Source organism: Pristis pectinata, chromosome 28, assembly GCF_009764475.1.
Source record: "Pristis pectinata isolate sPriPec2 chromosome 28, sPriPec2.1.pri, whole genome shotgun sequence".
NCBI classification, from domain to species: Eukaryota; Metazoa; Chordata; class Chondrichthyes; order Rhinopristiformes; family Pristidae; genus Pristis; species Pristis pectinata.
Genome location: NC_067432.1, coordinates 14,219,518 through 14,456,191, shown reverse-complemented (window position 1 = coordinate 14,456,191; position 236,674 = coordinate 14,219,518). Strand labels below are relative to the sequence as shown.

The 236,674-nt window shown below is 40.4% G+C and overlaps 4 protein-coding genes across 5 annotated transcripts; 2 read left to right on the top strand and 2 right to left on the bottom strand.

Moving 5' to 3' along the window:
- The first annotated feature begins 44,988 nt into the window (after positions 1-44,988).
- lysmd2 (LysM, putative peptidoglycan-binding, domain containing 2) lies at positions 44,989-84,648 on the top strand. Its single transcript, XM_052040447.1, is given in 5 exon segments — positions 44,989-45,514; positions 65,551-65,625; positions 65,628-65,663; positions 65,666-65,892; positions 79,853-84,648. Coding segments are annotated over 5 exon segments (597 nt in total). The 5' UTR covers positions 44,989-45,319; the 3' UTR covers positions 79,917-84,648.
- Positions 84,649-88,663: 4,015 nt separating this feature from the next.
- scg3 (secretogranin III) lies at positions 88,664-116,005 on the bottom strand. The gene is made up of 12 exons (XM_052040446.1): positions 115,453-116,005; positions 114,328-114,380; positions 113,974-114,013; positions 113,660-113,875; positions 113,331-113,473; positions 111,866-112,030; positions 107,675-107,858; positions 106,378-106,494; positions 96,201-96,284; positions 95,975-96,088; positions 90,654-90,737; positions 88,664-89,929 (listed from the first exon to the last, which is right to left on the bottom strand). The coding sequence occupies exons 1-12, from the start codon at positions 115,547-115,549 to the stop codon at positions 89,811-89,813; spliced, it is 1,416 nt and encodes a 471-aa protein (XP_051896406.1). The 5' UTR covers positions 115,550-116,005; the 3' UTR covers positions 88,664-89,810.
- Positions 116,006-122,564: 6,559 nt separating this feature from the next.
- On the top strand, positions 122,565-173,138 carry ap4e1 (adaptor related protein complex 4 subunit epsilon 1). The gene is made up of 21 exons (XM_052040451.1): positions 122,565-122,759; positions 125,083-125,154; positions 125,743-125,866; positions 126,960-127,033; positions 134,973-135,094; positions 139,264-139,423; positions 139,959-140,125; positions 142,810-142,883; positions 145,385-145,507; positions 145,600-145,709; positions 145,991-146,134; positions 147,119-147,227; positions 147,633-147,751; positions 149,489-149,791; positions 150,497-150,611; positions 158,574-158,709; positions 160,165-160,405; positions 165,010-165,603; positions 166,460-166,650; positions 167,679-167,839; positions 171,807-173,138. The coding sequence occupies exons 1-21, from the start codon at positions 122,628-122,630 to the stop codon at positions 171,965-171,967; spliced, it is 3,432 nt and encodes a 1,143-aa protein (XP_051896411.1). The 5' UTR covers positions 122,565-122,627; the 3' UTR covers positions 171,968-173,138.
- An 8,580-nt stretch (positions 173,139-181,718) lies between these two features.
- tnfaip8l3 (tumor necrosis factor, alpha-induced protein 8-like 3) lies at positions 181,719-231,554 on the bottom strand. 2 transcript variants are annotated; one of them, XM_052040532.1, is made up of 2 exons: positions 231,150-231,554; positions 181,719-185,270 (listed from the first exon to the last, which is right to left on the bottom strand). In XM_052040532.1, the coding sequence occupies exons 1-2, from the start codon at positions 231,193-231,195 to the stop codon at positions 184,705-184,707; spliced, it is 612 nt and encodes a 203-aa protein (XP_051896492.1). In that variant the 5' UTR covers positions 231,196-231,554; the 3' UTR covers positions 181,719-184,704. The 2 variants fall into 2 exon arrangements, with proteins under 2 accessions (XP_051896492.1, XP_051896493.1); XM_052040533.1 differs by having other exon boundaries at positions 181,719-185,267.
- Positions 231,555-236,674: the final 5,120 nt, after the last annotated feature.

Here is a 236,674-nt window from a genome sequence, read left to right as displayed (position 1 = left end):
CATATTTAAGAATAAGATTACTAGTTTAAGGTGAGCTTCTGAATGTGAAATTCTGGGAATCTGTAAAGGGATGTGGAGTAGAGTTGCTGAGTATATCAAGAAAGGCAAACTTTTGAACTATGGGGAAGTCAAATATCAAGGGAACTGAGTTGTTGCCAAGATCAGATCAGTCAGGACTGACTGAGCAGGAAGGCCCTGACTACTCACTGCTGTTGCTCATGTTCAAATTCCTCTTTTAATTCTCAGTTTACATGTGTATCAATGCTTGTTTTAGAAGTCTGTGAAGGCAAAGTTTCAGATAAATTCTGATATCAAGGATCATAACTAAATGTCATTTCATTTGAGAATTCTTGGTTTGGAACAGTACATTTTACATTGATTAACTAAACTAAAAGCTATACCTTTTTATATAGCAACAGTGACTGCTATTCCCGATATACTAATGCTAGTTAAAACTATAGAAGTCACCTTACTGAACTGTAAAGCTGAGTGTTTACATCAGTTGCCAAGCCTTTTTCGTGGAACTTTGTTTCTAAGAACAAATTTTACTTTCAACATCTGATTATACTTAATTAAGCCTCCTTTCAAGGGTAATTGTTTTTTAGTGCAGTGTGGGTTTGTCTGCCATGGAACTGAACTCATTCTAATCTGTCATCAATGACATGCTGGGTAATTGTGACAGATGATTTAACCATCTTTTGTGCAGGTAAAATGAAGTAATTGATCATTTTATATCTTTCTGTTCAAATTCACATGCTATTTTTGACCTTGGGAAATGCACACCACAGATCTTGTATTTAAATTCCACTTTTTCCATTTGTTTTGATTTTGTCTGGATTTCCAAAGTCTTGAAATGCTTTTAACTAAATTATGAAAATTTAAAGTTTAAGCAGCGAATACATATTCCTGTTATTTGGTTCCAAATATTCCAGTCATAAATTATTTTCATTAGTGTGTATGTAACTGAATGTTGTCTGATGGCCGAGCATCAGACTCTTTAAGTTGCATAACCAAGTGGTAGTAGAATGCATCCTGTAATAAATGTAATAGTTTCCGGGTTCTAAGTTGGCAAGTCTTGGTAATTGGAGCTCTGCCATCTTGGTGAGTTATCTGAGGGAGAACAAAAGCTTGGTGTTAGGAACCCTCGTGATTAAGTGGCCACTTTCTCTCCAAATTCTGTCAACTGGTTGCTTGGATAAGGTGCAATGGGAAAGCTCTTAGAAACAAAACGTGCTCTGCATCTGTGTTCAGGAGAATGAGGTTACAAGTAAAAAGCAAAACTTGGAAGTGGTTTATGCTCAAAAGCTACATTTCCCTTCAGAGAATGTGGTTGTATTTATGGTGTGCAGTGTTGGCTTGGCTCAATGTTTTTGGATTTCTTCCAACCTGGAAGGTGACCTTGTACCTCAACATGTGAACAGGTGTGTGTGATAAAATAAACAACTTAAAATTGCTTTAATGGACTCTGGATTGCAATGTCCTCTCAAAAGGAAAAAAAAACAACCACAGCATAGTATGTTGAGATAATATGTGGTAGTGGTAAGTAATACATAATCATGACTGACATTGGCATGGTCTCCATTCTGCACCCTTGTAGCACCATGATATTTGCTCCTGATGTGGTTTGTGTAGATCTTTAAACTTTCATTCTGGTTTTCAAATCCCCTCCATGGGTTTGGCAGTCTCCAGCTCTAAATTTCAGCTTTACAGTCCTTGATCTTTATTCTTTCAAATCTGGCTACTTGCCTTTATAAAATTTTAATCACTCCACCACTGGAAACCTTGCCTTCAGCTACTCAGGCTCAAAATAAGTTTTAATTATTCATGTTTTGCTATTGTCTAACCTCATTCTGAATTATTTCAGCTGTCTTATTATAGGCAGAAATTGTTTTTGTTGCTGCATACTTGGTAAAATCCATTCCACTGTTTGATCAAGCGTGACCATTGCTGTGATTGAATAATTATTAAATGCAACATGTGGTTAATTTTCCCAAAATATGGCTTATTTTAACTTAAAGATTTTGTGGACAAACCTAATAAAAATGTAAATTTATTACAATTGACTGCAAAAAGTTGCATTTTATAAATAAGATTTCCCATGTCTCCTAACTTATAAGGAGAATAACCAGACCATACATCTGTAAACATCAAGGTAAGTGTTAATGTGTTGTAGTAATCCATCTTTTTTTGGTGATGTATGGTAGGTATTTCTGTTTGTCACGTAGATGAAAGAAGCACTCAAGGATATCAATGTCTGGATCAAGTAATAGAATAATGTCTTGGCTGGGGAGCTAAACCTGGATATGTCACAAGCTGGCATACTCTTTTAGAATTATTAACAATTTCAACCTTGTTTAGGAACTTAAATTAGGTTGAAATTCTATGTTTTAATGCAATTTAATCTTAAACTAACTTGCCATATAATATCTCATAGCTTCTAGTGTTAATGGGAGTAATTGGTTTGCCTATATAATCTCATTTTACCCCTAATACAGACATCAAACTGTACATTCCTTGTATGGTTTGTCAAATAATTTTAGATGACCTCACTGGTTTTTGTTTCAACTGAGAGTTAGATTCTCTGGGAATGAAGTAACTGCACGGACAATGTCTTAAAACTCAGCATGTCATTACTTGATATATTACACTCGTACAGTATGAACTGGAGTGTCTGCTTTGATTTGTGTACTCAAGTACAATTTCAAGTTTGTACTCCAAGTATGGTATTTTTGTACTCGACTTCATTGATCATCTTTTCCTAGCTCTGGTAACACTGTGTACTCCCAACTATGCAGGCTGAATTTACTCCAAGACCAAGTGCCTCAATGATCATTTTAAGTTTTGCCAGAAAAGGGTAAAGTATGCAAAAGAACAAGTGCCCTGAAGGATGTATTCTCAAATTGAATGTTGTAGGGTTAATTATGAACTATTCCAACTCTAATCGGATTAAAGACCCATAATATAGTCAGAAAGTTATCATTCTTTAGAGCAATTCCCCTTCTTGATAAGTTTAATAGATGTCATGAGCAAACATCGAAGGAATTAACCAAGATAATGCAGCCCACACTACTTTAATGCATCTTTTAGTGTTGCACTGTTGGATATGCCAGCTTCAGGCTGAGATGTCAACCCAAGGTTCTGTCAGCTGTGAATGTGTGTGTGGGGGTGGGTGGGGAATGACTCATGGCAGTGTACTAGAGGATCATTGAATTATCTCTCAATAATTGGTCATTGTTACACTGCTGCCTGATGTGAATAAACTGACCTGTGCAATTTCTATAAGATGGTGAGTACAGTTAAAAACTACCTTTTTGTTTGAAAGGGACGTCCTGAAATGGGTATGAAAAGTTCTTAAAGAAGTGGACATTTGCCAACATCTAATGCCCAACTTAATTGCCCTTAAATGTATAACTGAATAACTAGTTGAGCCATTTCAGAGGGCATTTAAGAATCTATTGTACTGTTGTGGGTATAAAATTGCATAGATTAGACTGGGTAAGAACTGCAGATTTTCTCCCCTGAAAGACATTGGTGAACTAGATGAGTTTTTGCAATAATTCAGTTGAATGGTCAACACCACCGAACCCTTCTTAAATGTCCAATTTATTCAATTAATTGAATTTAAATTCCACAGCTGGATTGACACTCTAGGACTCTGGATTATTAGTTTGGTAACGTAGCCACAACCATGCCATAAATGAGAGATTACACGGTTATCCTGGATATTGGACAACTGCAGGGCCAAAGACTAAATTAATGAGATCGATAGACTGAGAATTAAATAGCAAGATGACTTGATCTTCAGTCATGGTACAAAAAGAAATGGTGTCTACATAGGATGAATATTTTCATGTAAAGTAAGTGGATCTAGATGTATGCAAGATAAAACAACCTGTTTTTTTTAGTACACAATCAAGTTGTTAAGACTTTGATGCCTTTCCCCTGTGAAAATGCATTTCAATGGGACTAGTTTAAAACTGACCTAATTTTGGCTGCTAATTCTGACCAAATTTATTGGTTATTCATCTAGTTATTATCGTACATTTTCAAGGGTGATTAAGATTGGCATTAAATGTTGGGCTAACCAGCAATGTCTGCTCTAAAAACTTATACTCATTTCAGGATGGCCCTTTCAAACAAAAAGGTAGTGAGTACAGTTCATAACTATCTTGCTGTAGAAATTGCATAGGTCAGTTTATTAACATCAGTTTATTATCCTCAATAATTGTTATCTATATGATGGGTTTGTTTCTTAAATCAAAACACATTCTGTGAAAATATTGTGTGAATATTACATCCCCATCCATAAGCAGCCAGTAGTTAAGCTTTTCCTTGAATCGAGTTTCAGGTGTGACTTTCTAACTAGACAACCAGGAATCATTCCACCCAAAACCAGACAGGGTTAGTTAAGCAGATCTGGCCACATCTGTCATTGTTGACACATTTGTAAGGGGGAAAGGTCTCAGTAAGTACAATGCAAGATTGTCTGTTCCTCCAAGTATATAGAACCATAATTTCTATTCTTCAAAGGGATTTCCGGAGGCACTGGAAGAGCAGGCATGGCTTCACAAAAGTATTTCCACTTGACATCAGTTGTCTTCAACACTTCCCTTGACCCAACTATCAAAAAAAACACCACGAGAATCACTAGGTTACTGGGCCCATTTGGTACCTGCAATTTAATAACACTGTCAGTGAGGCTCAAAGTTCCATTAGACAGTGTCATGTTCATCACACTGTTACACAAGCATGCCGTTGACTCTGGCATCATTTGGTGTCTTTTGCTCTTGTGTGTCTTGGGTGATCTCTACTGATTGGATGTGTGGGTCACAACCCATTTAGTGATCTTCCAACTAAAATTCCCCTACTTTGCACTTGTTACATTACATTTTACTGGGGTCATAGAACTTAATCATTTCCTCTTTATTTAGAGGAATTTACGCAGTAACTTTCACCCGTAATTTGTTCTTGACATTTTTCCCCATACTATTTCAATGTACCTATGGAGAGAGAAAACTTAAGTCATCAATGGAAATTAATAAATCAAACATACCTGAGAATTGGTTACTTACTAACTTTACATGGGATGAGGATCTCGCTCATTTATCCACTTCATTGTTTTTAACTGTTCAGCTTGAGGTAAAAGGCAAGGTTATGAAAGTATTATTAGCAATCACCAAATACATAGTTTTCAAATTGGGTTCTGAGTTGCAGAGAATTTTGGTATTAAACATTCCAACTGTAACACTTTGCCACTGTGGATAAGCAAAAGCTCTTTTAAAGCTGCTGTTTATTTTTACTTTGGGCATTGTACTTGAATGCACGCCCCAAAGTAATTGTGATTGGCTTGAGATTTGATTATTTTAGTTAATAATGTAAATTTTCCTGACTCATCTCCAGTAGGATCTCTCAGTTAATGGGTTTATAGCATGCAAGCGGACTAATTAATCTTTGATCTTCATCCACATGCCAGTAAACAAGCAAGCTTGTTGTACTCACTGTTGTAGCTAGTGTCTGAAATCATCTTATTGCTGACTAATTACCTTGTTATTTGTTCAGAAAAATGTTAATAAAAAATTCTGAGCACAGTACTGCTTTAGGATTTGGAAATTCTAGAAATATGAGGGATTTCTAGAAATGTGGGATTCTGCTGATGTTTATGTGATTCCTGTGAGTGCATCAGTAGTTTGGGAGGTAGGCTAAAGGTTATAGCTTAGCCAATGTTATCCTGGGATGCTGCAGCCCAATCTAATTGGGTGGCGCCATAAAAGTCAATTGACTTCGACAAAGTCTTGATGTAGGATCTCGACCCAAAACGTCAACAATTCCTTCCTCCACCACCCCCTCCCCCCCCACCCCAACCCCACAGATGCTGCTCGACCTGCTGAGTTCCTCCAGCTGTTTGTTTTTGTCACAGTAATGTTTTTTGCTGTTATTTTAGCACTGTTTTGCTCCAATTATTTATAAAATACTTTTAATGGAGTAATAATTTGCAGATGATGTGAAAACCAGTGGTGGTGGTGATGGTGTGGAGAGTAGTTGTAGGTTACAGGATGGTATTGATCAGTTGGTAAATTGAGAGAACATTGGCCAATGGAATTTAATCCTGATAAGTGTGAGGTGATGCACTTTGTCCTTACCAATAAAGGTAGGACATACATAATGAATGGTAGGACCTTGGAGTACTGAAGATTATAGAGACTTAGTGTAAATCCAAGGATCTCCGAAGGAGGAAAACACTAAGATGAAGGAAGAATACAGGATATTTGCAGGGCATATAAGAGCAGGGAAATGATGGTACAACTTCACAAAACATTTGGTTAGGTCACAGCTGAACTACAGTGTGTAGTTCTGGTCGCCACAATATAGGAAGGATGTGATGGCCAGGATGTTGCCTGGGATGGAGCATTTCAGTTGTGAAGAGACTGGTTTGTTTTGAGTGGAGGAGGGTGAGGGGAGGATTTGACAGAGGTATACAAAATCGAGGGGCATAAAGTAGATAGCAGGAGACTTTTCCAGTTAGCAGAGGTATCTAAAACTAGAGGGCATAAGTTTAGGGTAAGGAGTGAAAGATTGGGGGAAAAATCAGTAGGGGGGTGGTAAGCAAATCAGATTGGATAGTTTGCTGTGGATTGGAGGCCCCCCCCCCCCCCATGTCTGACAATATAATCCAGTGGGTATGACTGTTTAGAAAGAGTTTCAACAAGGTGGGGCCTCGGGTGTTCAGGCATGATCTTTTAGCACTAATGAATCATTAAAAACACAAAAGTGAAGATGTATGCCTTCCAGCCCTTCAGACCAGATCAACCATTCATCAAGATCATGGCTGATCTCTCTGAGCCATTCTCCAACACTATCCCCTAATCCCTTGAACCTCTTAATGCCCAGAAATCAGTGGACATTGGCAAGTTCCTGGATCTCGTGCACTCGACATCTTCCGTCTGTTCTTTAGATCGAAGGTTTACTGTTGGACCTTGGGCTTCAGATGCTTGTAGAACTGTTTCTCTTCCTTTGAGGCATGGTGGAGCATCCATCCCGAAACATTGTGTTTGCAGTAAATTAGTTCCTAGATTTCCGGGGCATTCTCATCAATCTAGCCCAGGTGTTTTCTGCTAAAGAACTAAGGGTCTCTTCACAGGAACTAGTTATGGTGGAGTTTAGGACAGTCAAAACTCCGTGGTTTCTGTTGATTGGTGGTTGCCAGGTTGTGACGCATTGTTTGAGAGCTTTGTGGGATCCTTGAGGCATTCAGTCGTTTAGAGGCAGTCTCGTGCAAGGGCAATAATGTAATTTAAGAGGCTCTGGTGCCTGGATCAGGGGTGTTTCCATGAGACCTTGTGCTTGTTTCCCTGGTAATTAACACTAGGATTTGAGCACTTTGTCCAGATGAGGACCCTGTAGGGGTTAGCTTTCCCCGTACTCCCTCTGCCAATAATTCCTTGCCTGAGGATTTCAACTCTTCTGACACTGGCATTGATGTTGCTCAGGAGGATCAATTTGTCTCCCCCTCTGATATGGACCAGAATTTTTCAAGGTCAGAGTAGATGTCCTTGCTGGCCAGATCCACAGCTTTCAACATTGGAGGAGTATGCACTGACTGTGAGCTGGAGAGTAATGACACGTTCACTTATCCCACGGAGGGAGTCACTCTCCAGACACCAAACTTATTCTCAACAGTAATAAGGGATGGAAAATCTATGCTTAAATTTCAATTTTCTTGGTCCACCTGTATTTAAATTTATACTTTATTCCATGATCTAAATGCATCAAAAGTTTTATTTAATCACCAAAGGCAGAATGGATGCCTCCTTGGGTATCCATGCTTGCTGTACCACAGCACCACCTTCAGGTTCATGTTATATCCACTTGACATTGTGATAGCTGCAATATTTCATTTCTCAACACTACATTAACATAACTCAGTCATATCATGACTTTTACAAGCTCAGTACATCTTTAAGGACTCCAAAGCCAATGAACTACCTCTTTAATTGTGAAATACTTGAGGCATTTGAATCCTGACTAAGATCTCCCTTTCCTTTCTGATGGTAAAATGCACATTTGCCAGGTATGGCAACTGGTCTGTTCTATACTGACAGAACCTGCAGAGAGTGGTAAACAGTCTAGTCCATCACAGGCTTGTCACTTCCATCCATCTAGTCCATCTTCATGATGCGTCGCTTCAGGAAGGCTAGTAGAGTTATCAAGGATGCCTACCACCCTGGCCATTCCCTTTTTTCTCTCTCCTTCTGGGAGAAGCTACAGGAGCTTGAAAGCCTGGATGTCCAGACTTAAGAACAGCTTCTTCCCCACTGCTATCAGACTTGTGACTAATCACCTCTTTCACTTTCTGCCATTATCTTGTACTCTTAATTAAATCTGTTATTCTCACTTTAGCTTTTACATAGAACCCAGAACACTACAGCACAGTACAGGCCCTTCAGTCTACAATGTTATGCCAACATTTTATCCTGCTCTAAGATCTATCTAACCCTTCCCTCCCACATAGCCCCTTATTTTTCTATCATTCATGTGTCTATTCTTTTTGCCCTACAGTCTTTGTACCATTCTGTTGCTTTGTGCTCTGTTGTATTTATTGCATTTATTATTACAGTGTACACTGTTTACTCTGTGAGCTTCATACAAACAAGGAATTTCATTGCAACCCAGTGTATGTGACAATAACTGGTCTAATCCTTTCTACCAGTGGAGGGATATGTCTCTTCTATTGTGCATCCTTCAAAGATGTTTGCTGAATTATCTTTATTGGTATAAGTGCTGAAGAGGGAAGTGATAGAGCATCGCTGCTAATGTGCTGCAGCCTTCTGTTTATGCTTAGTTCTGTTAGCTTGGTGATTATGGAAAAAGACCTGTTTATTTATCATGTCTCAAAAGGAGGCACTATGGCACACTTGTTAGTATTCTTGATTTACAACTCCTGAGACCTGGGTTCAATCCTCACCTCAAGTTCTGTCTGTGTGGAGTTTGCGTGTCTCCTTGCCTCCGTGGGTTTCTGCTGACTTCTCTGGCTTCCTCCCACATCCCAAGGACGTGCTGGTAGGTTAATTGTCCATGTGAATAGGATTGGTAAGCGGCGAAATAATTAGAATGGAAGCTGAGCATGTGATTGAGGATGAGCTACAAGGAAATTTGTGTCATAAGTAAATAGACATCAGAAATGTTGTCACTGCTAACATATGAACTTTGCACAGCAGGATACCACAAACTGCAATGAGGTAATGGGCCAGATAATCTCCTCTATTAACAAAGGGTAAACATTCCCTGGGAATGCTGCTCTTCAGAAATAGTTACATGGGATTTTTTATGTATTACCTCATATCTAAATGCCAGCAGCACTCTCTCAGCACCACACCAAACTTCCAGCCTTGCAGAGTGAGAGAATCTTTCAATTTGGAGGCAAGAGTGTTGCTGTTGTCCTGGGATTAATGCTCTAAGTGATCTAGGGTATTTCTGGTTTATACATTTGAACTCAATGACAGCAATATTGACTATACTTTAAACTGGAGTTTGGACCTTTGTTAGTCAATGTTATAGTGCTTATAAATTGTGATTGGGGAGAGTTAACAATACAATCAAAGGTGGGAGTGTTCTTGTCTTGAGGTGTTAACTCTTCACTTTTTTTAGTGTGCTGTGTATACCTTTTCTCTTTGACTCTGCTTTTTGCTTGGATAAATATCTCCTTTTGCTCTGTCAATTTTTGTCTGAGTTTTCTCTCACAAAGCACATTCTGAAGTAATATGGGATAAGATAACATTGTGGTTATGTGATTTGGCTTCATATCCAGATAATCGGTCCAGGCTCCTAGATTGGATCATAATACTATCTTTGCAATTGAGGAATTGCAGTTGTTATACCTTCAATAAAATTCTGCTGCGTTCACTCTTTGCCTGTGGCCCCCACCCACCCTGGGCCAGCTGTGGAAGGACAGATTCTGTTGACCCTTCATACCAGAGAGCTAGGTAGGCCCTTCTCCCAGAACACTCTGACCACTTTTGACAGGAGCCAAAGTTGGGGGTGGAGGTCATGGTGGAGATTGCCCTTTGTAAAAAGTCGTAAGACGTAGTTAATCATTAAATGCTGGTGATATTCATTCAGCAAGCCATTCTATTATAGAGTCATAGCTGTACACAGAAACGGGCCCTTCAGCCCAACTCGTCCATGCCAACTGCGATGCCTATCTACACTAATCCCATTTGCTCGCATTAGGCCCATTTCCCCCTACTCCCCTCCTAACTACCAGACCAACTGCCTTTTAAATGTTGTAATCATATCTGCCTCTCCCACTTCCCCATTCAGCTCCTTCCATTTAATCACAACCCTCTGATTTTGTAATTGAAACAAAAATAGGATTTGTTTGTTTAAATGTTAATTGATCTTCAGACTGGAGATGGGGCCTTGGCGTCCTTTGTGGAAAGGACATCGAGGAGCTTGTAGACATTGTGGGTGGTGTGATCTGTTTTTCTACAGATTTCTGCAAATATTTAGATTTTTCTTTAAAGCGTGAAGATTTGTGTTAAGCAATGCATGAGTTATTGTGTGCTTCTGACTGCCAAAATGCAGTAAATGTGAAGCAGTGCATAATTTTTATATTATTGGTACAATGTTTATCGTGTGAGAAACACAAATTACTTGAATTTAGTGCTTCAAATGATGCCTCCAGGGGGCAACCTGGTGCAGAAGATGACAATATTAGATGGTCACGATTAATTCATTCTGTTATAAACAAATCTTAGTCTTAGTGGGGTTAAAACGTATATTAGCAAGTTAATTCTTCTCATAAATTATCCAAGAAAATCAGATTTTGGCAATTTCTGTAGTCCCATACAGATGGGAGACTTAATTAAGCCAATTGAGTCTACTAAAGGTTGACGCATCTCGACACTGTACCCCCGGATGATGGCTTGTTGATTTGATCTGACTTTTTTGTGGCCCCAATACTCAGACCCAGTCAACGTATGCAAAAAGATGCATTTCACTGCATTTTGATGTACGTGTGACTAATAAAGGTATCTTATACCTTTCCATGTTTTTTTCCTTTAGCGATGGTGCTTAATTCTGCTCTTACCCATACTTCCTTAGCATGATGTGAAAAGCCTCACACTCAGAAATTGAATCTGTCACTCCAATCACTGGCCTCCTGAGATGACACATGGAGAAATGCCTTCTACAACAGATCTTAATTGCCAGTAACTTTAAAAGCACAAGCAGAGTGGTGGATAATTACCATAATGTACACTATTGCAGTATTTTTAATAGTACAACAGTACAATTTTGAGATTGGTGGATACTATTGTGAAGCAAAATGCTTGTTTAAAAAAAACCTGTTTTTAAAAAAAATCCAGAGCCTTTAACATAGCAAAATGTTCCACAGGAGGTTTAACAAACAAATTTCACGCAGAGCCACGAGGAGATACTGAAGCTGATGAGCAAAATCTTGGGCAAAAAGCTTCTAAGAAGAAGAAAAGGTTTTGGTGCAGAGAGGTTTGAGAAGGGAATTGGAGTGAAATACTTCACAGGTGATTTTGAAGTCAGAATTGGAGGAGGAATATTTTTTTTTCATGATTCCAACAGTAGGGAGGTACAGGGATATGTGGGTGTTAGAATAGTTGAGACTGGAGGTAACAGTGATGAGTAATAATCCACCCATAGATGAGAGTTGGGAATGTTATGGATATGGAAATGGACAGTCATAATGATGTAGATGCATGTTCAGAAGCTCATCTTGGGGAATGGAGCATGAAAGAACTGAGTGAACAGAGAATTATCTGATCTGTTAGCCTGACATTAATAGCTGATGAACATGCTGGCATCTGTAATAAAGGCTATGTCATCCACACACACTGAATAATGTGACTGAGCAGATTCAAAATGGATGTCATCTATCTGAGTTCTTCGAGAATAGATCTAGAAAAGCTGATGAGGGACAATCAGAGTATACGGTGCATTTGTATATTTGGAAGGTTTTTGATAAGGTCGCATATGTAAGTTTGGGGATAATATACTAGAAAGGAGTGAAAGTTTGTTAACAGAAGTTAAAGAATAGGAATAAATGAATTATGATCACAGTCTCAAATCAAGCGCAAGCCATTCAGGACTGAAATGAGCAATTACTTCACTCAGTGAATTTTCTCTGGGGTAGAGAATCCTTGCAGAAGCTTGGTCATTGATTATGGGATGTGGAGATGGGGCAGGAAAATATTGTTGAGGTAGATCAGCCATGATCTTGATGAATGACAGCAGGGCTTGAAGGGCCAAATGGCCTACTTGTGCTCCTATTATGTTCTTGTTGACAGAGCAAGAGGTGGTGGTGAGATACAGCTGGGTGTTGACAGTGTACATATGCAAGGTGATGCTATGTTTGCGAATAATATGCTAAGGCACCATATGTTCTGCAGGTTATAAATGAGAGGGCCATGGATACATCCTTGGGTCATCTGAGGTAATGATGTGGATCCAGGAAGAGAAGTCTTTGCAGGTGATTATCTGACTACAACTGGGCAATTTTATGTGAAGCACAACACCTGAAGTTGTTGCCAATTTAGCACGCACTATGAAAGGAAATTGCAACTGTGGCCAAGCAGCTCCTCAGAACGGGAGTTGGGACTAATGGGAAGGTTGACCAAGCTGACTTTAGACAAGTGGAAGATCCAAATCCACAAAACTAGCTGGGCCAGATGTTGAGCTCTCAGGTTAGTAATACCAAGGCAAGAATAGGTGCTGCTGATTACATTCTAGTCTACATAAGTGATTGAATACTTAACATAAGTGTCGGTCCTGGGAAAGAGAATCAACAGAGGGGCAGACTGAATGGAGCCTTGGTTTCCTTCCCCTACCTCATTTGGAGGATTGCATTTCAAAGCGCTCTGCAATTTCATTATCCTTTCGAAGTTACCAATAGTGACCCTCCCAGCTTGCCACCCAATGGGTGAGGTCAAGAGAAGTTTCTGGAAGGTCACAGCAGGGGTATAATTAGCCCCCATCAGCAAGCCAAGGCAGTGATAACTCTGCCTGGTGGTCAGCAGTGAAGAACCTCAACAACAGCCAGCAAGAGCTTCCTCTGGGGGCTCCAATTAAGGGGTGAAGGCATCACCAACACCATCTGAGGCAGGAGAGGAACCTTTGTAGAGCAGAGAGGACCCTGGACTCTGGGAGCCCAGTGAAGACACCCGTGACTGGCTCTAAGTTTAACAGAGTGTTTGGGACTCAGACAGAGCCTAAGTATAGCATGATCATGTGTGGCTACATTTGCACTGGAATCCGACTTGTGTCCTTTTGTTTGCCTCAAAAGTATAAAACACATGGGTGCTTTAAGGGATATCAGTCGAAGTACTCAAATCATAGAGAAACAATCTCCTTCCTTCATTGCTTTTAAAATAAAATCCACTAAATTGGAAGAAACAAATCAGCTGATGAAGAATATTCCTTGGGGTGAGATGAGGGGAGAAGTAAAGCTGTGTCCCTGCCAAGATTATGGAAGAGTCCACAATTCCTGCAACATCAATACGCCAAGAATATTGTCCTCTGCTCTGCTCATGTGTTCCATTTCTGATACACAAAGCAACCAGATGCAAAGTCAACAGATTAATCATCGTGCATGGCTGCCAAGATGTCATTAGAAAACTGGATATCATCATTAGTGAGCGGGAATAGAAGATGACTCAGAAGAGTGGGTTGTATTGCCATGACAACAAAATCTCCAACTTTATAGTTTCACTTCATACTTCAGTAATCAGTAAACATTTGCTGCTTTACTCAATAGTTTATTTGTTTACTCTCACAAATATAATGAGTCTCTAGTTTTGGACTGCAGCTACTTCAGACCCAAGATAAATCCTCCATTTCACTGCAAGCAGTAACACCTCAGTATCATGTGGATTACTGGATGCTGAAGCCCAGTGTGTTGAGATCATCTAATCATAGCTGTGTGGCAAGAAATTGTTGAGACATTAAGGAATTTCTGTTTGTTAGTGAGGAGTTAGATTTCAAAAATGAAATGTTTGTTGGACGTGCAATTGTTTCCATTTTGATCTTTCATAAGTATATTGTGCATGGAGAAAGTCTAACCATAAATTTTCATCTTTGTTTGGAGTTGTAGGATGGTTCAGCATTTTGGGTCAATGTGCCTAATTAGGCCTTCAGTGGAAATGGATAAAGTCAAATGTAATTTCTGAAAATTATTTTGAAATAGGCATTTCAACAGAGCTGAGCTGTTCTTTGGAGTATAATGGAACCTCTTAAAACATGATTAGAGAGCAGGTCCACAGGAGGTCTCCCTCTGTCACAGATGTATATTGTTTCTCCAGAACTTCTAACAATCTTTAGCCAAAGTTATGTGGATGGGACTTGAAGTACCTGGTGAAATTTATATTTGTTCCATTTTTCCTGGGATCATGGTTAAACTCCAATCTTAAATTGACAGAGTAAACCAGGCTACCGTGCAAGTGATGTCACTTTAATGGTTTTTTTCCCTCATTTAAGTAATTCCTGGAACTTCAATGAAAATTCATTCACATCAATTGTTCAAAGTCTAAACTTATTCATGCCACTTCATCCAGCAATAGATTTGCTAGGGAGAAGCAGATGTAATTGGGGGGTATGAATTAATACAAATGAGAATCAGCCTTCAAACTGTTTTCAGATGTAATGTGCAAATTTTAATTAATCTTGAAGTTACAAAGATAACAGTGTGAACAAACAGCACTCTCTATGAAGGAAGCAGGTTAACAGCTCACAATAGGAAATTACTTGAGGAATGCGGTTTGGAAACACGACAATACATCTCGTATGCATTGGCCAAACATACAAAAATAGGGCTATGTTAATTGGTCTGTTTGTTTGTTTATTCTTTATTTGTCATTGTACTGTTGCAACAACAACACAGATTACGATGGCACTCCCTTGCCTAATAAAAACCAAAGCAGTAAATTGATAAGAGCAATATAACTTATAAAATAAAACAAGCATACTTACACAAATATAAAGTATAAAAAAAGGCAGTGTGCAAATGAACCATAATAATAATGATAATAACATATCAATATCAATATATTAAAAAAACACCATGATGAGTCCAGCTGGTAAAGGGGGGAAGACATAGTATGTGTATGTATGTATGTATAGGGAGGTGTCAGTCCATGTTCAACAATTTAACAGCTTTAGGAAAAAAGCTGTGTTTCAGTCTTGTAGCGTGTGCATGTATTGTCCTGTATCGCCTACCAGAGGGGAGTAGTTTAAAAAGGTAGTGAGCAGGTTGAGCTGGTTCTCGAATGATGTTTAAAGCCGTGCTCCGACATCGAGCCTGATAGATGTCCTCCATCGCTGGTAACTGAGTCCCAATAATGTTTTGGGCCGTCTTGATAACCCTCTGCAGAGCCTTCTACTTCTTCCTAGTGCAGCTGGCATACCAAGCAGTAATGCTGTATGTCAGGATGCTCTCCACCGCACACTGGTAGAAGTTCACCAGAATGCTCTGAGACAGTCTGGCTCTCCTCAATTGTCAAATCGAGCATCAGACATCTTGAGCTAAAATATTTTGCACCATTGTGATAGAGATTAAGAAAGGATCCAGACTGGTTATTTTTCCATTTAGCACATCAGATATGGTAATTGAATATTTAGTGTTGGTTGTGTCAGTTAAGATGTGCTCCCGTTGTAAATATGTAACTGTATGTAACCATTATTTAATTACCTGCTGCTATCTTAGTACTTAACGGATATAAAAATTCATTGTACTTTGAGGTTAGGGGGATTCTTGCAAGAGATTCTCCCACCGGGGCTCCCCTGCCTGTCTCCTTGTGCTGTTACATCTGCAGCTTCAGCCTGTGTGGCTCATTCAGTCACAACAGCTTAATCAAAATTTGCAATGAAATTAACTGAAGCAAGAGCATTAGACAAGGCAGAGCCCATTAAATCTTTTGATCTCCCTGATTGCTTACCTGATTGATCTGTTTCACAATTTAGATCAACACAGGATGGCACACAGGATATGGATTATATCTCCTTTGGAGTGATGAGAGTTACTTGATTATGATTTTTGTCATTCAAAAATCACCAAACGTGGATGCCGCAAATGGAAAGCAAGTCATATCAAAGTCTTCATAATTATTTTTTTTTTCCTCTGTTTGATCAGAAGGGTCCACGGTGACCTGTGTTTGGCTATAATGGCTTTAAGGTTATGGGTGGGAGGTTCAAGGGAGATGTCAGAGGGAGGTTTTTCACCCAGAGAGTGGTTGGTGCATGGAATGCGCTGCCTGGGGTGGTGGTGGAGGCAGATACATTGAACAGGTTCAAGAGCTTGTTGGATAGGCATATGGAGGAATGTGAGATAGAGGGATATGCGGGAGGAAGGGGTTAGGTACTGTGAGGGTGGTCTGATGGACGGCACAACATGGTGGGCCGAAGGGCCTGTTTTGTGCTGTATGGTTCTATGGTTCACAACCCAGTTGTCCAATAGGGTTGAGCTCACCACACAACAGTTCAATTTCAACAAGTTTTCTTCTGTTTCTCAATCATTAGGTGTCTGGTTGATATCAATTGACGTTAGTGTCATTAGTTGTTGTGGGGTTTTGTCCTTGAATTGCACATGATGGAAGAAGAAAAACTTTTTTCCTCATGTTTTCCTGTGATTTATTTCAACCCACGCAGAAGTGGACTAGTGCTCAGTTGTCACCATCCAAAGGCAATTATTTCCCTAACAATGACATTTTTAGAAATGAACACATTATATTTATAGCCATCAAATGCATAAGGGAATACGTGCCCTTCCAATGTAAACATGACTGGGTTTCCAGCCATAAATGTATTATCTTTCATCTTGTTCCACAGCACCGATAATGTAAGGATGTCATGCAATTCTACCATAATACTAATGTTGCTGTAAATTGTAGAGTTGAATGAAGAGTATTGATCTAATCCCAATATGAGAATTCGTCTCTGATAATGAAATCAATAGTCCCGCTATGAGCTTGTGCTATAATGGGTATGGTGCATTGGTACACTGAGGATGCTTCGAAGTGTAGTGGGCATTAAGTTACTGGGCCTAGACCGAGAGACCTGGATTATTGATCCAGGTACATTAACTTGAACCCTCTCATGGTAGCTGGGGAATTAAATACAACTAACTAAATAAAACTGTAATAAAAAGCTATCCTCAGTAATGGTAACCATGAAACTAGTCACCTACAGAGCTCTTTAGTGTTTGAGAAAAGCAGTTACGTTTGTTGCACTCTTCAATGTAAGTAAGCAAATCCATACGGAAGCAATAGAATTGCAGACCCACACATGTGGATCTATGCAAGTTCCATTAGATCAAGGTGATTTCTTCCCCCCACCCCCAGCATAATTAATATGAAGAGCCAGTTCAGCAGATTTAGCCATTAGCTGCAATTATATCTCTGACTTGCATTTGTGTGCAGCCAATATGCAGATAGAAATGTTAAAGGGTGACTTGGAGCATGAAGGTTGCACAGTCCTGAACCAGAAACAACTTTTATCAATGTAAGTGCAGTAAAGTGAGAGCAGGTTAAAAGGAAGAAAGAACAAAGATTTACAGATGCTAAATTTATTAAAGAACCATTTAGAAAGAAATATGAAATTTAAATGTTGCTCCATCTCCAGCAATGCAATCAATCCCCTTAAACACCAGGATGAAAACACAATGGGCAATCCAGGAATGAAATTGCATTGTTTCACATTTTCAGGTGCCAGGCTGAGGGGGAAATGAAATATGAGGGGGAAATGAAATATCAGTATACTGTTGTCAGCTTCTGCCCCACAGTCAGTGGTTAATTAGTGGCTGCACCAATTACAGTTGGAGCTTTTCTCCTTGGAGACAAGGGGCTAAATATGTTGAAAATGGCCATGAGATGAGGGAAAGCCCCAATTGTGACGAGTGGCTCCATGGACCAGGTGGGCCTACTTATCCTTTTTCTAATGTTGTTGTATAACACAGTCATGCCTATCCCCAGCCGGCTGGCAGCTGTTTCCTCTGGTTGTGCACCACCTCGACCTGCAAGTGTACTCATTAGCGTTGTGCAGAGTAGTTGGCTGACATGCCTGTCATGGCTGAATAGCTGGCAACTTGTACCTTGTATGGTGTGAGCCTTGTACGATGGTAAATGTGTGAGAATGAGGTGTAGGCTGTGAAGATTAGAAGCAAGTCCTGACTTGCGAATGTTGCTAGTTGGGTGCCGGACTGAGCTATGTGTGATACCAGTGATGCAGTTTGTGGGACAGGATCCACATAGTAAGGTGATAACCTAATGAATAGAGTGATTAGTGCTTCCAGCTATGAGTAATTGTCAAGTTTGTGCTGCCTTCTCAATGTGCCTACTTTGAAGACAACAAGGTAAGGTTAATTGTGCATCATGATCTCTGCCCCATTTTCAGGGTTGACCGGTTTACTCCCAGTCGGTCTCTTAATGGAAGGTAAATGCAGGATAGCACTCCACCCCATTCATTTCACCAAAACCAACCTGTTTATCAAAGAAGCAGGTAAGGCCATTTGTGGAAGGGAGTACAACCAGCAAATGCTGAGCAGAATAGTTCACTGAAGCTGTGGCAGAAAAGTGCTCAAATGTGGCCGTCGGCTCGCCTAATAAAGTGATGGAAGGAAGAGAGTTCTATTTATTCAGCAGAATGGAAACACTCAGTTGGGGTTTGGGCTTGGGTTAAGAATACTTTTGAAACAATTATCAGCTTCTGCCTTAATTAGCAGCTGCACCATTTACAGTAAGAACTCTTCTTGGGGACAAGGGGCTAAATGTGCTGAAAATGGCCATGAGGTGGGGGAAAAGCCCAAATTGTGATGAGTGGTGGAGCAGGCTCGAAGGACCAGATGGCCTACTACTCCTTTTTCTAATGTTGTATAACACAATCATGTCACTCCCCAGCCAATTGGCTGCTTTTTCCTCTGGTTGTGTACCACCTCGACCTTTTAAAGTGAACAAAAATATAATTGGGAACATTTAATTGACACCAGAAGAATACCCACTATTAATACTGTTGAATTGTTACTTTGATCTGTGCACTTTGACGTCACCTCGTTTCCTTTGACCCTAAAATTATGTTTTTGGTGATTTTACATTACATAATTTAAATCTAATGTTATCAATAATTTCTATCCACACATCTGTTCTTTACATTTTATTTATTTGTGAGATGTGGCTGTCATTGACAAGGGCAGCAGATATTAATCATAATCAAGATATTAATCACCTTTGAGAAGTTGGTGAGCCGCCTTCCTGAATGGTCAACAGAGCAGGTACTCCCACTGTACTGGTGGGCGTGCAAGTCCTGAATTTAGACCCAGAGACAATGAAGGAATGCCAGTATCTGACTTGGAGATGTTAGTGTTCCAATTGTTCCTGTTAACCTTGTTCTTCTGGGGGTAAAGGCCGCAGGTTTGGGAGGTCACCAAAATGACCAATCTTCATGTGCAATCTGTGCCTGTTAAACCATAAAGAAGAGGTCATGCTACTTAAAGCAGTTTTCACCCATTTTCCTGCAGAGGACACTTTTTTGGCAACCAGGATGGATAAAGTTTGGCTCATTATTTGTCCTATCAGTGGAACTGATGCATGCTCACTGTTATCCTGTCCAATTAAAGGCAAACAGGTGATTGAACCTGGAATCATTCTCATTTTATGGTTCAGTTCCACAGTCGACTGAATCAGCAGCAGAACCACCTGAAGGATTCTTTAACCTGCCTTTACGTAATCAGTGATCTACAGAGTAGAAGAATTAGGAGGAGTAGGCCATATACCACACCCACACCACCATTCAGTAAGATCATGGCTGGCCTTTTACCTCAGCACCAGATTCCTGCACTAACGCTACACCCCTTGCTTCTCTTAATGTCTGAAGATCTCTGGATTGAATGTACCTGAGTTTCCACAGCCCTCCGGGTTAAAGAATTCTAAAGATTCACTCACCTCTGGGTGAAGGTATTTCTATCCTGAATGTTGATCCCTTATTTTTAGATGGTGACCATTGGTCCTGGACACCCCAGCCAGAGTGAATATCATCCCTGTATCGTAAGTCAAGCCCCATAAGTAATTTGTATATTTCAATAGGATCACCTCTCATTCTTCTAAATTCTCGAGAATATCGCCCCCATCTATTTAATCTCTCTGCATAGGGCAAAACAACTATCCAAAGAATCTTACTGATAAATCTTTGCTGCAATCCCTCTATTACAGGTATTGCTTGCTTCTAGTAGAGAGACCAGACTTGTACAGAACACTCCAGATGGAATCTCACCAAAGTCCCGTAGAATTGAAGTAAAATGAGTTTCTACCACAAGAGTCCAAGTAATACAGCATGGAAACAGGCCCTTCACCCACTGAATCTGTGCCGACTATCAACCACTCATTTACACCAATCCTACCTTAATCTTATTTTATCCTCTCCACATGCTTGTACTCAAATCCTCCTGCAGTAAGGGCCAATGTACCACTTCTTTTGTAATTGCCTCAGATACCTGTACGTTAACTTCCTGTGATTCATGTACAAGGGCACCCACATCTCAATGAACACAAACATCTTTCAATTTCTTGCCATATTAAAAACGACCACTTTCTGCTTTTTCTACCAAAGTGGAATATCTCAGATTTTCCACTTTATGTTCCATCTACCCTCTCACATGACATGTTTATATCCACCTGAATCCTCCTCAAAACTCACACTGCCACTTTGTTTGTATTGGCACAAAACTGGATCTATTGCACCTGATCATCAAGAGGAGGGTTCAAACCATCAAAGGTCCTTCAGAACAGATGGAACTTGTCAGGTACTCGGTGGGAAATTGTTATTTGCTGGGTGGAAAGTGGGTGGGGAAGTCTGAGTGACGAAGGTAAATGTCCTGCTGACTGCATTTTAGTTGAATTTAGAATCAGAAAGAATGTATCCAGTATTTAAATAAATCCATTCTTCAGCATTAAGGCTCCTGGTCAGCTTGCAAAATGTAAGAGTTGTCTGTCTGCTGTTATGGCTGCTTTTTCTCCCCTGTAGTGATGAAAGTCAGTCAAACCTATTTTTTAATTTTCATTGGAAACACTTGACATCCAGCTGCTCCCCATCACTGAACATACAGGACATAGTCAGAAGACCTGATAGTTGGAAAGCGTGCCTTTAAAAAGGAAGCATGGTTTATTTTACACAGAAAAATATCACATGCGTGTTGTTACATCTTTTAGTTAACTCACAGCAGATGTGGCAACAACACTCATGACTGTGTGGCCAGATTCCGCTCTAACTCCATCAGCAAGTTTGCAGATGATATCACCGTAGCGGGTCATAGCTCAAATAACGATGAGTCGGAGTACAGGAAGGAGATAGGGAGCTTAGTGTCATGACAACAACCTTTCCCTCAGTGTCAGCAAAACAAAAGAGCTGGTCATTGACTTCAGCAAGGGGGGCGGTGCACATGCACCTGTCTACATCAATGATGCTGAGATCAAGAGGATTGAGAGCTTCATGTTCCTGGGACTGAACATCAATAGCCTGTCCTGGTCCAACCACCGAAACACCATGGCCAAGTAGATAGTAGAAATCTGATGCTGAAACTATTCAGCAGGTCAGGGATTGGCTACTGAATGGGAAACAGAATTAATATTTCAGGTTTATGATCTTGGATCAACTGAAACATTAATTCTGTTTCTTTCCTTTTTGCTACTGCTCGACCTGATGAGATTTCCAGTTTTTCTTTGTTTATATTTTAGCTTAGAATAAAACAGTTTCAACAGTTCCCAAATAAAGCTTCCTGATATTAGTGCAACTGCAAATGTAAAATGCAATCTGCAAATTCACTCAGGTCTTCAAATTGATTTTGCATTATTGCATTAAAGCAAGTGCTTGGGACAATTTCTCAAGAATGTGACACCAAGAAACTAACAAAGATTAGTGTTAAAACCTCAACACATTGAACAAAATTAATTTGTCTGTTTTATTAGCAGAGGTGTTAGATGCAGCAACAGTAATTAGTTGGTATTAGAAAGTCACTGCAGTGGGCAATGTAGGCTTTCTACTTCAAGTATTTTAATACTGTATTTCAATGCTCATCATTTTATTATGGGGAGTTTTGCAAATGAAACTCTGTTCTTTCCCATCTTAACATCTTTACTATAACCTAAGTTTCAGGTACGCAAACACAGAACTCCACTGTTCCTGGGCCAGAGAGTAGTGCAAACTGAGCAGTATAACCTGGTGCCTTGGTTTGCATTGCTTTGAAAATGGACACTGGGATCAAAATAGTACCTTTAATACATTACAGCAGGAGGTAGTTTCCAGTTATGTTGAGACCCCATAACTGATGTACACTGTGTAAACTCACATTACTTTCATTTCACATTCATCACAAACCAATGACCTCTCCCATCGTCATGCCACTGACTGTTCACATTCCTGAAGCTATATGCACTCTTGGTTACTTTTTCTCATATGAGAGAGAACATTATTCTAAGGAAGTCTAATCCTTGACTGTCTTTGTTTTTTGACTCACACATACATAAACAATGAATCTTCATAACATCATTTATTTCCTTTCATGTCTTGGTCAGGGCCCTTTACTTCTCGAAAGCTACAAAAACAACTTCCACTTATATTGTGCTTTTAACATAGCAAAGCATTACAAGCCACTTCACAGGAATGTCACAAAATAAACATTGAGGCTGAGTTGCACAAGAGATATTTGAGAAGATGACCAAAAGTTTGGCCAAAGACGCAAGGAGCATGTTACAGGAAAAAAAGGAAGAAGAGATACGGAAAGGATCAGGGAGAGAATTCTATAGTTTAAGATGTTGGGAGCTTAAACTGTGAAGGGGGAGCAATTGAATGTGGGGGTGAGCAAGAGGCTAAAATTGAGCACAGATGTCTGAGGGTTAAAGGTTGGAAGAGAGAGAACTCTTAGAGAAACTCAAAGCTTGTTCCTTATTATCAAACTGAACAAATGCCAACAATATGTTGTTATACATTGAAGTAGATTTGATATTTCTCCTTCTAAGATTAACCATACAGTACAGGACTGTGAAAATGTTGCATACAGCAAGTACTTTTGAGAGTGAAGTGTTAATCTGAGGCTCTATCAGCCTGTTCACATGTGGGCACTAAATATTCCATGACTATTGCAAGAGGACAGGGAGTTCTCCAGCTACCTTAGTTAACAGTTTTTCCTCAATCTACTCCATTAAGAGCATATTAACTGATTATCCATCTCATTTTCATTCATGGGATCTTGAGACACCAATTTGCCTTCTGTTTTAAAAGACACACTTCAAGTATAATTAAGTCAAAATGAGGTACTTGGGTAGATTTGGAGAATGTGATGTTCCCTTTTAAATTCACCTTCCTCTTTCTATTTCTAAATTTGATGGCAATATACATAAGCCATGCTTGAGCCCCCTGTGTCTCTAATGTAATTGTTATTGTAAGTTCCAATTGACTGGCCAAATACAGAGCAATGAAGTGACATGTATTTGATAGACATGACTTCCAGAAAATCACTTTGTGTAACAGTGCAAAGATGAATTGGAGATTTGCTTAATCCAGGATGGATTTTGTTTGAACTCAGCAAACTGATTAAATCTTACTGTTTTTTGGCTGACTATTTTGCTTAATTCCTAGCTAAACAATGGCTATGAAAGATTTTGAATGTCTCAGTTTTGCCTTGTAAAGGTTCTAAAAGTGAAAGATGTTCAGTTTATATTAAGTTGACAAGATAAAGTTACCTTTCCAATAATCACAAGAATTTATATACATACAGGTACAATAACTATTAATCATGTAATCCCTCTTTCTGTGATGATGACAAAAATGGCAAATATTCCTCATGTCAGGTATAAAACATAAAGTGGCAGTCAGTCTCAATAAAGATTGTAAAAGTAGGCTGTGTGACATCTACTTTGTGATGAATGCCTACGGACAGACCTGTGAATTACTGCTGCAAGTAGTTGGTGACATTTTTATTCTGGCATATTCATTAAGTCAAGTGTGATATCATTGTACTTTTAAAAGTTACACAGTCTGCAAAGTTTTAGTGATTGAGGAAAAAACAATTGGAAATTCCAAAGCTGGAATTGTTTTTTTAATTTTGTCATTAGCCATCAACTGAATGAAAGCAAAATTCTGCAAATTATGGAAATATGAAATGTAAACAGAAAATGCCATAAAAATAGCCCAAGTAGTTGGTTAATGTGGAAATCATGTTGTTCGAAACTCTCAAATCCACAAACATTTAAGATAAGATAATATTTCTTTATTAGTCACATGTACATCGAAACAAACAATGAATTGCATCTTTGCACAAGTGTCGCCACGCTTCCAGTGCCAACATAGCATGCCCACAACTTCCTAACCTGTACGTCTTTGGAATGTGGGAGGAAACTGGAGTACCCGGAGGAAACCCACGCAGTCACGGCGAGAACATACAAATGCCTTACAGACAGCAGCCGGAATTGAACCCAGGTCGCTGGCGCTGTAATAGCGTTAAGCTAACTGCTACACTACCGTACCTGCCCTATAACTACTGTGCCTGCCCTACAGACACTCAGAAGGTTGAACCTGTTAGCTCCTCTGTTGCTGGACTGCACATGGTATTCACTGGCAGGGCTCAGTCTTGTTGGTGCTTCTCCAATATTCCATTAGGGAATCACGTCTCGGATCCATTTGCCAATGCCTGAAGCTTGAGGTGAACTCTGTTCAATATTGCGGGACATATGCAAATCCAGTCCGTTAAATCTGGCAGGTGTCAAGTATCTGGGAAGGGGTGAGATAGTAGACACTTAACGAAAGCCTGGCATTTAAAGGGATAAAGACAAAGATGGAAACATGGAGTCAGATCACAGAACTGCCACTGAATGCTATACAGGTTTAAGAGGCTAAGTACCCTCCTCCTGTACATGCCCTCCCATTATCCAAGGTACTTCAAAAAAAAGTGATTCTAATTCCAGTTGGAATCCTAAACAATCTTTAGTGATTGTTTCAAAATCCATTAGCTGGAACTGTTTTGGTTTAAGGGGGTGAGTTTACAAAGGTAACTTGTTAGTGAACTATAAATTTTGACATGCTGGGACTTCTATGGATTCTCCCACGAAACTCCCAACATCAAAATAGCTAAATTGATGTTATATTTTAGTTGTTTAAAACAAGATAGTTTAACAAAAATACATTGTCAGTGTGAAGCTCATTCAGCCTGGTTTTCAAATTGTAGCACTGTGTAAATCACTATCTTATTTTTAGATTTGGCATTCAGGTAAGGGGAACTAAAAGTTACATTAAAAAAAAGTCACCTCTTTATATGATCGTCTGCGTTGTTGCTTAGTAAGATTTATGTATCCCTTGTTCCTTCACAGTACACTTGGCTGCACTGCTGTTGTCTTTCTGTAGAGCTCTTTGCATTTTTTTTATGGTAATGTTCATTTCTTTGAAACCTGACACTTCACATTACCTACTGCGACAAAATGATCATTCTGTTACACATTTTGAATTATATTTTGATTTACCTTAAGCCGCAAAGTCCTCGGAAAAATCAGCTGTCAGCGGTGATACATTGGACCTGTCACACCAATTGAGAAAGTTTCAGACCTGATTAAACAGCTGAAATCATATTCAGGATTTTCAATCAGGTTCAAGCTGCCTTTTTTATTCCTTCTGATCTGTCTGCTGCTGGGCATTGGTTGTCATGGAAACGAATTATTTTACTGTGCAAGAAGCAGGAAGAGTCTTTCTGTACTACTTTGCAGAGAACATATAAAAGGCTGGTGATTAGTGGCAAAAAAATTCTTCATTAATCAAACAGCACAAAAGACATCAAAGGACCTGATACATCACTTCCTATTTTAACTCTGTTGTGAAGGGCTAGGCTGGTGGTTAAACAAGCAATAGAAAATTTAACATTGTACTCTGGAGGGACTTTTGCTTGTCACCGTCTTGGGTATGCATATTTAGGGGCAGTAACAGCCTTACAACCATGGAATAAAATCAGCGTTTTCCTTGATACCAGTTTATCTATAATTGGATCTTGTATTGGATCGGGCAGTCTTCCTAAACAGAAGCGATAATAAAAATTAAATCATTTTTAGGTGTTTGGTTTCCTTGTCAGCTAGAGCAGACTTGGTGGGCTGATGGACCTTTCTTGCCCTGGCTTTAACTCCCATTCCCTGACAATGATATCTTACCAGTTGCCCTCTTCACCTGGCTACCAGGGAGCATTCATGTGGATCTTTGGCAGAAACCTCTTGCTGCTCACAGCCAATCTGGCACCACGATATCATGAAGGCCATCGGACTGCATCACATCTGGAGATGACTCCAGGATTCCTCGAGGAGAGGAAACACAAAACCCAAAGTTGTTCAAGCATTACGCTAGAAAACAACAGTAAAAATTCTCCTGTGTGAGGCTGCAAACACCATCAAACAGACCCTACAGTCACCTGGGGCCACATGCCCCACCACCAATGGACCAAGCTGGATAAGTTCTGGACAGGGTATAACCTGTGCATGGCTAACTATCACCACTGGGTCTTCAAGGCAACCCACACTGTAGGTGTAGCTGAACACAAATCATATGGCACATTGTCAATGATTGCTCATCAACTAGGTCCAGCACTGGACTACAAGAACTACATGTACCACTGAGAGGGCTATCATGTGACTTGGCATTGATACATGTGGTAAATGCATTTAGCCTGGCTCTCGATGCATAAGTGTGACAAAACATTCAAGATTGAGTGGTCTAAAGAAGAATGATAAACAATTTGCATATTCTTCCTGTGACTGTGTGGGTTTCCTCCAAGTGCTCTGGCTTCCTCCCACATCCTTAAAAGTGTGTGGGTTGGTAGGTTAATTGGATAATGGAGTGTAAGTGTGTGGTCCAATCTGGGGGAATTGATGAGAATGTGGGGAAAATCAAATGGGTTAGGGTAAGGTTATTGTGAAAATGGGAGCTTGATGATTGGAGCAGACTTGGTGGGCTGATGGACCTGTTTCCATGCTGTTTCTCTTCATGGCTCTATAGCTCTAACTTTAAGAGGAATCTTCTGGTTTGCAATTCAATGCACTCAAATAGAAACAAATGATTTGCAATCACATCTCCAATCACATTTTGTTTCAAACTTCTATATTTGATCATGTAATCTTACTTAGAGAAATGAATTCTCAACGTAGCCATTATTGGAACAAGGATTTCTAATAAAAGTTTATGGTCTGTGACAAAAGTAAAAGATCTGCCCAAGGAGAATTGATGAAACTTTTCACTTTGATGACAATTCCTAATACCTTTCTCTACTTGAACATGATTTCCCGCACTCTTCATCAATGTATGTGATACAAAGACAATTGCTTTTTTCTTGACTGCTATCCATTACATGACTCATGACAGCTCCTACCCCATAATTTGAAGTATCACAAGCAAGTTTCAACATACGTTTTGTATCACAGTGAACCAAATAAACCTCTTTCAAAACGCTTCTTACATAAATTACATGTATTTTGTTGTTGTTTGCTCCAATTCCACTTTTTGTCTTTTTTCAGTAACTGATGCAATATTGTTGCAGGACTCTAGCGTACCACTGTAGCATGCCTAAGAATTGGTTAAGTTCTGCATTCTCCAAGTTTCCTTGCCCTAACAATAGCCAACTTTTTTCTGACCGGTTGCGGTTGATTTGCATCTTTTTTTATAACAAGACAAGTTTCCACCTACAGTAAGCACATGCACTTGTTTCTTCGAGCTTTGCATTGTATATGTGCAGCCTACTGTACTTTTCTTCCAATACTCAAGAAATTTAATTCTTTGGTGCTTCTATCTTTTAGTATATCGTCATGATTGTAAAGACAGTGACCTATACCTTGTAGAACCCTTTCCATTGTAGCTCAAAAGGTCCTTGGTGTTGTTTCATGTCTTGAGGTAGTTTATTTGTACAAATACAGAGACTTATGAAAAATAATTGTCAAATATTGAGGACTTGCCCTATTCACATTCAAATGATGGTCTAGTCTTGTGAAAACATTGACTCTTGCCAAATGTACAAATATATATCCAGTGAAGTAGTTGACATATACTGTTGGTCATCAACTGCCTGTTCAATGTCACCTTCCAATCATCACATACGTAGTTTTGTTCGGTTTAGTTAGTACTACATTTAATATTGCCCAGTAACTGACAAACAAAGTAACAAAGAAACACACACAAACTCAGTCCCTCTCTCTCCGTCTTTCCCCTCCCTCTCTTCCCCCCTCTCTCTCTCTCTCTTTCTTTCTTTTCCCCCTCTCTCCCATTCTCTCCTTCCCCCTCCCCCCTCTGTCTAGCTTCAATTTTCTGAGCTAACCTATGCACATTAATGTTGGTTGATTAGCCATTAGTAACTCCATTGTCTGACTGCTATTTCATCTGGACTAAGGTGGTCAATATTTATTCAACATGTTTACTGTCACATGCAACTGAAGTAACACGAATTCATAACCTCGACAATGATTCAGCAACCTCCTGCCTTGTTGATGGGAGGATGCAATATCTAGGCACTTAGAAAATAATTAAAAGATTGAATTAAATTTTTTTAATTTTATAATTTCTAAAAATTTTATTTACAGCGTGGTAACAGGCCCTTCCGGCCCAACGAGTCTGCGCCGCCCAGTTTAAACCCAATTAACCTACCCGTACGTCTTTGCAACGTGGGAGGAAACCGGAGCACCCGGAGGAAACCCATGCAGACACAGGAGAACGTACAAACTCCTTACAGACATCGGCGAGAATCGAACCCCGATCGCTGGCGCTGTAATAGCTATGCTACCGTGCCGAGTCATTATGTATTGATGAAAGCAAATCATGTGTGATGATTCCACTGGAGTTCTCTGAGGATTTAGCTAGCAGGACAACTGGAGGAAGTAGTGGATGTGGTATATTTAGTTCTCAAGAAGGTTTTTGATAAGGTCACACACAAGAAGCTGCTGAATAAAGTTAGAGCATGTGGAATTGGGTGATAACATTACAGTTTGGATTGAGAGTTGGCTAACAGAGTGGGAGTAAATAGGTTCTTCTTGGGTTGACAGCTTGTGAATAGTAGAATATCACAAGAATTAATGCTTGGCCCCATATATTCACTAGCTATAAGAATAGCTCAGGGTCAAATGTAACTTTCCAAGTTTGCTGATGACACAAAACGAAGTGGGAGTGTGAGTAGTGATGAGGATGCAGAGGGGCTTCGAGAGGATAGAGACAAGATGAGTGAGTGAGTGAGTGAGTGAGCAACAACTTGGCAGATGGAGTAATCCCTGGCAGCACATTCCAGGCACCCACCTTACTCTGTATTTAAAAAAAAATGTAATAGATCTTCTTTAAACTTTCCCCCTCTCACCTTAAACCTATGCCCTCTAATATTTGACATTTCCACTGTGGGGAGAAAGAGTCTATCTATGCCTCTCATAATTTTATATACTTCTATTAAGCTGCTCCTCTGCCTCCACTGTTCCAGAGAAAACAATCCAAGTTTGTCCAACCTCTCCTTATATCTAATACATTCTAATCTGGGCAACATCCTGGTGAACCTCTTCTGCACCCTCTCCAAAGCCTCCACATCCTTCCTGTAATAGGCTGACCAGAACTGCACACACTACTCCAAATGCAGTCTAACCGAAGTTTTATACAGTTGCAACATGACTTTCCAACTTTTATACTCAACACTCCAACCAATGGGCAGTAACCATGCTGTACACCTTCTTTATCACCCTATCTACTTATGTCACCACTTACAGGGACCTACAAACTTGCACCCCAAGATCCATCTGTACATTAATGTTCCTAATGGTCCTGCCCTTTACTGTATACTTTTCTCTTGCAGTTGACCTTCCAAAGTGCACACTTGTCCATATTAAACACCATCTGTCATTTCTCTGCCTATATTTCCAACTGGTTCTATATCCTGCGGAACCTGTTGACAACCTTCCTCACTATCTACAACTCTGCCAACTTCAATATTACAGAAATGAAATATTTGTCAAAATCTAAATATTATGGCCAATAGCTCACTTCTACTCTGGATAGAATATATCATCGTTATAATTAGTATATTAACATTAAGAGAGAAATTCATACCTCAGATTTTTGTATAACATTAGTTGTACATGGCAAATTATATCACATCTTTCCATGGTTATACAATGAAGGATATTTTTAAACACAATAACTGTATTATGGGTAACACCTTTTTAAGGAAACAAAGGAAAAGGACATATATATCACTGGCAGACCCAATTTTCGAAGTATTTTTCATAGTATTAATGATGTCGGTAAAGACAGTTCACCAAAGGTCTTAAAACCTGATTTGGTATTTGATAACTTTCTACCTTTTCTCTCTCATGCCATTTTTGCTGCATTATTTAATGTCATCAGACTCTGCAACAGAAAGAATGGAAATTATATCCATGAGCTAAAATAATTAATTTTAAGAAATCTTCGCATATGAATTGTTATGAAATTACCACATGTTAATTCAGTACTTCTCCAGACTGAACGTATGAAATAATGGATTTAGTATTAAAATATGTATCCACGTTGCTCACTTGATGCCTTATTCATCAAAATTAAAGCAATTTATTTTCAATCTGTGGAAATAATTTCACTTTAAACCAACACTTAGGAGACAAATTCCCTCTGTACTGGAGCCAGCAAAGATGCACGAGAGCTGGCAAATCCTTTGTAAGTCAATGCTGGCTCTTCATGGAGTGCACACAATACATGCATTTTGATGCAATCAAGTCTCTATCGACTGATCAAGAATAACAACTGAAGGCAGGGATGGCTATTTTGAGAATGATGATCCATGGTAAAGTGGAGTCATTCTGACACTGGATGTAAAGTGAACAATGTCAAATTATCCGTCATTATACACTATCTCTGAGTTTCCGTTCTATTAAAGTCAATGGAAATCTACACTATTGCCAGAAGTTAAAATTAGCCTCAACTGTGGCTGATGCCATTAGAGCAATACCTGTTTCTCTGCAGTAAGGACTATGATGATAGGCTTCACCATGGCAAAAATATAGGAGAGCAGATCATTTGGTTTCTTAATGCAAAAGACTCAAAATATTATAATTGTACCAACTATGTTTCAGAACAGAAATAAAAGCAAAAAGTCTTGGAAAAACTCAGCAGGTCAGCCAGCATCAGAGAAAAGAGAAACAATTAACTCTGATCTGCTGAGTTTCTACAGCATTTCCTGTTTTTATTTCAAACTTCCAACATCTGCAGTTTTTTGGATATTCGTATTTCAGACCAGCCTATTCATGGAATTAAGTTACTCAGGAAAACTTAAAGGATCAGTTCGAGTTGACTGATAGCTTTCTGTTCCAAAGAAAACCAATACCTTGGAGACACAAGAGATGCTGAAATCTGGAGCAACACACACAAAGTGCTGGAGGAACTCAGCAGGTCAGGCAGCATCTGTGGTGGGAAATGAACAGTCGATGTTTTTTGGTCGAGACCCTCCATCAGGACTGGACCCTTCATCCAGTCAAACAAATGCCTCTCAGCCTTTTGCAATCAGTACGTCTCAGAGTGCTTTGTGAGCACAGTGATTGATGGAAGTCTTTTATGTGCTAGAGGTCAAATTCCTCTGCATCTGACAGATACACCATTGATAAGATAAAATATTTATTTATTAGTCACATGTACATCGAAACACACAGTGAAATACATCTTTCTGCGTTGCTAAGAATGTGCTGGGGGCAGTGACATGCTAAAGAGAAAGACTTTGCATATGGCTCCTCAGTTTTACACCAGGAGTAAGTAGTATACAAATTCTCACCCCATTGCAAAAGAATAGGTGTAAGTGCTTGAGTTTTTTATTCTGTTGTAACTTTGTTAATTATTTGTTACCATTTAAAATATATTTTTAATGAAATATATTTTTAATTTACTTTACATTATTGAAGTTTTTTTTATTTGTTTTACTTAAATAAAATAAACCTGGACAGGTGGGCCAGGTGCAGGATGATCTGGTCCATTGATGACCATTACATACCTCTGAGGATGGCCTGGAAGCTGCAGGCAGCAGTAAAGCAGGGGGACCCACTCTTCAATGAAAACATAAAATACTGGAAACACAGCCGTTCAGGCAGCATCTGTGGAAGGGGAAACAGAATTAATGTTTCAAGTTGAAGGCGCTTCATTAGAGCTGGGAAAGAGAGAAAATATTAGTTTTAGTTTTTCTCTCTCTGTTCTTTTTTCCAGTTCAGGGTCTTTAACTGGAAATACTAACTCGCTATCTCTTTCCACAGATGCTGCCTGATGGGCTGTGTGGTTCCAGCAATTTTCCGTTGCTGTTTTAGATTTTCAGCATCTGCAGTTTTGTTTTATTTTCATTGACTCACTCTTGAAGTTGAAAAAAATACCTGAAAAAGATCTAGTGATGTCTACGACAAGAACCTTCCCATGCCTGCTGATGTCAGGTGTCCAGCAACAGTCACAACATCAAACTAGCTAAGCAGTCAAACACACTGAAGCATTCTCACAGGCAAAGCTAGAAGGGAGAAAATACAATGTTTAAATAACTTTATGACAATTTTATAGAGTGTTAAATAAAAATTGGAGCATGCATATATGATTAAGGTGGAGTCTGAAGTATGATAAATACATTAATAATAGTTTATTTTAAGGTCCATTCTATTTTGGGGTACTTATTTAAGAAAGTTGTATAAAATTAGTTGCCTAGGACCAGAGACCTTGCTGAGGAAGTAAGTGTAATTCAGAGAATGCTGGAAACACTCAGCAGATCAGGCAGCATCTGCAGTTAACATTTCAGATCAAAGACCCTTCTTCAGAACCAATTCTGATGAAGGATCTTTGGCTGAAATGTTGAAGGTTTCTCTTTCAACAGATGCTGCCTGATCTGCCATGATGTTTCAGCATTTTTTTAAATTTCAGATTTTTAGCACTTGCTGGTTTTTTTTTTGATTGTTTCATTAATTCAACTGATTTCCCTTTGATTTGCTTGAAGAAGGTACAGCCAGTGCAGCAAGAGTAGGACACATACAGCCACTTCCACACTGTGAATGCCAATAATTCTTTTCTAAATTGATATGTTCACTGGTCATGGTTTTCACTGACTAGGCCCATCCCTAAATGCCCCAGAAATGAAAAGCTTGGTGGGTTGGGAGTCATAATTTGGCCAAGGCAGACTTCTTTTACTGAACAACAATATTTACATTTCTACCATTGCCAACGATGGAACATAAATTCTCCAGCTGCCATACTGGGCTTTAAACTCATGTCCAGTCCACTGGATTCTAGTCCAGAAACTTAATCATTATACTACACTCTTCCTTTGACACCATTGCTACTGCAAAATCAGGGTTATTGAGTCAAGGGAGGTAAATGATGATACTAGACTTGGTTCCATTATTTTGGTTTAAAGCCACCAGAATGATTCACGTTATCTGCCACATGTGTGTTTGTGTCTTTGATCTTTGTAACAGAAAAGCTCCACAACACAAAAAAAATTCCAATGAACTCAGAAATTAAATGTAGCAGAAATGCAAAATATTATTCATCCTATGCTATGTAATTTGATCCAAACTGTGTTTATTGTAACCCTTCTCTTGGAAACTTTATTTACTTGTACTATTAACTTTGCAATTATGTTTTAACTGAATACAGAATTGACAAAGTGAAATAGGAATGCTCCTCAGCTCTCCTTCAAGGTGACATGTGGTACAAAACAGGAACGAGAGGCTCAGCATTGCTGCGTCATTTAGATCTAGTTTCAGGTTCAGTGAGGCATGGTTCAGGTGGCAGCTATGCAGCAGCATAGAACAATTTCTTTTTTAAAATCTTTCCAGGAAGGAGAGGAGACTGTGCTTTCTTTTTACGCAGAACATTATTTCATGAGGATGTTGTTTTTTATAACCTGGCTAGTTGTTGTTTAATTCCACCTACCTACCTACTCACTTTATTTTCCTTCATTCTCTGGAAATGCATGTCCCTTGAACATTTTCGATTGAATGACCTTAATTCATCCTCTGACCGAAAAATGTTCACTTGACTCCCTCCCTCCTCATAGTTTCCCGGTCCTGCTTTTAACCCCCACAGTTCTCTGCTTGGGGAAAACATTGACATGGTGGGGTGTCTTCTCAGTGGGTCAGATTAATAACCTGAATATCTGAGAAGGCAAACACAACATCCCCACGAGACTGGAGACACAAGAGACTGAGTCGTGATGCAGGGTTTCGACCTGAAATGTCGACGATTCCTTTTCTCCCACAGATGCTGCTTGACTGGCTAAGTGTTTCCAGCAGATGGTTTGTATCCCCAAGAGACTGCTAGGGTTCTGAGGTCACCCCCACTGACTTTGATTTTAGTTTTAGGCCTCAGCAGTGCAGATTTCCAAATCTTTCGGGGGTTGGAGGACCAACAAGGGAAGTTAAAACGTTTTGTTTTTAGCTTGGATTAAAAGCAGGCTTAGGAATTGTTTTGTGTACCTGTCCCAACAACCCTTCAGGCCAGAGGATAAGTGCATATATGTAGCTGCATTACTAGGTGAGCACACATGGCTCTAAGGAAATTGATTGGGACAATAGTTGGGGTGTCAAATACCTGTGCATGTACAAGACTCATCCCAGCATGGGGTCCCTGATGTCTTCCCCCTCCCCATTCCACCTTCCACCCACCATCCCATTGACAGGAGGCGGGTACAATTACAATGCCTGAAAGACATTTGGACAGGCACATGGATAGAAAAGGCCCAGATGGACATGGGCCAAACTCAGGCAAATGGGACCAGGTCAGTTAGATATCTTGCCTGGGCATGGACAAGTTGAGCCAAAGGGCCTGTTTCCATGCTGTATGATACTATAACATGCATGTATAGTGGCATCCTGGTCCAACCACATTGACGTCATGGCCAAGAAAGCTTACTAGCGCCTCTACTTCCTCAGGAGGCTAAAGAAATTTGGCATGTCCCCTTTGACACTCACCAATTTTTATTGATGCACCACTATCTGGATGCATCACGAGTTGGTATGGCAACTGCCCTGCCCGGGACCACAAGAAACTGCAGAGAGTTGTGGGCACAGCCCAGCGCATCATGGAAACCAGTCTCCCCTCCATGGACTCTGTCTTTACCTCTCACTGCCATGGCGAAACAGCCGGCATAATCAAAGACCCCACCCACCCGGGTCATTCTCTCTTTTCTCCTCTCCCATCAGGCAGGAGATACAGGAGCCTGAGGGCACGTACCACCAGGCTCAAGGATAGCTTCTATCCCACTGTGATAAGACTATTGAACAGTTCCCTTATATGATGAGATGGACTTGTTTGACCTTGCACCTTATTGTCTACCTGCAATGCACCTTCCTGTAGCTGTGACTCTTTACTCTGTATTCTGTTATTGTTTTTACCCTGTACTACCTCAATGCACTGTGTAATGAATTGATCTGTATGAACGGTATGCAAGACAAGTTTTTCACTGTACCTCGGTACAAGTGACAATAATAAACCAATACCAATACCATGTTAAAACTGAAGGAGGTAAGCAAGGTCGAACACCAAATCCCACAACACTCTGTGGTCGGACGATCCATGATTAAAGCTGCTGCTCCCATATTGACTCAGAAATGTGTTCACAACGGTGTTGCCTTTGACCAAGTTGTAAATTACTGGCAACATCAAGGCAAATCTGAAGAGATCATGATTATGCCCAGGAGGGACAAGCGCATTGCCCCATCCCCACGAGGAAACTTTAGGCCTCCCTTGGCATTGTTTTACCTCCTTCCCTGAATGTAATCATCTCTCCTCCACTTCCTGACTGCTCGACTGCCATGCTGGGGGAGATCCCGTGGGTCCCTGGCTATTCCTCTCACTACCTTGATTCTCTTTCCCATTCATCAGCCAGAGATGGGATGGAAATCCTACACTGTTTATAGAAGTAAGGCTAGACCACAATGGCTCTGATGCTTATTGAGTACATTGTACACATATGAACCATTCCCAAAAAAGTAGGAAAGATGTATGATATCATACATTTTGTACAATGGCTCCAAGTCATGACCACCCTGAATGCTACTTAATGTCACTGAATCATCAATATAATCCTTTTCCAATGCTCCAGATATTAGTTGTAAACCTTTGACTTTTCAGGACTTTCCTCCAGGTGCTCCAGTTTCCTCCGACATCCCAAAGACATGGGGTTGATACGTTAATTGACCACTGTAATTTGCCTCTGGTGTGTCGGTGAGTGGCAGAATCTGTGGGGTGTTGATGAGGATCTGGGGAGAATAAAAATGGTACGAATGTAGGCTGAGTGTAAATGGGTGGTTGATGGTTGGCATGGACTTGGGGGACCAAAGGGCCTATTTCTGTGCTGTACCTCACTATGATTCTATGACTCTAGAAAGGCACTTCTCCTGACAAGCCTGGAAAATCATTGCCCACAAGGCAAACCATGATCATCTCCAATATGTGGCTCAATATCAAATATTGTTTAATAATTGTTCAGAATAAGTGATAGGCTGTTCAGAACTGAGATAAAAGGAAGTTTCTTCACCCTAAGGTTAGCCACTGTGAATTCTTTACCCCAGAGAGAGGTCAAGGCTTGATCATTGTGTGTATATAAAACACGGATCAAGATTTCTAGACGTTATTGGAATCAAGGATTCTGGAGTTAGTGCTGTATGCTAATCTTTCAAGATCAAGCCTGACCTTAATGAAAGGTGGAATGGAGAGGGTTTCTATTTCCTATTTTCTTACTGCTTTCCTCATCAATATTGGTCCCTCAATTATGATTACTAAATCAGATTATTAGATCCCTATTGAATTGCAATTTTTTATAGCTTGTGTGTTCCATGTTAAACAAAATAAACATACTCCAAGATCGTTGGCTATAAAGTGGTCTGGGACATGAGGCTATAAAGGTGCTGTAAAAATGCAAGTCTTTCTTTCTGTAATGGCCTCCTCATGAAATACAGATTTTCCACCAATCATAGAAGATTGTTCAAAAAGACTACTGTGTACAAAGTAGCCTTCACCGTGATTTTGTTTGTTATTATAGTAAATTAACAAAAAATATACTTCAATTTCCTCAGCCTGTTCTCAGTCTTTTCACAGTGTCATTACTTTGAACATGTTGCTCAGAGATTGAAAAGAATAGTATGGATTAATGATTTGTTTTCCTTCCTCCCTTGTGAAAATGTCATCACCAGCACTCAGCATGTATCACACAAAAGCCAGCATTCTGCGCATCACAGATGTGCATTAGTGCTTCAGTGCACGATATCACCTCCCCACTATGAAGTAACTATTTTTAATTACAGGCATTATCATTTGCATGTTCATTGTCTTTTTTTGGTTCATTGTATTCCCTTGCCTTTGAAGTGATGCCCTTGTATTTCTTCCATAAGACAAATGGAATTGTATTGATTAATGTTGTCTTAAAATTCAATAAATGACCTAATCAGCTGGGGCTTTTTAAACAATGCACAGAACACTGGAGGAACTCAGTGGGTCGGGCAACATCTATGGAGGGAAATGGACAGTCTACATTTTGGGTCAGTCCAGATGAAGGGTCTTGATCCGAACTGTCGACTGTCCATTTCCCTCCATAGATGCTGCCTGACCCGCTGAGTTCCTCCAGCATTCTGTGTGTTGCTCCAGATTCCAGCATCTGCAATCTCTTGTGTCTCCATCGGGCATTTTAACCAGCTCCCTTTATTTCAGGAAGCTGCTTGTCCGACACCCATGGGAACCTATGACTTTGTGTAGAAGCCTCTGAATTAAGGGATGGAGAAATCCAGAACCATTATAAGGTTTAGATTTGCCTGATTATAGAGTGCTTGCTTCAGTAGTGACATAACCCCCCTACCCAAGGTTACTGCTCTGCTGAAAACACGATCCATAAAGCTTACCAGAACAATTTCAGCTGCTTTTCCAGATGATCCCAGAACATTTCTTATTGGGTCCTTTGCCTGAGACATCACTGGGATGGAGCAACAAATAAGGTCTTGTTGAACTTCCAGGTCCTCCTTGGGTTACGAATCTCAACTTAATGGACATTCTCTACTAATGAACGAGTGTCTGGGAGACCAGCGGGATGGATGGGGCTGGAATTGCTGGCTGCTGAGGGGCTGTAGGCATCTTCTGCTGGGTGGGAACAGGGCATTTCTGTGTGCCTTCTCTCCCCTCTCTGGAGATGTTTTATGCAGTACAGTGCAAGAATTACTGTTACCCCAAGAAAATAGTGTTCGTTATTCCTCCTTTGCACTATTTATTTATTTATGTTACTTATGATAATTTTTATGTCTTGCACTGTACTGCTGCCACAAAACAACAATTCTCACAACATATGTAAGTGATAATAAACCTGATTCTGATTGTAAAAGGGTTTGATAGGATAGATATGGAGAAGATGCACCTGTGTGTAAGAGATGAAAACTAGAAGCCATAAATAAAAGATGGGTGCTAATAAATCCCACAAGGAATTCAGGAGAAACTTTGCCCAGAATGTCAAAACATGAGACACCCCACCACAGGGAACAGTTGATGTGATAGCATGGATTCATTCAAGAGGAAATTGGATAAAGAAAAAAGCCAAAGGAATGACGCAAAAGAATATTGGAAATCGAGAATAAATATTGAAAATGTTGGAAATAGTGAGTAAGTCATGCATCATCTGTGAAGCGAGAAACAGTGTTAAAATTTCAGGTCAATGACTTTTCACCAGAAAAATCTGAAGTTGGAGATAAATGAGAGCTCTGCGCAAGGACTTTTTGAGCAGAATGACCCTGTTTCTACATGGTCATGCCCAGTAGGTGTACAAGTTCAACAGCATAAATGTTCTGGTCGTGTCGTAACAACTGTTACAACTTCCTCTTGCCACATGCTGCTGATGTTTGAAAGATTAGCATACAGTTCTACCCTTGATCAGCTCCATATGCTTATAAAATGTGAAAGTTATGTTTGTTCCTGCTTTCCTCCAGCAGGTTTCATTGTTTATAAAATGTGAAAGTTATGTTTGTTCCTGCTTTCCTCCAGCAGGTTTCATTGTTTTCTCCACTAAGTCCAAATGTTCTGCTTTTTCCACACTTTTTCCTGATCACCCTTCCTTGCATCTTTCCAACCCTGTTTGTCTTCCTGACAACGATTTGCAATCTCTAGCACCAACCTGTCTGTTATGGGAAGACCATGTACCCAGCAGACACAGTGATACAGGCTGCTGTTTCTTGCCTTCTTTATGTTATCGTCATTCTCTCATTTATTGATCAATCTTTTTCTTAAGTTGTCTTTTATTTTTATTCTATGGCATTGATTACTTACAGGAGAGATGATTGCATTTTTATCTGCATTTAGTGACAATGCAGGAGTCAGTCACAAACAAGATGATTGAGTAACTCTCTGTCAATCAACAAACAATTCGCCGGAGGAAAGGAATTGTCGACGTTTCGGGTCGAAACCCTGCATCAACGTCCTGATACAGGGTTTCAATCCGAAATGTTGACAATTCCTTTCTTCCTACAGATGCCGCTCGACCCGCTGAGTTCCTCCAGCAGATTGTTGCTCCAGATTCCAGCATCTGCAATCTCTTGTGTCTCTCTGCTGATCAAGCCTTGAGGCTACCCTGCTACAAGAGACTGAGATCACTCAATTTTGTGCATGTAATTTATCTGTAATCATCATTACTGTTTGTTTTCTTTCTGGAGAAAATATCCTCCTTCAACAGGGACAAATTATTATAGTTTGCTTCTGCTACTCTTTAAATAGATTCAGATTTCTGAGTGAATTGACTTTGCTTGTTTTGTACTAGACTAGTGTATTTGGTCTGTAAAATGCCTTGCCCCACCTGCATTTCATTGACTGGCACAGACTTGTCAATAAAAACTCTTTTATTATATATACCCAGCATGAGTAATTTTCTTGTTGAAATTGAGGATGTTAAACAATTGTCATTTTATCATTTTCTCTGCTATCATTCAAATAGCAAGTTTTTCTGTACATTCTTCATAAATTATCTTAGTACTTGTGTTGCTGTGGAATAAGGTATATACATCTACTTATGCTCTTCTTAAAGTTTTGTTTGCTAGCTAAGATTCCAGCAATATTTTCAGATGGATTTATTACCATGATTGTTAACAGATTAAATGCAAGAAATATCGGTTGTTAAATATTCTCTGTTTTGACCTCTACATATTCAGATTCATTCACTTGGACTTTGGTATTTCAGAATTGTTGACTACTTAATTGCAATTCACATTGGTGCCCAGGACTACTGCAGACGGGTGAGATTATTTTAGGAGTAAACACTTTAGATAGTTGACATTCATACTAATGGTTAACCAATCTAATGAATGGAGTAGAGTGGTTAGCTAAATTATCAGAACTTCTATTATCTTCTTATCCGTAGCATGGTCAAGTGGATAAGTTTTCCCTGGGACAGTGCCCTTATTTTTTGGAAGACTGAGGCAATGAAACTTTTTTCTGTGGGTTTATCTGATCCAGTTAGATCCTCTGCTCCACTTTACAAACCTGAAGGTATATTAGCTGGCTTAATTAACAAATCCTTGAGTTTCAGACAATTTGTGCAGTAAAGCTTGAGATAAATCTTACGTTGGTATGGCCATACAATTTGACTTGCTGAATTCTAATTCTACTGATCTAGAAATATTTGCAAAGGTTACCTTCTGCATCTGTTGTAAAAATTACAGCAGAAGACAAAGAGAACCTCTGTATCTACCAAAGAGATACTCATTTACAAATTGTGTTGCGTTTAAAAAGTCAAAGCGTTCCAAGGGAGCCTGACATGCATTTATGCAAACCTCCCACCCATTACCAACCCCCTATTCTACTTCACCTTCATTCCCCAATTCTGTCCCATCACCATTCCCCACTCTCCCCACCCTACTAGCTTAAACACGCACAAATATATTTCACCTCTCAGCTCCCTCCACAACAGAGGACAGAGTGCACAGAAGAAGCTGAGCGATGGATGAAGGAGGGCAGAGGATCAGGAAGGGGGAAAGTCACAAGGGGACAGGAGACAGGATCAGTTGGGGAAATTATGAGGACGTGTTGTGAGGGTTAAAGATAAGGGTCTATAAGGGTTAGAAAGACGAAGCAAGGGGTCAGGGCAAAGATGGAGCTGGTCAAGGAGTTTGGCAGATTAAGGCAGTGCTACTGGGAGTCAATGACACTGGCAGCAGAGCTGGGAGGGGTGGGCTCGGAGGGAATGGGCATGGTCAGAAAGAATAACCTTAAAGAAAAACTTATCTATGACTTCTTAGATGCTGCAGAAGTGGCCCAGGTAGGGTTGGGCCCTTTAAATGATGATAAAGTGAGCCTCTGGTTAAGTTCTGCTCAAGTGAGCAGCAACTGAGCTCATATACGTTCAGAGCAGTTTGCCCCATGGTGACAAATGAGTACAGGTCCTCCCCAGTTTATGACAGGGTTTCGTTCTGAGAACTGTTCATAACCTGGACAGTTTGCATGTTGAAAATGCAGCTGTGAACTGAGTACCCAGGTGGCAGAAGATTCCTGCAGTCCCAACTGTGTTCAACAAATGGACTGTTGTTAAAATTCCATTGTCTGATACACTAAAAAATATTGGAATAGGAGATAAAATTTCTAGGGCACAACTCCTAACCAAGACTAGGAGAATTTAAAAGAAACTAACAAGGGCAAAGCGAAACTGACTAGAACCCTTTATTGATCGCAAAGAAAATCCCTGATCTCTGTAAGTGATTGATCTAGGTGACGTGTTTGAAGGCTTCGATTCTTTTGGTGCTGAAGGCTTCTAACAGTTGTGTACAAGTTCTGGGAGAAAAATCAAAGTTAATGAGGTGCAAATATCAAGGCATGTCAAATTCTACTTGTTATATCCCAGTATTTCTTTAGAATCGAATTTTACACTGGATCAGGTAGCACATGACATCTTTAGTGAGCTATTCTATCTTCAGTGTTAATTGTTTTATTAGTACAAATGGGATGCTAGCGACACTTGCGGGCTGCCCCCAAAAAAATCACTACGCAAAAGATGTACTTCACTGTGTGTTTTGATGTACATGTGACTAGTAAAGATTTTATCTTATCTTATCTTAAATAAATATCCTGGGTGGAGTTTAATCAGCTTTGGGTTTCTAGCTATTTCCTAGTACTTTGTGTAACTGACAATGGTGTACAGCTAATTTTAATGAGATTCCAATTAAGGAACAGAATTCAACCAATTTACATTGTTTTCCTATAACCTCATATCTAACCTCATATTGCAAGGTAGTGTAGCAGTTAGCATAACGCTATTACAGCGCCAGCGACCCAGGTTCAATTCTGGCCGCTGTCTGTAAGGAGTTTGTCCGTGTGGGTTTCCTCCAGGTGCTCAGGTTTCCTCCCACATTCCAAAGACATACGGGTTAGGAAGTTGTGGGCATGCTATGTTGGTGCAGAAGCGTGGTGACACTTGTGTGCTGCCTCCAGAACACTCTACATGAAAGATGCATTTCACTGTGTGTTTCGATGTACATGTGACTAATAAAGAAATCTTATCTTATAAATATGTTGTTACCATTCTCATTAACATCCAAGTGTACTTAAATGAAGAAAATAAAATAGCCTATACTATAATTACAAATATTACCTCCTTTCATTATACAAAATGTTTAAAAGTATTAGGCAAAGGCTAGTTCTCCCTTTATTTGGCACTATATTTGGTTGGTTGTTGTGTCAATATTTACAGCAGTACTGTAACATGAGCATTTAAATCTTTACATCATGGCAAACATTCACTAGGCAGTACAGACTATGGTCATTCTGTGGGAAGATTTCTGCAACTCCATTACATTATCATCTTAAACGTTTAAAACATACTTTCATCTTCCACAGACTCTGGACAAACATCAGACACAATTTACATGCATTTGAATGTTTTTATGGATCACCCATACTAATCAGACACAAGATCCACGGTTTTGGATTTCTGCCCTTTGATTTTTCCCGTGATGAAGAGGAGAAGAAGATTCCAAGCCACAATTCTTATGGATGTAAATGGATATAATTTTAACATAGTGGGTTCACGTAGAGCACTATTTTTATCTGCCAGATGATTTTACTTTCCACTGATTTCAACAGAGTCTGACTTCAATCAGAAATGGACGCAAAGAGGGCAGCTGAAACCCCCTTGTCCCTCCAGAGACTTTTTTGAAATAGCTGTACAAGGCATTGGCGAGACAGCACCTGGAATATTGTGCACAGTTCTGGTCACCATACTATAGGAAGGATGTGTTTAAGCTAGAGAGGGTGCAGAGAGGATTCATTCGCAAGGACGTTGCCAGGACTGGAGGCTTGAGTTATAAGGAGAGACTGGATAGGCTGGGACTGTTTTCTGGAGTGAGGGAGGCTTGAGGGGTGACCTTATAGAGGTTTTGTAAAATCGTGAGGGGCATAGATAAAGTGAATGGTCACAGTCTTTGTCCTGTGGTATGGGAGTCTAAAACTAAAGGGTAAGATGGGAAAGATTTAAAGGAAATGTGAGGGGCAAGTTGTTTTTCACACAGAGGGCGGTAGGTGTGCGGAACGAGCTGCCAGAGGAAGTGGTTGAGGCGGGTACAATTACAATGTTCAAACAACATTTGAAATTGGAATTGGTTTATTATTGTCACATGTACCGCGGTTACAGTGAACAACTTGTCTTGCATATGGTTCACACAGATCAATTCATTACACAGTACATTGGGGTAGCACAAGGAAAAACAATAACAGAATGCAGAGTAAAGTGTCACAGCTACAGAGAAAGTGCAGTGCAGGAAGACAATAAGGTGCAAGGTCATAACGAGGTAGATTGTGAGGTCAAGAGTCCATTTTGTCGCACTAGGGAACCATTCAATAGTCAGCGGGATAGAAGCTGTCCTCGAGTCTGGTGGTACATGCTTTCAGGCTTTTGTATCCTCTGCCTGATGGGAGAAGGAAGAAGAGAGAATGTCCGGGTTGGGTGGGGTCTTTGATTATGCTGGCTGCTTTACCGAGGCAGCGAGAAGTATAGACAGAGTCCATGGAGGGGAGGCTGGTTTCCGTGATGTGCTGAGCCATGTCCACAACTCTCTGCAGTTTCTTGTGGCCCTGGGCAGAGCAGTTGCCAGACCAAGCCATGATGCATCCAGATAGGATGCTTTCTATGAAACATTGATAAAAATTGGGGAGGGTCAACAGGGACGAGCCAAATTTCTTTTGCCTCCTGAGGAAGTAGAGGTGCTGGTGAACACTCTTGGCCATGTCGTCTACGTGGTCGGACCAGGACAGGCTACTGGCAATGTTCACTTCTAGGAACTTGAAGCTCTTAACCCTCTCGACCTCAGCACTGTTGATGTAGACAGGAGCATGTGCACCGTCTCCCTTCCTGAAGTCAATAACCAGCTTCTTTTCTTTTGTTTTGCTGACATTGAGGGAAAGGTTGTTGTCCTGATCCAGGGATTCATGGATAGGAAAGGTAGGATGGGGACCAAACAGGGGCAAATGGGACTAGCTTAGAAAGACGCCTTGGTTGGCTGAAGGGCCTGTTTCCATGCTCTATAACTCTGAGTAAAAGTCAAAAGTTGAGTTTATTGTCATATGCACAAGTACATGGGCAGGCACGGTAGTGTAGCAGTTAGCGTAACGCTTTACAGTGCCAGCGACCCGGGTTCAATTCCGGCCGCTCTCTGTAAGGAGTTTGTACGTTCTCCCCGTGTCTGTGTGGGTTTCCTCCGGGTGCTCCGGTTTCCTCCCACATTCCAAAGACGTACAGTTAGGAAGTTGTGGGCGTGCTATGTTGGCACCGGAAGCGTGGCGACACTTGCGGGCTGCCCCCAGAACACTCAATGCAAAGTGTACATTTCACTGTGTTTGGATGTACATGTGACTAATAAAGATATTTTCTGTATGCACAAGTGCAATGGAAAACTGCACCACAGGCACAGAGCATCAGATAAGCAGCATTCACACCAATGCAGTGCTCAGTATCTGAATGAAATTTCAGGGTCTGGGTGCAATATTGCACGCTGCGCACAGAGGACACAGCAGCGGCCCACTCGGCCCGTCAGGTCGATGTTGCCCCTAGGTTGATGCCATATTTTGCTGCCAGCCTCCACGCCTTCCCCTTCGCTCCTCGCACCGGGGGTGGGGGAAGTTTGTTGGCGAGCGGCGGCCGGCAGCCGGCGAGGGGAGTCCGGAGGCAGTCCCGGAGCCACAGGCTCCTCCCGTCCCCGGGAGCCGGAGCAGCGGCGGTGGGGGCTGCGCCACACACGGGCCGGGAGCAGCCGCTCCCTCTCCCCCCGCTTCTCCTGCCGCAGCCGCCGGGCGGAGGATGGCGGAGGCGCTGCTGGCGGCCGCGGGGCTGGACGAGTCGGAGGCCGAGCTGTCGCAGAGCCTGGCCCGGACCAAGACGCGCTCGTACGGCAGCACGGCCAGCGTGTCGGCGCCTCTGGCCGAGCGCTACATCCAGCACCCGGTAGGCGAGGGCGACACGCTGCAGGGCCTGGCCCTGCGCTACGGAGTCACGGTGAGTCCGAGAGCGGCACCAGGTAGGCCCGGGGGGGAACGGCCCAAGCGCCCTCCTGCCCGGCCCCGTCCCCTCCTTTCCCACCATCCCCTTCTCTCCCCCCGATCCCTGTCCCCGCCGTCCCCCCTGCCCCCGATCCCCCACCTTCCCCCCTCCCCCTTCCCCCCTCCCCCCCTCCCCTCCTCCCCCCCCTCCCCCCCTCCCCTTCCCCCCCTCCCCTTCCCCCCCCTCCCCCCCTCCCCTTCCCCCCCCCCTCCCCTTCCCCCCCCCCCTCCCTTCGCCCCCCCCCTCCCCTTCCCCCCCTCCCCTTCCCCCCCCCTCCCCCCCTCCCCTTTCCCCCCCCCCCCCCCTCCCCTTTCCCCCCCCCCCCCCTCCCCTTCCCCCCCCCTCCCCCCTCCCCTTCCCCCCCCCTCCCCCCCCTCCCTTCCCCCCCCCCTCCCCTTCCCCCCCCCCCTCCCCCTTCCCCCCCCCCTCCCCCCCTCCCTTCCCCCCCCCCTCCCCCCCTCCCCCTTCCCCCCCCCTCCCCCCCTCCCCTCCCCCCCCTCCCCTTCCCCCCCCCCCCCCCCCCCCCTCCCCCCCCTCCCCCCCTCCCCTCCCCCCCCCCCTCCCCCCCCCCCTCCCCCCCCCTCCCCTCCCCCCCTCCCCTCCCCCCCCCTCCCCTCCCCCCCCCTCCCCCCCCCCCCCCCCCCCCCCCTCCCCCCCCTCCCCTCCCCCCCCCTCCCCTCCCCCCCTCCCCCCCTCCCCATCCACCCCCCCCTCCCCCCCCCTCCCCCCCCCCCTCCCCCCTCCCCCTCCCCCCCCCTCCCTCCCCCCCTCCCCTCCCCCCCCTCCCCCCTCCCCTCCCCCCCCCTCCCCCCTCCCCTCCCCCCCCCTCCCCCCCCCCCCTCCCCCCCCCCCTCCCCTCCTCCCCTCCCCCCCCCTCCCCTTCCCCCCCCCCCTCCCCCTCCCCTTCCCCCCTCCCCTTCCCCCCTCCCCTCCCCCTCCCCTTCCCCCCTCCCCCCCTCCCCTTCCCCCTCCCCCCTCCCCTTCCCCCCTCCCCTTCCCCCTCCCCCCTCCCCCCTTCCCCCCTCCCCCCTTCCCCCCTCCCCCCCTCCCCCCTCCCCCCCTTCCCCCCTCCCCCCCTTCCCCCCTCCCCCCCTTCCCCCCTCCCCCCTTCCCCCCTCCCCCCTCCCCCCTCCCCCCCTCCCCCCTCCCCCCTCCCCCCATCCCCCCTTCCCCCTTCCCCCCATCCCCCCTTCCCCCTTCCCCCCCTCCCCTTCCCCCCTCCCTTCCCCCCTCCCCCTTCCCCCCCTCCCCTTCCCCCCCTTCCCCCCTCCCCTTCCCCCCCTTCCCCCCCTCCCCTTCCCCCCCTTCCCCCCTCCCCTTCCCCCCTTCCCCCCCTCCCCTTCCCCCTTCCCCCCTTCCCCCTTCCCCCCTTCCCCCCTCCCCTTCCCCCCTTCCCCTTCCCCCCTTCCCCCCTTCCCCTTCCCCCCTTCCCCCCTTCCCCTTCCCCCCTTCCCCTTCCCCCTTCCCCCCTTCCCTTCCCCCTTCCCCCCTTCCCCTTCCCCCTTCCCCTTCCCCCTTTCCCCCTTCCCCCTTCCCCCTTCTCCCCCTCCCCCTCCTCCCCCTCCCCCTCCCGCCTCCCCCTCCCCTCCCCTCCCCCTTTCCCCGTCCCCCCTTCCCCCGTCCCCCCGTCCCCCCGTCCCCTCGTCCCCTCGTCCCCTCATCCCCCCATCCCCCCACACACCCCATCCCCCACCTGCCCCCTTCCCCTTTCCCCCATCCCTATCCCCCGCCCCCTTCCCCATTCCCCATCCCCGTCTCCCCCATCCCCGTCTCCCCCCCTGCCCCCCAATCCCCGTCTCCCCCCCTGCCCCCCAATCCCCGTCTCCCCCCTGCCCCCCAATCCCCGTCTCCCCCCCTGCCCCCCAATCCCCGTCTGTGGTGAAGCTTGTACCCTCTATGTCCAGTGGAGATTAATTTTTGAATGAATTGGTAGTTTTGAACTTGGTGGGATCTGCAGGGATGGGGCATAATCTATTAACAACCTAGTTGTTATCATGTTGCCACCTGTTGGAATTTCCTGTGTGGATGTTGTTTGCCTTATTTCCTGTGCTTCAGAAAGTACTTTCTTGTACTTCAAATAATACACTTTGGGATACAGATTAAGAACACCAGACTTTTATGTACAGCTCGTACATACGAACAAGTGTTTGGGAGACTGGCGGGATGGATTTGCCGCTGCTGCAGTGCTGCAGGCATCTTCTGCCGTGTGGGAACTCAGTTTTTTGGCTGCATTTCCGACTTGTGAACTGTTCATGGGGAGGACCCTCGAGGGGATGTGAAAGAAACAATATAAATGTGGGGCTTCTTCAAAAACAAAATGATGCTCTGCAGGAATAGTTGTAAATTATTGGGGCAGCCATGTGGTCTTTGGTTTGTGTAGAGTGATAAGAAAATTTGACCATTCCAGTGTGTTTTTTTTCTAAAGAGGGAGAGGATACAAAAATTTAGATTGCTTTCGATGAATCATTTACTTGAATGAAGAGAAAGACAAATCCAGTTGTGAATACTTGTTCGATGGTTGTCCAACATTCACTGGATTCCTGTTGAGTTAAACTCAAGTTTATTTTTGTTGGCTTATATTTGTTCAAACCCCTATCATAATTAATACATCACTAGCAAATATAAGTTCAGAGTATTCAAAGACCAACTCGAATATGATGTCCATTACTGTGAAACTCAACGTTAGACTCAGAGAGGCTTGACAGCAATGTCTGGTAAACAGCTGGTAATGTAAAATAATGGATGTATATATGCTGGTAGTTCAATTTGCCGTGAGCATTTTGGATGATGGGAGCAATGCTAGAAAGATTTTAAAATGCTGGCATTGTGTTAAAATGTTAACATTTAAGTTCCTTCTAAATGCTGATGTTTAAAAACAATTGTGATGTGGAACAACTGTTACAAACTGTTTCAAATGACATTAGGTCCTTTTGTAACACTTCTAGCTCTTAATTCAAATCATTTGAAACAACCAAATTCATGAATGAGGAGCCATTTGCTTCTGATGTCAAAACAATTCCGTGGTTGGACACCTTTCATAGATGGAAAACTTGTTCGCTGTTACTTAATTGTTATTTCCACTAAGGCATGTTTTTTTTGTTTGTTGCATTTGGAGATGAGGACTATTGCAAAACCTATTTGCGTTGCTAACGTTTAACCATAGGCTTGTAAACTCTGGCTTGAATTCAAGTGGTTCATAACTACCATGAACTAAATTGCTACCCTAAGTCAGCTTTTAGCATAAATAACTTGAAAGGTTTCAACTTCTAAGTGCAATCTTAATTTATATTTTTGCATAGGCTTTCCGTACTTGATTCATAACATTTCATACAAGAGGATTAAACCTATTGCGGGAACATTCAGTGATTGTCTGATCCTCAGGGCAGAGTATAGAATGGATTAACACAAACTATCTGATCGGTTGCCAGGATGCTGAGGCCGCATTACAGTTTTGTATTATTAATAATTTTTAAAATATCTTATTTGAGGAAATGGAATTTGATATTGTTTAGGATTTGCTTTCTCTTGGTGGGTCTCATGATGGGCAATAATCCATGCAGACAGAAAGGCTTTTTGAGGTAATGTAACTGCAGCAGAATTTGATGACAATACATGGACAAACATAGGTCTACTTTGCTGAATTCAAAGACACTAAATATCAAATTCCTTCTTTCCAATGTTGTTGAATATTTCAATTTTGTTTTAACATGAAGAAATTAACAGAAACAGACTCAAACAGAAATATACTGAAATCTCCCAAGATGACAATTTGTTGTGGGACATGTGTAAAGAGGGGTTTGTTTTAAATATTTTTTTAAAAAGCATTAGATTAATTATATTGGAGGATACTTCTGTTGGTGGATTTTCTTATTATGCACTATGCCAATGATAAAACTTGTTGACTTGCAGTTTATTTAAATGTATGAGCTAATTTTTTTTTGTTGGGCTCTCCTCTTGTTGTTCCTGAGTTGAATTAGCAAAAGTTGTTCTTGGCTCCCCCAGGATTGAAGATGTTTTTCTTCCTTTCCAGTTCTGTGGGTTCTAAGGTGGCAGTTGAATCCAGTGTGGGTCCTGCAGACTCTGCCACAGGTAGGGTAGGTAAGGTAAGGTAACACCTCACAAACTACACTCCTTACCTAAGGAGTGTAGTTTGTGAGGTGTTCTGCTCCAGTCGTTAATGCCGAGCCTCCCTGAATCTCAATGCACAAACTTGGTTCTCAGCACCATCCTTCACCACTCTGACTGAACATGAGCCAGGGTTTCCCAGCAGTTGCACTTTTTCAAGGATGCTTCAAGAAAGTCTTGAATAATTTCCTCTGTCCACCTGATAATCCTTTGCTGGGGCAGACCTTGGAATAGTGTGTTTGTTTTGGGAGTCTGGTGTGGGATATGTGATTGATGTGGCCTTCTCAATGGAGTTGGCTGGGCCTTAATGCTGGGGATGTTGGCTTGTTTATCTCTCTAGTGGATTTGGAGGATCTTTTGTGGACTGTGTTGGTCCTATCCCTCCAGTGTTTTAAGGTACCTGTTTAAGTAGTCTCAGAAATATCCAGAAAGGCAGGGTTCCCTGTGTGCTTTGCTTCTTGATATATAAGTGCACTCTTTTCCTCAGAGGGCCAAAGGATATGCTGGTGCACTGAAGGCTGTGGTGAATTTCATCTATAATGTCTGCCTTCACTGAGAGATGACTTCTGAGATATGGGAACGGATCCATGATTTCTGAGGTCTTGCCATGGAGCTTTATGGTTGGAGACCATTGCTTTGCATCTGGTAGAGATGCTTGTTTTGCAGGTGTTGAGTGTGAGGCCCATCCTCTCATGACTGATCACAGCTTGTGTGCCACCATGAAACAAACACAAGATGGAGATGCAGTTCTTTGGGCAGCCAAATTTGGGGAGGGTGTTCCACAGAGCCGATGCCTTTAGTGAGGTGAGAGATGGCTATGTATAATGGTTAGTGCTGCTTCCTGTTATTTACCCAATAAAAGTATGATAATGGGACCAGCAATATCCTTAAGCCATGCGGTACCTTACTGCTATCACTCCAGGAATCTGGGTGCTACTTACCAAGTATCATTCATAAAATGTAGAACTTTTAATACAACTGCTAATTTTTCTTAGACCTTGGGTTCTGTAAAATTATCATTACTCAAATCCTGCATGTGACCTCAAATTGATGGTTAAACGTGCTCAAACTACTTTAGAGTACAATCATGCAAAATAAATTTGGGGATAAATCCTAGAGTGACTGAGAAATTCTCGTGCGACTTCTGAATGTAAGAGGTGATGAGTTTTAGCTTTGTGCTGTTATGATCCGGAGTGCACTGCCTTTAAAAGGACAAGAAAGCTGATTCAATAGTAATCCATAAAGAGGAATTGGAGCTTTACTTCAAGTGTAATATTTCAGTGTCTTGGGGAAGTATTGGTTTACTATTGTTACATGTCCGGACATGTACGGACAGTTCCCACAACTACCATCTTTGATCTGTTAGAAATGAGTAGAATTCATAGAAAATACAAAGGTAAAAAAAATAATAGATGATAGCAAATTGAAATAAAAACAAAATCTGAAGATGATTGAATTGGTGCTGCTTCCTGCTCTTGCACAAACCTTGGAAGCTGCAGCGTGTTTGCAGCCAATTTCCACCCTATTCTAACTTTCACGTGGCCCATCTCTGACCCTTCCTCACCATTTTTCATCTTTGTTATCTCCATCTTAGTTTAGTGGCCAGTTTTCATTACAAGTTCACAGACTCCCACAGCCATCTTGACTCCACCTCCTCCCACTCAGGGCAAGGATAGGATCCCCTCGACCTTGCCTTCCATCCTAACAACGTCCACATTCAATGGATCATCCTCTGTAAACTCTGCCACTTTCAGTGAGGTGGCCCCTATTCCCTCACCACTGTCCCCTTCTCTTTTCAGCATTCTGAGGGGACTGTTCCCTCTGCAAGTCCTTGGTTCTCCTATCCACCACCATCAACTGCTCCTCATGGCACCTTCCTATGCAGTCACAGGGGATGCAACACCTGCCCCTTGAAGAGGTAACCTTTCTCACCATCAAGGACCCAAAAGCCTTACAAGTGGAGCTGCAATGGACTTACACTTCCAATTTACTGTTTTGCATTTAGCTCTCTCAATGTAGTCTCCTTTGCATTAGACAAATCAAAAATGCAAATTGGGTGACTGCTTCTGTTTAGTCTTCAAGTGTATTCTGAGCTCCTAGTTTCCTGTTATTTCTGTATCCCATTCCTACTTGGACCTCTGACTTTGGCCTCTTACATGGTTCCAATGAAACCAATGCAAGCTTGAAGAACCACATCTTATCTTGCCACGAGGCATGTTGTAGGTTCAACACTGAAGTCAACAATTTCAGAGAACCAGCCTTTTCTATTTGTATCAGAACTTGTCAGGTCATCAGTGTATAATGTTAACTCTGTTTTTCTCTGCCACAGATGCTTCCAGATCTGCACTTGCTGTATTTTTTACCTTGGTTTCGGCATTGCTTCTATTCCTCCTCTGTTCTCATCATCTATTTTCAACTCCTGCAGACAGATCAGCTGTGATTAACAAGTCAGCAGCATCATCACATGTGTCATTCAGTCTTGTTTGGTCTTCATCCCATCGCAGATATTTGCTTCCTTCCCACCACCCCCTTCCCCTTCTCTGCAACTTAAAACATGTTGATTTCTAACTTTTCTCAGCCCTGATAAAAAGGTCTTTGACCTGAAACATTAACGACGTTTCTCTCTCTGCAAAAGCTGCCAGACCTGCTGAGCGTTTCTGGCATTTTCTGTTTTATTTTAGTTACAGAGTAGGGTTTAACACAATGCTATAACAGTCTGAAGGCAATATTGTCATTACTTCTATTTACAGAAAGATGCAAAATGCCTGCTGTCCGCAGTAGAAGCCTGAAACATGCTGCCTTGTAGCGGATCGATTGAATCTAGTGTGCAAAGTGATAGGACAGATGGCAGCGCAATGATGTCATGTTTCTTGGAGCCATGAATCTCCAGCCTGGTAGTTTCCAGTGCTATTTTGCTGCAATTGTATCAGTAAAGGATAAAAATGAGGGATTTTCAATGATAAATAAACAAATTTCACATGGGGATTCAGTGTCACCAACAGCTGCAGCAGTTAGAGCTGCTAGCTCATAGCTCTAGGAGCCTTGATTAGATCCTGAACTTGGGTGGTGTCTCTGGAACTTGCATGTTCTCAGCATGACTGCATAAGTTTCAACTGGATGTTCCAGTTTCCCTCTATATCCTGCTCATGTGATGGGAGGTTAATTGGTCACTGTAAATTACCCTTTTGGTTAATGGCAAAAAGAAACAAAGGGGAGTCAAGGGCATCTGTGACAGACAGTGAGTTGGAGGTAGGGGAAAGGGGTATGGGACTGATGAGTTTGCACTGCTGGGAAGTCGGAATGGACCTTATGGACCATAAAAGGAGAGTAGTTGAAGAGATTTTGTAATTAGACATATCTTTTTTTAAATAAAGAAACTACTTAAGAATTTGTAGCAGGAGTAGGCCATGTGGCATTCAAGCCTGCTCTGCCATTCAGCAGGAACATGGTTGATCTTCCACCTCCTATCGTTCACCATTTACCTTAATGCTCAGAAATGAATGATTGAAACGTTCGAGCTTCCACAACTGTCTGGTGTGGAGAATTCCAAAGGTTCACCACTCTCTGACTGAAGGCATTTCTCCTCAACTCAGTTTTAAACAGTCTACCCCTTACTTTGCCTCCAGTCCGAGACTCCTCAGAAGAATCATCCTCCCTCCATCTAGACTATAAAGCCCTTTAGGAATTTTGTAGGTTTCAGTGAGATTGCCGCTTGTATTTCTAACTTGAAGAGAATACTGTCCCAATTTACTTGTTCTCTCAAAGGGGAAACCAGCATCCCAGGAACCAGGCTAGTGTATCGTTGCTGCACTCCTTCTGTGGCAGATACATCCCTACTTCGGTAAGGAGACGGTAACTGTTGACTGTCCAAGTACAGTCTCACCAAGGCCCCCTACAATTGCTGTAATCAAATCCTCTCGTAATAAAGGCTAATATACCATTTGCCACCCTCCTTGTTTTACCTCACCTGTATGTTGGGCATTGGTGACTTGCAAACAAGCAAACCTAGATCCTTTGGAACATCAGCATTACTGAGTATCTGACCTTTTCCGTTATGTGCAATTTTCCAATTATTTAATCTGCCATGTTCTCACCCACTCAGCTCAAAACCTTTTTTCCTCTTTATACTTGCACTTGTTTTTGAGTTTAATGTATTACATAAAATCCGAATTAGGAATACAGTGTTAAGTATTCAATACTTTGTCTAAAATGGAATGGCCTTTTATGAGCTTTTTTTCCTAAATAGCTATTTCATAAATGCTATTTAAATGAGGAATTAAAAAAAATATATCGGTGCATTCATATTGTTACTGATGTCTTCAGGCTTGTTGGGAATGAGGCAGTCAAGGGTCCTAGTTTTCATGATGCATTTTGATTGCCATAGGCCATGTTGCAATGGTAGTCACCACCAATGAAGGCCAATTGCAGTACAATAATATTGCTGCACTTAGAAACAACATCAAGTTCCTTGTAACCCATTGAGAAAAAACAAGAAGTTATATTTGTTAAAAGTGAGTGCACTTTCACTGGTTATTTTCCTGGAAATTCCTATATTACACAGCTGTGGGAGAACAAACACAACAAGGTCTGTGGCACTTGAAGGGAAGCCCCATAAATATTCCCTCGGCAGGCAAAGATGACAGATAAATGCCCACATGTGCACATTTTGGATTTTTTAAAGAAATCTAATTTCCTGAATGACTCTGTCTTCTCTGCTAATGCTCACAGACTTTGTAATGCATGTAGACCGTAGCATTTTATCTAGATGCTGAATGTGCAAAGGCTGGTTATTCAGACCTCCTGTCTGGAGTATGAACAGAGAGGTGTTTTCCCCTTTATTTGAGCACTCTATAATGCTGGCAACATGTCCCTGGGTCCTGAAATAAAGGTTTTTCTTGTAATACTTCGAGCATTGATTGCTGTGAAGATCTATGTGCAACACAAGTAAGTGTGTGACTACATCTGCCCAAGAATGCAATGTTTTTCTTTGTATGTAGTTAGGGTTACTACACAGTCTATTGTGCATTCAACCGTCATACAGTTGAAGCAATTACGAAAGAGGACAATCCACTGTCTGCTTGGACATGTTGAATGGCATTGGGCCAACTGCCCTCTGATATTTCAAATGATGAATTCAGCAAAAGGAATACTTAAGCTCTTATTACTGATCCAGTTGCAGAAATAGTTATTTAAGAATCCTGTTTCAAAAGAAATTAGAAATCTTAAGTAATTGAAATGGAACTTGAAGCACTTACGCTCAAGAAATCTATTTTGTTGCTTCTTGAACTTCTTCCTTCAGCTTACTTTAAAGAATATCTTGTTAACCTCTCCAAAACTGCTTCTGGTGGAAATTTCTTCTTCTAAAAAAGCTATTTGATTTTTTTTACCTTTTTTTTCACATTGAACAATTTGCTTGGATCATCTTTAAGAATTCTCATCATGACTGTGTAAGTCCCAGTCAAATAACTTTAAGGAAGTGGTACTTCTGCAATCTTTGTTTCTTGCCTGTACCACTTCAATGACACTTATGTTTTTATGACTATTAAGTTACAAAAATTGCACAAAGCACTACAGATGGAGTTAGACCATCAGCTTATCTAGCTATAATATAACTCCTCTTGATTTGTACTGCACCTGGTTGCCAATGCAGCCAATACTTTATTGGCCTTTTTTTTGTGTTCCACTAGCAAAGATGCAACTGTGCAAGTAGAAAAGGGGTAATGTAGGGAAAAATGGACAAGCAATTTACCTGTTCAGATTTCACTAAGGTTTTACTGTCATTTTTGTGTTAAAATGACAGTTGTGTTGTCATTTTTTAAAATTATGAGGCAAGTGTTTATATTTGTGTAATGATACAGATCCCAACCATACAGTGCTTGTTTACATCACCAAGTGATTGTTTTCCATTAAGCTCTTTAACTGTAAAAAATCATCGATCTATTGACAGTTTTGCTTGTTCCTGCATTGGTTTCTTTGATCACCTGGGGATCAGTAATGGTAACCTTAACTTCTGGATTGTCGTAAAATCCCCTGTAGTTCATTCATGTCCTTGAGGAAGGAAATCTGGGATCCTTAGCCAGTTTGGCTTTTAGACCTACAACAATACTGTCTCTTAAATGGTCTAGGAAAGCACTCAGTTGTGTGAAGCAGTTGTATGTATCAAGGTGACTTTGCACCATCAGCTTATTAGGTATTTAGTGGCAAGTAATATATGCTGCTTTGACAGGAAAGCCTGCATCACTTGAATGAACACTTTTTGAACATAGAATTTAGATGATGAAATTTAATTGAGGTATTAGTAGAGTAAGTTTGCCACTGCTGTGGATTGTGAATGTGTTGGAGGATATTCTGAACAACATTGGCTTGATGCTAAGGTATATTCCTGCATCAGGTTTGTGGATTTAGGAAGGAGGACATCCAGAAGGGATTTTTAAGCCAACAGAGGTGAGGCCGGGAATGATAGATGTTAGATAAATTAGAATTTAAGATAAGTTGTGGTCTAAGGAATGTAAGATACGTTAGAGTCTATGTTGGTTAGGATTCACTGGAGACTGTTAAAGTTTGGTGAAGGACCACTGGAAGGGTCACACTGGTTGTGGGTTTGAACAATCAGAAGAATGAATTCATATGGGCCCAATGGAAGCTGACAGCTGCCTTGCTAATGCGAACTGGTTTAAATGACTTCTTTGCATAGATCAACCTCATTTGGATAATGGCAATAGATACAAGAATAATTGTGATTAGTGAAGCCGCAGTTCATGAGAACATTGCTGTTGCCTTCTTCCATTCAAGGTAATATTGGTAGAGCAGTCCTTAGCATAGCTTTCAGACTTGGATCAATACAGATTACCATGTTGTCTGCTGCACCATGGGTCTTCTTGGGATTTGCCTTGATTTTGAAATTGACTCTTAGAAATATCCACCACAGCAAATGATTTATGTAAGATAATGATTCCATTCGGGATGTTAAAATCATTTGCAATTGACTATCCAGTTTAAAATTTTTCAGTTCTGTGAAACTCAACGTGAAGGATTATTGTCACTCTCAAATGATTTGACGGCTCACCGTAATCTGTTTTGATTATTACACCTTTACTGAATAGTGGAAATGGTTTCTGAATTTAATTTCAATTTATAATCCTTTTTTGATTTCATCGCGGTGTGATGGCTTGGAAAATTCTCATGCAATCGTTCTAGAAACAATTGCATCTTGAATGTCATTGGAATATAATGAATATGAAAATGTATTTTGAATCTTCTGGTGAACTCTGTCAAAAACAATGCCCAAGGGTCATTTTGAATTCCACCACTGTTTTTGGATGCAATTTAGTTGACAATTTCATTGACTCGGTTTACGGTTTTATCCAGTCTTCTGTTCTTTTTACAAAATGAATGAAATAATTGGAGATTCAGGCTTTACTGAATGTAGTTTCCCTTGAGTGGTGCTATGCAAATTAAATGAAGAAATCCTGTCTACAACCCTGTGCCAGGTCTGCCTTGCCATTGGATCCAAGACTACTTTAATTTCAATGGGTGTTGGGAGGGGAAAATACTCTAATTTTTAAAGTTATTTTGATTTAGTTCAATATTTTTATTTATTGTTGTATGCTTTTAAGTTAAACTTATGTGTATTTTTTTGAAAAAATAATATCTTTTGATTTGTTTACTTCACTTGAGGTAGGTTTTAAATATCTCGTGATGTTAAGAGCTGGCAAAGAACCCATCCACTCTTGGCTTCTGTCAGATGTTTTTCTGGGGTAGGGCCACTCTCTTTCACAGTCGGAGGCAAAGTAACCTTCCAGGCCATGCCATTAAACTCTGGAGTGTAGAGGCCCTGTGAGTCTGGCCTCCGTACCTAGCTGTGGTAAGTGCAAGTAAATGTACATACTGCAGTCTAGGCAGCAGATCTGGTGTAGCGTGGGCCTGCTCAATTTTAGACTATGTTCAGTATGCCTGGGATTTGGGAAAAGAGAGGTTACAATGTATAGTTGTGAAGTTTTGTGCTGAAAAACAGTTAGAGCTAAGTATATCTTGGTCAACTGGGTCAGTTGTCCGAGGAATGGTACTAGCAGGCAAATGGGACTAGCTACTTGGGCGAGTTGGGCTAAAGGGCCTGTTTTTATGCTGTGTAGTGCTATGATTATGCTGTGGCATTACAATTCTAAAGCTTATATTCAAACTATTGCAACAAAATGCTTGCCAGATTGGTTAGTGAGACAGAGCCCCTTGACAAAGCTCAATTTTAAATTTATAAATATACTAATTGGGTTATCATAAATCATTGGGGGTATGTAAAATAATGGTGATTTCATCTGTGTGTGAATTTCAATTTATATAGTATTTAACCAGTGAACTTAGATATTGTAAACTTCATCTATGAATGCGCAAGTAATATAATCTGTGACTTGTGATGCTTAAGACAGTTACATTAGCAGAAGGTATTACAAGCGCAAGAAGAAAATTTGTATCTGTAAATTGATATGCTGCCTCCAGGGACATGACATTCTCACTGACCAGATCATATCACGCTTTGAAGTAATTTACTTACTCTTTAAATTTGGGATATAATCACATTGGAGCAGGTGACTTTATGACTGTCTGTGAGATCCATAATTTCTGATTGTTAATGTGGATAGTAACACATTTAATTGGGTTGCAGTCATAATCAGAAAATATTGGCCTCAGTCTCAGTAGGGTACTCCATAGGGGACACTGTTTGGGCTCTCTGTACACAATATCCTACATCTTTGGATTTCCAATGTATTTTAAGTATTTTCCCCCATTCCAGTTTAAGTCATTATGTCCCTCTTCCTACATAAACTACTTTGCGTAAATAGAAGGCACTAACTCATGCAACAGTATTGGTCACCAGGCAAAGGCCATCAACACTGCATTGTCAAAATGCCAATCCTCTTCTGAACCTCAAATATATGACAACAGACTTTTCAAACTTGGAAAGATGGTAACTGTGTCTGATCTTGTGCTTGCATGTGGTTTTTCTACTAAGAATTGCTTGATAACTTTCAAGGAGGAGGGCATCGAAGTTGTTATATGACCCTGCAAATAAGATCAGCAATCCAAGCACGAACCAAGGGCTTGAACTTCGTTCCAGCAGACCTGGTGACTGCTTGGCACTGGATTTGCTAATGAAGGCAGTTTAGCCTTAGTTTATTGAAGAAAAGTGTTGAAATTGTTTGAAATGTTGCTTAACATAGGTGTAAAAATTGGAAAAGTTCAAGCTCTACATAAGTACAAAGAACAGTGAGTGCTGCTGCCTAACGGCTCCAGATTCCCAAGTTTGATCCTGACCTCGGGTGGTAAGAATTTGGCGTTTGTACATTCTCTCTGTAAATGTGTGAATTTCTTCTGCGTGCTTGCTTTGCTCCCAAAAATGTGCCTATAGGTTAATTTACTGTAAATACCTCTTTTTGTAGGTAAGTGGCAATAGAACCAAAGGGGAGTTGGTGTGTTTATGAGGACTGCAGGGAAGTAAGGAGAATGGGATTGGGATTAAAGGGTGTTGTGCTGGGAGCTGGCATGGATCTGATGGGCCAAAAGCCACCACCTCATGCCATAGTAAGTTGGTCTTTCCCAACATCACTTTGCACCTTCTCCCATCCTTGCCATTGCTTTTGCAATCATCAGAGGGATTTTGAAGTGTAGCCCCAGTTATAATGCAAGAAATACAGTAGCCAACATGTGTGCAGCAAGCTCCCATAGTAATATGCTAATGACCAACTAATTGGTTTAGAATGTAGTCTGGAATGATGGATCTTATTTATAGTGTGACATCTTAGAGTTATATACAATTATTCCAAAAGATTAAAAGTGAGTGTGAAATGAATGTTGCAAAGAATTTCTTTATTCAAGTTGGTAAATATTTGGGCAAAGTAGTGGAGTTCGGTACATTAATATTCAACTGTACTTTAAACATTGGCGACATGGGGTTGGCAATGAGCTTTAAAGGACTATGGCATTTTTTTAAACTTTCTAATGAAGAGTGAATTTATGAGGTCATGGTTTAAGGACAGTGTATGCGATCATTCTTATGCTGGTCCAACAATGTACTAGTGTTTTGGACTTGTGTCCAATGATTACTCCATATGTCATTCCCAGCCGTGGAAAGATGACAATTTTAAGTACTGTGTTACCTTTGATAACTTGGCATCTGAAGTTTTTTTTGAAATCACTTTTGGAAAGGAAGAAATAAGCTGGAATACCAAGACTGAAATCTGAAGTTTAGCTGCAGCAAAAGTGCACAAGTTGTGGGTAAGATTCAGGCATAGGGCTCTGATTGAAATGACCACTCTCATTTCAGAGTTGGGATAGAAAGCCTATCAAGCTTTAACATAGTTTTTTTTAATGAACATTTCAAGGCAGCTTACATTGAAATGGGTAGATACAGTACAGAAGTAGGCATTCGTTCTGCTCGATCGACAGTAAACCTTTAACTTTGACAGGAATATGTCCCAGTAATGGCCATGAATCCTGAACACTATGAGTAGCATTTGTAACATAGTGTGGAAGTCAAACAAAAATAAGTACGGTATGTATGTGAAGAACAGTAATGTTACACGTAATATTTACTGATAATATAACTACTGCAAGCATGTATTGTTCTGGTAACTTCACTGTCTGCTGCCGCTAGCTACCGACTGCTGCAGATAGTGAGAAAAGTCTGAAGCTAGTCGACCTCCTCCCTGTGAGGATACAGTAAATCAAAAGCATACTGTTCTTGTTTTGACAGGCTGGAACATAGATGGCACTAATCCAACCTGCATTATTGATAGAAATGCCAGATGGATGTGCTTCGTTTTGGGATGGGTTACCGTCAGAGTTCTGGGAGTAGGGAAACAAGCGATTACTGATTGTTGCAAAGTGAGATTTTCTGATTGCAAGCATTTTGCCTCACAAGACTCAGTCATTTAGCTGATCCATTTTACCTAATCATATAGGTGCTGAATAGTTCTTCCTGTTTTAAGTAGCATGTTTATATAGCCTGGATGGGAAAGGGAAGCAGGACTAACCGACTTCAGTCAGTTGAAGGATGGTAAACTGCTTTCAATTTCAAAATGTAGTTTCAGCACTGGCAAGAGTCTCTTATGGATAGGAAAGGTTTAAATTGGTTTATTATTTTCACTGAGGTACAGTAAAAGACTTGTCCTGTATACCGTTCATACAGATCAGCAACAGTGCATTGAGGTAGTACAAGGTAAAACAATAACGCTGGTGAGCTTTCTTGGCCATGGCATCTGTGTGGTTGGACCAGGACAGGTTATTGGTGATGTTCACTCCAAGGAACTTGAAGTTCTCAACCCTCTCGACCTCAGCACCACTGATGTAAACAGGAGCATGTGCACTGCCCCCGCCCCCCTTTCTGAAGTCAATGACCAGCTCTTTTACTTTGCTGACACTGTGGGAAAGGTTGTTGTCATGACACCATGTCACTAAACTCTGTCTCCTTTCTGCACTCCGACTCATTGTTATTTGAAATGGTGGTATCATCTGCAAACTTGTAGATAGAATTAGAGCAGAATCTGGCCACGCAGTCGCGAGTGTATTGGGAGTAGAGTAGAGGGCTGAGGACGCAGCCTTGTGGGGCACCATTGTTGAGGATAATTGTGGCGGAGATGTTGCTGTCTATCCTTACTGATCGCTGTTTGTTGTTCAGGAAGTCAAGGATCCATTTGCAAAGGGAGGTGTTGAGTCCCAGGTCTCGGAGTTTGGAGATGAGATTGCTTGGAATTATAGTATTGAAAATGGAGCTGTAGTCAATCAGCAATAGTCTAATGTAGGTGTCTTTACTGTCCAGATGCTCCAAAGATGAGTGTAGGGCCAGGGAGATGGCATCTGCCATAGACCTGTTACAGCGGTAGGTGAATTGCAGTGGGTCGAGGTTGTCTGGGAGGCTGGTTTAGAGGGATATCTGCTAGATATGGGCAAATGGGACTAGCTTAGATGGGCATCTTGGTCAGTATGGACCACTGCTCTATTACTGTATGACTCTGTAAATTTACTATGTTGTGTTATCCTTTTGAAATTCTCAAGATTGTTGGTATTGGTTTATTATTGTCACATGTACTGAGGTGAAATGAAGAACTTTTGTTTTCCATGCCATCCAGACAGATCATGCCAGACATAATTACATTGAGGTAGTGAAAAGAAAGCAGACTGCAGAACATAGTATTGCTGTTACTGAGAAAGTGCAGTTCAGGTAGACAAATAAAGTGCAAGGGCCATGATGTGGTAGATTGGGAGTTCAAGAGTCCATCTTTTAGCATATGAGAGGTCAGTTTAAGAGTCTGATAACAGTGGGATAGAAGCTGTCCTTGAGTCTGATGGTTCGTGCTCTCAGGCTTTTGTATCTTATGCCCGATAGGAGAGTGGAGAAGAGAGAATGACCAAGGTGGGAGGGGTCGTTGATTATGTTGGCTGCTTTCCCAAGGGAGCAGGGCGTGTAGGTGGAATTAATGGAGGAGAGGCTGGTTTGTGTGATGGACTGGGATGCGTTCACAATTTGCAATTTCTTGTGGTCTTGGGCAGAGCAGTTGCTATACCGAGCTGTGGTGCATCCGTATAGGATGTCTTCCATGGTGCATCAATAAAAATTGGTAAGAATCATCGGGGGCATGCTGAATTTCCTTAGCCTTCTGAGGAAGTAGAGGCATTGGAGCACTTTTTTTGGCCGTTGTGTCGACCAGGACTATTTGTTAGTGAAATTTACACCTAGGACTTGAAGCTCTCAACCATCTTCACCTCAGCACCATTGATACAGACAGGGGCATGTACTCCACCCCACTTCCTGAATTCATTGACCAGCAACTTCTTTATGTCCATGGTAAGGTCTACCATGAATTTGTAAGACTGCTTATCTTAAGGGTTTGCTGTACTTCATATGACTGTATCAATATAATCTTCCCCCTCAAGCTTTCTCTTAAATATATTTATGTTTTTTCACTACAGCCACTCCGTGAAGCAAAATGAAATTCTTGCTTTCCTCATTCCTCAAACTGCCCTTGTAGAAATGCCATCTGACTTAACAGAGTATTTTCAAAGCTTAGTTTCTATCACTTTCCCTATTGTATTGAGAATATCCAATTTAGTTGAAGCCACAGGATGTGATTAATGAGCTGGAATGCCTACAGAGAAACATTGCATGAGTGGGAATGGACTGCCAGGCAGCAGTTTTATTATATTTCCTCTGTTAGATTGCTGCTGTCATATACAATCTCACCTGTTCATTGTTTGGCAGTTATAAAATATTAGCTAAATTCATTGTTGGCTGTTTTGGGGGAAAATAGATGCATGAGAAAAATTAAATTAGTGTAAAGTGTCTTGCAGCTTCTTGAGATTTTGTTTAGTAATCTAGGCCAAGACATGGATACAGGGATGTTTCTCATGCTGAATTGCCCAACAATCAGGATGAAAGCTGAAGGCCTGTAAGGGAGATCTCATTGTGGAGTTTGGGTGACACAAGAACAAAGATTTTTTTCAAAATTGTCTCCTGCACCGAAAGATAAAATTGCAGTCTAATCGTTTTCACGCCTTTGCTTTTATAGTTCTATAACATGGAACAGGAGTGGTCATTCAGTGCTCTAAGTTTGTTCTTCCAGTAGATTTGTAATGCATTCTTCTCTAATCATTGTTTTTTTTATTTTAATTGCTCTTTTAGTGATGAACACTATCCATATACTTGATACTCTGATACCTTAGCACCCAGGATGCATTCCTATGAACAAGAGTGCCAATAGAATCGATGTAAAACTGCCAGATGATAGCATCATACATCGAAATGCATTACTGACTGCACTGCTCTGCAGGGGAGCTGGCACATATCCAGCAATGAATTGCACACGGATTGGTGTGGAGAGACTGCTTGAAAGAGTGGGTGTTGGGCAGGCTGGGGTAAGCGGTGTGGTCCCTCAGCGCCGAGTTGTGGGCCGTGGCTGTTGACTGGCAGTGGCTGCTCCACATGCCAAAAGACTGCCCAGATCCCATGGTGTCTCTCGTCACTCCTGTGGGATGCAAGATGGCAAGCTTGATGGTGATTGCTGTCCTTTAAGCTGCTGCAGCCAAACAAAGACAAAAGGGAGCCACCAGCTTCCACTGGAGGCGATGACAGAGACCATAGCATTCAGGTGGTCTTGTTAACAAATGGAGCAGGTGCTGCTAGTCTCCAGCAATGGCCACATTCACTGTGCTGGCCAGGGTGCATCCCTGAGCCATTACCTCAGTGCTGAGTTGCTATACCACTCATCCAACGCCAGCCCCTCCACACCAAGCCACGGGTGATTACACTGCTGGGGGAGTCCAGTGGAAGGCAGGGGATTCGCAGCAGGTTCCTGACATCCAGGAACCTGGTACCAGCAGAGAGGAGAGCGGGAGTTCACACCAGTTTCCCAGCACAGAAGCATGCTGCTTGAGATGATGCCTTTCTTGAAGCATGAGGAGGACAGACCTATTGAGTATTCAGACTGGAGAACCACGGGTGCTATAATCATGCAGTGCTCTGTGCTGCAAAGCTTAACAGGTTGCCAGTCTACAACGATCCATGGATTATTAATTTACTGTAGGTAAAATTTATGGTAAGCTACAGCTGGAATAAACTTTCATAGTTTTCTTAAATTTTACTTAATGGTTATTATTGTGGGCTGTGAATGTCCTGTGAAGTTTGTCACAAATATCCACTACTGTTGAACACTGGAGGGAGATCAAAGGCTTCAAATGGTGATGATTCAGAAAACATTGATATTACCATAATATCTTCCGCACTCTGATATGAGCGATGAATTAGTTTAGCTGACTATTCACACAATTAATAACTGCATTTGAATCTGGCTCAGACCTGGTGATTACAGAACTCCTCCCCCACTCATGCACTTGCAGCAGAACCATGCAGTCACTGATTGTGGGTTTTGTTTGGAAATGCCATTTATCAGCGTTTGTGTTTGATAATACAAAGAGGTTTTGGTTATAGGAGTAAACCTTGTGCTGTAATGGGAAGTGCCAAAGTTCTCCAGCGTCTTAGTTTTTAAATGGCTGCAGTTCTGAGTTGCCTGCTACAGTTTCTAAAGAAAGCTGTCTTTAGGAGTGGCAGTGTCAGAACATATCAAAAATAAGTGGGCAGACACAGATTCTGTTGAATAAGAAACTGTTTCCAGAACCAAGTTGGTAAATCATAGTCATGGCGACACAGAGGTTTCCAACTGTCTATGCCATGCACTGTAATATTCTCACTTCTTCTGAGATCTCTGGGAGCACAAACACAGCAAGTTTGAGCCCTCCAACTAACTTATCAGTGTAAAAAGCAGAAGAAGATGGCCATCAGGATAAGAGGTTGGATCTGGAGCATTGAATACTTTTTGATCTTAGATGTGGAGTATACCTAGGGTGTCAGATATGGTCCTGTTAATCACAGGGCAAAATCCTCTGCTCCCTTTACCAACAAAACCCCACCAGTCGCAGAAATCACCCTCCAAACGGCACCCTCTTCTTGAGCAGTGTGGCTTCTTTTCCCCATTTCCCACATCAGTGGGACTATGTGCCATTAGCCCTAAGACACTACTCAAATGCAGTTCATTAGGAAGCTTTAAAGCTAGATAACAGTTTCATCCCATCCATCTGCATTTGAGTCTGGGTTCCAAGGTAAAAATCCAGTGTCTAATATACCTTCATTGTTTTATACCAACTTAATATACATAGACCAACTGATTTACTCCAGAGTGCAATTTAGGCCAAAATTACACTCTCATCTTTGGTCAAAATTTATTTTTTAGACATCACAATGTAGGAAAGATATAATATTATGAAAACATAATAAATCTGCAGCTAAGATGTTGTTAACATTTATCATGCTTCTGTTCCAGACGGAGCAAATAAAAAGGGCAAATAAACTCTTCACAAGCGATTGCATATTCCTGAGGAAAAACTCTCCTTATCCCAGTCCATATCAGCAAAAGGATCACTGTTTAATGGACTGACTCATTGGACTCTCCTGAGAATGAATCCAGAGGGATGTATGCTTTCAGTAATGAAAAGCCACTGAATATAGAGAAGAAAGCTCTTCATCTCCGAGTCCAGAAGATCCTGACACCAGGCCCACTCAGCCTGAGGAACTTTCCGCTAAAGACTACTTGCAGAGACTGGACTTGCAGATTAAACTGTCAACACAAGCGGCTGCTAAAAACGATACAGGAGGACGATTATGGGTAATTGTCTTTTAAGTAACAGCACATTTGTAACTGCACTGAGGATATTTTGGTGTTATTCAGTATATAGGTGTGAGAAATGAACTGTTAAAATATTTTGTAAATGTACATGTTTTACGTTCTAACAGAGAAAATTCTTCTATCTTTGGTAGGTATATGTGTTACTGTGGTAATCCTGTGCCCATTGATTATAAATAATATATTTAGCCACTGAACCATGTTTTATAGAGCGTGTAACTGAAATTATTTATTTGTTGCCTTTTCATATTTAAAAAAAACACATCAAGGCCATTTAATACAGATGTTGAAAGTTGACCTTTCAGATAATCATTGTGAGTGAAGTTGATATAATTGGTTAAACTAGAGTACAACATAAGTCAACAGTGAGGATTTGAAAATATAGGAACAGGAAATGGGACCTTTTGCCTTTCGAGCGTGAGCCACCATTCAGCAAGATCACGACACAATTGACTTAACTCCTCATACCCACCTGTACTGCAGATCAATAGCTTTTGTTAGAAAATCTTATCTCCAAGATGGAGGATGTGAGAGAGTATAGGGGTAAAAGATTGATGCCTTGGTTTTGATCGTTGAAAAGCAAAAAGCTGCAAATACTGATAATCTGAAATAGAAGGTCAGACAGATGACCTGAAACGTTAACTTTGTTTCCCCTTCCAAGCATGCTGCCTGACCTGCTGAGTATTTCCAGCATTTTCTGCTTTACAGAGTTTGCATTCCCTACCATCCTTCGCATGTTAAGAGGATCTGATATGACCCTTGATTCTTTGTTTAAAAAGCTTTTATATTTAATTTGTTCTCACTGGGCCATCTTGTTGGTTGTTAAAAATATTTCCTATATACCAATTATATACAATGACATTTAATTGATTTGTTGAGAAGTACCCACAATCTTGGAGTAATGTTTTACCTACGGAATGAGGTTATAAGTGCTGGGAAAAAGACCATGGAAAAATATAAAAAACATTTTTCTTCCCCACTTACCCACAACTTTCTCCTCATCCTGATGATTCCTGTAGCTTGAATGAAAATCTCAATATATTAAACCACCTTAATTTGGACGCCCTTGCCCTCTACAGATTGAGATGGCAGTAGATTCGTATAAAGGCAACCCCTGCCTCATGGCCATTTGGGTTGCAGAAATTTGCCTTAAAGAATTTACAAGTCACTACCCTAAAAATTTGAGATACAGAATAAAATTTGCTTACGGAAATTATGTGAAATCAACACATTTTATTTCAACTCCTGCTTCTTGATGCATGCGTAGATGACACAGCTTTGCATTACAGAAAATGGCGATACAGCTCGTTCTCTAAGAATGCAATACCCCCCCTCCCCGTAACATAGGGGTTGCCTGTATATGGCTAAATGGCCTTCCTCATCTATATTTAGCTATTGACCAGGGTTCAAATTAGTTATTTTTACACATGGTTCTTGCAGCTTTCAGCGATTTTTCATCTATTAGACTGACAGCTCCCCAAGATGAAAGAGCAGAAACTTGATGTGCCAGCAGCACTTTGTATTGTACAGTTTGTACGTGGTGTACTCAGAAGTATAGAATGAAAAAAATCAAAAGTGCCTGCAGCTTCCTTTTGACAGTATATTAATTCTACATCACCTTCCATTTAGTCACCTTTCTGTGACGGAATCACTTTGTAGGTTCTGCATGGTTTTAGTTTTCCCTGCCACAGAAACTGCTAGCAGGGAATTATACAATCAATCTGAAGTTGTGACTTTCCACATTGCCTGTGAGGAAATCTGAGTGTTCCAAGCTTCACTTTCTGTTGTGGAGGGCTAAGGTCACAATTCATTTTGGGAGATGATTATAGTGTTTGCATGTGACAGATGTTAGATTGCTGCCAAAACTGATCAAAGCCTTTCTGATTCAGTGAAGTGACCCTTTGATGTGCACATCAAATACAAATAATATGGTGTGCTTGATGTTCCAATTTAAAACAAGCCTTGAAATTTCCAGTTCCTCATGTTAATTTCGGTTCCATGTGGTCCAAGTTCCTTAATAAATTGGGTTAATGTCTGCAAATTAATCAAATTACATACATTTGTACATGATCCCACTATTCCATGTGGTCATTGATTGCTGAGGTGATGGGTAGTCTTTTTCATGGGGAAGAGATCAGGACTAGATACTCAAAATTCCTGGGTACGTTATATATTAAATTTTTAAATTAAATTTTAGTTACAGCATGGTAACAGGCTCTTCTGGCCCAACGAGTCCGCGCCGCCCATTTTAAACCCAAATTAACCTACCCGTACGTCCTTGCAATGTGGGAGGAAACCGGAGCACCCAGAGGAAACCCACGCAGACAAGGAAGAACGTACAAACTCCTTACAGACAGTGACAGGAATCGAACCCTGATCGCTGGCGCTGTAATAGCTTCGCGCTAACCACTACACTACCGTGCTGCCCCATTTATTATTTCTTATTCAGAAAAGATAGGGAAAAGATGAAACAAAAAGAGGAATGGTGAATAAACCTATGGGCAGTAGGTATATAAGGAGGGGTAGGTGCAAATAGTGACCAAAAAGTTAACCTTGGAGAGGGAGAGGATGTGACTGAGATAATTAATGATAGCACAGTTTCAATTTCTGCCTAGAAGGAATATGCTGCCAAAATCTCTTTGAAGGAAAGATGGAGATAATGGCTGAGGAAATACTAGAAAGGCTGGTCACCAGTTCCAGATGGAATGCACGCTAGGTTGTTGAGGGCAGATAATTGTCGTAATCTTCCAGTCCTCCCTCAATATAGGGCAGATGTCAGAAGACTGGAAAATGGTGACTCTTACAGCCTTGTTCAAAAAAGGATGCAAAGATATGGCTGGCAACTATAGGCAAGTGGGTTTTAACCTGGGTGGTGGGAAGCCTTTTGAAACAATGAAGAGAAAAAATTATTATGTTAATAAAGGAGAGCAAGAATGGATTTGGCAAATTGTGTTTGACTAATCTGATTGAATTTTTTGATAACAGATGGTCAGAGAAGGGGTCCATTAGCTTAACATTCATTGTTGGCAAGACACTGGAGTCTATAATTAAAGAAAAATAGCTAGCTACTTAAAGAAGCTTAGTGTAATCAAACTAAGACAACAGTGTTATAAAAGGTAAATCAATGTAATAAATGTTTGACAAATTTGCTGGAGCTCTTTGAGGATGTAACAAGCAGGGTCGATAGAGGAGAACCTGTAGGTGTAGTGTATTTGATTTTCAGAAGGCGGTTGACAAGGTGCCACATAAAAGGCTGGTGCATACTTTAAGAATACATCATATTTGGGGGACTTTGATAGCATGGGTTGAAGATTGGTTATCACACAGCATATTAGGATATTGATTCTGCAACAAGATGTAGATTGGTTGAGTGAGTGGGCGAAAATTTGGCAAATGCAGTTTAATGTGGGAAAGTGTGAGAGGAATTTAAAGGCAGACAATTATGTAAATGCAGAAAGACTGTGGATGAGCGAAGTACCAGGGGATCTTGGTGTGCTTTGTGTGTGAATCACAAAATGTTAGCAGGCAGGTGCAGCAAGTGCTTAGGAAGGCAAATGGCATATTGGCCTTTATTGCAAAGAGTTTAGAAATCTGGAAGTATTATTACAATTGTACAGAGTACTAGTGAGGCTGTACTGGGAATACAGAGCACAATTTTGGTCCCCTTATTAAAGAAAGGATATACTAGCACTGTAGGCAGTTGTAAAGAAATTTACTCAGCTAATTCCTGGAATGAGAGGGTTGACCTATCACAAGTGGGCGGCGCAGGTTTGTTGGGCAAGAAGGGCCTGTTACCGTGCTGTATAAATAAAGCTTAAACAAGAAGGTAAAGACATTAGATCTACATTCTTTGGAATTTAGAAGACTGAGGGGTGACCTTACTGAAACAAAAAAGACCTGGGGGGGGGGGGGGAGTGTGCGGGGGGAGGGGAGACAGGATAAGCGTCGAGATGTTTCTACTAGTGGGTGAAACTTGAATGATGGAATATAGTTACAGGATTAGGGAACAGTCATTTAAAACTGAGGCGTGTAGGAACAACTTCTTGCATGAAGGTGATGAATCTCTGGAATTGTCTGCCCCAGGGGGTTGTGAAGGCAAAATCACTAAGATTAAACTAAGATGTGCTTTCTGCTTCACTTTACACACCTCTCTACTGTATTAGACTTTAGGTGCCCATTCTGCTAGCCTATGCCCTATTGCACGCCATTAATTTCCTGTTTACCACACCTCCAACTTCTACATAGTTGCAAATTTTAAAAAGGTACTGTTGTGACCGGCTGAGTAACTGGAGAAATACAGAAGTTGCTGGTATAAAAGTCTTTATTCAGCACAGCAGATCTTCTGGAGAGAATCCAGTTCTCCTCTCCTCACACAATGTTTTATACTTTTTTAAGCACAAGGACAGCAATAAATGATTGACTACAGTTTCAATAGTTATAATCACCTACTTACTTTTAATGTTTTGAATGTAGACAGGTAACTTTCCAGAATTACATATTTACAATGGTAGCACATTCCAGCTACCAGAATCACTTCGAATATTCAGTGCTGGTGGCTGGTCTGAAAGCTTCTGAGCACAAGGTCTAGACACCCAAAATATACCTCTTTTGTTACAGCATTGAGGGATGGCTCCCTGAATATACAACTGGCCAGAATATTAGATCACAAAACAGACCTGGCCTGAACTGTGCATTAAGTTGCAGGAGATGTCTTTGACAATGTGTTAATGCAGGAGATGGCCACTTAACGCCTTTCCTGATCTCATCCTGAAGTTTTCAATGAGCACAATTAACACGAACATTCATCTATTGTCTTCCCCTGTGTAGTTTCAATGACCCACACCCAATGACTTGTTTCAATAGCCTTAAAGTATCAGTTGTGAACAGGTTTTATTTCCCGAAGACTGGTTCTCATTTTAATTAGTATCTGCTATCCATAAATTCATAACTCTAGAATAATCCCTAACAGTACATTTTTTGAAAGCTCAGGGAAATAAGGGCTATGGGGGACTGAAACAGGAGAAGAGATGAGGCCTGGGGCTGATCAGCCATGATATATTGAATGGTGGGGCAGATGGGTTACTCATACTCCTGCTTTCTAGTGTTCTAATTAATGAGTATCAAGTAACTTTTTAAGATTTATTCACTTCGTACCCAAGTCTAGTTTACTGAGATGTGAACAAGGACAGTGCGGTATAGTATAATGGAAAAACTTGCTTGCAGCAGCATCACAGGCATGTAGGTACGGACAACAACACAAAATATGAATTAGACATAAAATTTATACCATATGATGAAAAACTGGCTTTCAGCCAATCAGTTTTCACATTGCTTATGACATTCTGAACTTCATTAACACTTCCTTAATTCTTGCTGTTTAATGCACTTGGTATTGACTTTGAAATCCTACTTCACATTTGCAAAATAATATTGTGTCCATGTGTAATGCTTGAAAGGAAAAAATTTGTGTTTTGAAACTTGAGTCAAAATAAGCTGCTTAGCATTAGATTCAAGCCTTATGAAGTTTGATATGTTGAACTTGCCACTAAATGAGTCATGTTGACTTTCCATGAATTTTTTTCCACTTCATCCACACAAAACTCTACACTTTTTCCTCCCCTCAAGGTCCCTCAATAGAGGACAGGTTTTAATCTTGAGTGTTTTGCCCTCACGGCATATGTAGTTTGCAAAACTAAAATAGAATTTGTTGCTGTGTATTTGGAACCAGCAAAGTGATATTTTGTTGTGTTGCTGTGATTGTAAATCTAACAACTTGTTGCTGTCCAACTTCTGAATGTGAGAATTTGCCAACATTGAGCATAGTGTTTATTCTTGGTTAAAGAAAATATATTTCAGTTTCACGTACATAAAACACTAAATTGCCCTACCAATTGCTGCAATCTTGCATTTAAGTTGCAAAAATTTTGCTGTTTTTTTTTGCTTTTTACCAAGCTTTGCTCTCCATTTATTTTGCTGCTTTTGTTGACAGCAGTACTCCTGAGATGTATACAAAGCTATGGTTTTCTACAGCATCAAGAGATGCATTGTGCATTCCAGGAACACTTTTGAACTTCCATGGAGATTAGGAGCAGGAGTAGGATACTCAGCCCCTCGAGCCTTCTCTACCAATCAATAAGATTGTGACACCAATTCCACATTCAACCAACCCCTGTAACTTCAACCCCTTGTTTATCAAGAACTGTTTGTCAAGGAGGGAAGTTCTGTGGGAATAAATGGAAATCTAATGTAGAGACACAATAGAAACTCTGTGAAATAGTGCACTTGATTGAACCTTAGACCTGTAGTTACATGAGTTGGGGTTAAGGAAGGTTGTTCAATTTGTCTCCTCAGACCACTATTGAGTAGAAAATGCTAGGTGCTTTCGAAATTGCATTAACCTTTACAAAATGCATTTTTTAAAGCATATCCTCTCAAAATCTGAGTTAGCAAAAATTGGTATTGGTTTATTATTCACTTGTACCGAGGTACAGTGAAAAACTTGACTTGCACACCGATCGTACAGGTCAATTCATTACACAGTGCAGTTACATTGAGTTAGTACAGAGTGCATTGAGGTAGTACAGGTAAAAACAATAACAGTACAGAGTAAAGTGTCATAGCTACAGGGAAAGTGCAGTGCAATAAGGTGCAAGGTCACAACGAGGTAGATCGTGAAGTCATAGTCCATCTCATTGTATAAGGGAACCGTTCAATAGTCTTATCACAGTGCGGTAGAAGCTGTCCTTAAGTGTGGTGGTACGTGCCCTCAGGCTCCTGTATCTTCTACCTGATGGAAGAGGAGAGAAGAGAGAATGTCTTGGGTGGGTGGGGTCTTTGATTATGCTGGCTGCTTCACCAAGGCAGTGAGAGGTAAAGACAGAGTCCAAGGAGGGGAGGCTGGTGTCCGTGATGCGCTGGGCTGTGTCCACAACTCTCTGCAGTTTCTTGCAGTCCTGGGCAGAGCAGCGGCCGTACCAAACCATGATACATGCAGATAGGATGCTTTCTATGGTACATCGGGAAAAAATTGGTGAGAGTCAAAGGGGACAAACCAAATTTCTTTAGCCTCCCGAGGAAGTAGAGGTGCTGGTGAGCCTTCTTGGCCATGGCATCTACGTGATTTGACCAGGACAGAACAGTTTTTCAGACTTTATATCAAGACAATTGTTTTCACCACGTAGAAGGTACAGTTTGGATTTGGGCAATGCAACCAAATGAATGAATGAGAGAGCAGAACCTTTTGTTTCTCCTCCCAACAAAACTGCTGGCTCACATCAGCAACACTCTCAGGACCGAGAGGCTCAGGGTCTGATTCGCCATCAGTCCCAGTTGTACTACAAAAGGATTGGATGTTAATAGAAGGGGTTTGTTGGTCCCCTATCAGAGCATTTTGTTTATGAGCACACTGAAGTTGTTATGTTTTACCAACTTATTCTGCGTAAGTAGTGCAGAGTTCAATGTAAGCACACTTTATGGCACTATTTAGAATAAGTTTGGGATGGTGTACTTTGTATAACCCTGGTAGAAGGGATTGCAGTCTTAATAGTGAAGTACTTTCAGCTCATGGATTTTAAAAAATCAGTTTAGGAATCTATACATCATTAAGAACTGGAATGCTGGATTCACCTGACACATTGATAATGCAGACGTGCTACTGCAGTGACAGAGAAAGCTGCTGATTTCTCATTTGGAATGTTCTGTGCATTTGAGAGCATTGCACTGTAGAAAGGACATGTTGGCCTAGGAGAGATTCTATCAAGTACCAGCTTGATGCACAGGATAAACTAGTTACGATAAAAGGTTAATATACATCTTGGAGTTGAGCAGCTTAGATGGTTGAGGTGCTCAAAATAGAGAAGTTGCCAAAGTAGGACATAAGAGTGTAAGAAACTGTTCTGCCATTCCATTAGACCATTTGCTGATCAAATCTTGGCCTCGACATCACCTTCCCATTCCCTTCTCATACTCCTCGACTCCCTTGTAGTTCAAATGTCTATCAAACTTTGCCTTAAATATCTTCAATAACTCCATACCCACAGCTCTGTGAGGAGGAGAATTCCAAAGATTCTCATTGAAGAAATTCTTCCTCATCTGTATCTTAAATGGTCAACTGCTTATTCTGAACTATGCACCTAATTGTAGATACCTCCACTCATGGAAATAGCTCCTCTGCATCCTCCTCAGAAACTTGCATTTCAATAAGATTGCATTTAATTTTTCTATACTCCAATGAGTGTACGCCCAAAGTGCTCAACTTTTCATCATTCAACAACACTTTTATCCCAGGAATCAACACAGTGAATCTCCTCTGCACCACCTATAAGAATTTGGAATTGTTTTTTATTGTCACTTGTACTGGGGTACAGTGAAAAACTTGTCTTGCATACCATTCATACAGATCAATTCATTACACAGTGCATTGAGGTAGCACTAGGTAAAACAATACAGAATGCAGAGTAAAGTGTCACAGTAGATTGTGAGGTTAAGAGTCCACCTTCAATAGTCTTACAACAGCGGGATAGAAGCTGTCCTGAGGAAGTAGAGAAGCAGGTATATCATTCTTTAAATTTGGAGACCAAACCTGTATGCAGTGCTCCAGGTGCAGTCTCACTTGTGCCATGCAAAGTTGCATCAAAGCATCCTATAACGAATCTAGAACAACTCTGTGAAAATTTTCTTCTCACAGTGTGTTGCAAGGTCTCAGGGGACATGGATATAAATCAAAGTACCTGAAAGGGAGATAAATGCTTGACATTAAAGGATGGGGTCAGGCAGATAATTAGGATTTAAGGAAAAGAACAAGCTCCATAGATGAACAGCTACTGTTTGTATTCTTGTTTACAAGGTCTGTTGTTACAAACGTTCTTAATGGAAACAATTTAAGATGAGCTTAAATAAATGCACAGCCTTCGCTTGTCTTCACTCAAGTTTCCTGAGTATGTTGTTGCCAATAAGGTTAATTGGTTGAATGGCGACACTGGAAGTTTGTAATTTTTCTGTATTAAATTCTGCATTGTCTCAGCTGGGAAATTTTTCATGGCAGATGTTATCACTGTCTCTGTGTGAAATAGATGTAGCTGCACTATAATTGGATTGATGAGGCCAGCTACAAGATTAGAATCCAAGCGCTAATTTTCACATGTTGCGTTAGTCGAATAAATGCAACAAAAATGGTGATTGTGTATCTTAAAAGTGAAAAACTCAGAGGCTTAATTGACAGCTGTGGAGGGAAGAAACACATTGTTCAGAAACATTGATCTCACCTGTTTTTAGAGTGATTCTGTTACTTTGTTTTTATTTCTGAAAGCTTATATACATGAGCTTTAATCCTTAATATTTTTATATGTTGTATGTTCCTATTCATCAGTGTAAACCTGAATGTAAGCGGTGATCTAGATCAAATGAATAATCACATTCCAGAAGTTTGTTTTAAAAGAAAATGCTGGAAGCACTCGGCAGGTAAGGCAGTATCTGTGGAAAGAGGTAGCGAATGGTCTTTGATCTAAAACATTAACTCCTTCCACAGGTGCTGCCTTACCTGCTGAGTGTTCCCAGCATATTTTGTTTTTATTTTATATTTCCAGTATCTGCAGGGTTTTTGATTTCCAGAAGTTTTTTTTAAAAAAAAACTCTTGTCAAGAATCTGCAAAGGAGACTGTTGGGGTAAGAACTTGCTCTTCACGGAGGAGAGAGCTGGCTTGTTGGAGCCCATCCATCATATCATGCAGAGAACAAATTGTTGGAGATGTGATAAATAGATAACTTTATCTGGTGTTGGCAAATGTTTATCATTTCCTGGAATCTTATTGGAATCTGCTAAAACCTTCATGCCTACAGCAGACTTGGTAAACAAAAATATAAATAGTAACCATTCATCTTTGGAGCTTGTTCTGCAAAGGAAACTCTGTTCTATAAATCCCAATTTTCTGCCTGGCTCCATCCTTTAATGTCCTTTTTTTGTAATTCAGCATTTGTCTCGCTTTCAAGTACTTTGATTTATATCTGTGTTGCAAAGCACTGTGAGAAGAAACTTTTCATGGAATAAGTAGTGTAATTATAACATTTCCTTGATGGAAAATTACTACTGCAATATTCTGCTATCTCCTTTTTCATTGACCTTCTGGCTGCTCTGCATCTTAGAAAACCACTTCTGCTTAAATCTGATTAGTTTGTGCCTTGATCAATTTGCCATGCTGGCTTTCTTCTACCATTGGCCCTTCACTTGACTCCAGCAACATAATGCTGATTTGGTTGTTTGAGATTTGGCCTTTCTTTTGGATTGACTCTGATCTCTGTTCTTTACTCCAAGGGAGATAACTTGTATTTTTATTGTGTCTTTAAAGCAACAGAACGTCCAAAATCAACTCACGGGAGTTATTAAAACTTGAGGCATTTGCACAAATGGAGCAATTAGGGTAAAGGAGCATGGCGTAAGCCAGATGTTGGGTTTAGTGAACATTTTTAAAGGAAAATGGAATGTTGGAGTGAAGGTGGAAAATTGTGGAATGATTAACCAAGGATGATCACAGAGGTTAAAATTGCAGACATACTGATGCAATGATGGAACTGCAAGGATGGATAAGGGAAACACTGTGGAGGAGATTGAAAGCAAGGATGAGAATCTTAAAATCAAGATATTGCTTAACAAGAGCCAATGTAGTACAGTACAAGGGTGTTGGCCAATGAGAACAGGGATAATGAGTGAATGGTGGCTTCGTGCAGGGGAGGTTTTCCCTGAAAGTGGCATCGCAGGTAGACAGGGTGGTGAAGAAGGCGTTGGGCATGCTGGTCTTCATCAGTCAGGGTATTGAGAATAGGAGTTAGGACATTATGTTGCAATTGTACAGGATGTTGATGAGACTGCACTTGGAGTATTGTGTACAGTTTTGGTTACCCTGTCATAGGAAAAGTGTCATTCATTAAGCTGGAAAGAGTGCAAAGATTTATGAGAATGTTGGCAGGACTTGAGGGAAGTTATAGGGAGAGATTGGGTAGGCTAGGACTTTATTCATTGGAGCAAAGGAGACTGAGGGGTGACTATGTAGAGGTGTATAAAATCATGAGAGGCATAGACAGGATAAATGGACACGTCTTTTTTCCCAGGGAAAGTGAACCAAAAACTAGAGGGCATAGGTTTAAGGTGAGAGGGGAAAGATTAAAGGGGCCTGAGGGGCAACTTTTTCATGCAGAGGGTGGTGCGTATATGGGACAAGCTGCTAGAATAAGTGGTTGAGGCAACTTGGACAGGTACGTGGATAGGAAAGATTTACAGGGATATGGGCTAAACGTGGGCAAATGGGACTAGGTTAGATGGGCATCATGGATGAGCTGGGCTGAAATGCCTGTTTCCATGCTGTATTTTTCTATGACTATAACTCTAGCTTCTGTCTCACAAATTTGGTTGAATTTTTTGAGGGAGTAACTGTGGTAGGACAGTGGATGTTGTCTACCTAGACTTTAGTAAAGCATTTGACAAGGTCCTTCATGGTAGACATATCCAGAAGATTAAGTCACATGGAATCCTCAGTGAGTTGGAAATTTACATACAAAATTGGCTTGGTCATAGCAGACAGAGGGTAGTGGTGGAGTGGTGTTTCTCTGACTGGAGGTTTGTGACCAGTGGTCCACTAGGATCAGGGCTAGGACCCCTGTAATGTATGTCAGTGATCTGGATGAAAATGTAGGTGGTCTGATTAGTAAATTTGCAGGTGACATGAAAATTCATGTAGTTGTGGATAGTGAGGAATGTTGTCAAATGAGACTTAAAAGTTGGTGGAATATGGTATGAAGCTTTAGTTTATTCTGTGCCTCAGGAGATCTGATAAAGTGTTAACATTCAAAGTGTTAAAATTCCTTTCTCTTTCAGATGTTCAGTCATGTACCGCATATTCCAAGCATTATGACATGATGACAGAGCTGTAGTGTGATATTTTTCCTTGTAAAATCCATGCAAATTATAATCAATCTCATTATTTTAGCAGGACAAACATACATGGATACCTGGAATTCACTTCCAAATGTTTGTCATTCTCAAAATCTTCATAAAAATGATGGTTAATATGTATTGACTATTTCCAGTTGAAAATGCAGCAAGTGGGTGTCTGTAGTATCAGTGAACACATCAGGGGGTGAACACATTGATGTGATATTGAAAATTTCTCTTTACTGACCTGCAAGAACTCACTAGTGTATCATATGATTCCAAAGGGAAGGTGATTAAATTTTATCTGAGTGTATTCTTACCCCTCTTTTTTGGGACCCCTCCTGCCCCACTCCATCCCAAAAACAATTACACTGAAACTTACTACTTTCAAAAGCTAGCTTTAGGCATTTCCTTTTCAAGTCTTTCCATTTTGCTCCTCAAATTAATTTCATTTACTCTTCATCTTCCCAGTCTTGTGTTCCTTTCCCTTTTTCCTATTAAAACTATTACCCAGGAGTGTAAGCATTATCTACAGGTGGTTAAAATTCTAAAGCACAATAACATTTTTAAGTTTTGAATAATCATCATCATTGCATAAAGGAGAATTTTCACGGAAGGAGGATTTTCCATTTTCTGTTCTTGCCAACTTATCAGTATAAGAATGGAAATGTCGGTACATTACTCCATGTGTCCACGTCCATCACTTGTACAAGTGCACAGTCATGCATACACACAAACACACACACTTGCAATCCTTTGCTCATTTGCTCCCATGTGACATCACTGAGATTTGGAGCTTGGGGAGATGGGCAGAGAAAACAAGTTTTTCCCTGTGTATTCCACGCACCATATGCTGCCCTAAAAATCGAAAAGCATGTGATATAAATCCTTGATTCATAGGTATGAATCACTTGTCTTTGAGCTAAAAGATTACAGTTTACAGGTTAACAGCAGACTTAAATGCGTCAGTTCAGCTGAGTGAATGCAACGTTGCCAGCAATGTATTTACTTTTGGTGAGATGCCCAGTTAGATGATGGAAGGGATTCCATGGAAGTATCCAGGATACAGAAGTTCACTCATAAACTGGCTGCCATTCTTTCATCAAACAATATAAGCCAGGAGCAAAGGATCTGCCCATTCATTTCTTGTACTGTTTGAGGTGTGTACAAGCAGGCTCTTGTGTTTGTTTGTATTTAGAACATGGAACAGTACAGCACAGTCCGGGCCCTCCAGCCCACGATGTTGTGCCGACCTATTTAAACCTTATCTACATTCTATCTATCTCTACTTCACTTCCCATAACCTTCTATATTTCTTTGATCCATGTGCCTGCCAAAAAGTCTCTTAAATGACCCTATTGTGTCAGCTTCTACCACCACCACCCCTCCCCCGACAGTGCATTCCAGGCACCCACCACTCTCTGTGTTTTTTAAAAAAAAACACTAATCTCTTCTCATAAAATGTGTTGTCCAATCCAGGCAGCATTCTTGTAAATCTCCTCTGCACCCTCTCCAAAGCTTCCAAATCCTTCCTATAATGTGGCGACCAGAACTGAACACAAGATGTGGTCTAACCAGGGTATTTTAGAGCTGCAACATTACCTCTCTGCTCTATCCCCCGGCTAATGAAGGCCAGCACACCAAATGGTTTTTTAATCACCCTATCAACTTGCCTTGCAACTTTGAGGGATCTATGTACCAGAACCCCAAGATCTCTCTGTTCCTCCACAGTGCTAAGAATCCTGTCATTAACCATGTACTCTGTCTTCAAGTTAGATCTTCCAAAGTGTATCACTTCGCACTTCTCCGGATTGAACTCCATCTGTCACTTGGTAGATCTGCCATTTGGTAGATACCCATTGGTTATAAAGGGAATATGATGAGGATGCGATAAAGAATGATTTTAACATGCTTTGTTTTAAGAGTTTTGCTTCTAAATTGTTTTAAAATATATATATAGTTTTTTTTAAAGAATCGTTACCTCTGCAGAGCAATAATCAGATGCTTTACTTCCCACAGAGCTGGTGACGCCGGACACAAAGATAATCCCTATGCAGCATCTTCCTACCAGAGCCTTCACTAAATATATAATGGAATCCAACCTTGCGGGATGCCGAAAGATAATTGTTTTTCCAATTATGTGTGGATAAGACTGTGTGATATCATTTAGTTTCTGGGTTTTAGTTTTGCTTTAAATCTAAGCAATTGCATTGTATACTTTGGCGTACTGGGGCACAAGTACAAGAGAGGCAGCATCGTACCTTGTGCATCTTTGGTGTGAAGTGTGAGCTGCTATTACGTTTGTGTTTCTTTATGCCATCTCTACTCGCTGTTTTATATTCCCACAGCAAATTTTCTGCTGATTTGCAGTGTGTGCTTATTTGCAGCATAGCTGGCTCACAGGAAATGCTTATGTTGCTGGCCCGAAATTGGGTGTAAAGCAGTGTAATCTACCTGATTTCAAATCTGTAGTCTCATTGTACATCTTGCATGTGTTGGCTGCTGTGCTTTCTCCTACTGTCTGGCACATGTATGGGTCTGGGGCAGAGGTGAGTGTAATTGCTCCAACATTAAGCTCAGTAGAAATAATGAAATCTGAACCAAATACGACCTTATAATTTTTTGCAAAATCAGATTGAACTGAGAGGGAGAGATCTTATTTTAAACAATGACCTGGCAGTCCTGTTTGCCTACAGATGAGACTGGTAGTAGACATTAGTGGAGTGGGTTGAAGAGCCCATTTATTTGAAATCTTCAAATTGAAACCAAAAATAATAAGATTATTTTCGGTGTTAAGCAGTAATGTTAATTTAGGATAAAGACAGTGAATTAGTCACAAACTTTATTTTTTTTAATAAGTGGAATCATATCACTTGTATAAAGTTAAACTCAATGTGCGGGTATGGAAGCCAAGCTAAGTCAAATTTAACCGTTTGCTTTTAAAGGGAACAATTGCAAGTGTCGTTTCACACATGCAGCCATTTTATTTTCTGCAAGGGCAGTGCACAGGCAGACTCCCACAACTTTCGAACCAAGTTGCCTTCAGTGGGAAGGAGGGGCTTGTGTCTGGTCATCCTAACTGTTGAGTTGGCTGGTTGGGAATGTGCAATTTGACCTAAACCTAATGTTAAGCCACTGGATACAGTTGATCTGCAAACTGCAGTTGTGAGAGTGGTATGTTTTCTCAGTTAGTGCCACCATTATAGTATTCCAGTAAGTAAGGCTTCCATTTTTTTGTCACTCCCTTCTCTAAATTTGAGTTTCAACTGGTGCAGACTGACTACTGCTCTCCCTAGGAGATCTGGCATCTCGTTCCATAATAGCTGAACACCGTAGACTGGACTTCTGTCTCTAGATTTGCATATTTACTTCCTTTGAAAAGTGATTTGCTGATTTGATTGTGGAGCTAGTCTCCATACGGTGGGGAGGCAGGAGGAGACTTTTTATCCATCTTCCCATCTTTGAAGTTTCTAAGTTCCCAAAACTGGCTAAAGCTTTTCACAAGGGGAATGCAGTTTGTCACTGCACAGGTAAGTTGTATGTGACATTTTTAGCCAGCTAACTCCTTCAGACTCCTGAGCATGAATTCTGAGAGTAGGCATTTTACTTTTTAACTGAGACTAATTGTGCACCTACTAAACTGGAACTGAGGAGCTCAACAAGTTTTTTTTTACATTCTGACTAAGTTGCAAAGATCTGTTAAACAATTCAAGCTCACGTGGACTCGGTCATTTGAGCTATCTGCTCAGTATCTGGTTACACCGTATGTTCTTTCCCTGGTGAAGGTTATGCCAAAATGCCCATTCAGACAGGTTGTCTAATGAAAATGTGTGATGAATTATTCGGCATTACAATTCTATCAAGCATTTAATTTGGCCTTTTTATTAGCAGTTTTAAGAGCTTTTACTCCTATTTAATTTTTTGATTGATCTAATTTCCACTTGCCTTATTTACCTCCCTTGTGCAAATTGGTCAGGGCTTGGTTTATAGGGTAATCTGCTCAGGACCATCAAGGAAGAGCCCTCCCTATTAGTAAAGCAACAACTAAACTGCTGGAATAGTACCACAGAATCTGCACCATGCATGTACTTGCACTGGAAGAATCCTGCTGTAGTATTGGTTGAAAACAAAGCCAATGAACAATGAACCAAATGAAAGACCGGTGATAACAATGTACCAGGTTCATAAGTAATTGATCTAAATCTATATTGAGAGAGCAGTATAAAAATACATGGAAGCACTGGTTGCTCAAGTAGATAAATTGACAGTTAGTTTATAATTTTATGCTTAACAGTAATCAGATGCTGTACGTTATTCTTTAAGGCAATGCAAATTCCCCAACTTGGAACTACTTAAAAGCTGACATGAATAGGTATAAATGGACTGATGGTTGTGACCATGGAAGAAGATCCATAATGTGTATCGAGGGTGCTGTAGGTTCAATTGTTTCTAAATTTTCCCTCTTTGCTTTGGAAAGTGCTCTTTCACGTTGGAACAGGACCCCTGATTGACCTGCACCAAAATGACTAATCTTAACGTAAGAACTCCAAAAGCAAAGATTGACGGGTTTTTCCAAATCATGGGGCACATCCCAACTTTGGTCTCCCAGGCAAACTTCATAATTTCACAAGAAATGTAATTTCAAAAAGAAATTATATTGCTTCTCAAATTTTGTTTTGGCTGCTTCTGAACTCCAAACAACTAAGCAAGTTGTTATTGCATTTATTAAAATCTCGAACTACAACATCTTGCAAAAGGAGTACCTCAAACTGTTGCAAGAAAATAGAGAAATATACAGCCCTTGGATTTTCATCCTGGTAATAGCTGCTCATAAGGGCACAATAGTTTTAGGATGGGTAGTCTACAAGCAGAATAAGTGGTTGTCATTAATATCTAAGCAATTGCATACATTTCTTCACATCCATTTGTTCTGAATGATCAGTCTCTGAATGGTGGAGGTATTTGCTGTTATGTTGAGATTTTTGGCAGCTGCTGAGTCTATAGGACGAGTCATTACTCAGTAGTGACAAAGATCTATCTTTAATTGCATTCACTCAGGTGAGCATTACCATGCTGACTGATGTTTTGAATATTTATCTTGCATAACTCCATACATGAATGTATTGATGTTTCAATGACATTTCAGGTATTACCAAGTTGTATGAGCTATAAGCACAGTGGCTTCTTTATTTTTGCCTTGCGTATATCAAATATTTAACTGAACCATATCTATCTCATTTTTTTTTCTCTATAATATGAAGGCAACTTACATTTTTCAGGCAACTTTAAATATAATGGCTAGAGATAATGTAAAATACTAACTATCAAGAGAAAATAGAACTGAACTGAAAACCCACAATTGCTAGATATCAAATTATATAATACTAGATACAAACTGGATTGTCATCTCAAGGAGCAAGGTAATATTTTATTGTTTCAGATGGGCCTTTTAACAAAAGCAGCAAAGTACGTTAAGCATATATTGAATATGAGATAATTTTGTAGGTGAACATTTTGACTTTTTTCCAGTTATTATTTCATATCAACTCTTTTATTGCTTATGAGTAGTTTTCCGTGATATTCATATAAATTTATGTGTAAAGCCTTTTTTTGGGCCAGGTACTTTCAAGCTTGGCATGAATCTTATTTTCTTTTTTTAAATTTTAAAAACAAATTCAGCAGGAATATTAAAGAACTTTTATCGTCAAACAAATGCTGGGCAGCATCCCTCTTGCTGTTCACAATTTTTTCTCATTAGTATTAAAAATATTATTTTAATCAATACTATTATCTAATAATGTCTTTCTGTGGCTTTTTATCTATAAAATGTCAATTCCTTTTGACTAAACTCTGGCTAAGGAGCTTGTTAATAAAAAGTAAATTACATTTCATTAAAGAATGCAGGCTAGTTTTTTGAGCTTATCAACAAATTTCTAGCACAGGTGAAGATGTCCCTCAAATGGGGACTCTTAGTTGACATAGATAGTTAAATATTTATTTCCTTCAGTTCTTCCTGTATTCTACCATCACCAGATGGCCAAATAATAAGCAGATAGAGATTTCCAGCTACCCACCCAGTTGTGAGGCTGAAATTGCAAGCTGACAAATCATTATAGAAATGACATAATTTTTATTCTCCTTAATTTCAATCCATCTACAACTCAAATTGCAAATTTACCCCATTGTTACTCTTTGGGTTATGTGGCATGGGTTGGATCTCTTCCGATAGTAACATTGTATGTGTGTTTGTTCACCAGTAGACATTCTGTTATTCAGATTTGGTTTTGATTTTCACAAAAATCATATAAACTGAATTGAGTGGAAGTGGAGTGAATTGATAAAATGTTTGTGCATTTCAAATTCAGACATTGTTGCAAAACAGTATTAAGCACTGTAATAGTTATCCCATAGATGTTCTTTGGGGAGGGTAGACAAGAAGTAGATCCACTTCTGCCTGTGAATTGTGTGAAAATGCTGTGCATTTAAAATTGGATTAAATTCTGTTCACTTTTTTTGCTTTCTATGAATATTCCTAAATTATACAAAGATTATTTTGCTTCAGGACCAATATTAGGCAAATATGGTTTGAAAGAAAATTGTTATAGGTAGTGATTCTGAACTTCAGTGATCTGCAACTGCATTTTGAAGACCCAAATGGGATAACTAATGCAGTAAACATTTAATGCATGAATTGTTTGTGTGTGTAAGTTGTGGCCTTAGATATTTTTTTAACTGATGTATTGACAATGAGGACTTGTTCTCTGGTTACTATTTCATTTGAAAATCTGCAATAAATAGTTTTTGTTACAACTTCAGCTGGAAGTTATGTGTTTCTTGTATTTATTCTTATTTTGCTTTTTGCAATATGTGTCGTTTACTCGGTCTTTATACATACCGTGTATCTGCAAAAACAAAAGCACTCAATCTGTATATTGATTGCAAAAATGTACATTTAGTTTTTAAGGTAAACGTGAAGCACATTTGTAAACATTTCTCTTTTTGAGGAGATTCCATTGGCCATACTAAAGCAAGGTTTGTGCCTGATAGTGTTGTCAATCATACGTTGGAGGAGGGTGAGTAGTATGACTGAACTCTCAGCAAACAGTTGCATGCCAAATGCCAATTTACTTCAAGTATTGTCTATTGTGAATAAACAAAATTTATAACACAAACTACAACAACTTTTCCAAATAAAACCAAGATAATTCACCCAGAAAATGCAGTGACTGGAGGATAGTTGTATAACAACTTGTGTGCATAAAATCAATCTCAATTGCTAACAGCAATATAATCACCAGGCTTGAAACCAAAAGCAAAATACATCTGATGCTGGAAATTGGAAATTAAAATAAAAATGTTGGACATGCTCAGCAGGTCAGGTGGCATCTGTGGAGAAAGATATAGTGTTTCAGGTCAATGGCCTTCCATCAGAACTGGGAAAAGTTAGAAAATAAAACAAGTTTTAAGTTGCAGAGGAAGGTTGGTGGCAGGGGAGGGGTTGCTGAAGAGACCAGTAGGGAAGGTCAGTGACAATGGGGTGCAAAACAGATTGAATGAACAAGTGCACTTTTTGTCCACCCTCCCCAAAGAATATCTTGGGATAACTATTACAGTGCTTAAATCTTAGAGCAGGATAAAATGTAGGCGCAACATTGTGGGCCGAAGGGCCTGTACTGTGCTGTAGTGTTCTAAGTGGAGGTGGTGCCACTGTAATAGGGTGTTAGAGTCTGCTGAGTAACACAAAGTGAAAGTGGAATTAAGAGTGATAAATGAAATCCATAATCCCAGGAAAGGGGAGAGGAAAAATACTTAGTGCTCGAAATGAGATACAAGACTCGAATGGCTGATTAAATTCAACAGTTTCAGATATTGTCAAGGTTGAGTTTATTGTCATATGAACTACTACATGTATGACAGGTGCAATGAAAAACTTGCTCACAGCAGCATCACAGGCACATCTTCATTCTGGCTGTGAATAGTAAGGCTACATATTGTGTCAGTACCAAAGATACACAAAAAATTCTGTGTGCCTATGGTGTAAAGGAGATGTCAATGCATGCAACAGTAATTTTAATTTGTTAGAATGTTGATGGGCCAAAATTGAATTCTAAATTCTCAATGTTAACAGTACATGAGGAATCTGAACTTAGAAGTAATTGTTCATGATAGAAATCAGTTGGTTAAGAGATGAATGATCACCTACCTGAATCAGTTGATGCAGCCCTTCAATGGTGCTTTCAAGAACTGACAGTTTTGCTGTAGGTTGGACACCAAGAATGGTTCTGTCTTCGTTTGAGAATCTGACTTGGGGAAAACTCTGAAGCCAGCAACGTGGCAAACTAATTCAGCTGTGAGGTGTTTGATTTATCCAACCCGAGCAATATTAACCCCTCATATAACATTGAGGTTAGTAGGTTGGCACAGTGGTGCAGTAAGTACTGCTGCTCCCTCACAACACCAGTGACTTGGGTTCAATCCTGATCTCCCTGTGACTCTAGGGGTCTCCCCCAGGTGGTTTCCTCCCATTTGCCACAGATGTGCTGGTGGGTAGGTTATTTGACTGCTGCAAATTGCCCCTGGTGTAGGTGGGTGGCAGGAGGATCAGAGTGAAAGTGATGGTCATGTGAGACTGAATAGGTTGCAGGGAAATAAGTGGGAAAATGGGATTGCTCTGAGAGTCAGCATAAACTCTGGGCCAAATGGTCATCTCCTAAGTCATTGTCAGAAAAGAAACCTAACAATGATTTTAAGGATAGCAAGATGAAAAAGTATTGATGACAAGGTAATCTCTCTGTCCTCATCCACAACTTGTCTGCAGCCAATGACACCATCCCCCTCCAACATTTCTCCTCCGTGGTCTATTAAGGTGGACAACACTTGGCCAACTCCATTCTTACCTATCTGGTCCTCTTCCTCCCAGGAAAAGTTCCCTCAGGATCTCTCCTTGATCTTTTGCTATTTTTTTCAACATCACAAAGCTCTTTGGGTTCATGTGTACACTGACAATACCCAGCTCCACCATCACCTTGCAAACCCTGGACTGGCTTGGTTTTATCACACTATTCATCTGAGATCCGGAAATAGATAATTAGAAATGTTCTCCTATTATATATTGAGAAGACAAACCATTTCCTTCAGGACTCACCACAAACTCTTCCCCTTTGCCACTGACTTAATTCTTTTACTTCACAACTGTCTGAGGACCATTCATAACCTTTATGCTTTACTTGAAACAAAAAAAGCTTCTGATTGCATCTACTCCATTAAATCTGGCTGCTTTCCCTCAATGTTGCCCTATTGTTCATGTCTCACCTCATTGTAAAGCTTTCGACTGAGCCTTTGAGCTCCAGAACAGCGTCCCATATTCCACACTTTGGAAATTTGAGCTCATTCAAAACTCTGCTGCTTGTACTTTAACACCAAGTCCTTTTCATCCATCACCCCAGGGCTTGCTGACCCATTTAGCATCCTCTCAATATTAAACCTCACTTTTGTTTTGCAGATCCCTCCATGTCCCCTTTCATCCCGAAGTGTTACCTCCTTCAATTCGCCGGGATCTCTGTACCTCCACTTCTGTTCTCTTGTGCATCCCCAGTTTTAATTGTTCCACTATTGGTGGCTGTGCTTTCAGCCGTTAAGTCCCAAAGTTCTGGAAAATCCTCAGACAATTCCACCTCTCTTTCCTTCCATGACATGCTCTCAAATAACTTTATAATATGTCCTAATATTTGGTCTCATAACAATCCTGTGAAGTGCCATGTGGCATTTTACTACGCCAATGATGCTCTATAAATGCAAGTAATTGTTTCTTCCCATTATTCCTTTTTAAATTGAGACCAATACCCAAATGTTTCCCAGCAAATTTCTGTTTCTGCTTGATTTTTTTTTGCCTTTCAGTTGTGGAAAAAGAACTGCTGGCTTCAGATTTTCTAATCAGAATATGAACATTATCTGATGCTTTTCCAACAAATTATTGTTCACTCCATTGTAAGCCATTTATTATGGGAGAAATAGTACTCCATGTTCTAGTCCAAAGCCACCATTTGCTAAATTAAAATGTGTTGGGATTTTAAATATTATTTACTACTTCTGTAATAAAGCTGTTTGTTCACATTTTTGCTCACCGCAACTAACATCCTAAGATTTACTAAATTGCCAAATATGCTTAAATAAAGTGATAGTTACACGCATATGATTCTTTTCAATTTTCTCTATTAAAAAAACAAGCATGATGTGCATAGAATTGAGAATGTGTTCAGCTTACTCTCAGATTCTATTTAACATCTCAAGACTTGAGAAAGTGAAGAGCATTAATTTTTAAAATCACTGCTGTGATGCAGGTGGAGACTGGAACTATCACTATCGGACACTCTGGTTAAGTATAATATAATTCAATGCAAAGAAAACCTCCCTCTTCCATGCAGTGAACTAATCCTTGGAAAACAACTCTAGGCCTCCTTTAAGGTATATCATCCACTTCCTGCGTCATCCTGTAACCACTGAATACATCTGTCATCTTGACGACTTGGGCTATGAATTTGTGTTAATTTAGCATTTGATCGATGTTGATTAGACTCATTTCACATAATCTTCAGACCTTTAAATCTTGAAAAAGTAGGAACCTGGAGCTAGATAATTTTGTCTTTATCCAACATTCTCTGGAGAATTGCTACCATTAAGTTTTTTTGTATTGTTAAAGTGATTATGATATTGCTGACAGTTAAAATCTATCTGATGTGTTACTGATTCAGAAACGCTTTTCCCAGATTTATGGAATGGGGGAAAACCATTTTGAATTGACGGTCAGTATCACTCTTATTCCAGGGCAAGTTAAGTTTGTAAAGAAAACTCAAACCATTTAATTGTAGCATTTTTACACGAATTTGAAAATTTAACAAATATTTACACTTGAACAAATACCTCTTGCATTTACTGACAACCACATGAATGGGAATCATTTACAAAGGATCCAAGATTCCACGTGTAATCCATTCAGATAACTGAATTTATCACATTTCCCCCACCCCACTCTCTACAGTCACAATAAATGTCATTTTGTGATGCAATCACAATACATTAAAATCAGTTTGGAAAGTCATAGTGGGGAGAGGTGTTTCCACCTGAGTGACTTTTGTAATTTTAGAAACCATTTCTTGGCAGGAAAAGTCAGTGTTACTTTTGAAATTAACAATACACCAATCAAACTCTCTGGTACAAGCCAATTTACTGGCATAGAGCATAAACGAGGAAAAAGCATTAGAAGTTGTTTACATCCCAACAAGCTTTTGGGAACTCTTCCAATCTTTTATTAATTCACCACAATTCTTTGCAAAAGAGGAGACTTCAAGGTATAATTTGAAAATTCATCAGATCAAGTATCATTGCAAGAGATGACATAGAGCCCAGAGATAAATTTGAACTGGAAAAGAAAAGCAATGCACACACATCATTTCCTGTGAATCCAGGCCTTGCACTCATCCGACAAATCTTTCACTAACCAAACTGTCAGGTGCATCAGAGGTGGTGGAGTTTGCAGTTTTAACAGTTGGTGGGTGGCTTCTGGTATAATTCCTCATTTTGAATATGGATGCTAGGGTTTGAAAGCTTTACCACGTGCAATAGCCCTGTTGTGTATCTAGCAGATTCTTTTCAGAAACAGGGAAACTACATTAGCTGTGGTGAAGCTGCAAACCTGTGCCTTGAGCTGAGAGGAGCACTGAAGGAGCACCATCTGCCCATCCCTGTTAGTCAACACGGCATCTCCACTCGGAATGTGGGATCAATTCCCTCACCCAACCTGTTATTTCTTTCAGCCCAAGTTATCCCTGTTTCCAGTTTAGAATCTGCTTGACACTACAGAACAGCCAAGGAAAAATAAAGCTTATTAAATAGACTAATACAAACTATATTTGAGTAAACTTATAATGCTGGCCATTGTTGAAGGATCAGGGTCACTTCCCTTTTGCGCTGGAGGATTTCACAGGCTGTTGTAGATGCGTTTGATGACATCCCCTTCTCCTTCCTCCAGGATTCCTTTCTGTACATAGGTGTCAACTTGATGATCAATGATGTCACGCAGCTTCTGAAGGTCATACCCTGTAGTAAGATATAGAAAACATATTTTAGCACCAAGCTCATTCAATGCTTGAGATGAAGAAAGAATAGTATTGAGGATATGGGGAGTTAGGACACACCTGCACTGAGCAGTTGTACCTACATCTAACTGCCAAGAGGGTAACGTTGACTGTATTCTTAACGACTGGGTTTAAGCAGTGCCAATTAGTAAAGGTTTGTTTTAAATAGCTGTGCTATTGATGTTTTGGCTGGGATAAAAACGAAATGAACTATTGGAAATGATTTATTTTAAATTTTGGTTTAGAAGCCTCTTGCAGTCACAAAAAAAAAGCAATATAACATACTATAGGAAGCAATACAAAGTGGCCCTGGGGAATATTGTTAAAAATTTCTCAGAGAGGAATGGATTTCTTTGGATTTCTTTCATTGTATGATTGATTTATTTATGATGCATGAAGTTTAGTGGAGATAGTGAAACACATAATGCCCAAAGGCAAGTATGTTGCTCTGATGGTTCAGAGTTTAATAAGAATTGCAAATTAATTTGTGTAGTGCATCACATCTGGTATGAAAGGGGATGTGATTCTGTATATCCATAGCTTAAACTAAACAGCATGGATTTCTTCCCACAAATGGATCTTTAAAAGTAATCTGATTTGCAAAGTTGGCCTTAACCATATTATCTCAATGTCAAATGTAAAATTCTGCTGAAAACAAATGTTGATCCTAATACTTTTGAACTTACCTTCCCCATTCTCCTGCTTGTGTTTCTTCAGCCACTCAATATTCTTTCTGATCGCAGAAAGGTACGTTTCTGTTTTGTCAAACCCTGTTGATCAAAAGGGAGGTATTAAGTTCCATTAGCTAATGAGTATTTAGGACAATTTGTCATTGTTAGTGTTTAAACAGACAAGAACAAACAGTAAAGGTTTGTACTCTTAAATCATTATGACCTAGCTCAAGTAAAACATGCAAACATTGCATCATGTGCAAATAATGTAAATGACAGAGTGCACTTTATTTCAGTTTTCATTCCACTACCAATGTGTTGTGACTAGGTTGCTGCACTCAGCAAAGAGGTTCTAATAGTAAAATAGAAGTGGGTATAACAAGATTCATTTCATGTTTGTCTTTCAACATTACCCTACCCAAAATCTTTCTTCAGTGCAACTTTCAGAAATACTCTTAAATAATGGAACCAGCTTTCGAACATATTACCATGGAGACATGAGATTCTGCAGAAGCTGGAAATCTGGAGCAACACACACAAAGTGCTGGAGGAACTCAGCAGGTCAGGCAGCATCTATGGAGGGAAATGAACAGTCGACATTTCGGGCTGAGACCCTTCATCAGGACCCTTCATCAGCAGTCCAGATGAAGGGTCTCAGCCTGAAACATCGACTGATCATTTCCCTCCATGTATGTTGCCTGACCCGCTGAGTTCCTCCAGCACTTTGTGTGTGTTGTTTGAACATATTGCCATGGTACTTTACAGATAAAAGTGGGGAAATCACTGGACTCATTAAATGTTATTTTGAAACTATAAATAATAGTAGTTTTAGTAGTCTTGCTAATAAACTGGACAGCGAATGGAGAATTGCAAATATAAGGTTATCCCTGGTCTGGTGTCATCCCTCAGTGGTATGTGTTATAAATAGCCATTTATGGAGGTATCGTCGCCAACCTGAGTTGCTCGTCCAATGACTCACTGCCCTTAGTACATTTCAAGTGATAAAGGAACAGATCCTTACGCTGTCAATCTATATTAGGTTCAAAACAGTTCCATCCTATGTAAACAATCTTTCTTCTGTATGTGTTTGATTTGTAAAATATTTTATTCTGTAAACCATGGAACTTTCTGTGCCTCAGTATTCTGCTGAAGTAATCTATACTCTTTTATTGTAGATTTGACTCTTCAACAATGCTACCCCTCTGCCCCAGTGGTGCTTTGATTAGGAGCTTCATTTATGAATAAGCTCATGATTGTGGGGACTAAATAGCATCTGACATCACTGAAGGATCACAAGCCAATGCAAGAGAAACAATTAGTTCTGTTGATAATATGCAAGCTTTACATTTTAATGAGATGAATTACTTTTATGTAGGTTTACGTTTGATCACAATACAACTTCACTCAATGTGTAGATGATAGTCAACTCCATTTATCATTATTTAGATGGTAGAAGGTTAACAGGTTTTATTTGTTGCTTGTTTAAATGAATGGTAGCACTGTTACCACCATTTCTGAAGGTTGTGGATTCAAGATCCATTTTAGAATTTGTAGATTAGCAGATTTGAGACATTGCAGAATGAATGCAGAAATGAGAGAATTCTGTATTTTTAGAGATGCTTTTAGATTAGACAATCAGCTGGTGCCCATTCACCTGTTCAGGTGGATGTAAAAAGACTAATAGAGGTATTTGAATCAGTGCAGAAGTGTCAAATACTCTTCAATCTATGCTACTGATATAATTTAACAAATTATCTTGCGTGCTGCTTGTAGAATCCTGTGTACCAGTTGACTTCTGCATTTGCTTCCATAACAAACATTAAAAACAATTCATTGCTTCTCGACACCTTGGATCCTCTTGGCTGCAATAGATGCTATTTAAATGCAGGTTCTTTAGAGTCATAGAGTTATGCAGCATGGAAACAGGCCCTTCAGCCCAAATTGTCCATACCAACCAAGTTATCATTGGCAGACTTGACAGAATAGAATTGAGAGATAGATAATCTCCTTTATCAGAATCGACATTTTTTCTTTCAGCCTACTGATTGATATACTATGAATTTCCCAGATTTTCTGTTTTGATTTTAGAATGAATATGTGCAAAATAGCAATGTTTTAATAGATTTCAGATACATAATGGAACAGCTAATGAAAAATGTAGCAATGCAATTCTATCTTTTAATCATGCTAGAATTTACAATTGTCAATTCCAACTTTTTACATTAATAGCAATGGTTTCTGTGCTGGGAATTTACAATGTGTACTTATTTTCTTAAACAGCCATGGTGACCTCTAGCTGCTGTAGCAGAACAGCTTTTGTTCAGAAAGCAGATGGTAGGCACCTCTGGGAATTGGATGGAGTGCATCTTACAGGAATTGCTTAGGTCAGCCACAAGCAGAATTCCGAGTAAGACTTCAAACAAGCATTTTGTTCTCTAGCTCATGCAATAATGGCCATTACAAAAGCCCAACCTCACACAATTATCCAGAGAGAGCTCACTCCTCATATATAGTAGTTCTGGGCATTATTATTACTTGAGAGAGATTGTTGTTTTTAAAAGTGAATACTCTCATTACACAATGTGTGCAATGTACATCTTTATTAACTGAATGTTTAGAAATGTACTGGAAAACAAATTGTAAATGACTATCCTTGAATAATGAATTATTACAGAAGTAAAATTGTCAAAAGTGTAATTTGCTAAAAGGCTCAAATGAGCTTCTAGAAAACAATTCTGTGACAGAGTATAATGGCATTAAAAGTTTGAAATGGAAAAAATTGCTGGTAATACATAGTAAGTTAATCAATATTTAGAAGGACCTATTTCTGTGCTGTAAGACTCTATGACAATATTTACAAAAAGAATAGGTTGGCTTTGGGCAGAGAGACTCCCCCGCAGTAATTCAGATGCTGACTTGTCTGTGTGCTTTCAGCAGGTTTTGATTGTATTTCAGCCCCCTGATATACAAAAGGCATAACGAGGATAAAAGGCATTGAGCAATCCTTTTTTTATCTATGCCTCACAACTAAAAACACAACAGTTATATCCATTCTCTGCACATTACTCTGCTTTCAATGAGTCAATTGCTATGACACACAAGAGACTGCAGATGGTGGAAACTGGAGGGAAAAAACAAACTGCTGGAAAAACTCAGCTGGTCAGGCAGCATCTGTCAAGGGGAATGAACAGTCAACGTTTCAGGTCAAAACCCTTCATCTGAACTCAAAGTAGCTGTGACAGTTTGCTTTGATTATGTCATTTATTATTTCAATTTCCTTCCATGCATTCCAATCCCATGGGTCCACACCAACTCCAAAATGGAGCTGTTGATAGGTTTATCTGCAAACTTGTGTAAATCATTACTTAATCTGGATCTTCTGATTAGTAAGCGAATACTAGACAAAGGTGTCTTAACACCATTATGCAAACAAACTTCACACTTGATGTTTTTCAAAGATATCATTGCAAAACGTGCTGTGGCCATGACCCAACATACCAATTCCTTTGACAGCTCATTGACAATTTGTCCCACTGTGAACTGTATCATTCATTTAACCTCTAATCCTTCAACTAATCAATATTCCTCCAGAATATTCATCCCTCCTCACATACTTAATGTTGCCTGTTAAAGAGAATCCTATTACATTTGGAGTGGAATCAACATAAATGGAGATACCCAAATGGTAGTTTCCAAATTGTAGCAGCATAAATTACAACCTAATGGAGTTAATCTGTTCTACTATCCACTGCAGAACCTAGCTTTACACTTGCCTGTGATAAACTGCAAACTGTTTATGCACTTGAATTGTTGATGAATCACAGATTGATAGAACTCAGAGTATATTATACTACATTTTGCTGTCATGAGGTTCTTCCTCTTTACCAGCTTTCCAAGTTCTGAAGTGCACAGCTCTCTGAGAATCAGAATAGGGTAGGTGGTAAACAATGTTTTATTTCACTTGTTATTTCTAAAAATGTCACTGGATAAGTAATGGCAGATCTCACTCATATTTGCAAACAAGATTTGGAATTTAGTATTCTTGAAATCTTTTGCATTCTAAATGGCAGAAAGCTGTTTACTATTCACAATTCAATTTTGTTTTCCTCTTGGATATCATAATAAGATAAGATATCTTTATAAGTCTCATGTACATCAAAACACACAGTGAAATGCATCTTTTGCGTAGAGTGTTCCGGGGGCAGCCCGCAAGTGTTGCCACACTTCCGGCACCGACACAGCATGCCCACAACTTGCTAACCCGTACGTCTTTGGAATGTGGGAGGAAACCAGAGCACCCTGAGGAAACCCACACAGACACGGGGAGAACGTACAAACTGTTTACATCAGCAGCCGGAATTGAACCAGGGTCGCTGGCGCTGTAATAGCATCACGCTAACCGCTACACTACCGTGATCAGACTGTGATCATTTATTGTCATGCATTATAGTAAAGCAGGCTTTACATATTTACATCACTGCCTAGAACACAGTCCAGGAATACAAATAAAACACACCATTACTGTGCTCTGCCCTTGACTTATTTTTCAACAGGGTGGCATTTACTCAGATGCAAAATGAGCTAACTTTTCTATTACCCAGGGAACGCAACAGTGTTGTGGCTGAGTGCCTTTTGCCCTCTACTTGAGAAGCTGCTGCTTCAAAGGTGCAATAAAAAGAGCACTAAGCATCAGTTTATTTGTATTATAGTGTCATTTGCAGCAATCTCAAACAAAAAGGTGCCTCTTAAGTCTGGCATCCATTGTGCATTAAAAGATCCATCCTTTATTTGTACTTATGGTTCATAGATTGAATACAATGGATCAGAGCACAATACCCAGCAGTGCAGAGAATTATTGAAAAATTTGATGGAACGCTTTTCAAAAATGCCTGTAGATAATGGACAAACATTCAATCAGAGGAGAACGGTGAGATCCTCTTGAAGCTGTTACTGTTCTGTCAGCTTTGGGATTTTCATATGTAACCTGTTGCTTAGCAGTGTAGCATTCTGTCCATTTCCCCAACTGAAGGAGATGAAGACTAAGAGTTGGTAATTGCACCCTACTAAACTTAACTGTGATTTTATGTTACGCCAGGCTTCCATGAAAGGATCTTTATCATGATGCACCATATAATCAGACTTGTACATGTGGCTGTAGCACCTCGGTGATTTAACAGGGTTCCAAAATATACTTCACTCTATTTTTATAATGACATGCTTGCCATCTCCTATATAACCATTCTCTATTTCACTCTTCAAAAGACATGCCAAGAGAAGTCAATCATTTGGATTGATTCAGTCTGACGGGCCTTGTTAAATAACCATGAACTGTGTACCTTTAGAGTTCTCAGTTTTTTCCACTTCCTCTTTTGTGGAGTCTTCAGAATTTGTAGTCTCTTTGTCCTGCTTTACGAGATAGTTCTTCGTGCTGTCCAAGTCATCAGTAGTATCTATAGAAAGCAAAGAAATCTTATTTCAATAAAATAATATTAGAAAACAATCCTTGAAGAATGGTTTTAACTATCTTACAAAAATAGATTTAAATTTAGACCACAAATTTACCTGCTGCTTCCTTATTTATGGCATAGGGCTTGACTTTACCAAGCTTGCTTTTTGTCTGCACAGCTATCATTGCATCCAAATTCTCTGCAGAAAAGGGAGAGTGACTTTGGTCATAAATAGCAAATAATCCATACCTTATTCAAAACAATCAATGAATATAAACTGGTGCAAACTAATTCAATTTGGGATGAATGATCTGGTTGAATATTAGTCAAAGATGAGACCTATTAAGATCCTTTTGTTTCTTTTCTTCTACCCCAGTCTAAAAATAGACGCTTTCATGTAATCCCAGTGTAACATGAACAATTGATTCTGGATCACGTGCAAGCTTTGTAGTTGTTCAGTTGCCAACTCATAATCTGCATCTTTTCATTTAGAATCGCATGATGTTAACTTCATCTTGATGCCTTTCCCAGACCTTCAGGAATAAATGTTACTCTAACAATACCAAGTGTTTTCAGATTGATTTATCAGGCTGATACAGATGGACATTCCAGGGTCCTGATTAATACTCAAGGGTTCAAGATGCAGACTTTGTTTAATGCTTCATCCCCATCTGTACTGACAATGTAACAGACACATTTTTCCGGACAACAGATTACACTGGTGTCGTTTTCCCCAATAAATGTTCACTTCTTCAGGAGGGACAATTCCTACACTGTACATCCCAAACAGTTATGCAGTCTTAATTTAGCCTTCTGCTCTAATATATTATCTGTGATGATTTTCAGCTTTCTAATACCCTACTCTATGTGAAAGGAATTTATTCCCTATCTAACACAGGTACAATAATGTAATTCAATTTTAACTCAATTAAGTATTACAAATTTTTGAGAGCTGAAGGCTAATTGATAATGATGAAAGATAGCATCTCAAACTCAGTTTCACGCCTCACCTTTCGGTTTAAAGTTAATCTTGGTAGTAAATTAAATGCATTTAGAAAACTGCTAATGTAAATGTCACTGCTACAAATTGAAATAAAAGCCATTGTTTAAAGGCAGAACATTTAAATTTCCAATAACAGCTGAATCGCTGTAGTTATTCAGCATCAATTGAATCTTAAATAGAGGTATTGTCTGAAGATAAATAAAGGACCAGTACCTTAGCAACTAATGCTTTTATTTACTGGATCGCCATAAGATTATACTATACACATTGGTTCCCATAGCAACTGGCATCCTATGGTAAAAGTATTTGTTTGACCATTTAGTTTTTGCAGTGCAAGTTGCTAATCTTGCTCAAACAATTCTGAGAACATGTATTTGGGACATTTTGATTGTCAGGACCAATGTTATTCATGTTTGCTGAATACAAGGCAGGTTTCTAAGCATTACTGAGTATTGTTCCCAGTCATTTTCCTTTGTTTTGCCAAAATGTACATTAACTTCAATCAAGACTGTAGTGCTTCAAGATTTGAACATGAACTTTCCTTGAATATTGTTAATCTCCATAAATCCTTACTGAAAATATATCACCGTGTATAACTAAATAGTAAGCTGTCATTCAAACATCGAGTCCATAAACGTGTAACGTCAGCTTGACATATTAGAAAGCAAGTACATTCTATTTAAGATTTATATATTTTATCAAAAGAACATAAACAGAACATTGGCATTTGCTACAGTTTCTTATGGCTGTCAGATGCAACCAACTCATATTCATTGGGTTATTATATCATGTTACAGGAATCAATTAAATCTGAATGAAGATGTATATGGTAAATAGTTAAGGCTAGTATCCCTTTCATTACTGATGTCTGAGTTCAAATCCAACTCAGAGATGGGATAAAAGACTTGTATCTTCTGGCTGTAGGAATTCTACAAAAAAAAATTAGTGTTTGGATAGCTAAACGTTGGGAATAAATTACAATGCAAAAATAAAGCTTACTTAAAACACAATTGGATTCGACGATGGGAAAAGTTAATATTCAAGAAACTGAGGTTTGATGGGCAAAATGGCTTCAAGCTTCCTGCCCAATTTGTTTTTTCAGTTTACCTTTTGAAGGCATTGGCTGATTTGGTGAAGTTTCTCATGGGCATGGGGTTACAGAACAAAAGAGTTTCAAATTTTCACTCAGTACTGAATTCCAGAGTGACATTGCCGAGGTGGTTGGTGTGGAGAATATAGAATTGCTGAGCTTGTGGGTGTCTGAGATTGTGCCCGAGACACATTGCTGGTCGTTGAATTTGTCCGTTGGCTGGGTTGGAAGTGCTTCCCTGATTCTCAGTGCAGGAAATCAGAAGTATTCCATTCTCTGTCACTCTGATGCACATAAGCAATCTTCAAAAATATATCAGTCCATTATCAAGCCTGAATGTGCATGAGGGATATTTAATTTGATATTTACATAATGCCTTATCAATTGTCTCTGTATTTCACCTATTTAGAATTGTATATAAATTACAGTTCAATACTTCCACTTTAACCTAAGCATTCTGCATTGGTAGTTATCCATCACACTGTATCTGTCTTCTCTACTCCAAACTCATTTTTCTCCTTTTTCCTATAGCCATCTATCTAATTTATCATTGAGTGTTGACACATCGTCTGCTCCAGTTGTCAAGCTCTAGATGAATATTTCACATCCTCACAACCTTTAGTGGAAATAAAGACTCTTCTGCTCCATCCTTAGTTTCTTCCATCATGTTTTATACCTGATATATTCTCATTCTAGATCCCCTAAAGCCTGTTTCCATCTGTGTTGCATTGTATCAGATTTGAAGCCTCTCCAGCGATTAACTAGGGATGGGCGATGTATGCTGGACTTGCTAGCAATGCCCTTATCCTGTAAACAAGTGGTGCAGAATGATGTGCAACACCTGTACCTATTTACAACCTAAAGGAAAAACTGCTCTTAAATTCTAATTGTAATTACATGTGCTGCACTTCCTCTAACCACGGAAACCAGCCTCCTCTCCATGGACTCTGTCTATATTTCTTGCTGCCTCGGTAAAGCAGCCAACATAACCAAAGACCCCACCCACCCAGGACATTCTCTCTTCCCCCCTTTCCCACCAGGCAGAAGATACAGGAGCCTGAGGGCACAAACGACCAGGCTCAAGGACAGCTTCTATCCCACTGTTATAAGACTATTGAATGATATACGATAAGATGGACTCTTGACCTCACAATCTACCTTGTTATGACCTTGCACCTTATTGTTTACCTGCACCGCACTTCCTCTGTAGCCGTGACACTTTACTCTGTATTCTGTTGTCGTTCTACCCTGTATTACCTCAATGCACTGTGCGAACAGTATGCAGACAAGTTTTTCACTGTACCTTAATACAAGTGACAATAATAAACCAATACCAACACCAGTTTTATAGGACTTAATCTTCTCTATTGGTCCTCCATGTGGTATCTCGTCAATGGCACTCTGAATATCCAAGAATACCACTTTCTTGTATTGTTCTCCTCCTCAAAAGCAGTACTCAAAGTCTTTGAAGTACAGTGAATGCCATTGTATAGACAATTGTGAGTGTCATTTTGTGCAGAGTATATCATACAATAGACCAAGTACTTTATACTTCAGATTAAAGTCCTTTCTGCGTGAAGGCTCCTCTAACAAAGCAACCTTGCCTCATAGTCCATTGCTGTGTCAGGTCAGATTATGAGCTCAAACTCCTGAAATGAGCCTCAAATATATAAGCATCCGGCACAAAATGGCAGTGCTACCAACTGAGCTAAGCTGACAATTGGCAGTCTTAGGCCTTATATTGGGGATGGCTATGATGGTGCAATCTTCCTATTTAACTATAGGTTGAAATAGCAAATACCAAAACATGAACTATCTTTCAATATTTTATATAATGTTTGTTTTTCTGCTTCTCAATACTTAGTCCAGAAGTGGCACACAATTGTAAATGAGAAGATAGTACTGTATAGTTAAAACACATCATATTTTATGATGCTAAAGAAAGATAGCTCTTTTAAAATCCTTTGGTTTAAAGGTTCAACTGCAAAGCTTTTTTAATCAATAAAATTAATATTTAATATGAACTTGATATCTATTCCAGTAAAATAAGTCTGCTCTATATTTATCAATGGTATCTTTATATTCCTTTGTGCTCTTGGGGTTGAATTTTAAAATGATATGCTGGCCGCTAATTGAAATTAATGACAAATAATTCTTTATATTCCTCCTAATATAGGACTTTGTGGGATTTGATGTGCCAATCTATAAATTTTCCTTTACTGGAGAAACTGGAGACATATGTGAAAAGTAAAATACACTGAGAAAACAGCTGTTTCACCCCGCTCTGCCTTCCTCATCTCTGTATGCTGTACAGATTAATACATTAATTGTGGACACAGCTCAGCACATCACGAAAACCAGCCTCCCCTCCATGGACTCTGTCTACACTTTTCGCTGCCTTGGTAAAGCAGTCATCATAATCAAAGACCCCACCCACCCAGGACATTCTCTCTTCTCTCCTCTCTCATCAGGCAGAAGATCTGAAGCACCACCAGGATCAAGGACAGCTTCTGTCCCGCTGTTATAAGACTATTGAACAGTCCTCTAGTACAATAAGATGACCTCACAATCTACCTCATTATGGCCTTGCATCTTATTGTCCGCCTGCACTGCACTTTCTCTGTAACTGTAACACCTTATTCTGCATTGCATAATTGCTTTTCCCTTGTACTACCTCAATGCACTGTTGTGATGAAATGATCTATATGAATAGCATGCAAAACAACGTTTTTCACTGTACCTTGGTACATATGACAATAATAAACCAATTTACCAATTTAACATTGCAGTTAATCTTCAGCAATGCAATGCCTTATTTTAATCACACTTGCCAGAAGTACACAATAGTATTTTAAATGAAGCAACAAACAATCTGCTGGAGGAACTCAGCTGGTCGAGCAGCACCTGCAGGAGGAAAGGAATCTTTGGCGTTTCGAGTCAAAACCCTGCAGCAAGACTGGGTTTCAACCTGAAACATTGACAATTCCTTTCCTCCCACAGATGCAGCTCTCCGAGTTCCTCCAGCAGATTGTCTGTTGCTCCGGATTCCAGCATCTGCAGTCTCTTGTGTCTCCTCAGTATTTTAAATGACTTTAACTTTCATTGAAAAAATATTAAAGGGGTTGATCTTTCACCCTAAGTACGTCTTTTCAACCTTTTCAACCCCTAGAAATGTGACTGACAGAGTAAAACTGTAGACACACTATATGACAACTGAGGAACACAATCTGCTGATCTCTCAGTGGCTTGACTGTTTAGTTTTTTCCCCCTTTGTTTTCTCCTCTAAAATGTTTAACTATACATCTTTTTTTGTCTATCAAACATTCTTGCTTTGTGCTCTGATGGAATCCTCCATTTTCAGAGCTATCTCCAATTGGTTTCCAATGGTTTTTCACATTTAGCTCCAGTTTCTTTTCAAAAGTAAAAGTTGACCATCAGCAGGAAAATGAATAGCTCAGCACATCAAATCCCATAAAGGTGCATATTAGGAGGAACATAAAGAATTATTCGCCAGTAATTTCAATAAGATACCACCATATCACTTTAAAATTCATCTACACATCCCTCAGAGAACTATATGTTTATACCAACAGCTTCCATTTTCTCTTAACTTTTTCTTAAGTACGAGTCTGCTCTTTTCTTATATCTCAGGAAAGTCTTCTGACACTTCCTCACACTTAGAGATAGGATACCAGGAAAATATTAGCATTTATTACACAATATTTCAACTTTAGCTCCAGTCATTTTCTCTCAATAACCTTTTATTTGTCTCTTTTTTTAATCAGATTTAACAGGAGATTGAAAAAAATTAAATTTGACTATGTTTACAGGGACTCTTCAAACATATGCTCATTATACACATGTGCCTGCATCCTAATTGTGCTCAATCATTATTGGAGGTTGGCACGGTCCAAACCCACACTGGTCTCTGCCCACTGCAGGTGTCTTGAATGACCCCAGGATTAGATGCTCAACACAAACTGTAAACAATAGTTAATTAATCCCACAACCAATGGATCAGATTAAATGTCTGCAGTCCAGCGATGAGTTAAGTATTGCATACCTTGGGGGCTGTGTTATACAGACACTAATACAAACTCTAGATTCTGTATTGAATTACTGCTCCACATGCTGGAGGATGCAGTAACAGCTCCTGTTGCATTTTGGTGGCTGTATTTTGAGTAACTATAACAGTGTTGTTGGCTTTAATTTTATTCCAACCTGAATCTCATTCTGAGGATATGAGGTGGGTGGACCTACAGTTTTCTATATCAGTCGGGATAAATCTTTTACTCAAAAATACATGTACTTAGCAGTTAACGTAGGAACAATTAATGTGCCTAGCTCAGTAAATGATTCCAACCACTAAGCATGATGTTTGCTACCACTGAATGTGATTAAAATAAGAAAAGATTTAAAACACAGAAAAAGTGAGCCTACTATCAGCGAAAGCTCGAGAAGCAAACAATTGCTGATATGTTCCACTCTCTCTTCACAGGCGCTGCCTGACCTGCAGGGTATCTCCAGCATTTTCTGCTTCAATATTAGTTAAAGCTTTTTCAAGCAGTCACTTAAAGTCCCAAATGTCTGCAGTTTTAGAAGGAGCAGTAGATCTGTGAGCAATTTCTTTCCAACCCTAGGCCACTCTTTCTAGCCACCTCTCTTATTTTGTTAAAAGTTAGGCCATGAATTCAGACTTTTTGCCCTCAGAGCAATTCTCCTCTTTATCCTGATTAGTTATTTTCCCACTAGTGCACACCAATGCCCATTTATAGCTGTCATTTTTGTTTTGAGAGGAAACAGCTTGATGTGGTAGTCATACTTGGTTAGTGAAAGGTGGGGGGGGGGGGGGGAGTCGGGGAGAGGTGGGAAGGAGATGTTGGAGAAGATGGACTGAAGGAGTGGGGTTAGGGGAAGGGGAACCTGGAGGATCGAGAAGATGAGGATGGGGCAGTTGGAGGGTGTGGGGGTGTAAGAGGGTCTTTGAGTCCACATAAGTGAATGTGTGTGGTTGGAATGGGCATAGGCATGTATCTGTCTGTGTGTTTGTGTGCGTGCACCTGCGTGTGCAACAGATCCTGCTCTCTAATTGCCTTGAATTACTTAGCCACTGGATCAAGACCTTGCTCTCCAAACCACTGTAGTAGTTGGTGTGTAATGGCTACCACACATTAAAAGAAATAGCACACAAGCATCTTCCACTCTTCAAAATACTGGGATGGAAGTAACTCATCTTTGACCCAACAGACTGCATTAGCAGAACAAGACGTGCTCTGAGATGTACTATGGTTTAATACCCTTGAGAACTTAACCTTCATTGCTCCTTTAATACTGCTTAATATCCAGGCTTGTGCTCTTGTTAGCAGTGCTTAAAAACTACCTTTTGCATAACTTATTATTATTTTCCTTCTACAACCTCTAAGCTTTTAAAACTTAATTTTGTTGCCATCCATACACTGGACTCTGATTTGCCTCGCCTTGTACAGTATTCAACATTTGTGAGGTTTTGCACTATTGCCATTGGGACCTAATTGCTCATTTTATTTTCTCTGTTTAAACAAAAAGTGTGCATTAATATGTTATATATTGATTGTAGTTAAATATTATGCATGCAAATTAACAAATTGAATGAATTACTTCATGTCAAACAGTAAAATATTTTCAATTGCTTGCGCAGTTTGAAACAAAACATTGTGAATTATTACTGTATGTGTTGTAGTTATCATGGCATTTGTAAGACTAATTATAATACAACTGTTTGCTCACCTGTTATATGTAAACAGGATCCAGGAATATAGCATTTTTTTATAACAATAAATATTTACCACGTACTTCACTTTATTTTGATCTATTACATTGGGAAATATAAACCTGATAAAAGAAACTTGAAATAATAAAGAATATGCATGGATCCATTGAAAACAATGCATGTATTATTTAGCAAGTCTAAAATTATATGAAGAAATAAATTTGAGGTTTCACTTAAGATCTGCCTTTGCACTGTTTACGATGTAAATGGAAACAATGTAAAAAGATGAAATTCTGAAAATAATTGTTAGTTATAAGATTCTACTGAAATTATGACAGGAACAGTTTACTCTCTGCATACAGATATTTTTCCAAATCTATGAACTAGGTTGTCCTTTAGGCATACGGCCCAAGCACTACGCCAACCCCCTCCACCAATCCCTCTCCAGACCCTTGTTGCTTGTCATGACTTTAGAGGAATTCTTCACCTTTGCCTTACTTGTATTATTTAATATTTTGTCTGCATCATAAGAGCATAAGAAATAGAAGCAGTAGTGGGCACATGTTCCCTTGGGTCCACTCCACCCTATGATAAGATCATGGCTGGTTCTCTGCCTTAAGTCCACTTTCCTGTCTGATACCTGTATTTAATTCCCTGAGTGATTAAAAAATGTATTGATCTTGTCCTTGAAAGTCATGAATAATTGCCCATCTATCAACCTCTGAGGTAGAGAGTTCCAAAACATTGTAATTTTCTGTGTTTTAAAACAAAAGTTCTCATCTCTGAACTAAATGGCTGACACTGTACCCAGAGGCAATGCTAGACTCTCCATTGACCCTCTCAGTTGGAGGTCTTAATGTGATTATCTTTCATTCTTCAAAATTCCAGTAAGTACAGGGCAGTATAGTCCGGTAAGTATATTTTAATCTTTCCTCGTAGACAATCCCTTCCCCCCAGATTTAATTTGATGAATCTACACTCACTTGCTCCTGTTTATCCTTCCAAAACTGCACGGGATCTTCAAAAGGAGGTCTCACCAGAGCCCTGTAAAATCTCAGCAAGACTTCCTCACTTGTGCACTTTAACTTCCTTACAGTAAAGGCCGTGTACCATCTAACCTCCCAATTGCTTGCTGTACCCTAAAGCTGACTTCTTTTATTTTATGAATAATCAAACCAAGATCCCCCTGCACATCAACACTGACTAGTTACTCACTGATTAGAAATTATTCTGTTTTCACTAGCCTTCCTGCCAATCTCCATAACCTCACATTTTCCCACATTGTACTCAATCTGCCATCCTTCGGATCACTTGCATCACCTATCTATATCCCTTTGCAGACCCCTTGCATCTCTCTCACTTTCCCAGCTCCCTTTGAATAATCAGCAATCTTGGGTATACCAAACTCTGTCTCATCTTCAGTGTCAGTAGTATAAATTGTGAACAGTCAAAGGCGCTGTACTGATCCCTATGGTGCCCTGTCGGTATCAATCCTGGGGAAAGAGCCATAGTTCTTGCACAGAACTATATAGAATCTCCAGCAGAAACAGACCATTCAGCTGAACTGGACTGTGCTTGTACTTATGCTTTACACGTCTCTTCTCAATCCCTGTTCATCTATCTCAATCAGCATATCATTGTATTCCCTTCCCCATGTATCTGTCCAACTCCTCTTTAAATTCATCAAAGTTTTTTGCCTTAATTTCTTTTTCTGCTGTTTCATTGTAACTTAATCCTCTGTGCAGACTTGTGAGAGCAATGTTTCCCTCAAGCCTTCATCAATAGATTAGAACATGGTGCTGAAGAACCAGTGTCTGTCTGTGGAAAATGTGTATTATAAAGACAGACCTCTCTGTTTTGCCATTTGACAAAAAGAATTGCCTGTGCAGAGTGTACAGTGAAAAATGGGTGGGGAGGGGAAAATGACCTGGCTTAAAACTTCCTGATCATTATAGTAATAGTGACCTCAAAATAAAATTTAACTTTCTGCTGCATTACTTTGGAACAAATTCTAGAACGCTGAATGTAAAATGGATCTTGTTTTGAGAGGTAATTTAGCATTCCATGCTGTGATAGCACTATTTATGAAAACACTCGATAGATGTAAACTCTACAGTTCAAACTTCCAAACATAAATTATCAAGTGGGAAAGGACTATTGAGCCATTGAGTGCAGTCCTTTTAACAGACTCTATACAAATAACTTTCATGAGTCTGTTTAGTTTCCTGGGAGAGATACAAAATCTTTAAATGGAAACTTTCCAATAATTCTATCTGACCTTCAAGTGTAACTGAACAAGGACTAATGTTACATATTTCATTCACGGCTGGTTGCAGAGTTCACTGGGATCATATTCCTGTTGCATTTGCAGGTAATGTTCCATTGTGTTCTTGATCACTAGACATGTGTAGATTCAGTATAATCAATGTATAATTAAAATGTATTCTCACCCAAGTATGAAACACCTTCTTCTGGTTTTATTGTTCCATATTTCACCATCATCTTCACAAAATCAATCAGAGTTTTCATGATAGTTATCAATGTTTCCTTTTCCTTTGCATCTTGCTCTGTAAAATTAAAAATTAATGAAGTGTATGAGGTTAAATCTGCAACATGAAAAAGTTTTAAACCAATCCAGAAGGAATATTGATGTAGATTTCAATTGTGCAAGTCAATATTTTGAACAGTAAAGAGATGTTTTAATTGAGATTCCTTAATTGCTTTTGATACAGGGATTTAATAGCTGTTGATACAGGAATTAAATAGCTGAAGGCTAGTGCCTAAAATAATATTATTGTGGTTGTAGAACACAAACATATTGATTCCAGAAGAGTATATTGCTTCCTTTTTTTTTGCTGCATACATCACTTTACAATGTGTTGTAAAATTGCCCATCACTTTTATGTAGTCATACTGATAGATGCAGAACTCCATTTTTGCAAAAAGGTTGTTAAGTTCTTTCAGTAACTGTGTGATCACTTCCTGAAACTAGCTCAAGTGGCTGCACAACAATCTGACGTTAAAATTGCACCTCTTTAATAATTGAGTTAATGACATGGATTTTGAGTTTAGTGAGCCACATACTGGGGCTTGGCAGTGAATGAATGGTGCCAGGCATATGTTCAACTTGCACTTGACATTGATCTTCTGTGGGTTTGCATTGGCCAATAAGTGAAAAAGTTGCAGCACCCTGAAGAAGGGATCCAGGACCAAAGAGAACAAGCTGAGCATCTGCATACATCTTTAAGCAACCAGACTGAAGAATAATTATTGAGGTGCAGAGTCAACAGTGAAAGATAAATCAGAATATTTAATTCAATGTCAAATCAGGTACAGAGATGAAATTAATAGGTGTAAAGGAGAGAGGGCTAGAAAGGAAAAGTAAAACAAAATTATTTACTTTTTTTAAAAAAAACTATCCCACAATAAATAAAAACTGAGGAATCAGGCTTCATATTTGTATAAGTTAATTCTCAGTGCAAGAGAGACCATAGGCAGGAAATGAGAGCATGTTGATAAAAATGTTCTTATGTTGGACAAAGTATTTTTTTTCCAAGGAGTTTGAAAGCACAAACAAGAAAGGACACCATTCTTGCAGGACCAGGGCATCTCAATCAGCAACCCCATATTTGCACTTTGAACTGTGCATATTCCAATGGCTTGAATTTGCTGCCTAGTTTGCACATTGTGAACACTACTTGCTCATTATTAATTCCATTGCAGAATCCATCCTGATATCTCAATTACCTGTGTTCAAACTCTGCAGCAGGTTGTAGAAGTTTGGGAAGTACTGAAGATCTTCCATACCATCAGCAGTGAGTGCACTGCTTCTTTGATTCTTGTTATTGTTGAAGTGCCAAGTATTGCCCGGAGCACTGTAGCTCTCCTCCTTCACAAACTTACTTTGTTTCTTTGTAGGTTTTGTCATTTTCTGTGGAAAAAGTGAGAAAATGGGATAATGCTAAATTCTCACAAAAACGTACTTATCAGCACAAGGCTGCACAGAGTGAAATCAGAAAGCATTTAAATCATGGAAAACGTTTATATACCCAATGCCCTGTTTGGGTTTCACCAGGACCACCGAGCTCAAAACCCTATCACACCAAAAATGGAGCAAAGCACTGAATTCCAGAGCTGAGGCAAGAGAGACTCCCTTTGATATCATGACAGAACTTAACTGAGTGTGGAATCAAGGAGCCCTGGTTAAACTGAAGTTAATGGGTATCAAGAAGAAATGACTCCAATGATTGGAGTCATATCTTGCAGCAAGGTAGACAGTTGTGGTTGTAGGAGGTCAATCATCCCTGACCCAGAGCATAACTTCCTCACAGCAGTGTCTTATCCCCAATGGCTTCTTCATCCTTCCTTCCATTATAAGATTGGAAATGGAGATGTTTACTGATGGTGAATGATGTTCAACTCCATTCACAACTCCTCAGAAAATGAAGTCCATGCCTGCACTATTGCCTGGCAATGAATATCTCCAAGACAAAGTCTAACCACCTATGTTTGACATTTAAGAGCATTACAGTCACCAGCTCCTCCAGCATCAACATCCTGGGGTTTGCCATTGAACAGAAACTCAGCTGGAGCATGCACATAATTGCTGTGGCTACAAGAGCAGATCAGATGCTGGGTATCTTGCAGCAAATGACTCATCTCCTGACACTTAAGATCTTTCCACGATCTGCCAAGCACAAGTCAAGAGTACCTGGATGCTCCACTAACAGTCAAGAAGTTTGACACCATCTGGTCAAAGTATTCCATTTGACTGGGACAATAAACATTCATTCTCCTCATTTCTGCTGCACCAAAGCCACAGGGTGTGCCATCTCCAAAATTCACTGCAGCTGGGCTAGGCCAATAGCAACTCCCAAAGTAAAAAATAAATTACTGGATGAACTCAGTGGGCCAGGCACCATCTGTGGAGGCAAAGGGATCATCAACCCTGCACCAGGACTGATAGTGTAAAGGGGAGATAGCCAGTATAAAGAGGCAAGGAGGTTTGCCAGGTCCCGTCACAGCTCTCTCCTTCTCCTTATGCTGGCTATCACCCCTCTACACTCTCAGTTTTGATGCAGAGTCTTGACCTGAAACATTGACTATCCCTTTCCCTCCACAGATGCTGCCTGACCCACTGAGTTCCTCCAGCAGCAATTTTTTTGCTCCAGATGCCGGCATCTGCAGTCTCTTGTGTCTCCAGCATCTCCCAAATGCCCAACATCTTCCACCAAGAAGGTCAAAGACAGCATTGGGACACCAACAGCAGCAGATTCCCCTCCAAGACCCATCTGTCCTGACTGAAATAAATTCCTGTTCCTTCATTGTTGCTGAGTCTAAATCCCAGAACTCTTCCCCCAACAGCTTTGTGGGAGCACCTTCACCAGAAGGACTACAGCACTTCAAGAAACTGGCTTCCCACCACCTTCTCAGGGGCACTTAGGGATGGGCAATAAATGCTGATCTTAGCAGTTTTGCCCACATCCCATAAAATGAATAATTTTAAAGAATAACCTTAGGCAGTTGAATACACGAAGTGCAATGGAATAGTTTTATTTGAGTTCAATTTTCTACTGAGGAATGTTCTTGATGCTAACCTAACCAGGTTATCATGGAGAAATAATAAGCTGGGAAGATGCACCCCACAGTCTTGAGAAGAATCAAGTTAAGTACATTGGTGGCTCTTGCTGTTGGTTTAAAACTTGATTTGGCAGAATTCTTGAGAACAATTGCATGATTTACTTTCTCTCAGTCACCAACAAGGTTCTGACTTGGGAAGTGTAAAAAATAGTGTTTTAGCACTGATCTATATTCTCACGTTTTCCTTAAACCTCTGCACATAGTTTCCCAATGAAATTTGGCACCACACTCCAAAATCAAACTCAATATGCACAGGGTTTTGTCAGGTATCAGCAGCAGAAGGTGCATATAAATGCAGATAGTAAAATTTTAATATCAGAACTTGTAAAACAAAACAATTTTTTTTGCTAGATTCATTTTCTCTTACATTGATCACCATTTCCATTAAGGAGGGCAATGACTGAACCTGTTTTGAAGTTTCTCCCACTCAAAATAATCTGTGTAGAAATGCAGTAAGACATTAAGTCTAATGTGCATATTCCTTCCATTTCTATGGGGGAATCATTAGACTTGCCCATCACCTCTCTGCAAGATTTGGCTCAGAGAGGGTGCTCAGTTGGTAGTCATGTTGGTGTTCCAGTGTGTCTCTCTTTTTCAGAATATTTACTGTACTGAAGACATAATCCAAGAAGAAAAAATGCCTTCAAATAGGAATTTACACAGCCTTTCCATGCCCAGGAGTGCATCACAGTCAACACTATGCATGTTTTCTGAAATGCAGTCACGGTTAATGGGAAACACTGTTAAAGGTGGATAACATTCAAAGACCTGCAACCAACTGTAGGAAAAATTACCAGGTAATCCATTTATGAAGTTGATTAAAGGAGATCAGGAAAACGGGCTCTGCTTCAAACAGTTCCATGTGATGCTTTTAGTTGTCACCCAGGAGGGGAAATGTGGTCAGTTTGAAGTTTGACATAGGAGAAAGAGCATCTGAGCATCTACAACAACCTCCCTTCCCCCAATACTTCAGTGAATGTCAGCCTGGAATGTGTGTTTGTGACAATGGACTGCAGCTCCAATGCATAACCCATGAGTTGAGAGTATTTCCCACTGAGCCATGGCTGATGCCTAACATTTTATGTCAAACTAATTAATCAGGGAAAGCTTTTATATAAATAGTTTTTTCATTGCCTTTATATTACTTTAATGTATTTCCTGTGTTCTGTAAGTTATGAAGATAATTATCCAGTCTTCACGGATAATAGAACTTGCACTATTTACTTGCCAAGGACTCATGAATGAAGAAATCCTTTGTGGTTTCTTGCCTAACTTGAGGAGGAAACATTGTGGCTTTCCCAATGAATAAACTATTATACATCTGTAGAAGCATTTTCTCCTAGATTCTGGCATTTAGTAAATATTTGTGTTTCCTTTTCTAACAGCAGTCAATGAGTGGTGCTTGTTGATCTCACTTCCTCAGTATAGTTCTGCACCATTGGACAAATAATGAGATCCACTCCACTGATGTTGTAATACACAAGTATTATTTTTCACTGTGAATTATTAGGTTATATAATGACTTACTTATCCCTTTTTTGGCTCGTGCTCCTTCTCAATTATCATTTTTTTCCAGTGTGTTTTTTCCCTCTTCCTGAAAATGTAAATCCTTACCCTGGTAGGGGGTGGGGGTCTACAGGCACTAATCACCTTCTTAGAATTGGAATTGGTTTATTGTTGTCACATGTACCTAGATACAGTGAAAAGTTTTTGCTTGTGTGCCATCCAGACAGATCATTCCCTCTAATACTACCTCTAATAGAACATTGAAGTATCTTCCACTCATGACCCAAGACAATGAGTGACCATGTGGAAAACACTGCAACAGAGTCTGCTGCTGTTCTCATTGGATGCACACATTCACATCTATCCAGGAGAAGCCAAAGTAGGGCAATGAGGTGTGGAAATACTAGGCAATGCCACCTTCCCTGCAGGCATCCATTTTAGCACTTTTATTTTTACTAAACTACAATCATCTAACCATGCTCAGGATGGGTGCTATACATGGGGTCCTCTTGGTTAACACGAGTTAGCAATTTGGTGGTCAAACTCAGAATATTGAAAAACCATGCTTCATTCTGTGTCTAGGCATTTTTGATGGTGTTTGGTTATGGATGGTCAATGCAACTTCTGTGTGACTGAGTACTGCCAGAACATATTTCACTTCAGTAAATAATAAGATGGCGAATGTAATTCTTCAATAGTAAAACAATTAAGCTTTATATATAACTACCATCTGTATGGGAGCTTATATGCAGGTGAGGAATGCATCTTGGTAATTTACTTTAATGAACTTACCACTTCTTCCTCCCCTTCTCCTTCAGTCAAGTCTTCATCTGTCTTCATAACAGGGTAATCACCATTTTGAACCCTCACTTCATTCTTACGAGCTTCATCAGTAATAATTTTTTGCAGAGCAGCAGCAACTTCATCCTCTAGGTTGTTAGCCTGATTTTCTGTTATCTGTTGGAAGAGCATATCGACAGTGTCATAGATGCAGGTATAAATATCAATACTATTTTTATTTCCTATTTTTTGCCAATTGTCTCATCTCTATGTATCATTAGTTTGTCCTGTGCCATTCCATCATCAATAAGAACTGTCCAGTATCACATTCAAACAGACCTGTGAAATTTGAACAGCTCGTTATCTGTGGACTGGTTATCATATGAGACTGATGAAATTCTTGGCCAATATTCCCAGTTACTTGGATAGTGATCAGGCACCCTGCTCCTGTTTCAGCAGAAAGCAGGAGCTGACTCTTGGATCTTCCCACCTGGTACAGTGTGGTATATTTCCCTGCTGAGACACTGGGTGTGTTGAGTGAGTTACAGCTGTAATTAAACTGAGGGATCTATATTAAATCATGGAAGTGCAAAGTTGGTTCCTATAATTATTATGAGTGCATCTAAGTTGCTCAGGTCAGAATTTTAATGTTGTTCAATTATTGCTAAAGATGTTGAGATTTTTAATGTTTCTGATACTTAACTGAAACCAGACACAGACAAGAAAATCACTAAGTTCACTAATCCCCAACCTTTGAGAGCAAAGGAAAGGAGCAAGCAGTGAACTCACAAAGAGGAGGAAAGAACAGAAAGGCAGATGAGACTATAGCAAACATAAGGATGAAAATGTTGTTTTAGAACAGAGAGAGAATGAAGAAAAAGTACCGAAAAGAGCCCAGAAAAGATTCAGAGTCGGGAAGTGCAAAGGAGAAAAAGCAGCAAAATCACAAAATCATTTTCCTTTCCTTACGTGGATTACTGTCTGTGAACACAGTGCATGTTTATCAGTTTTCTTAGTTGAATATCTTAATGCAGGAAACAAAACACCAAAAGCAGACATGCACTGAAAATGTTCAAATGAAGTTGTACTATCATGATGCTGCTCACTTGTAATAATTGATACTCAGCTATTAATGTTACATTTGGGGGAGAGGGGAGCCGGGAGGGTAAAGGATTTTTTCCATGGGCTTGATTCTTGTATTCAGTTTATATTGTTCATGTCTTGTCAATTTGTAAATTAAGTATGATTCTCTTGCAGCTTTCCCCTAATTTCCCTGAGGCACACATAACGCACTAATGAACTGTCAGGGAGGTAACAATCATCCTTCAGTAAGATTTTCAATCAGGCATTAGAATTGATGCAAGATTACCCTGCTGCTTAGTCCCCTGTTAATTTCTCCCTGCAAACCCAAAAGGTATTAAATGTATTTTCTTTTTTGACTGCGTTGTAAATATATCCTTAAATTTTAGACATCTACCAGTCCTAGGTTTAGGAGCTTGGAAACGATTCTGTCAAACACTCCTCTGTCGTTTTCTTCATAGATTCTATTGGCGATTTTCTGGACAATATCTTCAGCTGTTAAAGGTGTCCCTTCCAGTTGGTGTAGACCATCGGGGTCATCTACAAGGAAAAATGACGTTGGATCACATATTATATTTTAAGGCATAGTGTGTATTTTTAGAACCTGCTAAATAGTAATCATAAGTCTATAACCAGCAAGCCTAGTCCATATATAGATCAAGTTAATCCATATGAAAAGATAATATATCATTAATGGCAAATGAAAGGACAGTAATAGGATGAGACCTTCATCTTTGTAATCCATTGCACTTTTTGTAGAATCATCATAATCCTCCGCCAATCTCCTGCTTTTGGTGGAATCTACATTGACGGGGGGAGGAAAGGAGTCACTCGGAGAGTTTTGGTCGATGTAACCTTCCTTCTCATTTTCTTTTTCCGCTAATGATTTCAGCAGCATGAAGTCATCTGCAAACGAATCATTCTGCAGCGGGACCTTGTCCTCTGTAAGGATATCAAATCGATACGTTGGCCAGGGGCGAAAGGTAACTTAAAATGAGATTGAATGTCTGCATAAACGATCTAAACAACATTGTGTTTACCTGTAGATGTTGATTGACCGACTCGTCCAGCCTCCGCGATCTAGAGAGAGAGAAGGGTAAAACTTAAAAAGTAACCAGGACATTCCTCCCAAACAAATCCAAGATATTCCCAAACAGAAGAGATGATTATATGTAATATCTATCCACATCAGGTGGCGTTCAACAATAAATATCTCTAAAGGACTTGATTAGATTTATTTGGGCACCACTAATGACTGCAAGGGAGGTTTTAAAGTCAGATTTTTATAAAAAGGGAACGGCATCACCAGTGAACAGGTGAAGCACTTCCAAATGAAGGATAGTGGATGAACCCACAATCAAAGCTCACGTGTGAAGCAGCAGTGCATCATTTACCTGTTCGTCCACCGGTCTTTCGGCTGATAATTCCCGGTTAGATACAGCTTTGTCTGAAACGAATAGAGTAAGTGTGAGCAGAATGTGTGGAGAAAATGCACATTTCTGTTCCTGGGATGCCCAGCAGACCCTAAAGACATTGGTTACCAAAGGACAACGTTTTATCCACGTTGGCTATGAGTGCGGAGTTATGGGTGCCACGTTGGCAATGGGTGGAAGCAACTGAAACTTTAATGCCTGTAAATCTGATTTAAGCAAGTCCTTACCAATTATTTGACAAAAAGAAATTGTCACTAAGTCTCAATGCTACCTACCGTGGCCAAAATAATGTTACTAATATTAGTGTGACTGTTAGTCTATTTGCATATTACAATTTATACCGTGGCAGTTCTACGGATTCGAGTATTCACGTTGTCAGCGATGCTTGTCACACGATGGTTCAGCGATTTTTAATTAGTTGAAGATTAAAATGTCTATCCCACAACCACTGGCCTCAATCCGCCGTGAACTGATAGCCAAACACTGATTGTGAAGTATGCCCCTTAGTAAAATCCTCAATTTGTTCTACAAATGCGACTGAAATATTTCCAGTGCGGATAAATCACGCCGACCGATTAATATCTCAATCCAACCGGTATAGATACAGCGGGCCGAACGGTCTCCCTCGGTATTGTAAATTTTCCAAGATTCCACGAACCGGACCGAAGATGGAATTGGCTCGGCTGCTGACCAGGGCGCTGGGTTAAACCAAAACAATGATCTTTGGAACGGCGCGGAACCTTGTGCTGAAAAATACTCTAATAATTTCAGTTGAAATCAATGTCATTACAGCTCACAACTCAGGACTGAAAGGGAGCAATCTGACTAGATTTACCGAGAAAAAAAATCGGATGAATCGAAAACAATAGCACCCTAGGGTACAGTGTCCCAGCACCGTCCTACCTACAGGACTCCGAGACACAAAGGACTTGCTTAGACGCAGCATTTGAATATTTGAAGAAAACGCATCCGGTAAGTTCAACTCCAGTGGTTTAAGCCACCGAGGTGATCATCTACACTCGCGATTCATATTCTATTTTATGCTATGAAGTGCTATTCTTTTACCGCATCTGTAATGGGACTTACCTTGCGGTCCTTCGGGCGTCGGAAATGCATTGATCTGATATAACACCAATGCAATCGTCTGCAAGAAGAGTACCCATGCAGTGTATTTGGAAGGCATCGCGCAGATGCTGGCCGAGCAGAGGGGGGAATGGAGATCCTTCGCCGGCGCTTTCCAGCAGGAAGAGCTTGTACAGATTAACTCGGCGTCCGATTCAGCACCCTGGACAGCGCCAAGGAACAGTAGCTGGACGTGGCGTTGTTGGAGCGATGGATGCTGGCGCTGGTCTCTTTGACAGCTCTCAGGAGGTGGACTCCATGCAAATCTAGGCTTGTGCGTCAGCTCTCTCCCAACCTGCGTCACTCAACAAAAAAAAAATCAGAAAGAGATCAGGTATTTCCATTTCACTGACCACCCGTCCGGAGATTTCCTGCACTCAAGCCTCCTTTATTATTTTTCCATGTTTGCAAAGACACCGATTCCTGAACAAGGCCGTGACAAAAGATGCCGCACTTAATAAATCAAATTAGGAAACACTTTCTTGATAGCGCGCCCTTGATCATTGCTCGGTCAATATATTTAATGGGCGATGATTAATGCCCATAGCTGCGAATATCTTATCAGTAAGTTGCCATTCGAAAAAAAAGGCGTAGCAAAATGAATAAAAAAGTGCTGATACGATTCTTCCTGAAGTCCAACTCTTTCATACCGGCTACAACACAACGTAACCTTCCTCATTCTATGTTTCATTGGAAGACAACGGTCGTATACATTTTATCGACTGTGCGCACACAACAGTATTAATTTAGTTTCAGTTTAAAAACATCTTCAATTTTAAAATGTTTGGTTTAGAGGCATGTGTGATAGTTACAGCAAAATTAACACACTGTTGTAAATTTGAAATAGAATCAGAAAATGTTGGAAGACCGAGTGGGACGAGCAGCGTCCGTGGAGAGCGAGAGGGAGAGGGAGTTAATGTTTCAGACTGATGATCTTTATCAGAAGCGGGTTCTGTTAGAGATAAGCAGCTTTCAAAGAACCACACATCGAGGGGAGGGAAATAACATGGGAAAGTCTCGGAAATGGCGGTAGTGGTGGGGGCCTGCGTGTGGGGGAGGGGTGGAAATGGAGGTGATCGAACGATAGAAAGAACTGATCCAAAGCTGATCCAAAAGTTGTGGGGTGGGACGGGGAGACGGTGGAGATAAAGCGCTGTTTAATGAGACCACGTTTGTAGACCAGGCGTCTTTGTCGGTTAATTTTACTTTGACTTCAGTAGGTGCAACAAATTGGCAGACATGCCATCAACACATTTAAGGCAATAGATGATATTTTATCAAAGAAACACCTACTTTTAAACAGTATTCTGAACAAAAAGAATGCATTCACGAATAATTGCATACTAAACATTATTTTCTTAAGCAAAAGTTTATGAATTTTTATCGACCTTTGTATAATTGTATCCTCATGTAATACCCAAAAGCAACATAATGGATGTTCTGAAAGCTAACATTATAACCATACTGTAAAACGTTAGTCAGCAGAAAAAAGGAATAATTAAATTTTTCAGATGCCCATTGGAAATCCAATCACAGTTATTTTCCAAGATATGTCACAAAGTTTACATGGATCTATTGAATATACACCAAAGCAGAATATTTTGATAACTCTCTGAAACACATGAAATGTTTCATCCAGATTGCTTTCCATTATAGTTATGAACGTTGAAGCCATTTGTTATGGTGTAAACAAATGCAAGAAGATGATGGCAGGGTTTAAAGCAATTTGTCATGAATAAGGACTTCATCAGCTAAAATTGGAAATAGATAATTAAAACAGACAAAATGATTGGAATTTTTAAATTCAAATTGTGGTAATATTATCTGCAACTGACTGAACTAAATAAGCTGACAAATCTAAATATTATTGAGGATGGAAATATTCCATCCTTGAAGTATTATTATAAAATGTAAAGCCTTATGAAAGCAAACACTGCGATTACACTTGGCATCTTTCAGTTATGGAAACTGGAACCAGTCTGCATTCTCCAGTTTAAATACTGTCCAAAGCCCTGTACTTGAAATGTAAATCCACAACAGGATCAAACTCAACTGTGACATGTCTTCAAACTCTGCCATAGCTTAACACCCAGAATCAGGAGAGAAGAGCTATTTGGGCACATCGGGAAGGTTCCCCTGCATGATTTGGTGGCTTCAATGGAGTATGTAAAGGCAGGAAGCTGGAAAGTATAGGTTCTGTTGATATTTAAAAAGGAAATGGAAATGGCCTAACACTTCATTCAATTTTAGCTTTAAGAATACCATTCCCCCCAGGTCCATCCCATATCACACACAATCCTCACTTGGAAATATATTGCTGATCCTTCTATGGGTTATATGATTGTGATGCACACATAAAATAATAAATGGCTTAAGGGTCTCAATGTACCCTGACCAACAAGCTGAGCTAAATGACTAAAAGCACCAACAAATGGGAATAATAAGCACTCCAGTAGGAGTCAAACCTCATACAAAGGTGGATAGTTTTGGTTGTTAGTCACCTCAGCCCCAGGACAGGAGTTCCTTGGGCTGGTGTCCTGAGCACAACTATCTTCAGCTGCTTCACCATTGGCCTTCCTTCCATCATGTCAGAGGTAGGAACCTTTGCTGAAGTTTGCAAAATGTTCAATTCCATTCCCAACTCCTCAGCAAATGAAGCAGTCCACGCCTGCATGCAGTTAGATCTGAACAACATTCAGGCATGGGCTGATAAGTAAGATTTGTGCCATGGGAATGCCAGGCAATGATCATCACGGAGAGAGAGTCTAACCATCCATCCTTGACATTCAATAGCATTGCCATTGGTTAGACTTACTATCAATATCCTGGGGGCATCTCTGACTAGAGATTACCCCCATGATATTGATAGTGGGGGATTCAATGAGGACTCAACCAGCCACTAAATACAATGGCTACAAGAGCAGGTCACAGACTGGGTTCTTGTGGCAAGTATCCCACCTCTTGCCACCCCAAGGCCTTTCCACCATTTACAAATCACAAGTTGGGAGGGTGAAGGGATGCTCTCCGCTTGCCTGAATGACTGTCATGCCAACAACTCTCAAGAAGCTCGACACCATCCAGAACAAGGCAGCACACTTCACTGGTTCCATGTCGACAATGCTAAACATTTATTCCTCCCACCACACTGGCTGCAGTGTGTACCAGCTAAAAACTACACTGTAGTTATTTGTACAAGCTATTCTGGGAGTACTTCCCAAACCCCTCAACCTCTACCACCATGAAGAATAGGGGTAGCAGGTGCACGGGAACACCACCCACAGGTACCCCTCCAATTTATATACCGTCCAACTATCACTAGTTTTTCATCATTTCTTGGTTAAACTCTGGGAAGTCCCTACTCGACAGCACTGTAGAAGCACTTTCACCTTCAGCATTTCCCACACCACTTGCTCCAGGACAATTAGCAATGGCTAATAAATCTGACCTAGTCAGAAATGCCTATATCATCAACAATGAAGAAATTATCAAATAAAAATACAGCAAATACCGGAAACACTCAGCAGGTCAAGCAGCATCTGTGGAAAGAGAAAGAATTAATGGTTCAGGTCAAAGAGCCTTCATCAGAACTGGGAAAGTGAGAAAGTAGCTTTCAGTTGCAAAGAGGGTGAGGTGGGAAGGGGACTGGGGACAGATAGGAAAAGGAACATATCTCTGATTGGATGAGGTCAATGTTGCCCAGGTGACCCCAAATTTTGTGGAGCTGTTTGTTTAATAGGATAATGAGGGCAGTTAGAAAGAGGAAAAACAAAGAAAGGGATGGGTTAAAATTGTGAAATGCAGGTCAGAGTTGTTGCTTAAACCAAAATGACCATGGTAGACATGCCCAACAGATCAGAGAGTGTCTTGGAGAGAGAAAGAAACAGAGTGAAGATTACAGATGGATGACCTGACAGCAGAACTGACCAGTTCTGATACAAATAGAGAAAGTATTTTACATTGTTGAATCTGATGGTGACTCCCAAAGGCTGTGAGGAGCCCAGACAAAAGATAAGGTGATGTTCCTTGAGCTTTTATTGAGCTTCATTGGAACAGTGTAGTAGGTCCGTCGAGAAGTGGGATGGGAAATTTGAGTGACAGATAACTGGAAGTTTGGGGTGTCCTTTGAATAGTGAATGGAGGTGTTCTGCAAAGTGGACCCCTGATCTGTTTTTGGATTCTCCCTTGTAGAGGAGACCCCACAGTGTCTGTTGGATGTTACACACTACATTGAAAGAAGTGCAAGTGAATCACTGCTTCATGTGGTGAAATGGTTAGGTCCCATGATTGTGGGAAGGGACAAAGTTAAGGAATAGGTGTCGCGTGGGTGTTGTAGTGGACTTGGTCTGATACATCATGGCCTCATCCCTACCCAACATTGTAGTATCTACTGGAGGCTCTGCCTCAAGAAGGCAACATCCATCATCAAAGACCCCCACCATCCGAGCCATACCATCTTCTTGCAGCTACCATTGGGCAGGAGGTACAGACGCCTGAAATCCCACACCGCCAAGTTCAAGAACAGCTACTTCCATTCAACTATTCAGTTCTTGAACCAGCCTCCACAACCCTAATCACTGCCTCAGTATAGCAACAGTATGACCACTTTGAACCTTTGCCCTACAATGAATTATGTTTTCCTTGTTCTACTTGCGTCCTTTCTTGTAAAAATTGTGTATAATTTATGTTTAATTTATGTTTTTCTTGTGAATGCTGTTCATCTGATGCTATGTGCCTGTGATGCTTTTCATTGCACCTGTGCAGACATGTACTTGTGCATATGACAATAAACTTGACTTTGACTTATCTCTTCTCTGGGCACCTTGCAACCTCCGGGACCCAACAATGAGTTACAAAAATTCTGACATCTCACATTTTCTGTTTGCACCAGTTCTACTGTAAGGGTTTCACCTGTGGCACTAGTTCAGATTTCTCTCCCTCCACAGACACTTCCTGATCTGCAGGGCATTTCCAGCTTTATCCTTTTAAGGTTTAAGGTGTCAGCAGCAGCTCTGACCTGCAATTCACGGCTCTAACATGTCCCTTCGTTTGTTTTCTCTCTAACTTCACACATTAATCTCTTAACCGATCAGCTGTGCGGACATTGGGGTCACGTGTGCACCCTGACCCCACCTGATCAGTTTTATTCTCTTTCTCCAATCTATCCCCAACCCCCCTCCCTCCCATCATCTCTGCAACTTAAAGCTAATGTGGTTTCTCACTCTCCCAGTTCTGACAGAAGTCTTTGACCTCAAAACATTAACTCTGTTTCTCTTTGCTCAGATGCTGACTGACCTGCTGAGTACTTTCAGCATTTTTTATTTTATTACAGGTTTCCATCATCTGCAGCTTTTTGATTTTCAAGAAATTGAAAACTGTGAGGTCATTCGATCGTGATTGCACTGATATTTTCAATGTATCTGGGTGTCTATTCTCTCTCCACCATACACTGTTTCCTTGTTTAATACAACCATTCAGTTTGTGTTCTGATAACTTCGAGCTCTACCTCCCACAGTTTTGATTGTATTTTGCCACAGAAATAGACCAGGGTCACAGAATGGTAACAGCACAGTATGAGCCCATGTGGCCTGTTGAGTCCATAGTGGCTCTGTGTAAGAGCAATCCCACTCCCCTGCTGCCTCCCAATAGCCCTGAAACTTCTTTTCTGTCAGATGCTTATTCAGATCCCTTTTAAATCTACCTCTACTATTACTCCTGACAGCACATTCCTGACCCTAACTACACGCGGTGTAAGTTTTATTCCTCATGTCACTTTTGGTTCTTTTACCTAATTGTTGGCCCCCTCTGCCGATGGAACAGATTGTCTCCATCTGCTCTGTTTATAGTGTCCATGATTTTAAATGACTCTATCGGATCTCCCCACAGTGTCTGTTCCAAGGAGAACAACTTCAGCTTTTCCAGACAATCCACATGAATAAAGTCCATTTTTCCTGGAATCAGTTTAGCAAAATAAAAACAGAAAATGCTGGAAATTCCTTTCTGACAAAGGGTTTTTGATCTGAACCATTAGTGCTTCTCTTCCCACAGGTGTGGCCTAACCTACTGAACATTTCCTGCATTTTTTCTTTTAGAACATAAACATAGAACAGTACAGTATGGGAACAGGCCCTTCGGCCCATGGTGTCTGCACTCTGAATTAAACTAAATCTCTTCTGCCTGTACATTTTAGATTTCCAGCATCTGTAGTTTCTTTTCTGATTTAAAAAAAATTTTAAAGATATCTTTATTAGTCACATGTACAACGAAACACACAGTGAAATGCATCTTCTGTGTTGAGTGTTCTGGGGGGCAGCCCGCAAGTGTCACCATGCTTCCGGCGCCAACATAGCACGTCTACAACTTCCTAACCCGTACGTCTTTGGAACGTGGGGGGGAAACTGGAGCACCCGGAGGAAACCCACGCAGACATGGGGAGAACGTACAAACTCCTTACAGACAGTGGCCGGAATTGAACCTGGGTCGCTGGCGCTGTAATGCTAACTGCTACACTACCGTGTCAGAGTTAATGTTTTGATGATTGTTTCAGTAAATCTCTTCTGCATCACCTCAAAAGCCTTCACATCCTTTCTAAAGTACAGAAGTAAAGGAGGTACTGAAGCCTGAAGTCCCACACCACCAGGTTCAAGAACACCAACTTCCCTTCAACCATTCGGTTCTTGAATCTGATCACTTTGCACTAAAATGGAATTTGTTTTATTCTGTTCTAATTGTGCTTTTTCATGTAAAAATTGCATATAATTTATGTTTAATTTATGCTTTTCTTGTGAATGCTGCTTATATGATGCTATGTGTCTGTGATGCTGCTGCAAGTAAGTTTTTCATTGCACCTGTGCACACGTGCATATGACAATAAACTCGACTTTGAATTAGATGTGGCAGAACCATAAAACCTGCCACTTTCCATGTGTACAGAGTCCTGGGTCTCTCTGATCCTGCACCCACTCCATTGTGTCCTCTGGTCTCCGGCTCCCTTGCGCCCTCTGCTGGAGGACGGCCGATGCGCCCCCTGGCGGCCAAGCTTCTCCCGGGGGTCGGCTGTCCGCGGTCAGAGTCAATAAAGTTTGGGATTGAAGCGGGCGGTGACGCAGCGTGAGGAAGATGGCGTGAGCCGGGGCCGGGAGATGAGCGACGTGGTGGAGCGGACCCTGTCGGCGCTGCCGGGCCTCCTGTCGCTGGAGCCCGGCTCCCGGGTGTCGGCCGCCTCCAGGCTCGGCGCCCTCATCCGCGGCGTCACCGAACTTGCGTCCAAGCAGGTGGGAGGTGGGGGCGGAGCGGCGCGGCGACACAACTCCCCCCTCCCTCCCTCCCCCCTCTCCCCCCTCTCCCCTCCCTCCTCCCTCCCTCCCCCCCTCTCCCCCCTCTCCCCCCTCTCCCCCTCCCCCTCCCCCCTCCCCCCTCCCTCCCCCTCTCCCCTCCCCCTCTCCCCTCCCCTCTCCCCCTCCCCTCTCCCCCTCCCCCTCTCCCCCTCTCCCCCTCTCCCCCTCTCCCCCTCTCCCCCTCCCCCCTCTCCCCCCTCTCCCCCTCCCCCCTCTCCCCCTCCCCCCTCCCCCCCCTCCCCCTCCCCCCCCTCCCCCCCCTCCCCCCCCTCCCCCCCCCTCCCCCCTCCCCCCTCTCCCCCCTCCCTCCCTCCCCCTCTCCCCCCTCCCCCCCTCCCCCCCTCTCCCCCCTCCCCCTCCCCCCCCCTCCCCCTCCCCCCCTCTCCCCCCCTCCCCTCCCCCCCTCTCCCCCCTCCCCCTCCCCCCCTCCCTCCCCCCTCCCCCCCTCCCCCCCCTCCCTCCCTCCCCCTCCCCCCCCTCCCTCCCTCCCCCCTCCCCCCTCCCTCCCTCCCCCCTCCCCCCCCTCCCTCCCCCCTCCCCCCCCTCCCCCCCTCCCTCCCTCCCTCCTCCCCCCCCTCCCTCCCTCCCCTCCCCCCTCCCTCTCCCCCCTCTCCCCCTCCCCCCTCCCCCTCTCCCCCCTCCCCCCTCCCCCCTCCCCCCTCCCCTCCCCCCTCCCCTCCCCCTCCCCCCCCCTCCCCCCTCCCCCCCTCCCCCCCTCCCCCCCTCCCCCCCCTCCCCCCTCCCCCCCTCCCCCCCCCCTCCCCCCCTCCCCCCCCCTCCCTCCCCCTCCCCCCTCCCCCCCTCCCCCCTCTCCCCCTCCCCCCCTCCCCCTCCTCCCCCCCTCCTCCCCCTCCCCCCTCCCCCCTCCCCCCCTCTCCCCCTCCCCCCTCCCCCCTCTCCCCCTCCCCCCTCCCCCCCTCCCCCCTCTCCCCCTCCCCCCCTCCCCCCCCTCCCCCCCCTCCCCCCCTCCCCCCCTCCCTCCCCCTCCCCCCCCTCCCCCCCCCCCCCCTCCCCCCCCCTCCTCCCCCCCCCTCCCTCCCCCCCTCCCCCCCCTCCTCCCCCCCCCCCTCCCCCCCGCCTCCCCCCCTCCCCCCTCCCCCCTCCCCCCCTCCCCCCCTCCTCCCCCCCTCCCCCCCTCCCCCCCCCTCCCCCCTCCCCCCCTCCCCCCCCTCCCCCCCTCCCCCCCTCCCCCTCCCCCCCTCCTCCCCCCCTCCCCCCCTCCTCCCCCCCCTCCCCCTCCCCCCCCTCCCCCCCCCCCCCCCCCCTCCCCCCCCTCCCCCCCCCCCTCCCCCCCCTCCCCCCCCCTCCCCCCCCTCCCCCCCCCCCCTCCCCCCCCCCTCCCCCCCCCTCCCTCCCCCCCCCTCCCTCCCCCCTCCCCTTCCCCCCCCCTCCCTCCCCCCCCCCTCCCTCCCCCCTCCCCTCCCCCCCCCTCCCTCCCCCCTCCCCTCCCCCCCCCCTCCCTCCCCCCTCCCCTCCCCCCCTCCCCCCCTTTTCCTTCCACTATTCCTCCCAAACTTAATTAATAGTCCAAAGAGGAGAAGTAGACACCTCACTGTTCCTTATGGAAGGATTCCATGTTTTGAAAAACCAGGCACTGGAAATTCTCATTGCCATTTTTGTAATACTTTCCCAACTTCCAATTAAACTGCAGACTTATAATCATTCCAATTAATTATTTATATTGTTTTATTCATGTATTAATAGATACATAGATTAATATTAATCATTTTATTCAATCAGTTCTATCATTAGTAAATTTATTGTTTGCATTGCAATGCAATATTAGCCAAGGATTATGCACAATCCTTTATAAAAAGTTTTTTGGTAAGTGTGTGTATGTGCGTATATATATATATATATATATATATATTCATAAAGAAAAAACAGGTTTTACAGACAGTACCATCAGGAGTTTTTAAATGAGTACAGTGTAAATCAGTGCACTCCTGATGTCAGAATAGTTTATTAATTTTCTGGATTTATTTCTGTCTTCAATGTCACTAAATCTGAGGTTCTTTCAATAAGTTGTGGAACTGTTTACCTATTCTAATTTTCTGTATACAATTTCAGAAAGAAAACGGGTTCTAAGATTTTTAAGCACATTTGTGGAATTATTTTGCTGGTTTCTTGTCTACTCTGGGATAGTTCTGACTTAATGTTCAGATTATGAATTCAGTAATGTTCTATGTGAGTATTCTTGTGTTTTCTTTGAGTAACTCGGGTATAAATCATTCCTAAATGTTTGGTATTTTGGTTTAAGGATGAGGAGAAACTGATAAAGAAGGAACTGGCTGCACTAAGAGAACAAGTCTCTGCTCCTACTACATCGCTGGTAAGAATTCTTAACTTCCTCTGAAGGAATAGATTCATTTTTCCTTTCAACAAAAGTTTTTTGTAACTTTGGCTTGGAGTTGTTGTGTTTTCAGTAACACACATTTTATAGTGTTACTTTACATTGTCAAGTCAATCCTGAGGTCGCTGCAACTATTGGGCCACCTTAGATGATGCAACAGGTTAAATCCTTTCCCTCCCCCATGACTGTGTGTTATTTATGCAAGATTAGTTGAGTTGCTTTGCATCCTAGGTGATTCTTCAGGCAGTGATGTGGTGGCACCTTTCTCCTCTCCAGGCATGGATGGCCATTGGCTCATGAGGAGCTCACCTGCCCTTTGACCAGGCTTGCTCCATAGTTGCAATAGACTAAAACTGTACTGGTTCACTTGGTACCAGATGGCAGTAAGAGAGTGCCTGGCTTGACGAGGAGTATTCCAAAAAATTATAGATTTTGTTTTAGTTGAGGAATATTAAGGAAAGAGCTAAAGCCAGAAGATTCCACCAACGGTGAAGATTTGGAAGCTTTCAAACGCCATAGTTATAGTTTGAGCCAATGTGTTCTTTAAACCTTGCTGAATTGTTACAGAAGCAAATGCGGGAATGTTTGGTTCGTCTGATCTACTGTGAAATGCTGGGGTACGAGGCCTCCTTTGGATATATACACGCTATCAAGTTAGCTCAGCAGGGCAGCCTGATGGAAAAACGAGTTGGTATGTTCTGCTATATATTTTTCAAGAACATTTATTAAATGCATAGAACTTTAAATATAAACTATTAAGCTCCCCTGATGTGACAGTACTGAGCAAGATATTTGCAATTCCAGTTATTAGTCAATGGCCTGCTATTATATTTCTTGGTAAAGTTTCTAAATTTGGCCTCAGTATTTTATGGATGCAGAGAAAGGAATGAAACAAAATTCCTACTGCTTGTGATTTAATGCCGTTGTCTGACGAGGGGGCAGGTTGAGTTCAATTGTAATGCATCTCCTTGTCAAGTCATACAAAAGGGAATAGTTACCTGGCCATAATGTCAAATGGCAGTGTACTCCAAAGTAACTCACTGCCTTTTGAAGGAAGAGTGTTAAAATACATTGGTTTATTCCAAAACAAAATACTGCAGATGTTGGATATCTGAAATATTTGATTGCATCCAATTGAAAGGTCATCAACTTAAAATGTTGATTGCTTCTCTTTCAACAGCTGCTGCTTAGATTGCTGACAATTTTCAATATTTTTTGTTTTTACACCTGTCTATTGTTTTGATATTTTTAATGACAGAAAAAATAAAATTTTAACAATTTAAATGTTGAAAATTAGATAAAATGATAGGAGATATCTATTTTACAAATTAATATTGATTAATTTATTTTCCATATGACCTTGCCAATTGCTTCATCTCCATTACTTTGGGCTTCTAATAGGAATTGCAGCATTTATATATTGATACATAGTTATATCCAGGCCTGGTTCCTCTCAGTTTCTTCCTGGGGCTTGATGCAGGGTTTAATAGATTACAGATGCAGTATTAAATGATTGCACTGTTAGGAGGTTGTCATTTCTATGTGCAGTCTTCTACATCGTGGCAGTCTTTGTCTAGACCAGGCATTTTGCAGTCTTCAGCTAGTATGACCAGGCAGGGGGAAATCTATGCCAGGTTGTTTGCTGAATGTGACAGTTAGTTTTGCCAGAGAGTAGGATTGAAGATTTCAGCAAAATATCTGCATTGTCATCCTGAAATTTTGCAGTGGAGATTTGGGAGAAAGTTATACTGAGCATATTCCTGTTCATTATTATTCATTACTAGGGTACTTGGCTGTTTCTCTCTTTCTAAGTGAGAGCCATGAGCTGCTTTTGCTTCTTGTGAACACTGTCCTAAAGGTAAGAAGTGATGTAACTAATTGATAATTAATCTGTGAACTGATTAAGACAAAATAATGGAAGTTGTTGAATTAATGTTTGTCATCTTGGTGTTGGTAATACTGAAGCAGTTATTACTTAGTTTGTAAGCCATTCAGTTCTTCAACAGCATTTTCAAATGGCAAGGTGAAATAGCAACTTTTACACTGCAAGGACAAATAAGAGTGAACAGGTCATATTTTGTTTTCTTGCTGACTTTTACTGGCCCTTTGGGAATGTCATTCCACATATTCAATAATCTTTCTTTGAAAATCTAAAACCCATGTTAGTAAATTACACTCTGCCATTTCTAAGGATAGTTGAACTGTGGCATGATTTTCATGTTTGGATGACTCTGTACAACTACCTCTGGTACTACTACTTCACAGTTTAAAAAAAAATGCAAAACCCTAATCGAGATGTATTTGTGATTTCTCAGAGTAGAAGTGTGAATGACATGTATCGTATTCAATAGTAGTACAAAAAGATCCAGCTGAAGTGCAGACCATTAACAGGAGCAAGGCACATCACTTGTTTATTCCCTTCACACTTTCCATTCCACGAAACATTTCCACAGTTTGTTGTACCTTGTTGCAGCGAACTTGAGCAGCTGCAACCATAGATTTACTTTCTTGATCTGGACCTAATAAAGAAAAAAGATTTGGGACTGTGGTGAGTTCTAACCAAGGGCGGGCAAAGTGTTGTAGTGGGCCTCCCAATAAAGATGCATGAACAGGCTTAGATATGCATAACGTGTATCTGTTGAAGTGCCCCTCCAAAAGCTGTTAAAGTTACATTCCTCCAAAACAGAAAATGCTAGAAGTACTTAGCAGGTCAGGCCACATCTGTGGGAAGATTTAATGTTTCTGGTCGAAGACCCTTCGCCAGACCTAAAATGTTAACTCTTCCTGCAGATGCTGCTTGACCTGCTGGGTACTTCCAGCATTTTCTGTTTTCCAGCATCTCTAGTTTTTTTTTAGAAATTTACTTTTTAAAAATTCCACTTTACTCCCCCAATTACAACTTTAGATCGTTACAAGTAAAAATTATTTGGTAATGGGCCAAAGGTTGCAAAGTGTTGTAGTCTGGACAGCATATTCTAAGTCTGGAAACAGATCTCAGAGTTCAGGCATTGTCAAAGCTATTGAATTTTTCTTTTGAAAAATTAAACTGAGAATGAAGATTTATACATCTATATAAATATTGCAACTTCACTGTTGCATAATCAGCTGCTAAAGTTCACGGCAATCTGTTTACTTACACTAAAGTTCCACTTGGAGAAAATAGGAACTTGATGAGACTGAAAATAAAATTGTCTATCAATTGGTGTTCTATCCACAAAGGTCCTTTAATTGAATCTTGTGACTTATTGTGCAAGATAATGATTAGATTATTGTTCAAGAAGTCTGTCATAGAGTTATGCAGCAATACAGCAGGGATACAGGCCCTTTGGCCCAACCAGTCCTTGCCAACCATGGTGCCCACCCAGCTAGTCTCAATTTCCTGCGTTCAACCCATATCCCTCCAAGTCCCACCCCTCCATGTACCTATCCAAGTGCTTCTTAAATGAGACTATTGTACCTGCTTCAGCCACTTCCTCTGGCAGCTCATTCCATATATTCACCACCCTCTGCGTGGAAAATGTTGCCCCAGAGGTCTCTTTTAAATCTTTCCCCTCTCACACTAAACCTATGCCCCCTAGTTTTGGACTCTCCTATCCTGGGGAAAAGACTGTCCCTCTCATAATTTTCAACATTTCTGTAAGGTTGCCCCTCATTCTCCTACATTCCAAGGAATAAAGACCTAACCTTGCCAATCTCTCCCAATAAACTCCGGCCACTAGTCCTGACAACATCCTCGTAAATCTTCTCTGCATTCTTCAGTTTTTACCACGTCTTTCCTGTAACAGGGTGCGCAAAACCATACACAGCACTCCAAGTGCAGCCTCACCAACGACTTGTACAACTGCAACATAATGTCCCAACTCCTATACTCAGTGTCCTGACTGATGAAGGTCAGTGTGCTAAACGCCTTTTTCATCACCCTGTCTACCTGTGACACTGCTTTCAATGATCTAGGCACTTGTACTCTATTACACTCCTTAGTGCAGTACCATTCATAGTATAAGTCCTACGCTGGTTTGACTTTCCAAAATGCATCAGCTCACACTTATCTGTATTGAAATACATTTGCCACTTCTCAGCCCGCTTCCTTAACTGATCAAGATCCCTCTGTATTCTACGATAACCTTCTTCACTGTCAACAACAACCCCTAATGTAGTGTCAGCCGCAAACTTACTGATCAAGCCTTTTGCATTTGCATCCAAATAATTTACATAAATAACTAATAACAAGGTTATTAGTCACACCACTAGTCACCGGCCTCCATTCCGAGAAACAACCTTCAACCACCACCCTCTGCTTCCTATCTCCGAGCCAATTTTGAATCCACCTAACTAGCTTTCCCTGGATTCCATGGGACCTAACCTTCCACATTGTCCTCACGAAAGTCCATGTAGACAACATCCACTGCCCTACCCTCATTTATTCTTTTGTCCTCAAACAATTTATCCTCAAACACTACTTCCCACGCACAAAGCCATGCTGACTCCTCCTAATCAGACACTAATGCTTGTGGATCCTGTCCCTCAGAAATCCCTCCAGTAACTTCCCTACCACTGAAATCAGGCCAACTGGTCTGTAGTTCCCTGGCTTGTCCTTGCTACCCTTAAACAACGGAACGACATTAGCCACCTTCCATTCTTTGGGAACTTCTCTAATGATGAAGCAAATATCTCCACAAGGGCCTCTGCAATTTCTTCTCTAGCCTCCCCCAAAGTCCAAGGATGCACTCGGTCAGGCCCTGGGGATTTATCCACCTTAATGTGCTGTAAGGCTGCAAATACCTCTTCCCTGGTAATATGAATGTTCTCTAAAACATCTCCATTTGTTTCCCTTATCTTTGAGCAACCATGAATTTCTCTTCAATAAAGACTGAGGAGAAATACTTGTTTAAAAAATCCCACCCATTTCCTGTGGCTTGAGACACAGGTGGCCCTGCTGATCTCTGAAGGGACCTACTCCCACCCTAGCCACCCTTTTAATATAGCTATAGAACCTCTGGGATTTACCTTACTGCCTGATTCATCTCATACCCTGTCTTTGCCCTCTGATTTCCCTCTTAAGTGTATTTTTGTAGTCATCAAGGTATTCATTTGTCCCTGACCACCTAAACCCAATGTATACTTCCTTTTTCTTGACCAGAGCCTCAATTTCTCTCATCTGCCAGGGCTCCCTAAACTTGCCAAGTTTACCCTTCATCGTAACAGGAGCATGCTGCCCCTGGACTCTTGATATCACACTCTTAAAAGCCTTCCACTTGCCATTCATTCCTTCCCTTTCAAACAGGCTCCCCCAATCGACCTCTGTTAGCTCCTGCCCAATTCCCCCCCAAATTAGCCCTGCTCCAGTTTAGTTCCCTAACCTGTGGACCTGTCCTATCATTTTCTATCACTTTCTTAAAACTGATAGAATTATGGTCACTAGAGCCAAAGTGCTTCCTGACTGCCATATCAGTTACTTGCCCTGCCTCATTCTGTAAGAGGAGGTCCAGTATTGCACCTTCCCGAGTAGGGCCCTCTATGTATTGACTCAGGAAACTTTCCTGCGCACATTTCACAAATTCTACCATGTCATAAATACTGATTCTACTGTTGTGTGGTAATAGGATTGTGTGAGCACTCGTTGTTGTGGTTATCACGCTTGCAAATCAGACAACAGATTTGAGGAGATTCTGGGAACATTTTCAGAAAGATTGTAACTGTGAGCCTCCATGGAAAAAAAACTGCCTGTCAAGTGTCTGACAGGTCCATTAACTCATGATACAACCAATTTGAGGAGATTACCGAGTTAGAATTTTAAAATGAAATTGCTAAGCTACAACCATTATAAGTTAGTAAGAACAGGGAAAATATTGGATGAGTCTGGTAAAGAGGAACTTCGGTCACAAATCCAATGTCCATGTCTGGGAAGAGGAGCACATGCCAGAAGCTGGGGACCTCAGAAGTGCCATCATCATGGACAGCTGCAGAGGGGTTTCCCTGCTACCTACCATGTGGAAAGCCATTCCTAGGATCCTCCTCAACCAACTCCTCCCACTGGTTGAAGAGTTACTCCTCGAATCACCTTGAATCCATCCACCTGAAGGTACCATAGACATGATCTTCACTGTGAGCCGTCTCCAAGAGAATTGCAGGGAGCAGCGTCAACCAATACACATGCCATTTTTAACCTTGTGTCATCCACCAATTGACAGGGAGTGTGGAACATCCTCCTTAATTACGACTGCATGCAGAAATTCATCTCCATCTTGCAACTGCTTCATGACGGTGTGCAAACTGTATTCTTAATTACTGGGTTCACAACAGACCCATTCTCAGTGTAGACTGGAGTCCAACAAGGTTGTGTCATCGTCCCAGAACTTATCTCGATGTTTCTCACCATATTATTGCATCTTGCCAACAAGCTTTTTGCTGGAGTGAAGCTAATCTACAGAGCAAATGGAAACTATTTTACCTTCACTACCACCACTTCAGAACCAAGGTCACCCCAATTTCAGTCATTAGATTGCAGTACCCAGACAAAGCTTGTGTATGGAAACATTGAGAGGCTGAGTTTGAAGTCATCACTGACTGAAGAACGAAGGACAATGGGCCTTTCATGCACAAAACAAAGATCCCCTTCCAGTCTGCCCCGATGCATGATGCCAGCCCCCGACAAAGATGGTCCATGGTAAACATGAACCTCTGCCTGTACCTCGGGAGACTCCTCTCAATGAAGGCAGACATCATTGCTGAAATTCACCATAGTTTTCCGTGCCCCAGCACAGCCTTTGGCTGTCTGAGGGAAAGAGGTTTTGAAGATCAGCATCTCAAAACTAGCACAAAGTTTCTGGTTTGTTGGGCAGCAGTGAGGTCTGGCCTCCTGTATGCTCCTGAGAACTGGACTATCGACAGCACCTCAAAGCACTGGAGAGATGCCACTAATGTTGTCTCAGTATCCTTTGAATCTGTTGGCCAGATAAATGAATTGAAGTCAGTGTCCTCTCCCAATTCAACATCCCCAGCATTGAGGCCCAGCTGACTGATAGGCAAGTTACATAGTTCAGGTGGCCAACACCAGACTCCCGAAGGCACTCTATTCTGAGCTCTGTCAAGGCAAGGGATTATCAGATGGAGGAAAAGATTCAAGGATGTTCTCAAAGGCTCCTTGAGAGAGTGTAACATCCCCACCAACTCATGGGAATCCCTGGCTCCATGACCACTCAAAACTGAGAAGGAAAATTTGGGATGGCATTAAGAACCTTGAAGTTGGGAGTGCACACAAGTCCAGTCTAAGTGGTGGAAAGAGTGCCCCGCCTGTGGCAGATTCTGCAGATCCCACACAGTCCTCATCAGTCACCTCGGAACCCACAGTGGAAGAAAGTTATCCTTGATCTCGTGGGACTGCCTAAGAAGAAAATTTGGTTGGATAGGTCTTTGAATGAGTTAGTACTGCATCGCAGTTGCTTGGATGACCTTGAGCTGGTGGAGCTAGAATAAGGAGGACTGCTCAGAAGTGCATTGGAATTGTCTCAAGGTAACAAAAGCATGGATGAGGATTTCAGCAGCAGGTCAGCTGATGCTTTGTTGGACTGTTTCAGAGGAAGGAATAGCAATATGTTTAATGACCAACAACAGTTAATGAGTTAATTGGGAAACTTTAAATGTGGTTCTTAAAATACATTTAGAAGAAATGAAAGTTGAGTAATCATTGAATACATTTTATATGATTAACTTTTGTTAACAGAAGTGATATTTCAAATAAATTACTTGAGTTCAGAATGAATTATTTATCAGTGAGGATATGTGATATATGAAGTTGATGTACATGTTACAGGCAAGGTAGTTTTGAATTTTAAGCCTTTGTATTCATTCAACACTAGTTTATTATAGGTCTAGAATACTAATGTAGGAATAGTGTACAATGAATGTTTTTTTCAGCAATACTTGGTTGCTTGAGATGCTCCTTCAGTTCACTTTCATGTCGCCTATGCACTAAGTAGCAAAACTCCATTTTGATTCATCCGTATCATGTCAAGATCAGGTTTAACATTCATCTGTGTTTTCAGTCACCGCCCCCCACTTTCCCCACCTTTGGATTGGTATCAATGACTGTATGATTAGACTTTTGTACAGTGCTTAAGGTGTTTTCCCCTTGTTAATAGCACTATAAGCACAAGATGTTGCAGTCTTAAGGTGGAGTAGAGTACATGGGTGCAAAATAGTAGGATTTGGGGAGGAATAATTTAGACCCTATTTTAACACGTTTTCTACAATATTTATATTTTTTAATATTATAAATATACAGTGGTTTACAAAGTTGATTTGGCTGGTATAAGAGTACAGGCTCAGGAGTGGGACTTGAAAATAGGTGCTTCAGTCTGATCACTGCCAGGAGGTCTTAATTATACCTGTATATATTTGTACTTTAAATGTAATTCAAAATAGGGTTTTTAAATTTGATCTTTTCACATAAAATTATGTACACTTCTTTTGTGTAAATGATGCCATATTGATACAACAGTAATATCTTGCAATTTTTTCACACTTTGCTGATAATTCAAATGCCGTTTCAAGTCAACTATATTCCCATTCCTAAAAAAAACTTGTTGTTTAAATACAAATGTACTTTTCCTTTTATGAAATCTTGTTTGTTTCTACTGTAATGTAAGTTTCATAAGTTAACTATGCCAAGAAGCTTCCCATTTCAATTCCTGGTCTGAGGTGCATTAGATCAGGAGTTAGGAGTCCTAATCCTGAACTTCCCAAACTATATTCCAACACATTTTAATATCAGGAGTTTAATACAACCCCAGAAGTTAACCCATAATCACACAGAGATCTCAGAAATAGCAGTATGATGATCATGAGATATTTTATGACAGTGATGCTGGTTAAGGGATAAACTATTACACAAGAAGAACTCTCAGGTATTCTTTGATAATGTTTTAAAGAGAGGAGACTATGTCTTGGTTTAAGATATCACTTTCAACACTGCAGCTCTTTCTCAATGCTGCACTGGGATTTGAACCTAGATTTTTATGCTCAAGTCTCTGGTGTGGGACCTGAATCGACTACTTTCAGACTGAGGTGAGAGTGCTATCACTGAAGAGGTACCTGTTAGCATTTGGATTTGGCCGAAGCCATGACCTGCATACACTGAACCTAAACTAGCCAGCACATTACTTTGGAAATGGAAACCACAGTTTGGCACTTTTCTTGGGCTTCCTGCAAATAGGCAGATGAGACAATGCAGAGATTCTCTTTCACTGCCCCTCTCACCCACTGATGTATGGTCCAACAATTTTGTGACAGGTTCCGCAGTTGATCACATAAACAGCACTTTTTTTCTGAATTGAGCTGATTGATATAAAGGAATTTCACTTTCTGCATTGTTTTATATCTTTTTATTTTATTTGCTTTAAATTAAAGAAAAATATTGGTTTGATATAGAATTTTGTAGGCTAAAATTAAATTGGTCTCTATAGCATAAATTTCAGTGATTACACCAAGTCTCATCCTGTTCCTTAAACAATTTGTATGATTAATATATTAGTAACTGAAGTCACTTGAAGAATACCCAAAATGATAAATAGCTGTCTGGGGACTCTGGAAAGAACATTTCTATGTTGGAAGTAATAATATGGTTGAATAATTTATTTTCTATGTAGGGAGAATTGGATGCTAAATAAAACACGTGCATATATATAGTATAAATTAAAGCAACTTGTCTAATAGTTGAGAAGAAGTATCCTTTGCATTTGAATCTCAGACATCTAATGCAGTTGTATTAATTCTGGAAAATCTTGCTCTAATTGCAGGATCTCCAGAGTACTAACCTTCTCGAGGTTTGCATGGCTTTGACTGTTGGCAGCCAGCTTTTTCCACCAGACATGATCCCTGCAGTTCTTCCTTTGGTTGAAGAGAAGCTTCAGCACTCTAAGTAAGAGATCATGATGGAAAATGGTTGTGAAATGGCAACATCCTGATCGTAACTGTTAAAGCACTTGTTTCACAAATGGAATCTTGCCGGAGTGTAGAGCAGATCAGGATGTTTTACTGGATACACTGACATTTTCACTATGGAATGGAGAAGGCTCCAAGTCTATCTAGGAGAGAATTATGTAGGAGGGCAAAAGAGGACATGAAAAGGCCTTGGCAAGCAGGATTAAGGAGAATCCCAAAACCTTTTATAAATATATTAGAGGCAAGAGGGTAGCTAAGGAAAGAGCCAGTCCCTTCAGTGATCAAAAGGGAAATCTATATGTGGAGCCAGGAGGTACGAGTGGAATTCTAAATGAGTACTTCTCATCGGCATTTACCACAGAGAAGGATGTGGTGGATGGAGAGTTAGGGGAGGGGTATGCTGATATTCTGGAGTTTATCTGTGTCAGGAAAGAGGAAGTGCTAACACTTATATTGGCACATTAAGATGGATAAATCCCCAGTGCCTGAAGGAATCTTTTCCAGGATGCCATGGGAAGGAAGGGAGGAGATTGCTGGGGCTCTAATGGAGATTTTTGATTTCTGGTACCTCATCCGATTAGCCTCTGGTGAAGAATCAGAAGACTGAAGGATAGCTAATGTTGTTCCCTTATTCAAAACGGGCAAGAGGGATAAGCCAAGAAACTACAGGCCTGTGAGCTTTGTGTCAATAGTAGGAAAATTATTGGAAAGAATTCTAGGGGACAGGATTTCACTTGGAAAGGTGGGGACTGGTTAGAAAGAGTCAACATGGTTTTGTGTGGGAGAAATCCTGTGTCACACATCTGAGTTTTTTGAGGAGGTAACCAAGAAAATTGATGAAAGCAGGGCAGTAGACGTGGTCTTTAACAAGACTTTTAACAAAGTCCTGCATGGTAGGATAATACAGAAGGTTAGGGCACATGGATCCAAGGTGTGTTGGCCTACTGGATCCAAAATTGGCTTGGTGATGGGCAGAGCGTAGTAGGGTTCGAGGGGTGATTTTCTGACTGGAAGTCTGTAACCAGTGGTGTAGCGCTGGGACCATTGTTGCTTGTCAGGTAAGTGACTTGGTTGAGAATGTAGGTGGACTGATTTGTAGTTTGCTGTCGACACAAAAATTGATGGGGTAGTAGATAGCAAAGAAGGTTGTGAAGGGATACACACGGACATAGATCAGTTGGAAAGTCGTGTGGAGTGGTGGCAGGTGAAATTTAATCCTGACGACTGTGAGGTAATACATTTTGGGATGTCAAATGCTAACAGCACACATACAGTAAATAGTGTAAACTCCACACAGCACACAACATCAGGACTGAACGTGGGTCGCTGGCACTGCATCACTGTGCCACCTTAAGTGTTTAATTCTTGAACAGGAATGCAAATGTACTTTTGTAAACTTGTTATCACGTGATAATTAACTTCTGACCTTGGTTTGTGTTTATTGATTACTATTGGACTCTGATTTTAAAAAAAACAGTAGGGCTCATTTTTTACCTTAACTGTTGTATATTAACTAGTGTTGGTCTCCAATCGCCATTAGGTGCCAACGATATAGGAAAAAAACAAGGTGAAGTCCTGCAAGCCAAATTTAGGGAGCTAGGAGATAGATTTAAAAAGTAGGACTTCAAAGGTAGTAATCTCAGGATAGGAATAACAGCATAATTAGGATGAATATGTGACTTCAGCAGTGGTGTAGAAGGGAGGGTTTTAGATTCCTGGGGCATTGGAACTGATTTGGCGGGGGGGGGGGGGAAGTGGGGGGTGGAGGGGGAGAGGTGGGACCAGTACAAACCGGACAGTCTACACTGGGCAGACTGGGATCAATGTCCTAAGGGGGATTGTTTGCTGGTGCTGTTGGGGAGGGTTTTACCTAATATGGCAGGGGGATGGGAATCCATGCAGAAAGACAAGGAAGCAAAGCAGAGACCAGAGCAAAAGTTAGAAAAGGAAAAAGTAAGAGTGGAGTACAGAAAAGTCAAGCGCAAAGGACACAAAGCTTATTAGATTCTAAAAGGACAATGTGTGTAAGGGCACTTCATCTGAATGCCTGTGGTGTTCAAAACAAGGTCAGTGAACTTGTGGCACAAATCAGTACAAAGGGGTATGATTTAGTGGCCATTATAGAAATGTGGTTGTAGGGTGGAGATGAGTGGGAATTAAATATCCAAGGGTATGAGATAATACGGAAGGATAGGCAGGGAAGTAAGAGAGGTGGGGTAGCGCTCTTCAGAATGAGGTCAGGGTGATAGTGAGACATGATGTAAGATCTAGGGAGCAGAATGTTGAGTCCATCTGAGTAGAGATTAGGAATAGTAAAGGGGGAAAAAAATCACTGATGGGAATTGTCTATAGGCCACCGAATAATAACATTACAGTGGCACGGGTAATAAACTAAGAAATATTTGATGCACCTAAGAATGGAACGGCATTTGTCATGGGGGACTTTAACTTCCACGTAGATTGGGTGAATCAAGTTGGTCGAGGCAGTCTTGAGGAGGACTTCATAGAATGGATCCGTGATAGTTTTCTTGAACAGCATGTTACTGAACCTACAAGGGAAGTGCTATCTTAGATCTGGTCCTGTGCAATGAGACAGGTAAAATTAATGATCTTGTGGTTGGGGATCCTCTTGGAAAGAGTGATCATCATATGATTGGATTTCTCATACAAATGGAGGGTGCAATAGTTTGATCTAAAACTAGTGTATTATGCCTAAACAAGGGAGACTACAGTGGGTTGAGGGAGGAGTTGGCTAGCCTAGAACTGGGAACACAGGCTTTATGGTGGGACGGTTGAGGAACGGTGGAAGACTCTCAAAGAGATTTTTCACTGTGCTCAATAAAAATATATTCCAGTTAAAAGCAAGAACAGTAAGGGTGGGGAGAGCCAGCCTTGGATAACTAAGGAAATAAAAGAAGGCATCAAGCTAAAACCTCATGTCACCAAAAGTAGTAGGAAACTGGAAGATTGGGAAAACCTTTAAAAAGCAACATAGAACAACTAAGCAAGCAATAAAGATAAAGAAGATAGATTATGAAAGTAAACTAGCACAAAATATAAAAACAGATAGTAAAAGTTTTTATAATTGTATAAAGCAGAAAAGTGTGGCTAAGTGAATGTAGGTCCCTTGGAAGATGAGAAGGGGGAATTAATATTGGGTAATGTGGAAATGGCCAAGGCCTTGAATGACTATTTTGTGTCAGTCTTCACGGTGGAGGACACATCTAACACGCCAAAGAGAGATGTTATTGATGCGATTGGGGAGGGGGTGGGGGGTGGTGAGGACCTCAATATAATTGCTGTCACTAAAGAGGTAGTGATGAGCAAACTAGTGGCCCTGAAGGTAGACCAGTCCCATGGTCCTGATGGGATGCATCCCAGGGTACTGAAAGAAATGGGAGAAGTTATAGTAGAGACTTGTGATAACTTACTAAATTTTTCTGGACTCTGGGCAGGTCCCAGCGGATTGGAAGACAGCAAATGTCACACCACTGTTCAAAAAAGGATGTAGGCAGAAGGCAGTTCACTATAGGCCATTTAGCTTAACATCTGTAGTCCGGAAAATGTTTGAAGCTATCATTAAGGAAGAAATAGCGAGACATCAGTATAGAAGTGGATCCATGAAGCAGACACAGCATGGATTTGGGAAGGGCAGGTCCTGTTTGACAAACATAAGGGTTATGGGGAAAAGGCAGGTAGGTGGATCTGAGTCTACAGCCAGATCAGCCATGATCTTATTGAATAGTGGAGCAGGCCCAATGGGCTGGATGGCCTACTCCTGCTCCTATTTCTTATGTTCTTATAAAACAATGCATAGTTTTTAGCTGACCATGAACAATTAGGGAATTTACAAGTCTATACTATAAATGTAAGTCTTTTCCCTTAATTCTGAATTGCACAGGCTGTTAGAAAAATTCTTGACTGCACAAATGGACTTGGCAGGATGTTATGGTTTGCGAGTGAACGTGTAAACCATTAAATGGAAACTTGCAGGTGTGAGAGCTGTATGTTCTTAATGAAATCACTTGTAATAGAAAATGTGAGATGCTGAGTATCTGAATCCTGTCAGCGTACTTTGAGTTTTAAAATTCATAATTATGAGTGTGGTTCTGTAAACAAATCTAAAGTGAAAATATTGCTTTATAGGGAAATAATAAGAAGAAAAGCAGTACTTGCTCTGTACAAATTTTATCTTATTGCTCCAAATCAAGTTCAACACATTCATGACAAGTTTAAGAGAGCTCTGTGTGACAAGGACCCTGGAGTCATGGCTGCCTCTCTTCACATCTACCTTTTGCTGATTAAGGTACCATGGTATAATAATAAGTGAGAAAACAAGTTATTTTTGTAATTTTAAATGCAATATTGTCAAACATTCTAATTTCAACAAGTCTCACTGAAATATTAGATGTAGAATGCTAATTTAAAATGTTCAAGAATTCTGTCAATGCATCAACTCCGGGTTATGTTATCACAATCTTAAATGGTGTTTGTGTGCACCCAGTGTTGACTGCTATCTCCATTGCAGCTGAGTTGGATTCTTCATTACTGTATTTTCTGGTATAAGTGACTTGAAAACACTCGGGAGTAAAGTCCTTTGTTGATTTCCTCTGTACCCCATAGCCTTAATGTCCTGAAGCCCAATTATAGCAACTTGGTTATAGTGGATCGTTAACCACTTACTAGAAATTAAACTATAATTAAAATACTTGTTTTGTTTGACTTGGCCATGCCTCTCTAAGGCAGCAGGGAAGAAGTGATGTGCAGGCAAACTGAAAAGGCCACGGTTGTTTTTAAGGCTTAAAGAAATGAAAGTTAATAGTTTAACTCATGTATTCTAGGAAAATCCAGATGGTCATAAAGATTTAACTGGGAGCTTTGTAACAATTCTTAAGCAAGTGGTTGGAGGAAAACTTGCAGTGGATTTCAACTACCACAATGTACCGGCACCCTGGCTACAGATCCAGTTGCTGAGAATTTTAAGATTATTGGGAAAAGATGATCCGGTGTAAGTTATTCCTCATTTAGTTTTCCATTTCAGTGTTTAATGCTACCATGTTTGAAAATGAAACTAATTCTAGAAAATACACTATTGGCATTTTTATTATGAGTGAAGGGTTGGTGTATATTTGCATAGGCTGTTTGCGGTTATAGCACCACCTTTGGCAAGTAAGAATAGTAAGCAATGGCATTGCAAGTTAATTATCGATTCTAATATGTTGGGAGCTACAGTTCCCAATACAAGTATTTTAATTACAGATTGCTCTCCTGTAATGTATTCAAGAAATCAACATAAAATGTAGCCTTTAGATTATATCTTGTAGTGCTCAGGGGATGTTTGGGCAATATTGAGAGATGGAAGGTAGTCCCCCATATTAAAAGTCCTTATTTCTATTAACTCATTTATCTATATTTATAATGGTAACTGTCTCTGTAAACTTGTCACACTGTAATTTTGCCCTCTCTCTCCCTCAGCAGTGGTGCTGCAGTAAATCCACTGAGGGGAAGCTTGACAAGTGCACATTGGCAGCTTCCACTATAAATGTGGGCGTAGGAACTCAAAATGGAAAAGTTGCCGGGAAATACATCCAGGTGAGGTTTTTAAGATGTAGACAGGTATAATATATATATCCAGAAACTTCTGCATATAAGTATTATCTATGCTCTCTTTTAAAGTGCGTGATATGTATTTTTGACAATGTAAAAATGTCTATTCTGGGTTAACATAGATGCCAGTCCTTGCATGTAGAAATTAGAATGTGCATTTTAAAAAGGAAAAGCAGATTGTTATACTGCATTACAATAGTGACAGTGCTTTTAGAAGTATTTAATTGGCTGTGAAGGGTGGATAAAGAATCTGGCTAAGGAATTTAGAACCAACGGCCACAGTCTTGGAATAAGGAACAGTTTTTAGGAATGAACATTTTTCACAAGAGTATGGTGAATCTTTGCAATTCTCTACCCTAGAGGGCTGTGGAGGCTCGGTAGTTGAGTTTATTCAAAACTGAGATTGCTAGATTTCTGGATATTAAGTGACTTGAGATAATGGGGATAGTGCAGTAAAATGGCGCCAAAGTAAAAGAGAAGCCATGATCTTGATGGCTGTTCTTATGAAACCATCTGGGATGAACCAAGGTCCTGAAAGGCAACATTTAGATGCTAATTGTATTTTTTAAACTATTTTACTTGTCATGAATTTTATAGTCTTTAAAACTATTTTTAAAGGCTTTAGTGCAAACTATCATTGCAATGTCTGCTGATAAGTTTGGTTCTATAGATAAATAAAAAAAACACAAAATGCTGCAAGCACTCAGCAGGTCACGCAGCATCTGTGGAAAGAGAAACAGTTAACATTTTGGGTCTGCGACCCTTCATCAGAACTCTCAGGTCTAAAGAGACAGACAGAGAGCAGAGAACTTGAACGTTGGCGTTCCTGGAAGAGATGAGGCAGTAAATTCAACAGTAAGTGAAAATAAAAAAAAAATGCAAATGCTGGAAATCTGAAATAAAAGCAAAATGCTGCAAAAACTTGTAAGGTCAGGTAGCATCTGTTAATGTTTCAGGTCTAGGAACCTTATTCAGAATTCTCTAATATCTGCTTTATTAGAATGTATAACTGGTCAGTTATAGTGAGACCAAGAGTTAAGTATATTATTGGTGAACTTGTAATTTAATAAATATAGGATCCCTTAAGACTTAACAAACCAGAATTTTTCATCTGTTTGCGAGTAAAATTAAGAGGTAGCATTTAATCGACAGAAAATTTGTCTGTGTCGATTCAGCTAATATTTTTAACCAGTTGGATGTGGCTTATTAAAAGACGTGTTTTTTTAATAATAAAAGTATTACAGAAGCACCACGAAGTCCCAAATTTACAAGAAGCATTTCCCATATACTATAGGCTGAATATATTTAAGAAATAATATAGTTCAGTTTTCATCATTGCATTTATTCATCTCCTGCAAAGTATTAACTGTTTATGAAATGTTTGCCTCTGGTTTAATAGCCTTGTGCATCATGTAAACAAAATGCAAGTCCCTATTTTTGGATCCTTGTATCCCGTTGACATTTGTTCAATGTGAAGATTGGTCTATAAGGTGAGAATGGCTTATATATAAGGAGCAGTACCCCAACAAAAGACAACATCACAAGTGAAAATTATTACAGGAGGAAATTGTCTGCAAAGATGTGCATCTTGAAAGGAGTATAATAATTCTATTAGAAATGAGCTCTGAATCTGTCATAATTCAGAAATAGTGCTCCTATAAATAACAAGGTTATATCCCATTCTGGTGATACGCACATCATTTGGGTTGAGGTTATGTTGCTTTACTGAGGGAATGCTGGAATGTCTAGTGCCATTTTTTGCATGAGTTATTTAAATTAAGGCCATGTCTGAATCATTGGCCAGATAGTAAAGTTGACCTGGCGCTTTCTGAAGAATAATAAAGTTTTTCTTGTATATTCCTGCTGAGGAATTTTATCCTTTGCCTATATTAAAATAGCAAATAAAATTCAGAATTATTGCTGTGAAATTCTTTAGGATATCCTGAGCTGGTGAAAAGCACTAATAAAGTCAAAATTATTCCTTTTTACTAACTACTACTCTTTCAGCTATCCAGCATTTCTAAATGATTCATTTTTTCGTGAATCTAAATTTGTGATATCTCTGCAATGTTTTTTTTGGTGCAGAACCAGTGAACTAATGTATGATGTTCTCGATGAATCTTTACGAAGAGCTGATCTCAACCACAATATAACCTACGGTAAGTAACTTTATAAAGTTGGCTTTATTTTTTCACGTCTTTATCAAGGAGCAGTTGCCCTGTAGATCAGCTTTTGAACGGGGAAGTAGTGCATAGTTGACTCCTTGAGTTGAAATTTTCCAGTGAAAAGTAACTCCAGTACACAGTTGTTACGCAACAATATCTTGTAATTTATAAATGGTAGCCTACCCAAATCTACTGACCTTAAATCCTCTAAGCTAGTTGGTTAATTATGACATTTTTTCTCTTAAGGTGAAGGAGTCAGGTGATGCATGAATATAATCTGGTTGTCTCCTCTGGTTTGAATGGGAACCATGCCAGGATTCTATATGAAAACCTTTTTGGTAGCTTGTTCTTCTTTTCTTTTGGAACTTAATTTAAACCTTAACCAGTTGTCTTACTTTTCTTGTAGATTATGTCTTCTGCATTTTCTGTGTATTCTGTAAAAGTTAAATGGCATAACTGGGAACAGATGCTGAACCAGTACCTCTCTCAGGGGAAATACAAGTACTTTGCTGTTTTACGTATTTTCTGTTAAATGCGTAAAATAGCTCAGTGAGGGATCTGAACCTGAATTTTGATCGAACCTTAATGCAAGCTGTTCCTGTATTGGATTACTCCATTAAATTGCTTTTAGGTTCTGGAGTTATTATTTGTAATCTATACCAGCATTGACAGCTGTAGTTTAGCTGTCCTCAATTATGATTCAGGAAGCCTAATGGGCTGAATCAGACCTGGGAATGCCTGATACTGTTGCTATGAAACAAATGTGGAAATTATTCCCCACAAAGCAATTGAGCATAAATAGACTTCATTTTGAAAGCTAGTGTTAGATTTCAAGACCTAGGATAATAAAGTTGTACTTGAAGATGTTCAATGAGGAACCATACCTGATTTTTATTAGGCTATTGAAAAATTCAGTTGCAAGATGTACTATAATATTTTAAATGCTTAATGCTGGCTGCCCAGCAGGAAACAGAAAGCAGCATAATTGGATCTTTTTCGGGTTGACAAGGCGTATTAAGTGGTGTTCTGCAGGGATTGTGTCCTTGACTTTTCATAATTTATCAATGATGTGTATGAAGCGACCAAATGTATGGTTGTTAAACTTGCTGATGACACAAAGATGGGCAGGAAAGTAAGTTACTAAGAGAAAATAAAAAGTGTACTAAGGGATGAAGATATAGGTGAGTGGACAGATGTGCCAAATGGAGTATAATTTGGGACAATGTAAACTTTTCCAATTTACCCCCAAAAAATATAAAAGCATATTAAATACATTTAAATTGTGAGAGATTGCAGAGGGATCTGTGACGATGCATAATTTGCAAAAGGCTAGTATGCAAATTCAATAAGTAATTAGGAAAATTAACAGGATGCCATTGTTTATTGTGAGGGGAACTAAATATAAAAGTAGGGAGGATTTGCCTTGATGATGCAGAGCATTGATGGGACCATATTTGGAATACTCTGCACAGTGTTGGTTTCTTTATTAAGAATGACCATTAATGCATTGGAAAGTCTAATGCAGTCTCTAATGCATTAGAGACTGATGCCTGGAATTGATAGGTTGTCTTATCAGATGTCAGATAAATGTTAGACAGGTTAGGGTTGTACTTAAGTAAGGACATAATTGAAACATACAAGATTCTTTTGGGCTTTGTCAGGGTGGATTTGAACCTGATGTTCCCTCTCGGAGAGTCTAGAACTAGGTGTCACGGGTTTAAAAATAAGTAATTGCCCATTCAAGATAAAGAGTTGTGGCTCTGGAACTGTCTTCAAAGGGAGTGGAAGAAGAATCTTTGAATATTTCTAAACCAGAGTAAGATTCTTGACAAGCAAAGGCATGAAATATTTCCAGGAGTAGGTAGGAATGTGGAGTTGAGGTTATGGTTAGATCCGCCATGGTTTATTGAGTGGCAGAGCATGCTCGAGCACCCAAGTGGCATACTCCTAATTTTTCTGTTCATAATACAAAATTATCTTTTTTTATTTCTTGATGAAGCAATTCAAATGTGCACATGAGGCACTGGAAATTATTCCATGCAGTAACTTGTTAAAAGCCAATGCATTATGTGAACTTCAATAACCAATGCTCTATTGTTAGTCTCACTAGTTTGTACAAATCCCAAGCCTCCTATGGTGCAACTGTAAGAACTTGTATTGTGTGGTAAATCAGCTTACTAACATTTGAGCTTTGAATCATTTGTAATTTTTTTTTTGTGAGCTGACTCCTTTGAGTCTCCTTCACTTGCGTCTCTTTCAGTTAATCAGCCTGTAGAATAATATTGCCGATAAATCTTTGCTAGATATAAACAACTGCTGATTCTTTGAAATGCCAGTGCTCACACTCTACATTTTGCCTTAAGTGTGTATATCATTGTTTTTCCTGTTTGCTCATTGTTACAATACAAAAGGATAATTCTGTAGACTTGCATCGAGTAAATATTTCAGTAGCTTCCTTGTTGTATCACATCTTATTTTAATATTGTGTTTTTCAGCAATTTTGTTTGAGTGTATTCAAACAGTATATACTATTCATCCTAAGACAGAATTGTTGGAGAAGGCAGCAATGTGTACTGGAAAGTTTATCTTATCACCGAAAAACAATCTAAAATATTTGGGTAAGGATATTGTATGAAGTAACTAGTTCTATTCTTGTTTTGTATTGTACTGCTGATGTTGAAAAGTGAACCTCTACATTTCAATGTTGCAGGATTAAAAGCACTCACGTATGTAATCCAGCAAGATTTGAATTTAGTTCTTCAGCACCAATTGACAATAATTGAGTGTTTAGATCACCCTGACCCAATCATAAAGAGTGAGGTAAGTTGTTTTGACCTGGGTTATTTGCATGATAAGGCTAATACAATGATAGTTTGTTAATTTTCAAAACATTGATTTGAAGGCTTATTGAATCCAGCAGATAGTTTTACTGTTCTTGTCTTTTTCTAAATTAATTTAATTTGGCTTCAAAAGGTTGATTCTGGTGAGTGGAAAGTGCATGTGAGCCTTGGATTGTTAATTCTTCCATCTCTGATTGGACAGCTTTCTTAAATGATTCCTCATTTCATTCATGTGTTCTTACTGTTTTACTCTTTCCACAGACACTAGAACTGCTCTACCGAATCACTAATGCACAGAATGTAGCTGTTATAGTGCAGAAGCTGCTGGACTATTTGAGGCAAAGCAAAGATGAATACATCACCATCAATTTAGTTGGCAAAATAGCAGAACTTGCTGAAAAATATCCTTTAAGATTTGATGTGTGCTTGTACAAATGGGCATTGATTATTTTTTGTTTCATAATTGGAGTGAGATGCTGAAATTGACGATATATAGATTGTATAGTAAAATATACTGGCACTGGTTGAAAATGGTATTCTTAATTATTCTGCTGGAAGTGTTTAAAAGTGAGCTAAGAAGTATTCCCATGCGTAAACTAAGGTGGAAAACAGGTAACCTTGAAATCACATATAGCGAAAGCTTAGAGCTTACAGTTTTTCAGCTTAGTTTTTCAGTTTACAGTTTCTCTATCTCTCATTACATTCAAGGTGCCTTGTGGTGGATAGTGTTTGAACACTGAATATAGGGAAAATATAGACCAGAGAAATAGTTTATTTTTTGTTTTTCAAATTGCCCTAGAAAAAAATTTGTACCATTTTTACCCTTGATGGTTCTAATATACATTAAAGGAAGTGAAAATTTGCATGACACTTCAGTTTGCATTGCTGATAGAAGTCTGGGATGTTACATATCACAATGAAAAGAAAGTTTCTAGAATAAATGGATATGTTGGATTTAAGTAGATTTTTATTCAATTGCTTCCTTTTCAGGCTCCCCTGAAGTTTAAAATGCAGCTGGCTGATACTTTAATCAGAATATCCAAGTATCTAGGCTGGGGTTGTTAATTGCATCCATGCATGACCTGGCACTAGGGTGCTGTGCTGCCCTTGCATCACTTGCTAATCTTTGCAAAAAGGAAAGCTGAGAATAATGTGTAACGTACAAATCATCATCATTTTTGTTAAAATCAGTAATGAAAATACTCATTTCAGATTTGCATTTTTAATAGTATATCTTCCAGAAAATTATCTTTTCTTTCATGTATTATTCAGTACAATTTTATATTGAAATGCATCTTCTCAATCTCTTCCCACCATTCCCTGTCACATACCAAAAGAAAGCACACAGATGTACAATAGATTGTTTTTCCTTGACACCCACAAACATATGCTCCCAATAACGAGTGGTTTATACAAACCATGAATACAGTATTTTCAGTTGGTGGAGATATGATACAACCAGACATCCCAAACAACTTCTTGAGACTACTGGCTGAAGGTAAAAGAACGGCAATACTATTGAAGTACAGTAATTGTATCCATCTTAGAAAGTGTTAACCAACAGCACAGTGATTGTAAGTGATGTATTGCTTCTTTTAAATGTCATGCGTATATGAAAGTGGGGAAAGTCTTTACTGTGCTGCTTCTAATTTATGACACACACTTAAGCACAGTTATCATCATTCTGATGAAGGCATTTAACACCATTCTTTTGCTACTCTGCTTTCTTGGTTTGCAAGTGTAGGTACAATAGGATTCTTTACACGATGTATGTGATTCATTCATATACATTAGACACCTGGATTGGATCTTTTCCAAAGGTGTCTTCTGGAGATGAATTTTATAGATGTATTTGCAGCTCAGTTTTGATAATTTAAAATGTAATTTTCTTCTTGACCTCCAGGGTTTGATGATGAAGTGGAAGACAAACAGTTGAGACTTTATGCAGTGAATTCCTATCTTGCCCTTTTGGAAAAGCCTAATACACAATATCCTCAGAGATTCCTGCAGGTTATGAGCTGGGTAAGATTATAAGTAAAAGAAATGGAGTGGGGTTAGCAGTTCAGCAGGGTAGGGGTTGTTCAGACACAGTGTGTTAACGTCATGTTGTAATATTCATCAGGGAAGCTGAACTGGTTGGAAGTGGATATCAATGTGTACACATGGCAGTGAAAGAATTGTAGGCTTTGCATGGACTGATGCCATACCATGATCCTACCTGTAACCACAGTGGACCATTTATGACATTAAGTTGCTCCTCATGACAGTGATAAAGGTACTATACACATACAAATGGCAAAATCCTGTTGATGCTGGAAATCTGAAATGTAAACAGAAAATGCTGCCAATATTCAGGTAAGGCAGCAACTGGAAGGTGAAGTAGCTAATTTTCCAAGTTAGTAATCATTCATTAGAACTAGAAAATGCTATAGATGTAACAGGTAATAAATATAACATTTAAAGCAAATGACAGTTTTTTTTTCCCTAAAGACACTAATTATAAGATTAAGTTTAGGGATTCCTTGTGCTGTAAAACACGAACAAAATGCTGAAAAGCTCGGCTAGTCAGGCAGCAGCTGTGGAAGGAGATACTGTCAACACCCTGGGTTTGTAATCCTTTGTCAGAACTGAGAAAGAGAGATGCAAGTTAGTTTTCAGTAGGAGAGAAGGGGGAGTGAGAGGAATGTGTAGAACAAAAGCAGTGACTGTGATAGGATGTCAAAATTTTCAGAATTTTCTGTCTTTATTTCAGATTTTCAGCATCTGCACACCATACCTGATCATTTGATAACACAAAGCAGGAAAGTTAGCTATTTTCTTTTGCCCCCATCTATCCCAGAGATAATGATTTCACTAGTAGCTTTTGTACCATTGCTCTGTCTGAGATTGACTGACTCAACACAGACTAGACTTGGAACCTTTCCAGATTTTTATGGTTCAGCAACTAATTGTTTAAACATTGTTTCTGTGAATTTTAATTAATTTTCACAACTCTTTTATGAACTGGTAATAAAGTGCATGTCCTGGCCAATCACACTTGTTGGTAAAGAACTATATTTTGGCACCATTGCATAAATGTTATTGCGTTAAGATAACAAAATTGTGCTGAGAAATTCTAGCCTATGTTTTGTGATCTGATATAAGCTGATATTGGTTTATTATTGTCAATTGTACAGAGGTACAGTGAAAAGCTTGTCTTACAAACCGATCGTACAGGTCAATTCATCGCACAGTGCAGTTACATTGAGTTAGTACAAACTGCATTGATGTAGTACAGGTAAAAACAGTAACAGTACAGAGTAAAGTGTCACAGCAACAGAGAAAGTGCAGTGCACTAAGGTGCAAGGTCACAACAAGGTAGATCATGAGGTCATAGTCCATTTCATTGTATAAGGGAACTGTTCAATAGTCTTATCACAGTGGGGTAGAAGCTGTCCTTAAGTGTGGTGGTACGTGCCCTCAGGCACCAGTATCTTCTACCTGATGGAAGAGGAGAGAAAAGAGAATGTCCTGGGTAGGTGGGGTCTTTGATTATGCTGGCTGCTACACCAAGACGAGAGGTAAAGACAGAGTCCAAGGAGGGGAGGCTGGTGTCCGTGATACGCTGGGCTGTGTCCACAGCTGCTGGTTTTGGGTGGATTACTGAGTTATGATCCAAATATGTGGTAGAACATTTGCAAGCCCAAAAGTAAGAGAAATCATATGAAAATAATGATCATGTTAAATGATTGAAATGTTTTCTTATTCTGTGTGTATCAGGTGCTGGGAGAGTATTCCTACCTCAAAACAGAAACGAAACCAGAAGACATCATACAGAAATTACACTGTTTACTTGGGAAATGCGCTGCAAATTTAGAAACAAAAGCTTGGATCTTGAGTGCAATTACCAAACTCTTTTGTCTGACGCTGAAGGTCGAAGCATTACCTGAAATCGTGCAAAGTTTTGGGAATTCAATGGAATCTTGTTTGAGACAATGTTGTTTTGAGTTGGGGCAGCTTGTTGAGAACAAAGAGATAATGAGTGCAGTTTTACCATTGAATGCAAGTTGCGATGATATAGTGGTGAGTCTCTTGTGGTAAATATTTTTATGCAAGACTAAAACTGAAAGTTTAGTTTGGGCTAAAAAATCACTGAGCATTGACTAACTTGTGAAATATAGGATTTTCTTTGAAATGCTCTGTATTATTTTCTGGATAACTCATTTGGAAGATGACGTCCTTGGTGTAGTTCTGGACAAAACAGTGACATAGTTGATTGAACTCAACTGGGCTTTAAATTGGAGAAGAAGCTTGCATTTATGAAATGCCTTCCTAACTCAAAGATGTTTCAAAATGATTCATCTCTGTTAATTACTTTTGAAGTACATTCATTATTATGTAGGCTAATATGACAGACAATTTTCGTATAACATCATTGTGACTTGTTGAGGGCTAAGCATGTCAGGAGAACTTGATGGATGGGGAGGGGTGGGTGGAGACCAGACCAGAGAAAACTCTTTGGTTTAATGTCTCATTTAAAGATTGAATCTCTTGCAATGCAGATTTCAACCTCTGGACTAGGGAAGGGGAATCTTATTCTTTCTCGTGGTGATTACTTAGCTATTGAACATGATGAATATTAAATGAGAACATCTGTGGTAGTCTTAAACAACCTGCCAACATAGACTTTGTAAACAGAGAAACTTCTACACCATTGTGTTGAATTTAAATTAAAGATATTCATAAATAGTCAAAAAAAATCAAAAGTATGCTTGTGTTCTTGCTTAGGTTGATGCTTCACTCTCTTTTCTTGATGGGTTTGTTGCCGATGCCTTGGGTCATGGAGCTGCACCTTATAAGCCGCATCATCAAAGACAAGAAGAGAAGTTGTCTCAAGAAAAAGGTAAAGGAAAAAAGAAACAGTTTGTTTCACTTTGCAGAGGCTTGTAGAGGTATTGGAATTAATGCTAATTCACTATTCATCTGGGAAGTGACCTTGTGTTCAAATTGTATGAAAGATGAATTTCCAAGCCCTTGGAGTTACCTGACAATTCACGTCTAAATCTAAAGGTTATTATAGCCAGCGTCTCTGCAATTTTCTCCCTTGCCTCTGTTAAGCAGCCTGAGATGCATCTCATCTGGACCAGGTGTTTTATCTATTTTAATCATATCTAGCCTTTCTTGTCCCAATTTATCAATTTTAGGCCATCCTGAATCTCAAGTATATCTTCTGTTACTGAGGCTTCAGCAGCAGCAGCAGTATCTCCCTTGTTAAAGACTGATGTGAAGTACTCATTTAGTATATCAGCCATGCTCTCTGCCTCCATGAGTAAACTTCCTTTATGGTGTCTCTCTTGCAACACTCTTCCTGTTCATGTGGCATAGAATGTTTATTTGGATTCACTTATAATTTTGCTGTCAGTCTTTACTAATGTTCTTCCCCTGCACCTCTTATTTTTTTTAATATCTCTGAACTTTCTGTAATAGGCCTGGTTTTTACTTGTGTTTAAAACCTGATATCTGTCATGCTCATTCTTTTCTGCTCTATTTTATTCTCTTTTTACTCTCTCTTTGGTTTAATGTTTCACGTAACTATACTTCTTGCAATAAAAAGGACTGGCTTTAATTTCCCTTCCCATTTCCCTCTTGGGAATGTACTATTCCTGTTGCTGAAACCTGCTCACCTTAAAGGCTTCCCATATTTTTGTCTGGTGAGTTTTGATTCCAGTTTATATTGGCAGGATCTGTTCTCATCTGATTGAAATTGGCCCTTCTGTATTTGACTAATTTTATCCTGGAGTTATTGGTGTCATTTTCCATTGCTGTTCTCATTGCATTATGATTGTTTCCTGGAGGTTCTCCCACTAACACTTAGTTCACCAAGTTCAAAGTGCCACCATCCTCATTGGGTTGGAAATGTACTAATCAAGAAAACGTTTCCTGAACATCGGAAATTCCTGCCCATCTTTGTACCTTGTGTTATTGCTACCCAGTCTGTATTTGGATGGTTTATCACTATATGGCTTTTGTACCTCTGTAATTTCTTTACATATTTGCTTTTTGATATTCTTTCCTCTAGTTGGTGACTTGTAAGAACAGTCCAGGTGGTGTAATCATATCTCTTTCTTCACCATAAACAGATGGACGTTGTTCCCGATTGTTGTGGGACATCCTCTCTTCAACACTGCAGTATTGGCCTTGATCAATATTGCTTTTCCCTTCCTGCCACTATCTTTCCTGAATACCTTGTGTTCAGGAGTATTTATAATCCATTCCTATCCTTTTTTTGTTAAAATCCAGGTTTCTGTTATAACATCATTAAAAACTTATGATTAATGGTGTCTGTAGTTCACCAACCTCGTTCATCTCTTGTGCTTATGTATGTGAACCATAAACCTAAATCTGTCTTAGACCTCCTTGTACTCTCTCTTAGTCTGGTCCCATATAATTCTTTTTTCTATATCTTGTTCTATCTCTCCCAACCCTGTTTTGCATCTTTTTTTCTTCTCTTCAATGGTATTTTCTGTACCCATCACCCAGCAAATTAATATAGACATCCTGTCACCAGACATCACAATAAACCTCCCCATGTGGACATTGGGCCCAACCCTGCTGGGGTGCACACTATCAGGCTGGACACGTCCCATCTTCCAGAACTAGTCCCAGTACTCTAAAGCCCTCCTGCACCATTTCTTCTAACATTTTTCTATGCTATCCTCCTTTTTCTATGCTTGCTTATGCATGTACAGGGAGTAATCTGGTGATTACCACCACCGAGGGGCTGCTTGTTAACCTCTTTCCTGACTCCTCATAATCTGTCTGCAGGATCTCATCCCTTTTCTACCAGTGCCATTGGTACCGATTATGGACCTTTGGCTGTTCACCATTTCCTCCAGAATTTTCATCGAATTTTACAGCACAGAAACAGGCCCTTTTGGCCCAACTTGTCCATGCTGACTGTGATGCCTATCTAGGCTGATCCCATTTACCTGCATTAGGCCCATATCCCCCCATGCCTTTTGTATCTAAGTACCTGTCCTAATGCCTTTTAAATGTTGTAATTGTATCGTCCTCTAGCAGCTTGTTTCAATAATCGCCACCCTCTGTGTGGAAAAACGATCCTTTACCTTTCTCCCTTCTCGCCTTCATCCATTTTCTGCAGCTTCACAGTGATATCCTTAATCCTGTCACCAGAAAGACGATGTATTCTTGAATCACCTTCATAATCACAGAAACACCTGTCAGCTCCTCTAACTACAGAATCCCTGATATCTATCATTTTCATGGCCTTCCCTCTCCCTCCCTGTACACGTGTGTCAACCATGATGCTATGGTTCTGCCCCTGTGCTCTCTTCAACCACATGGTGATCACCTTCTGAGACTTGCTATCCAATGAACATCCTGTGTCACCAAGGTGGTGTTGGATGTCGTTTATGCTCCAAAACTCAGAGCATGGGATAGATTCAATACCTGGGATAGGTCATCAGGACCTTGAGGTACAAATGAAGAGAGCCCAAAATGTTTTAAGAAATCTTAAAAGCACAATGCCCATCTAAATCAGGGAGTTGGGATAGTTGCACATTATTTTGGATTGGAAGTGGAGAAGATAAAATGCCGTGTTGAATGATTGGTCTGGAAATGGTAGAGTTAATATTGTATTTGTGTGTGGAATATTTTTTAAGATCCAAATGCCTCCCTATTTTTGGTTTAAATTTGAATAAATGTAGAGTAGAAGGTCCCTGAAATGCATTTTATATTAATTTTGTATTTTAATTGAACATTTTCAGTGGAATCTGACCCTGAATCCATCTAGAAATTTACCTCAACTTTGTCTTCCAACATCAGATTGTACCTTCAAACTTCTATATATTTATGTTTTCCCCCTTCGGTAAAAGTGAAATGTGTGCCTACGAGTGATGTAATGTCAAGTTTTCACATGAGTTTTCTGAGGCTGTGTGGAAGCTTATGGTTAACTTTTTCTACCCATAATAGCATAAAGAAATAGTTTTGTGTCAGAAACCTTTGTTTAATAGTTTAATGTCATATTGTACAGGTTATTGATCATAATCATTGGTAATGAATAGATTCTTGCTGCGAACCAGCCGAGCATTAATCACATGTAGTCTGAGGACTTCTTTGGACCAGAATCTTTACCACTTCCTCATTAGCTGCTGGTTTGTTGATGAAAGGCAAGGGTAAAAAGTTGATGGTTTCTGTGTTTGCTGTAACTCGCTGCAATTAAATTTGGTGATGCAAAACTGGTCATGATGCTTAGACCAACTTGCAGCTCCTGAAAAGAAAAAATGAGCATAAAGTAGTATCCAGCTAAAATAGCTGCTGTTAAACCCAAGTTGCGCCCTTTTTAATGAAATGATTGTATCAGATGCAGTGTATTGAATCACTCATAGCTGAAGCTCTTACAGTGCTGAATCATTATTAATGCCTGTTTTAAAAACTTTGTTATGAACCAAACTGAAAAGGCTATTTAAATTCCTGGATGCTTAACTTGTTTATCTTTTATAATTTTCTAATTATAAGATATATTTGAAAACGCTCTGCAAAATTAACTGAATCTCGAATTATTAAATTCAAGTGTGCAATGGCACCTAAACAGTGAACTCTATTTGAAGATAATCTGACTTGCAAGTATTCATTACAGCACTGGGAAAGAATGGGAATAGAGCAATGCTTAAAAATTTCAGGGAAACTATTTAAAATGGAGGATGTAAAACAGGACTGTATGAGATGTTTATTGCTTAATTTTGATGAAGTAATAGATCAGTAATGAATGACCTCTTAAAATTTATTACAATAGTAACTCCTGTTTTACGCACAATTGACACTTTCAGTCCTCTGCCCCCTGCAAAAAAGCCCTGGCCTATTGTGGGAAACTGGGCAGCAGGGGTGCAGTTCGAATAGGGTTGTTTGCTTGCTTCTCTGTGATTTTCCCAATATTAGACAGCTCTTTTCAGCAGACAAATAAGATGCGTGATAAAAGCAGAAGGCTGGAGTGGTGTGGGGACTGGAACAGAACCAGCTTTACCATCAGACTGTTGAGGACTGGCAATATAGGACCAGCAAGGCAAACTTCATGCAGTGAAGATGACTTGGGCATTCCTTGCTATGAGCTGCCCTGCATTCCCCATTGGTTGTCAGAAGCATCCTCCCACATTGTGGGCAAGGGGTTCCACTCAGTTAGCTGCCAGGAACAATTTTTGCTGCTGATTTCCACTCTCACGCAGTAGGATTATTAGAAAATGTGTAATGTAGATCTCTGTACATTGTTCCCTTTGATGTCTGCTTATACTATTCTGTACTGGGCTTATCCCATTTAGAATTGAAGTCATTATCACTGGAAATGTAGCCACTCTTGATAGCAGCCACTTATATAATTTAATTTTTACCTTTGACAATATATTGTACAAATGTTGATTGCTTTTTGCCACTAATGTGCAGTATGATTATAATCACACGTTTTAAAAGAATAAGATTAATGAGGCCCAATTAATGGTAGCTGTCACCCAATTCTGGGATGGTTCACATTTAAACAGGCTGTAAGTTCAGGATGCACTGCCGATAAGTAAGAGCCCACCCCTTCTGCTGTATTTACAAAGTGATTAAGGGCCTCTGCATTCCTTCCACATTAGATAACTGAACGTGTTTTAGAAAATGTTGTTTGGCAGTTGTCAGCAGCTTTTATTGTGTGTTCAGGAATTATTGAAGATGATCCAAGACATTTAGTCATTCTGCAGCCTGACTGATTAATAGTGATATCATAGATAGGTATGTTGTTGACTTTCAGTGAAACTTTATAAATCAATACCATTGTAGAAAATGAAATCACTGAGGTTGCTTTGCTTTGTGAAGGAGCACTGTGGGCGTTAGTGCAGGTTCAAATATGAAAAGCTGATACATAGCCAGACTTACAGATGGCATTTACAGTCCATCAACTTCGATAACTTTCAGATTTAAATTCTTTGGTGTTACATAAATGCCTTTGAAATCAATTACGTGGCTTAGCAGAAAAGCAATTTTTTTTTAGGCTCTCCATGATTTATGTTTATTAAAGTAATTGTTTATTAGCTTAACACCATAACCCACTCCATTTGATAAATTCTTCTGCTGACAATTATGATGAAACTTTTTTGGGCATTTGATTTAAATGTTTTCTTCTCAAACTGTTTACCCCATATAGCTTGCTTTACAAGTTAATGCGCAGAGACTACTTTATATATCATTGAACCACAGCCACCTTTTGTGCAAGAACTGCTCCATAATTTACTTTGAATTTGCATAATAGAAAGGATTTTGTATTTAATTAGCCGAAACACTTCCACAGCAGTAGTTTGTTTTGTAGGCAGCTGTACTCTGACACTAACATATAATCTTTTGAGCAAGTGTGAAAAATTATTTGAAGAGGAGCAGCATATTTGTCAGGTCTGATATCAACACAGAAAATACTCTAATCTCTCAGTATAATATTGGCGGATCAGTTTGCTCTCCTTTGGATAGTGCACTCTTTGTACGAGTTTTAATTCCATTTGTTCTTAGCGCTTAACTTTGCCCTCTAGTCATGTAAACTTAATCATGTTCAAACTAAGAGCAGAGGTCTCTTATTCATGTCTCAACTGTAGGAGTCCACTTTAACCTCGACAGAAAAGTATGTTTTTATCAAATTTTGCATTTTTCCCCCCAAGAAATACATTTATCTATTCATAAAAAAATTATGAAAGCATATGGCTGTTTTCTCTTTGAGAGGTGAAAGGCTAGCTTCAAGGTTTTTATGTTTTGTTTACAAACATGACTGTCATTTTTGGCCTGTTATCACGCTATAAATAAAATTTTTAAAATAATCACAAAAAGACTGGAGAACTTCCTGCTTTTCTGAAACAATGCTCCAGATTTTCAATTTATTTTCGATTTTCAATTTATTTTCAATAAATGCAGAGAATGTTGGAAAGAGCAAGTTTGGCAAAATCTGCGGAAAGAGGAACAGTTAATGTTTCAGGTTGAAGAGCTTTCATCGGCACAGTGGCAGAGCTAGTGGGGCTACTGCCTTTTAGTCCTGATCCCAGGAGCTGTCTGTGTGAAGTTTGCAAGTTCTCCCTGTAACCCCATGGGTTTATGCTGGGCTGCTCTGGTTTCCTCCCACATCCCAAAGATATGCAGCTTGGTGGACTGATTGGCCGCTTTAAATTGTGCAGGTATGTGGTAGAATCAGGGGAGTTGATGAGAATGTGAGGAGAATAAAACAGACTTGGTGTAAATCGGTGCTTGATGCAGCGTGGACTCAGTGGGCCAGAGGACCTGTTTGCCATGCTCTTTGGGTCTGTACCTGGTAAAGAGAGAAAACAAATTAGTTTTAAGTTGCAGAAAGGATGGGGGAGGGGTGGATAGCACAAAGGGAATATTTCTTATAGGCTAAGGCCAGGGTTGCTGTGGTTATAAGCTGTTGATGAATTCAGCTGGTTGAAAACAAAACAAACTAAGGGACAAGCTATGCAATGCACTTGAGAAGTACGGGCAGTGTCAGAGAGAGAAATTGAGTTAATTTTATAGATGGCTAACCTACATCAGAATTGGCCGGTTCTGTTACCAATGGAGAAAGAAAGTTACCTGCTAGCATTAAATGTGATGTTGAGTCCAGAACATGCTCAGATGGAAGATGAAGTACTATTCCCCTTGTTCAAACAATGCAGCAGGCCGCAGTATGGAGTATTAGAGTGACAGGCGACTGGTAGCCCAGGGTCATCCCCATGAACTGAACACCCGTGTTGGCCAAAACCAATCTGCATTTGATTTCTCCAATGTAGAGGCTCCCCACCTTTGCTGCAAATTGAAAGTAACTTTCTTTCTCTTTCCCAGTTCTGACTTGGGATCTTTGAATTGAAAAGTTGGCTGTTTCTCTTTCCACAGATACTGACCTGAATGTTTCCAGTATTTTTTATTATACAATTTTTTGACATCTCAAACAAGCAATATAGAATCTGGGGAAAAGTAAAACAAAATCACCCACTAGCCCTATTGGCAAAATTAATTTGGCATCCTTCATCTGATATCTCTTTCAAAAGTAAAATATTGTAGATGTTGGAAATCTGATATTAAAAAAAGGAAATGTAGGAAATATACAGCAGGTCAAGCATCATCTGAGAAGGAAGTTAATGTTCCAAGCCAGTGATCTTTCATCAGTTATTTCTACCATTTTCTGATTGAGGACCCTGACGTGCTTTTTAGCCTTGGAGAGGGCAGGAAGTGAGCCATGCAAGTGTATCCCTCCAGGTGATAGTAAACTGGTTCAAGATGTTTTCAAATGCTTTAAAATATGTTTTTAAACTATTCCTTTTTGTTTTTATCTGTTTCTTAACCCATTCCATTCTTTTGGTATCTAATTCTTTCTTTTCCTTCTACAAGTTGTTTCTCTTTCCTTAATTTCACTTTTTGAAGAGCAAGGCCATTGGGTTTGCTGTCCATGAGGCTACAGATGCAGTGTATCAGTGATGCAGTGTATCAGCAATGCAGTTTACTTATGTATAATACATTAGTAAGCAAATGCATTTTGTTGAGAGAGAGCACCACCAAGTGGAAATATAGAACTGAAGCAGTTATCAAGAATGATTTCACAATAGCGTGAAAAGATCATGAGCCAAATCAGCTCTAACGCCTACCTCCTTGTAACCAGGTTGATCACACTGAAGTAGTGTGATCAAATATTTTCTATTGCAAGATCAGGTATGGGGGGGGGGGGGGGGGTGACGAGAAAAGGTACTTTTTTGTTCTAAACTTTAACCAAGTTTGCATATATATCAGCAGTCTTATGTTAGAAGCTACCTGCACAATTAAACACTTTCATTTTATTTTTCTACAGTGTTGAATTTTGAACCATACGGACTATCTTTTTTGACAAGCCCACAGACCTCCAGTGTTACAGGAAGACAGTCTCCAACAGACTTGTCCTTGAATTCAGAGATTTCTTACAACAGCACAGAATCTGCATTAAAAGAGTAAGTTTAGACTTTTGGTGTTGTTTTGGTAAATATCAGGAGATCTAAGCATGAGTACTGTTTGTTTAGATTAGACATCTAATGAGCAAATACATCTTTTGTATAATTAGTGTTTGTTAAATACATTTTTGACCATATTTCTGAAATTGTAATCTAGTTGATTTTGATGTTGAACGTGAGTATACTGGCATGTATAGTTGAATATGTCCATAAGAGAATAGTTGGTCACTGAATAGCAATGTTCACGTGGATTTTGTAAGTTAGAGCCATTGCTTGGGAGCAATCTACTGTTTTCCAGTCCTGCCTTTAATCATCATATTGATGCATTAATGAAAACTTGATCAGCAGTCACTAGTGGCTACAATAAGTCAAAAATAGGAAACAGCTAGCATTTGTGTATTAATTAAGTGCATTTGAAGGATTGGGCTACAAAGAAACAAGATAGTTAATTTGCACGCAACAACATCCCATGAGCAACAGTGTAGTGACTACACAATCTGAGGGAGAACTATTTCTTGTTGGCGCAGTATTTTCAAATAGTGCAGATGGAAATTTTATGCCTAAGTGAGAGAAGTTTTTGCTTAACATTCTTTCCCAAAGATGGCACTACCAGTAGTGATGCAGTATTAGACTGAAATGAAACCTAAATTATGTTCTTACTTTACCAAAGTTGATTTGACCGGACTCTAGAATTGAAAGTGGGGGAGGAGGCTGGCTTTGAAGTAATTTAGGCAAAAGACATGACAACAAGTTATTCATCTGTTTGTTGTCTTGACTTCAAGCATTTGTCTTTGCAAAGAAGGAAAAGCAATGCATATCCTCCAATAAAAAGATGATAAGAACATGCCTTTACAAAGCACCTTCTACGTATTTGAATGTCTCAATATATTTTGCAGTCAACCAAATTGATTCTGACGTGTAGTCACCTCAGTGGCACAGGCAAATGTAGCCAGTCTGCACAAAGTGAGGTCTGAGGAGCAGTGGTGAAATAAGTAAACAGTTTATCTGTTTTAGTGTTGCTAACTGAAGAATAAATATTGGTCAAGGCTCCAGGGATACTTCCTTGTTCTTTGAATCATTTCGTAGGATTTTTTATATTCACTCAAACAGATGGGAATTTAACATCTGATCCAAAATACTCTCCGAGCATTACACTGAAGTATTAGTTCAAAATTAAATGCTTACGTTTCTTAAGTAGGTCTTGAACTCCTGACTGATGCAAAAGGGCTATCATTAAGGCAGTTTGGCCAAATAAATAACATCCAACCAGTGCAGAAACATTTTGGAACTTTTATAGTGGTATAAAACTAATAGTTTTATTTGTGTGTTAGAACAAATGTTCTGATTTTATTAAATAGAATGTTTTTTTAGTAATGATTTCTTGCATGCGTGAATAAAGGATCTTTTGCCAGCATTTGGGTGACATGTATTGAATTGTATACCTCTTATATTCAGTTCAGATAGTCTGAAACTTGAAGGGGTGAAGAAAGTATGGGGTAAGAAGGGCTACCTTCGAAACAAGGAATCCAAAGAAGAAACCTCAAGCAAAACAAATGCCATTTCTGAAGGTGAAATGACTGCTGAATGTTCCTCCACAGTAGAGAATGTTGCTAGTATTTCCACAGACGAACAAGAAAAACACATTTTGGCATCATCTCTATTTGTTGGTTTGGGATCCAATAATTTAGTAAATTTGGTAAGTGAATTTTAATGTGTATATGGATTCATCAAATAGGATTGTGATGATGTATGAATCACAACAGCTTCTAAATGGCCCATCATTATCTTTGTTAAAAATAATTAGTCTTTTTTGGTTTATCTTGTGATGCACCATATATAAGTTGTCTCTGAAGATGATTGGATTAATTGCATGCATACTTCTGGCACCTTTTGCTATTGTTGATGATTTTCAGTTTCCAAATAGAATGAGCTGAGCATAAAGTGAAAGTCCATGGCCATTCTGGATACTGTAGGACTTGAGGATTCGGTGGTGACATATTGGAAACAAAGCCTTTGTCTGCCCCACATCTTATCATTGAGGCAGGAAGGAGGTCTTGTTGGGCATTGCATCCAGTTGAGAAGAACCAGTATCTTGCCTGTGAAGGGCAGAGTCAAGACCAGGTTTGTGGTTGGAGCTTGAAGGGAAAGGGTCCTTTTAAATTTGATCTTGAACAACAGCCAATTCAAAGTTGGTAAAGCTAATGTTTCAGAGAGAAGAAGCGGGCAAGTTGGATCTACTGTCCTTTTGTTTGACATCCTTTATTGCATGCTTTATTGATATGTTAATTGGAGAACTTCTACCAGTGAACCCCCAAGGGTGGCAATTCAGATTTGTGCTGAACCTACTATGACTCTACAGAGAAATGTACTTCACAATGGACTTTGAGTTGAATTCTGTTGATCAGAACTTTAGAATAATTCTTCTATCTGCAGAGCTGTGAAAGTTCTCATTGTCCTCTCCACAATACAGTGCTTTCTCCCTTCAACATTTATTCAGTACGCTTGAAGTTTGCTCTTGAATGTATGTTCTTTCAGGCAGTGCATTACAGAGTTTGGCCTGTTTCATGATGCATCTGACTTTTTCCCCCCATCTGTCATCTGGTTTCTGACACTTATGTCACTGCAGGTAAGATCAAAGAAAATCCAAAGATGTTTCATGAGTACATAAAAACAAGAGGATAATTGAGGACAGATTAGGCCTATTAAGAACCAGAAAGGTAGCCTGTTTTGAAGGCCAAGAATGTTGATAAGGCTCTTTAGGAACATATTGCGACTGTCTTCACAGAAGAGGGATAAGATGCTGGTGTTGTAGTTAAGGCTTAAAATTGGATGGGATAACCAGTATTAGAGGAAGTATTAAGGGATTTATTATCTTTGAAAATAAACAAATCCCCTGAATGAAATGTATCCTAGGCCATTAAAGAGTGCATAAGAGGCTCTGATTGCCATTTTTCACTCCTCTCTGGCTACGGGAGTGGTAGCAGCGATTGGAGGACTGCTAACGGCATACTTTTGATAGAGAGACACTAAGTAATTAAAGGTCAGTTAGTTTAACTTCAGTGGTGGGCAAATTATTGCAATCAGTTTTAGAAAGGCGCATGTTAATCAGGGGCAATCAGCAAAGGTTTTCTAAGGGAAGGCCATGTCTGACTAATTTGATTCAATCTTTTGTGGAGGTAGCAGGGACAGCACTGCATTTGATGTAGTCTATATGGATCTTAACAACACTTTTGACAGTGATCCAAATGGCAGACTGGTCAAAAACATAAAAGCCAAGGGAATGTGGCAGGTTGAATCCAAAATTGGTACAGTGGCAGGAAATAAAGGGTAGTAATTGATGGGTGTTTTTGTGACTCATACCATTACAGTTCCACAGGGCTCACTGCTCGTTCCTTTGCTTTTTGTAATTTGCGTTTAGAGCTAAATGTCAGGAGCATGATAAAGATGAGTGCAGATTTAACAAAAATTGGCCGTGTGGTTAACAGTGAGAAGGGGAGCTTTATATGGTAGTAAGATGTAGATAATCTGGCCAGTCAGCTAGAGGAATAGGAAATGGAATTTAATCCAGAGGAAAGTGAGGTGATGTATTTGGGAAGATGTAACAAGGCAAGAGAAATTGAGTGGTGCGGAGGAACAGAAGGACCTTGGAGTGTACACAAGCAGATTACTTGAAGGTTGCAGGACAGGTAAATAGGGTGGTTAATAAGGTGAACAAGATGCTTTCATGTGTTAGTCGAGGCATTAAAATATAAGAGCAGAAAGCTCATGGCATCATTATTAGCAATGCCAGTTAGGCCACAGCTTGTGTATTGTGTGCAGTATATACAGAACTTTTTGTCATAGTCACCACATTACAGTAAAGATGTGATTACATTGGAAAGAGTGCAGGAGGGATTTAAATTTGCCCAGACTGGAAAACTGTAGTTATGGGGAAAGGTGGGATGAACTAAGGTGGTTTTCTTTGCATGAAAGACTTGAGGGGAGATATAATTGGGGGGTGTATAGAGTGTGTGTGTATAGAATAAAGAGGAAGGACCTACTTCTCTTAGCCGAGAGTCAAGAACCAGAGGGCTTAAATTTTAAAGCAAATGATGGAGGGTTCGGAGAGAGATGAGGAAAAATGTTTTCACCTATAGGGTGGTAGCGATCTGGAACTCATTACCTGAGAAGGTTAGACTGTACTTGGAAAAGCTGTGACCTGCAGACCCACAGACTAAATACTGTGAGGCAAAATTAGGTTGTGTAGTTCTTCGATCAGCACAAGCCTTATTGGCTGAATGGCTTAGTGTTTCAAAACTTTTTTTTTATATAATTCTATGGAAATAGTTTTTCCTTTGTACACTATTAAAGCATTCATGATTTTGTAAACATATCTTGTCGTTACTGTAATTAGAACAATCTCCACCTCTTCAGTTTTTGTACACCACTGAAGTCCCTTATCCCTGGTTGTGAAGTCCTAATTTCATGTTGGATTCTGAACTTTGGACCAAATAACTAAACTAACTTGTAGAGCAGTTTCTCTTTATTCAGCTTGCTCTACAAGGAGAAGTGGTATCTTCCCATAATATCTTCCCAGAAATAACTAATATAATATCAGCACATCAACTCAGTAAACTTTGTGGTGTGATAGTGAACCGACTTTGTCTTGTTAAGCCTAAGCTCAGTATCTTTTAGTAATACGTTTGAGTTGTATTCCTTAACAAAATTGTGCTAAAAGTAGTGGGGGGGGGGGGGGGGGGTGGTGGGGAAGTAACCTGGTCAGATCACTGGACATTCTTTGAGCTAGTATTTGCTTATGGGAAGAACACACATTTAAGAAACATTTTTGAATGTCTTCACAATGTTCTACATGACTTCACTTCTAATGGATTACTTTCTGGCTTCCAAGGCAAGAGGTGCTGATTAAGCTAAGCTTCACTATTTTTGTGAAGCTGTTGTAACTGAGGCAGTTGAATCAATCTAACTACATGTAACATTTTGACAGCATTCAACGTAATTTGCTGAAGAAGTATTTGTCTGCAAAATACACAAGGCATAAATAATGAATTTTCTGTTAAAGTCTCCCTATTCCAGTTAAGTTCTGTATAAAGAAAAAAACCAAAGAACATTCCCAAATGAAATTTCTGAACAAATATTTTTATGAAGGTGTTGGCAAAGAGGATGTTCATTTACTGGCCAGAAATTTATCAGTCATCGTTCTGGTAATTGTTAGGACTAGTTTAAAATTTATAAATCTCTCATAAACACTGACTGCCAAATTTGAAGTCTGCAATCCATTGAAATACCCTAACCAAGGAATGTTTAAATACTCAGAGGTCTCTTATCTGTTTTTTGTCAACTCCAAATCAAAGGAATAGGTTCTGTGAACTAAGCTCATTTAAAATTGCATCACTTCATAAATTTCCTGGATTATAACTAATAACTGTGCAGCCAGTTATAAATATTTTTACACAGAAACCGAACTACTTCAGCTCTCTTGCAATGTCTTACAGTGGAAAATAATCTTAAATCATACATTAAGATATATGCTTATACAAGCATATTTTAAAACTTTCCCACAGTATTTGTGTTAAGAAAAGAAAATGGAAGAGCAGTGGGATCTGTATTTTGAGGACAAATAGCAACAGGAAATATCTGCCTCACTTGTGAGAAATTGAATGGAGCATCCAGTATGGCCACTAGAGGGAGGGCTTTTCTATTTGTGCAGCAGAAATCCACAATCGTGTAACAGATGAAACACCTGATTTCAAATTTTATTATGTGATTAGCCCCATTGAAAATCTGTGCAAGACCTCAAGAAGCATTTTTCATAGTTTAAGTATTACAGATAATATTACAGTTGGTCTGATTATTTAATGTTAATTGAATAGATCTCCAAGCTAATTTATATCTTTTTAGTCTATGATATTGACTTTAGCTTGAAATTACTATTAATTGATTTTTTTTTTGCTCCTTATCTACTTTACTGGTCTTAATGATATATCTTGCTTCTGGGCATGTATCATTTGCCATCTGTTTCATTGATTTAATACAGAGTAGAATCTGAAGTGCAATTTGAGCAACTCTACCTGTAGTGTGTAAGAAATTGTGCAGCAGAACCTGTAACCAATTTGTTACCTTGGTCCAAAATCTACACAAAGTATGCAACCAGCTGTTTGTGCTTGATTTCACAGCAGCTTAAGTAGAATTATCTTGTGGTCAAAAGCTAGTTATTATGAACGCTTTTTGGCAAATGCTGATCAGCAATTTAAATTAAAGATGTAAAATTTACAACTTATACCTTTTGTGCAATCTTTCCAGATGGGAAAATCTCAGAGCACCACCCATAAATTTCGGAGAAAGTCAAAGAACATTGAGAAACAAAATAGCTTTGAAAAGATGACGACTGCTCAGAAGGCAACTGTTTCACACCCTGCTCAAATTCCAGATCTAATGGATAATGTCCCAGAAAGCTCTATTTCCTTTGAAGAAAGTAAAACGGTATCTCTTGGGAAAGAAGCAAGTTACTCTGGAGTGGAACATGCCCAAGTACCTGATCAAACCTGGATTCTGAGTAACAACTTGACAACTGTCAAAGCTAGGCCTACAGCATCAAAGGAATCTTTTTCAGGTCTATTTGCAGATGGAAATTTTGACATTATACAGCCTGCGAATTGTAACTCTTCCTCTGTGGCCCATGAACCAATCTCCAGTTTGACTCCAAGCTTGCCAGTAGAATTTTCTGAGTATTCTCATTCAAACGTTGAGCGTGTTTGTGCCAATGAAAATATAGCTTTGTTTTTCTGCAAAGTCTGGAAAGAGGACTGTCTGTTAATAATCCTATTTTTTACTAATCTCAGCAATGTAGAAGTTACTAATGCAACAATCAATTTTGCATTAACTGAGGAATTACAGGTAAATATGATTGACATAATTAGCCAGAATTGAGTAATAAAAGCAGGTTATTTGCCCAATTAGGCTGTAATGTTATTGAAAAATAATGACCCAGGAGGCATTTGGCCCATTGTATCATGTAAGGTAAAAAAAAAATTGATTTGGCAATAAAAGCATTTAACTCTTGCTCTGTAGCCAAGTACATTGTGGCAAATCGGGTGCTCAAATAGAGCTCTTTTTTTTAATGTATTGAGGGTTTTTTTTTGTCTCCATCATCCTTTCAAGTAAAGAGCTCCATATCCCCACCTTCCTTAGATGAAAATACCTTTCTTCAGCTGTCTTTAATCTTTCTACCAATTTATCTCCAAATGCATTAAATTAATACTGCATCAAAATACATTATAAACATGACTGAGATTTCTATTAATCATTAAATAAAATCCCTGATACAATTGCATTTTTAGATCATGTCAGGTTCTGCAGTTGTAACAAATAATTTGAGATTTTGGATTCAGATTGGCCATCTAGTTGCAAAGTCTAGTGAACTTGTGCAGTTGTTAATATTTTGCTTCTGATGTGGAGGAGGGAAGGAAGTTGCCCATCAGCTAATATGTTGTTCCTCAGCTGCATGATAAAACACATGTATTCTCCTCAGCTGCTTCTTGGTGGAAGTCCTTTAGCCTGCAGTTTGTGAGAAGTGTTTGTCCTTATCTCTAGCTGTCCAGTGTATGGATGAATCAGTTCACCACATGGGGAATTCTAGCACTGCGTGTTACATGCTACTTTATCTGATCATGTTTTTCTTGTTTGGATGTGACAATACTACATATTTATTATTTTGTCATCTTTCTTAACTCTGGTTTTAATGTCTTTACAGGCTGGTGAGGACACAAGTTTCCATTTTACAACAGTGGAATCACATTCCTCAGTCAGATGTCAGCTCTGTCTGCAGATGGTAAAACCTTGTACCCAGGTAGCCCTTACTGGGCACGTCAATTATCATCCTGAGCACAGTCATTGTACAGAAGAGAAATATGCACTAGCTGTATTCTTAACTGATTTTATCAGGTACGATTCTAAGATGCTGCAAAATTGCTATTTTTCCTAAAAATGCTTATTCCCAGTGTATAAAAGCATTAAAGTCAAATTGAGTTTATTGTCACATGCACAAGTGCATGTATGCACAGGTGCAATGAAAAGCTTACTTGCAGCAGCAACATCACAGGCACATAGCATTCACAAGAAAACCTAAACATAAATTATACACAATTTTTACAAAGAACAATTTCATGAATGAAAATTTTGGTTTGATTAAAGATGCAGCAATCTTACAATTAAAAATCTCCAGTTAACTAAGTACAAAGCTGCAAAATGTTTTTCAATTTCTGATAATCATTTATACATCTTTAGATTTTGACTGTTAATTAGTTGTATCCTAACAATTCACTAATTGTTATTTCAGTTTTGAGGGATGTATGGAAATCCTATGTATTGGAGGTAATTGACCTCAACCCTTTCCCTCTGAGTGTGCTTTCTATTTTACATGGATTTATTAACAACTGATTGCTGACCAGTAAGCAGCAAATGTTTAGCTACAAGCCTTAACTCCTCGAACTGGTACCTTCTCAACTTTAAAGACAGACTTTGGGGGCATTAAACTTGGGTGCAAGAGGTACTGCAAAATGGGTAAGAGTGGATTGGTCAGCTGTTAGGCACGCTGCTTAATTTTCCTGTCCATTGACTTTACGAAGTTTACCGACAAATAATTTGTACCTCTGCTGAAGATATTTATCAACCCTTTTATCATCTTTAATTGAAAACTCCAAAAATGGTGCTTTTGTAAAGATAAGTTATTATTGTTTTTGTGGGACCACTTAATTCTCCTTTTTCATGCTGTACCTTCAGTATGGAATGTTCTAGCACCAAAAGGAATGCTGAGGTTTCTAAGTGGAATGATAGAGCAGTTCTTTGTCAGATTAATAATTAAAATAAAGTTATGACATTGCCTAATTATGTTGCAATACAGTTATGGTGATATAACTTCATGAATTCTTTATAGTAATAAAAATTTTGGCTTTGTTTCTGTTGGTTTCCAGGCCATTAAAACTGTCCACTGAAGAATTTGGGAACCTTTGGCTTTCACTTTCCAATGATGTGAAACAAAATCTGAGCTTTTCATTGAACTCATCTGAAGCTTTAACTTCAGCACTTCATGCTCTGCAGAAAGAGCTCAGGCTACATATTGTGTCTATTATAGGTAATGTCTCTTGTGACCATTTTTAACCTGAAACTATTTAATAACACAGGCAATGTTGAACAGAAATATGTTATGAAAGCATTTCCCATCACAATGTAGTCAGATTACTGTTTTTCTAATTATTGCCAATATACTCCCCACTATTCCTCTCCTGAGATCATTAACTCATTCTAGAAGTGACGGCTGTAACTATGATTTACTAGTGAACCTTGACCATAATTGTCAGCAGGCTTTGCTTGTGCAGAGATGTAACCAAACAGGTATATGCACTCAACAGGTTTAAAATGATGGCAAGTGCCATCAAGCAATCTGAGGAGCCATATTGAACAATATTGTTAGATGTTCAGTAAGGGTATCCTGAGAACATTTTTTGAACATGGCATTAATTTTTTTTATCATAGTCTGCAAAAGAATCTCTGCTGTCCTTTGAATAAATCTTTCTCCCGAACTGTGTGTATTTGGCACAGGCAGGTTCCTATCTGATGTTGTTCCAACCTTGTTACTGGCAAGAGATGATGGACTGGATCATCTGACCAGCCACTGGCTAGCTTGTAACATGTACTGTTCCCTCTCCCCTCATTATTCCCACTGAACACGTAGTGGAGTTCGACTGTCTACTTGAGTGGTGTTCACACTGTGTGCACTCAGAAGACCACACGGTCTTTGTGTGCAGGTAATGTGGGTCTTAAGAGAAATAAAGGACTGCAGATGCTGGAATCTAGATGAAAAACACGATGATGCTGGAGGAACTCAGCAGGCCAAACTGCTCTCCCCTCCTCCCCTGCACCTGCCTATCCCTATCTCTTATCTGCATCTACCTGTCGCTACCCTGTGCCCACCCCGTCTCCCCTCTTCAGTCCATTTATCACTGCTCTGCTTTTCCCTCCTCTACTTTGGGCTTCCCCTTTTCCTATCTTCAGTCCTGAAGAAGGGTCCTGACTGAAACGTTGACCACCTGCTTTTCTTCACGGATGCTACCTGGCCTGCTGAGTTCCTCCAGCATCATCGTGTTTTTCTTCAATGTTGGTCTTAAGGCTCCCTTACGAAACTATTGTGACAGCAGCAAATAACAAGGATAAAGTCAGGCAGGTTAAATCTCAAAACTGGCAATAATAACAGGCACATCCTTAGAAATGATGCAAACGTTTAACTGCCTTCAAGTTCAAGTTTATTGTCATGGGCATACTTACATGGTATAAATGCCATGAAAATTAGCTTTTTGCAGCAGCAGCACAGTACATTATGAACATGAGTTAACACAAACTTGAAGTAACATAATATTTATTGGTAATGTTGATTTTTTTAACATGTTGTTTGTGTGACTATATAAACCACATCTCAGTTATTTTAGCCACAATTTATTGGATTTTCCATGTCATCAGTTTTGCCATATTGCTTTTTGGTTTCATTTGCTCATTCCAGCGTCATCTCCACCTCTCTTTAAATATCTGGAATCGTACCATAAAAGTTCGGAATTGGCTTAAGTATTCCTCCACACCAGATCAGTGTTAGTATACATTAAACCCATATTAGGTATTGTTTTACTTCCTTCCTCACCTCCTCCAACTTTTCAGCTTTCACTTTAGGTACTGTTTCATACACAGATTAATAACAGTGGGTATTGACCCTGATGTCAAATCAAATGTATATATTTGCCATTGCTATTTCATTTAACCCACTATTACTGTTTTGCTGCATTATTTAAATAAATGAAGGTCTACTTGTCTGTGGTTAGTTTGCAAGCATATACGTTGAGATGATTTTTAAAAAAAATGAAGAGTTCTTCAGAGATATTCTCATGATTGCCATTCAGTAATTAAAGGTGAATTGATTGAGGTTTTCAAGGCATTAAAGGGAGGCACCCAGTGGGATAGAGAGAAGCTGTTTCTGCTGGTTGGGGAATCTAGGACTGGAAGCAATTAGAGCTAGGCCTTTCAGGACTGAAATGAGAAATAACTTCCAAATATAGTGAATACGAGAAATCTTGAAAATTTTTGCAAATGGCAATTGATATTTCAATTGTTAATGTTAAATATAAAATTGAAAGATATTTGTTAACCGTAGATATAAAGGAATAAGCGGGGGGGGGGGGGGGAGCAAACGTGTGGAACTAAGTCATCAGATGTGATTTCAGTGACCATTAGAAGATGCCTGAGAGATTAAAAGAGGCACCCACATTCCTATGTTTCCATATGCTAATACTGTAATTGTCCTGAACAATGCATATAATCTTAACAACACTAAATTAGAAACTTGGCCAGTGGAGGTAAATAGCAAGCACTTAAGATGCCCCTCGATTCAAAATGACAAAGTGGCAATTTGTGGCCAGAAACCAAAATGAAATCCAAGAAAGGTAGGGAAAAGTAACATTTTTTTTAACCTTTTTTTTGCATTATTGAATACTCTAATTGCATGTGGCATGAACTTTTGTAAAGCACTTCCTCACTTGAAGTGGATAGAGGTGCTAACATGTCAACTGTATGCTATTTAAAGTGCTTGACTAGACTTCATAATGCCTCGATTATTGTTAGTATTCTCTTAAAGAATTTATCAAACCCGATAATTGCCCTTTATTATCTAAGGTTTCTTTGGTAAACAATCATGCTTTTAGGAGCTTTCAGTACATTGGACCTTCGGGTGTTTGACATTTGTTGAAGTCCCTGATAATGAACAAACACACATTTAACATGTTCATATTAACTTCCTTGGCCACCTCATTTGGCAAGGGTAATCATTCAGATGAAATTAATTCACATTTGTTTGTTGTTGACAAAGTAAGGTGGATTCAGCTTTGTCTTGCCAATAATTCTTTTGTGTGTGTGTGTCTCTCTCTCTTTCTGCTGCCTCCTGTGCCATCACCTCACCACCCTTACCCATGTTGCCCATGTACCCCAACCCCATTGACTTGACCCTCTCATCACTCGTTGTGACTAGACCCCTTATCACCCCTTGTCTACCCCAACTTCCCAACCCTGCCCCACCCCCCCCTCCACCGTGCCTTTTTAAAAATTTCTCCTTGATTTTCCTTTTGTTCTCTTCAGTTCAGTTTGTAAAATCCATGATAGAAACAATTTAATAAAAGTTAGAGAAACAAGTAGTAATAGCTATTTAAAAAAATGCTTGAAGTTTGTATTGCTAGCCTTTTCTTTCTCTTTTGCCTTTTTGTGTTGTATAATTGTGAAAGTAGAACTCTTTTAAAAAAAATTGTTGACCCAATCAGTGTCCCATTTGACAGCTCACCTTGGAACAGAAGCTGAATAGGAAATTTTATTGATCCTAAAGACCTGATACAGCATTGGACAATACACTTGTCAAGGATTAGAGGTGAAGCTTTAGTCTAGTCATGCTAGTCTAGCATGCTTGTAAAGAGTAGCATTTTGATCAAACTTTCAGAAAGTAATTGAAATTAATACATCATTCATAATTAAAAAGTTAACCATAACTAAAGAATTCACTCTACTGCTATCTTGTAGCTGAAAGACGGGAAGTAGATTTTGTAAAACTGTCAGTAATGTCTTTTAGCTGTTTGTTTCTTGGTCACCCAGTTCTGACTGCCCAATTTTTAAACTTTAATGTCAGAAATCGTGACAATATTTAACTTTAAGAAGTTTAGTTATTTAGTGAGGGAGGGAAAAATAACATTCAGTTAATCCCATGTGATCATATCCTGGAAGGAACCCAACGTGCCATAATCCATGGGATATTGTGGACTGAGTGTTAATAAATTTCCCTCTCTCCATTTCCTGGAATGCTGTGGTATTATTCCTAGACTGAGCATCTTATTTGAAGTGCGTTGGAGTTACCTTGACTCAGTTGCTTATGTACAGGAATTCACCACAGAAAGCTGGCCTCGGTTTGCATTTAGCTGTAAAATAGATGTCGAGGAAAGCAAACTTACCACACACACTGAAGGTATTTCCAGGGTTTTGGAACGTTTGTCCAAATTAACTTTTACCTTTATCTGCAGGAGCAGAAGGGATTTTAGCTTGCCAACTGCTTCCATCGATGTCCTGTTTACTTCATTGTCGATTTCATGCTGGGATTTTGTCACTGTGGCTGCGATCAGGTTGCTGTGTCCTTCCAGACTGTTTGCTGTACGAGTGCCAAAAGGTGATACAAAAAATCTAACTTCAGCAAAAACTTGAGGCAAACATAATCAACCAGCTTGCATTTCCTTCACGGGTTTGGCAATGCTTCAAGTTCATTGAAATCAAGGTGGCTGTGATGTTTGATGACAAACTTATCCAAGGCCACTGAAGTTGGTTCCAGAGTAATGACGTGAGAAGAACAATGGTTAACCACTGCAGCCTCAGAGTTAAGAGCATTTTGCAATGGAGTAGCAGCAATGTACTGAACCTGATCTTTGGAGAGTCCCTGAGATTTGATTTCCTAGCAGTTTCTTGCAAGATGTTCATATGTTTGATACAATTTCCAAAGTTTTTTTTAATATGGAAATTCTGGATGAGAGCTTGGCTAGTGCCACTATGAGCACTTGAGGAAACTGCAAAATAAGGTAAAACATTTTGGATCATGGCAGTGTTTTGATTTCACATTTTGAAGTTTTGGACACATTGGGATCTGTGAGACAAAAACATACTTTCCTACTGTTTGCTGAATGTCAGGAATCTTGGAATATTGTAGCACGTATAGCATGTTTATGGTTGCAAACAAGCTTAAAAGTTCTCATCTAGGAATTCCATCAAATGAACATCAATTTATTCTGCCTGTGTTGCAAAGTCATCTATGTATTGGGTACCCACTCAAATACCAGAAATATTTTGAGTCTCACACCATCAGTTCTCGAGCACAGAAGCTGTCAAACGGTGTGAGCGTTTTTGCAGTTGTGCATAATTGGTCATGGTTTGCTCACTTCAATGCAGTTTGAAGTAATAGAACTTGCAAAATGAAATTTGTCTTTGGATGGTGCAGGGAAGTTTTATTGCTCCAGTATGTTAGATGTAACACTAATTTGTTACAAGAGCTTCACTAATTTCTTGCACTAGGATTAAAAGAAGGGAGTTTGCTTCTTATTTTTTGCACTGTTGTCAAGATAAAGGTAATAATCAGGGAAGTATTTTCATGCTGTACCAGAGCAGCTGTGCATGTAAATTAATAGCGCTAATCAAGACTAACCCAAGGCCTTATGTTTATACAATATAACAAGCTTTTTGTGTACCGGTGGTACAGTCTCCCTGTTTAATAATGTGTGTGTATATATACAATACATAATATATAAATATACTGTGTGTTTTATTATGGTTTTTGTAAATGCCTGTAATTTAATGACTGCCTTGCTCAATATAACTACTTTGAATATATATCTGCTTTGTTTTATTTCTCAGCGCACGACAGTGTTGTACTTTGCAATGTGATCAATTATTCTGTGAATGTTTTCACCTCCAGTTAGATTCATTAACCACTCTGCAGCCACCTGAACTTCAGTTGTCCTTTTGAAACTAGAAACTTGGATGAGTTCTTGTTAGATAATTGTGATAAGGTTTGTTGTTTCTGTCATCTTCTCTTTCATACTTCAGAGACACATGAAATCACATGAATAATTGAACTATGGTGATTTAATTACTGCATTCTGCAAAGAAGTAGCCTATTAACTTGTATAACAGTACCTTTAGTTAGAGGAACTCTAATTTGGGCCTAAGTCAGGACCTTAAGATGCTTCAGGTAAAGGCTAGTGCAGGCAAAACAAAAGGGTTTATTGCTTATGTTTATCTGGTCATTTGAGATTTTTTTTGCATAAAGTTGATTCCATTTTTAGCTATATACTATCAACTCTATCCTGTAGGTAATAGTCTGTGAAGAGGTTTGAGAAGGTCTGTTCAGTTAAAATCCTACATAAATTCAAAACTGTTATTGCAAATGAGTGACGTTCAGAGGGTGTTTAAATGCACAAATCACAAGATGTTAGCAGGCAGGTCCAACCAATAGTTAAGAAGGCAAACAATATGTTGACCATTATCGCAAAGGGCTTGGAGTTTAAGAATAGGGAGGTTTTGTTACAGTTGTGCAGGGTATTGGTGAGGCCCCACCCCAGAATACTGCATTCAGCTTGCCTTTATAAAACAATATAGTAGCATTGGAAGCAGTCCGAAGGAGATTCACCAGGCCAATTCCTGGGGTGAGAGAGTTGTCCTATCAATGGAGGCTGGACAGTTTGAGTTTATATTCCTTGGAGTTTGGAAGAATGAGGGGTGACCTCAAACATAAGTTCCTAAGGGGGCTTGACAGGGCAGATGTTGAGATGTCTCCACTGGTGGGAGAGTCACAGACAAGAGGACGTGGTACAAAATAAGGGGTCAGTCATTTAAAATTGAGGTGCATAAAAACAGGTTAATGATCCTATGCCCTGGAGGCCATATCATTAGATAGATATAAGGTGGAGATAAAATAGTTGAAAGATTGAGGAATTAATGGTTATCGGGAACTGGTGCAGAAGAAGAGTTGAGCCCAGCATAGATTAGCCATGGTGGAGCAGGTTTGAGGGGCTGAGTGGCCTACTCCTGCTCCGATTTTTTTTGTGTGTTATTGCATTATTATTTATTTAGAACAATGAGCTTCAAACTTGTTGTTGCATCTCCACATCAGCTTCAAGTGAAAGCAGGTTCACCAAAAATTGTTCAATAGCAGGGAAATCTGGTCTTTGGGCATCTTTAGCAATGTGGCCTATCAACATTAGAATAATGAGTTATTTGCATGGTGCTGCAATTTTTCTACCCCATTTCCATAAACAAATAGTTCTTTTAGACATATTAAAGATAGAAGATGAGGTAGAAATGTGTCCTTGGGTGATCATCATTCTATAGGAAGGATGTAATTGCACTGGAGGAGGTGCAGAGGAGAGGCCTGGGATGGAGTCTTTCATTTATGAAGAGACTCGATACACTGGGTTTGTTTTCCTTAGAACGAAGAGACTGAGGAGAACCTGATAGAAGTATACAAAATTCTGAGGGGCATAGGTAGGGCAGATAGTAGGAAACTTTTCTCCCTAGCAGATGTATCTTGAACTTAAGGGTTCGGGGTAAGAGAATTTAAGGAACTTTTTCACCCAGAGGGTGGTTAGAATCTGGCACATTCTACCTGTGTGGGTGGTAGAGGCAGGTACTCTTGAAGTATCTCACTACCTAGATAAGTACTTGAGTCCCCAAAGCAGACCAAGTGCTGGTTAATGGGATTAGTATAGATGAGTACTTGATAGTCAGCATGGATGGAATGGGCCAAAGGGTTTGTTTCTGTGCTCTATGATGATGAAATGCAGGTGCGAAACGCACAGTGTGCAGTAACGTACAAGTATTGTAATCCACTAACTTCAGAATCAGTGTTAAAGGGATACATACTATATTGCACATTTAGTACTCTCAGTTGAGGACAGAATTGCACAGACTAATGAACCAGCTTTTGGCTGCCATCAAGACCAGAGAGTGAGGGAGAAATTGTCCAACCAGTTAAATATTTCCAATGTTTTTTTGAAAAGGTCCTAATTTCTATGCTCTAATTCAAGAGGAAAGAGAATCTAAACTACCTCTTCAATCGTGAATGCCAGGGATATGCAAGTGTGCCTTTGCATCTGATGTTATTTTATAAATTTCTCAATTTCCCAAGAGAGCATTCCCTTTAATGCCTTTCTCTCATCATCTCCCTGTACCCCTGCAACTTTCTCACATGTGCCAATCACACCCCTTGATTCTTTTTGCCATTAACCTAGATGAAGAGGTAACTTACAGTAACCAATTAACCTACCAGTACACCTTTGAGATGTGGGGAAAAAACCAGAGCGCTCGACAGAAACCTGCATGGTCACAGGAAGAATGTGCAGTCTCCATACAGACACCACCTGAGATCAGAATAAAAACTGGGTTCCTGCAGCTGAGATGGCAGGCACTAATTACTGTGCATCATTAGGCATAGTCCTTAAAAATTAGGAACCTATTTAAAATAGTGAACTGAAGCAGAAGTATAATTGTATTAAATGGTTTGTACTTGACATCGCTCTTTGAGAGTGTGCTGGTTGTCTGTGCTGTACTGAAGTAATCATCCAATCAAATGTAAAAACAGCACCCAAGCATTCCATATCACGTTGTGGTTTTGGAGGGTTATAATTCCATCCCTTGGATTTCATGCAGTACTTTATGGGTTGAAAAACATGATGTGATTTTCACCTGACATCTGTGGCATAACATATACATGAATACTTTCTTAACCTCTTCTGATCAACAAAATTTTATGTGTATTGGTCTGAAATTCTGACGAGGGTCTTTGGTGTCAGATCCTATCTCCTTCGTTCAAAGCAGTGAAAAATGTTGAATGGATTCTTGACACTCTCCTAACAACGGCACACAATCTGTGGCTGCTGCTTGTCTGTGTAAACGTACATGCTCTCCTTGAAAAAGATTTAAAATTAAGCCTGTATTTTCTGAAACTCTCAAAATAAATAATTTCTTTTAAGCACCTTGCCATTATTCTTTATAATTTAAGCCAGTGTAGAAGAAACTATTATTGGACTACTGATCCTTAACTTTAATGGCACTGGTACCGTAGAATTTCATCGCTTTTTCTGCTTGTGCACCTGAATCCTGATGCTCTCTTCCTACCATGCAAGAAGTTATAATCAAATATAGTGTTTGCTTTTCTGAAAGGCGCTTTATTATTTTGCAACTAATTCATAATTCCATTTCTGCAAGGTTTCTTTTAATATAAAATGTTATTTTAAATTCCCATTTATCTATTGTACAGGTATTTTTCATTCTGGTCACTCCATATCTGGGATTAGTTCAGAGGCAAGCTTACTGAAGCAATAAATAATTGAGTGATAAAGCACATGACTGTGACAAGTATTGACATGTCTTGCACCAGGAGCATATGTTTCAAAAATAGTCATCTACAGCATTCAACCTATAGGCTATAATTAATTTGGGGCTATGCTGTGACACACTTCATTAAAAGGTGCCCTCTGAATAAAAATAATTCTAGGCAAAATTCTAGGACTACTTCCTGGCTTTGAAGTTGCAGTCAGTAATTTCTTTGAAGCTAAATGCTCCCAAGCCAAGGAAACCTTTCAAGCATTGTGGCCCTTGCTGATATTGAAGCAGAAATTAATTTGTATATCTTTTAGTTAATACTTTAAGGCCATGTTTATGCTATCTTGATGTAGTCACGAAATGTTTTAAAATAAAGCACCAATAACCACTTTGATGCATTTGACAGAGTGGTATGGAGAAAGAATTCTCGGATAGTCTTCCTTGTGTATGAGATGAAATCCAGAGAAATTATTGAGATTTATCTTTCAGTTGTAACATCTTGGGCATTCATCTTGGGATTGCGAATGACTTGCTTCCACTCCTTGTTTTGTAAGTTTTGGGGTGAATGATGAGGCTAATGTTGGAACTGTACTCCTCCATAGATGGGGCAGGTAGTGCCTGAGAGAGAGGGCAGGTTTGTGAGGTGGTGCTTTCTTTCCAGTGTTAACACAGGGCTTCTGTGTGCTTCCAGTGCATGGACCTGAGGTTCTGCATACAATACCAAATTCTGCTCCAGTCTGAATAGACATGGGCCAGGATTTCCTAGGGGTTGGCGGCGATGATACTTTTTTCCCCCCAAGGAGGCTTTGGGCACATCCTTGAACCTCTTCCTCCATCTGCCTAGTAATCTCCTTCCATGGGAGAATGGCTGTACTGGGAGTCTGGTATCAGGCATGTGATCTGCCTAACGGAGCTAGCTGAGTGTAACTAGGATCTGAATGTTGGGGCATGTGGTCTGGGTTAGGATCCTGATGTTGGTTCACTTATCCTTCCAGTGAATTTGGAGGAAGTTGCAGAGTCAGCATAGGTGATATTTTTCCAATGCCTTGAGGTGCCTGCTATTGGTAGTTCAGGTGCCAGAAACACATGAAAGGATAGGGATCACCGCTGCCCAGTAGATCGTGAGTTTTGTCAGCACTGAGGTGGCTCACAGACAGGGCTGGCACATTGAAGACGGTGGTAAATTGCATTGTCAGTGTCTACCTTCGCACTGAGGTGGCTCCCAAGGTATGAGAACTGTCCACCTTTTCCAAAGTCTCGCTGAGGATCTTTATCGCTGGAGGGCAGAACTGTACAGTGTCGGCAATTTGGTGATGGATGTTCGTCTTATTGAGTGTAACATCCACCCTCTTAAGCTGCAGCAAACATGGACATTGCCTGCATACTGCTCGAGGTTCATATGGCCTTGGTTCTGGAGTGTAGTTGCTGCAGGTTAAATGGTTTCCTACTAGTTTTGAAGACTAAGACTGATATGATGAGAATGTCCAGACTATTGAACTAATTAACTGCAAATGTAAAGTATTCCTGGATTGAAAACAAACCCATTCCTCAAGGGAAAAGAAGTAGTTCTACAAAGTCCTGAAGACACAGGTCCTGCAGAAAACTGAAGGCCTAAAGAAAAAATGGAAAGAACACTGGAGGCTCAACAACTCACTGACAGTGGTGACGTGTAGGATCTTCGGTACTATTGAGGCTAGACAGTCAAGATCCCATTCCACAGAGGGGCAATTAATGTCCAAAGTCCAGCTTAATGTGACTGTCTTTGCGAGCCCCCTTAATTCCATTTGGTCCAGCCTCGTCACCACTCCTGACTGACAAGAAGTTGAAGACCAACTAGGTGTGTAACCATCCAACTGAGCACTTGCAGTCTCTGTGACAAGATAAATGTTTAAAATCTGCTTTGCACTTTTGTAAATCCATAGTTTATTTAAATGTAGAGAGAAGTGACAGCATGTCTCGTATTTCATACAGTCTGCAAGTGCTAGAACAAGATGTACTATATATGATTGAAAAATGTATTCAAAAGTCAGCTGCAGAATGGCCTTTTGAAACCATTATATGTGCACATTATACCAAATCAATGTACCTTAGAACAGTAACTGAGGCAATTGAACAGCATCTAATGGGAAAATGCAGCTAAAATGAGTACAGAAAATATTAATCTTAGAAGTTTAATAAATATCAAAAGATTTGGGAAATGTCTAGTGGTAACGAAAGAAGACCATCTTTAAACATTTGAATCAGCTGCCATTGTTTTGGTTGATAATTAAGATGTGTTTCCTGAAGTTATTGATTCACAGTGAACAACAGTAAGTTGCACTTATACAATGTCTTTCACATCCTCAGGACATTCCAAGGTGCACTGTGTGAATTGTTCTGAGGCATGGTCTTCGTTTTGTAGGCAACTATAGCAGTGGAGCAATCATCAAATGACCAGTCAATCTGTTTATTGGTAGTGTTTATTAAAGGGTAAGTATTGGGAAGGATACCAGGAAAGATTCCCTTCTTTTAAAATAGTGCAATGGAATTATCCTTCTGAACAAACAGCTGGACCATCAATTTAATGTCTCTTCTGCAAGGCAAACAATACATTGCAGAAACATCAGTTAGCCAATCAGTCTTTCAGGCGTTCAGTTGTGGCTGACCTGTACGCATTTCTCCATTGTGCTGTGTGCCTGGATACCTCCATCCAGTATCTAACTTGAAATTTTCAGTGGAATAGTATCTATGGATTTTTTAAGGGAGGAAGTTCAAATTTTTCACAGCCAATTATGTGGGATAACTACTTCATTGTTTCACTCCTGAATTCCCCTGTTCCATATTCCTCTATCAGAAGAAATACTTTCCCTAGATGCCCGATCTAATCCCTTAATCTGTTAAAGCAACTCAATTACGTTAGCATTCTGGCTCTAACCTCTTAATTCCACTTTTTATGTACTGAAATGCACCCTAGATTATTTAAAGTTCCATGACCTTCTGTCCATGGTTAAACCTTTCTCCAAACATTCTGTGCCTAGCTTATTGAGAGTTAACCATTCTTGTGATTTTAAAATTTTAAATGGGACATCATTGAATGGGTATAAAATGGCCTGTATGGTAATCTCTTCCCATTGACTGAGTTTGGAAAGGAGTATCTGTCTTGGGAGTCTAGTGTCACATATGAAGAAGTGCAGCTTCCCTGCTAACTCCTGGGAATCTCTCCAGTTTGAATGGTGATGGCCCAGAAGGAGCTATCTGGATGGTACTGAGAACCTCATGGCTCTGCATTGGGAACACACAGAAGCCATGCCCAAACAGCAGAAGGAGCGTGCCACTTTCCTGTCCTGTTGGCCATAACCTGTCTCATCTGTGGAAGAACCTGCAGTTCCTACATTGGCTTCGCTAGCCACCTCAGAACCCACGAAATGGGAATGGAAGGAAGTCATCCTTGATCGTGAGTTCTGCCTAAGGAGGATGATAAAATGACCGATTATATATAAAAGAATATACTTTCTATTTTATACTGTGGATAGGACGATACATTGGGTGCAGCAGGTAATACCTGCTGTCCCACAGCTCCAGTGAACTGGGTTCAATCTTGACCTCTGGTGCCGTTTGTGTGTTCTCCCTGTGACCATGTGGGTGCTCCACTTTCTTCCCACATTCCAAAGATATGCTGGTTTGTAGATTATTTGGCTCCTCTAAATTGTCCCTTGTGCAGATGGTTGACAAGAGAATCATGGGGAAGGTCATGGGCGTGTGATTTAGGATGGGTTACAGGGAAATAAGGTGGGGGGGATTAATGGGGTTGCTCAGAGCTGGAATAGACTCAATGGGCAGAATGGCCTCCATGACAAAAGGAAATGTGTATATTTTCAAATGGAAGGATGCCTCTTTACAAATCCATTAATGTAAGCTTCATGTATTTGGCACTGATTTAATTGAGGCATTGAATAGGTGAATTAAAATGTTGGAATGGTTAAATGATTAAGATGTCAGTCTTAATTGTCTGCAGTGTTTTTTTGTGTCAGTTAGGGATACAAATCTGGGAATTTCCAAGCTGAATCCTTGACTGGAAAACAATTTGATGCTTACCTGAAGATCAGGGATGAAACTGAGTATAGAATCCTAGTCTTGTCAGGAATGTTAAATGCCTGTAAACTCATGCAGGATTTATCATTATGACCATTGCCTGAATTTTGGTTGGTTGGCTGCACTTGTAATTTATTCTTATCATTGTTAATTTTCTTTAACCTTCATACAGTCTATAGATTATAATTTGAGAATGAGATCACTTAATCATGATGACTTGTGTGGGCTGCGTGCCATGGCCCTTCACTGGGAATGGTTCATGTCAAATTTACGAATAATACATGTGTTTAGTGTGTGACATTATGCAAACTGAAGGTGACATCCAATCATTGCAAATTTATCAAATGAAAATCAACAAAGTAGGAACAGTTGCAGCCTTCCACCTCCCATTTTTTTGGGTTTGAATAGAATTTGGGCTGGGTCGAAGTTTGTTTTTCTGATGGGCTGCAATCAGTTCTGGTAAATCACAGTCCATTCTCTGGTGCACAAGTCTGGAAGGTGCACACACCCTTAAATTTAGCATCCGGGACACCAACACAAGCTAATATAAATAGAATGAGTTGTAAAAGGCACAAGGTCTCTGAGGTTGGATTTGTTCAGCAGTATTGTACGTTTTACTGACTGGCAGATTCTGCCACTGGTTCTGAAATAGAAAAGTATTATATTACTTAACACCAGTCTCTCCTAATTTTGACTAGAAGAAATCTAAAATATCAATGGCAAAATAATCTCGAAGAATGCTTACCATTTATGCTTTGTGCATAAAAGGTCTGGTCCTTGGCAGATGGATCTGTCAGAGTGGTGAGCTTGTTCCTAAAAGTTGTTGAAATTATTGATTTGAATTACTGCTAAATTGTGTTGCTATCTTACAATTGGCTGGTACATTTGAATGTAATCAGAATACCCACAACGTTTTACATTTATTGATTTACAGCTGAGTTGATTCTGGGCTTGACAGTGAAGAATTTAATAATATAAATAAAACAAAATTAGCTGTATAACAATGCAACTTCTACTTTATTTTGGATAGAATACAGTGGGATTTCCTCTGGCTAAGGGGACACAACTGTTATAATATTTATTAGTCCGCTGATTAAGTACATTGTTGCAATGTAATAGTTTTATCACAGGTTGCTAACAAATAGTTGAGGAATGTTAGTCCTGGGAAATTCATTTTCCTATTGCAGTCATTGAATAGCAGCATCGAGCATTATAGCACTTTCAAATGCAGAGTAGAGGCTCCTTTGCCAAGCCATGAATCAGCAGCCTCTATTACATCAATGTAACATTTCTCCTATTTTCCGGACCAGCAGTCCTGTGGTCTGAGTGATGATTGTCGATCAGTGCTGTTCTGTGCTGTGGTTTGTACGCACTAGAAACTGGATTGAGAATGCTCATATTCATTTCACATAGGACCCTTGCAGTTAACAGACAAAGGAGACATTCATTACATCAGTCTGCAGTAGATTTGAACTGGGAACCTAAAGGCAAAAAGCCAGTGACTGAAACACTGCACCACCTTGTTCCCTGTCTGCAATATTTTTTTTTGATTTCCTTGATTTCATGATTATATGAGCTTATTGGTAACAAAATTCTGTGAGAGGTCAAGAGTGAATAAATCACTGAAAATATTTTATACAACAAAAGTTTGTTTAAACAGTAAAAAGATGTTTGCTTTAACAGGGTTATTATCCACTTGGTTCATTAGAAACAAAGATATTAACAACTCTTGCACAAATTCAGTTGACACAGAAGACCTGAATTATGTCTTCACAGTAAGCTGATGACTTATGAGTGAAAGTTTTAAATCAGCATTTGACAAAGGTTGCCAGCTGTGTGTTATGGATTTGCACATGGTAAGCAGAATGTGCATCTCCAGTTGATCTTATTTTTGTTATAATCTTACTAATCGTGCTTTACTCAGGCTTGTGATGCATTTGGCAATGATTGCCATCCCAAGATTTTCTTTTCGTGTGAATCCTGACACAGTCAATTGACAGCCTCGTATTGATGGGCAGTGAGCTGTGTTCATTGCCCAATCTGATTACAAAATAGCGCTGACCAACGTCTCAAAGGATTATTGGTTTTAAAGCAAGACTTCAAAAAATTTATAGATTCAATATTTGCTCATAAATGTGATTAAACCAGATGAACATGAGGATACCTGTGACAGAAACCCACACCCCAAACCTGCAGCTTTGCTGCTGCTTGTCCTTTGCTGCAGTTGTTTCAGCAGGAATTTCGGTTGCCTCGGAAATGGACACATTGGGTATGTGCAAAAGCTGTTAAAAAACAGTGCAAACAAAAGGTTGTGAGCAAAAGAGTAAATTTGTGAAGCAAGATGATCTTTCAGATTTGATTACCACTTTCATTACTTGGAAACGAAGATCAAGATCTAGATCCTATTACAGTGCAGGAATAGTGACTTCACTTAAGACAAAACCAGTATTAAGAACCTAGAATTCTATTCTTATGCAATCCAAAAACCTCCAGAATCTTGAAGGGATCCTCTCAAAAAGGGAAAATTTCAGACATTTAGGAGAAAAATGTTCACACTGCTTTTAATCAAATAATCCTCCCTTAGAAACTCTGACATAGCACTCTGGTGATGCTCTCACAATTAGTCGTTCTAGACCATAAGGCTATAAGACATAGGAGCAGAATTAGGCCATTTAGCCCGTCGAGTCTGCTCCGCCATTCGATCATGGCTGATTTATTTTTCCCTTTCAGCACCATTCTCCTGCCTTCTCCCCGTAACCTTTGATGCCCTTACTAATCAAGAACCTATTTCCTCCACTTTAGATATACCCAGTGACTTGACCTCCACAGCTGTCTGTGGCAATGACTTCCACAAATTCTCCACCCTCTGGATAAAGAAATTCCTCCTCATCTCTGTCCTAAAGGGATGCCCTTCTATTCTGAGACTGTGCCCTCTGGTTCTAAGACTCTCCCACTACTGGAAACATCCTCTCCACGTCCACTCCATCCAGGTCTAGGTGATAGTGCTGGTAGGTTACTTGCTTCCTTCCATTGTATTGCCACTTTGAGACACATTTGTACTCTACTCAAAGGACTATGCTGCTTCAACAGAATCACAGCTCTGGTCATTTCTTCAGCATTTACCTGTGCATTTAAGAACTTTCCTTCCTGAATATGTCAACCTTGGTGCTGAAGATCAAACACAAAGACCAGCCCCCTGGGTTTTATAAATTATTAAACGTGGCGCAGAATTCTGGACCCACGTTTCATGTCTCTTAGATTCTGTGAGTATTAGGCTTTTTTTTAAAACCATAGTGAAACACCAGGGCTCTCTTTGAGACACCAAGTCATGTGTATATTTTTCAACTTGATCTCTGACTGATAAGGTATGAAAATTTAATTTTCTTTAAAGTGTAACATCTTAACAGAAGCACTATCTATAATAGCTTTTAAAAGGCAACAGGTAAAATGGAGAATGGATAGAAAAAGGACACAGTGAATGGCATTTGGAGGGCCAGCACAGTCACAATGAACTGAAGGTCTTTCTGTACTGAAAGACACCCCAATTCTCTTAAAGCAGCTATGATACCTATTGGCCTATATTGTTCTTGGATTTTCAAAATTGTTGGAGCAATATTCCATAGATTGTTTGAGTTTCCGTAATACATTTTCCAACTATAAACTGGGTTACTATGCTGGAATATACTTTAGATTCTGGAAACAGCAGTATTCAAAGCATTTCAATGTGTGCAAGTGAAAAAGCAATTTAACAAAAGCTCTTCAACATACATTGGCACAGCAGATAATTTACTCTTTCTTCAAAACAACAAATTTAATTCACAAACTGGTTTGTTTTTAAATGCAAACACCTAGAGTATAACATTCAGACAAAAGGATTCGCTGTGGCACCCAGATACAAACAACGGAAGTGGTCCATTAAATGATGAATGGATGTTCTGTGCAGCAAAAAGTCAAATGTTTTCCTCTTTTGGGGGGCTGCAGAGTTCAGATGATTCCTTCATCGAGCAGTTTGTTGACACCTTGACAGATTTTCTGCAGCGACTCTTTGTATGGGCCATTGGGATTGTACAAATCAGATAGGAATTCCATGTCTGCAAAGAGTCTGAACACATGATCGATGCGACCGTGGGATTTGGGAGTGAGATGGCGTTCGATCAGCTCATGCAGCAGATCCTTGCATTCGTTCAACAGCTCTGCCAGAACGCTTCTGTCAAACGTGAACTCAACCTCATAAAAACTCACTGCTGTCATTGCTGCCTGATTTAACTTCTTCTTGAATTTATCCACAATCTCCACTTCGTCCTGGTTAAACTGATTGTTCCTGTAGAGGATCCCGATTTTTAAAGCAATCTTGATCAAATCCTTCAAGACTTTATGGGCTTCCTTCTTGTCATTTGTGTACTCTCTGGTTACTTTGTACAACTCGTCCAGGATGTCACTACTTGTGTCGTCAATGAGCATGTTGGCCACTGTCTTAGTTGCCATTTTGGTGAGGATTTTCTTCTGTGCTTGTAGGGCCAAGCTTTTGGAATTAAAGGATTCAGTTCCTGCTGTGAAAATAAAGGAAAAACAGAACATTGATCACAAAGGATTTTCATGAAGCAATTATACGGTTATGTTGTTTCCCCAACAGGCTATCAGATCCCCACTAGTTTATATCTGCCACAACTTATTTCACTCTATCTGCAGATCATTTTACTTTCTCTTTTGTATGGCAACTTGGATTTCCTTTAAATGTAACTGATGGTTATCTCAATAATCTCTTGTGGTAACAGATTACATCTTATTGGATTTATTCGTTTTGTTGAAAAGTAGAGGGTTCAAGAACCACGGCAGAGAGCTGAGGACAAAAGTCTAGTCGGACACGCCACCGCAATATTCAGGCTTTGACTTCTAGATGGCATGTTAAATGAATGCCCATTAGCCTTCAAATAAATGCATTAGACCCTATCACATTATTTTGAACAGGAGCCGAGAGTTATCCTTGGTAAATGAAATAATATTATTAATGCAGGACATCTGGTTGTCAACATTTTGCTGTTTGTGAAGCTTGCTGTGCACACTGACTCCTGTCTTCCTATGATACAGTGGTAGATATATTTCAAAAGTATTTGAGAAGCAAGTTGGGATGGTCTTAAAAGAAAGGTTTCCCTATAAAGATATTTTTAAAAATATATTACTCTGGGGGGAATAAAAAGGATTATTCCACACATTCACTCATCATCATCATCTTCCCAGGCACTCCTCTACGGCCTCAAATGTTTCTTGCATTGTCCCACTCTATTTCCACTACCCATTGTGGAAATCTAGGCTTTGGATGGACATTTTCATAAGATCAGTCCAAAATTGGTCAGTTTAAACCTTTGATTCCCCACCCACATACCCTTAAAGTCCACTTTAGCTTTACATAGCATTCTAAGTTGCTCCTTTAATATACTGAAGTTGAAAAGCCACAAGGAATTGCATGATGCTAATGCATTGTGATATTTAAATGCTGTTTCTAACCATTAGAGAAAGAGGAACCCAAGAATGATGGAAGCCTGAAATAAAAACAGGTAATTGCCAGAAATGCACAACAACTTAGTCGACATCAATAAGTGGCCAGCACTTCCAGGTCTGTGGGTTCCAGCCGACTCCAGAGATCCGAGCACAACAGGCAACACCAATGAGGGAGTGCAACGCTGTTTAGGTTCCATCTTTCAGGGGAAGATTCCATTGGATGTTGGTGGTGAATGCAAAAATTCCCTTGGCATTTCACAGAATAGCCAGCAAATTATCCCATCAGGACCTGAATTTCAAGACCTAGTTCAAATGTTATTGATATTTAGAAAAGCAGAACTTCGTATAAAAATGAGATTGGTTCAATCCCATTGCAGTCCAAGTGAAATGAAATGGAAGGAGGAGCATCTGATGTTGAATTTTCTGTCTGGTACTGTGCCACATTATTCAAATAGTAAAGGAAGCCTTGCCACTTGCTCTGAAGGCATGAAAGATACCCTTAAAGTGTAGCTGACAGCGCATGGACAATTATCCATCCAACCACTGCAGTTCCAGCTCTAACAGTGTAATATGCCCATAGCCTTTGGTGCAAATCCACATAATCACTTGGATTTACGCCCTCCTTTCTTCAGAAATCTAAATGTGGCCAGCACTTGGTGTCGCATTCCTGGTCTGTGAACAAAAGATCTTGCTCTCCCAAGCAAGTACATTGTGGAGAAAAATATGACCTCACTGCTTTGGTGCTCAGGTTCAATTCTGATCTCTGGTGCTGTCCATATTGAATATGCGTGTTCTCTGGGAGAGCACAAGTTTCCCCAGGTGCTCTGGTTTCCTTCCACATCCCAAAGATGTGCTGGTAGGTTAAATGGCTGCTGAAAATTGCCCCTTGTGTAGGTGGGTGACAATGGGATTGGGGGAAATTGATGAGTGTGTGAGAGAATCAGAATCAGCTTAATTATCACTGGCATATTTCGTGACATTTGTTGTTTTGTGACAGCAGTACAGTGCAAAACATAAAAATTACTATAAGTTGCCAAAAAAATTAATAAATAGTGCAAAAGAGGAATAATGAGGTAGTGTTCATGGGTTCATGGGCCGTTCAGAAATCTGATGGTGCAGGGGAAGAAGCTGTTCCTAAAGTGTTGAGTGTGGGTCTTCAAGCTCCTGTACCTCCTCCCTGATGGTAATAACGAGAAGAGGGCATGTCCCAGATGGTGAGGGTCCTTAATGATGGATGCTGCCTCCTTGAGGCACCGACTCTTGAAGATGTCCTCAGTGGTGGGGAAGGTTGTGCCCGTGATGGAGCTGGCTGAGTCTACAACCCTCTGCCACCTCTTTTGATTCTGCACATTGGAGCCTCCATACCAGGCAGTGATGCAACCACTGTATATCTATAGAAATTTTCAAGAGTCTTTGGTGATATACCAAATCTCCTCAAACTCCTAATGAAGTAGGGTTGCTGGCGTGCCTTCTTTGTGATTGCATCAACAGATTGGGCCCAGGATAGATCCTCTGAGATGTCGACACCCAGGGACTTGAAGCTGCTCACCCTTTCCACCGCTGACTCCTCAATGAGGACTGGTGTGTGTTCTAAGGAAATGGGATTTCTCTGAGAGCTATGCAAAGACTTGATGGGCTGAATGGTGTTCTCCCATGTCATAAGGAAATAGGTAAGGGATGTATTCAGTTTTGATATAATGTGGATCTAGACGATAGTTATTCTGGTTTTGTTTTGTTGAACTGTCTAGAACCAACAGTTGCATTTATGTATTGCTTGCTATTGATTGTTAAGGAAACTTGTAAGAATTGTGTACCAAGCAACAACATTGAGCAAAGTGCAGGTATTCCACAAGGTTGATAATGTGATGCTGTGGAATCAGCCAAGGAGACCAAGCTGCTGCAGCATTGCTAAGAAGCTTCATGTGCCATAATGCGCCTGACCAGCAAGTAACTTTGTGAGCTTCTGCATAAACTGCTCAGTAAGGCACCAAGGAATAGTTAAAATATGGGAACAATGGGGAAAAATGCACTTGAGGAGACTATTAAGGAAGAATGTGCTTTCTGATCCAAGGAGGCTGTCTTGACTTAAATTCACTTTTATGTATGACTTTTTGTTTTGTAACCTTTATTGAGTCATTAGCAAAAAAAATCACTTGCCAAGTAGCAATGATCAGGGAGACAGCTGACCTGATAAGTCCCTGGAATGACGCACGGTACACACTAAAAAATCTTTAAATGTGTTGACCTCACATTGGGGGCAGCTAGATGCAGAGGAGACTTGCATCTGGTGAAGCACTTCTGACTTATGTAAATACACATACCACAGCAACACATGAGCTGCAGCTCTCGCTCTCTCTGGTAGTTTTAGTGTGCAGGTCCACATGGGATGAATTGAGCACAGAGGATGATAGATGAATCCACACAATTGTTGTTGAACTAAAGCCTCCTTTCTTCAGAAAGCTGAAGTGGGTGGCTACGGGATGGCAGAGTTAGTACTGCACTTCACAGTTCCACAGTCCCAGGTTTGATGCTGTTTGCATGGAATTTGCATGTTCTCTCTGTGATGGTGTAGGTTTCCATAAGGTGCTCTGGTTTCCCCACACAAGCCAAAGATATACTGGTAGGTTAACTGGTTACTGTAAATTACCCCTTGGTGTAGGTGAAGAGTAAAGGAATCAAAAGGGAATTGATGGGCATGTGAGTGAATAGGTTGCAGAACCACAGGGTAATTAAAAGAGAGGGAGTGGGACTGATGGAAGTGCTTGCCGGGAGCTGACATGGAACCAATGGGCTTCTACTGGGTGGTAATAAGTAAATGATGTGGCTTTCCTCCTCTGGACTCCACAATATATTGTCCTCCTCTCACATGAGTGGAATAGGCTGATGAAGCTCCCATAAGCAAGGAATAAACAATTATCAATATTAAAACTTGGGGTGTATGGAAGTCAAAGTCACCAGGGCTAGATTATAGAAGGACTGGTCAGTGTTAATGATTCAGATGAAGCAGCTTTCCAGATTGGTTCATCATTTAAAAACAGCAAATTCCTGGAGTTCCCTGTCATGCCATTCAGGTGAACTGGACCAGTATCCAGGGATCTGGAACATTGTTAAAGAGCCAGGAGCTCAAATCCTGCCTTGGCAAGTGGATAATTAAATAAATCTAGAATTTAAGAAAATAGTTATGGTAAATATGAAATGACTGTTTTGAAAAAAATCTTATTCATTAATATCTTCAGGGAAGGAAATTTGCCATCCTAACTGAGTCCAACCTACAAATGAATGCTGACATACCTTTGACTCAAGTCCTCTTTGAAAGATGGGAATTGGGGATGAACAATAACTGTCAACCTTGCCTGTGAATAAATAAGTAAAAGAAAAACTTCTTGTGTCCCTGCCGGTTTAATATCCATGTTTATATTTTGCTCTGAATTCCCGCTATTTTGAAATTATTTAGCATCTTTATTGAAGGACTGTCATGGTTTTTTCCTGGAAATCCGAGTATACCACACTGTACAATTTACCATAATATTGCCATGAGAAAGAAACCTACAAGAATGCAAGATTAATTGGTAGGAAAAGACCAGGACCACACAGAGGCTGTTGCTCAACATGATGAAGCGACATTGTGACCAAACGCCAACAAATTCCTCCCCACCTACTCCCACGAAAGAACCAAAGTATTTTGACAGTACCTTGCCATATCACACAGGAGGAATTACACTGGGCAATCACAGTTATATTGTGGATTTAAAGAGAGACAGACTTGCACCTACAGAATGCCTTGGGGCAATCCGAGCCCCGTGCCGGCTAATGAGGTACTTTGTGAAGTGTAGCCACTGATGTAATGTGGTGGTTAGTTTCCTTGTGGCAAGCTTCTCTGAACATCAATGTGACAATGACCTCAGAGCACACACAAGTAGACAGTGCGCAGGATTGACACACAACAAGCTGGAGAACTCAGCACATCAGGAACAATCTATGGAGGGAAATGGACAGTTGACATTTTGGGTCAAGACCCTTCATATGGACGGAAAGACAGAGGGGAGATGGCCAGTATAAAAAGGTGGAGGGAAGGGGTGGGGCAAGAGCTAGCAAGCAGTAGGTAGGTCCAGGTGAGGAGGGGCAATAAGCAGATGGAGGAAGGAAGAGTGGAAATAGCACCAAATGATAGGCGAATCGACAGAAGGTTGAAGATGATGGAGTCTGGTCGAATGGCAGAGTGGTTGCATGGGGTCATCCAGCCTGATGTGTCTGGTTCTTACATTAATCTGCTTTGGTGATGTTGATTGCAGGATAGGTATTGACCATTCTGGGGAGACTGCTGCACTAATCCCACAAGTGGCAAAGAGTGCTGTTTCAATGGATTATGTGCTCAAGTCCTGGAAATATCAACAGTTCAACAATAATAAAATCGTGTCAGGATTTGGCCCTGTGCTGATACCACTAGTCCAGAAGGACACTCCCACTCTGTTAGCACTGCTAATCTTAATTCATAATATTTTATTAAATGCCATTCCTGACAACATTAATTAATCGACTTTCCTACCAGTATTGGGTCTGGATTGAGTGGCTGCTCTAACCAGAGCCTTTGAATGCTTTCTGTTAGAGAAATATATGGATATTCCATTTGAGAAAATGCATTAGTGACAGCAAAAGCAGTTGAGGCAGAGGTCAATCTGGATAGACCGAGGAGCGAGGAGTGATTTAAATACGAAATGAATAAGCCACAGGACAAATGTAGAAAACAAGGATGCCAGGAACCAAGCTACTGGAAGGGGTCAGCAGCATGTCAACCAGGGTCCAAGTGTGAATGAGAACAAGAAGACAGCAGCAATCAAACTCGCCATTTAACATTTAAAAATACTAATCATGACACAGAGGCGGAGGGGGATAATAGCTATTGGTGATATGAAATGGCTTGTTAGAGCACATGAGAGTGATTGAGAATAATATACTGAAACGGGCTGAGAATTGGTTAGGGGACTGAAAGCAGAGAGGGGGGAAATGATTGGATTTTCCTCGGATTGACAGGCTGTGACTAGTTAGGTGTTGGTGCTTGAAGCCCAACTATTCACTGTCTACATCAATGATTTGACTGAGGGGTCCAAATGCCATATTTTCCCATTTGCTGATGATTGTGGGATTGTGAGTATGAAGGAAGATCGAAAGAGGTTTCAAGGCGATAGAGACAAACAGGCCGAGTGACTCATAGAAACTAGGAGTAGGAGTAGCCATTTGGCCCTTTGAGCCAACTCCGCTGCTCAATACGATCATGGTTGATTATCGAAAATTAAGTACCTTCTTCCCACTTTCTCTCCATAATGCTGATCTCTTTAATCTTTAGAACCATATCTAACTCCTTCTTGAATATATTCAGTGATTTGACCTCATTTGTCTTCTGTGCTAATTTCCACAGCTTCACCACTCTTTGGATGAACCAGTTTCTCCTAGGTGGCCCACCCCATATCCTTAGGCAGTGATGATTCTAGTTCTGGCCTTCCAGAGACAAGAGCGGCCTTCCAGAGACAAGAGCATCCTTCCTGTGTCTAGTCTGTTCAGTCTTGTCGGCGGTCCCTTTGCAATCTTCTGTACCCGGGCGAATATAATCCAATAGTTCCTATCTCCTTTCATACACCAGATCTACCACCCCATGAATCAGTCTGGCCAGCCTTCACTGAACTCCCCCCATAGTAAGAATGCCCTTCCTCAGATAAGGAGACCCAAACCACACACAGTACTCAAGGTGAAGTCTCACCGAGGCCCTGTACAATTCCAGTGGGACATCCTCAAACCAATACTCAAGTCCTCTTACCATTGCCAGCCAACATATCATTTGCCTTCTTCCCCACTTGCTGCATCTGTATGTTTACTTTCAATGACCGGTGTACAAGGCCAACCTGGTCTCATTGCACCTTCTTTCCTAATCTACCACTGTTCTGACAATCCCCCAGGACATTAGTCCCAATGTGCAAGGTCAGAAAGAAAGATTGTTTTTATTTTCATTGAAACACTGAATATCAGAAAGTTACAAGTAACAACACTGGATGGGGCACACAAAAAATAGGAGAGTGAATGGCTCAGGACATTAGCCTCGTGCTGCCGCTGAAACACTTCCTGTTATACAATTGAGCAGGGATATAGGATAGAGGCGGCTAAGCTTTTGTCTTTGTTTCTGTCTTCTGAGGCAATCCCTCGGGATTGAGGGTGACCTGCTTCTAGACAATGCTTGTTTGTTTCTGTAAACCCTTTGGATTAACATGGAGTCAGAAAATACTGATAGGAAGCCAATCTGCCTCTGGTAGTTGAAGATACAATTATCTAATGATTTCTATTCCCCTGCGACTGTTTCCTTTCCAAATGTTCATCCAATTCTCTTTTGAAGGTTACCAATGGAATTGCTTCCACCTCTGCTTCAAGCTGTAGCATTCCAAATTGTAGCAACTTGAAATTCCTCTTCATCTCCACTTTAGTTATCTTAAGCCTGGCAGCTCTGATCCTGATGTCTGCAGAAACAGTTTTGTCTTGTTCACTATCAGAGTCTTTCATAGTTGAATGCCTTTATTAAATCTCCCCTTAAATTTCTTTGGTCTAAGGAGAAAAGTTTCACATCCTCTGGGCTCTTGCTGTAACTGCAGCCCTCAACTATGGTATCATATTGGTAGATCTCCCTGAACTCATTCCAAGATCCAGAATTTGGCACAATAATATCCACTGATGTGCATAATTTTGCATGACTATTTTGCTTAAGCAGTTCTGCTGAGAAATTCAATTCTAGTTGGCATTTGTAGCAGCCAATGGAATGGATTTTAGAGGCAGAGGACAACAAACTGACATAACCAGAGCCAACATTGGATTTCTGGGGTTCCAGGACACAAACAGTTCTTCATCTTTTGATGAACATGCCAAGTACAAGTACATTGCCTGGCTTTTAAGGAAGAGGCTGCCAAGGCTCAAGGTTCTCTGGTCCTTGGCATGGTTAATAGTTACATTGTGTGAGAGTTATCAGGGGAGATTGGATAGGTTGGGTCTGTTTTCCCTGGTGTGATGGAGGCTGAGAGGTGACACGATAGAGGTATATAAAACTGTGAAAGACATAGGTAGGATAGATAGTTGGTGTCTGTTACCCATGGTAAGAGTGTCTAAAACTAGAGACACAGGTTTAGGATGAGGGGGAGGAAGTTTAAAGGAGATTTGAAGGGTAATACTAGAGAAACAAAAGACTGCAGATGCTGGAATCTAGATGGGAAAACAACAAGATGCTGGAGGAACTCAGCAGGTCAGGCAGCATCTGTGGAGAAAAACAGACAGTCAACGTTTCGGGTCAGGACCCATCTTCACGACTGAAGATTAGAAAAGAGGAAGTCCGATATATGGGGGAGAAAAACAGAGCCGCGATAGGTGGACCAAAGAGGGGAGGTGAGTGGGCACAAGGTGGTGATAGGTCGATGCAGGTGGGGGATGTGGGGGAGGAGTAGAGCAGATCCACCAGGGAATGGGTCAAAGGTATGGAGGCAGGTGGCATTGGGGGAGGGGAGGAGAGGGAAAAGAGAGAGAAAAAATGGCAAGGAGAAAAGAGAGAGAGAGGCTGGGAAAGGGAAGAAAAGAGGAAGCAAGGAGGTGGGAGGGGGGTGGTGTTGGTTTATTTAGTGGGAAAGTGGGAGAATTCCATGTTCATGCCATTAGGCTGGAAGGTCCCAAGACGGAAAATGAGGTGCTGTTCCTCCAGTTTGAGTTTGGACTTCTCCTGGCAGTGGAGGAGGCCGAGGACTGACATATCAGTGATGGAGTGGAAGGGGGAGTTGAAGTGATGCAGATTGCGGTTATGGACAGAGTGTAGATGTCATACAAAATGGTCACCTTGTCTGCGTTTGGTCTCGCCATCGTAGAGGAGGCCACACTTGGAGCACTAAATACAGTAGATGATATTGCAGATGATATCTCTGCCTTAGCAGAGGTTTACCTGCACTTCCCCTAATATCATCTACTGCATTCGGTGCTCCAAGTGTGGCCCCCTCTACATCAATGAGACCAAACGCGGACAAGGTAACCATTTCACAGAACACCTGCGCTCTGACCGTAACCGCGATCTGCATCTCCCCGTTGCCAGTCACTTCAACTCCCCCTCCCACTCCATCACTGATATGTCAGTCCTCGGCCTCCTCCACTGCCAGGAGAAGTCCAAACTCAAACTGGAGGAACAGCACCTCATTTTCCGTCTTGGGACCTTACAGCCTAACAGCATGAACATCGAATTCTCACACTTTAAGTAAACCAACCCCACGCCCCCCACCTTTCCTCTTCTTTTCTTCCTGTTCCCAGCCTATCTCTCTTTTTTCTCTTCGCCATTTTTTTCTCTCTCTTTTTCCTCTCCTCCCCTCCCCCCATGGGCTGCCTGCCTCCATACCTTCGACCCATCCCCTGGTGGGTCTGCTCTCCCCTCCTCCCCCACACCTGCCTATCACGAGCTCTTACCTAGCACCACCTTGTGCCCACCCCACCTCCCATCTTTTGTCCACCTATCACTGCTCTGTTTCCCCCCCCCCACCCCATATATTGGGCATCCCCTTTCCCTATCTTCAGTCCCGAAGAAGGGTCCTGACCTGAAATGTTGACCTCCTGCTTTTCTCCACGGATGCTGCCTGACCTGCTGAGTTCCTCCAGTGTCTTGTTGTTTTTTGATCTGAGGGGTAAATTGTTTTGCAAAGAGTCGTTGGTATCTGTAATGAGCTGCCAAAGGAGGTGGTGGAGGAAGGAACAGTAACAGCATTTGAGAGGCATTAGGGCAGGTATGCAAGAGCAGAGCACAGAGGGATATAGAATTAATGCAGGCGTGGGGTTAGTATAGATAAACATGGTGGTTGGTGTAGACGCAGTGGGCAGAAGGGCCTGTTTCTATGCTGTACAACTCTATGACTTTCTGCCTAATCTTAGCCCATGTTTGTTGCACAAGGACACACAGCTTTAGTCTGAGGCTCACAGGGGAATTAAAAATAGAATTACTATTTACTTCACTGGGGCTGAGATAAGGACAAATACATTTGGACCTTGCTATTCAAATTTGTGATGAGGATTATGTTTAAAACTGGATTCATGACAGCTGGATAGCAAGACCACAGCTGTTACTGCTCAAAGATTAGGAATAATTAAGAACCTTTGGCTAAAACAATGACTGAGAAACCAGATTTTTTTTGATGTGTCAGGGTAGTCCATCGCTTTCACTGGTCAGGCAGATCATGAGTTGCCGTTGTTTTATTTCAAGCCACAGAATCCTGCAATCCTATGATTTAATCTAAAAATGGCCCACAGCATATACTATACTGTCATTTCATTGCTGACTAAATAAAGTTTGAAACAGATGATGCCTTTTACGCACATTGGGAACCCTATTAAAGTAGACTATGGTAATTCCATGGCTTGACCTGTGCTGGAACAGTTTCTGTGTGTTGTTGCAGTACCAAAGGAAATATTTTCTCCTAGACACAGGCTCTACTTTTGCTTGACTGATAGCATTCTTGTGCCCTTATTTCAACGCCTGTTGGTTCAAGCTCCAATGCAGGACCTGAGTTTGTAACTTCGGGTGATCAATGTAACACTGAACAGCAGTATAATGACTAACTCTGGTAGCAGTGCCTTCAGCTACAAATAATCCAAGTTCTGGAATTTATTCCCTCCTTCCTTTACAATCTTTCTTAAAACCTAGCTGTTGATCAAGCTTTGTCTAGTATTTGCTTATATGGCTTAGCTTTAAATTTTGCTTGGTAAAACTCTTTGGAAGATTCCTCTCTGTTAAAAGCACTTTCCAATAATTATTGTCCCTTTTCATTGTTGGGTGTGGTTTATTGCTGGTGTTTCTTTGCATGAAATGTTACATTTGAGGCCCAGCCTGTAGGTTCTGGTTGATAGTAACATTCCTCTGACTTCAGAGAAGGGAAAAAAACGTCTGGAATCCTGATCAATGCTCCTTTCTGCTAAAAATGCTGATTAACTGATTATTCCTCCCATTGCTGTTTGTGGAATCCTGCTGTGCATAAAATGGCTGCTGTGCTTACATTCAACTCAGGGTAGATTAGTTCACTCAATATCTAATGTGTTAGAACATAAGTAGTAGAAGCAGAATAGGCCATTCAGCCCTTTGAGTCTTTGCTGCTATTCAATGTTCATGACTGATCTTCCCCCTTAGTACCCATTCACACAGTATCTCCATATTCCAGCTGAATGTGATACTGGGGCATATGTTATGAGATTGGTGGGCAGTATGGGATATTAAACTTTAGGATGGGGTCTGGATTCGTTTGGTTCTTTGTCCTTTCTACCCATGACCCTGAATAATGTGAGACAACATTTTGACTTGAATTCCCCCTTTCATGTTCTAAGAGACTTTGGATTGGCGTGGTGACATCACCAGAAGTCCCATACATTCCGCATTTCTAATGGCCGTGATTTTGTTCTTGTTCATGAATGAGATATGGGCATTGCTGGCAAGGCTATCATTTATTCCCTGTATCAGCAGTCTTGATGCAGAATTTTGACCTGAAACATTGACAATTCCCTCCCCCCACCGAGTTCCTTCAGCAGATTATTTGTTGCTCCAGATTCCAGCATCTGCAGTCTCTTGTGTCTCCTGTTATCATATATTCCTTGAGATTGTGATGGTAAACTGACTTCCTGAGTGCTAAGTGGCTTGTCAGGCTACTTCAGAGAGAAATGAAGGTTGTTGTAAGCCTGGAGTCACCTACAGGTCAGAAGGGGTGGGAGCAGCAGATTCCCTCCTCCAAAGGACATTGTGGACCAAGTGTAAATTTATAACAACCTGGTCGTTTGGCAGTCAAAGTCAATGATACTACCTTTCCTTTAATCGATGGAAATGTTATTAGCGGAATACAAACTCTCCACTTTGGAATTGCACAGGAGGATTTTAGGCATTGGATAAACTAACACTGAGGGAACTCATCAGGTCAGGCAGCATCTGTAGAGGGAAATGGACAGCTGATATTTCAAGTCAATATTCTTCATCTGGACTAGATGAAGGATCTCGACCTGAAATGTTGATGGTCCATTTCTCCCCACAGATGCTGCCTGACCCGCTGAGTTCCTCCAGCATTTTATTTGTTGCTCCAGATTCCAGCATCTGCAGTCTCTTGTGTCTCCATTGGATAAACTAGTGTTGTCTTGGCGGAATTTAAAGGCATGTTGTCACATCTGTGTTCCTATGCCTTCATGAGGCGGGTGTACTTTTCATTCAATAGCTGAGGTGTGAAATTATACACCTGTTTTATTTTGTCCCCATGTTCTTCTCCGCCAGCTGACTGATATGTCATTCTCCTGTGGGGATGATGAGGGCTTTGTATGATCCAAGTCATCCTTCACAATCAGTTTAGTTACACTGTGGATCAGAATGTGAGACCATGAGAGACCTGTAGCAGATGGAGTCAGTTCTCAAACCCTTTTCTGGTCAGAGAGCACAGTATCACTGAACTTTTCTTTGAACCACTAAACACGTTATTTTTAACCAGGTGCAAACATATTTATTTTAACTTATTAACATATCTGTAAAAATAGCTTTTGTGAAAATGTAATACATGAGGTGTCCAAAGGTGGTTTTCACCAATTATAAGGTCTGTTCTATGACCTCATGCGTTGGGAGGAACATGTGCAGCTTTATCTGTTGACCTACTTCAGCACCGAGTCTTGGTGTGAGTTTAAGTTATTGAGTTGACTTTGCAAAAACCAGAGAAAGTGGTTAATATGAAAATAGAGTTCCCATGGGAAGCTTTACTCTGCTTGCTTGTATTTTCACTGGACTTTGTAAAGAGGTTCAGGAGATTGCTAAAATAAAAACAATCGTAGAAAATCTTCATGGCTTTATAAAAACAACAGTAACATTCGAATGACCTTCCTCCCTTGCCTCTATGTGATGCATACTACCCCCCATTTCACCAGTTTTGGTGCAAGATTAATCAGAATCAGCTTTCCCTGTAACTTAAAACTTGAATGCATTATCAATGAAGACATCAAAGGAAAAAATCACACATGTACCAAAAACCTGAGTGACAAACATGAAATCCTGGAAAAACACAGAGGGATTGTCGGCATCGAATTAGCTAATGTTTAAGGTGGGACATTCAAATTGGTCAAAAGAAAAGGGCAGGAGAAGGGGTTGGGCTGGAGGCATGGGGAGGAACTGCTTTAATTGTGAAATGGTGACAACATACTAAGACAGCAGGGAGTAACTCTGAGAAGGAATAAAACTGAATATATTTTAAAGCAAATCCACTACTAAATGAACATGAAAGCTATACAATGTCTGTGGTATTTACAGAAGTGTGAACAATGTTTTTCATGCAAAGACGTGAGACATGGCAAGCTTCTCCAAAGAACCCGAGTTACAGAAGTAATAATCCTAACCTTTCTACCTGGCTCTTTAGGATGACGTACTGGCTGCCCTGTCTCTCCCCACTTATGACCTTCTGTCTCCAATGTTCCACATATTTCATTGAACTGACATTTCAATTCCTGGCATCACCTGTCAAGGACTCCAAAAGTCACCATTTTCTTTCTGATTACTGTCACAAACGTTCTCACTTAACCCCTGGGTTAGTTGATAGCAACTGGCCTCTCCATCCAGTGGACCCAACTTCTTCATTAGTGCCTGTGGACGAACCAATGGGAACCAATGCCTTTTTAAAAAAAAATGTACTTTTATCACCAATACATTTCTCATTTAAATTTACGCATTTTTAAAGTCATCACAAAGATAGAGCTCAATTTCAATCCTGGTTTAGTGGTCAGGCCCTTCCTGAAAGTTTAATCTCAAGATTGTTTAACTAGTTGATCCCACAATTAACATCAAAGGCATTGGTCCCGGATATAAGCACGGCCACTGGAGAATGAAAGGTTGACCCTGTCCCACTGCCTCATTTGTTTTCGGTGGTTATGTCTTCCTCTTCCTTCACTTCATATCCTCTGAAGGCTCATAATTTCTGCCGACTCCAGCCCTCAGTCCTTTATACATTACCATATTGGGGTTAGAAGGTGAAACATTAGTCCAGCCTTGTACTTCTATCCTGATCTATTGATCCCAGTTGGGAAGAATGTAATTATAAACATTGGGTATAGACGTAAGTACCCTTCAATGACACATAACAGGGATGAGAGGGCTGTGCCTGGAGAAAGATTTAGAATGGGCTTTTATTCTCTGAAGTTCAGAAAAATGTGAGATGATCCTATGGAAATATTTGAAACTGAGGGCTTGAAAAGGTAGAACATGAGAGGATGTTTTCCTTGATAAGGAGTTTGAAAATAGGGGATGTCATTTAGGACCAGGATTAGGAGAACTTTTTTCGCTTGGATGATTGTGACAGTTTGTTATTGCAGAAGGCAGCTTGTTGTGTACATTCATTAGTGAAAAAGTTAGGCTTTTAGGATAAAGGGAATCTGGGATATGTGCATTGAGCTAGAAAGCAGTTTTGATTTATAGGTTCCACCATGCTCTTCTTGAATGGGGGTGCAGGCTTGAGAGATCGTAACCTACTCCTCTTCCTCTTTCTTGTAACTCTCTGAAGGTCTCAAGCAAAATCAATTCCTGTTATCATTGTAAAACTTCTGTTACTTAATCACAAAATATGTCAAGTTTGTTCTTGTGGAATTGGTTATATTGGATTCTACTGGACAGACAAAAGACCATTTTACATTCATTTGCATTGTGTCCCTCCTCTGCTGACTGTATACATAAATAAGCCATGCCAAGCTTCTACTGATTCAGCTCTGTAGCTGGTCACAAGGAGGAGCTGAGAGCGATCATTAACCATTTATCATAATTACTATTTTGTCTCCTCTCAGAAATAGTTCATGGTTAGTGCTTCATTGACCATTGCTCCTCTCTCCAAATGTCCAACATGGTCTTCTTCCAGCATCCTCATTTTAATAACTTTAATAGTGAAATTTCCACCTTGTACCAATTCCTCCTTTCCATGAGCTCAGAGCTGTAGAACTCTTTACTTTTCTCATTCTTGCCTACCTTCCAACTTTCTTCATGCTTTGCATGTCCTTGAAGTTTGATGCCACTTCTATTTTAATTTTTCTCCCAATTTGCTCTCCAAACTTGGTGTGTCCTGCACTAAAACCTCTCCTTTTGTTTAGAGATACAAGAGATTGCAGATGGTGGAATCCATAGCAACAAACAAGATGCTGGAGGAACCTATTTTGCTACCCAGTCCAGATGAAGGATCTTGACCCGAAATGTCAACTGTCCATTTCCCTCCAAAGATGCTGCCTGTCCTGCTGTGTTCCTCCAACATCTTGTTAGTTGCTACATATTCCAGCACCTGTAGTCTTCTGTGTCTCCATTTTGTTACTCAGTCCAGATGAAGAATCTCGATCTGAAACATCAGCTGTCCACTTCTTCTGTTTGTAGGTTGACAGAGGGTCTCCGATCTAAAACATTAACTCTGTTTCTCTTGCTATGGATTTGGCTTAACCTGCTGAGCATTTCCAACATCTGCTGTCTTTTGATTTTCACTCCCTTTGTTTAAGGTCTCCCTGGCTTCCCCATCTCATCCCCAGCAATCTACTCATCATACTGTAACCAGGGCACACTGTGATGTTGTCAGTTTTACAAGCTGAGGGAGATCCGTTGCCTAATTTGTTCAACTTTACACCCCAAGCTTTTATTTTTAACTTTCCTGCATTTATGATAAAAAGAGGAAGCAAAATTTAATTGCCTTAAGAAGCTGTTTACATAAAAGTGTTATCAATGAGTATCTGTACTATATTCAGGATTAAATACCAATTTCAACTAAAACAAAATTATAATCAAAGATTCTTTTATCAGAAGTTGAGTTGAATATGCAGTCCTTTCATTTTTAGTAGGTTTGTCCTAAACAGTGTAGAGTTACTTTTGTATTTGGGACAAAAATTCATCTAAAGAGAATGCAATAGCACTTTATTTTTAAAATTTTTGATTCACCAAAACATTATTCAGCAGCCTATTGTAACCTTACAGTGTATTGTTTGAAGGATTAAGAAAATTGATCACACAAAGATTTATAACTAAGTGATCAGTGCATTTAAGCTTCTTATTTAGATTATTAGATGGCAATTTGTACAATGAGCTCTAAAAATACACAGCAGAATAAAATTAGGGAGCTAATGGCAATGAATAGAAGAGTCAATTGATTTACAATAACAGGCAGTTATGTTGGTAACCAAGGTTTTACGTGTCACATTAAGGACAGCAGTTGTCGCTTGATGGATTATTTGAGCTTGCTCTAGGACCCTGTTCCTAGGTTTAGTTTCCTTTTAACTACTTTATGATGTTCTGTTTGCCTCCTAACTGAGGATCTCCTGCTAAGGTTATTGCCCTGCCTGCTTTATCTTGTGTGGTGAAGGCTACACTTTAAATAATTCTGTGCCCACATCAGTAGCACCCATTCACAGGAAAACAGAAAGTGCAACTTAAAAATGCAATGTGAACAGGTTGACTTCCCCTGAAAGTGATTTATGACTGCTGGGGTCTAATGTTATAAGGAAGACTTGAAAAAAATTGTGATTTCCAGTCCTGATGGGAAGATTGAAGGTGGATTTTGTAAAGGTATTGTGACAAGAAACACTGTTGTAATAATAAAGCTGAATAATGCTTTAAACTAAAATATAACAGGCAGCCCTTGAAAATGGAAGACATGTTGGGAATAGTACCATAGAGTCAAAGAGTTGTATAGCACAGATATCAGCCTTTTGGCCCATCCCATCCATGCTAACCACTAATCCCATTTGTCCGCATTAGATTCGTATCCTTCCAGGCCTGAAGTCTAAGTATTTCTTACATGTAGTGATTGTATCTGATTCCACCACCTCTTGTGGCAGGGCATTGCAGAAATCAACCACTCCCTGTGTAGAAAAAAACTTTTCCCTCAAATTTCATTTAAAACTTTTTCCTCTCTTAAACCTAAGCCCTCTTATTCTTGTTCTGAGGAAAAAGATTCTGACTACCTACCCTATCTATGCCTCATAATTTTACATACCTCTATCAGGTCACCCCTCATCCTCCTTTGCTCCAGGGAAAATAAACCCAACCCATTCAATCTCTCTCTGTAACTAAAGTCCTCCAGCCCAGGCAAAATGCTGGTGAATCTCCTCTGCACCTTCTCCAACACAGCCACATCCTTTCTATAGTATGGTGACTGAGAACTGCACACCATGCTCCAAGTGTGGTCTAACCAGTGTTTTGTAAAATTGCAACATTACTTCACAACTTTTATATTCTTTGGCCTGACTTACGAAGGCAAGCATGCCATATGCCGCCTTCACCTATTTACCCGTCTTGATGCTTTCAGGGAACTCTAGACTTAAACCCCAAGGTCTCTCTGCTGATCAACATTTCTTAGCACCCTTCCATTACCATTTACTGAATATGCCTACCCCTCTTTGACTTCCCAAAATGCATCACCTTGTACTTGTTGTGATTAAATTCCATCCACCAGCACTCTGCTCGACTTTCCATCTCATCTATATCCTTCTGTAGCCTTGGCCAACCTTCCTCGCTATCCACAACACCACCACCTTTCATGTCAACTCCAGATTTACTAATCATACCTCCTACATTCACATCCAAGTTGTAAATATATAATCACAAAAAACACATGTCCCAGCACTGATCCCTGCAATACACGACTGGTCACAGACTTGCGATCAGAAAAGCATCCCTCCACCACCACCCTCTGCCTCCTATCACCAAGCCAATTTTGGATCCAATTAGTCAGCTTGCCTTGGATCCCATGTGCCTTAACCTTCTGGACCAGCCTAGCATGTGGGGCCTCGTCAAATGCCTTACTAAGGCCAATACAGACAAGGTCTACCACCTTGCCTTCATCAATCTTCTTGGTCTGGGAGTTTTTTTGTCCATGAAGTGAACTGTCAGCGCATGGAGTTAATTTATGGACAGCAGAAGTAAAAAGCCCTGGAGCTGGTTGAGAAACCATAATCTAAATATAGCTTCTTCTTGGATTGATGAACAACAACACTTGCAAGTTCACCTCCATGACACACACCCTACTGGATTGGAAATATATCATGCATCTTCATCATGACTGGGTCTAAATCCTAGAATTCCCCACCCAACATCATTGTGGAAATACCTTCACCTCAGGAAAAGCAATGCTTCGAGATGGAGACTCACCACCACTTTCTCATGAGCAAACTGGCCTTGCCAGCAATACCCATGACTTGTGATTGATTAGAGAAACAATGAACTGGTGTCGGCTAAATAACCACCACCACTTGTCACTAATGATCAGTCTTGATTGAAAACATGATTTCTCCTTCGTTCCTAATGATCTCTTTAGGTCATCAGTTCAACTTTACAGTCCAAAATCCCATGGAATATCATGTACAAAGGTAAATGCCTAAATTCTGTAAAGAAAGTATCAGCATTTGTTTTCTATTATGTAGTTTTGCCCTCAATTTTATGGTGTATATTAAGAATTTTATTAGCCTTTTTGGCACAGGATAGTTTATTGGAAAATTGTGCAATGCATCACAAACAGCAATTCTAGAGCATAGCAGAAATTTGGAACAATTTTAAGTCCGTACTTAAAGCAGCAATTCCATTATTCCAACATCAAGAATAGAGAGAGAGAGAAGGAAAACGCAATGCAGCTTCTCATTGAATCACTGGTGGTTCATCTGAGACTGCAGAGCTGAATCCTGACTTCAAGTGAATACTGATCACTGCAGCAATCAGCAGCCTAAACACAATCACAAACACAAGGACAGTGTGGCTGTGCGATTCAATGTAGAACCACAATGATTAGCACCACAAATATCTCCCAAAATGTTCTGATCTCTGCTTGGAAAATTCAGCTGTTCCCCAGCTGGGATTCACCCATTTAAATACCACCAAGTTTGGGATGTTGAGGCATGCAAAAGTGAAGTTCTGATCTGCTGACAGGTTCTGGCCAGTGAATCTGACAATGTGAAATTTATTTTAGGAAGTGGTCTGGATCTTAATTGCAATGCCAGGCATAATAAAGGAGGCAAATTCAATTACAACATTCAAAAGAGAACTAGGTAGGTGCTGAAAGGAAAGAATTTGTGTGGCTGGTGGGAGAGGGTGAGGTAGTGGGGAAAGCTCTTACATAGTACTAGTATAGGCAGGATGGGATGAATGGGCTTCTTCCATGGTAGAATCATTCTGTAATATGTATGGACTGCCATTGGACTTTGCAGGAATTCAAAATTACTGAGACTCCCCAACATTTAACACTTACGTACTGAAAACAATTTGAGAGCTTTGATAGATGGCAAAGCTGAGAGGGCGATTTTGCAATCAGTCAAAGGCTTTTCAGCAGTTTTTTGTGTGAGATTTGTTCTGGTTCACTCAGGTGACCCAGTTACATCACACAGGCTCTGCTGCTGTGCACGGCATGTCCAAGGTGCTCTCAGCCTGTAGGTTCATCCTTGAGGATGGAAACTCAGTAAATGTGGGTTAGTTGGGTGTCGAGCAGCAAGTTTACTCGTCAAAATCTGGGACATTGTCAGTTCGATCTGAGAGTGTTCAGGTGGTCTGATTTCATTTCTGATGGTGACAACTTCAGAAAACATAGCTTTGGTACTCTGAGCTGTTTAAGGTGAAAAGCTGAATTGATTTGTTTTCCCTAGTCCTCCTCTTGTGGTTTGTAATTGGCTGATACAAATTCTGACACTCATTCAAATGCTATTGATCTGCTGGTGCTGGAAATCTGAAATTAAAAACAGAAGATGCTCGGGATAGTCAGTAGATCAGGCAGCATCTGTGGAGAGAGAACCAGTGTTATCATTTCAGATCAATGACTCCTCATTTGGGTCATTTTCCTGAAACCTTAACTGTCTTTCTTTCTCCATAGATGCTGCCTGACCTGCTAAGTATTCTTCTGTTTTTATTTCTTTTATTCATCTGAAATCAGCTAACTTGACCCAGTCTAGAGTCAACCCTGGAGAATTACCCTCTGTATGAGGCACAGTGTCACCACACACAAAGCCCAAACCCAGAAAGACAATGAGAAACTTAAGAACGTGCAGGTTCCGTATCATGTAATCTAGTTGACTTTCTGTCTCTGACTTCTATTTGATATTAAACAGGGAGGAATTAATTTAATCAGACACTTGTGATTTAGTGGGTTGAGACTTAATTTGCTAAAGAGAAGAACTAGCTTGTTTCATTTCAGTGATGCCTACATGTCTGCGGAGGATGTAAATAACACACTGATTTGAAAGTAATTTGTTTTTAGAGTACATGCTTGATAGAGTTCACTCTGTATTCTGAGTTTCAACCCTTTAAGTCAAGCCTCCCACACTTTTATCAGTGGTGGTTTCATTTGATCATGAGGTGATGTGACTTGATCATCAATTTGAATAACCTTAGTTTTTTGACTATTGCACAAACTTCTTTGTTATAGAAAACAAATAATTCAACCACTTGAAGTTCTTATTTTGACAATATTGTGAGTTGAGAAATGTTTCTGTATACCACCCCCTCTCCCTCCTCCACTAGCTGCCCTTGTCTTGTACAAGGTTGAATGGTTGGACCTCCAGTAACATTGCTGATGGATGGTGTGAAGTCTGCAGCATGGCTGCAGATTTAGTTGCCATGGAGACGATGACCAGCCTCAGTTTATTGAAGCATCAACGTGGTTTACCTTATGGCGAATTTTTTTGGGCCGATTAACATTTTTCATACACAGCATGTGCTCTGCACACTGGTCAGGCAAATCACAGGCCAGAAACAAAGATTGTCAAAGCAGCTCTAGCCAGACAAATTTATCCCCATTTCTGACAAATAATCATGACATGTCAGAGTGAAGTTGTCAACTTGTATTAGTTCTAAAGGAGCATTATGGACCCACACTGTCTGAATTGAGACTGCTGCCAATAATTAATCTGAAGTCCAGTCACTGTTTCACGTAGGCAAATACTGCAATCAGATATGCATCCAAAAATGTCTCGCCAATCATCATGAAGTAATTGATGAGTTAATCTGTTTTAGTTGAGGGATAAATATTGCCTGGGGCACAGGGAGAACTCCTACTAGCAATGCCATTATATCTATCTGTATAGGCAGATGAGGACTCAATTTAACATCTAATGCATAAAACAGTAGGCCAGAAACTTGTCTTTGATCACTCACATTAAATGGGCTTTGATATATCACCCACCTGTTGCCTGTTCCTCCTAATATTTGGTTTCATGTGCTTCACAGTGAATCTTAAATTTCTCATTTAAGTGAGGGTGCTATCTTTGAGTTGTACCAATGCCTTTTACAAAATTAGTTAATAAAAAATGTCAAAGAAAATCTCAACAGCTTTCTTCAGAAAATAGAAGGAAATAGGATGCCTAACCTAAGAACATGGATGGATATCATGTAAGATATTTGTGAAGCAGGAACAGAAGAGCAACAAGGCACATGAAAGCTAGGCAGGAAATTACTGGTTGCAACATCTAACCCAGCACCATAGACATTCAGAGAACTGCCCAACTTTGCTAAAGATCTTTTCTCACACCTAAACTCACTTATAACATTTATGGTTGACTATCCAAATTGTCAACAATTATTAGAATATAATTGAAGCAATATACTGGAAAAACTCAGCACATGTTTCATTTTCATTGCATAATACGCTTGTCCTTTATGTTCTGAGCTAAATGGGACAATTGATGCCATGTAACGATGGCCTTCAAGCCTATTATTAGACATCTGTTTTTAATAAAGCTTATTTTCTTGGCTTTAATTATAAACTCTTCAAGAAATATGGTGCCCTTTTACTACATATATGCTCAGCTGCATCTATGCAATTGCAGTAGATGTTTCTGATTAGGCAGTTTCAGCACAAAGAGAACAGTTATCAACCACGTTTTGCCACATTGAAGACACAACACATTAAATATGTCTCTATTCCATGAAACAGCAGGGCTGATGCTAAACTCCTGTTGCTACCTTTCAGCATTCATGTTGTACTTATTCATTGTTCTATCCTCAGTCATCCACCATCACCACTAAAACTTTACAGAGACAGAAGATTAAAATTGGGAAATTAAAATTTCAGTTTTCAATAATCATAAAATCAAAATATCTCAGGAAAGTACAGCAAATAAGGAATTTATTTAACCCATTACATTTGCACTGGCTGTTTTGAAGAGTCATTATTTGACCCCCACCCCCAGCTTTTTTTCCCTTCATGAATATACCCAGTTTTCTTTTGTCAGCTACTATTCAATCAGTGTTCAACAGCCTATCAGGCAGTGGATTCCCAATCCTAATCAATCATTCTGCTTTTCCCTTATCAGGCATCGGTTATTCTTTTGTCAATCTTAACTATGAGGTCTTTGTTTATTGAACCTTTGAGCAGTAGGAACATAAAGTAAGATGAGATAAAAAAGCCCTTAGCGCACTTCTCTTTTCAGTCGAGGTATGTGACCCCATTCATTTAAATTGGGTTGTGCTACATGTGTCAGCTGTGAGTATACTTGGCCTCTCAGGTCAGTAAAGCTCTGCCCTTGGACTCAGTACTGTGTCTGATACAAAGCAGAAGGTCAGATACACTGATGTTCAGCATGTTTCTGACTGTACTACAATGCACAGATGTATGAGTCTGCAATGAGTTAAAATTGTTGCAAGGAGCAGTTCTCCATAATGTGTTATTTTGCAGCTGCAGTGTTTAGAAACTGGCAAATGCTTATAAATTCATAACTCTTAAGTCAGAAGAAATAACAATAGTTTATGTTTTCTAACTTTTGACACCACGAAGTGTTATGTCTTAAGTGTGACATCTCGAATGTTGGCAGATCTTCATTGCCATTACACACAGTGTATCAGAGATCATGATATTGTGTACTGCCAGAACTGTGACAGGTGAAATGTGCAAGTTCTGGAATGGTAGGAAGTATGCAAGATTTGTATGTAGGTGTTGAAATACAATTGACATTATAGTGGTTTTTCAATGAGGCTTCTGTAGGAAGTAATTGGAAAATATCATATTTTTAGAAGAACAGTTTTCTTTAATTTTGATTGGCATTTTTCTAACACTTCTGTTATGGTCTACCGGTTTTACTTTAAGGAATTTGTCTGGGATTGTATGATAGTCAATGGAAGTGTACATTGTCCACTTGACATTTACTTGTAGAAAAATGTATTGGTATATTTTACCTTGAATTGACCATTAAAATGTTACTATCAAAATTGATCATATACTCATTGGAGAAAGTGTGTAATACAGTTCAAATTTCATTTCTGCTAATCTATTTTTTTGATTGGAACAAGAAATCACTTTCAGATGGAGATCTGACTGAGTTGGTGCATTACAGGCCCTACATGGTAACATTTTGGGAAAGTTTCTTATAAGGGATTCAATGATTCTTTTGTCCAGTTTGACCTTTCAATACAAAATAGTTTATATGTTTATATCTATAAGCTTCTTCCTTTGTAATCATAATAGATTTAGAAAAATATGGAATTGAAGAGTCAACAACAAAAGATTTTCACGTTAACACTGTCATCAAGAAAGTGAAGTTGGAAGTTGTAATAGCATGGGAACGTCTGCATTATAAGCATTGCAGTGATTCAAAGAGGCAACTCAGGCAGTTAGATTTGGCCAATAAATACTTGCTTTTCCAGAGATGCCCACAAACACAACAGGTTGTTGGAGCATGAAATGTTTGGTCACAAGATATGGAGGTAGTGTAGCGATTAGAGTAATGCTATTACAGTGTGAATGACCCAGGTTCAATTCCGGCCACTGTCCATAAGGAGTTTGTATGTTCTCCCCATGCCTGTGTGGGTTTCTTCCGGGTGCTCCGGTTTCCTCCCACATTCCAAAGACGTACAGGTTAGGAAGTTGTGGGCATGCTATTTTGGCGCCGGAATCGTGGCAACACTTGCAGGCTGCCCCCAGAACACTCTTTGCAAAAGATGCATTTCACTCTGTGTTTCGATGTATTGGTATTAGTTTATTATTGTCACTTGTACTGAGGTACAGTGAAAAGCTTGTCTTACAAACCGATCATACAGGTCAATTCATTACACAGTGCAGTTACATTGAGTCAGTACAGAGTGCATTGATGTAGTACAGGTAAAAACAATAACAGTACAGAGTAAAGTGTCACAGCTACAGAGAAAGTGCAGTGCAATATGGTGCGCGGTCACAACAAGGTAGATCGTGACTAATAAAGATATCTTATCAGGTAGAGATAATCAAATCTTTTAAGGATAAATTCAATACATACTGTATTTGATGCAGAGGAAAATTAAGTGTTGTGAGAGGGGACCAGGGCTGTGGAACAAGTCTGGAATTTTTCAAACACAGAGAGAACACGCAAATTCCACAAAGACCACACCTGAAGCCAGGATTGAACCCAGGTCTCTGGAACCATGAGGAAGTGGCTCTACTAGCTATACCACTATCCCATCCTGGATTGATCTTGAAAGAAAATTCAAACATAAGAAAGATAAATAGATGTAGAGGTAGCCCACAGAATCCATTGAACCTGTTCCACCATATCACATCAGGATCAAAGCTGACTCTGTTCCTCAAGTCCCCAATATCCAAAGATCTACTGATCCCAACCTTGAATATATGCAGCCTCTGAGAATCCACTGGCCTCTGAGGTAGGGAAGACTAAAGATTTCTCATCTCTTCAAAGTGGATGACAACCTTATCCTGAGACCATGTCCTTGATACTTGACCTAGGCTCTCCAGCTAGAGGATACAGTGTCTCAGCATTTGCTGTACCAATCTGTCTCAGAACCTTATCCATGTCAATGTGATTACCTAAACTCCAGTCAGTGTAGGCCAATCGAGAGGCTGAATATTCACTGAAAAGCAGCCAACAGATCAATGTTTAGCTTTAGCAGAGATTCGGGCAAATGCAAAAAACTCCACTGTATTTGGAACAGCTGCCATTGCTGAACCTTTTAACAATGTTTAACCCCAAATTTGGCTAATCCTTGAGATTTCTTATACATGCCGACTAAGTTTGTTTTTGGAAATTCCACATCAATTACACACGATTAAAGTTATTTTTGAATGTGGCATCCATTAATCAGTGTCCATGGCTATATATACACACTGTTCCTTTTAATTAAAAACTGTTTTGATGACCTATTTAAGTTGATCATTGTCCAACAATGATTATATCAATCTAATTGAAAGAATTACAGTAAAGAAAACAGACAGTACATTGACTGCTCCAAGAGCAGGTTAGGGAATATATATGAATCACAATGTGAAATGAACACATTGGAAATAAAGATCTTAATAAGGGCAGAGTTTCCCTGGCATAATTGGAATGGGTGGGCAGAAAACTCAAATGGAGAGTAATTTTTCCACTTACCATTAGCCTGATCCTGATGCTAATAGCACACATTACAAGCATAGGATGAGACTGGAGTAAATGAGGCAATTTTGTGGAAATAGTTTTCATTTTTGCCCTTTGCAGGTAGCAATGTGATCGTACTGGAGAAAGGTTTGCAATTTCTATTGATTGAAGAGGACTGATGTCTTCCAGCAGCGTTTTTCGGTCACTGATTTGACTCAGAGATGTCTAAGTACTGATTGCACTTTATGCCCTCATTCCCTATTGATATGGGGACACATTATAGCTGTCACATGTTGGAGGGTAATCTTGACTGGGTGATAGAGTGAACAGAGCAAAGTTGGATATTATGTCTCTCTTCTGAATATAATTCTGTATAGAATTGCCATAGTTCCATGTCATCCATCCAACCAGATGTTGCATTAAGAAGAAAATCAGAAAACTTTGTAAATTCTGGAAATCAGAACTAAAAACAGAAAATCCATTTCCACTGCATCACTTCTCCTCTGGGACAGAACAAGGGTAGACCCCCTGGTCCTCATCTTCCACCCCCCAACCTCTGCATTCAACAGATTATTCTCCACAATTTCTGCCACTTACAAAGAGATTCCACCAGGCACATCTTCCCCTCTCCTCCCCTTTCAGAATTTTGCATAGTCTGTTCCCTTAGTGACTCCCTGGTTTAGTCTTCCATTCCCACCAGCCACTTCCTTCTTACAGATCTTTCCCTTGCAACCACAGATGGTGCAACACTTGTCTTCTCATCTTTTCCCTTCCCACCACCCAGGGACCCAGTCTTTCCATGTGAAGCAGCAATTCACTTGCACTTCTTTCAATCTAGCTTATTGCAGCCAGTGTTCACTGGAGAAAACAAACACAGACTGGGTGACGGCTTTGTGGAAGACCTGCACTCAGTCTACGACACTGAGCTTCCTGTTTCCTGCTGCTTTAATTCTCCAACCCACTCCCACTCTGACCTATAGGTCTGTGGCCTTCTGCTCTGTCACAGTGAGGCCAAATGCAGGCTTCAGGAACAGCACTTCATCATCTGTTTGGGCATGTTGCAGCCTTCTGGACTCAATATTGAGTTCTACAGCTTCAGATAACTTGATTTCCCTGTCTGCATCTGTTGTTTATCTGTGATATTGGCTCAACTCACTTTTTTTCCCCTTTTTTTTCCTTTATTTTTCTCTGGAAGTGGAAAACACACCCAGTCTGACCTGCTGGGCATGTCTTTCACAACTCCTACATTCTTCTGTCAATGTTCTCACTGTCTAACTGCTCCCATTCACTCATTGATCAGATAACTTTGTTTAGAGCTGAACCCATGGTCATCCCAGTTTTGCCCTATCAGAGACATCCTCTTTGCCCCACCGTCCCTGCAGCTTTACAACTTCTTCTATCTCCTTCCGAGTTCTGATGAATGGTCTTCGACCTGAAATGTTAACCCTGTTTCCCTTCCCACAGCAGTGATTATGATAACCTAAGCATAGTTAGTTGTGACCTAAATCATCCAGCTCCAAGGTTATAAATCACGGTTGAGCATTTTCTTGACTAACGTACAGCCATTTTGTTATTTAGAGATGAGATCCCTACTCCTCATCAGTATTCATTCAAAAAGGGTCATTTGTACTCACAGGCCTGTGGCCTTTCCAGTCTGCCCATCTGGAGCCTACAGGTCAATTTTCCAATATATCTCCATCTGTGTCACCATAGACACAACTGCAAAGGCAGCTACAGCCCTGTGAATTTGTTATCTTTAAGAGAACACTCCAGTGGGCATTTTATCTGTTATTATTTATACTCTAACCTGATCTAACCTGTTTGATAGGACAAGGACATTTGTTGAGTTACCAGTTGTGTCAGTGTGCCAAGAGCCATAAAAATATTCTCTGAAAATATTCTGTAACCCTACAGAACAGTGCAATGATTGATGAATACTGACTATGGGAGAAAACATGGATCAATGTTTCAGATCTATGGATTCTTGGTTGAAGGGACTGGCAAAGGGAGAATGTGCTATAAATATGGGCAGGCACAAAACTCCATCCTTCACTGACACCTGATGATAAGACAGTGGGAGCAGATACCTCTCATACCTGTGGAGGTTGAGGCCAGGAGGTTAACCTTGAAGATTTGGAATGCAATGCCACAAAGGATTTAATTGGTCAAGGTCAGATGCCAAATTCATTAGCCTTAACTGTGGTTCAAGATACCTATTACTTACCTCTTAACAATCAGGACTTATACCTAAGATTATTATCCTTGCCCCCCATCCTCACACACTAAGCACTTGTGCCAACTCCACTCCTGCATCTTATATCTTCCAACATTCTCTATGGAAGCCACTTCATCCACTCATATTACACAATACTTCTTGATATACTTCTCTCTCCCTTAAAGGGGAAATGACATACAATTGGAAGCAGAAGAAAATGAGTTGAGCAGCATAGTTTAAATTGATCATTATGATCAGGATATATTGATGGACACTGATTTTAAGATGATTTTCAGAGTTAAATTTAATCTTAGATTGGTGAAATCATGTTTCTTGAACCTTGGTGTGGTATAAGTCACCATGACTTGCTGCATTTGAAAGAATCAGTTGTACCTCATTAGAAAGTTGACTAGAACTTCATCAGTGGCCTTAACATTTTCTTCAAAGCAGATGCTTCTTTGTGTTTTGCTTCTAAACACTCTTACCTCGTTTCAGGAACCTCTATGGTCTGGTGACTCATCTTGCTCTTATGTAAATCTTATGTAAATTATCCATTGTGTTAGAATTGGAATCTTGCTTTCAATTGCAAATTAAATGGAACTAATTGCTTTGCATAGTGCAGCTGTTTCCTTCCATAATTCCATAAATGTAATAGTTCTACAACTAAACGCTACAGGCATACGATCTTTAAAACAAACAGAAGTGATGTGTATTGACACTGTTCCATGCAATGATTTGAACAAGTGGGTTGAAGCACTGGTGTAAAACTGATGACAAGGAAAATCTTAGACACCTGTACTAAAAATTCCTCTGCAACAATCCTCTGCATACAACATTTCTTGAGAAGTTATTGCTGCATCATTGGAAATCTCAGTTTTGAGAAGCCAAAGAGATAGGAGATGAAATGCAGGTTGGAAACAGAAGACTTAATAAGATTAGCATTGTAATGAATGGTGCAAGCATTAAGGTCAATGGTCAGATGAGAAGTGGAAGTTACTCATTTTCTATTTTGCTAATGAACAATTATTTTTACCAGAGCAAACATTATGTTATCAGCCAATAACATAACTTTCAGTACTTTTGTGCCCAGAAGGGGCGAGGCCCTTGACTGCATCAGGTGTTTTTGGAAGGGGAGGGGCATGGGGGGCAGTGGGTGAGGACATATAGTTTACCAAGTGGCGCTACTTTGGGAACCACAGATCTAAGTGATCAGCTGCCAACCAAGAGATGGAAAATGGGATTTTCCACCTTGCACTCACCAAACAGTGACACCCATTAAAGGTGAATGGGCAGAAGTGGCAACCTGGTGAGAGCAGAAACCATGAACTCAATCCCAACTGCTGATAGACTGAGGTGTGAGGCACCACTGCTTTTCCAAAGCCTGGATGAATTTTGATTCCTCCATATTCAAGGACTGCTAAACTCATTTGTTCCTGTGCACAGATTACTGTTTTATCTGAGATAAACATAGGCCATTCCCAAAGCATTAGTTAACAATGTCTGATATAAAGAATCTTCAACCAATAGAAGAAGTGTCAGCTCTGGAGAACCATAGAACCATACAGCACAAAACAGGCCCTTCGGCCCACCATGTTGTGCCATCCATCAAACCACCCTCACACTACCTAACTCCTTCCTCCTGCATATCCCTCTATCTCACATTCCTCCATGTGCCTATCCAACAAGCTCTTGAACCTGTCCAATGTATCTGCCTCCACCACCACCCCAGGCAGTGCATTTCATGCACCAACCACTGTCTGGGTGAAAAACCTCCCCCTGACATCTCCCCTGAACCTCACACCCATAACCTTAAAGCCATGCCCTCTCGTCTTGAGCATTGGTGCCCTGGGAAGGAGGTGCTGACTGCCTACTCTATCTATTCCTCTCAATATTTTATATACCTCTATCATGTCTCCTCTCATCCTCCTCCTTTCCAGTGAATAAAGCCCTAGCACCTTAAGCTTCTCCTCATATTCAATACACTCTAATCCAGGCAGCATCCTGGTAAATCTCCTCTGCACCCTCTCCAATGCCTCCACATCCTTCCTATAATGAGGCAACCAGAACTGGACACAGTACTCCAAGTGTGGCCTAACTAGAGTTTTGTAAAGCTGCATCATCACTTCGCGGCTCTTAAACTCAATCCCGCAATTTATGAAAGCCAACATCCCATTGGCCTTCTTAACAGCTCTTTCCACCTGTGAGGCAACTTTCAATGAACTGTGAATATGAACCCCCAGATCCCTCTGCTCCTCCACACTGCCAAGTACCTTGCCGTTTACCCTGTACTCTGCCCTGGAGTTTGTCCTTCCAAAGTGTACCACCTCACACTTCTCCGGATTGAACTCCATCTGCCACCTGTCAGCCCAGCTCTGCATCCTATCAACATCCCTCTGCAAGCTCCGACAGCCCTCCACACTATCCACAACACCGCCGATCTTAGTGTCATCCGCAAACTTACTAACCCAGCCTTCCACCCCCTCATCTAAGTCATCTATAAATATCACAACAAGTAGAGGTCCCAGAACCGATCCCTGCGGGACACCACTAGTCACTGCCCTCCAATCCGAGGGCACTCCTTCCACCACAACCCTCTGCCTTCTACATGCAAGCCAATTCCTAATCCACACAGCCAAGCTTCCCTGGATCCCTTGGCCTCTGACCTTCTGAAGAAGCCTACCATGAGGAACCTTTTCAAACGCCTTACTAAAATCCATGTAGACCACATCCACCACACTACCCTCACCAATCTTCCTAGTCACCTCCTCAAAGAACTCTATCAGGCTTGTGAGGCAAGATCTTCCCTTCACAAAGCCATGCTGGCTGTCCCTAATCAGTCCATGATTCTCTAGGTGTTCATGAATCCTATCCCTTAGAATCCTTTCTACCAGCTTACCCCCCACAGACGTGCAGAACATCCCAGTGAAATACAATGGCAGATTTGCAGAACTGGAAAACCACTGAGTTCCGTTCCTAACAGGAGAAATGATTATCAAAGAAATTTGACTAAAACTGCCAGTGAATATCTTTTAGATCCCAGAAAGTGCAGAATGCATGAAATGTACAGGTCCTCCTCAGCTTACGAATGCCTGACTCATGTACAGCCTATACATCCGAATGAGCATCTGGGAGACCAGCAGGATGGATTTGCTGGCTGCTGTGGGGCTAGAGGTATCTTCTGTCTTGTGGGAATTTGGTTTGCGGCCACATTTCCAACTTGTGAACTGTTCTGATTGCAAACAGTTGACAGGAACAGAACCCTGTCATAACCTGGCGAGGACCCATATTTTATACCCTGTGTCCTTGAATGCAATTAGATTTGCTCCCCAGTTTGGATTTACCTTATCCTACCTCCTCATATGGCTGATGGATCCCATTCTCAAGGCTTGGTAAAGATTATTGAAGGTCTCCAATAGGAATCCCAATATCAACCACTAATAAAAAACATCAGATTAGCACTGTAGAATAGAATGGTTACATTTGTCACATATTTAGTTCCAGTCACAAAGGCCCATCATTAAAAGTTGAGGAAACCTTCATCAGTTGACATCTTTCGGCAACACTTTGGATTGCATGCAACAATTATGCTCAGTTGTCTCCAAGCTGCTTGCAGCTGGCACATTAATTAATTATTAATTATGGGCTTTTGCTGCTGGAACGTGTGTGCAGAGACTGAAGCCAGCTTGGAAAGTGGCAAGCTGCAGATAAGTGGCACAAATCTGGGAAACTACGTTTTAATTCTTTTGTCTCCAACCTCACTCTTGGATCATTAAAATAATGTCTTCCTCTTCAGAGCAGTTTTGACACTATTTAGATGTTTTGGAATTGTGTTTAAGATAGATGCTAAACGTTTAGTGCTTCATGGTGGGAACTTTCTCCCCTCCAAAAAAAACAGAATACATTTTGGTGCAATTAGAGTTTTGAAAATCCAAATCAGTTCATGTTTCTAGACCCAATATGCTAAAAACTTGCAGGAAAAAAATTGGTGTATATATTTATAGCTATTTTAATATTGGTTGTTTTGAATTAGAAGCTTTACAACTGGTTATGTGACTTTTACTTTATAGCTTAAATCTTGGTGTTAAATCAACTTTATAAGTGCAATTTATGTGAAGTATCAGCAGTTTCCTCTTTGGGGTGGTCTCATGTGAGGTAATCTCAACAAAGTCACACTCACTGCCACTTGTTAACATGAACCGCTTCGCATTATTCTGAGGCTAAAGTTGCATTTTTTGTTTAAGGCCAGTAACACCAACAATAACCAAATTACTGCAATAATTGCCCTAAACTTTAACATCAATTAATTTGTTTCTGTCATTCAGAGGTACATGTTGGTGAATAGCAATATCATAGGGCAGGGAGAGGAATGTTCTGAAGAGCTAAATATGTCTGGAGGGTGAAGCAATAAGTACAGTTAAATCTAAAATAACTTTGGTGATTTTGGGAGAATCTCTCTCTTTTAATGAAAAAGAAGATATTGCTTACTCTTCTCCACAGTAATAATCTGCAATTAGTGATGTGTCTTGAAGCACATGATTATTGAGAATGTAATTCTTAGCAAGTTGTTAACCTAAGTAACATACAAAATACTGGAGGAACTCAACGGGTCAGGCAGCATCTATGGAGGGAAATGGACAGTCGATGTTTCAGGTTGAGACCTTTCATCAGGACTGGAAAGAAAGAGGGGAGATAGCCAGTATAAAGGGTTGGGGGGGGGGGTGGAGCAAGAGCTGGTGTGAGATAGGTGGATTTCAGTGAGGGGGGAAGATAAGTAAATGGGGGAGGAGGAGAGTGGGAATGATGCAAGAAGCTGGGAGGTGATATGTGGATGTTACAAAGGGCTAAAGAAGATGGAATCTGATAGGAGAGGACAGTGGACTATGGAATGAAGGGAGGAAGGTGAGAAGGAGAACTGGAGGGAGGAATATGTGGGTGATGGGCAGATCGAGAGGGCGGGGAGGGGAAAGAGAAGGGGTGATGGGGCTGGTGGGATAAGGAAAAACAAAAAGGGGGGTGGTGGTACAGAAAGGTGTGGTTACCGGAAGTTAGAGAAATCGATGCTCACATGGTAACCATTCCCCTCTGTTCCCACCCCCCCCCGCCCTTTTGTTTTCCCTTATCCTGCTGTTTTTTAACTTGAAAAGCCTTGAAGTAAAGCATCACGTTATAGCAGACTTATAAATGTAACTTCTTATAGCTGTTGAGAAAAGTTACCTTTTTTTACTTTAACTAAGAATCTCTTTCTCTTATCTTCGCAAGTCTTAATTTGGACCTTTTACACTGTTAGGCTCAATAGTTCCTCAATGCTAATTTGCTTTACTGAAGTCAACAAAATTTAAATGAATGCTTTCATATAAAATAAAAGCAAAATATCTAACAATCTGCTATATTGTCTCTTAGCCAGAATTCTAAATTTCCTTTCAGACATTTTTTTTAATCAATCAACCAAACTCAATTCAAGCGGAGATTGAAAAGTTGGCTCTTGACCAGTGAATTAGGTTTGACTAATTCTTCTTTTAGTATTTCAGCCAAATTACGTTGACTATTTATTCCCCAGTTCAAGTTCTAAAGGTTGAGCTTTTGCCAAAGCTGTCAAGCATTTGGACAACTTTGGAACCCAAGAGAGTCTGACTTAATTCCTTTTAAAGTCATACAAATACTTAAGTGAATAAAAAAAGAGGAATGGGGCTGAAAGACAACGACAATTAGTGTAACACTCGGTGAAACAAAGCAAACAAAAATCAAGGTATTACTAAGATCAGAGGTATTCTTTTACCATGACCCAACTGTGTGAATTTAAGTTGTCTCACATGGAAGGAGATGAGAATGCAGAACTGGGTGATGACAAAGGCCTTCAGTTTTTTAATAGTCTTCCTTAAATAGTAATTGTTTTTATATGAAATAGTCAATGAATGTCAGTAAGCTATTTGATTCTTGTCTGAAATAAATGTTGTCCTCATCTGGTATTTAGAAGTATTCTTCAACATAAGAGTCAATGGATAATAGTCAGCAAACGAAGTATTTTCTGAACCTATGTTCTATTGAATTGGGATCATCACAAATAACATGTCTCAATGCCATACCATGTAGTGTATTTTAGACAAATTTAATTTTTAATAGTTTCCTTCTGTGGATAAAAAGTACATATATATCTGTCATTTATTCATTCATGGTATATAGGAGTTGCTGACAATGACAGCGTTCACTGCCCATTCATACTTGTCTTGATAATGTGCCGATGAGCTGCTTCCTTGAAGTATTGCAGTCTGTACTGATGGACCTCCCACTCTGCTGTCAAGGAGGGCTGTTACAGGATGGTCACCTAATGGAATTGTTAGTTCCAAATCAGGAAAATGTCTGGAGACATCAGAGTTAGCATCATTCTTATAAGGCCTTGCTCTTCTAGGTGGTGGGGGTCACAAGGTTGGAAGGTGTTGCCAAAGTGTTGCCTATAATAAATCTTGTTGAAGGTAAGCACTGCAGCCACAATGTGCCACTGGTGGAGCAGTAAATATTTAAGGTTGTGAATGAGTGTTCTTGGCGCATCAAAGCTTCATGCTACAAGCAAGAAATCATTCTCCTCGGTAGACTCCTGAATCTCTGGACACCATCTACAAATTAACAATTGCAGAGCAATGGAATTTCCTGAACTAATTCTATGTACAAGTTAGCAATGCCTTTTTATGAGCTAAGCTCCATTTAATTGCCAGTTTTAGAAAGTTAATCTAATTTCTTAAGTCTCTCAGATCAAAAATCAGTTCAAGGAATCAGGCAAATTCTGGTGAAATGTCCCACTCTCACAAGTTGTGGATCAGTCTAATAAATTCTTTATGTTGTAAGTGACCAATAAAGGAAAATTCAGAACGAGTCAAGTGCTGAGTGGTTATCCAGGTTGGAACAGAGTGAAAATAACAGAAATATTTATAAAGGACTCCTCAGTTAAACAAGAGTTTCCTCGAAGCATTAACTGTGAATTCTGAATTGCATCCTTTGTTCTCATAAACCAGAATTTGGAACGTATATGAGCAGAGAGAAGGCAAATAACTGCAGACTGAAGCTTGTGCATGAACCAATGGTGTAGGCAGAGGTAGGATAGCAAGCTCCAGAGGAAGTTTCCAAGTGCGAATGAGAGAACCTCAAAGGAAAAAAAAACCTCAGCAATATTCACCATATCGAGTGCTGAAATATTAGAGAGGAAGATCAGAGCATAGGTTGAGAAAAGGTTTATGATAAATGTTTTTTTTACCTTTCTAAGACACCGTGAATACTTCAGGAGCAGGGGAATAATACAAATGGGACAGTCTTCAGTTAAACTATGCTGTACCTATATCCTAGAATAAGTAGGGCAATAATTAAATGCTTGGGGAATGAACAGGACAGGGTGATCCATTAATCTGTACCATGAAATATAAGAAAATTGATGAGGCACTAACAAAGAACACAAGTAGAATATATCTTCAACCATTAAGCAGAACAGCAACAAATAAATTAGAAGCAAGTAAAGAGCATAATGAGCTGGTGGCTTTCTAAACAATGATCAACATTTCAAATTAATGACTGCATTGGAAAAGAGGAATTCAATTTTTCTTTCTGAAATAGACCATCAGCAAAGGAAGATTGGAATAACAAACTGTGATAAAGGTATCAGCGCATTGCTCCCTGTAAGTTCCTCCTAGGGGTGGCACAATGGTGCAGATGGTGGAGCCGCTGCCTCACAGCTCCAGTGATCTGGGTTCGGTTCAGATCTCTGGTGCTGTCTGTGTGCAGTTTGCACATTCTCCCTGTGAATGCATGAGTTTCCCCTGGGTCCTCCAGTTTCCTCCCGTATCCCAAAGGTGTGTGGGTTGGTGGGTTAACTGGCCACTATAAATTGTCCCTAGTGTGTAGGTGAGTGGGAGAATCTAGAGGGAGTTAATGGGAATGTGGGGAGAATAAAAACATTAGTTTAGTGTTAATGGCTGCTTGATGGTTTATGGACTTAGTGGCCTGAAGAGCCTGTTTCTATGCTGTATGACTCTAAATTATATTTAGGAATTCAAAAACACATGGAGGTAGTTTTGAGAGAAATATATTTGAAGGGTAGGGTGAGGCAATGGTCTACAGCCACAGTCACTGCAGTGATGCCACTATTGTCTAGAGAAAAACTACTTTATGCTGTTATGAAATTCTTATGTTTTGTGGGATAAGCGCAGGCCATCCCGGGGTTACAAACGGCCAGCTTACGGACAGCCCGTACATGTGAACGAGCGTTTGGGAGACCGGCGGGATGGATTTGCCAGCTGCAGCGGGGATGCAGGTACCTTCTGCTGGGTGGAAACGGGGTATTTCTGCATTCCATCAATCCCTACCACTTCCCCCCCCTCCCTCACTCTACCCCATCGCCCCCAACCACAACAATTGGGGTTTGGGTCGACCCGGGCAGAGCTGGGAGAACTGAGCAGATTCACTCGCTCGCTCACTGAGTCAGTGAGGCCAGCTGGCGGCCACTCTTCCTGCACCTCCTTGCTCCCCCGTCACTGCCGTGTCTGTGATTCTCTCCCAGACACGGTTGTTGTTCATTTCCAACTTCTGAACAGTTCGATTTACCAACACTTCTCAGGAACAGAACCCTGTCCTAACCTGGGAATGGACCTGCAGTGGTCCATTCTTATCCTTTCATGTCAACTACAAACAAATTGAAGAGAATGGACATCTCTTCTCTTTTACTGCAATTAGGCTTAATATAAAGCAAGATGCAATAAACCAAGATTCTTGTGGGCACTGGTCTACAAGACCATAATTCAGCCTTTAACTGCCATTCTTCCTAAAAGAGAAATAATTACTATTGAAAATAGAATAACATCGGTGTAGTTAGAAGGGAAGTATTGTTCTGATCTTTATGAGAAGGCACGTTGGTGGGGCAAATTAGGAGACTTATATGTTTTCTAACTACAATGGACTGGACAAGGAAACACTTCATCCTCACATTGGGTGCTAAAAGCAGAATACATGCCCTCGTCTGTTGATCACTGTGAAAACTCATCAAGTAACCAAATAGAATAGGTATCTCACTGATGCTTAGGTAGTATACTGTAAGAGTTGCTTTATCCTTTCTATTCTATGTTCCTATTGTATGGTGCATTACCCAAATTGGAAATGATAAAGGTCAGAAGCCTGGTGAACAAACATTGTAATTATGTGTTTGAAAATTCATGCTGGCACTGACTGTTGAAATATACAGTGATATATAACAATAGTGGTTCTTTCACTCGGGCACTCAAATATTCAATAGCCTAAGAGAATCTGGCTTCAGGCCTGTAAGCAGAATGGGTGATTTGACTCCATGTCACAATGTTGTGAAATCTTTTGCTTTCTGGGTTGTTGTGTTAAAAATGCAGCTTTTAGATGGAGCTGATCTCGGACTCCCCCATCACTTTGATAACAGAGCAGCTTAGTAAACAAATGCATGAAGAGGCTGTTCATCATCAATACTGGAGTTTGGCAAAGTCATTCTTCAAATTGTGATCTTTACCTGTTTTGTACAGGTAAGTCTAGGCAGATGTCACACTCAGTTGACAGTATCACCAAAATAAACTCACATTAAAAAAAGACCATTTTATTGGCAACTTAATCCTCATGCCTTGGTTGAAAAATAAAAAACATCTTTTACTCCACATCTGAACAAGACCTAAGTTGAACATACACCCAATCACAGCACCACTGACAATATAGCATTCGCTGCTGGTGTGTCTAGATTCTGACATGGGACTTAATAACAAGCACAAGAGGCAGGAATTCCACCAACATAATCAAACTGGGAGACATGGATTATGACAGAAAACACATAAAAACCTTGGAGACATTTAAGTGCAAATTAGATAGAGCAACAAATGGACACGAAATGAAAATCAAAAACAGCAGATGCTATAAATCTGAAATAAAAACAGAAATAACCAGAAACACACAGTGGATTAGAAAACATCTGTGAAAATGTTAACTCTGTTTCTCCATCCATGGATGCTGCCTAACCCTCTGGGTATTTCAACATTATTTGTTTTTATTTTAAGTAAGTGCACAGGGTTCATCTGGAAGGATGCTGCCTGCCTTCCCTCATCTGAACTTAACACAGTTGTTACTTCACTGCTTATCTTCTGGCCATAATAAAAATGTTTCAAGGGTTAACCACAAAAATTCTCCAAGATATCTTTAAATGAGTTAATAATGCATAAAATATTTACACTGCATTACACTTTCATAAACCCAATTCAGTTCCAAGCAATATATCCAGATGTTTCCACTGAAACAGAGCAGTTTATTTATGAACATTTAAATCCCTTGGAAACTGAATGAAGTAAGGCATATGGTTTATAGTCACCATGCATCGCTGGAATTTATTTTTTGTTTAATGTTTCTAAAATACCATGTGGCTGACCTGTGATCCGAGCAATGAACTGCTTGTGTTAAGGTGCAATACAACACATTGGAGGCTGTTGAGCCCATTCATAGTGCGGTCTGACTGTTCCTATTGTTTGATATCTGCTATTCATTCCATTTCCCTATTTCCCAAATGTACCCCAATCTTTCCTGAGATTACTTTTTTGAATCCGACCAGTTAGGTTTCCACCCTGCCACAGTACCAAAGTACCTTTAATTAAAATTACAAATTACATCCTATATCATGTGAAGAGCTTAGCTATTCTGTCCTGTCTTTCTCAACTTGTCTGCAGCCTTTGGCAGAATGTAATTTGGTGAGGTGGCACCATGGATATTCGGTTCCATTCTTGTCTATCCAGCTGTAGCCTTAAAACCATCTACAGGGGTTTGTTTCTCTTCCCAATCCTGCCGTATTAATTTGGGAAGCATTTCCCATTTCTCATCTATGCCTTCCTCTCACAACATCATAAAAAGACACAACTCCAGCTTCCTCATATTCACTAACAAAACCCAGCCATCCATCTTTTCCATCAACCCTTCCGCTGTCTCGAAATTGGCCAGCATTCAGTGCTAGAGGGGCAGAAGTTTTCTCCAGTTGAATGTTGAAGTAGAATGAGAGCATTGTCATTGACCTCCATCACAAACTTCATTCCATAACCACCACCTCCCATCCCCTCACCAGGGCGTATCTGAAGTTGAACAAGGCCATTTGTCCTCTGACCCCAAGAGGGACCTCAGGCTAGATATCTGTGCCACCTCCAAAACTTCACCAGTTCTGTTCCTATCTGTTCACCTGCTGTTGAAACCTCCCTGTTACATCTAGGCCAGACTATGCTAAAGGTTTGAGGTCATCCAAAAATGTGTTGCCTGTGTCCTCCCTCACACCAGCCCATTCACCCCTCACCTCTGTTCTTACTGGCTCCTATTTAATTGATGGATTAACTTTAAATTCTCATCTTTGATTCCAAGTTTCTCCAGGAACTCACCTCTCCTTATCATTTGTAACCTCCTCCAACCTTAATTTTTGAGATTTTGTAAAAATATTCATTCATGGGATTTGCATTATTGACCGCCATCGTTCCTAATTGTCCTTGAACTAAATGGTTTGCACGGCTATTCCAAAGGGTAGTTAAGAATCAACAAGCTGGTGTGGATCTGGAGTCACACATAGGCCCGACCAGATAGGGTCACCAGATCTCCTTTCCAAAGGGAGTTGGACAAACCACGTGGGCCTTTACAACAATCTAGTAATTTCATGCTTGCTTTTAATTCTAAATACAAATGAATTTAAGTTCTCTAATTACCATGGTGGGATTTGATTTCATGTCTAGAATCATGAGACTAGACCCAGAAATTATTAGTTAGTAACACTGCCACAATATGGTATCTGTATTCCTCCAGTTCAGGCCCCATGATCATGTCTCAATTCAATTACTCCACCTTTGGCAGCCGTGTCTTCTGAGGTCAAGACTCTAAGTTCTGGAATTCCCTCCTTAAAACTCTCTGCTCTTCCTCCTCAACTCAATCCCTTAATCCACTCTCAAAACCACCTTCCTTCACCTAACATCTCCATCTGTGCCTCAGTGTTGAACTTATGGTTATGTTTCTGAGAAATGTAGGGAAACTTTGCTAAGTTAAATGTGGCATGTAAACACAATATGTTGTTTTTGTTGCTGTTTTATATGTGGAGTAACTTTTGGTTTAACGATCGAGTTAGCAAATTCGAGGAAAAGTCATCCTACTGCCTGTAGTGTCAATCTGCCTGGGGAGGGGTAAGGTTGGTATTTCTCAATTCCTCCTATTTACACTACAGGATGGATTCAGAACCTGCAACAGTGCAGCATCAAAAGAAAGGTGCTTATTTTGCATGTGAGTTTGTTCCGTAGTGGTGCTGTCAATTGCTCCCTCGTATCAGCCATCAGCTGCAGCTCAGTGAAAGCACCCTTGGTTCCGACTCAGTAACTTGTGGGTTCCTCTTACCCTGGAGACTGGACCTCAGCATCAACGCCAAAGTTGCATTCCAAAACTGACGATGAAGGTGCCATCTTTCAGGTGGGATGCTAGACTAGCCCCTTTCCTGGGGACACAAGAGACTGCAGATGCTGGAATCTGGAGCAACAATCAATTTTCTGGAAGAACTCAACAGGTTGAGTGACATCCGCGGAGGGGAAAGGAATTGTCGACGTTTCGGGTCAAAGCCCAGTCCTGATGCAGGGTTTCGATTCAAAATGTCGACAATTCCTTACCCCCACAGATGCTGCCCAACCTGCTGAGTTCCTCCAGCTAATTGTATGTAGCACCTTCTCTGGTGGATGTGAAAGATCCCATTCCACAACTTGTCTCTTTTCCCCACTGCCCTCAGTCAACCAACATCATCAAAGCAGATTATCTGCTTGTTATCACGCTGTGTATAGAAAATTATACAAACAAGTACACAAAATTATGAGGGGTATAGATAGGGTGAATGCATGCAGGCCTTTTCCCCTCTGGTTGGGTGAGACTAGAACTAGAGGTCATAGATTTAGGGTGAAAGGTGAAATATTAAGGGGAAACTGAGTGAATCTTCACTCAGAGGATGGTGTGAGTGTAGAACGAGCTGCCAGTGGAAGTGGTGGATGCGGGTTCAATTGTAACATTTAAAAGAAGTTTGGATAGGTACATGAATGAGAGAGGGTATGGAGGGCTATGGTCCAGGTGCAGGTAGATGGGACTAGACAGAAAACCAGGCTGGCATGGACTAGATGGGTCGAAGGGCCTGTTTCTGTACTGTAGTGCTCAGTGACTCTATGGTGTCTGTGGGAGCTTGCTGTGCAGTAATTGGCTGCCGCATTTGCCATATTATGACAGTGACCCACCTGCCCACCCCTTCAGGCACCTATTTCCCACCTGCGGAAGGGTCTGCCGTTCCCATATTGGCTTCATCAGCCACCTCAGAACCACAGAACTGGAATGGAAGTAAGTCATCCTCAATCCCAAGAGACTGCCTCAGTAGAAGAATAACTGTGACTACACTTGAAAGATAATTCATTGGCTGCAAGATGCTTTGGACGATCCTGAATTTGGAAAGAGCATTATGCAAATATAATTCTTCCTTCTGTTTAATTTTATCTTCCCGATGACAGGAAGGAGGTAAAAGAACTGGCAGAAACTGGTAGCACCGAGTGATACCAGCCGCGCTTATTTAACCTTTCGGAACTGTGACGGAAGGAGACCACTTCAAAGATACTGTTTCACAACTCAAGTGGCATCGACAGCAGAGTTTAGTCAGCATCTAAACAAATTATGAAGTCATTGGAATGAATTACGTAGGTAGGGTACAACTCATTGACGCATTTGTACAACAAGTTTAGTGCTACCAACTGTGGATTGATTCCTAGGTAACTCTCTTTTATGTAACCACGCTGCCTCCAAATGTATATCTATATAAATGTGTTTGACTAGTATGCAGCTCATTTACATTTAGACTGGGTGTTATGAATTGCTGGAGCTGAAATTGGTCTTGGTGATTTTTACACTAACATGTCACAGAAATTGCTTGTATTTATCCAGGACCCTGTAACAGAGTTCTGAAACACTGCACGGGTACTGCTGGAGTTCTCTATGGTCATGCCCTCTCAAACGAGTTTACCATTTTACATACTATTGAGTGAGATGGCTTCTCAGAGGAAAGTGGCAGCAGCAGCCAAGTTTGTGGCACCACGGTTGGCTCTGATGCAGAGCCAGGGAGGGAAATGTCCAGGCGAGCAGTAACACTGGGGGATTCATTAGTGGGGGGAACAGACAAGCAATTCTGTGGCAGAGAGCAAGATTCCAGAATGGTCTGTTGCCTCCCTAGGGCCAGGGTCAGGGAGGTCTCAAATTGGGTACAGAACCTTCTGAAGGGGAAGAGGAAAACAGCCAGAATTGTAGTACACATTGGTACTAAAGATATAGGTAGAAAGGGGGATAAGGCCCTGCAGCATGAGTTTAGGATGTTAGGCAGAAGGTTGAAAAGCAAAACCTCTCAGCTCCTAATCTCAGGATTACTCTCTGTTCCACGTACTAGTGAGGGTAGAAATAAGAGGATAGGACAGGTGAACATGTCACTAAAGAGCTGGTGCACCAGAGAACGCTTTAGGTACTTGGATCATTGGGGTCCTGTCTGGGGTAGGTGGAACGTATACAAGAAGGACAGGTTGCACCTAAACTGGAAGGGGACAATATCCTTGCAGGGAGGTTTGTTCACCTTACTCAGGAGAGTTGAAACTAATTGCGCAGGAGGGTGGAGAACATTGTAGCGGTGCAGCAGGTGGGGAGAAAAAGGTAGAGGATAAATCTAGCAAGTACAGTGGGAAGAGCAGACAGAGGCAGGTTGGGGAGCATGGCAGAGCTGGCACACGATTGCATTTACTTTAATGCAAGGAGACTCACAGGTAAGTCAGATGAACTAGGAGCATGGATCAGCACTTGGAATTATGATATTATTGCAGTCATGGAAATGGGGTTGAGGGATGGGCAGGACTGGCAGCTTAGTGTTTTGGGGTACAGAAGCTTCAGGCGTGACACAGGGGAATGTTAAATAAGAGGAAAGTTGCACTACTGATCAGGGAGAATGTAATGGCAATGTTTAGAGCAGATATCCTGGGGGTATTTGTCTAAAAAAGCCATATAGGTAGAATTTAGGAATAAGAGAGGGGCAGTCACTTTGCTGGGGTTATACAATGGGCCTCCCAATAGTCAGCAGGAAACAGAAGAACAGATATATAAGCAAATTTCAGAAAGGTGGAAGAGTAATAGGATTATAGTAGTGGGGGATATTAACTTCCCAATACTGACTGGGATTACCTTAGTGCAAGGAGTTTAGATGGGGTGGGATTTGCTTAGTGCGTCCAAGAAAGTTGTCTTGAGACAGTATGCAGATAGTCCTAGAAGCGATGGGGCAGTACTCGACATTATCTTAGGAAGTGAAACTGGCCAGGTGGTGGAAGTGTGGGTTGGGAAACACATTGAGAATAGCAAACACAATTCTGTAAGTTTCAAGGCATAAGATAAGATTTCTTTATTCGTCATACGTACATCGATACACACTCATTTTTGCGTAGAATGTTCTGGGGTGCAGACCGCAAGTGTCACCATGCTTCCAGCGCCAACATAGCATGCCCACAACTCCTAACCCTCACATTATGGGATGAGATAAGGTTGGTCCTCAAGCTAAGGTACTGAATTGTGGGTGGCTGATTTCAATACGGTAAGAAAGGACTCGACTAAAGTAGATTGGGAGTAGATGCTTGTGGGTAAAATGACAGCTGACAAGTGAGAGTCTTTTAAAAGGGAGCCAGTAAGAGTTCAGAACTAACGTGTTCTGGTAAGGGTGAAAGGCAAAGATGGCGAGATTAGGAATCCTTGAATGACAAAGGAAATTGAAGGTTTGAACAGGGAAAAAAAAAGAATATGACAGTTATAAGCAACTAGAATCGAGAGAGTCTCTTAAGGAATATAGAGTCTGTAGGAGATACCTTAAGAAAGAAGTTAGGAATGCATTGACAAAATTCCATATGGTAGGCTGGTCCAAGGCAAGATGGCAAATTATTTCCAAAATTGGCTTGAGGATAGGAGGCAGAGGGTCGAGGTGGAAGGATGATTTTCTGATTGGAAGTCTGTGACCTGTTGTGTACTGAAGGAATCGGTGCTGGGAGCCTTGTTCTTTCTCATATGTAATGACTTGGCTGTGAATGTAGAAGGTATCGTTAGTAAGTTTGTGGATGATAAGAAGGTTAGTGGTGTTCTGGATAGTGAGAAAGGTTGTCTAAGGCTACAGCAGGACATAGGTCAGATGGAAAGTTGGGCGGAGCGTTTGCAGATGGAATTTAATCCCAACAAGTGTGAGGTGATGTGTTTTAGGAAGTCAAACAGGGTAGGACATGTACAGTAAATGACAGGGCACTAAGGAATGTTGATTAACAGAGGTATCTTGGAGTTTAAATCCAGAGTTCCCTGAAAGTGGCAACACATGTAGATAGGTTGGTGAAGAAGGCATATGGCATGCTTTCCTTCATGGGCTGGGGCATAGAATATAAAAGTTAGGACATTATGTTGCAGTCTAACCCTTGTTAGACCGCACTTGCCGTATTGTGTGCAGCTCTGGTTGCCACACTATAGGAAAGAAGAGGCTATGCTGGAAAGGGTGCAGAGGAGATTCACCAGGATGTTGCCTGGATTAGAGGATTTTAGTTATGGGGAGAGATTGGATGGGCTGCGCTTGTTTTCCCTGAAGCCAAAGTGGAGGGGTGACCTGATAGAGGTATAAAAAATTATAAGAGGCATAGATAGGATAGATAGTCAGTCTTTTCGCCTGGGACAGGTATTAAAAACAAGAAGACATAGGGTTAAGGTGAGAGGAAGGAGTTTTAAAGGGGATTTGAGTGAAATGTTTCATACACATTGATATCTAGAACTCGCTGCTAGAGGAGCTGGTGGAATCAGTTTAAGAGACATTTAGATAGGCATTTACATAGGCAAGGCATAGAAGGATACAGTCCTAATCAGAATCAGGTTTATTATCACTGACGCATGTTGTGAAATCTGTTGTTTTGGGGCAGAATTTGTAGTTTTGTGGCAGTAATTTTTGCAACGGCAGTAATGTCCTAATGTGGGCAAATGGGATTAGTGCAGATGGGCAAATAGGTCAGCATGGATGTTGTGGGCTGAAGGGCCCCTGTATGTGCTGTACAACTCTATGATTCTAAAATAAGTTCCCTGAACTTACAGCACCAATGAACTTGGATTAATCAGCAAGAGTTCGGCAGCCAAGCAAAAAGTAAAAAAGGGATGTAAGTGTGCCAAGCTTTCTCCCCCTTGCTGGGAGTGCACAATCACAGCCATCATCGTTTCCTGTGTGGCAGGAAGTGACAGTTGACTCACGTCGGTCTGTTCACACCAGCTAGTGTTGTCACTGATTTCCAGCTGGTGTAAATCTGGTATCAAGGAGATCAGAGTTTATTTACTGTGGACTTAAGGTTGCACAATGAACATTTTTATCATGAATCAGGAGAGATGATTCAAACAAATAAAAATGAGATTGTCAATCTGGTAAGGCAAGTGTTAATTTCAGAAATATTTGCTCATTAACACAAAGGCCGGAAATCCTGGTATTTTCCAAAAGGAATTAACACGTTTTAAGATAGATATTGATGTGGAGTGGAAAAGTTTCCAACATTTGTTGCTTGCTTAACAAAAATGGTATAAGCTCAGAGTATTTCCTGGCTGCTTACTCAAGTGCCCCGACCCTACACCTAACACCTGCACCTCTACCCCACCCTCCCCTCCACCTCCTGTCCACCCCATTACTGTTCAGCAATAAACAGATCAACTTGCTTGCCCGTAGCGATATTTTGTTCTAAAACTACACTGTGAATTGAGAGCCCCTTTGGGGAAACTTGGCCTGAACTACAAAAATAAGAACCGTTTAATGCAGATGTGAAACAGGTTTTGTCTTTTATCCCTTGCATAAGTGAATTCAATAGCAGTGAAACGGAAATAAATCCTGCTGAATTTGGAACTCTTCCCATTTGTGAAATGAAAAGTACAAAAAATATTTTTTAAGAAGTACTTGACTGGGTCCACTTCCAATGAATTTGTGCAGACTCTGTCTTTGGCTCATTTGACAGACACTCCTGGAGGACAGCGTGCAATACTAATCACAAGTTAAGAAATGAAAAGCACAAATAACAGACTGTACAGGAAGTACAGCATCATTCTAAAGCTTCCTCTGAAGGAGCTGGGTGCATTTTTCTGCATATTCTTCTGTTACTTTAGAAACACAAGTGGTATACATTTTGCTTAATGAAGCAAACTGAAAAGGAAAAGCTTATTTAAAGGAGATTTGATTGTTATCTTGTGCCACATAACAGGTACGCACATCGAATAAAGGTTTCAATAGTTTCATGAAAAGTCCTTTCCCTAGATATAAAAAAAAACTTACCTGGAGACATATCCCCTTCACTCAGTTCTCCAGATTCTGAATCCATTTTTCCTTCTAATTCTTCTCCTCAGTGACTAGTTGTTGACTACTTAAAGTGAACTCTTCAACACAGAGGCTGCTGCATACAGACAGAGCCACGGCTGTAAGTTAGAAGCAGATTGATCCTAAAGTGAGTCAGCTCTGAGCTCTGCTGCCTCCCAGCTCTGCTTCATCTCTCCTTTTTTTTTAAACACAGCACAGTGACTGGGCAGCCGGGCGATTGGCTGTGACGTCTGACTGAAGACCATTCTCCGAAGGGACTGTTCGATGTGGAGGAAACTAATCTGAAGAGCAGAACTGCTTAAATTCCTCTCACACGGACTGTATAAGAACAACAAAGATTCTAATGATTGAGCATGAGGCTGCTCAAAGAAATAATGCATTGAGGATTCAAGCTGACTAAATGATTAATAAAGTGATAGTCTTGGGAGTCCAGCTGTTCCCTGGATTAGTTCAGTGCTCACTGTTAACAGCTAACAGCTTCAGTCATTCTTCTTCACAAGCCTTCACAATAACTCAGGAATTATTATGAGTAAAATCTGTTCTTCATTGCTGCAAAATCCCTATTCAAATCATCTTTAAAACAGTGGACAGTTGGTACTACAGAGTTTTCATAACAAGATGAGACTGGCAGTTTCAGGGCAGCTGCATTTAAATCTATTAAAGTCTGATGTTTCTATTCGATTCAGCTAAACCACAAAAAAAATTGGCACACTTTCTTGTTCCACTAAACTCCTCTGAAGAGAAAAAAAAATGGTACGTGTGAGTCACTTCCCCTGCCTGTGCCATCATTCATCAGAGTCTGATCACTTCTGCACGGGGCTTCCAGAGAGAAGATGGTACAGTCTGTACTATTTTGACATTGGGCCAAATACTGTGATTTTTTTTGCCGAGTCTTTTTTCTGATGCAAGATCATGGGATTTGATGCATTTATATTTTTAACTAATTTGTAAATGTTTATTGAAGAGTTCCTTCCTTGCAGCTCCCTCAGAATTTAGCAAACAGTTCAGTGTCTGTTATTACTTAACACCAAGGGGAGAGATGGAATTCTCTGTAGTTTTTTGAAGCTGGGTACAATAATGGCTGAAGTTTTCCCTCTGCTACCCCCAAGGCAGTGATTCATTAAGTTTTCACCATTAAGCATCTCTACATGGTTATACATTGTATGTGAGCCTAGGTAGTGGGTGTCAGGCTATTTAACTGCAGGATGCATCACAATCCTTGAGCATCCCATAATCTGTCTTGATTCTCAGTAATAGTCATTGGACTCTAATCTGGAAGGAAGAACTCCAGCATTACGTTTCCCCTCATGCCTTAACACAAGTTAGTTGCAGATGTGCCACCATTATTTTTGGCCAACCAAGTACAAGTGAGGGATTGAACCTTCATGCTTTGAACCATAGTGTATCACTTGGTATGACTCTTGACACATTGTTGTGCCAGGCACTGCAGTTTAGCTGAGAGCTACCGCCTTCAATAAAGAACATTCTGCTTATGGTTCTGCCTCTGTTTCTTTATTTATGCCAGCAGCAATACAAAAGCACCTTCCAGACACCACATGTAGGTACAATCTAGGTTTCAATAGAGATAATACTTTTGATTTACTATGTTGCCACATGAACCTATTTCTCAATCTATTTGTCAGTCTTATACCTTGATATCTCCATGACCTAAAAGATCATTGAAGTAAATTAATCAAGTCAAAGCCAAGGAAGATAATATGGTGTTATTTTTCTTTCAGATTTTGTCTCCCATCTCCTGAAAGCACTGATGTGCCGCAGTTATAATTTGAGAGAAATCAACCACAAGGTCCGAATGAAGGGGCCATTTCTGATAGAAGTTTGGCACCAGAACTATGGAGAGGGGCATTCGAGGCAAGCCTACTCCTGTTCACTTTTCCTGAAGGTGGCAGTGGTAGTAGTGTGGGCAGGCTGAGGGGATATAAGGAGAGGTCATTGATTGGGATTGGGATTGGAGCTCTGGGGACACAAAAGGAGAGAGGCAGAGAGAACAGAAGGAAAATCATGTGGTAGGATGGGGACCAGAAGAGATTAGATGTAACAAGTGATGTCCATGCTGGCTGAAAAGAGGGAACCAAAGGCTAGTAAGCAACAAATGGTATGTTTGGGGAGGTGTAAAATGAAGGAGGCAAATGGGGTTGGAAAGAAGCATAAATTAGAAGAGAGAATAAGACTGAATGTTGGAAATGAGTTATAATTTTGGAATGGATGTTTAACTAAAGTTAAATCCAGAAAACTCTAATGTACCAAGTCTGAGGTTGAGGTGCTACTCCTTCAGTTTATAGTTAAGCTTCATTGGTACAGTGTAGGAAGCTGGAGACAAAGGGATTGCAGTGAGTGTGGGAGGGAGAGTTAGTGTGAGAGCGACTGAAAACTTGCTAAATGAATGGAGGTGTTCTGGAAAGTGGCCACCCAATCCCTGTTTAGTTTTCCCAGTGTAGAATAGTTCACCCCATGAAAATTGAATGTAGCAGATTAAACTGGAAGAAGTACATCTACAATCTCATCCCTCTTTCCATGTAACTTAAAGGTTATTTCATCTGTAACTTTTCCCAGTTGTGATGAAAGATCATTGACCTGAAATGTTAACTCTGCTTCTCTCTGCACAGATGCTGCTTGACCTGCAGAATATTTCCAGAGTTTTCTGTTTTTATTTCAGATGTCCAACATCTGGACTATTTTGCTTTTGTTTTCAGTAATTCTAAGCTGGTTGATAGAAATCAACCTAATTTGTAGTAGGCGGGTGCCAGATTTTAGTCTGCTGAGAATTTGCAGCTGCTCTGAAGTCAGTCTGTCCATTGTGCAGATATCCTGTTCTACAAACCAATTGTCCAGACATAACATACACTGCCCCCACCATCCCAAACCACAATACATTCCCTTTGCACAGAGGCTCCATAGCACGGACATCCTGTGGCACAAATAGACCATTGCACATGCACCTGAAGGCACAGACATCGTAAATAATCCCCCACCAGTCTTTAGTACAAACTCCGTATAGTACAGACATTTTACAATGCCGTTCTATGGCATTAAGATTCTATTGCAGGGATACCCAAATGCAGAAATATCTTATAATAAAACAGACAACTGTACAAACTCTGTGTGGTATAAGTGTAATAAAGACACTCCAAAGCACAAATACTCATAGAACAGTTAGCCAGTATGAGAATTTCTTCTCCATTGTATGAAAGTACAATAGTACAAACCCCATTCTTCACTTAAGAAGACCCCTCCATTGCAACTACCTCCCAGTTTTTAGCCCAGCTATCCAACTGTACAACCCCCGCCCCCTGCCCCCCATACAGACATTCCATAGCATAAACACCCTATGGTATATAAACATTCCATGACACTAAACCCTCATGGTAATATTTCCTTTAGTACAAATGCTTCCAGATAAAAACACATCACAATGGAAGTATAACCAATGATACAATCCCATTCTATCCTCCACAGTACACCCTGCTCAATGATCACCCCAAAACACCAACACCCCATAGTACAGAATACACATAGTGCAACTATCCCATTTCACGAACACTCCATCATGCAGCCATCCCTACCTCACAATGCACAGCCCCCCTTGTAGTACAGAGACAGCCCTCAGACAAGTCCTCATGACACAGCTATCCCATAACACAAACACACCATTAAGCAATTCCCCCCAGTAATGTACAATTCCCCCATGGCACTCAGATTCCTTGATTCAAATCTGCACAGTACGAATATCCCATATGACAAACACAACATTCAGCAACTCCTCCTGCCATTGCTCAACAGTTCCCCCATTCCCCACTCCCCCTCCCAATTCCCCACAGTGCAGACATTCCCTAATACAATCCTCCATAGTCTAGGCATAGTACAGATAATACAGCACATATTCCTACCCCATTTCCCTTCCTTCACTCAATAGTACCAACTGGCCTTATAGCCATGCTCCTTTGCTATCAGAAGCCCAAAAATCTGAGTTTTAGGAAACCAAGTGATCCAGTCAAAGTCTCTACTACCTATTCAAACTCTGGTCAAATCAAATATTGGGCAAAATAGCTCCAAATATATAATGGGAAACAGAATGGGAAATAGCTCCAAATATATAATGGGAAACAGAAAAGTTGGTGGCTTGAAATCTAACCTCCACCATCAGGAGTTCTGCTGATTAACTTTCTGTACCAATAACTCAAGCAAATCTGCTTGGTTAGCCTAAGCTTGGGAGTTGCTCCTCAACTGTTCCAAGGAAGAGAATTCTGTGTTAAGTTTTGAGACCTGCATGATGTACTTCTTATACCCCCTTTAATCCCAGGTCTACCTCTCTTCCCGATTCATGGTGGCCACTGCATACACTCTGGCAGAACACTGCACCATGATATTCATGTCATTTGTTGCTCTCACTACTCCCATTCCCATGGGTTTGAATTCTCTCTTCACTTGACCGTGAATCTGGAGCGTGATACATAATTTCATGATTAATGAAATTAAAAACTTCGTATCAGCTTCCTTTTTATTAATATCTTCATAGTGTTTGTCAGGGCTATTTTTGTAAGTATAGAAATATTGATTCCAGCATTGAGGATGAAAAAACACTTTCAACATTTTATAATACTTTATACCGATATCTATATTTTTAACTGAAATTAGTAAAGAGGTATGTTAGCTTTCTATTATGGAATTAAATGCATTCTTACTGCACGACCACTAGGGCTTACATCTCTGCTCCTGTAACAAAATAATTCTAGATAATCATACCTTTATTGCTGTAATTCCACCCACAAACACATGCTACTGCAATGGTGATAAACTAATAGTGGGTGATCAGAAACATTATTGCCTGCTTACAGAAAGATCTTCAGTTACTCTGAAGATTGTTAACACTGTGTTGCCAACAATCAATGACGTTTATATGTACTGAAACCTAGCCAAACTGAACAAATTTGGTCAGATCATGTTACATTACAAGTATGATTCATCAGCTAATTACCATCACATATTTATTTTATCTGTCATGGTTAGGGGGCTCAGTTTCTTTCAAACTATGCCCCATTCTAAAATAACCCAGAAGAGACATTTCTCATTGGTCACAAGTATTATACATGGGCATTGTGGTATCAACTTTCCATTGTACTATCTCCTGGTATTGGAACCAAAACTCCATGGAATTGCCCCTATAACTTTAACGGTCACCAACATACTTCTAGCCTCAATTTTTAACTGGATTCAGTCAATAAGTTTGAGTTGATTTTAATGTGACACAAATGAAAAATATTTCTAAAACAATTCCCTTGCTATTACAATAAAAAAGCCAGTGAAGCTTACGGGCTCAAGTCCTCTAGTAGGGCTTTAGACTTCAATATAATGCATAAATAATAACAGATATTAATTTACTACTTATGAGGCTGTGAGTGTGTTGAAGTAAGTTTGCTTGTAATCTGATTTGATTAAGTCCTCTTCTGGTGCCAGTGGAATTA

Coding starts and splice junctions, on each gene's coding strand:
- scg3 (XM_052040446.1), bottom strand. CDS start 115,549: ATGCCTTCCAAATACACTGCATGGGTACTCTTCTTGCAGACGATTGCA. Junction 113,474..113,659: donor AATGGATTACAAAGATGAAG/GTCTCATCCTAT, acceptor TTTTCCTTGTAG/ATGACCCCGATGGTCTACAC. Junction 107,859..111,865: donor GAGAAGGGGAGGAAGAAGTG/GTAAGTTCATTA, acceptor CTTTTTCCACAG/AAAATGACAAAACCTACAAA.
- ap4e1 (XM_052040451.1), top strand. CDS start 122,628: ATGAGCGACGTGGTGGAGCGGACCCTGTCGGCGCTGCCGGGCCTCCTG. Junction 122,760..125,082: donor CCGAACTTGCGTCCAAGCAG/GTGGGAGGTGGG, acceptor TTTTGGTTTAAG/GATGAGGAGAAACTGATAAA. Junction 125,867..126,959: donor CCTGATGGAAAAACGAGTTG/GTATGTTCTGCT, acceptor ATTCATTACTAG/GGTACTTGGCTGTTTCTCTC.
- tnfaip8l3 (XM_052040532.1), bottom strand. CDS start 231,195: ATGGATTCAGAATCTGGAGAACTGAGTGAAGGGGATATGTCTCCAG. Junction 185,271..231,149: donor TGAAGGGGATATGTCTCCAG/GTAAGTTTTTTT, acceptor TTATTTTCACAG/CAGGAACTGAATCCTTTAAT.